The sequence below is a fragment of the Equus przewalskii genome, chromosome 6 (genome assembly GCF_037783145.1).
Source record: "Equus przewalskii isolate Varuska chromosome 6, EquPr2, whole genome shotgun sequence".
Taxonomy (NCBI): Eukaryota; Metazoa; Chordata; class Mammalia; order Perissodactyla; family Equidae; genus Equus; species Equus przewalskii.
Window position 1 is genome coordinate 38,931,260 of NC_091836.1, and position 243,066 is coordinate 39,174,325.

Below are 243,066 nucleotides of genomic sequence, written 5' to 3' on the forward strand. Positions count from 1 at the left end.
CAGCAGAGCAGACCCCTGCCCAGTCTTTCCGCGCCATCCTCTCACTTTCTGCCACTATAAGCAACACGCAGCCGCCACAGTACGACAACCGACAGACAGAGGTGTGGTTCCCTGTCTAGAAGTGAGCCGGGCCGTAATGGTGAGAGCACCGAATTTTAGTCACAGACCGCAGGGTTGGCTCAAGTATAAATAGGAGCCATTTTATACAGGACAGGATGGCAGCATCCCCTTTAGATTTCCTTAGTTTATGAGAACAGTGAATGTCCCTGGTCCTTTTGAAAAGTATGAAAATTCTAAGAGAAACCATCAGAGAACAAGAGCTTTCTCAGCTCTGAAGTGGTAAGTAGGCGGGATTCAAACTCTTGATTAGAAAGGACAGGCCCAGACAGGGGGGCAGGAGGCAAGTAGAAGAACAAAATCCAAAGACTCTCTTAGCCTGTTGCTCAATAGGCCAGGGTTTTCGATGAAGCAGCAATCTGAGTTTAAACCGAGGCTGGCTCCATCGCAGGCCTCCGAGTAAGGCTGGCATATTGGAGGATGCCCAATGGAAGTCTTTGTAGGGTGGTAGAGGGTGGTGGTCGCTAAGAAGTTTTCTGGGCTAGAACTCATTATAGGAAAAGAAGAAACTAGGCCCTGCAAGCTTATCCAGGAACAGAGCCTTCTGAGCACAACAGGAAAAATTTCACTTAAAGTCTATAAAATTCTGGGATATTAGCATCTTCTTGGGAACTCTTCTCTTAAACTGTAACTCCAGGTAGAAGGAGGTTCTCCACAGACCAAAAAAGCATATTGGCAGCAGCACCCAGAGCAATGATGGAGCAACTCTGCAAAACTCATGCTTAATGGGCAGGGATGTGCCCAGTCGAGCAGATGCAGCTGCTGTCCTTTGGGAGCTAATTTGTACACGAGCACATGAAATGCTCCCACATGGACCCAAGATTCTGGTCTCCAATTCCAGTTCTGATTGTGCACCCAACTCTAATGGGAGGTGGGAGGGCTCCCATACCACAAGGCAATTCTTGGACACCAGCCGGGTATCCTACAATTCAGCTCAATTCTAACTCTGTGTACCCAGAGATAGTGTCAGATCTCACAGGTTAAGGGTCCTTCAGGACTGCCCCCCACCACACCTCCACTTCAGATGCCCATCATAAGTGCAGGTAGTCACCTGTGCTTCTGACCAACTGGCTATAAATCAGAGGTTCCCACGAACCCCTACTTGGGTTTGATTAATTTGCTAGAGTGACTTATAGAACTCAGAGAAACATTTTAACCACTAGATTACAGATTTATTATAAAAGGATACGACTCAGGAACAGCCAGATGGAAGAGCTGCAAGGGCAGGGATGTGGGAAGGGATGAGGAGCTTCCATTCTCTCTCAGCACCTCCATGTGTTCACCAACGCAGAAGCTCTCCAAACCCTGTCCTTCGGGGTCTTAATGGAGGCTTCATTGCATAGGCCTGGTTGATTAAATCATTGGCCATTGGGGACTGATCTTAGTCTCCAGCTCCTCTCCCCACCCTAGAGGTGAGGGTGGGAGTGGGGAGAGACTGAAAGTTCCAACCCTCTAATCACATGGTTGGTTCCCCGGGCAACCAGCCCCCATCCAAGAGTTTTGGGAGCTCTGTGCCAGAAATGGGGATGAAGATCACATATATATTTCTTACTGTAAGTCACAGTATCACAGGACCACAGACACTTGGTGCAGATTTTGAAGGGGCTGGAGATCCTGGGAGATCGTGGGGGTGTAAGAATCAGTGGAATTAGAGTTTTTAACTGATTCTATGCTGTTCCTACAGGCCTGTGAAGTCGAGAGAAAATTTTAAATAGAATGGGGAATTTCACCTTTGTCCTCTTAGAACTCATCTCCCCCTTTCCTCCATTGCAACACCTTTGAGATCTATTTTTGCCATTTCCACAGAACTGGAGGCTGTGAAGTTGTCTGACCACCTATTAAGTTGCTAAAGATGGCAGGATGTCATCAGACTCAGCATTAGGCTGCCTGTTAATCATCACGCCCTCTCCTCCCACTTACTTTCCTATCATCCCATAGAAGGTCCCTAACAGCTGTCCCCAAGGTCTCCCAGACTCTAGAAATTACTCTTTAAGCAATATGTCAAAACACCATTAGTGCCTCTCAGCACGTGGCACCACTTCCCCACCCTTCCTCTGTTAACCACTTTTCTCTCCTGCCTCTGTTTCTCCAGCTCCAGTAATCTTCCTTAGCTCCCCTCCAACCTACAGCCAATCCACCCCATCCTCTCTCCTTCCTCTTTCCCAATTCCCCACACCAAGACGGAACACCTGTCAGAAGCCGTGTTCCCTCTGGGCCCCTCACAACCTCTTGCAATCCCCCCACTTCCTATCCACCCCCAGCTCCCTGACGTCCCTGGCCCTCCCGACAGCTGGGCCCTTCCTGGACCCCTCACAGCACCAAGCTAAGCCATTGTTCCAAAATAGTCTTCCGAACAACGATGACAACTGCAGGGTTATTTTGGAAGGTCTGCGTGACCAAGACCCTGAACAATGCAGAAAAGACAATAGAGTGGTGAGCAGTGCGCGGGCGGCCTGGCCAGCTCTGTCTGTGCAGACGAGTTCAAAAGCCTGTACTTCTCCTAAAGGACAACCAGAGAATGGATGAGTATTAAGGATAAAACTGAAACCAGGTCCCTACAACTCCTCATCCCTTAAATACACAGGACTATTAAGACATAGAAACAGCTTCCTTTAGAATCGGCTTTATTATTCTCGTGAGATGACTAAAATCCAGGACCTGGCTTACAATAGGGCAGGGCCTATTCTAACCACCAGAACTCTTCAAACTGCAGTTTCCAAAATGGTCCAGAACGGAGTCCAATTACACATAGCAATGTATTTCCTCTTCATTTTTTGCACGTTTTATACAACATACATACAGAAATCTACCTAGGTCATTAAGTTTACAGCTCAATGAATTTTCACCAAATGAACACACCTGTGAGACCAGCACCCAGATCAAGAAACAGAATATTGAGAAAACCCCAGAAGCCCCCAACCCCGCTTCCAGTCACTAGTGCACCCCCAGCCCGAGGGCAACCACTATCCGAACTCCTGACATTGTAGATTTGTAGACGCAGTTTTTGAACTTTCTGTAGCAAAGTCATAGAGTATGTACACTTTTATGACTGGCTTTTTTCACCCAACATAAGTTTGTGAGATGCGTCCTTCTTGTGTGTAGCTCTACTAATTCGTTCTCACTGTTACACAGTTTTTCACCGAATGAATATACCACAGTTTACTCATCCACTCTACTGTTGGGCATTCGGATAGTTTCCAGTTTGGAGGCATTAGTAATAGAAGTGTTGTGAACATTCTAGAACATGTTTTTTGGCAAAGATATGCTTGTAGCTCTGTTGGGTATAACCTTGGAGTGGGATCACAGTTCTCAGAAATAGATTTCAAAGAAAGAAAACAAATTCAAGTTTAATATAGACTTTATTGTTCAAGAAATGGATTCCGTGACTGTAGCAGACCCAAGCTGGCCATGAGCAGTGGACAGCACGTGCTTGTTAAAGGACTGCTGTAGTACTGGGAGACACACACAGAGCTCGAGGAGACTGTTCAGAGAAGCACCAGATTTATTGAAAATCATGGGAAAGAGCTCTGACAAGAGATCACAGAACCATTCAGACAAATAAGGCTCAGGGGTGGGGCCGATGACTATCTTCAGAGGTCTTTGTAAGATCACACAGTTATTCTCCATTCTTACATGCAGACCTTTGACAGTGAGAGCTGTGGGTTACTGGAAAAGGAAACAAATCGGAGTGGGAGAGGCTACAATTGTGCACGTGGACGCTAAAAAGCCTACTTTGGAAGTTTTTTTATAATCCTGGATGGAGGTAAGGAGGCAGGTGAGAGTCTGTTATCTTAAGGAAAGAAGATTCCATGTCATCGTTCTCTGCCCTGGGCCCTCCTACTGTGCGTGACCGAAATAATTTCATTATTGCTATCAGATCCACTCACTGAGACATGCAAAATCTTCATGAAGAATTTTATTCCCAACTTCGTTCCCATTACATCTTTGAAAGTAAGTTACAGAATTAACCTTCCCATTTTAAAATAGAAAAACAAAGCCCCAAAGAAATCTGCATTTTCTCACTTCACTTTCAGTCAACCATGCTGGAAGTTGCATCCTGACCTGGCCCGGCTCACCTTGCCTCTCCGACAGGCCAGCGTGGCTGAGCTTACAGTGCCATCTAGTGTTCACAGTGAGGCAGCTACATTTTTTATGTCTATTCCAGCAACACGACGTTTTCAGCATTGAGTACTGTGCCTCACTCATTACTTAGGCGCAGGGCGGTCAGAGATGAGTTAGACAGGCTTAGAGTTCATGTTTTAATTGCCATATGGCTTTGGGCAACTTACTTTACTTCACTGTGCATAAACCTGAAATGGAGACGAGAGTAAAAAACTCACACAGTTTCTCAGAGCAGTATATAAGTTAAGCAACACAAGGCGTATAAAATGTTTATCAACCTAGTATTCACTGCACACATGGTAACTACAAAGCACGATCCCTTGAAAAGCTGACATTCTTGTCGGGGAGACAGACATGTAAATGGAACACGTAAAACACACGATAAATAACGAAATAGAAACAGGAAACTTTTCCATGGATATTTCGTCCATGTAGACAAGCATCAAAGCTAATATTGCTCTTACATGCGACCGTTAGGCATTATTCAGTAAAACTTCTTTGATCTTAGACAAAAAATAAGTACATACTAAAATAACAATAAGGGCCCTCCTGAGTGTCCGAAGAACTTTCAGGCACAGGCAGTAAGTAATCCAGCATCATTAAGGTTCCAAGCTATAGTTCTGAAGCCTTAGTTGCTACACAGTAATATATTAATATATCATATACATATTAGCATTTCAGAATTTTGTTTCATCTATAGCAGATATTCTCTAAATTGATTAACCTCAGAGGATTAATGTCAAAGAATATGGTTGACAAGAATAATGGCATTAAAGAAAAATAGCATAGCCTTTGTCTAAGCTCACCCCAGCAAAGACAGTGGGATTCCAGTTTCCTCCCAATCTTGCCTATTGTCAGAATTCCTGGGCGGTTCAAGAGTGATCCCTGCAGCCTCTGACACTACCAGGAATGTTATTTGCAAGCAGCTCCCCTACTCTGGCTAGTTGGTTCTTCCTCTCTTTGCTAAAGCTGCTTTCCTCTCTCTCTTTGGCTCTCTTTTCTGACACTAAGTCTCACCCCTCACCCCCACTTGAGCTCTGCTGTGTCGTGAGGCTGGACCACTACCATTCCCATAGGACTCTTCTTTTCTAGTCACGACTACTGCTTCTGGCCTGAGCTGCAGACCAGCTAAGCCATGACATGAGAGTGGGTGCCTCAGTCAGAGTGGGGCCCGAGGCTGTGGCTCCAGGAGAGGACAGCCAATTTTCTTTCTTTCCTTGCTGCATCCACAAGAGAGAGAGCCTCATGTCAGCTTCTCAAGCCAGAGTGGTAGCCACCAAGAAACTTCCTCTTCTACTCTCTTTTAGGTGCAGCACCCATTAAGGCAAAATTTACAATGTCTTCCATCTAACCAAAAATTACCAGGTGTGCAAAAAAATAAAAACCAGAAAAATACCATCCATAATGAAGAGAAAAAGCAAACATGAAACCAACCCAGAAATGATACAAGTTACAGAATTGGCGGACAAAGACATTAAAACAGTTATTATAACTGTATCCTATATGTTCAAGAAGTTAGAGGAGAGACTGAGCATGTTGGTAGAGATGTAGAAGATATAAAAAATACCCAAATTAAACTTCTGAGACCAAAACCACAACGTCTGAGATGAAAATACACTGGATGAGATTAACAGCAGGTTAGACACTGAGAAAGAAGAGATTTGTGAACTTGAAGACATAGCAATGTAGATCATCCACAGTGAAATACAGAGAGAAAAGATACCAGAAAAAAAATGAAAAGGGCATCAGTGCACTGTGGGATAACCTCAAGCAGTGTAACACATGAAAAGAAAGACACTAAAAAAGCTTCCAGATGTAAAAGGGATCGTCTAAAATTCCAGAGAATCCATCAGAATTTTTAAATAGCTTTACTGTGAAAGAAACTCTTTTGATGCCCAAGACTCTGACAGGTAAAGCTTGTGATGCAGTCTCTCAGGGTATCGCCAATGTGGACAGTCTGCTCTTAAGCTGACACAGCTCTCACCCAGGACTGACCATCACATTCTTCATTTGTTAACACTTTTTAAACACAATAAAAATAATAAAATAATACATGGCCAAGAAGGGTTCATTCCAGGAATGCAAAAGTTGTTCAACAATGGGAATACTATTAACATAAATCATTGCATTTATAAACTAAAGAAGAAAACCCACATGATTTCATGATAAATGCAAAGAAAGTTTTCTCTTAATGTTTAATAGCATTTCTAATAAAAACACTAATTAAAATAGGAATATAAAAGGGCCGGCCTGGTGGCATAGTGGTTAAGTTTGCACACTCCACTTCGGCAGCCCAAGGTTCACAGGTTCAGATTCTGGGCACAGACCTATACATGGCTCATCAAACCACGCTGTGGTAGTGTCCCACAAACAAAATAAAGGAAGATTGGCACAGATGTTAGCTCAGCAAGAATCTTCCTCAAGCAAAAAGAGGAAAATTGGCAAAAGATGTTAGCTGAGGGCCCATCTTCCTCACCACAAAAAAAAAGGGGGGGAATATAAAGAAACTGCTTAAACATGATGAAAACTGTTTACCAAAAACCATCATTAGACTTCTGCTTTCAATCATGATGGAATAACAAAGACTAGATTTACCTTCCCTCCTTAAACAACTAACTGCTGAACAAAATACAGGAAACAGAAGTATTCAGGCATTGCACAAAAGGCAGTGCAGGACAGCCTGCCTGAGAGAGGGAAACAAATGAGGTGAGCCCGGAAAGTGGCCCAGTTCAGTGCCTGGGGACAGTTTCCAGGCAGAACACAGAAAGGGGGGACCAAAACCGCTCGACATACTTGCTGCGTGAAGGAGACAAGGTTTGAGCTCAAGCCGCACAAAGTCATGAAAAATTTGAGAGGCAAAGTATCAGAGAGGGACCAGCAGGAGAGGGCTCCGGTGACCTGCAGGGCCTCAAGCCGGGCTGAGAGCTGCGACGCGCATGAGAGAGGGAACTTCCAAGCCTGGGGAAGGAACACCAGACTGGGAGGCGGGTCAGCCCCAGGAGCTCACGCGGGGCCAGGGCTGTGCCCCCGCCAGCTAGGGTGGAAAGGCTGCCGCGTACCTGGGACGCTGGGCCCAGTTCTCAGAAACATGGCCTCGCTGGGGCCGAATTAGCCCTCAGTGAAGAGCTGTGTTAGACCTGTTGTGTCAAAGTTTAGAAGCAAGCCTCAGAAGACCCAAACCGACTCCAGGTGAACTGCATTGTAAACCAAGCCGATAAAAACCCAAAGGAATTCAAAATATCCAGCAGCCGATAAAGTGAAATGTACAATGTCTGGCAGCCAATCACGCATTCCCAGGTATGCAAATAACCGGGAGCAGTGACCTATAACCAAGAAAAAAATCAATGCATTGATCCCAGAGAATCAATTCCAAAGAGCACAGGAACACCCATTAACTGTGTCTTAGCCAAGATTCCACACTCTTGCCTCATCAAAGCTTTTAGCAGCAGATACTGACTCAAAAACTACAGAATTGTCAGATTTCTTTTCACCAATTTGTAGTGCTAATAAACCAAAAAGTTATTAAGAAGAAAGAAAACAAAAGCCCGACTGACATAGATTATTTCTGCAGAATTCTCTGATCTTCAAAATTTTGAACCTGCTCACTCTTGACTGCTTTCCATTCTTCCTGCATTCAGTTTATTCCTTCCTTCTCTTTGGTACGGATAGTACTGCTTTTATTGTTAATAAAACATTTCAAAAACAAAAATTCAAATTATGTTTGTAAATATCTATGTATATATACACCAATTTATGCATGTCCACTATTGGACGGATGCTTCTGTTTGGTCATTTTTGCTTTAGATCTCTGTAGTCATAGAAAACACTTATAATATGCTGCTATGTGCCATGCCCAGTAAGTGCCATAAATATATATATATTCTCGTGTAAAATACATATATTTTGGTTATCACATCAGCCCTCTGTGGAATCATCAGTTCCATTTTACAGATGAAGAAATTGAGGCATGAGGGGTTCAGAAGCTTGCACTAAGTCACAAAGTTGATAGCTGGCAGATTTCGGTTTGAACTCAGGTAACCTACCACCAGAGCCCATATTTTAGCCTCTGTATACTGCCTCCGGCTGACACAGAGGCTGTAGAATAGATTTTCTATTTAAAAAAATAAAACTGTACGGATGTAACTCATGCAGCTTCCGCCCTACATCCCCCACAGTAACCACTAATCTGAAGATGGAGATAGTTCTCATACATGATTTTTCACCCTCACGTCTCCCCACCTTTGGAGCTCAGATGAAGATGACTGAGTGAATCATATCATCGAGGGGTTTTTTGCTTTTGTTTTGTTTTTTGCTGAGGAAGATTCACTCTGAGCTAACATCTGTTACCAATCTTCCTCTTTTTTCTGAGGAAGATTCATTCTCAGCTAACATCTATTGCCAATCTTCCTTTTTTGTGTGTGAGGAAGATTGGCCATAAGCTAACATCTGTGCCAAACTTTTTCTATTTCATATGTGAGCTGCCACTGCAGCATGGCCACTGACGAGTGATATAGGTCTGCGCCCAAGAACCAAACCTGGGCCGCCAAAGCAGAGTGCACTGAACTTAACCACTAGGCCACAGGGTACCCAGTTTTTAGCATGCAGTCCTCATTGGTCCACACAAGACTACTCTGGTGTTTTTTGTAAATGAATTTATGCATACCTTTCTATTCCCAGTCTCCGTGCCCATTCCCTCATTTCCACATCCTTCACCTCCATAGTTAACCCATCTAATGTGCTTTGTATGTATTTTTGAATTTCCATGTTTATTTGTAAAACCCTTATTGGTGGTGGTGGCAGTATGTGTGTATTTTAAATTTATATAAAGTCATCTTACTATATAGACCTTTTTATTATTATTATTTCTTATTACTTTTACTCAGCACTGTTTCTACCACATATCCATGCTGTGGTGTACTTTCCCCTGTTGTGTTTAGCACCACACAGTACTCTTTCAGCTGCACCTGCCTCCTGGGCTCCTCCTCCCTGCAGACAGAACTGCAATGGCCATTTGTGCACATGTCCCGCCATGAGGCTGTGTGGAATCTCTCTGTAGCATACGAATGCTTAATTTAACCAAATACTTAAAACACACTCTCTAAAGAAAACTGTACCAGTCAACACTCCCCCAGCAATAGAGAAAGTTCCCAATTTTTCCCACATCCCTACATCATTTGGCATTATCCAATTTCTTATTTATTTACTTACTTACTTATTTATTGCTGAGGAATATTCACCCTGAGCTAACATCCACAGCCAATCTCCTTCTTTTCACATATGAGCCGCTGCAACAGCACGGCCACTGACAGATGAGTGGTGTAGGTCCACGCCCGGGAACCAAACCCAGGCCACCAAAGTGGAGCATGCCGACCTTAACTGCTAGGTAACCAGGGCTGGTCCTCCAATTTCTAATTTTTGCAAATCAGATGTCCAGTATTTTCATAGACTGTACATTTTATAGTTGCTAATGAGTTGGAGTATCTCTTTGTATGCTTTTCTTTTGGGTTTCTACATTTGGAAATTTCTATTTATATCATTTTCCCAGTTTTCTGTGGAGTTTCTCCTTGTTGATTCACAAGAGTTACTTGTATATTCTAGCTAATAGCTAGAGACAGTCTCTTGTCAGTTTTAGATATTAAAAATATATTCTCCCAAGTGATGTCAGCATCTTGGCAGAGTGAGCTCTCCTGGTGATCTCTCCCCTCCACGATACAATGAAAAAGACACTCACACTCCAACAGAGGACATCCACGCAACACAAAAGATGTCTGAGAGACCCACGCAGCCACACATTGGAGGGTGGAGAGGCTGGAACCCCCTCGGAGGAGGTGGAACAGGGTAAGAGAAAACTTCACTCCCTCCCCAAAAGACTGTGATCCAGGACTGCACGGCCTCCAAGAGGGAAGGAACGGAGGAGGGTATGCCCGTTTGTAGGAACATCAAAGATCTCCAAGGTCCTTTGCAGCCTAAGGGAAAGCCCCTACCGAGGTGAAAGCTATCTCAGGGGTGACCTCATCAAGCCAACACCCCAGGAGAGCAGATAGCAAGAGCAGAGCGAGTAAGCCCATGAGAGCACAGAGAAGACAGTGCCCCTTCCCCCCCACCCACCCAGCGCCAGCTCCAGCACCTGGGATCCCAGCAGAATGCAGAGGGCTCAGAATACGCAGCTCTTGACCCCACCCACCCAGTGGTGATAGGTGGTAACGGTGATCAGTAATACCAGGATGCAGAAGAACAGAGCCATGTCCTCTAGTAGTATCAAAAATTATACTAAATCTCCAGAACAGAGAGAAAATGACAAGTACCCAGAAATCAGTCCTGAAGACACAGAAATATGTAATCTAAATCACAGAGAATTCAAAATAGCTATCATCAAAAAACGAGTTAAAAGAGAATGTAGAGAAACAATGCAACCAGTTCAGGAGCTATATCACAAAAGAGATTGAAACTATAAAGAAGAACCAATCAGAAATATTGGAGATGAAAGACACAATGGAAAAGAGACAACAAAATATGGATTCCCTGAATGCTCGAGCAGACATCATAGAGGAGTGAATCAGCATAATCAAGGATAGACATATTGAAATGCTCCAGATAGAGGAGGAGAGAGAACTAAGACTAAAAAGAAAAGAAGAAAGTATCCAAGAAATATCCAACTCAATTAGGAAATGCAACATAAGAATTATAGATATTCCACAGGGAGAAGAGAAAGAGAATGGAGCAGAAAGTTTATACTAAGAAATAATAGCAGAGAACTTCCCAAACCTGGGGAAGGAGATGAAAATCCATGTGAAAGAAGCTATCAGATCTCCTAAATATGTCAGCGTAAAAAGACCTACTGCAAGGCAGTTAGTAGTGAAACTGGAAAAAGTGAATGGCAAAGAAAAACACTAAGGGCAGCAAGGCAGAAGAAAATAACCTACAAAGGAACCCTATCAGGCTTTCAGCAGATTTCTCTGCAGAAAACTTACCAGGAGACTAAAACATACTAGGCCAGGAGAGACTGGAATGACATATTCAAATCTTTGAAGGACAAAAATGTTCAGCCAAGAATACTCTATCAAGAGAAAATATCCTTCAGATATGATGAAGAAATAAAAACTTTCCTAGATAAATAAAAGTTAAGGGAGTTCATAGCCACAAGACCGCCCCCCCCCCCCCCCCGCCCCACACACACACACACAAGAAATCCTCAAGATGGCCCTCTTACCTGAAATAAAAAAGAGAGAGAAAGGGGTTACAAAGCACAGAGTTAGGAGATAAAATAGGTAGACAAAGACAGAAAATTGTAGCTATACATCAGAACAGGTTAGCAAATATTCACATATAACATTAAGGATAAAGGGAAGGAAAACACCAAAAACAAAGATAATCTTGTCATTTTGACCACAGACTCCCAACACAAGATGGAGTAAGATGTGACAAAAACAACATAGGAGGGGAAAAGGAAGGAGGCTGAACCAGTTTAGTCTAAAGAAATAAGAGGCCATCAGAAAATGAACTATCTTATCTACAAGATTTTACATACAAACCTCATGGTAACCCCTAAACAAAAAAGCAGAGCAGAGACACAAATAATAAATAAGGAGAAAACAAATAAACACAACATAAAAAGCTACATAACTCAATTGGTAGACCAAAACACACGGGACGAGAAACAAAGGAAATGCAGGAGAACCGGAAAACGAGTGATAAAATGGCAGTCTTAAGTCCTCATATATTGATAATCACCCTAAACATAAATGGATTGAATTCTCCAATAAAAAGACACAGAGTGGTGAGAAGATTAAAGAACAAGATCCAAAAATATGCTGCCTGCAGGAAACACATCTCAGCTCCCATGACAAACACAGGCTCAGAGTGAAGGAATGGAAGACAATACTCCAAGCTAATGGCAAACAAAAGAAAGCAGGTGTCACAATACTTAGACAAAGTAGACTTCAAGATGAGACAGGTAAAGAGAGACAAAGAGGGGCAGTATATAATGATCAAAGGGACAGTCCACCAAGAAGACATAACACTTATAAATATCTATGCACCCGACACAGGAGCACCAAGGTACATAAAGCAACTATTAACAAATCTAAAAGAAGATATTAATAATAACACAATAATAGTAGGGGACCTCAACACTCCACTCACATCAATGGATAGATCATCCAGACAGAAAATCAACAAGGAAACAGTGGAATTATAAATGAAAAGCTATGGGCCAGCCCCATGGCCGAGTGGTTAAGTTCGCACACTCCGCTTCAGCAGCCCAGGGTTTTGCCAGTTTGGATCCTGGGTGCAGACATGGCACCATTAATCAAGCCCTGCTGAGGCGGCATCCCACATGCCACAACTAGAAGGACTCACAACTAAAAATATACAACTATGTACCAGGGGTTTTGGGGAGAAAAAGGAAAAAAACATTTTAAATCTTTAATAAACAAATAAATGAAAAGCTAGACCAGATGAACTTAATGCACATATATAGAACACTCTAGCCAAAAAGAGCAGGATACACATTCTTCTCAAGTGCACACAGAACATTCTCAAGAATAGACCATATGTTGGGAAACAAGGCAAGCCTCAATAAATCTAAGAAGATTGAAATAATAACAAGCATCTTTCCCAATCACAACGCTCTGAAGCTAGAAATTAATTACAAGAAAAAAGCTGAGAAAGGGACAAAGATGTGCAGGCTGTTGAACAGCCAATGGATCACTGAATAAATTAAAGGAGAAGTCAAAAATATCTTGAAAGAAATGAAAATGAAAATATACCACACCAACTCATATGGGATGCAGCAAAAGCCATACTAATAGGAAATTCATCGCAATACAGGCTCACCTTAACAAACAAGAAAAATCCCAAATAAGCAATCTCAAACTACACCTAACTTAATTAGAAAAAGTTGAACAAATAAAGCCCAAAGTCAACAGAAGGAGAGAAATAATAAAAATCAGATCAGAAATAAGTGCAATTGAAACAAAAAAGGCAGTAGAAAGGATCAATGAAACAAAGAGCTGGTTCTTTGAGAAGATAAACAAAATTGACAAACCCGTAGCCAGACTTACAAAGAAAAAAAGAGAGAAAGCTCCGATAAATAAAATTAGAAATGAAAGAGGAGAAATAACAATGAATACCACAGAAATACAAAGGATTATAAGAGAATACTACAAAAAGCTATATGCCAACAAAATGGACAATCAAGAAGAAATGGATAAATTCTTCGACTCTTACAATCTCCCAAAGCTGAATCAAGAAGAAATAGATCATCTGAATAGCCCAATCACAAGTAAAGAGATTGAAACAGTAATCCAAAGCATCCCACAAAATAAAAGCCCAGGACCAGACAGCTTCCCTGGAGAATTCTACCAAACTCTCAGAGAGGATTTAATACATATCCTTCTCAAGCTATTCCAAAAAATTAGGGAAGATGGAACACTTCCTAACACATTCTATGAGGCCAACATCACTCTGATACCGAAGCCTGACAAGGACAACATGAAAAAAGAAAGGTACAGGCCAATATTGCTGATGAACATAGAAGCAAAAATCCTCAACAAAATATTGGCAACCCGAATACAGCAAGACATCAAAAAGATCATACATCATGATCAAGTGGGATTTATATCAGGGACACAGGGATGGTTCAACATCCGCAAAGCAATCAATGTGATACACCACATTAACAAAATGAGGAATAAAAACCACATGATCATCTCAATAGATGCAGAGAAAGCATTTGGCAAGATCCAACAGCCATTTATGATAAAAACTCTTAACACAATGGGGATAGAAGGAAACTACCTCAAGATAATAAAGACCATATATGACAAACCCACAGCCAACATCATACTCAATGGGGAAAAACTGAATGCCATCCCTCTGAGAACAGGAACAAGACAAGGATGCCCACTCTCACCACTCTTACTTAACATAGTACTGGAGGTCTTGACCAGAGCAATTAGGGAAGAGAACGGAATAAAAGGAATCCAAACAGGGAAAGAAAAAGTGAAACTCTTCCTGTTTGCAGACAACATGATCTCACATATAGAAAACCCTAAAGAATCCATCAGAAAACTATTAGAAATAATTAACAACTACCGTAAAGTGCAGGGTACAAAATCAACCTACAAAAATCAGTTGCATTAATATACTTTAATAAAGAACTTACAGAAAGAGAACTCAAGAATACAATTCTATTTACAATCACAACAAAAAGAATAAAATATCAAGGAATAAATTTAACCAAGGAGGTGAAGGACATATACAATGAAAACTATAAGACATTATTGAAAGAAATAGATGATGACATAAAAGAAATGGAAAGAGATTCTATGCACATGCATCAGAAGAATAAACATAGTTAAAATGTCCATACTACCCAAAGCAATCTACAGATTCTACAGACTCGCCATGACATTCTTCATGGAAATAGAACAAAGAATCCTAAAATTCATGTGGGGCAACCAAAGACCCCAAATTGCTAAAGCCATCCTGAGAAAAAAGAACAAAGCTGGAGGCATCACAATCCCTGACTTCAAAATGTACTACGAAGCTATAGTAATCAAAACAGCATGGTAGTGGTACAAAAACTGACACACAGATCAATGGAACAGAACTGAAAGCCCAGAAACAAAACTACACATCTATGGACAGCTAATCTTCAACAAAGGTGCGAAGAACAAACAATGGAGAAAAGACAATCTCTTCAATAAATGATGTTTGGAAATCTGGACAACTTGCAAAAGAATGAAAGTAGACCATTATCTCACGCCATATAGAATAATGAACTCAAAACTGATCAAAGACTTGAAGATACATCCTGAAACTATAAAACTCCTGGAAGATACCATAGATAGTACACTCTTTGACATCAAACTTAGAAGGATCTTTTCAAATACCATGTCTTCTCAGACAAGGGAAACAAAAGAAAAAATAAACAAGTGGGACTTCATCAGACTAAAGAGCTTCTGCAAGGCAAAAGAAACTAGGATCAAAACAAAAAGACAGCCCACCAATTGGGAGAAAATATTTGAAAATCATATATCTGACAAGGGGTTAATCTCCATAATATATAAGGATTCACACAACTGAACAACAAAAAAACCAAACAGCCTGATCAAAAAATGGGCAGAAGATATGAACAGATGTTTTTCCAAAGAAGATATACAGATCGCAAATAAGTACATGAAAAGATGTTCAACATCACTAATAACCAGGGAGATGCAAATCGAAACTACACGAAAATACCACCTTACACCTCTTAAGATGGCTATAATCACTAAGACTAAAAATAACAAGTGTTGGAGAGAGTGTGGAGAAAAGGGAACCCTCTTACACTGTTGGTGGGAATGCAAACTGATGCAGCCACTATGGAAAACAGCATGGAGATTCCTCAAAAAACCAAAAATAGAAATACAATATGACTCAGGCATCTCACTGGGGTATCTACCCAGACAACTTGAAATCAACAATCTAAAGTAACATGTGTACCCCTATGTTCATTACATTAGCGGTATTCACAATAGCCAGGACATGGAAGTAATCTAAGTGCCCATTGACTGATGATTGGATAAAGAAGATGTGGTATATATATACAATGGAATAATACTCAGCCATAAAAAAAGACAAAATCATCCCATTTGCAACAACATGGATGGACCTGGAGGGTATTATGCTACGCGAAATAAGCCAAACTGAGAAAGACAAACACCATATGATTTCACTCATACGTGGAATATAAACAAACACAAGGACAGAGGAAACAGTTCAGTGGTTACCAGGGGAAGAGGGGTAGCGGGTGGGCACCAGGGGTGAAGAGCAACACTTATAGGATGACAGACAAGGAATAATGTACAACTGAAATTTCACAATGATGTAAACTGTTATGAACTCAATAAAATGTATATATATTCTCCCAATCTATCATCGGTGTGTTGACCTTGTCTACAGGATTTTCCATTTAACAGAAATCTATAATTTTGATGCCATGAAATCCACTAAATTTTTTTTTTGCCTTATGCTTGTGCTTTTGTGGTCTTAAGAAGTTACAAAGATATTTTTAGTAAGCTTTTTAAAAAATGTATCTTTAGACTTTTAATCCATCTGAAGCTCACCTCTATAAATAAGGTAAGGATAAGATAGGGATCCTGTTTTATTTTTCTAGTTATGGGCCAATTTTTGCAAGGATTGATTTGTGGCACCGCCTTTATCATGTATCAAGTTTATATAAACAGGTGGGCCTATCTGTCAATTCTCTATTCTGTTCCATTAGGCTATTTGTTACTTTTTTAATTGCCTTTGTCTAAAATCAATTGAGCCTGAGAGTAAGTGTTCATTTATGGAGTCTCAGTTCTGTTCCACTGATCTGTATGCCTATCCTTACACCAGTTCCACACTGTCTTGACTAGTTTATTAAAATTTAAAATCAGTATAAATCCTCCAACTTTATTCATATGTAATAAGGTTAGCCCCAACTTTTTAAGAAGATTTTATTATGCAATTTTTTTAACATACGCAAGAGTAGAAGGACTAGTACAGTGAACTGCATAATCTCATTTCATCTGTACTTCTCCACCCTTTACCAATTGCTGGCTATGATTTTTAATATATTTATTGAGGTATAACTTACTTTCCAAAAAATTCACCCATTGTAAGTGCACAATTCAGTGATGTTTAGTAAATTTACAAAGATGTGCAAACATCACCACAATTCAGTTTTAGAAGACTTGCACTGTCCCAAAATATTCCATCTTGTCAATTCCACTTGTTGTCAAACCCTACGCCCTGCTCCCACTCCAGCCCCAGGCAACCATTCCTCTGCTTTTGTTCTCCTATATATTTGTTTTCTCTGAACATTTCTTATAAATGGAATCATACAGTACGCAGTCCTTTCCATCTGGCTTCTTTCACTTAGCATAATATTTTTTAGAATCGTATGTGTTGAAGCACATATTAGTAGTTAGTTCATTTCTATTGCTGAATACTATTCCATTTTATAGACATACAACACTTTGATTATCCATTCACCAATTGATGGACCTTTGAATTGTTTCCAGTTTTGAATATTATGTATAGTGCTACTATAAACATCTGCATGTAAGACTTTGTGTGACATGTTTTCATTTCTCTTGGATACATACGTCAGAGAGAAATTGCTGGGCCATATGATGAGTTTTTTTAACTTTTTAAGAAAACTGCCAAATTGTAATTGAGTGGCTATACCACTGCACATTTCCATAAACAATATATGAGAGTTCCAGTTTACCCATACCCTCCCAATTCTCATTATTTTCTGTATTTTGTTATAGCCAACCTACTGGTGGTATCTCATTATGGTTTCATTTGCATTTCCTTAACAGTAATTTTGTTAACCATCGTTTCACATGCTTTTTTACATATTCACATATCTTTGTTGGTGAAACGTCTATTCACATATTTTGCCCGTTTTTAACTGTACCTCCTTATTGTTGAGTTTTAAGACTTCTTTGTATATTCTAGATACAAGACCTTTATCAGATGTATAACTTGGAAGTCGTTTCTCCCAGTCTGTGGCTTGAATTTTCATTTTCTCAAGGTGTGTTTTGAGTTTTAATTGTGATGAGGTCAAATGTATCCATTTTTCTTTCATGGATTGTGCTGTTGGTGTGGATAACTCGGGGCCTTTCCGGTCTATCCCGTGCAGAGGTGTGGAAACTGATCCAGCCCCTACAGCTGCCTCATCTGCTAGATCTCCCTGGCACATCTTTGGCCAGTCCTCCACTTCATTGCTTGTCCCAGCCAGGACTGCATCCTCAGCTGGGCTGAGCCTCTGGTTTTACCCGTTTGTTCACCACTGAGATCACAGCTACTACTTACAATGCTGCTGGGCATGGGTTTTCCATGCTCTGTTCAAAAGCAAGTGAGAACCCTCTGGCAGGGAAGCTGGTTTTCACAGCTTGAACAGTCTGGTAGGACCTCCCACAAACTGAGATGGAGGGTGAGAGAAACGGGAGCAGTCCCAGGTAAAATAGCCACAGAACCTACTGTTTTCACTCAAATTTCAGCGTTTCATTAATAACAACCTCTAAGTTAGTAATATGCCTTTGGTCAATTATAATGAAGACTCATTTATCAAGCTTTACTTTTGTGGTTGGTGGTTTTTTATGCCCATTGTAGAAAACATTTTCTTATTTCCCAGGTTATAAAGATATTCTTCTATATTATCTTCTAAAAGATTTATTGTTTTGGGGCTGGCTCCGTGGCGCAGAGGCTCAGTTCACACATTCCACTTCTCGGAGGCCCAGGGTTCACTGGTTCGGATGCCAGGTGCGGACATGGCACCGCTTAGCAAAAGCCATGCTGTAGTAGGCGTCCCACATATAAAGTGGAGGAAGATGGGCATGGATGTTAGCTCAGTGCCAGTCTTCCCCAGCAAAAAAGAGGAGGATTGGCAGTAGTTAGCTCAGGGCTAATCTTCCTCAAAAAAAAAAAAAAAAGATTTATTGTTTTGCCTTTCACAATTAGATCTACAACCCACTATAACTGATTTTGTGTACCAGTGAGAGGGAGAGGTCTATATATAAAAATTTCTATATGGATGTACAATTGACCCAGCTCTGCTTATTAAAAGACTGCAAACTCTTGTATAAATCAAGTGACTATGTATGTGTGGATCAGTTTCTGGACTCTTTTTTCTGCTCTTTTTGTTAATTGGTCTATTCTTGTGTCAATTTCCATACTATCTTGTTTACTGCAACTTCATGATGTCTTGATATTGGGTCATGTAAGCCCTTCAGCTTTGTTCCTCAGATTTGTCCTAGCTATTCTTTTTTTTTTGAGAAAGATTAGCTCTGAGTGAACATCTGCTGCCAATCCTCCTTTTTTTTTTCCCCCCGAGAAAGACTGGCCCTGAACTGACATCCATGCCCATCCTCCTCTACTTTATATGTGGGATGCCTGCCACAGCATGGCTTGCCAAGCAGTGCCATGTCCACACCCGGGATCCAAACCAGCAAACCCCGGGACGCCAAAGAGGAATGTACGGACTTAACCGCTGTGCCGCCGGGCCAGCCCCTGTCTTAGCTATTCTTACCCCTTTTGCATTTCCGTATTTGTTTTAAAATCAGTTTGTTTTTCACATACAAAAGAACTATCTTCCAGTGATTGACTGAGATTGCATTGAATCTATAGATCAATTTGGAGAGGATTAAATCACTACCATACTGAATCTTGCAATATATGAACGTGGTGTATCCCTCCTTTACATAGGTTTTCTTTAAATTCTCTCAATATTGTTTCTTAGGTTTCAGTGTAGACGTCTTGGACATATTTTGTTAGATTTATTTATTAATGATCATTACATGAATCAATTATTTCATTAGAAATTTCCAAATGTGATTTTCTAATTGTATCATTCATTACACATTTATTAGCTAGAATTTTTCTACAAATACTCTTCTTCATTCTCTAAAACTATTTAATTTCTCCGATACATAGTTCATACCAGAAAGGCAAAATAAATGCTTAATTCTTTCCCTTTAGTTACTAATTTTTACACTAATGAGTTGGTGCCCCAGCGACCCCCAGAACTATCTAATTAGTTTTGTTTTTGTTGGGAAAGCCAGCCTCATTTACACAGCCTTTCAACCCTATTTGCTCACATAAGAATGGGCCGTGGGCCTGGAACACTTCCATGCCAAGAGGTTGACAGCACACACAGCTGTGATGGGCTTATAGCCTTGTGTGGGAATATCTTTCCCTGTTTCAGACTCAGTTAGGGTTCATTTGCTCTGCTTAAACATGTGCATCAACGGCCCTCAGGCACATCCCCAGCTTTCAATTTCATACTCCATGGGGAGGTGTCAGGGTCCTTCTGCTCCTGCATGAGCGAGGAGCATGTAGACATTGCCCTGTGGTGCTGCCAGGGGCAGAGGAGGACCTCCCTGTCATGGGGGACCAACGCACACAACTGGAGCTGATCTTGTTCTGTCTCTTCTCTATGTGGGTAAAGCATTGTTCCATCTAGTGTTCTACTGTGCTGTGTTTTCCCTGGTGACTCTGAAACCCAGATGCAGTGGGCAGAGTGTTTGGACTTCTGCTCCTGGAGGCTGGCATTGTGAGCAGCTTTCCTATCCTCCATGGAGATGGAGTCCTCCCCTAGGATTGATAACTGATGTACTGTGTTCTACTCAACAGCTTTACTTATCTTTCTCTTTTGAATATCATTATGAATTAATAGTTTTTTATATATTCAATTTTTTAAATAAATTATTAGCATTCTGTCGGGTTTTCAAATTGTCCCATCTTAAGAGTATTCCATCAGGCCAGCACCTGTGTCCTTTTTTTAAAATTTTTTTTAAAGATTGGCACCTGGGCTAACAACTGTTGCCAATCTTTTTTTTTTTTTCTGCTTTATCTCCCCAAACCCCGCCGTACACAGTTGTATATCTTAGTTGCAGGTCCTTCTAGTTGTGGGATGTGGGACGCCGCCTCAATGTGGCCTGACGAGCGGTGCCATGTCCACGCCCAGGATCTGAACCCTGGGCCGCCGCAGCAGAGTGCACGAACTTAACCACTCGGCCATGGAGCTGGCCCCACCTGTGTCCTTTTGACAAAGCTCCTGCCTTTACCTAGGTTTCCCCAAGTCAGAGCCTGAGAAAAGAGTTCGTGTGCAGGTAGTATATTTGGGAAGGTGATTCCACAGAGCAGGAGTGAAAGACATGGGGAGTGTCACCAGAAAGAAGGGACAAGTTGGCCCACTGAGACTTTTTTTCTGACTATCTGCCCATGGGACAAAAGGATGAAGCATTTATGCATTGGCTACTATGCTGGAATGTGCCTGGTGGGCATTTATTCCCCCAAATTCCCAGTTGCACATGCATGACCACTATGTAGATTCCTGCGAAGGTTCTACACCCTGTGCGCCTCAGAGAAGCTCCAGGGCAGGAAGCAAGAGATCATAGCACAAGAAGACAGGGAAACACTCTCCGACTGCATGTGCACAAAGCCTGTCAAAGCTTGCCTGAACCGTTCACCACAGCCATGACTGAAATAAGAAGCGGGGCTGAGAGGATTTTGAAGCGTCGCACAAGAGGTGTCTAGTGCTGTTCACCTTGAGCCACTCACACCTCTCTTAAATCCAGTCCATCACAGAGCCTCCTTCCATGCAGTGGCCAGTCACAATTTCTGCAAGGACTCCATGTAAAAGGATTAGTGGAATAAACTACAATCCCCACAGCTCAGCTGGCCCTGAGTCTGTGATTGGGATAGTCATCATATATGACCCAATCTAGATTCTCTCACCCTCACCAGCACTTCAGCTTGGAACACACTTCTGAAAAGAAGTTAACAGTCTCTCCCCTGCCTCCCTCCTGTCCAGTGTTATTCTCATGAGGTAACCAAGGTAGCTTTCCATACCTTCCTTTATGCTCATATATGTACCACATACACACCCCACACACACACATACACTTGTGTGTGTGTATGTAGCATGACCCATTATTGTGAAATGAAAGAACAAACAAAAAGTAAAGAAAAAATAAATTAGGTCTAACAGACATACACAGAACACTCCACAAAACAACAACAGAATATACATTCTTCTGAAGGGCACATGGCACATTCTCCAAGATAGACCATATGTTAGTCCACAAATCAAGTCTCAATAGATTTAAAAAGATAGATACCATACAAAGTATCTTCTCTGACCACAACAAGATGAAATCAGAAAGCAATAACAGAAGGAAAACTTGAAAATGCACAAATTTGTAAAAAATTAGGCAACACACTCAAACACTCAATGGGTCACACAAGAGAAATTTAGAAACTCCTTAGAGATGAATGGAAATGAAAACACAACATATTAAAACTTCTGAGTTGTAACGAAGGCAGTACTAAGAGGGAAATTTATGGCTATGAATGCTTAAATTAAAATCAACAGAAACCTGAAATTAACTAACTTTACAATTCAAGGAACTAGAAAAAGAAGAAAAAACTCAATCCAATGGTAGCAGCAGGAAGGAAATAATAAAAATTACAGCAGAGACAAGTAAAATAGAGAATAGGAAAACAACAGAGAAAACCAATAAAACCAAAAGTTGGTTCTTCAAAAAAATTAATAAAATTGACAAATTTTTAGCTAGATTGACTAAGAAAAAAAGAGAAGAGTCAAATTACTAAAATCTGAAATATAAGTGGGGGCATCAATTCTATAGAAATAAAAAGGATTATAAGAGAAGAAGCGTACTATGAATAATTGGATGCCAACAAATCAGATAACCTAGACGAAATGGACAAATTCCTAGAAACACACAACCTACCAAGACTGAATCATTAATAAATAGAAAGTCTGAGCAGAACTTATAACTAGTAAGAAGAATGAATCAGCAGTCAAAAAGTTCCCAACAAAGAAAAGCCATGGACCTAATAGCTTCACTGTTTAATTCTACCAAACATTTAAAGAGCTAACACCAATCCTTCTCAAACTCTTCCAAAAAATTGAAAAGAAAGGAATACTTCCTACCTCATTCTATAAGGCTAGAATTGCCCTGATATCAAAGTCAGATAAAAATACTACAAGAAAAGAAAACTATAGACCAATATCCCTTAAGAACATTGATTCAAAAATCCCTTAACAAAATACTATCAAATAGAATTCAACAGCATACCAAAAGGTATGCACTATGACCAAATGGAATTTATTCCTGGAATGCAAGGATAGTTCAACATATAAAAATCAATCAACGTAATACACCACATTAACAGAACAAAAGAGGGGGAACCCCATATGATCATCTCAATCATAGCAGGAAAAGCATTTAACAAAATTCAACACCCTTTCTGAAAATAATACTCAACAAACTAAGAAAAGGAAGAAAACTACCTCAACAAGGCTATATATGAAAAACCCACAGCTAACATGATACTCAGTAGTGAAAGACTGAAAGCTCTTCCTCTAAGATCAGGAAGAAAATAAGGATGCTCACTTTTTCCACTTCTATTCAACAGAGTATTAAAAATTCTAGCCAGAGCAATTAGGCAACAAAAAGAAATAAAAGGCACCTAAGTTAGAAAGGAAGAAATAAAATGATCTCTGTTCACAGACGACATGATCTTATATGTAGAAAATCCAAACTATTCCACACACAAGAAAACTGTTAGTAGAGGGGAGTGAAAAAGTAAAGCTTTTAGAAAGAGGTCAAGCTAAAGAGTCTATCTACTCAATATAGACTGTTATATGCATAATGTATTAAATAGGATCCTCATGGTAACCACAAATCAAAAACCTATAACAAGCAGGAAAAAAAGTAAGACAAAAGAAATCAAACATATTACTAAACATAGCCATCAAACCACAAGGGAAGAGAGCAAGAGAAAAAGAAAGGAACAGAGAAAAACTACTAAAACACCCAGAAAAAAGAAAAAGTGACAAAATGGCAACAAATACATATTTATCAATAGCTACTTTAAATATCAATGGAGTAATTGCTCCAATCAAATGCCACAGGGTGGCCAATTGGATAAAAAAAAAGATCCATGTATATGCTGCATACAAAAGACACACTTCAGACCTACAGACTCTCACAAACTGAAAGTGAAAGGATGGAAAAAGATATTCCATGCAAATGGCAAAGAAAAGAAAGCAAGGGTAGCAATACTTATATCATACAAAATAGACTAAATCAAAAACTGTAATAAGAGACAAAGATGAGCACTATATAATGATAAATGGAACAATCCAACAAGAAAATCTAATACTTGTAAATATCTATGCACCCAACATAGGAGCACCTAAATATATAAAGCAATTATTAACAGACATAAGAGGAGAAATAGACAGTAACACAATAATAGTAGGGGACATTAACACTCCACTTACACCAATGGATAGATCATCCAAACAGAAGATCAATAAGGAAACACTGGCCTTAAAGGACACATTACACCACATGGACTTAGTAGATATATACAGAACATTCCATCCAAAAACCATAGAACACACATTCTTTTCAAATGCACATGGAACATTCTCCAGGATTGATCACATATTAGGCCACAAAACAAGTCTCAATAAATTTAAGAAGATCAAAATAATACCATGCATCTTTTCTGACCACAAAGGTGTGAAACTGGAAATCAACTACAGAAGAAAACCAGAAAAGCCACAAAAAATGTGGAGATTGAACAAAATGCTACTGAACAATGATTGGGTCAATGAAGAAATCAAAAAATTCCTGGAGACAAGTGAAAATGAAAATACGACATGCCAAAATCTGTGGGATACAGCAAAAGCAGTTCTACGAGGGAAGTTCATAGCAATTCAGGCTTACCTCAACAAAGAAGAAAAATCCCAAAAAGACAATCTAAAAGCGCATGTAAAGTTACTGGAAAAAGAACAACAAACAAAGCCCAGAATCAGCAGAAGGAAGGTAATAATAAAAATCAGAGCAGAAATAAACGAAATAGAGACTAAAAAAAAATAGAAAAAATTAATGAAACCAAGAGCTGGTTCGTCAAAAAGATAAACAAAATAGACAAACCCTTACCTAGACTCACCAAGAAAAAAGAGAGAAGGCTCAAATAAATAAAATCAGAAATGAAAGAGGAGAGATTGCAACGGACACCTCAGAAATACAAAAGATAATAAGAGAATACTACGAAAAGCTATATGTCAACAAATTGGATAATCTAGAAGAAATGGATAAATTCTTAGAAACATACAACCTTCCAAAACTGGACAAAGAGAAGTAGAAAATTTGAATAGACCAATCATCAGTAAGGAGATTGAAACAGCAATCAAAAACCTCCCAGAAAACAAAAGTCCAGGACCAGATGGCTTCCCTGGTGAATTCTACCAAACATTCAAAGAAGACTTAATACCTATCCTTCTCAAACTCTTCCAAAAACTTGAAGAGGAGGGGAGGCTTCCTAACTCCTTCTACGAAGCCAACATTATCCTGATACCAAAACCAGACAAGGACAACATATAAAAAGAAAATTACAGGCCAATATCACTGAGGAACAACGGTGCAAAAATCCTCAACAAAATACTCGCAAATCAAATACAACAATACATTGAAAAGATCATACATCTTGATCAAGTGGGTTTCAATCCAGGGATGCAGGGATGGTTCAACATCTGCAATTCTATCAACGTGATACACCACATTAACAAAATGAAGAATAAAAATCACATGATCATCTCAATAGATTCAGAGAAAGCATTTGACAAGATATAGCATCCATTTATGATAAAAACTCTAAATAAAATGGGTATAGAAGGAAAATACTTCAACATAATAAAGGCCATATATGACAAACCCACAGCAAATATCATTCTCAATGGAGGAAAACTGAAAGCTATCCCTCTAAGAACAGGAACCAGACAAGGATGACCACTGTCACCACTCTTATTTAACATAGTATTGGAAGTCCTCGCCAGAGCAGTCAGGCAAGAAAAAGAAGTAAAAGGGATCCATATTGGAAAAGAAGAAGTGAAACTGTCACTCTTTGCAGACAACAAGATTTTATATAGAGAAAACCCTAAAGAGTCCACTAAAAAACTTTTAGAAATAATAAAGGAATACAGTCAAGTCGCGGGATACAAAATCAATGTACAAAAATTGGTTGCGTTTCTACACACTAACAACGAAGTAGCAGAAAGAGAAATTAAGAATACAATCCCATTACAATCGCAACAAAAAGAATAAAATACCTAGGAATAAACTTAACCGAAGAGGTGAAAGATCTGTACACCGAAAACTATAAAACACTGTTGAAAAAAATTGAAGAAGACACAAAGAAATGGAAAGATATTCCGTGCTTTTGGATTGGAAGAATTAACATCATTAAAATGTCCATACTTCCTAAAGCAATCTATAGATTCAACGCAATCCTGATCAAAGTTCCAACAACATTTTTCACAGAAATAGAACAAAGAATCCTAAAATTTATATGGAACAACAAAAGACCCCGAATAGCCAAAGGATTCCTGAGAAAAAAGAACAAAGCTGGAGGTATCACACTTCCTGATTTCAAATTATACTACAAAGCAATCATAACCAAAACAGCATGGTACTGGCACGAAAACAGACACACAGATCAATGGAACAAAGTTGAGAGCCCAGAAGTAAACCCACAGGTTTATGGACAGCTAATATTCCACAAGGGAGCCAAGAGCATACGATGGAGAATGGAGAGTCTCTTCAATAAATGGTGATGGGAAAATTGGACAGCCACATGCAAAAGAATGAAAGTAGACCGTTCCCTTACACCATGCACAAAAATCAACTCAAAATGAATTAAAGACTTGAATGGAAGACCCGAAACCATGAGACTTCTGGAAGAAAACACAGGCAGTACGTTCTATGACATTGGTCTGAGCAGCATATTTTCAAGTCCCATGTCTGACCAGGCAAGGGAAACAAAAGAAAAAATGAACAAATGGGACTACATCAAACTAAAAAGCTTCTGCACAGCAAAGGAAACCATCAACAAAACAAAAGGACAACCTAACAATTGGGAGAAGATATTTGCAAACCATATATCACATAAGGGGTTAATATCCAAGATATGCAAAGAACTCATACAGCTCAACAACAAAAAAACCAACAATCCAATTAGAAAATGGGCAAAAGATCTGAACAGAGATTTCTCCAAAGAAGATATACAGATGGCCAACAGGCACATGAAAAGATGCTCAACATCATTAGCTATCAGGGAAATGCAAATCAAAACTTCAATGAGGTATCACCTCACTCTCGTCAGAATGGCTATAATTAACAAGATAGGAAACAACAAATGTTGAAGAGGGTGTGGAGAGAAGGGAACACTTGTTCACTACTGTGGGAGTGCAAACTGGTGCAGCCTCTATGGAAAGCAGTATGGAGTATCCTTAGAAAATTAAGAACAGATCTACCATATGATCCAGCTATTCCACTGTTGGGTATTTATCCAAAGAACTTGAAAACGCAAAGGCATAAAGATACATGCAGCCCTATGTTCATTGCAGCATTATACACAATAGCCAAGATATGGAAGCAACCTAGGTGCCCATCAAGGGATGAATGGATAAAGAAGATGTGGTATTTATACACTATGGACTACTACTGAGCCATAAGAAATGATGAAATTCGGCCATTTGTGACAATATGGACGGACCTTGAGGGTGTTATGCTGAGTGAAATAAGTCAGAGGGAGAAAGTCAAATACCATATGATCTCAATCATAAGTAGAAGATAAAAATAACAACAACAAAAAAACACATAGCATTGGACATTGGACTGGTGGTTACCATTAGGGAAGGGGGGAGGGGTGAGGGCAAAAGGGGTGATTAGGGTCACATGTGAGGGGATGCACTATAATTAGTGTTCGGGTGGTGAACACGATGTAATGTACACAGAATTTGAAATGTGATGTACATCTGAAAAAAGTAAAAATAAAATAAAATAATTTAAAAAAAACAGTAGTAATAGATGAATTCAGCAAAGTAACAGAATACAAAATCAATGCTCAAAAATCATTTGCATTTCTATGCACTAACAACAAAAATCTGAAATGGAAATTAAGAAAACAATTCCATTTACAATAGCACCGAAAAGAATAAAATACTTAGGAAGTAACTTAACCAAAGAGGTGATAGACTTGTACACTGAAAACCACAAAACATTGCTGAGAGAAATGAAAGAAAACATAAATGGAAAGACATCTTGTGTTTCTGGATTCGAAGACTTAATTTTAAGATGTTAATGCTACCCAAAGCAATCCACGGAGTCAATGCAATCCCTATCGAAACCCCAAAGACATTTTTTGCAGAAATAGAAAAAAATCCCTCCTAAAATTCATATGGACTCTCAAAGGATCCCAAATAGCCAAAACAATCTTGAAAAATAAAAACAAATTTGGAAGACTCATACTTTCTGATTTCAAAATTTACTACAAAGCTACAATAATCAAAATGGTGTGGTACTGGCATAAAGACAGACATATAGACCAACATAATAGAGGAGAGATTCCAGAAATAAACCCTTGCATGTACAGTCAACTGATTTTTGACAAAGGTGCCAAGACCATTCAATAGAGAAAGGACAGTCTTCTCAACAAATAATGCTGGGAAAACTGGATAGCCACATGCAAAAGAATGAAGTGGATCCTTACCTAATACCACACACAAAAATTAGCTCACAATGGATAAAAGAATCTAAACATAAGAGCTGAAACTATAAAACTCTTAGAAGAAGAAGGGGTAATCTTCATGACATTGCATTTGGCAATGATTTCTTGGATATGACATCAAGAGCACTGGCAACAAAAGCAAAAATAGCAAATTGGACTTTATCAACATTAAAACTTTTTTGCATCAAAGGACACAATTAACAGAGTAAAAAGGCAACTCATAGAATGTGAGAAAATATTTTCAAATCAAATATCTGATAAGACATATACCCAGAATATGTAGAGAACTCCTAAGACTCAACAACAAGAAACCAAATACATAATTCAAAAAATGGGCAAAGCCCTTAATAGACATTTCTCCAGAGAAGATATGTAATTGGCCAATAAGCACTTGCAAAAATGCTCGACAGCACTAATCATTAGGGAGATGAAAATCAAAACCACAGTGAGATACTACACACCCATTAGGATGGCTATTATCAAAAAACTGGAATCCTTGCGCAATGCTGGTGGGAATGCATAATGCTGCAGCTGCTGCGGAAAACAGTATGACAGTTCCTCAAAAGGTTAAACATAGAATTACCTTTTCATGCAGCAATTCCACTTCTGGGTATATACACCAAAGAATTAAAAGCAGGAACCCGAACAGATACTTGTACACCAAGGTTCGTGGCAGCATCGTTCACAATAGCCAAATGTAGAAACAACCCCAATGTCCATCAACAGATGAATAGACAAACAAAATGTAGCATAACCAGACAATGGAATCTTAGCCTTAAAAAGGAAGGAAATTCTGACACATGCTACAACATGGATGAACCTTGAAGACATTATGCCAAATGAAATAAGCCAGACCCAAAAGAACAAATACTGTATGATTGCCCTTAAATGAGATACCTTGAGTAGTCAAATTCATAGAGACAGAATGTAGAACAGTGCTTACCCCTGGTTACCAGGGACGGGGAAGGAATGGGCAGTTACTGCTTACTGGGTACAGAGTTTCAGTACAGGATGACAAAAAAGCTCTGGTGATAAATAGCGGTGATGGTTGCACAACAATATGAATGTGCTTAAAGGCACTGTAGTATACAATTAAAAATGGTTTAGGGGGCTGGCCCTGTTGCTGAGTGGTTAAGTTCGCGCACTCCGCTTCAGGCCTCCCAGGGTTTCGCTAGTTTGGATCCTGGACACGGACATGGCACCGTTCACAAAGCCATGCTGAGGCGGCATCCCACATGCCACAACTAGAAGGACCCACAACTGAAAATATACAACTATATGGGGGGGGGGGCAGAAAAAGCAGGAAAAAAAAAAAGAAGTAGCTTGGCAACAGTTGTTAGCTCAGGTGCCAATCTTTAAAAAACAAAAATGGTTTAAATGGTTATTTTTATGTTATGTATGTTTTACCACACACAAAAAAAAAACAAGAAAAGGAAAAATTCCTCACCACGCCTCAAACTGTTTAACTTTAACAATACATCATGACTATTTTCCTGGTCAATAAATGTAAATCTAATTCATCCTTCTTAATAACTGCACAATAAATCATAGAAAGAGCATGCAAGACTACATTTATCTACTCCTGTATTGACAAACATTTGTTGTCATAATAATGCTGCAGTCAGAATCTTTAAGGTTCTTACGATAGATTAGTTCTGAACAATGGAGTCTCCAAACTGTGATTATTGGGAAAAGTAAATGGTACATTTAGATCTTTCTTGATCCATCTTCAATTTTTGTCTGTTTATGGTGTAAAGCAGGAGGGAAGATGTTCTGCATTAGTTGGGTTATGGATTTGGTTGCACGTGACAAAAACCTCCAATAGCTGTGACTTATACAGGATATAATTTATTTCTCTCTCATAGTCTGAAGATGGGCATTCCAGGACTGGTATGGGGACCACTGTGTGAGATCATCCAAGAATCCAGCCTCCTTTTATGCTCTTGCACCACCGTTCATTTTCCTGATCCAAGATGGCTCACTGCCATGTCCACGTTCCTGTCAGCAGGAGAAGGGCAGGGGAGAAGATGGGCGCATCCTGGTCCTTTCAGGACTCCACCCAGAAGTTGCCTGCACCGCCTCCACTCATAGCCTGTTGTCCTGAACTTAGTCACACGATCCATCCTAGCTAAAAAGGAGGCTAGGAAAAATAGTACTCATTGGGGTGGCCATGTGCCCACTCAGTACCAGGATGGCCAAGGGGAGATTGGATAATAAGCAACTCTGTGATAAGACCTTCCAAAAGAACAGTCAATAATGTCAGCAATATTTATAAAATAAACCATTTCCCATTGAATTAAAATGCCATTCTTGTGTTTATTAAGGCCCACATGTAATTGGATCTGTTTCTAGATGCTAATCTGTTCCACTGTTATATTAAAATAACTTTACAATAATTGTTAGCTATTCTTGTATTAATTTATAGTTCTTGATTTTAGTAGTTTATCTTTTGTTAACTGATTTAAGCTATTTGATTTATACAGAGATCAAGTTAAAGATGGTCAAACATTTTGTAAAAACCAGTTTGTCCCGGCACTTGGATATTATAATTTGAGGCAGAGATCATTTTCTTAGTGCTGATTTTTTTATGTTAAGAAGCGTCTCCGCCCACCAGTAACTACAACTAAGAGGTCACACATTTGTTTCATCATCATAGCCTTAGAGAAAAAGAAAACATCATGACCACAGCAGGGTTCTGGCGACAGGAAACGGCATTTCCCAGGGTATTAGGCATCCGGGACTCGCCTTATCATCCATTTCAAAATAATGGGTGTGAGCCAGCGACAGAATGAGGCCTGGTGGTTACATAAATTCCCAAGTTGATGGGAAATTATTGAAGGGCTCTCCCAGCTCCTGTCTCCCGCGCATCGACCATCTGAAGCGCATGCGCATGGTTCAATTAGCGTCTTAACTGCTAGCCGTGCCTCTCCGCCATTATCTCCTTCCACCGGGCCTCAGTCCCTCTTTTATAGAGGAAAGATGTGCGCAAGTCTATGCCTTATCCTCAAAAGTGCCTTCCTTTGACTTTATAGAAAAGAAAAGCTAATTGATCAAAAGAAGCTGCACTTGGGATTCCATTCCGTTCCACCCTGCTAGTGTATATCCTTGGCCTTTCTTTAAAACCTAAATACAGCCTCTTTTCCACGAAGGCTTGCTTGGTTTCCAGGACCTCCACAGCGGAATAAGCTGGAAGGAAGGATCTTAGAGATCTAGAGGCAGGTTCTCAACCCTCACTTCCTCTGTCCCCTGAGAAGCTTCTAGCAGGTACCTCTGCCAGCACTCCTCCCCCAGATTCTGACCAGGAGGTCCGAGATGGAGCCTCAGCTCTTGATTCTTTTAACTTCCACGGCGATTATGAGCAGCAGAGAGGGTGGGAACTATTCGGCTAGGCCAACCCCTTCACTTACAAAGGAGGGTATTGAAACCACACGACACCTACAAAGATAATCATGTGCTCCTTAGGAGAAGCCAGCTCCTTCAAGGCAGGGATTTTGTCTCCTTCGCAGCTCTATTTCCAGCACCTAGAACTGTGCCTACTTAGCATGTGGTAGATTTGAATGAATGAATGAATGAATGGAATGAATGAGTGAATGAATGAATGAATCCATGAATGCGTGAATCCATGTGATACCAACTTTAAACTAGAAAACTGGATCCTGGTCCAGGATATGACACCTGGGCCTTCCTTTGCTGGAGGCTAATCCATGACTAGTTCTCCGGTGTGTTCACCGTGATTGCTTGGCTTGATAACCAGTGTTCCTTGTGACGGCCTCTGCTCTGAGTCCTCATCCTCGCCGCCTCCCAGGCTCTGTAATTGCTCTGCATCATAGGAGGTCATGATTGGTCGGAGTCCACCTTGGGTGCCCGGAATGGCCCCTGTTGGAGCACACACCTTAAGGAGTGCCCGGGGCCAGGTCAGGGAGGAAAGGTCAGGGGCGTGGAGGGCAGTGCGGGCATTGAGACGGGAGGCCCAGCACTCGGGCAAGGCAGGGGAGGGGCGGTCAGGGGCGGGGAGGGCCGGGCGGGGCGTTCGCACCTGCTGGCGGCGGCGGCACTCGGCGCGCAGGGCGGGCGGCGGACGGCTCGGAGGTGCTCGGCGCAGGCGAGACGTGGGCTGTAAGCAAGACGCTGGGATGCGGAGGGGGCTGGGCCGGGGGGTGGAACTCGGGCGGGGAGGGGGCTCGGCCAGAGAGGGGTGTCAGGCCGCGTGGGAGAGCTCGGGGAGGGGTTGGCGGGGGAGGGCCGGCGGTTGGGAAAGCTGACCCGGGAAACCCCTGCGGGCCAGGGGGCGGGCGCACCTCGCGGCTCCTACCGCGCCTCGCCCCTCCGTCCGACCGCCGGCGGCCCCGGAGTGAATACTGCTGCGTCCGCAGCCAGGCAGGTCGACTGTGTTGCCCGGTGAGAGGAGCTTCGAAGAGTGAAGCCCCTGCCTTCCATTGCGCCCCCAGGATCCCAGGACACCCTGCAGGTGATGGCTCCTTTCTGGCCCAGAGACCCAGAGCTGTTTTCAGTCCGCGCATAGCCGTGGGCACTCACACCCCTGCTGTCTGTCCCGGTTAGCGCCAATCCCCAAATACACGGACCGGATGCTTTCCTTTGGGCAGGAAGCCTGGACTCTAATAATAAGAGGCGATTGATTGATAAAGTCCCCTGAACTATTATTTAGCTTCCGCTAATGGGCTAGTGGGTAGAAATGGATCTCAGGAGCAAAGGGGTAAGATTAGCAGTGGTTGGGGAGGTTTACGTTGGACCTAAAAAACAGTTTTAGGTGACCCCGTCTGGGTCCAGAAGGATGACCTCTGGAGATAGGATCTAGCCCTAGATGTAAAAAAGACTTGCGTTTCAAGAAGGGAAACTGACGGCTTTATGAAATAGATCATTTAAAAATTTTAGCCAGACACTCTTCTAATAGTCACAGAAGTGACCGCTGCCTTCCGTCTCTTCCGCGTTTCCCCTCGGTGTCTGCCATTTTCCACCTCATTGCAGGCCGTTTGCCCCATCGCCCCACCCACCGGGCTATTTGGCTCATAAAGTGGCATAAGAATTTTACTTGTACTTTTACATTCGCTTTAATGGGTAGTATGGCTTATTTTTCATAGGAAACACGTACTGTTTTCAACCACATGTGCAACCTTGATTCACTGTAATCAGGGTTTTGCACCATGTTAGACACGGTAGGGTAGAATCATAATACACTGCGGTATGGGGGCGATGGCTCTTCAGACTTAGTTCTTCATGACAGAGTTCAATGGCTTAATAATGATGTAGTTACCCTCTGTTCTTAGATTTTCTGGAAGAGATATGGAATTGATATGAAGGATGTATTGACTACGATCCTTTAGTTTTACAAGGGGAGGGTGCCTGACATAAGCAGAGACCAAGGCATTATTTCTGGTTGTGTATTATTTGTTCTGGTATTGTGGAGCCAAGCATTCAATTTCCCTTTTTTTTTTTTTTTTTCCTTCGATTTCCTTTTTAAAGCGCCTTGATTTCCCCTCACTTCTTCCATTTGAGGTGGAAGCAGTGAACTACTTCTCTCATATTGCACATTTTTCCGTCTCTTCTATGCATTCCTCCCTTGCCCTTCTGATGGGTGCTGGTTGCAGTGGCCTGGCTGAAGCTATTGAATTTCACATTTGCCACCAGTTATTCTATTTGGGGTCTTCTCCAATATGTCCTTGGTTATGTCTCTTGCCTAATCTTAGCAAATGGCACTTTGAGATGGTCAGGATTTGGCAACGACTGGGGTAGAAAAGGGGTAAAGAGAAAGACTTCTGCTTTCTTGTCTCTCTCCCACCCTCAAGTTCACATCGGCTGTCATGCCTAATTGGTCAAAGTACAGATGTTACCTGCATTGGTTGTAATGAAAAGATTATCTCTTTTCCTCGAATGCATCTGCTTGTTGAAAATGGATAAGGACAGTTTTACTGTATGTGGAGCCACTCCCATAGCCAAAGTGCCTGTTATCGCAAAACGTTTTATAATTGTGGGTAAAAGAATGGAAGTCAGTCTGTGTTTTCAACTAATAGCTGCCTATGTAGACAGATTTCAGATCCATATTTGGTTCTATAGCCAGGTCATAAGATAAAAAACTAGATTACTCACAGTTCTATACAACACTGAATATCAACAATTAGAGGCCAAAGGTAAGGGCATCATCTCTACACTTCATTTGAACTCAGCTTCCCTTTTAACCAGCTGGCTCTCTCCCACAAACCTTTACTGGGGCTACAAATACACAGAGATGATTTGAATTTTAGCTGTTTTTGTTTTTCTTGTTTGTTCTCTTGTGTAAAAATAAAATGGGTCACAAGGTACACTATGGGAGGGAGATGGAAACTCCAAGGATCTAGCAGCCTTATGTGATGAGGAATGAAACAAGATATCAGAGCACACTCCTATATTTCCCTCACCGGATTCAGATATTATAAGCCATTAATCACTATCTTGCTGGTATCAGATCATAATGGGGCTTTACACAGTACAAGGCGATTTCCATGAGCAGCACTGTGAGGTAAGAGTAATAGCCTATTCATAAACTCATAAACAAGGAAGCTGAAACTGAGAGAGGGACTGAGGATCTGGCCTCGGTCACCCAGCTATTTTGTGGCAGGGCCAGGACTCAAAGCAGAACTTCTTCCATAACAGCACAGCTCACTCCACAGGTTGTTTGTTTAATTTTGGGGTGGGGAGTTGTTTGTGACTTGTTTTTCCTGAACATTCATTTAATATATTCTCTGACTTGAACTCTTAGAATCTAAATTTAGAAACATTCCTATTTGGTATATTTCATGCCCATCTGTGTTCAGTGTAATCACAGAAATATTTTAGGGCTGAGGATAGCCTTAAAGATTATTAAGCTCAATCGTCTTGTTTTTTAAAGAAGAAAATGGATTCAGGAAAAATTAAGCAAGTACCCCATGTTGCTTCCCCAAGCCTACTTTGCTGCGGAATTACAGCTAAAACCTAAGTCTCCCAGCGTTCCCACTGTTGCTCTTTCTGGCACGTGGTCCCCTGAGGATTTCCTAGACACATAAATCAAGTGGTTTAGTTTGATTTACTCTCTTGCCTTGGGATCTGTGACAGCAAACCTTAGCCTCCCCGAATCCTGGAGTCAAATACCTGTAGATTCTTCTACTCTGACTGTATCCACATTCCATGAGAGAAAGAGCCTTATTTGGCCCATTGTGTTATTCGTAGCACAGTGCCCGCCTGTAGTAAGCACTCGATAAAGGTGTTCAATATATATCAAATACACATGTGACAAGTACGAGATGTCTTTAGGACTTCCTTCAGCTACAAGTAACAGAAAACCCTACTACAGTGGCTTAATAGTAAGGAATTTTTCTGAGACAACCAGATGTCTGGAGGTGAGAAGTCCAGGGCTGGGGTAGGCTCCATCTGTCTCCTGCTCCTGCACCACCCTCCTCAGTGGACTGCTTTCGTCCTCACTGAAAGCTAGGCACCTCTTCTGTGCTTACTAGAGAGAATGGCCAGGCATGTACCAATGGAGTCTCTCCTTTTTTTTTTTTTTTTTTTAATAATAATTAGATCTTTCCTGAAGGCTCTCCCCAGTAGACTTCTTATATCTCATTCATATAAGAACTATGTCACATAGCTACTCCTAACTGTAAGGGAGCCTGAGAAAATCCAGTGTTTTGGTAGGACATATTGCCAGTACAACAAAATAGGGATTCTGTTAATAAGGAAGAAAGGGAGAATGGATATTGAGTAAGCAACCGGCAGTGTCTGCCATGGTATGTTTTCTGGGTCATTGACTCTTTGTTTCTACAAAAGTTGTTTTTCATTTTATTATTTTTTTGTTCTTTGGGTTACTTTAGCAATAGATAATGCAGTGGGTCTAGGGGAACCTTTTTAAATTGTAGATTCCAAGGCTCACCCCAAGAAATGCTTATTGTTTAGGTCTCAGATGGGTCTGTAAATCTGAATGATAAACCAGCACTCCAGGTAATTTAAATGCAGGTGGTTGCAGGACAACTTGAAAAACACTGAATTTGGGGTAGTTTAGCAGAGGCACCTTCATTTTGTTTCCAGTAGCTTTCTGTCTCGCTCCTATTGAAGCTATTACTTTCTTCTTTAATTTTCTGTTGTGGTCAACAAATAAATGCATAGAAGTCGTAAGTTCTTCAAGGTTTTTACTGAGTCTATACTGAGCGTCCTCCCTTGAGGGAATGACCTTCAGCGCTTTTGACTATGTCTTTCTCATATTCGCCACCATATTCCCAAATAACATGCTAATACTGGCTATTTCTTTTTCTTACTCTAGTTCTAGATAATATCTAGCGACATCCTGCCTTGGAGGATGAGAAGTTAGCTCTCTTCCCCCCATTATTCTATCTCACATTTACTGCCCTTTCTTGCAAAGTCCCAATATAGTTATATCCTAATTTTTTGATATAGTGATGTTTAGTGTTTACATTATTATGACTATGTAAAAAATATTCGCAACTGAGCCACGTGATATACCATGATTTTTACACTTCCTTTCTTGTACAACCTTTTTCTGTCCCCTAGAGTTAGCGTTACGTCTTCTTCAATTGCTTAGTTTTTTGAGTACTCTACCAATTCTTGCTCAAATTTTGACTAGATGGTAAAATTTCTCTCAATAGAGTTAAACATCAAGTAAGTAGAGAGTTTTCTTTTCACTTTTCCTGGGAAACATCTCTGTTCCGCCCTCCATCCTCTGGGAGTGGTTATTCTCTGAGCCCCTTATTAGACTGAGAACTCCCTCGCTACCACCCTTGGAATTGTCCTGGACTCCTGTTTCTTGGATTCGGTGCCTTCTCATTTCTTGGTTTTGCTGGAGCATAGCTTCCTGAGAAAGGGTGTGTGGAAGCATAGGCACATCTATCCCGGAGCTGATGAAGCTCAGGAGGCCCCTGTAAGGGCTGCAAATTGCTGCAAGTGGTTGAGCAGAGAGCGGCCAGGTTGACATCAAGAAGCATTTTGGTAAATTTTCTAAAAAGATTTTAAAAGAAGGAGCCCTGAACCTCCATGGCTCCAGTTTGTTGTGATTTCTTTTCTCACTCTAAATGAACATTCATTTTCACACCCAATTTTATTTGTAATTTCATGACTTTTTCTTAAAGAGTGTTCCCCAAATTATAAAAGATCCAGGTCCCACAGACCTGGTTGCTTTTTGAGACCTTGCACATTTAAGATGTTTTTCTTCATTCATACTTAATTGATGGTTTGACTGGGTATAGGATATTCATTGGAAATAATTTTCTCTCAGAATTTTGAAAGTGTCCCTCCATTTTCTTCTCCCTTCTGATAGTGCTGATGAGAAGTTGATGTCATTCTGATTTCTGATCCCTAGTATTTTGTTTTCGTCCCTGGAGTATTGTAGGGTTTTCTTTATTCCTCATGTTCTGATATTTCATGATATTGTTAGTTGATATTGGGGCTTTTTCAGTCATTCTTCTAGGTATTTTAACGGCCTTTTCAATCTAAAAATCATATTCTTCAGTTCTGGGTGGTTTTATTCTGTTATATAATTTCCTCTGTTTTCTCTGTTCTTTCTGAAACTTACATTGATTACTTAGGTGTGGGATCTCTTGGATCCATCCTCTAATTTGCTTATCTTTTCTCCTATTTTAAAAAATAGCTTGTCTTTTAGTTTTTTCTTTTTAATTTTTTTAATTGCAGTAACATTGGATTATAACATTATATAGCTTCATGATGTACATCGTAATAAATTTCAGATTCTGTGTGGATTACATCATGTTCACCACCCAAAAACTAATTATAGTCCATCACGTCACATGTGAGCCTAATCACCCCTTTTGCCCTCCCCCTCCTCCCTTCCCCTGTGGTAACCACCAATCCAATCTCCATTGCTATGTGTTTGTTTGTCATTGTTTTTATCTTCTACTTATGGTATTTGACTTATTCTACTTATGGTATTCTACATATGGTATTTGACTTTCTCCCTCTGACTAATTTCATTCAGCATAATATCCTCAAGGTCCATCCATGTTGTCACAAATGGCCGGATTTCATCATTTCTTATGGCTCAGTAGTAGTCCATTGTGTATAAATACCACATCTTCTTTATCCAATCATCCCTTGATGGGCACCTAGGTTGCTTCCATGTCTTGGCTATTGTGTATAATGCTGCAATGAACATAGGGCTGCAAGTATCTTTATGCCTTTGCGTTTTCAAGTTCTTTGGATAAATACCCAGCAGTGGAATAGCTGGATCATATGGTAGATCTGTTCTTAGTTTTCTGAGGATACTCCATACTGCTTTCCATAATGGCTGCACCAGTTTGCACTCCCACCAGCAGTGTACAAGCGTTCCCTTCTCTCGACATCCTCTCCAACATTTGTTGTTTCCTGTCTTGTTAACTATAGCCATTCTGACTGGAGTAAGGTGATACCTCTTTGTAGTTTTGATTGGCATTTCCTTGATAGCTAATGATGTTGAGCATCTTCATATGCCTGTTGGCCATCCGTATATCTTCTTTGGAGAAATCTCTGTTCAGATCTTTTGCCCATTTTTTAATTGGGTTGCTGGGTTTTTTTGTTGTTGAGCTGTATGAGTTCTTTGTATATCTTGGATATTAACCCCTTATGTGATATATGGTTTGCAAATATCTTCTCCCAATTGTTAGGCTGTCTTCTCGTTTTGTTGATGATTTCCTTTGCTGTGCAGAAGCTTTTTAGTTTGATGTAGTCCCATTTGTTCATTTTTTCTTTTGTTTCCCTTGCCCAGTCAGACATGGTACTCGAAAATATGCTGCTAAGACTGATGTCAAAGAGCGTACTGCCTATCTTTTCTTCTACAAGTTTCATGGTTTCGGGTCTTCCATTCAAGTCTTTAATCCATTTTGAGTTGATTTGTGTGCATGGTGTAAGGGAATGGTCTACTTTCATTCTTTTGCATGTGGTTGTCCAGTTTTCCCAACACCATTTATTGAAGAGACTCCTTTCTCCATTGTATGCTCCTGGCTCCCTTGTCGAATATTAGCTGTCCATAAATGTGTGGGTTTACTTCTGGGCTCTTGATTCTGTTCCATTGATCTGTGTGTCTATTTTGTGCCGCTACCATGCTGTTTTGGTTATGATGGCTTTGTAGTATATTTTGAAATCAGGAAGTGTGATACCTCCAGCTTTGTTCTTTTTTCTCAGGAATCCTTTGGCTATTTGGGGTCTTTTGTTGTTCCATATAAATTTTAGGATTCTTTGTTCTATTTCTGTGAAAAATGTTGTTGGAACTTTGATTGGGATTGCATTGAATCTATAGATTGCTTTAGGAATTATGGACATTTTAATGATGTTAATTTTTCCAATCCAAAAGCACGGAATATCTTTCCATTTCTTTGTGTTTTCTTTGATTTCTTTCAACAATGTTTTATAGTTTTTGGTGTACAGATCTTCTTTCACCTCTTTGATTAAGTCTATTCCTAGGTATTTTATTCTTTTTTTTGCAATTGTAAATGGGATTGTATTCTTAATTTCTCTTTCTGCTACTTCGTTGTTAGTGTATAGAAATGCAACTGATTTTTGTATGTTGATTTTGTATCCTGCAACTTGACTGTATTCCTTTATGGTTTCTAAAAGTTTTTTAGTGGACTCTTTAGGGTTTTCTATATATAAAATCATGTCGTCTGCAAAGAGTGACAGTTTCACTTCTTCTTTTCCAATATGGATCCCTTTTATTTCTTTTTCTTGCCTGACTGCTCTTGTGAGGACTTTCCAATACTATGTTAAATAAGAGTGGTGACAGTGGTCATCCTTGTCTGGTTCCTGTTCTTAGAGGGATAGCTTTCAGTTTTCCTCCATTGAGAATGACATTTGCTATGGGTTTGTCATATATGGCCTTTATTATGTTGAGATTTCCTTCTATACCCATTTTATTTAGAGTTTTTATCATAAATGGATGCTATATCTTGTCAAATGCTTTCTCTGAATCTATTGAGATGATCATGTGATTTTTATTCTTCATTTTGTTAATGTGGTGTATCACGTTGATAGAATTGCAGATGTTGAACCATCCCTGCATCCCTGGATTGAAACCCACTTGATCAAGATGTATGATCTTTTTAATGTATTGTTGTATTCGATTTGCTAGTATTTTGTTGAGGATTTTTGCACCGATATTCATCAGTGATATTGGCCTATAATTTTCTTTTTATATGTTGTCCTTGTCTGGTTTTGGTATCAGGATAATGTTGGCTTCGTAGAAGGAGTTAGGAAGCCTCTCCTCCTCTTCAAGTTTTTGGAAGAGTTTGAGAAGGATAGGTATTAAGTCTTCTTTGAATGTTTGGTAGAATTCACCACGGAAGCCATCTGGTCCTGGACTTTTACTTTTTGGGAGGTTTTTGATTGCTGTTTCGATCTCCTTACTGGTGATTGGTCTATTCAAATTCTCTTTTCTTTTTGGTCCAGTTTTGGAAGGTTGTATGTTTCTAAGAATTTATCCATTTCTTCTAGATTATCCAATTTGTTAGCATATAGCTTTTCATAGTATTCTCTTATCTTTTGCATTTCTGAGTTGTCCATTGTAATCTCTCCTCTTTCATTTCTGATTTTATTTATTTGAGCCTTGTCTCTTTTTTTCTTGGTGAGTCTAGCTAGGGTTTGTCAATTTTGCTTATCTTTTCAAAGAACCAGCTCTTGGTTTCATTAACTTTTTCTATTGTTTTTTTAGTCTCTATTTTGTTTATTTCTGCTCTGATTTTTATTATTTCCTTCTTTCTGCTGATTCTGGGCTTTGTTTGTTCTTCTTTTTCCACTACCTTTAGATGTGCTTTTTGATTGTTTATTTGGGATTTTGCTTCTTTGTTGAGGCAGGCCTGAATTGCTATAAACTTCCCTCGTAGAACTGCTTTTGCTGTATCCCATGGATTTTGGCATGTCGTATTTTCATTTTCATTTGTCTCCAGGAATTTTTTGATTTCTCCTTTGATTTCTTCAGTGAGCCAATCGTTGTTCAGTAGCATTTTGTTTAATCTCCACATTTTTGTGGCTTTTCTGGTTTTCTTCCTGTAGTTGATTTCTAGTGTCATACCTTTGTGGTCAGAAAAGATGCATGGTATTATTTCGTTCATCTTAAATTTATTGAGACTTGTTTTGTGGCCTAATATGTGACCAATCCTGGAGAATGTTCCATGTGCATTTGAAAAGAATGTGTATTCTGTGGTTTTTGCATGGAATGTTCTATATATATCTACTAAGTCCATCTGGTCTAATGTGTCATTTAAGGCCAGTGTTTCCTTATTGATCTTCTGTTTGGACGATCTATCCATTGGCGTAAGTGGAGGTTAAAGTCTCCTACTATTATTGTGTTACTGTCTATTTCTCCTGTTATGTCTGTCAATAACTGCTTTCTATATTTAGATGCTCCTATGTTGGGTGCATAGATATTTACAACTGTTATATTTTCATGTTGGATTGTTGTCTTTTAATTCTAATAAATCTTCGAACACTTCTATTTAATTTTTACATTTCTACCATCATATTTTTAAGTCCCAAGGGCTTTTAGTGGGGCAAGGGTGGCTTCCAAACATTTTCTTTTAATAGCATCCTGTTCTTATTTCATGGAAGCAGTATCTTCTCATATTTCTCTGAGAATATTAACTCCGCATTTTTTTCTACATTTTAAAAGTTTTCAACTGCCTACAATGTCTGTGTTTATTTTAAAAGTCCCATTTTCTGTTGTTTTTTGGTTCTGTCCTTCATGTTGGAAGCTTTATTCAAATGTCCATGTTTAAGAATGGTGTATTAAAACTCTCTGTGAGGCAGTTTGTAGACTGGTGAGCTTCATTGTAGGGTAATTAGGCAGGGCAGGTTTTTTGCTGGCTTATCATTATGTCTCTAGCAGCTTTCTAGTATAATCGGTTTCTCAACAGAAAGGCTCCATCTTTAGCCATTTACTCCTGTTTGAGAAAAGGCCAATCATAACTTAGATTTATTTCTCATGTAATTTGTTTAATAGTGCAGGTTCTTGTTTTGAGGTGTGTAAGTGGTAGTCTCACATTCAAAACGGAATTTTGTTCTTGATTCTGCCCCACTTTGCAGTCCCGATGCTTCTGTGCACCTCTCTGCTCCTCTGTGCATCTTCTTCCACCAGCAGCATGGAGACAATCTAAAGGCTTCCATGGAGACTGAGTTCTTCTCTAATAAAAAATAAAACGCTCCAAGATCCTAGGGTAATGAAAGTCTTTGAATACATGTACAACTAGTTGTTTTGGGATAACTATTTGCAAAATACTCATTACCCACCTACAATGAAATACTTACTAATCCAGAATAAATTAGGGCCTTTGGAGAAGCTCCATATCATGCCAGTGTTTGTCTTAACAGGTCATTAAGGAGATTTAATTAAGAGGGAAAAGTATAATTAGTCTAGTGTTTTTCTTTAAGACATTTTATTGGGAAAATGTCTTTCTAATATCTCTAGAAAATATCTTGCTTATAAAATTTGGGAGAGAAGTTCTGCCCTTGAAGGTTGCTCTCCAAATCCATACCATGTTTTCCTTTGTGCAGCCTGACAAGTGATAATCAAAACTCAGGGCAGATTCATCACTCTTTTTTTTTGCTGGAAAGTGGTAGATCATGTGAAGGGACCAGATTATATGTGTTACAGAAAAGATCTCTGGTTTATCTTTCAAAGACCTCTTAGAAAGCCTGGGCATTAGGTACTGGATTTTCTACTGTTGGCTTTTCCTTCTTGGGCACCTTTAAAGAATACTGCAAACTCCTTGAAGGCAGGGGCCCAGTCTTCTTATCTCTGTTCCTCCATCATCCAGAACAGTGCCTGATACATGACAGGCACTGGATGAATGTTGCTTGAATTAAATTGACTCCATTATCTACTTTAAATTAGCCTTTCTATTTATCCTCTTGCTGTTTCCTCTGTTTCTGTTGCATCATTTTAAGTCACTTCCTCTTGAATGATACTACCTCATTCTCTTTTCAGAGATTTTTTTTCCCCTTCTCAGTAATTTATTTGAAGTTTTATTTTTTTAAAAAACAGGATTGGCAGAGGTAACATGTTAATAATGTTTCTTCCTTTTTTGAGGTTTGACAAATTATTGGGAAACACTTGATCACAAGTCTGTCTGTTTTCTTCCCAAAACAGGTTAACAGTGAAGCATATTAGAAGAAAAAATTGTTTTTTCAGAGCTACTATTTGTGTCTTTTGACTTTCATTTCACAAAACATTTGTGAATCTGATTATAGTTTGGAACCTGCTGAGTTTAATAGGATCATGCAGATTCCAAACATTACTCAAGGCTTATTTCAATGTTTATAACCATAAACGGTTCACTCATTTAATATTCATAGAATATTAATTGGGTATTACCATATGTCGGGGATCTTGGCAGGTACTGGAGATACACAAGTGTGGATGGCAATCATATCCCCTTTTCCTTGAACAGCTTTAGTCCATACAGAAGTACTCTCAGGTAGTTTGAATAACAGCAATGTACAACTGATATTTACATTGGCATGTTGAAATGGGTTACTGAAATAACAAAACCCAAATGTGTGGCAATGATTGGCTTTGGGACAGGCCACTGGGTAGCAGCTGAAAAGGCAGTAAGTAAACAGTGAGCAAACATTAGAAAAATCCATATGGGGACCTGGAAAAGTGTAGATGTGTGCTGCATAGTCCCACAAGAATGGAAACTGTTGTCTTCAGTTACTGGGAAGACGGAAATGAACCCAGTGAACTTTACGTGGCAAAGGCGAGCTCTGGACAGATGTTAACATTCCAGTTGTGAATGCTACCTCATTCTCACATTTGATGTGTGGAACAACTGTAAGAAAACAGATTTGGGGGGCTTTGGGGAGAAAAAGGAAAAACATAAAATAAAATCTTTTCAAAAAAAGAAAACAGACTTGGAGGATCTCAAACTACCAGGACTCCAGGTAGAATTTCCAGAGGTGAAAACTCCCCATGCCATCTTACCAAAGATGTAATAATTTTGTTACATCTAGGTAGGTTATCACCAAACACCCTACATCTAGTCCCATCTTTAACCACAGTTCTGTTTGGATGCCTCTTTCCTCACGTTCCCCACCTCCCCTGTACTGTCCTTCACTTCCTTACACTCTTTGATCTAGCCCCCACTTTGACCCAAACGTTCTCTTTGTTCTGTTCTAACGTTGTTGCTCTGCCTCCTCTCTGCTGCCTTCATCTACCATCGAGTATATTTTGTGCAAAGCACAGTGATGTACTAATTTCAGAAGACCTCTCCTGCCTATCAGGCAGGACACCTTTAAAAGGCAGAAACTTTTAAAACCTAACCCAGGCCCAGAATAAAACCGCTCTCTCTTCTGGCTGTTCCTCAGATTGTTCCTATGCTTTGGTCTCACTGGGGTGGCTGTTTTTATATGGAAGGCTCTAGAACAAGAACTTCAGTGTAAAACAATGATCTGTACGTTAGTGTTTCTCAAACTCTACCACTCATGATAGAACTTGTTCTCCCAAGGACCTGGAGGCTTGCCTGAGAACAGCCTGGCATAAACTGAAGTCTCTCTTAATGCTAAAAAATGTGTGCCACCCCAAAATACATCTCTATCTGTTTTAATATGAAAATCCTTTTCCCCAAAATCTTTAGGTAAAATTGATACTCCAGGATGATATACCATGTTGGTCCTGTGATTTCAGATATTCCTTTGGGACGAGGGGCTTATCCATATACCAGTCTAAGAGGCCCAGTGAGATGATCTTTTAAAGATTCATCTAGCTCTCAAAATTATATGAAAGAGTAATGGTACAAGCAACTTTACTAATGACTGGATTTAGGAGGCAGTTTCCTGGTGATTCAGGATCAAGGCTAAATTGCATCAGTTCAGTTCAGATCAAGAACTACTGTTATATATCAGGCTTTGTGCTGAGCCATGGGAAGTTTAAGATGAAGCAGATAAGGTCTCTCCTCTTGAGGAGCCTATAATCTGGTAAGACATGTAAATATTTTAATATAACGTCTAAGTGATAAAAATCAAGATATGTATAAGGTACGACGGTAGCACAATGATGTACTAATTGTACTACATGGGGCATGTAGCCAAACCTGGCGGCTCACAGAAGGCTTCCTAGAGGAGATGAGGCCCACCTATTGAAAACAGAGTAAAGCTAAGCCAGCTGAAGAAAAATGCAAAGGACATACTAGGTGAAGGGAATAGCATGAGCAAAGTATACACTACAAGGTTTCTGGTGGGGAGAAATGGGAGATGAGGCTGGAGAGACAAAGACCCAAGTCCTGGATATATGCAATGCAAAGGGGCGTGGACTACATCTGATGGTTAGTCACTGAGATACAGTCACGCATTGCTTAATGATGGGCATATGTCCTGAGAAACGTGTCATTAGGCGATTTCGTCATTGTGTGAACATGATAGAGTGTATGGAAGGAGAACAAATTTGCAACCCCAAAATGTGTCCCTTTAACATGAGGATTGTTTTAGGCTCATTATTTTTAAGAAACAAAAGACTGAGAAAGTTTTTCTTGTTACCTCTCTCTTAATTGTGTAAAAGAATTCAGATTTTAAAAAACCTGTCTCAGGAAGTGAGCTATCACCTTAGCATAACATGAACTAGGTGGTGGACAGCTAGGAATTTAGAAAAGCCTGTTTGTTGGGCTCCCCATTGTGTTCTTCTGTTTCTGTGTGGCCAAACACTTGTTTTCCAAACATTTTCTCCTTTTCACCTACCTGTGAATTGCCTTCGTTCCCTTTGAAGTCCCTGATTTTCCCCACCCCCAACATCTTTTTTTTTTTTGGTACTTTAATTATTTTATTGAGGTCATATTGCTTTATAACAGTGTTGATTTCAGGTGTACATTATTATATTTCAGTTTCTGTATAGACTGCATCATGCTCACCACCAATAGTCTGCTTTTTATCCATCACCATACATATGTACCCCCTTACCCCTTTTGCCCTCCCCTCACCCCTTTCCCCTCTGGTAACCACCAGTCAGTTCTCCTTATCTATGTGTTTATCTTCCACATATGAGTGAAATCATATGGTATTTGGCTTTCTCTGATTTATTTCACTTAGCATAATTCCCTCAAGCTCTATCCATGTTGTCACAAATGGCATGATTTTGTCTTCTTTTATGGCTTAGTATTCCATTGTGTGTGTGCATATATATATATATATATATATATATATATACACCACATCTTCTTTGTCCACTCATCAGTTGATGGGCACTTAGATTCCTTCCATGTCTTGGCTATTGTAAATAATGCTGTGATGAACATAGGGGTGCATATATCTTTTTGAATTATTGATTTCATGTTCTTTGGATAAATACATAATAGTGGAATAGTTGGATCATATGGTATTTCTATTTTTAATTTTTTGAGAAATCTTCATATCAGTTTCCATAGTGGCTGCACCAGTTTGCATTCCCACCAGCAGTGTATGAGGGTTCCCTTTTCTCCACATCCTCTCCAACACTTGTTATTTCTAATAGTGATGTTGAACATCTTTTCATGTGCCTATTGGCCATCTGTATATCTTCTTTGGAATAATGTCTGTCCATATCCTCTGCCCATTTTTTTATCTGGCTGTTCATTTTTTTGTTGGTGAGTTGTATGAGTTCTTTATATATTTTGGAAATTAACCTCTTGTCAGATATATGACTTGCAAATATTTTCTCCCAGTTGGTGGGTTGTCTTTTCGCTTTCCCAACATCTTTTCTGTCTTTAGCTGATGATGGTATTTAAGGTGAGGTCTTCGGCCCTTTTGGTGAGTTACTCGGTTTTCCTGGGTTCCTCTCATATATACATGTTAATAAACTTTTGTTTGATTTTCTCCTAATAATCTTTCTCATGTCAATTTAATTCTTAGACCAGCCAGAAGCGCCTAGAAGGGTAGAGGAAAATTTCTTCCTCCCTTATAGTACTTACACAAACCTAGATGGTATAGCCTACTACACACCTAGGCTATATGGTACTAATCTTACAGAACCAGCATCGTATATGCACTCTGTCATTGAAACTTTATGCAGAGCATGACTGTATTTTAAATTCTATAATGGTGTAACAGATTTACATTATACGTAGATGACTCTGGCTACAGAGTGGAAGGATTTATGGACAGGAGGACTAGAGGCATTGCAGTAGTCCAGGTAAAAGACAATGAGAGCCAAAATGAGATAACTGTTGTAGAAATAGAAAGGAAAGAGAGTACACCAGAAAATATGAGGAAGCAAAATAAGCATAATTTTTGAGTTTCTTGGGGAATTGGGACACTGCAGGGCAGACTGAGGGAAGGAGTCTAGGATGACTCCCAGGATTCTGGCTTTAACAGCGACTGGATGTTAAGCCATTACCTGAGTTTGGGATACGGAAAGGAAGCCAATTTGGTGGGGAAGGAAGTGATGAATTCAGTTTGGGACATGTTGACTTTGAGGTGTCTAAAAAGCATCTATGTGTTGATGTGCATGTCTGTCAGTTAGGTTGTTGGGTATGAATCTGAAACTTAGGAGAGAGGTCAGGGCTAGAGATAAAGTCATGGGAGTCATCAGTGTGCAAGTGGTAATTAAACTATGAGTGTGTATAAGTTCTTGCAAGAAGAAGATACATAAAAGAACAGTGCACCAAAGACTGCTGGTGTTTAAGAGACAGACAAAAGAGGAGGACAAAGGAGAGGAAGATGATTATGGAAGATGAAGAGAGCCAGGAGAGAACAGTATCATGAAAGCCAAAGGGAGTAGATAATTTCAAAGATAAGTTGACTAGTTGACAGTGTCAACTACCGAGTAGCATCAAGAACAGAAGAGAGGTCTATTAAGATAATATCTTCAAGACTTCCCTTGGATGAAAGAGTGTGGAGGGTATTTGCTGACGTGTATGAATACAGTTTCAGTGTGGTGGTGAAGAGGGGGGACTAAATGGAAACAGCAGTTCTCTTTCTAGGCTTTTTCAAGAAACTTGACTGATTGTGACAGTGTTTACATTACACAAAATCACCAAAATTCCTTTCTATCAAAAGGAAACCTCATTTAAGTGGTAATTGAGTTCAATAATTAATGACTTTTCAAATATTTTTAATATTAGAAAGTGTTTTTGTTTTTTTTTAAGATTTTATTTTTCCTTTCTTCTCCCCAAAGCCCCCCAGCACATAGTTGTGTATTTTCAGTTGTGAGTCCTTCTAGTTGTGGCATGTGGGACGCCGCCTCAGCGTGGCCTGATGAGCGGTGCCATGTCCGCACCCAAGATCCAAACTGGCAAAACCTAGGGCCGCCAAGGCAGAGCGTGCGAATTTAACCACTCGGCCATGGGGCTGTCCCCTAGAAAGTGTTTTTAATTATCTATAAGTAAATCTACTATCAAAGGTGTTTACTGGTTATTGACTAGGGGGGAGGGCAAGGAAAAGATCCACATGTTTTGACAACGTACATATAAAGTTTAAAAATTTGCAAGCATGTGTTGTTTGGAGATAAAGTACATAGTATATAGTAAAACAAAAGCCAGTGACTATTCAACACACAATTTAGGATGATAGTTACTTCTCAGGGGGAGGCTGGAGGGAAACTACCAAGGAAGGGTTAACAGGAAGCTCCAAGGATATTAGTAGTGTTCTATTTCTTTTTTAACTCTAACCCAATTTGGGTTCTTAAGAGCTGAGTTGTTTGTTTGGTTTTTTGGTGAGGAAGATTGGCCCTGAGCTACCAAGTATTGCCAAACTTCCTCTTTTTTTTTTTCTCCCCCATGCCCCAGTACATAGTTGTATATCCTAGTTGTAGGTCCTTCTAGTTCTTCTGTGTGGGATGCCTGCCTCAACATGGCCTGATGAGCAGTGTGTAGGTCTGTGCCCAGGATCCGAACCGGTGAACCCCAGGCCACCAAAGCAGAGCACATGAACTTAACCACTCAGCCATGGGGCCAGCCCTGTAATTTTCTATTTCATAAGCTTGGTCATGGGACACGTTAAATTATTCTTTATACCTTTTATACATTAGATATATTATTTCTATGTTTGAAATAGTAAACAGGAAGACAGATACACAATGGATCTTAGGAGATGCAGGGTCAAAGCAGATTTTTTTTTCTTTTTCCTTTTTCTTTTATTTTGTGTGAAAAAGTCTTGGGCCTGGTTATAGTTGAAGGGGAAAAGGTAATAAAAGGTGAGAGAAGTTCCTGATTAATAGAACTCGGGCCCACAGGGCTCAGGTGAGGATGCAATCCAAAGCACAGATGGAGGACTGGCCTTTAAGAGAGATCTGAAGAGAAGAATGGGTGCGATGTAAATGAATTTGTAGGTGAAGAAGAGGCAACTGAGGTGACTGATGCCTTAGTCTGAATGATATTAATGGGACGACAGGGAAGATTTTTCCAGAGTTGAGGGAACTCAGGTTTGAGAGAAGCGACGAGTTTTCAAAAACTATGGGGAATGGGAATAAGAGCCTGAACATGACAAGAAGGACTGTTGAGTGAAGTGGAAGGTCCAGCATCCATCTTGTTCACTGACATGGGTGCTGAACAAGTTCACTGATAGTAGAGAAGGAAAAATACATTAAATTTTTTTCCTTGTTGCTTGAAAAATAAGCCAGCCTTCCAAGTCCACGTCCCTTTCACTCCATGTATGCTGGCGTGGCAACTGGGAACTGCTTTTTTGTTGGTGATGCCCATAACCTTAGTTCCATTCTGCCCTCACCAGGACTGAACTTGCTCTCATTCCTTTTCATCTGTCATTTCATTTTTTTGATGTGTTAATCAAGAACAAAGACAGAAAGGGATTTTAGAAGTAGGTAGGGCTGTGGAGATTACCTCTTCCAAACTACTCTTTTAACAAACAAAGACATTATGATCCTGAGATGTTTGTTACGTGTCTTGCTCAAGGTCACCGATTGAGTTCATAGCAAAACTTGGACTAGAACCCAGCTCTATGACTCAGATGCCAGTGTTCTTTATTAGATCTTGAGAAATAATGGACTTTAGCCCAGATTTGTTCTTCAGTCTTTAATTCAGGATTCCAGTAAGACTGCCTAATTTTCCTAACAGTTTGAAAGAGGCAATCAAGAAAGGCCCAGCTCAAATTCCAGCCCCTCTGCGAAGCCTTCTCAGATTCTCTGGTGAGTTATTCACTCTCTATTCAGTGTCCCCAAGGATTGCTGTCAGTTTATCTCATGACACTCAATCTTTCACAAGTTTATAGCTCCCGCTAGATTATAAACTCCTTGAAGATAGGGATCATTTCTTATTCTTTTTATTATTTCCTTAGCATCCAACATAGGGTCTTGTATTTAATGGGCTCACATGAAAAAAAAAAAGAGAGCAGGCATGAGACCATCTTTTGCTTAGGAACCAAACTGAGCTGGGAGGTAACTGAGCTCTTGTTCATGGTAATTTTGTTTCATAGCATCATGAACTCATGCCAGAACAGGTTCAGGCTCTTATTCTGGTCTTACTCCTTCTGACCATGTTGTTCCAAAGACCCACCTATAGAGAAAATAGCAATGACGGTAGTAGTTGCCAAATTTTGAAGAGGGCGAGGGACTCCAGAGTTCCTTAAGGCCTCTCAGCCTCCTGCAGAGCAGGGGCACACCTTGCCTGAAGCTCAGGACTAAGCCACAGTCACATCAGCCTATGGCAACAGAGGACTTTCAACGCTGCACCTTGTGCTTCTCCTGCATTCTGTTACTAAGCAGCTCACAGAAAAAGGCAAGGCGGGGAGGGGGGCATTTACCTTGTTATTTGCAGAGTAACTGAAAGCTGAGACAGGCAGGGTTGGTTGTTTTTGAAAATAAACTCAGACCAGAAACCAACCATCCAAATGTTTCTGTTAGCAAGGTCAGATTCAGAAAGTATAAAAAGCATGTTCTGCAGTAAAATAACATACTATGTTCTCCCCATAACCTACCTCCCTTCTGACCAAACACACATCCCGTTTCTATTAAAAAGACACGGTCAACCACTGCTCTCTCCAGGATTACGCAAAGGTTCAACAGTGATTCTCCCCGCCCTTTGGGTCAGCCACTAAAAGCAAAGGACAGCCACCTCAGTTCAATAATTATACTTTTCCCAAGAGAGAAGCCCAGGTTTCTCCCCCATTAATTGTGGAAATAGGTATAACAGCACCAGAGAAGAGAGGAAACTAACATTAACTGAACACTGACTCTAGTTAGCTGCTAGACGTTGTCCATTGACCCTCACAAGATCCCTCCGAGGCAGGTGCTCACCCTCCTGTTTTAGAAGGAGGAGTACTGAGCTGCAGAGGGGTCAGGGCACTTGCCCAGGGTCTTACCAGTAGAAGTGGCAAAACCAGGATTGAACTTAGGTCTGACATTCCATAGTTCATGTTCTAATCTGTGACTATATTTCCCCTTAAAGGAAAGTTTAGAAACCCAGTTTCCTTTAGGGAAATCTACAAAATAGAATGCATTCAAACTAATATAAAACCTGACTGACATCTTCTCTAACTCAGCCTTCCTCAGGCCCATTTGTGAGATGGTTTATATTCTTTCCCAGACACTGCTGGGTAGATAGGACCACAGTGTCTGGTTGATTTGACTTTTAAGAGTATTGTTTTGTTCATTACCAATCTAAGACAGTGTCAAGGTTTAATGCATTCCACTCATGAAGAGAATGACATATGGTCTTTCTTGGTAAAGAAGGTGGGAATGGGGGCTGGCCTCATGGCCGAGTAGTTAAGTTCATGCACTCTGCTTCGGCGGCCCAAGGCTTCACCGGTTCAGATCCTGGGTGCAGACATGGTGCTGGCTCATCAGGCCATGCTGAGGCTGCGTCCCACATAGCACTCACAACTAGAATATACAACTATGTACTGGGGGGCTTTGGGGAGAAGAAAATAAATAAATAAATAAATGGAAGACTGGCAACAGTTGTTAGCTCAAGGTGCCAATCTTTAAAAAAAACAAAAACAAAAACCAAGGTGGGATTGGCAGGGAAAGGAGAGTAAGAAACATTCTGTAGCTCAGCTCCAACCATGTGGATGATTGGCTGCAACTGCCTCTTAGACTTTGCATTTGCTAATTGCTCTGCCTCGAACTCCACCCACCTCACCTAGGTTTACTTGTTTTTCAAGGATGCTTTAGTGACACTTCCCTCTATAATCTTTCTCCTATCTCCACCAGGCTGAATCAGAGTCTTCCCTTGTCATAACACTGTACACTCTATTAAAATATTTAATACATATGTCATAATAGTTGAATTACTCCTCCTTCACCACAGTTTGACCTTATTATAGGCAAGGCCCTTCTTTGGGGATTGATGAAATCCATTTTCAAGAGTTGAAGGGCACCAAGACAATTCAATGGGGGAAGGAAGAATCTTTTCAACAAATGGCTGGGACAACTTGATATGCAAAAGAATGAAGTTGGATCCCTACCTTACACCATATATAAAAGTTAATCAAAATGGATTATAGACATAAATATAAGAGTTAAAAGTGTAAAAATCTTAGAAGAAGACATAGGAGTGAATCTTCATGACCTTGAGTTAAGCAGTGGTTTCTTAGATATGACACTGAAAGCACAAACAACAGAAGAAAAAATAGATAAACTGGACTTCATCAAAATGTAAAGCTTCTGTGCTTCAAAGGCCACAATCAAGAAAGTAAAAAGCAACCCACAGAAAAGGAGAAAATATTTGCAAATCATATATCTAATACAGGACTTGTACCTATGATATCTAAAGAATTCTTACAACTCAACAATAAAAAGACAAATACCTAATTTAAAATGAGCAATGGATCTGAACAGGGATTTCTCCAAGGAAGATAAACAAATGCCCAATAAGCACGTGAAAATATGCTCCACATCACTAATCACTAGGAAAGCAAAAGGAAACAAAACAATGAGATACAGTTCACACCCACTAGGATGGCTAAAATAAAAAAGATGGACATGAGTGTTGGCAAGGATGTGGAGAAATTGGAACCCTCATACATTGCTGGTGAGATTGTAAAATGGTTCAAGCACTTTGGAAAACAGTCTGGTGTTTCCTCAAATGTTAAACATAGAGTTACATATGACCAATCAATTCCACTACTAAGTATATGCCCAAGAGAAATGAAAACATAGATACATACAAAAATATGTACACAAATGTTCGTAGCATCACTATTTGTAACCACTCAAATATTTGTCCATGAACAAATAAACAAAACATAATGGCTGCACAACTATGAATATACCAGAAACCAAAGAAAAGTAAACTTTAAAGGAGTAAATGTTATGGTATGTGAATTATATGTCAATAAGACTCTTATTAAAAGAAGACATGAAAGAGAAATAGCAAGAAAGCACTGAAAGTCTAGAGCCATCTGAGGGTGGCTTTCAGATTCATTAGGGAGAACTGTCCCAGGAATAAAAAGTAGGAATACTTAGTGAAGTTGTTGAAACCTTCCAAGTATCTTTTTTGATACTCTTGACGGTTGTCTTCTGTAGTGATTTAGTAATTAACTCTATAAAAGTATATGGAAATGTCAATTAATTGATGAATGGATAAATAAAATGTGGTGTTATGGGTGGAATTATGCCCCCCTCCCCGAAATTCCTATGTTGAAGTCCTAACCTCCAATACCTCAGAATATGACTGTATTTGAAGATATGGCCTTTAAAGAGGTAATTAAATTAGGTTATTAGGGAAGGTTCTAATCTAATCTGATGGTGTCCTTATAAGAGGAGGACACACACACACAGAGGGAAGACGATGTGAAGACACAGGGAGAAGACAGCCATCTTCAAGCCAAGGAGTGAGGCCTCAGGAGAAACTAATCCTGCTAACACCAGATCTCAGACTTCTAGCTTCCAGAACTGTGAGAAAAATAAACGTCTGTTGTTTAGGCCTCCTAGAATGGGGTGCTTTGTTACAGCAGCCCTGGCAAGCCAATAAATGTATGTCCACACAACGAAATATTCAGCCATAAAAAGGAGTAAGTAGTGATACATGCTACATGGATGAACCTTGAAAACATTATGCCAGAATAAAGAAGCCAGTCACAAAAGACCATAGATCATATGATTCAATTATGTGAAATGCCCAGAATAGACAAATCTATCGAGATATGAAGTAGATTAGTGGTTGCCTATAGCTGTGGGGGGCAGGGTGGGAGAAGATTAGGGGACATGGAGAGTGTTTAATGGGTAAGGGGATTTCTTTTGTGGGTGATGAAAATGTTCTAAAATTGACCATGGTGACAGTCGCACAACTCAGTGCATACACAGGCTTTTATTGTGCTTCGCTTTATTGCACTTCTCAGATATTGTATTTTTTACACATTGAAGGTTTGTGGCAACCCGGCATCGAGCAAGTCTGTTGGTACCATTTTTCCAACAGCATTAGCTCACTTTGTTTCTCTGTGTCACATTTTGGTAATTTTTGTAGTATTTCAAAATTTTTCATTATTATATATTTGTTACGGTGATCTGTGATCAGTGATCTTTGATGTTCTATTGTAATTGTTTGGTGAGGTGCCACAGTGAGGCCCATACAAGATGGAGAACTTAATCAATAAATGTTGTGTGCGTTCTGACTGCTTCACTGACGGGCTGTTCTCTCGTCTCTCTCCCTCTGCTTGGGCTTTCCTATCCCTGAGACGCAACAATATTGAAATTAGGCCAATTAATAGCCCTACAGTGGCCTCTAAGTGTTCAAGTGAAAGGAAGAGTCACATGCCTCACTTTGTCAAAAGCTAGAAATGAGTAAACTTAGTGAGGAAAGCATGTCAAAAGCTGAGATGGACTGTAAGCTAGGCCTCTTATGCCAACCAGTTAGCCAAGCTGTGAATGCAAAGGAAAAGTTCTTGAAGGAAATTAAAAGTGCTACTCCAGTGAACACCTGAATGACAAGAAAGTGAAACAGCCTTATTGCTGATGTGGAGCAAATTTTAGTGGTCTGGATGGAAGATCAAACCAGCCAAAGCCTAATCCAGAGCAAGGCCCTAACTGTCTTCAGTTCTGCGAAGGCTGAGGGAGGTGAGGAAGCTGCAGAAGAAAAGTCTGAAGCCAGCAGAGGTTGGTTCACGACGTTTAAGGAAAGAGGCCGTCTCCCTAACGTAGAAATGCAAGGGGAAGCAGCAAGTGCAGATGTGGAAGCTGCAGCAAGTTATCCAGAAGATCTAGCTAAGATAATCGATGAAGGTGGCTCCACTAAACAACAGATTCTCAGTGTAGATGGAACAGCCTTATTTTGGAAGAAGATGCCATCTAGGACTTTCATGGCTAGAGAGGAGAATCAGTGCCTGGCTTCAAAGCTTCAAAGGACAGGCTGACTCTTGTTAGGAGCTAATGCTGTGACTTTAAGTTGAAGCCAGTGCTCATTTACCATTCAAAAAATCCTAGGGCCCTTAAGAATTATGCTCACAGCCAGCCCCATGGCCTAGTGGTCAGGTTCACGCTCTCCGCTTCAGCAGCCCAGGGCTTTGCCAGTTCAGATCCTGGGCACAGACCTAGCACCGCTCATCAAGCCATGCTGAGGTGGTGTCCCACCTGGCAGAACTAGAACAACCTACAACTAGAATATACAACTATGTACTGGGGGGCTTTGGGGAGAAGGAGGAAAAAATAAGATTGGCAACAGATGTTAGCTCAGGGCCAATCTAAAAACAAACAAACAAGAATTATGCTAAATGTACTCTGCCTGTGCTCTATAAATGGAACAATAAAGTGTGGATTGCATGTGTTTACAATATGGTTTACTAAATATTTTAAGCCTACTGTTGAGACCTACTGCTCACTGACAATGCGCCCAAGAGCTCTGATAGAGATGTGCAACAAGACTAATGTTGTTTTCAGGCCTGCTAACACATCATCCATTCTGCAGCCCAAGGATCAAGTAGTAATTTTGACTTTCAAGTCTTATTATTTAAGAAATACATTTTGTAAGGCTATACCTGCCGTAGATTGTGATTCCTCTGATGGATCTTGGCAAAGTAAATTGAAAAGGTTATGGAAAGTATTCACCATTCTAGATGCCATTAAGAACATTCATGATTCATGGGAAGAGGTCAAATATCAACATTAACAGGAATTTGGAAGAACTGGATTCCAACCCTCATGGATGACTTTGAGGGGTTCAAAACTTCAGTGGAAGAAGTTACTGCAGATGTGGTGAAAACAGCAAGAGAACTAGAATTAGAAGGAGAGCCTGAAGATGTGACCCAATTGTTGTAATCTCATGATAAAACTAACAAATGAGGAGTTGCTTCTTATGGAAGTGCAAAGAAAGTGCTTTCTTGAGATGGCATCTACTCCTGGTGAAGATGCTGTGAACATTGTTGAAATGAGACCAAAGGATTTAGAATTTACATAAACTCAGTTGATAAAGCAGCAGCAGAGTTTGAGACTGTTGACTCCAATTTTGAAGTAAGTTCTACTGTGGATAAAATCCTAACAAAGAGCATCACATGCTACAGAGAAATTTTCATGAAAGGAAGAGTCAATTGATGTGGCAAACTTCATTCTTGTCTTATTTTAAGAAGTTGCCACAGCCACGCCAGCCTTCAGCAACCACCACCCTGATCAGTCAGCAGCCATCAACATGGAGGCAAGACCCTTCGCCAGCAAAAATATTAGTCTCACTGAAGGCTCAGATGATGGTTAGCATTTTTTAGCAATAAAGCATTTTTTAATTAAGGTATGTACATTGTTTGTTTAGACATAATGTTATTTCACACTTAACAGACACAGTATAGTGTACACATAACTTTTATGTGCATTGGGGAACCCAAAAATTCATGTGACTCGCTCTAAATTTTTATTGTTCTATTTGAAGTTATTGCCTTGTTCCTCCTTCTTAAAACTGACCCATCCTATATAACATGTTCTATAACATAACTAAGCTAATTAACTAATCTATTAATTTGTTAATGGAAGAAATCTACCTGCCCTGCTCCTCTGCTCTATGAAATAAAGGTAATTAGTCCTCCAAGTAGCACAAATAAATTTCAGGTAGCTTCTACAGACACGATGCTACAAGCCCTACTATCTCCTGGTGTGGATTTTAAACCAGGTAAAAGGAGAGGGTGGGGCTTGACAAATTGGTATGGACGACAGGCAGACAAGGACTCTGCCTTTATTTAGGGTGCTGCTTCTCAGAAAAATGAGGAAGGGCAGGAAGGATTTGCAAAGCTGGTTTTCCTGGACTTCTGGCTAGGAAAACAGAGGAGTATGGCAAGCTTGATCTTGAAAGGGACCTGTGTTCAACAGTAAAGGAAAATGGAGATTTTTTTTTTATGTTGATCAATAGAGGGTTAGAAAAGAATGAGAAGAGTGCCTTCCAGTTATGGCAACATGAAGAGATAAGCAGTTCCCTCCTGCAAAAACCAAAATGAAAAACAAAAACAAAGTAAGTAGTGCAAAATTAGAAATTTTAAAATTAGAAAAAACTGTCAAAACCAACCATTTCAGAGAACTGGAGATTGACCAAAGTCAGGTGACAAATGGAGAAGCTGCTGTGACTTTGTTAAATTCAGGTTTGTGGAGCAGAGTCTGGGGTGCTTGGTGGAGAGTCTCGGTTCAACAGCAGACTACTAGGGAATTGAAGCAGAGAATCTCATCACTCCCAGGTCCTGGAGGGGGGCACGGCACACCTCCGGGGCCACGTGGGGAAGCCAGGGCAGGGTGCGGGCAGGGTGTGGAGGACCTGGGCCACACACCGTTATTCCAGTCTGCAGGTGGAGTGCTTTAGAGTTCCCAGGCTAAGGCTGGATTGGTCAATTCAAACTAAAAAGAACAGGATTTTGGTAAGCCTCTCGGGGCTCTTATCCAAGGGGTGCGCAAGAAGGCTCTGGGAGGTGGGGATCTGTTTATCTCAAGGGCATTTGGGGAGTCAGGAACTTCCATCTACTTGTGACTCTGCAGCCGTTCCCTAGGGCATGCTCCCAGGCTGCTTGGCCACACAAAATGGATGTGGAGGGAGCAAGACTGTGGTAGCTCAGCTAGACTCGCAACAGAAGCTTTTATTCTTCAAAAACTACTAGATCTTCAGGTAAGAATAGTGGGAGATGGTGGCTTTTTGCCTGGGGTTGTTCTCATTTTCCCCCTCACTCAGTCAATGACTGTTAAGTGGTGTTGGCCATGAAAACAAGCAGCTTTGCTACAAAGGGAAACAGACTCAACTCAGGGTGGTGACTAGGGATGGAAAATCCTGGGCTCTGTGGAGAATGGGTCAGGCCCCGTGTAAGCACGGGGCTAACTGCAGTGAAACAGACCAAATCCCCACTTCCGCAGAGTTTACATTCTACTGGATGGACACAGATGCTGAAAAAAAGAATCAGTACGTAATATCAGATCGTTATTTTAGCTTTGAAGAAAATTTAGAAGTATACGTGGCTTGGAAAGTGGGACATGCCTGTTATTTTACGTAAAGTAGGGAATAAAGTCACATTTGAACAGAGACTTGAATAAAGTGAAGCAGAGAACTCCTGGCTCTCTGTGGGAAAACTTCTAAAAAGAACAGACAGGAAGGCTCCGAGGCAGGGGTGGGTTGCACTTGTTTCAAGCAAGAGAAGGGACCCTGTGTTGCAGGGGTGGAGGGGAGGAGAGATCCAAGAGCCCGGGATCAGGGAGGGCTTGTGAGCCCTGGGGAGGACTTTGGATCTACAGAGCTGTAATAGTGAAAGGAATGATTTAAACAAATGCGATTAAGGTAACTACTGTGAAAATGCAGGGGTGAAGAGGAGGGAGAGGGCGTACGAGTGCTCCAGGAAGCTGGTAGGTAACGCCTAACAACGATAAATTAACGAATGGCAGCACGCACAAATCAACTACAAGTATGGAGGGAAACGCCAGAAGAAACAGTGGGAAGAGTCTGAGGTGGGCTCACCAGCAGGGAGGAGAGGGACGGGCATGGGGCCGCTGCTTTTCATTCTAAGCCTTTTAAATGCTATTTGACTTTTTTAAACTATAAACTTCTTTGAAAAGCTTGTGGAAGTTCTTAATGAAGGATGGAAACCCCCAGTAAAGGCGTCAGATGTGAAAGAGCCCCGACAGCGTAGCCAGTCACGGGGGGACAGGACTCCCTGGTGACCAGGGCTGGAATAGGCTGTGCAGATCCCCGGCACTTCATGTTCCTAGGTGGGATTTTCTAGATCGCCGTCAGCTATTTTTCTCCTGCCCGTTCTTCTACGGTCTTTTTCTTATTAATCTGTAAAGGCTCTCAAATGGAATAGCCATCCATCACAGCTGCTACAAACATTCCAGATTTGTTGTTGGCCTTCTGATGTTGATATATAAAATGCTGACATAGGTGACTATTTTTCTTTCCTAGTTCCCTTGTTTATGATTATGTTTAGGAAGGCTTTTCTACCCTGAGATCAGTAAATATTTACCTATCCTCCCTTCTTCCCCCCTTTTATTTTAACCGTGTTTTTAAAGCCTCAGGGCCAGTGGTATTCTCTTGGCATGTAACTCACTCAGCTGACAAGACTTCAGTGATGTAACATAAAGGGTTACAAGTGGATCCTTCTTAATATGGCTTACGATTTGGAATCCTCAGTCACATATTGTTTCTTGTCAAAATACCCATTTATGTTTTCTTCATTCAGCCACCTCACAGCTGTCCCCTAATTTTTCAGGTGTCCCAGAACCCTGATGGCAAACTTCAAGGGCCACGCTCTCCCAGGGAGTTTCTTCTTAATAGTGGGGCTATGGTGGTCAGTGAAGTACCCACTGAAGTACTTTCACCAAAAGGGGAAAAGCAGCCAACTGATTCGTCATTATCAGCGTCTCGAAATCACTGAAGCTGCGATCAGAACTTTGTTTTCAGTCATCGGTAAGAATGTGGGTGTCATCAGGTCCAGAGGATCTCCCCATCACACCCAGAACTTTTAGCCCATTTGCTGGACCCTGTGAAATGGATGTTTCCATTGGCAGAGATAACAGAAGAGGGTTTCCAGTTGGTCACTAGATATTTTATCGTAATATCTATTGTGTACCAAGCTTTCTAACATTAACAGTTAACAGCACCATAGTTGTTACACCACAGAACGCTATGAAAACTACCAAATAAACTATATTCTTTGCCCTAAAAGGACACAGGTCTAAGTTGTAGGAAGAGAAGACATACTTTACGAGAAACATAAAATAGGAAGGAAAAAAAAAGAACAAATTAAGAGAGTAAAATAAGCTCATGTACATGAGTTATGAGAAAGTACTAAATGGTTCAACTTTAGAAAAGTCATCTTTTTTCCTCCAATTGTCTCTCCATTAGAATCTCAAGAGTTAGTTAACACCCAACTCTTTGGTATAACCTCCATCCCCAAATCTCAAGCAAATACAGAGAGGGGGAGTTCATGCTAGAAGGCCAATAAGATAGGCAGTAGAAGAGATTGAAAAAAGCCAACAGAGGGCTACTTGAAGGGATTTTCCTTTACTGTGTCCCCTTCCAGTAAAGTCCACCAACTTCCACTGTTACCTGCCATCCATTCCACCACTGGTGGCCCTCAAGGAATGAGCAAGGCCAATAATAGAAAGTATTCATCCTCAGGATCAGTCCATCACATGAGTAATGAGGGATCTTACTCTGCAATTGCATTCTGCCACTTGTCACATCTTAGGCCTCCGGTTTCTCAACAATTGGGAGGAACTGAATAACACTGGCTTCTCTTGGAGTACGCCAAGGTACATAGCTTTGTTTTTCCAGTCCAGCTGAATTTTCCCATTCACCAGTCATTCAGGCTTCCCAAAGGCTTTCTCATCTTTCTGAAGCTGAGAAGTGATGGGGCATATGGCTTAAATGGTAAGGACAACCTCAACTTTGCCTAAATAAAGCTAGAAAAATTATATTTGGCCTCTTTGCTGGGTGAAAATAATAACTCGTTCAACAATTATCTCTTGAGCTCCTACACGTGCTGGGAACTCACGTCCTTGGTTTTGTGGATAAAAAAGGGGAACCAAACAGTCTCTGCTCTCACAGGGCTTCCATTCTAGTGTCACTGGGACTTCTTCCTGAGTTGTTTTCACCAACTCCTTGGTCCTTTACACATAAATTCTGAAAGGGGCCAGTGTGAGAAAAAAATGTTTGAGGAACAGGGTCCAGAATGTTGTCACGGAGGGCTAATTCTAGGCCCCAAGAACATTTCAGGTACCAGGCAAAAGGCACATCTTTTGCCTTCCAAAATGGATAAAAGAAGAGGGGATAAGAACTGAAAGCTGCACTGTGGCACAGCTTCAGTCTTCTGGCCCCAATCTCTAAAGCTTCCCTCTCCTGAGATACAGGAGGGCCAGAAACACCAAGGTGATGGGGCCTTACCATGCTCCCCAGTGTTGAGAACAGAGACCTGAAGCTATGACAAGGCCCCACAGCTACTTAGCTCGCTCATGCCTAGGAAAAGCACTCACTTGAAGTCCGCCCGGACAGAAACACACCTGGGCTGCTTAGGCATGCACAAGTGTCTTCCCCACCAGCGTATCTCTGCTTGGATTCTATTATTTTCAACCTAATTGTTTCTTTCCGGGATTTCTTTCACTGCTCACTTGCCAGAGCGAGCGCAGAGATTCACGTATCAGCCACCCTCACTTAATGCTTTCATCTCAGCTACTGGACAGATTTCCTGGGGACCTGTGTGACGGCATTGGTATTGTTTCTCCTCCCCCACAAAAGACCAACAAAGGCAAGATGTCTACACAGGTTCCTCAGCAAATAGCTTATTTTATACTGACATAGCTGCATCTGAGGCAGCAAAGTAGGTCCACTGAACCGGAGACCACCTTCACCCACATCTCCACTCACTTATGACTTGGGGTTTTTTTTTTTACTGTCTCCTGTTTGTCTTGGAGCTGCTCGTCCCTCCTCAATTTCCACTCTCATTTCCCTGCAGGGATCCTGGCAGAGCAGTTTGTTCCGGATGGGCCCCACCTCCACCTGTACAATGAAAACCACTGGGTCAAGCTAATGAACTGGCAGCACTGTACCATGTATCTGTTCTTCGCAGTCTCAGGAATCACCGATATACTCACCTGTCTCATCGCCCACATTCCCCTGGGGGTGGACAGACTGGTTCTGGCTGTGGCAGCATTCACTGAAGGTAACTGAGTGGTAAGGATAGAGAAGAGGATGCAGAGACTGACAAGTTGTGTTTATGAGGGACGAGAACCACTGCAAAGATAATAACCTTACCCAGAAAATCCAAATCCCTGAACTTCAAAACCTAAATAGGACTTGGTCCTATGCTCTGGATGGTACAGATGACATATTCCATAAGGCAGCACATGGAGCTTGAGGCTTTTAGCCAAAGCCTCAGGCTAGTAGCGCACACACTCCCCCTGCCCTCCTACTACCACCCCAGCCCCCTCCACACTTGTACTTTTCCATGAGGCTGTGCACGTGGAAACATACAAGAACTGTCTGAAGACTGGCTGAATGCCATCATGCGGGAGGGTAACTCCCTTTGGTCAGCTAAGAGAAACTCTGCACTCCACTCCCCACCCCGGAGCGTTGTTGTCTGGACTCCACAAATCTCAGAAGATCCACCCTGCAGCTAGGACAGATCTCCCAATAAAATTCACATTAACTGGGGTAATGAAAAAGCATTTTGTAATCCAACAACCTCACTTACTTCTGTACCTCAGGAAGAGCTGAAAAAAGGTTGAAGGCAAAACTGAATTTCAAGTATACACACACACAATGTGTCACAAATCAGCTACGTTTCACCTACCCATCCTGCACTGAACCCACCATGAGTTCGGTAAAGATTTAGGAAGATGCATCCTTTAATGTTTATACCCACAGCACACATGAAGTAAACTTAATCTGCATCTGTTTGTTGCCCTGTAATGTTACATAAACTGACTTCCTAAGTGCTGAAGAATCTAGCTTTGAGACAGGTGCAGAAGGAAATTCCAATAAAGGAAAAGGTCCAGAATTAATCCTCTGAAGTAGAAACAAGCAAATCTCTGATGGCTGTAATTCGCTTTGGAGCAGGTTTTCTCTTCTACTACCACGTTCATAACCGGCCACCACTGGACCAGCACATCCACTCACTCCTGCTGTGCGCTGTGTTTGGAGGGGCTCTCAGCATCTTCTTAGAGGTGATCCTTCGGGACAATATTGTGCTGGAACTTTTCCGAACCAGCCTTGTTCTTCTTCAGGGCACCTGGTTCTGGCAGGTAATTATCCAAAACAATGCTCCTCACGTTGAATGGATTCAGGAGCCCCCAAGAGTGTCAAGAGAAGTCTTGAAGATACAGCACTAACGTACCGCGTGAATGCGTTAGATGCCCACCCCCGACCTGTGTAATTTTATCCACTAATCTCCTGCTGCTGCATTAACGAGCATTATCTATGGAGCACACAGCAAGCAGATTAAATGTTTCCCTATCTGCCCTCCCCAGTGGAGGTACTGATACCATTTACAGGTTCCTCTTGCTCAACTGTTCACTTCAAGTGTGGTCCCTGAAATTTTGTTTTAAATAAGGCTACCCTAAAACCAGAATTAACTTAGAACAACTTTTCTGTCATCAAGGCCTTTCTGTGCTAATGGAGGTGTGGGAAATGTGAGGTGGGGGGACTGTATGTATAGGAAGCAGGCTAGATGGCTACTCAGGACCAACTAATGACAAGGCCAACTTCTCTCTATAATCCACCAGATTGGGTTTGTACTGTTTCCACCTTTTGGAACACCCGAATGGGACCAGAACGATCATTCAAACATCATGTTCATCACCATGTGCTTCTGCTGGCATTACTTGGTTGCCCTCTGCATCGTGGCCATCAGCTACTGTCTTGTTTCCTGGTATGTCCAAGAGAAGAGACTTTTATCAAGGTTTTCCTCCTAACCAACCCCTGCTCCCGAAATTATACTGCACCATTTTTATTTACAGTGACCCACTCTTCATAACTAGTGCTAACTTCCACCACTTAAAGAGTGCCAACTATATGCTAAGTTCTGTGCAAGGTACTCTACACCTGCAAATGGTGATGAGTTTTTGAGAAGTTCAAGGACTTCTCTGGTCACAGTAACCTGATAGACCCGGGTTTCAAATGCAGTTCTGACAGATTTTAAGCCTGTGGTACGTTAGGAAAAACTCTGAATCAGGCATCGATGCTGGATTACAAAACCTACCTGTCCCTGGTTCGTTCTCAGCTCATCAACTAATGCCTGGATTTGCCCTTACTGCTTCCTGGAGAGCTCTGACAATCAGATTCAGATACCATAGCTGCCAGTGTTCTCTAAAGTGCTCCTCAGAGGTTACTGTGACAGCTATGCACTTACTATCACGTGACAGTACTTCCTGTGCACTTACTGTGGTAAGCACTTAAAGTGTGCTACCCCATTTAATCGTCATCACTTTATGAAGTACATAATCTAACATGTTACAGATGGGGAAACCAAGGCTTCAAAAGACTGAGGGACTTGATCAAGGTCACCCAGCCCAGTCTTGAACCACAGCGCGAGAGTGACTTTGAGCATGTGGTATTGCTAGTTCTGTTGTTGCTGTAGCTCCCTTTTTTTTCCTAGTTCCTGATTTCCCTATCCAAGGCAGATCTAATTCCCCCAGGGAGAGTTCCACACAGACCAAACACAAGGGAACTCAAGGTCATAGTTTCTTTTAGTTCTGCTGCCTGGTCAGTGAAACAGTAAGGGAGGCATGAGACCTAAGTTTAATCTCAGTTATGACATTAACTATTAAATATTATTAGTCATGAGTCCATTTACCTACCAATGAATACTGTCCAAGAAGGCAGAAATGTAGACAAGTAATCACAGTATTTGATAGAGATGTTTAAAAAATGCTTTAAGAAACAGTAGCTGCCTTAACATCCTTGGGTGAGGGAATAAGGGAATTGTAGGGGGAGGGGGAGCTAATTTGTCTTACTGTTTCTCTATTACAGCTATTTGACTCGGTTAAAGAGGCACGGAGAAGGAGAAATCATTGGGATTCAGAAGCTGAAGTCAGATCACAGCTACCAGAAGGCCCTCTTGAGTGGCTCAGATGAGGAATGAGAGGAGGTCCTCAGTCATCGATGAGGAGTGGACACGTCCCTTTGAGCATGAGCAGCCAGCGTGCTGAAAGGTGTGGCTCAGCTCCCCCATGTCAGTGCTTGCTTCCACCTGCTCTCAAGCTTCCACCTCTCATCTAACTGACTCATCGTGTCAGTGTGGTGCCCTTCATAAAGAAAAATGAAACAAGCCTTCACCTGTGTCTCAGTGTGAAGACAACTCAGAGACTCTGAAGCTTCAGAACAGGAAGTGGCTCATGGATAAATCTAGGATATGAATCCAGCTGAACCTTCTGCTTTTGATAACGTATTTCTTTTTCTCTCAAGAAAGCAGCTACTTTGTTATCAGAAAGTAAGCAAATGACAGTGCCTTTATTTTCGAGATACAACTCTAACGTGTTTGAGTAAAATAATTCACAAGCTTTGGTTATTTTAAATATTACTTGTTGAACATCTCCTAACTAATCCTAATGTTCCAGGGTTATTGAACTAATGTACTAATCAACAGTATCACTGGTGATAAGTGACAAAATTGGGTCAAAGGTGACTTTTTTTTTTTTAATCAGGAAGCTAGTTAGTGGCCCCGCTGAGAGCTGGAACTCAGATGTTCTGACTTCTCAAAAGTACCCTAGTAAGAGGACGCTGACAGGAAATCTTCATAATGAGGTAGAAAGATGTCAGGTTACAGAAGGCCTCGAATTTAAATATAGCTGAGAGCAAATGATAAGAATCCTGCAAAAGATCTGAATCCTGAACTAGGAATATAAAGTCTCGATACTCTAGTCTTGGTTCTGAATCTGTTTTTTTCTCTTTAAACTTCTTTCAACAAATATTTATTAAACACCTACTTTACAATAGCACTGAAATGGTTGCAAAGATTAACAAAACGTGTGTCCTGCAAGGACTTCACAGTCTAATGGGAGAGATATGCAAGCAGATGCACACAGGATGACTGGTGCCACCAAGGGGAAGTGCCACAACCAGGAGAGACCAAGGCGGCAGGAAAAAGGAGGGGTCTGCGCCACAGAAAAAGCACATTCCAGGCACAGAGGAGAGGAGGCACAAAGGCAATGAAAGATCAAATAACAGAGTTAACTCAGTTCTATAAACTGATAAAAGCCGGTTAGGACAAATTTGAAAGGCCTTATCAACCGAACAGTATCATCCATTTGTATAGCATTTTCCAGACTCTCAAATGCATTGTATCTCACCTGATTCTCACAACCACCTCTAACGTAAGTACGTTAGGTTCTTCAGAGAAGTCGATGAGCCTAAGGTCACACACCTACTAAGTCGTAAAACCCGTCTTGAGCAGGACTCAAAAGTGAGCTTGTTTCCAATTCTTCCCCTCTGCTCCTTCACACAAACACAGGAAAGAGCATTTCTGTGAAGCACTGTGTGCTCTGTGAAAGAAACACTGTCCTGAAGTGAAAGGTAGCCTCGCATGGTTGGCCAGCATTTCAGAGTTGAAGTGACATCTTAGGGATTAAGAATGAGCTACCTGAAAACACTGACTTAATTATAAGAGAACCTGTGGGTCCCCTTTCATGATCCACTCTGGTTTGCCTGCCGAGTAGGAACCCAAACGTTCATTCATCAAGTACTGGATGACTTATTATTGGCAATTAATGTAAAACATGCTCTTTCCTTAGGGACCGGAGGTGGGAAGAAGGAACCTATTTCCAACTGTACTTTCACGGTAAAGTCAGACTTAAAAGAGGGCAAAATACTTTTAAGGAAATGTGGTATTTTCTCCTGAGTGGGGGGTTGAGGTATGCAGATCAGATATCAAATGTTAAAATTCATTTTGATGCCCCTTTCACAGCATGGTTTGGGATACCTTCATGGAAGTGACCGACCTTGGCATGAACATTCTTAGATATGGTATTAAAGTACAAACCCATCACAACGCTATTCACCAAATCCAGTCTTGGACATGTGGTCTGAATAATTTTACCAACCTCTGAACCAGAGGTTCAGAGGCTCAATGGCTGCCACAAGTTCTTCTGGAATTGTTCCCCCCAAAACACCCACCATAGCTACCACATCTCTACAAGACCCCTGAGGTCTGCGTTTGTGGAACATTTGGTGCAAATGCTGGCGATGTCATTTGAACAACTCCAATAGGGGGCTGCCTTTCTACACGACTGCACTGACAGGCCAGGAAGTACCAAACTACACCTACCAGGGAGTCAACAGACACTGGTATCCCAAAACAGACCTGTTCTCCTCGGACATAAATGTCTGCAGGAACTAAGGAGGTAGGCGGAGTCAGGTGACTTCAGTAAATCAAAGTGCAGTGCAGAGTTGGGGCTGTCTGCCAGAGCTACTCTTATGAAATCATTTGTTAAGTAAATTCAGAAGGGGTTTGTTTTAACCAGCAGTAAATACCTGAGACAGGATCCCTCAAATTTCTCCCCTTCTCTCATTTAGAAACTGTCACATGGACTGTCCATGTGAAATGTGACTCTAGGAAGTAATGACAGGCAAATATCAAAGTCTCAGGAAACACAGATGCACTCTCCTTTACTCAGGTAAAGACCAACTTTTCCCTTCACTGCAGTCCCCACCTGTCACCACCACCAGTCCTACTTCTGTGCCAACCTCTACTACCCACCAAGAGCTCAGGCTTACCTCAGCCAGTCCACCTCTGCTCTTTGTAACCCAGGCTTACCACTCCTAACTCAATCATCCCCAAGTCTCACCATGACACATCACAGCCATCCCCACCCTGAGCAAGGCAGCAGAAAGGGCGCCTAACTCAGAATCAGAAGACTGGATTTACATCCTGGTTTTCTCAACTTCAACTCAGACTGACATTTTCTCACAGTTAAAACAAGGACGATAATGTCTACTTTACAGAACTGCTTTCAGAATCAAATGTGATGTCCATAAAATGACTACGTAACCAAGAAGCCACTCTAACCTTCTCTGCTCCTCTGGAACTTGCCTACTCAACTTTCCACCCAGCAACACCCTCTGAACTAGGCCATTCCAATTCTTTACCCTCCAACTCCACTTCCTCACCTAGACCCCATAAAAGATCACCACTAAATTTCCACGGATTAAAGATACATTTTTAATAATCTGGACACTTTCAAGAGAGATAAGGAAGCCCTGTCACTGTAGAAAAGCTCCATCACCCAACCCCTGCTCAATACAAAAGAGGCATATATCGTTAACACCCAGCGCTTTAATGACTTATTACATTTTAAAATATTGTTCTGAGCTCCACCTGCAGCTTGTTGGAGGCTGAGATGTGTGAAATTACCAAGATTAAATGACCCGACAGGCAGGCTGCCCTCTGCTATGGTTGGTGCTGCCTAGGAGGCACACCTACTCGCTTCTTGCCATCTTTGCTCCAGAGCAGAAATCAGCAAGTTTTACTTAAAGGGCCACATAAGAAATATTTTAGGCATGAGGGCCATATGGTCTCTAGGGCAACTACTCAGTTCTGCCTTCTAATTGAAAGCAGCCACAGATAATACATAAACAAATGGGTGTGGGTTGTGTTCCAATAAAACTTTATTTACAAAAACGAGTAGGCAGCCCAAGGGCCGTGGTTTGCTGACTCTTGCCCTAGAGCAAAGGAGGACCTATAATCTCTGAACTGCAATAAAGCTTATGCTGCAAAAGCAGCATCTCTGCTGACATTCACCTACTCTGTCCTCTGACTCTGGAACTGCGTGTGAACAGGCCTGATAAGGAGGACAAAGTCAGCAGCTGAAGATATGGACCACAATCATGATCCTGATACCCCATCTTTAAGAGGGAGTACCAAACTACTCCCATTGCAGGGAGCCCACCCATCTCACTTCCCATGCTTCTTTCCCATCTTACAGCCTCTCCATTACCATGGAGTTATCAAGTCAGCCACCAGCTTACTAAAAATCTTGCTATTCTCTCATTCTGCTCAAAAGAATAAGTACTCAGTTTAGCGGGTGAAAGCCCAGGTTTCTATTTGATAAAGATGTACAAGAGGTACTTTAAAAAAATAACTTAAAAAAACTCCTATCCAGACCACTAGTCATGGAGACGACCAGAAGCTAAAAAATACAATCCATATACAGAACGAGGCTTATTCACTGTCTGCACACTCTGCGACTGTAAAGGCTTACAACAGCTGCCCCTCAACTCTGAGGCTTCCCTCGGTGTCTTGCTCTCAGGAGAGAACTTTGGCTTGTGTGACACAACTATGACCTCACACGATTCTAAGAGAAGCTTCGCCCGGATCGGTATAGACCAGACCTTGGAACTATGGAGTGAACCTTTCTCAGTGTGCTCCACTGTGGAGTGTGGCAGCAGAATCCAAGCCACTGTTGCCATCATCCCACTACTGGCCTTCCTTACACGGACAAGCTCAGAGAAATGATGCAACCTCTCTGCTCCCTTCCCTTCAGCCAGAAGGGCAGAGCAGGTCTGGGCTTTTGTGGAAGCCATCTTTCTCCCTCTGAATCACTGTTGTTCCGGTGCCTGTTTAGGAGATGGAGCTGTGGTCACGACAACAGTAGACACTGCTTTGGAGGAACCAGAAGCTGTTCCCTGTTGAAGATGGGATGCAGGCACAGTCTGGATGCGCACCTGTTACAAAGAGAGTATCTGGTCAGCAGATTGCCAGTGGGCTCATCAGCTGAGAGCCAACAGCAAAGGAAAGAGAGACTAGACTGGTATGGCCAACAGCTTGCCTTGGACCTTACCTGTGTGGCCTGTCCTTGTTGCTGAAGATGCTGCAACTGCTGGGCAGTGAGGAAACTAACAGGCTTATTGCCAGCAATGAGTTTAGTACCTGCAGGCATGGTGGTAAGGATGATGTTGCGGCCCAGCCCACTGAGGCTGTGGAGGGAAAGCAGGAGTGAGGTATAACGATAGGACAGAGTATTATCTCCAGCCCAGAATTAGGCTTCATGTTGAAGGAAAACAGGGAGGTCTGGTGTCTAGTGAAAATTCCCGCATTCTGGACTGAAATGGAAGCCAGCTGGTGAGATCACCTTTCTTCCAGCTTCGATGCTTCCCATGACTAGAGAAAAGAGCAAGCCTGAAGGCTCCTGGTGCTCTGGATAAAATGGCCCTGACATCCATACCTTGATCAGAGGAGTAACGAAAGGGCCCCAGGGAGGTGTGTGCTCCCAGTAAGAAACTTACACAAAATAGCTGCCTTGAGAGCATCAGACTGATTTCATCATGCCCTTTATCCCTAAGTCAGGGCCACAGGAAGCCCAGGCTCCCAAGGAAGCCCTCAGCTCTGAACTATCACACCTAGGGCTCTCTGTTGAAGTGATGAGGCCTGCCCTAACACCCACACTGGAAACTGTCATCTGAGCCATGTCACCACCACACCCCATCCCAGCACTTCCTGCCTCCCTTCCTTGCTTTTTCTCCATGGTATGTGTCACCACCCCATATAGTATCTTCCTTTATTATCTCACTCCTCACTCTACAATGTAAGCTTGAAGACAGCATGGAATTTTGTCTATTTTAAACACTGCTGTATCCGCAGCACCTGAACAACACTAGGTGCTCACTAAATACTGTGGATGAGCATAACAAGAGAGACATCAAAGGAGAGCCCCAGAGAAACCAGCTGCCTTCCCATTCTGCGACAAAGAACCATCCAGAAGCCATGCTCACCCCTCAGTACAGCACTTACTTGGCTCCAAGGTTGCCTTTGATGATGGGGGCTGTGACCACACTCTTGCCCTTCATAGGCTGGCTGATCACAGAAAGCGGAACGGTGATCCGTGTAGGCAGCTTCCCCTAAAGAGAAAAAGCAATCGGGTTTACGGGATGGAAGGAGATAAGGAGACATCAAGCATCCCCTACAGGGCTATAAGAGCTGAGACCAGCACCTGGATGCTCTCACTCCCTGTGCCCTGCAGCGTCCCTACACTCCTGAGGTGTGGGCCCAGGGAGCCCTCATAAAACTGCTCATACACTGTAGTTAACTGCTCATATACTATATTTAGACGTCATCTGATCTGTTACTAATCTCTTTCGTGGTATCTAAATTAGCAGCAACCATATATAACTGCTCTCATCAGGATAAAATGTGTACCTAAATCAGAAAGGAAAGTGCGTGTTCACTTAAGCACAGTAAGAGTCAGAGCTCCTTAGAGGGTGAGCTCTTACTCATCTGTGTGTCCCGTGATACTGTGAAGAAGGACAGAGGCACTCAAGAGTTAAGACAGCAAGTGCATAACTACTGCTCCACGGGAGCACAGGCTCTCTGGTGGGAGCATACAGCAAGCACTTTAGGTTAGGGACAGGTCACATTCTCCAGGTGCTTTCCGTTTTTGCCAGAGATAAGAGAGGTTAGTTAGGGGACATTAATAATAAACTCAACCAAGTGAAAAGTCCACCCCCAAAGCTAACAAGGCCTCAGAGGAACAAAAAGGAAGTTAAAAAGGCCTGGAGTCTTTGAGATTTCAGGATGGTTAAGATTAGGTCATTGCGTCACCTGTTTTTAGGCTGCCTAGTTTTTAACCCTTGGGTGGTAACAGAATTTATATACAGTAAAATCTTTTATAAACCTGATGTTAAAAGATGATTGAAGAGCCAGCCCTGATGGCCTAGCAGTTAAAGTCTGACACGCTCCACTTTGGTGGCCTGAGTTTGGTTCCCGGCTGCAGAACCACAACACTCCTGTCAGCAGCCATGCTGTGGCAGCGGCTCACATGGAAGAACCAGAAGGACTTACAACTAGGATATACAACTAAGTACTGGGGCTTTGGAGAGGAAAAAAAGAGCAGAAGATTGGCAACAGATGTTAGCTCAGGGCGAATCCTTCCCAGCTAAAAAGAAAGCATTTAAAAAAAAGATGATTCAAGAGGGGTGGTTGACAGGATGCTGAAAACAAGCATCGACACTGCCTGCAAGCAAGCTAGTTCCAAATCAGCCAGGCAGCCTGGTGCAAAACTGCTTCGCAGGTCCCCAGAGTTTACTTACAATTTGTAGCCCATTAGAAAGCACTTAAATATATCAACAATTTAATACTTTGAGATGGTGCCTCCAGGTAGACTTATGGTTTTACTTTCTCCTTAAGAATGCCTTAGTTGCTTAAAACATTTCAGACCACCAGTACACCAAGTAGAACTGTCCCTTCACAAACCAGCCTAACTCGCTGACCAGACAGGGAAAAAGCACCTCTCAGCACATCCTGCCCCACCAAATGCTCTCCAGCTGCATGTACCTAGAGTGACTGTAACAGGGAGATGCCACTGGGTGCTATCTTCCTGTGTCAGAGGATGCAAGAGAAACAAAAAGGGATCAAGTAAGCGCTATTTCCTTGCTTCCTTATTTTGACTTCTGTGACAGGAGAACCTATATAAATAAGTCCTTTTAAGTCACACTTTGTTTTGGGGTTTGTCGGTTCCTTGGTTTTACTAATATGTGTGTCCTCCTTCCTTTATCACTCTGGCTTTTATTGAGATTATTGAGGTTTTACCATACAGCTTGCTTAGAAAAGTAAAACTTTTCTACTGTCCATATGCACCCCATTATACAGAACTATGCTCCTTATCTAGAGGCTAAAGAATAAACACACACACACCCAGAAACACATTTATCTTGATATTGGAATTTGGTTTATGATAAATGTCATATTTTGCAGTTAATGGGTAAGGAATAAACTAGTCAATGATATTGGAATAATCTGAAAAATATAAAATGAGATCTTGACATGTCATTTACAAAAACATATTTCAAATGGATTATGAATTATACTTTTTTTAAAACTCTGAAAATATTTTACGAAAATAAAAGCTAATATCTTTATAACCCTAGGTTAGAAAGGGACAGACACAAAACCTAGGAACCATAAGAGAAAATGATGATAGATCTAATCAGATAAAATACCTATAGAGCAAAAGGTTCCACGTGCAAGGTTAAAAATGACAGACTGGAACAAAATGTTTCTACACATACAGAGAATTCAACATCCAGAAGATAGAAAGGGCCACCTCTAACAGTATGAAAAAGCCAAATACCCCAAGAACACCAGCAAAGATTTATTCAGGACTGGAGAGCACATGCCAACATCCACATGAACAGATGCTCAACCTCACTGAAGACCAGGGAAAAGAAACAGAAAAAGACTGTCTTTCTACCAGTAAGATAGGTATACAAAGCTAAAAAGATGTGCTATCCAGCACTGGTTGGAGTGTGGGGGAAACAGGAGTCTTGCTGATGGGAATGTAAGCTGGGTATGGCCCTTATGGTAGCACAACTGGAGTACTAGAAGTTTCAACACGTATACCTCTGGGCCCCATCCCGGGAACATCTGCTCCAGAGATACACGTGTTCGTGTATACATCCACAAACATTCACTGTAGCACAGGGTTGAACAGTGAAAAGGCATCCTTTAACAGAAGACTGGGTAAGGCACACCCTTCTATGAACTGCCACGGTAGCATTAAAAACGCAGTCAATTCCTCTGTAGGATCTAGAACAATCCCCAAGACATATTTTTTTTTTTTAAGATTTTTTATCTTTTTCCTTTTTCTCCCCAAAGCCCCCCGGTACATGGTTGTATATTCTTCGTTGTGGTATGTGGGACGCTGCCTCAGCGTGGTGTGATGAGCAGTGCCATGTCCGCGCCCAGGATTCGAACCAACGAAACACTGGACCGCCTGCAGCGGAGCGCGCGAACTTAACCACTCGGCCACGGGGCCAGCCCCACCAAAACATATTTTTAAATAAATAAAGCAAATCACAGAACAATATATAGAATAAGGTTTCTCATATGGATTTTTAAAAACTGTGTATATGTATGAAAATGCTCAGGAAAAGGACTAGAAGAATAAATACCAAAATACCAACAGTAATTAGCCCTCACAAAGGGAGAATTACAGGGTGGTGAAAGAAATTTTATATTCTACTCTATAAATTTCTGTACTATTTTACTATTTTATAAGAATGTACGCATGTACTACACTTTGATAAATTTGTTTCAAAATTTAAAGTCTGTTAGTAAATAAGCCTGTTTGGGTCAAATGAGGTGATATCGACAGGGATTCTAATTTCTACTTCTAAAAAGGGAAGTTTCCTAGGTCTTAGGGAGCCTTACAAAGTTTCCTAAACAGAAGGGTTATTCTTCACCACTAAGGTTACTCACAGCCTGAGATGTGGAAACAACTGCAGTGCTGACAGGGACCTGCCGCACAGTGGGGGCTCCTGTCCCGATGCTGATGGGGGTGCTTGCAGCCCCAGAAGCCACGGCCACAGTCTTGGACACGGCAGCATTCATACTGGGCAAGGACACCGCTGAAGTATGGACAGTTCCAGACCCACTGGCCACTGAGGACCCTTGCTTGGCGTGGGTTGCAACTGTGATGGTCTGGCCTGCCTTGGGAGGCATCACTCCCAAGCCCTGCACGATGCGGATTGTGGCAGCTGGTTTCGCTTCTGAAGAGGCCACTGTGTTCTTCCCCTTCTGGTCTGCCACACTCACACCAAGTGCTGGCATCAAGCGAAAAGCTGAACTTGAGGCTTCTGTTGGCTTGAGGTCAGGAGTCACTTTGACCACGGTGGTACCTGTTGGAGTGGATGAAGGGGCACTGGCTGAACTGGCCTTGGCAGGGCTGTCAGCTGCATGGACTGGATTGGAGGTGACGTGTAAGGTGGCCGAGATGCCTTTGCCTGCAGTGCCGCTTCCTGTCCCGAAGAGGTCCTGGGTCAATTTGACTGTAGTAACCTGGGACTTGGCCAACGTGGCCATCATGTCCGGAGTGATTCGCAGAACCGTCTGGCCTTTGGCATCTGTGGTGATGGAAGAGGGCGGCAGACGCAATACATCCTTACCCTGGATACGGAAGTTAGTGGCTGTCAGTGGAATGCTGTTGCCTGTCTGGGGCTTCACACCAAGCTGCCCAGTGATTGCCACCTGGATGGGGAAGAAACAGCACTGACAAAGGGATTCACAATGCTAAACTGGTTATATGGTATAATTAGGCAAACCTCCACTTTATGAGTGTTTCACATATTTTCCTAACTCTTTATTTTGAAAAAGGGTAAACATTCACAAAAGAAAAGAATAGCATAACAAACCCATGTTCCCATCACCCAGCTTCAAAAGCTATCACTTTGCCAATCTTATTTTATCTATCTCACCCCACTTTCTTGGGGCGGGGTGGAGGGGGTTGGAATATTTTAAAGTAAACTAATACACAGCATTTTGCTGGTCAATACTTCTGTACACATCTCTAATCTAGAAAGGACTTTTTAAATTGAAAAAGTAATCGCCTATTAAAACCTAATAATCGCCTATAAATATTATCTAATACATATTCACACCTCCCAGTCTGAAAATTGTCTATTGATGGTTGTGCCAACAATCTTCATTCTGAGAGCGGTAGCATTACATGGTGGCTAAGAGCTTGGGCGTGGGGGCCAGACTTCCTGAGTTCATATAGCAACCCCTATGTAAGGCCAATCTCCCATGTGTAATAGAGGCAACCCTCCAGCCTCAGGCACTTTCTCTCTCTCTCAATTTTCCCCTCTCTACTGGACCACTGCCATCAGAATGCAAACTTGCTGTGACATTTCCCACCCTAAAAACAATAAATCCTTGCTCTACCCCACATCTCCCTCCCCCTCTCCACTCCACCCCACATCTCCACTCCAGTCCCAGGTCTCTGCTCTCTTCAAAAGCAAAAGTGCTCTAAAAATTACCTTAACCACTGTCTCCACTTTCTCCCCTTACATTCTCTTTTGAACTCATTCCCAAAAAGCCAGCAATCCACTGGACCCAGTCAAGTGCCCTCATTGTCTGCATCCAATGAGTGGTCAAGTCTTAGGCCTCACATCACTCACACTTTCATGCACCTGATGCAGGTGCTAACTCTGAGCATACTTTCCTCTCTTGGCCTGTCTTACAGTCGCCACACCTCAGTGTTTCTACCTCAGTAAATGATTTCACTGTCTATCCAGTCACTCAAGCCAAAAGCCATGGGGTCATTTTCAACTCCCTCCTCTCAGAGCCCATAATCAAACCACTGGCCCTACCTTCGACCCTATATCCAGAATCCCCGCACCTCTCCCCACCTCGATGGCTGCCTGCCACACGAAGCCGCACTGCCTCTCACCCGCCCTGCTGCACCTGCTCCAGCCCCTCCCTGCTTCCACTCTTCTCCCCAGAGTCTATTCAAGGCAGCAGCCAGGGGTTTCCTTATTGTGAACTACATCAAGTCATTCTGGCCCACAATCTTTCCACAGTTCCCTGTGTCACACTTAAAATCAGAGTTGACACAATTTAACCGCTGGCGACCCCTGAAGCCAAGTGCCTTCCACGCTCTCACACTTGCCCATTAAGCATCAGCCCCGTGGCCCCCCTGCTACGCCTCAAACACTCCTGCCTCCAGGCACTTCCGCCTGCTATTCCCATGCTGGGCGCTTTCCCTGCAGACAATCGCACAGGGTGCACTCTCACTCACTCACACCTCCCTCAAACGTCGCCTCAGGCAGGCCTTCTCTGACCACCCTAGCTAAACAGCACGCTACCACTCTCCCCCTTCCGCTGCAGGATCCTCACAGCCCTTCCCGCCCCGACCCTGCAGTACTTGTTTGTCCCCAGCTCTAGGAGAATCTGAGCTCAAGGGCAGCGACTTCGTCTGTGTAATACACCACCAAACCCCCAATGCTCTGGACAGTGCCTGGCCCACAAAAGGTAATCAGAAAATATCCGCTTCATGAAAAAAATAACATTCCTTTACCATTACTTGGTTCCATTTCTTCGTCTGTAAGCAGAGGTAACAAAAGTGACTACCCCCTGATGTTATGAGAATTATTTAATATCTATAAAATGTTGAGCAGTAGAGTACAGGCACATATTAAGCACTCCTATCAGAATTAGTTGCTATTTTGCCTAACAATTCTTTGAAGTTCAATGGTTATCCTTCCATATTTACAACCAAGAAAGTACAAATATATACTACATTTACTAGTGGTAAACTCGGATCTTAACTAAATTCATAGAGTCTACTCCAAATCCAGAAACTCAGCTACTACATGCTGAACTATGTGGAAAGAAACCAAAGAAAACTTCGGCATCTATAAAGCGTGCACTGCCCTTGGTGGGAACTCACACTTGAAATACCTATGAACTAAGATCCAGATCACAAGATCACAAATCACCAAGATCGCGAACCGTCCTCTGCTGTAGGACAAAGGAGTGAGATCCACCGAGAGATGTCCACCTACCTGCTTGATGATGTTCTGTCCCGTGACATTCTGAATGACAGCAGCCGGGGAAGCACTCGGGGCAGAGCTGCCAGGAGAACTCGTGGCCGGCTTGTTTGCAGGGCTGGCTGTGGCAGGAAGACTCGCCACCGTGAGCCCTGTCGGCCCGGATCCAGGCCGCTGCACACTGGCCGCTGTGGTCTGAGCTTTGACTGGAACGGTGGCCATTACTGTCTAGTTCAGAGCGTGAGGCCAAGAGCTTAATTAGACACTAAGAGGCAGACCAGCACGCCACGCAGTCTCCAGCATGTCACCACCCAGGAAGGGTTCCTCTAAAAGGACTTCTAATCTAACAGTGCCCAAGGCTCACTATGCTCTAAGATGGACACGGTGAAGTTCTTATATTTGTGTAGAACATCTTAATTTTCAGGATGCTTTCACATTTCACATCTCATTTTGTTCCTACACACTGAGGACAAATACTATACCGCTTTTACAGTAAAGGAAACTGAGGCACAAGATAAGACTCTTCTCTAAAATTACACAACCGATTAGTGCGTAACTAAGACTACAGGCACAACGGAAGGAGCCAGAGATTTGGAATCTCAGGTCTGGATTTACATCCCGCCTCTACCAGGGCCCTGAGGTTACAATCCTGGGGAAATCAGTAAACTTCTCAGAAGTTCTGATTCCCAACATGTAAAATACAACTTATAAAAATGCTTACCCAGCTTTGAACATTAAATGTGTTGTTGTGATAAATATCATCAGCAGTAGCAATAATCTAAGGCTCCTTGGTCCTTACCCAACTCCCTGTTGGACTCACCAGACCACCTCTGGGTCCACTGTCCCTGTTTACCTGGGGCACAACTTTGGTCTGTGCAACAGTGGCTGGAACGCGAATCTGTGGTCCTGCCGGCATCTGTGGCAGCGTCTGTGTCGGCCCTGCTGACTGCTGAGTAACAGTAGGAAGGCTAGGCTGGGCCACTACCCGCACTTGGGGCAGTCCAGCCGAGCCAGAGTGGCTCACGACACGGGCAGCCTGAGAATTTGGTGGAGTCTGGCTGGAAGCAGGGGAAAGCATTGTTCCTAGCTGTGGCATGGTTGGTGAAGATACCAGAAGAACACTGAGGAAAATCAAGGGGAAACAAAAAGCAAACGACTGAAGACATGCATACAAAAGGAATGTAGAGGGAGACAGCTGGAGAAGAAACGGAAGAGCTTACCCTGAGCTGGACTTAGCTGGTTCTGAGATAGCAGTAGAGCCACTTTTGTTCACGGATGACACAGGTGGAGGGGAGATGGGAGTGGTGGGCAAAGCTGGCGTGGTGGGGGTCACCGGGGTCACTGGGGTGGGGGGCATGCTGGAGTCACTGAGACTCATCTGGCTCTGCTCAGAAGGGCCGCCACTGAGGATCTTCAGTGAATTCTCCTTGCTACTGGACTTCTATGAGAAGAGAGAGGGAAATTCAGGGGTGGATTTCACACAGGTCACCAGAGGCAGGCGTGACCCCTGCAGCTCCTGATGCTCTGAGGTAAGGGAAAGCCTAGTTGCCGCATTCCCAAAACCACGAAGGCAGGGGTTTCCAGAAGCTCACTTACCACCTTGGATGGGGGCTTGGGTTTTTGCTGAAGGGCTTTTCTGGCTTTAGCTGCAGCTGCTTGTGCTTGGTGAATCCGCTCTGCAAAAAAGAGTTGTAACCTCAGCACAGTAAGGATGGTGGTTTCACTAAGAGTCAAGGCCTCACCAGTGGGCTAAGTCCTGCTTCTACAATCCTGTCCTGCTTGAATGCCAATGAAAAGAACAGTGGAATTGGGGCTGAAAGTGGGAAGCATTCCTAGCCTAGCTGGGCACACGGCCCGGAAGCCTCACACACCAAACTCTTCCTCGCTCCGGTCACGATGCAGGTAGATCCACAGCTTTCGTCCAATGTCGTATTTCACACACGGGTCTTTTTCATAATGTAGCCGATCCAGTGCACCACTCACTACTGTATTCACCTGAGGACCAGAACAAAGTGGATAAGGGGCAGGTCAGACTTGGACAGCAGAGAAACATCACCGGGTGTTCACAGTTAATAAACAGATCACATCTCAGCCAGGTGGCGGCACTCCCAATAATTCAATCTATTCTCACTTGGCCAAATGAGAAACCTGTAAGATTCCTGAGCGACTGAGTCGTTGTCACCTGAAGGAGATGGTGAACTAAGAATGTCTAGTAGAAGCTGAAGGAAAACTCAGAGCCAAATCTGTGCTTCACTGACAGTAAGGGTCTTAGGTCATCACTGTTTGCATTTCTCAAGATATCCTTCTTTTCTTCATTCCATTTTTTAAAAATTTATGTTATTAAATTTTATGTTTCCTTGTAAGTTTTCTTAAATCCATTCTGGAACAAAACAAAAATAATCTCTTCTGCATCCTACCTGAGTGCTGGTGACATCTGGTGCAAGAAACTGGGAGTCCTTGAGCAATTCACAGATCTCTGCTCGAGTGCCTTCTCCGTTAGGCAGCCGGGCCGCGGCATCTCGGACTGAGGACATCAGAAAATGGAAAGTGTGAGTGTCAAGCAGGGCCTCAGCTGAGGAACACTGCCCTGTACCTGCCCTGGTGGGTGAAGGCTTCCCTACCTTACCCAGACCCAGACTCAGCATGAGGTGGACCCTGCCCTCTGGCGGCTTCTCTACCTTACCCAGACTCAGCATCAAGTGGACACTGCCCTCTGGCGGCAGTTTCCTATACACTCAACACTTAGCGAAGACTCAAAGTCCATGACACCTTAGAATTCAGTGGGTCCAGGAACTCGGGTAGAAAAAATATTACATCTTTAACTGAAATTTAAGCAATTTCCTTCAATTATGAACAAAGGTAACAAACCATACACTGGTAGTGCTGTGATGTTGCACTAGAAATCAGAAATTCTCATATCACATTACAGCTGCTGCAAACAACTCAAAAGATCATTTCCACTCATCACCATTTGGAAATTACAGGAGTTATAAGACCCACTGCTAAATCTCATCACTTAACATCATCATAAAAACATATATTTTGGGCCCGCCCCCTGTGGCAAAGTCATTAAGTTCCACATGCCCCACTTCAGAAGCCCCGGTTCGTGGGTTCAAATCTGGGGTGCAGACCTACTCCACTCACCAGCCATGCTGTGGTGGTGTCCCCCATACAAAAAAAGAGAGGAGGATTGGCAGATATTAGCTCAGGGCTAATCTTTCTCAAGCCAAAAAAAGAGGACTGGCAATGGATGCTAGCTCAGGGTGAATCTTCCTCAGCAAAAAAACAAAAAAAACCCCACGTATTTCTATAGCATAAATTTGTTTTAATATTTTGATAACTTTCAATATGATTATTTTCTTTTGCAATTCTTTGCATTTTATTCTGTGCATTTAAAGACATAATTTTGATAAGGGGTTCAGAAGTTTCACTAGACTGCCAAAGAGATTCATGGATCCCTGACAGATAAACGGCACCTACCGAGCGACAGGATGGTGACATAGGCAGGCCGGTCAGAGCGCAGCAAGGAGTGCTCCCGAGCCTTGTTGAGTGAGGTCTCCTTGTCAAACACGCCCTTCACAGGCCCCACTACAGACTCAAAGCCATGCATGCGAAAGGTGAATGCCTTATGGGGTTGGCTATATCTGTACCGCTCCTACCAAGAGAAAAAGGACATGGCTCATAAATCAGAATTAGTGGGGTTCTCTCTAGAGCTCCCATACAATAAGGGATTGACCTGGAGAGATTAAAACAAGAAGGAACCAGCTATTCCACTAGGAATACTGAGCCAACCACAGTGGGAAAAAGATGGCCCCCGAAGCCTTAGTCACTAGCAAAGGGACAAAGAGGTAAACATAAATGTATTCTGCTGTCAGAAGAAAAGGTCATCAAAACATTTCCCATTCCCTTTCCTCACACCATTTCCACTCCCAACAAACAATGCCAACTAACAGACTATCTGTGGTGAAGGGCATGAGTTTCCTGCAAGAATCTGGATGCAAGGAGTCTTCGGCCTCACAGGTGCAGAGATTTACACTGGGTTCGAGCTATTTCTCACCTGCTCCTGGAAAACTCGTTTCTCCTCCCCTGTGCTGGGCCGCACCACGTAGTCAGTTCTTCTGGAACATAAAGAATTTTGTATTCATCCCCCCTTCTCCAGCACCCAGAACCACTCCCTTTGCAAGATGAAAAAATGGCCCTTCATTAGCACTCTATCCTTGCAAAGATCAACAGTCCACTTTCCAGGTCCTACCAAGTAACTCCTGTTGGTATTTCCAAAATTAACCGATTCTTAGAAATCCAGAAAGGTATTAGGTACGTGGGAAAGAGACTGACATTTTTACCGACTGTTTTCAGTACTGCTGCTAAGTAAGCCCAATCTAATGGCAACAAAAAATTCAGCCTTAAGAGGAAAAAAGGACTTCAAATTTGTAAGATGACAAGGCTAGTCTTTCTGTTTCCCAAGCAAAGTACCAAAACATTGAGTTCTACCCCCTATTACATAAAGCAATAGTTCACCACATTCAGGTTGGCCCCTTTGTGCTGGTGTTCAGGAATCTAAAGAACCACAGTGGGGCCACCCTGGTGGCGTGGTGGTCAAGTCTGCGCACTCAGCTTTGGCAGCCCAGGGTTTGCAGGTTTGGATCCCGGGTGCAAACCTATACACTGCTTGTTACACGCAAGCCGTGGTGGTGTCCCACATACAAAACAGAGGAAGATGGGCACAGACGTTAGCTCAGGGCAAATCTTCCTCATTCTCCCCGCCCCCTCCAAAAACTCTGAAGATACAAATAAATGGAAAGATATTCTATATTCGTGGATTGGAAAAATATTGTTAAAATGTCCATGATTACACAAAGTCACCTAGAGATTCATGGTATTCTCTATCAAAAACCCAATGGCATTTGTCAGAGAAATAGAAAAAAAAAATCCTAAAATTTGTACGAACCATGAAAGACCCCAAATACCCAAAACAATCTTGAGAAAGAAGAACAAAGCTGCAAGTATCACAATGGCTGATTTCAAACTTTATTACAAAGTTACAGCAATCAAAATAGTATGGTACTGGCGTAAAAACAGACACATAAACCAACAGAACAGAACTGAAAGCCCAGAAACAAACCACCTCATTATGGTCAACAAATATTTTGAAACTGGAGCCAAGAACACCCAATAGGGAAAGGACAGTCTCTTCAATAAACGGTTTTGGGAAAAGTGGACATCCACTTACAAAAGAATGAAATTGGACTCCTCCCCACAATCTTACACCACTCACAAAAATGAACTTCAAATGGATTAAAGACTTAAAGGTATGACCCAAAACTATTAACCTCCTAGAAGAAAACATAGCGAAAAAGTTCTTCGACGTTGGTTTTGGCAATGATTTACTGGCTATGACACCACAGAACAAGCAACAAAAGCAAATATAAACAAGTGAGACAACATCAAACAAAAGCTTCCACACAGCAAAGGAAATCATCAACAAAACGAAAAGGCAACCTACCAAACAGGTGGAGATACTGGCAAATCATAAACTGATAAGGGGTTAATATCTGAAATATTTAAGGAACTCATACAACTCAACAGCAAAAAAAATCCGATTTAAAAATGGGCAAAAGGACCTGAATAAACATTTTTCTAAAGAAGACATTCAAATAGCCAAAATATAAATGAAAAGGTGCTCAACATCACTAATCATCAAGGAAATGCAAATCAAAGCCACAATGAAATACCACCTCACACCTGTTAGAATAGCTATTACCAAAAAGACAAGAAGTGCTAGCAAGTATGTAGAGAAAAGGGAACCCTTGGCCACTGTTGGTGAGAATGTAAATTGGTGCGGCCAGAATGGAAAGCATATGGGGATTCCTCAAAAAATTAAAAATAGAACTACCACACGATCCAGCAATCCTACTTCTGAGTATATTGCCAAAGCAAATGAAATCACTATCTCCAGGAGATATCTGCACTGCTTGTTCATCACAGCAATATTCACAATAGCTAAGACATGGAAACAACGGAAGTGTCCATCAATGGATGAATGGATAAAGAAAACGTGGTGTACATATATACATACAACAGAATATCACTCAGCCATAAAAAAGAAGGAAATCCTACCATTTGCAAGAACATGTATGGACCTTAAGGGCATTATGCTAAGTTAAATAAGTCAGACAAAGAATGACAAATATTATATGGTCTCACTTATATATGCAATCTAAAAAAAGCCAAACGCATAGAAACAAAGAGTAGAATGGTAGTTGCCAGGGGCTGGCGGATGGTGGAAATGGGGAGATGTTGGTCATAGGATACAAACTTCCAATTATAAGATGACTAAGTTCTGGAGATCTAATGTACAGCCTAATGACTACAGTTACCAATACTGTTTTATGACCTTGAAAGTTGCTAAGAAATCTTAAATGTTCTCATCATAAACAAAAAAGTCAGTAATTATGTGAGATGATGGATGTGTTAACTAACCTCACTGTGGTAATCATTTCACAATATATATGTGTATCAAAACAACATACTGTACACCTTAAACTTCTACAATCTATCAATTATATCGCAACAAAGCTGAGGGGAAAAAGGGTTTTTCCCCCAAACTGGAAACCGTGACATGAGATGATGTGATAGAAACAGCTCAGGACTAGAGATCAGAGACCTACAATCTAGCCTGGGTCCTGTCACTAACTTTCAGCAAGTCACCTAACTTCATACCTCAATTTCTTTACAGGTAAAATGAGGAAGACAGATTAAATGAATCCTTCTGAAACGGAAGCCGAAGGCAGGAAATTCAGGGAATAAAGCACATCCACCTCCAAGGCAGAGCACACCCCTCCCCAGTTCAGACTCCTGTCCTCAGGGGGCCACTCGCTGATGGGCGGGTGCGGCCCTCCTCAGGTGTGTGGGGGCGGGTAAGACTCAGAGGACCCCTAGGGTCTCGGAAGTCCATTCCAGTGCTAACGCACTTACATAAGCAACGCCAGCAAAACCACAGCAATACCTTCAACTACGGGTTCATGGACACCACCCACCGTTAGAGGGTCATACTCACACCCGAGGAACAGGTGTTGTGGCATCTGAGCTGTCTTCATTTTCTTGCTGGAGAAAAGGAAAACATTAACAAGTAAATGGACTAAAGAATTCTGACTAACCTAAAGGCTCTGGAAACCCAATAGGAAAGATCTGTATTTCTTAAAAACCATACCTTACAGAAGGCCTGGTCTTTGGTTTCTAGCCACAGCTGAAAGAGTGCAGCTAATTCCTTTTCATTATCTTGGGATTGGCCTATTAGAAGAACAAAAAGGCAAAAAATAATAAAACGATCTAAAGTGTTACTCAGAATCCCACTTTCTCCTTACTTGCTCTTTCCATGGCAGAGAAAGAAGCTATCAGGACCTGGAGCAATGGTCCTTTGCAGATACGGTCCCCTCAGCCTGTCCTACCCATCCATTCACTGTCTGCCTGGACCGCCACTCCTGGATGTCCCCTAATGACATCACTCATTCAACAGGGAGCTGCCGAGGAGCCGCCACGTGCAGGCACAGCAGGCTAGGCTAGGGTTACTCAGCGAATCCAGCTCTGCCCTGGTAGAGCCACGGCCAAGCAAGGAAAGAGCACATCCCAGATAAAATCTAAACATAGTAGGTGTCACAAAGGATGTTATAAAAGTTCACCCTAGGAAAGTTAGCCTAGCCTTGGGAGGTCCGAAAAGGCTGCTTCTGGCTGGTGGGGGCACAAAGGCCTTCTACACACTGGCACAGCAATAAGAAGGCCCCAAAACAGGAGACAAGCTGACTCCTCTGAACTCGCCTAGAAAGAGATGAGCACTTTTCCTCTGTGCCCTCCTCTCCAGCACCTTGCTCAGACTCCCAGCGCAGCACTTGTCACAAGATGTGACAAGTGCTATGTCTCCTGCCCAGACCAGAAGCCACAGGGACCATCACCCAGGCCTGCTTGTGTGAAGAACGCAGCCCTCCAGGGCCTACCCTGCTCAAAGGTTGCTGAGATGACACTTACGAGGACTCGTACCTGCTTTCACTAGTCAGTGCACAACACAACCATCCTCAGAAAGCTCTCAACTTTCTTGTCCTTAGACGACTCCTCTTACTTCCACTCTGCCTTCTAGAAACACTTCTTGATAATCGGTAAATTCTCCTACAGCCTAATCCTCTTTTACAACACCATGTCCACGCCTTGTTTGGTTTGAAATCTGGTCCTCCACGATCCTCTCCCTTGTGGTATGTTGGCTATTTAGTCTCTCATGACCATGTCCTTCAGAGTTGAGTTCCTCCTTCTCCCCTATAACTGATGCCAGACTCTCTCTCCCCAGCTCCTCCGAAAAATCAAAATAAAATGAAAGCCTGATCCCTTTGGCTCCTACTATGCACCTGCACCCACCTTGCTCCCCGCTCCTTGCAGCTACTTAACTCATCCCTCCTCACGGAGTGCTGGCCACCTTGCTCCTCACCAGCACTCTTTCTGCCATCATGCTGGGTTAACTGCCACATCCATATGGATGGTCCACCCAACATCCACCCTCAGTTCTGTGACCTCATTGACCTCCTCCCTCCACTCTACCCCAGCCACTCACTCCCACAATCACAACTGGGTTCTGTCATTACCTAAAACTGCTCCATCTTCAAAATGCCTAATCCAACGTTTCTCAGCCCTGGCTACACATAAGCATCACCTGGGAACTTTCAAAAATACCTGGGCTCAGGCCCCATCCAAACAACTAACCAGAACCTCTGTAGGTAAGGCCTAGGTATCAGTATGTTTTTAAAGTTCCCCAGCTGACTGCAGTACACAGCCAAGTTTGAGAACCTTTATACTAATCCACACATTCTGCTCCATGACCACAATGACCGAGATTCTTCCCTGCCTGTTTAACTATGCCCACCAAAACGTTACTTTGACTCAGCAGGACTGCTAGTCCACTGACATCTCTGCTTCTCCAGCCCCAATGGCCCCCTTCCTTCATGCTTCTCTCCCTATTCAGTTCAGAGTCTACGTCCATCGTTTCAACAACACTCTGACCGATAGAGGAATACCTAATAGCTCTGCTCTTCTATCTTTGCATCATTCCAATCTAGCAGAACTCAACTTCTAAACTATCCATGTTCTCAATGCTTCAATTCAGACAGCTGAGGGCTGCCAGAGAGAAAACTCACAAAAAGGCAAAGCATACCACTATAAATGAAAGACAAGCGCCTCCGCTGACCCTCAACACTGCCCGGCAACCTAACATCGTCTCTGGTCAAACTGGTTTCCCACACTCCATAATAACTATTTCCCACACTTCTCAACCTCCCTCCTCACTCACAACAGACACCTCACCTCTCTCACCTCCTATTTGACACAGAAAAGCCATCCAACTAAACTCCTTCAAATGTCCCACAATAAAATCTACAAGCCTGCTGCCGTGTATCCATTATTTCCTCCTACAAGAAAGGTGCTGCTCCTGCGATCCAAGGCCAATCCCTTCCCCTCTTCTTGGGAATGTACATGGTGAATTCTTCCTTCTTTCCTATATTTTCAAGCTCCTTCTCTCCATTGTACCCTTTCCAACAACACAAACTCAAAGTCGCTCTCATTTAAAAAAATTCCTCTCTTGGCCACAAGTCCCCCATACCATCCTTCCCTCCCCTGCTAAATCTCTAGGAAGGGTTGTATAGATCCACTGTCTCTTCAACCAGTGGTGTACAGGCAAATGTTTAACTGGCTTTAATGGGGCCCTGATTGGCAGCATTTGCAGATTTCCATGGTGTATATTAAGGGTCAGCAAATTGGCCACTTGTTTTGTAAACAAAGTTTCATTGGGAACACAGCCATGCCGATTAGTTTACATACTGTCTATCGCTGTTTTGCACCACAACGGCAGAGCTGAGTAGTTACAACAGAAATCACCTGGCCCACAAGCTTAGAATATTTGTTCTCTGGTTCTGTAAGTTTTGCCTAAGTATCCCACCATGGCTGATTTCAAGCCACCAGCCTGACAGTCGAAAGAGCTAGACAGTCAGCTATGAGTTGCCTTCAGCTCACCACTGTCCTTAACTCCAATAAGGAATCACTCTTACAAGAAACTCATTTCTTCCACATCCACAAACCCAGAGTCATTTTATCTTACCGAACCTTTTAGTATCAATCAAGGCTAATGACCACTCCCCACTTCTTGACTCTCTCATTCCTTGGCTTCCAAGATTCAACCCACTCATGGTTCCTCCTAACCCTGTAGCCCTGTCCTCTCCAGGTTCCTCTGCCACTCTGCCTCCTCAACCTTGGAGTTTCTCAAGGCCTAGTCCTAGACCCTCTTTTGTCCTCAATTAATACTTTCTCCCCACGCCTTTGGCTTCCATTCTTTCTGCCCAGGTCCAGATTATCATCATCTCTGTGATCTTTTCAAATTCTATCTTCCTTGACACCACTGACCCAAACAGCTTTATCCATCTAGAACGCTCTTCCTTTCCATCTGCCTCACTCCTTCCTAGTCATCATTAATATCTCTGCTCAAACGTTCCTTCCTCAGGAAGGCCTTCCTTGACTCTGCAGACTACACCAATGCCTCATTAGAAACTTCCATCCTTCCTGGTACTTTTCCCTTCCAGAATGTATAAGTTTGTCATTTCATTTGAATGAATATTTGTTCCCCAAACAAACCTTACACCCCACGAGGGGAGCTAAGTTGCAAACCATTATATCCCCCAGCACCTAACATAGTGCCTGACACCTAGAAGCTGAATAAATGTTAGAAGGAACGAATGACTCTGCTGCTTTCACAACCTTCCCTCCATATATCTCTTCACAGACCACTTGAGAGAGTCAAGAGACAGGTTTGTAAATTTCAAAAGGAAATCAACACTGAATTTTCCTCTTATCACCATCACCAAGTAATGGTAACCAAGTTACTTCGGGTGCATGTTACTACAACTTACACAGTAAGTAGGAATTTACAAATTTAAAACAAAAATAAGGATCCTGTTCCTTAGAAAGAGCTTATTTGGGGCTATCCAACATCTGGTTCACATCACCCTCAACAGCAAAGCCCATTTTTAGGAAAGAAAAATAATTATATTATCACAAGCTAATCTAAAAGCATAAGTATGGTTAATACAAATGCTGATGGTACTGTAAAAGACCCCTGCAGATTTAAAGCTGGCCAGCCCAAGAGCGCATCATAACAGAAGGGGCAAAATCCAATGAGGGCATTAAACTCAGACCTTGAAAGTACCAAAGGGGTCTTGAAGGCTTCTTTTACTGAGCAAAGTAAGGTTTAAGACTGCCTTTTTCAACATTCTACTGGAATGTACTGAATGGAAGGCAAAAGCAACTTAGGGGAGGAAACAAGAGAATGAAAACCTACAGTCAGGGTAGGTAATATGAATTACTTACCAAGCAATTTCCACTGCTGGGTCTTCTCTTTGAATTCAACAAATGGAGAGAAACTAGAGGGTACAGCTGCAAGAAAGAGATCACATAAACCAGCCACGCAGGGGGAGAGCGCTAACCTCAGAGTAACTGGCACCCCTGAGCGCTGAGATGACTTGAACGTTTCACAGCGATGCAGTCACTATGAATCAGGACAGAAGAGACCTCCAAGGCACGGCATGATGCAAACCCAGAAGGAATTTAACCAGTAAAGCTACAGTTTACTAAGAGAATGAATTTTACAAAGGGGTAAATAAATACTGATTCTACAGAAAAAAAGTACCTTACCACGGCTTTCTCCAGCAAGATACTGCAGGGCTGGTAACACCAACTCTGCCCAGTTGGGGGCCACAGAGAACCAGCTATTGAGGGAGCTGGCGGGAGACGACTGCCAATCCAAAACTCGCTCCTCCAGCTGAGGGAAAGTAAAGGCAGAACCCAGTCAGATTTCCCTTCTACACCAGCAATTCCATGGCTGTGCCAGAGCAAGCTGGGTATATCTGTCCAGTTCACCCAAGTCACAGAACAAGTTAGCTACAGAGCTGCGAAAGGAACCCAGAGTTCTGCTTCTCAAGACACTAAAGGTTTCTACAACTTGAAATATTTGATGGCCATCTGACTTTTCCAAAACTCTTACCATAGGAAGGCTAGCCTGCCCCTCCAGCAATAAGATTTCTAACAGAAGCGAGAAGAAGCTGGAAGATATTTCATTGATTCCAAGGCAAGGCTTGAGATCTTCCAGAGGCCTAATGAGGGAAGAAAAATATAAGAACCACCAAAACTGCCAAGAACATATCCCTATATTGGTTGAGGCCCTCCGACTCTCCCAGCAGTCATAAAAAGTTCAATAAAGGACCGCTGCACACTTCCCCGGGCAGGACCCCTGGGACCCCTTGAGACGTAGTCTGTGGCTCACTCACTCCTCCTTAATGGCAGGTGCTGCCAGTGGAGACGGAGCCCGGGAGAGAGGCGGGGCCCCCTCAGTGCTGCTCAAGGGCTCAGCCAAATCCTCCTCTGACTTGATCATTTTTATTTTCTTCTTCTTCTTTTCCTCTTTTTCCTTAACCTTTTTTTTAAGGACAGCCAAGTCATATAGAGCTGGGAAGGAAAAGCAAGACAAGTCATAGAAATGCATTTTCTCCACCAGGAAGTGAGGGGTCTTATCTGCATATTATTTTCCCAAGGCCCACCAGTAAAAGAAAGATCTCAGTAATCGGACATTTTGTTTGGTTGTTTTTTTACCAAACCCAATGAGTGATTTACAGGTTAATTTTAACTTATTAAAGAGCCAATGATCTGTTGTACTGATTTTATGCTCATTTCCACCTATAAATCCATAAGACACAACAAAACAAATGTTTTCAGCAAGAACAAAGCTGTGGTTTCGTTTATTTTTGCAACATGTAGACTGGCTCATGTAATTTAACACCATGGTCAAACAATGGCTACCTAAAAAGGATGGCATTTACCTGCTAGAGAGCCCTTCCTGCCAGCATTTACTCGAGTCATGATGTCATTGAGAGTCAGGTCCCCTGTCAAAAGGTCCGGGTGATCCTAAGTGTGATATTCAGAGATCTGTTATGGAGGCCCCAAAAAAGGAGCCAAAACTCCTCCTGATTTTGCCAACTAACCTAACAGACACAACTAGATGTTAGGTGCATTTGCGGAAATCATGGTGAATTAAACATATACAGAGATAAAAACTACTGCTCTTCTAAAAAACTAATGTCTCTTTCGGGACACAGGAGAACTCAGTTCCCACCTTTCTACTGTATGGCATTTAAAGTTTATAAAGCTCTTGCATTCCTTATCTCATGTGCTCTTCAAACAGTCTTGTTAAATATCATGCTATTTTACAGTGTGAAAATGGGGTTCACAGATGTTAAGGGATTTGCCCAAAACCATGGTAAAGTGGAAAAGACAGAGCTGGACCCCAGTTCTGACTTCCAGTGTGGGACTCTTCTCATCTCACTACTGTGCCTTAGATGGACTGCCTTTTCTTCCCCCACTGTGCTCTCTGGCTTGGCTGCACCAGCATTACCTTGCTTCAGTGGAGTGGTGTAACAGAAACAGTAAAAAGTGGGACGAGCACAGGATCTGACTCTTGGTCCTGCCACTTACTAGCTGTAGGGCCGAAGACAAGCTCCTTAACCTCTGTGAACAGTGGTAAGTGGATATAATGAATCATATACCAGCCTTGTTGTAAAGATTAATCAGACACTATGTTAAGCACGCCTTACAAAGTCAAAGCATTTGTCTTCTTCCCAGATCTTTGATGTTAACTAGCCTCTTTGGTCACTCCTGCCCCCAAAAAATGATGGGAAAAGCAGCATAAATAAGGTAGTCATTATCTGCATCCTCCTTACAGTAGCCAATCCAGAGACGATAGACTGAAAACTGCTAATGATCACACACCACCCGCCAATCTTACTGGTTGATGTTTCCGCTTCTCATGGTGCTTCTTTAACATAATCTTCAGGTCACTTTCCCCCAGTTCTATTTTATCTGAGAGAAAATGAACCAAACCACATGGACTAGGTCATTCACTAACATGATGCTCAAATTTAAAATCTTTCTGATCACTTGCGATATTTGAAAGTAAGATATTTCTCTGAGTTTCCCTTCTGACTCCTGTATACTACAAGCACCAACAATCTTGAAAGAGTCACAGTATCAACTTTCAGCTTTTCTATACATTGGTCAATAGCAATGACCTCAGTTACTCAGCTGCTCCTGAAACACACTAAAGGATCTTAACATACTTCCTTGACTCCTGTTTCAATTAAAACTCTTTCTCTAATTTCATGGACATCCTAAGAAATTGCTATGGCTCTGGTTACCTCTTTTGTTCTATTACTGAACTGTCCCTTAGTACTGCTATTTTGTTTTAAGATTCTACTTTCTTTAGCGCAAAATATCAGCTGATCAGTTCCTAAGGAAAGTTTTCAAAACAAAGGAACGAAGGAAGGCCTACCTACTTGTAAATAAGTGGAATCGTACAAAAACTTCTCCAAATCTCCTAATTCTCAGGAACACTGCCTTGTTTTCCTGGCAGGTAGGAATCTAGTACCCACCTCCCTCTAAGGAGGTCTCAGGCCTACACCCTGATTTCCCAGAACGTCGACAGCATCAGCTCAGCCCTCACCTGCGGTTTTCATATCCGTGGTTGAAAGTGTGGGCACCACCCTCAGGGGCACCGCAGGGCTAGGAGAACGCGCTGGAGAGCTCGGAAGCCATGAGTTGAGATCTTCAAAAGAAAATTTTTCTTGTAAATCCAACGTGGCTGTGGACTCCAATAGGGGAGATTGGGTAAGTGGCCATTTGGGTTCAACAAGGCTAAGCCAACAACATGGAGGCCAGGGTTCCACCATTCCTTTCTGACCCTTCCCCAGACGAACTGGAGCACACTTAGGTCATTTAAACAGCTCTTCCAGGAAGAGAGACTTCAACAGAGTGATGGGGTCACACTGCAGCAGGCCAATAGTCACTACTACTCTCCTGTAGGGGGAAAAGCAGTTCTCTCAAGTGGCACAATAGGACCAGACAGGCCTACTATGGAGAGCCCTGTCGCACAGGGAATCGTCTCCCCTAAACTCAAATGCCGCTTAAACCCAGGGTAACCTAACAGGAATATCTCAGTGCCCGAGGACCAAGGGGTTCTGAGTCCCACCATCCACCCCCCAACAGACAACTGGGATGGCTTCTTTGCTGTGAGATAAATGGCTACCACTGGCTCCAAATGAACAACAAGCCGCTGGTGTAAACACCGCAGCCACCCAAGTGCCCAAAGACACTCACCCTCTTCATCAGATGACAGGGCTGTGTCACCACACTCCTCCTTCACCTCCCTCAAGACTTTCAAGTAGCGCTGCTGCGTCCGCCACTCCCGCTCCTCAGGGGTGCGGGACGGGGAAGGGCGCTTCTGCCGGAAGGGAAGGGCCGGGCCACTGCGGCGGGCCATCTCCAGCAGGTCCTGGGAAGGGATCAGATGGGCGTACACATCACCATCCAAAGCGGCTTCTAGTACATTCTCCAAGTCTATGTTTTCTTCTCTTCATTGTTTAAAAAGCTCGATTCCCTCCCTCCAGATCACAGAGAAAGACGCACATATGTCCACATAAAAAGGGGCACTACTGATTGCTACCTGGTGAAAAATCCTGAATCTGAGTGTTGAACCACTCCACTGAGAGTGAATAGTTACTATACTTGACACCCAAATTTTTCCACACCAAAGCTTAAAGGATCCCTTAGAGCCAGAACAACTTTGCCTCAAAGAGCTACCAGGCTAGTCCAGGCCCAGGAGCCATGAAGTCTGGTGCGCTACAGATCCATCAGGAGGCCTTGTGCGCTCTCACACATCAACTCCAGAGGAACCCAGTTCTCCTTAAGAACTCAGGATGGATCTGAAAGCTCTTTATCTATTTGAGTAAATGCTGAGTAAATGCTGAAGCTAAATCAATTTTAAAGAGGTTATCTTTTTTTTATGTTTTAACATCTCTGAAATCAGAGAATATCTTAAAATGGATCATAAGAAAGGATGATATAGCTCAATCTTGTCATGGTTTAATTGGTAGCATTTTTTCCTTAGTGGTATCTTTTCTATTTTGTACCTGAACCACTTCCTGAAGTCAGGAAATCTGTGAGTTCATGTTTCACATCCAGTTCCCAGCATTACTTACACTCCGGGAAGCCAGAATCTGCTTCAGCAGCCGATGGAAATATTGCTGCTGAGAGCTGAGGTATCGCTTGTACTGGGACTTGAAGCAGAGCTGCCGATACTTGACCACCTCAGGGTTAAAGTGTCCGTCTTAAAAGAACAGAGGTACAACCAAGTGTACATCAGTCAACAAAGATTTCATGCATGCTTCAAACATGGTGAACTCTGTACTAACCTGGAATACAGGGGCGAGGGATAACCTATGTCTATGTGGAGCCCACAGTCCAGTGGGAAAGACAGAAAATGAACAGGTAAACAAACAATACTCAACTCTCCAAAGTACTATAAGGAAATTAACTCGAAACAACTGTAAAGACTAAGGAGAGTTAAATCAGGAAACAGATCTCTAAAGCATGATACGTGAAATGAGGCAACTGCCGCAGTTGTTCTATAGGTGATAAACAGAGGGGAAAGTTATACGGATGGTCATTGTATTATTTTTCAACTTTTCTGTATGTTTTTAAATTTTAAAAATGAAAAACTGGGAGGAAAATAAAGTAAATGGGAATTTAGAAAATAAGAAGTAAAAATACAGAAAAGGAAGAAGGAACAACATGTACCAAGATAATCCCTGAGCAAGAAAGAACTTGGCATGTTCCAAAACTTGAAGAAACATTCGTATGACTAAAGCGCAGTGCGGTGTAGCTGATGAGTGGCATGACACGACCTGGGAAGGCAGGCGGAGATCAAACCGTGCAGAAACGTGTATGTCATGGCACAGAGTTTGGATTTTCTCCTAAGTGCAACGGAAATAATTCGAAGGGTTTAAAGCAGGAGAGCGACATGGCTAGGAGCAAGAGAGAAAGAAGGAAAACTCCTACAGTGGCCCAGTCCGCAGGAGAGTGACATGGCTAGGAACAAGAGAGAAACAAGGAAAACTCCTACAGTGGCCCCATCCAACGGCTTCCTCCACACTCAGAAAAAAAGCTGAGGCCCTAAAGACAGCCTGCAAGGCCCCACATGATCTGTCCCATGCTACCTCTGGCCTCATCTTCTGCCAGTCTCCCTTCTGCTCACTCTACTCCAGCCCCACTGGCCTCCATGCTGTTTCCTAAGCAGGGCTCGCACCCTCCTTTCTCGAGGCCTTTGTACTTAAAGTTCCCTCTGCCTGCAACGCTTGCTTGCTAGGACCCAGTATTTCATGGCTTGCTCTTCCTACTTCATTTAGTGTCTGTTCAACGGCCCCTCATCAGAGAAGCCTTGCCCAACTACCACATCTAAGAGACTCTCTAGTCCCATTACCCTTCCTTGTTTTTTGTAACACTTAATACCAACAAATACCTGGTTGTTTATCATCTGTTTTTCCCTATGAGAATGTAAGATCATACATGGCCCTTATTATATTGAGGTATAGTCCCTCCATACCCACTTTATTGAGGGTTTTTATCACACACCCACAGCTAACACCACACTCAATGGTGAAACGCTGAAAGCTTTTCCTCTAAGATCAGGATGCCCACTCCCACTCTAGCCACTCTTATTCAATGGGTGTTGGAAGTTCTAGCTACAGCAATCAGAAAACAAAAAGAAATAAAAGGCATCCAGTTGGAAAGGAAGGAGTAAAACTGTCACAATTTGCAGATGACATGATGCTATATACAGAAAACCCTAAAATCTCCACCAAAAAACTATCAGAATAAATGAATTCAGTGAAGTTGCAGGATACAAAATAAATATACAGAAATCACTTGTGTTTCTATACACTAAAACCAACTATCAGAAAAAGAAATTAAGAAAACAATCCCTTTCACAATTACAGCAAAAAGAATAAAAGACCTGGGAATAAATTTAACCAAGGAGGTGAAAGATCTGTACTGACACCTGCATGACACTGACGAGAGAAACTGAAGACGACACAAATAAACGAAAAGATACACTGTGCTCACGGACTGCGAGAATTAATACTGTTAAAATGTCCATACTAACCAAAGCAACCTACAGATTCAATGCAATCCCTATTATAATATTAATGGCATTTTTCACAGAAAACAAATAATCCTAAAATTTGCGTGGAACCACAAAAGACCCTGAATAGCCCAAAGGAATCTTGAGACAGAAGAATAAAGTTGGAAGTGTGACACTCCCTGATTTCAAACTGGACTACAAAACTAAGTAATCAAAACAGCACGTTGCTGGCACAGAAACAGACACGTGAGTCAATGGGATAGAACAGAGAGCCCAGAAATAAACTCACACGTACGTGGTGAATTAATCTACAACAAAGGAGGCAAGAATACACAACGGGGAAAAGATGGTCTCGTCTATAAATCGTGTTGGGAAAACTGGACAGATACATGCAAAAGAATGAAACTGGACCACTGTCTTACACCATATACAAAAATAAACTCAAAATGGATTAAACACTTAAATGTAAGACCTGAAATTATAAACTCCTAGAAGAAAAGATAGGCAGTAAACTCTCTGACATCAGTTTTAGCATTATTTTTTTGGATACGTCTCCTTAGGCAAAGGGAACAAAAGCAAAAATAAACAAATGGAACTATATAAAACTAAAAAGCTTTTGCACAGTGAAGGAAACCATCAACAAAAAGACAATCTAACAGAATGGCAAAATATATTTGCAAACAATATCTCCAATAAAGGGTTAATATCCAAAATATATAAAAAACTCATGCATCAAAAAAACAAATAATCTGATTTAAAAATGGGCAGAGGCTCTAAACACACATTTTTCCAAAGAAGACATACAGATAGCCAACAGGTATATGAAAAGATTCTCAACATCACTACCCATCAGGGAAATGCAAAACCCAAATGAGATTTCACTTCACAACTGTCAGAATGCCTATTATCAAAAAGACAAGAAATCACAAGTATTGGCAAGAATGTGGAGAAAAGGGAACTCTCGTGCACAGTTGGTAGGAGTATAAATTGGCACAACCACTGTGGAAAACACTATGGAAGTTCCTCAAAAAATTAAAAATAGAACTATCACATGATCCAGTAATTTCACTTCTGGGTATTTACCCAAAAAAAATGAAAACACTAATTCAAAAAGATATATGCACCCCCATTTTCAGCAGCCAAGATATGGAATATTACTCAGCCATAAAAAAGAATGAAGTACTCCCATTTGTGACAACATGAATGGATATAGAGAGTATTATGCTAAGTGAAGTAAGTCAGACAGAGAAAGACAAATGCTGTAAGACTGCACTTATACGTAGAATCTAAAAAACAAAACAAATAAAACAAAACAGAAATGGACTCATAGATACAAAGAACAAATGAATGGTTCCCAGAGGGAAGGGGAGTGGGGGTGGAAGGGCAAAACAAGTGAAGGGGATTAAGAGGTACAAACTTCCAGTCAAAAAATAAGTCACGGGGATGTAATGCACAGCACAGGCAACACAGTCCACAGTATTATAACAACTTTGCGTGATGACAGACAGTTACAGGTCTTATCAGGATGATCATCTTGGAATGTAAATAAACGTCAAATCACTATATTGTACACCTGAAACTAATACAATATTATATGTCAACTATACTTCAATTAAAAAAAAAAAGGAACAGGATCATGCTATTAAAAAAAAAAACGAGAGAGAGGGGCCGGCCCCGTGGCCGAATGGTTAAGTTCGGGCGCTCCACTCCGGCAGCCCTCGGAGTTTCACTGGTTTGGATCCTGGGCATGGACGTGGCACCGTTCATCAGGCCACATTGAGGTGGCATCCCACATGCCACAACTAGAAGGACCTACAACTAGAATATACAACTATGTACAGGGGGGATTCGGGGAGAAAAAGCAGAAAAAAAAAAAAAGATTGGCAACAGTTGTTAGCTCAGGTGCCAATCTTTAAAAAAAAAATGAGCAAGAAAGAGAGACTGTAAGACCACCACCACATCTCCAGAACCTCGACGAACGTCTGGCACATATTAGCTGATTAGTAAATAGAGGTTAAATGAATGGAAGTAGAGAGACCCGAGACATATTTTGGGTGAGAAAGATGAGACCTGCTGACAATCCAGCTACTGGGGCAAGAAGAGGAACAACGGAGAGCTCAACTGAGCATGGTCCCTAGGTCACCAGACAGGAGCAACTGGTATCACTGCCTGAGAGCAGCAGTCTAGGAGAGGTCTGTTTCTCCATATTAGATCTGAGCAGGCAGGCTATGATGAGAACCGAGAGGGGAAGAGCAAGAAGCTAACCTCAGAAAGCTGAAATAAGGGTCCAAGTACAAGGGGTATCTCTTTTTTTCCCAACCACCCTAATAACAGCAAACACTTAAAACAGTACCTGACATGTAACTGCCACTATCCTTGCATATATTAACTCATTTAATCTTCACAACAACCCCATAAAGAAGGTACTACTAAATCCTCTCTGTTCAGATGAAGACACTGAGGCACAGAGAAGTTAACTAACTTGCCCAAGGTCACATAGCTAATAAAAGAGGAAATCAGGTCTGGAGTCCAGCTCCAGAGTCCAAGCTTTTAACCATGATGTTACACCACCTATTGTAGGAAAAGAGGAAATTTGACCTTCAAGAAATGAGCCAAGAGTTTAACGCCACTGATGTTGTTTGATACACAGAAACCGGACTAACAGTCGGCTTCTCTGCCTCTGTACTCCTTTGAGGTTATGTTCCTTCTGTCTTTAGTTTCCCCACTTTTTAACAGCCATTACTGTTACTACACCTCTGTCAAAATAATATTTTGGGTATACCGAATTAAAGAAAATATTAAAGTTATTAATTATTAATAAATTAAAATATATTATTAAAAGTAATTTAACTGCTTTTACTATTCTTAATACGGCTACTGCAAAATTTAAAATTGAACGTGTGGTTCATGTACTCTTTCTGTTGGCCAGCACTGGGCTCGACAGCAATGAAACAGGAGAGAACGGTACTAGGAGAAGGTGGTAAGTGGGCACGGGCCAGGTCACAGAGAGCCTTGTAGGCAATGAATTTTATTCCAAGTGAAGGCAACTGGTAAACATTCTGAAAAGTGAAGTTTTAAGACGCTCATTCCAGTAGCATGTGGAGGCTGCCGCTGCAGCAGCCCAGGCAACAGTCATCAGCAAAGAGACGGTGAGGGAAAGCAGATAAGTGCAGAGGGAAGAGTGGAACCTACAGGACAGGCACGGGACGGGAGCAATGAGTGCAAGAGGGGTTACAAAGGAAATGGGGCGGGGGGGGCGGGTGTCAGGGACAGGAGGACAGCCAGGACAGGGAAGAGGCCCTGAGGCAAGGGGGAAACGCTCCCGGAAGAGGAGGTGGTCACGGCATGACACGCTGCAGACGGGTCAAGAAGAGAACTAAAAAGCACCTGCTGGTTTGGACATTACATGCTCAGTGAAGAGACATGAAGCAGGAAAAGACTGGTGAGATAGAATATCGACTTTAAATTAGACAGCACTGTGTCAATGTTACATTTTATATTTAAATACAGAAAACTTCTGTTTTTCTATATTTCTGTATTTGATCATTTGTAGTTACGTAAGAGAATGTTCTTGTTGTTCAGAGATTAACGCTGAAAAATTTGCTCTGCCTGCAATAACCTCAAATGGTTCATCAAAAAGAAGGATAATAATAGTAATAATAAATACAGTAGTGATGAGAGAGCAAATGTGGCAAAATGTTAATAGCTGGTGACCCTGGTGAAGAGTATATGGGCATCCATGACAAATTCTAGTAACTTTTCTGTAGGTTTGAAATTTAAAATAAAATTGAAGGGGAAAAAAAAGTCACTAGTGGCATTAGCGAGAGCAGTCTCGTGAGGTAATAAGGGAATAGCCCCAGTGAACAGGGTGGAATGACTGAAAGAGACAGCCATGGACACCTTTCAAGAAGTCTGGAGATACAGGAAAATGACAGAGGACAGTAAAGGGGGCAGATGGTTCAAGCCTTTTCTTAGTATGAGATCCCTGAACACATCCACAGACTGACAAAGAGTCAAGTGGAGTGCATACACAGGACAGAGAGGACGGTCAACTGAGAAACAAGGTCCCAGCGGAGGTGAAGGATGAAAAGGATCGAGACCAGAGGCTAATCTTAAACAGGAGGGAAAAAACCCTTCTTCCCCTGAGACAAGTAAAGTAGGTCAGAAGGTAAATGAATCCAGTAAGCTGGGGTGAAGGCCAGAAGTGGGAAGTTGGCAGTTTATGATGGATGACCCTTTCCTTTATGAAATAGGAGGCAAGGGAGTTTGATAAGCATTCGAAACTTAAGGAAAAGGTGACTATTTCAAACAGAACCAGGAAAGATAACCAAAGGGAAAAGAATACGGAAACGCAATTTTAGCTGAGTCAAGACTGATGACAACAGTCATGGTAATGCAATGACTTCAGCACCTAGAACTGAAATATGACACTGGTCGGAGTGAAAAATGCAGAAATTCCTGCCTTGACAGTCTTTGTATTCTTACCAGACTATCACATTGCTTTGGGGGGAAACACAGCACAGCAGACAGTGCTAACATTATATAAGATCCCTGACACAACCCCTCTAAAACCAACCATACTCTACCAGTTTACTCCATCTGAGGTCCCCAGCTTCAGTGACATAAACCTTTGCCAACCACAAAGGGGAATTTCTCTTTAAACTAATAATCCACCAAAGGAGAGAATGCTAATTTTAAATCCTTAAGACAATGTTTGAAATTATAAGCCTGTTCTCTCCAGTTTTCTGCAGCTGTCAAGCTGTCCAGTTTAACAAAACTGAAGGAGATGCGCTGTCCTTTCAGGGCCTCCCGCCAAAGCAAAGTCACCTCAGAAGGCGAGGGGAAGAGGCTTCCTCTGCTCCTCTCATAGGACAGAGAGGGAGCTGTGACTTACGAGTGGCCCCAAACCATTTTACAATCCCAAATGTAATGACAGGTTCAGGCAAGGATCATCAATGGATGCTAAAACCACTGAGTAAAACAAAGGCTTTTGGGAAATAAGATAATCAACGGTTCCCAAGTATGATTCCACAGATTGCTTCTTCATTATGAAGGAAGAAAGGTACCCTTGCAATCAAGAGGCCTGGCAGACACCACTCAACCATGTGATCAAACACGGCATTACCACGCGCCTCCTGAGGTGACGGTGGTAAAGAAAGAACATTTTGGGGCTGGCCTGGTGGCGCAGCGGTTAAGTTTGCACGTTCCACTTTGGCAGCCTGGGATTCGCCGGTTCGGATCCCAGGTGCGGACATGGCACTTGCCTGGCAAGCCATGCTGTGGCAGGCGTCCCACATATAAAGTAGAGGAAGATGGGCACAGATGTTAGCTCAGGGCCAGTCTTCCTCAGCAAAAAGAGGAGGACTGGCAGCAAATGTTAGCTCAGGGCTAATCTTCCTCAAAAAAAAAACAAGAAAGAAAGAGAGAACATTTCCCAGATAGTATTCTTGGTAAAAATGTTTAACCCAAATCTAACCATGAGGAAACAAGAGAATTCCCCAGAAAGCAGGACATTTTACAATTCAAGTGTCCTGGGCTGTTCAAAAATGTCAGTGTTTTGAAAGACAAAGTGGAAAAAAATGGCAGAGAGCCAGGGCCAGCCCCATGGCCAGGCGGTTAAGTTAGCGCGCTCCGCTTCAGCGGCCCGAGGTTTCACTGGTTTGGATCCTGGGCGCGGACATGACACCACTCATCAGGCCATGCTGAGACAGCGTCCCAGACAGCACAATCAGAAGGACCAACAACTAGAATATACAACTACATACTGGGGGGCTTTGGGGAGGAGAATAAGAAGAAGAAAAAAAAGAAGACTGGCAACAGATGTTAGCTCAGGTACCAATCTTTAAAAAAAATAACCAAAAGGCAGAGAGGCCTAGATTCAAGGAGCTAAGAAACATGAGATCCAAACACAATGCGTGAACCTTGAAGGATCCTGGATTTCAAAGATAACTACAAAGGACATTTTGGGAACAATTGAGAAAATCTGAATATGGGATATTTTATATTATTTGCTCAATGTAAAATTTCTTGGATGTGATTATGTGGGAGAAAATTTTTATTAAGAGATACATACATGGTGAAATGCTTGGCAGTGAAGTGTCATGTTTTCTGAGAAAAGAGTCTGTGTGTATTTTTTGTGTATATTTTTCTGTGTATGTATGTATATGACACACATATACATACACACATACATACATGTGATAAAGCAAATGGCAAGCTGTTCTAAAATTTTTAAAGATTACTCATAAAGGATGCTAGTAACATTTTATTTCTTGATCTAGATGGCAGTTACACGGTTAAGTTCACATTATAATAAATTACTGAGCAATACACTTATGATTTATATATTTTCTATGTAAGTCAAAAAATTTAAAGGGCCAGCTCTGTGGGTAAAGTTCCACACACTCTGCTTGAGCAGCCTGGGTTCACAGGTTCATATCTCAGGTGCAGACCTACACCACTCATCAGCCATGCTGTGGCAGAGACCCACACGCAAAGTAGAGGAAGACTGGCACATATGTTAGCTTAGGGCAAATTTTCCTCAGCAAAAAAAAAATTATTAAAAAAAAGAATGGTCTAGGCAGCAAAATGTTGCATAAAACCACTCTCTGCTGAGTCAGTATCTGTACATGAAAATAAGTAGAATAAAACAAAGAAAGTATTCACATAAATGTGTTGCCACCCTTCAGTGCTCTCAGAAAGAGAACGCTGAGCCACGCACCTCGGAAAAGCTTCTGGGCGATGTGAAGAGGGTTCCCGAAGCGGAAGTTCTCCCCACTGAACAGCGCCAGGATGAGCTGACTTTGCTGCTCAATACTGTCTTCAGGAAAGTGAGGCAGAAACCGCTGGAGGTGTTCACGCTGAGAGTCACTCAATACTTCCCGCCATGTGGAGAGGCTGACTACATCAAAGAATATCTCGGGCTAGGAGAATTAGGAAAAGCAGGAGAAGAGCAAACAAGAGAAAATAAGTTTTTAAGTTTTTTGTGTGTGAGTGGTAAAATATCCATAACATAAAATTTACCACTTTACCCATTTTTAAGTGTACAGTTCAGTGGCATTAAGTACATTCACATTGTTGTGCAACCACCACTATCATCCAATTCTAAGTTTTTTAAACAAACCTAAAATTTCACTGATCTTTACTCAATTTTCAAGACGAGTGAAGACTATATACAAACCACTATCTTACACCCGACAGTAAATAACCGTCTAGAGGAAAACGATCTCAGGAGAGAGGATCGCATTTGGAAACTGTTTCTGCCCACAAAGGACATTATGGTGGACATCTGAATTCAGCTTAAAATAAGTGGCAGAAGAAAGTTAACACGAGAGGAGAGAAGCTGTGAGAGTGAGAAGCAGCAGGACAGAGCTCATTTCAACTCAACAACTGCAAACTGGACAGCTTCTCTACGCTAGGTACTAAGCTAGACTGGTATAGAAATTATCCAGAGGGGGACAATGAAACAAGCAACTGAAGAAGTTTACGTATAAGCACAAAGGAGAAGCCCACATCCCAGACGTAAGGTTTCAGAGAATGCCTATCAGAGAAAGGGACATTTAAGACATAAGGGGATAAGGAAAGCAAAAAAGATGTTGAGGTAGGAGGGTTAAAAATCCACAGAGCAAAATCATAAAAACAAAAGAAAAATTAAAAAAAGAAAAGGACAGCAGTTACCTGTGGGGGGAATGGAGAGGGATGAGATGGGGAGGGGTACATGGCGGGGAGGGGAGTGAGTGGTATTCGTAGCAATCCATTTCTTAACCTAAGTGGTGGCCACATGGGTGTTTTATTACTGCTTAAATTGCATATATATGCATTTTATATACTGTTCTTATATGTGATACATTTCACTTTTTTTAATTAAAAAAAATGTGCAGGCAATGTTTGGCTAGCACAAGGACAGGGAAGGAGAGAGGAAGCAGTAGACAGTAGAGAGAGGAGCAAGAAACCTAAACATGTTAAGAACTTGTGACTTTATCCTAAGGACAATGGAGAGCCAACTAAAGGGTTTACGCAGGAGACAACCCAGAAATCCAACCACCTATTAAGCATCTCTGCATGCATGTACCAAAGCACCTCAGGCTCACCGTCCAAGATTTTCCCCTGCAAAACCTGTTCTTGCACACCACTTTATTCCTAACATCTCAGTGTCTGGCATAAAGTAGCTACTCAATAAACAAGCGTCTGCTGACATACAGAGATTTACTTGAAAGGGTATGCAAAGAAAACATGGATAGGAAGGCTATAAAGTCATGCGTCACTTAACAACAGGAATACATCCTGAGAAATGTGTCGTCAGGCAATTTCATTGTTTCGTGAACATCGCAGAGGGCACTTACACAAACCTAGATGGTATAGCCTACTACACACCTAGGCTGTACTGTATACCTTATTGCTCTTAGGCTGCAAACCCGTACAGCATGTACTGTACTGAATGCTTTAGGCTGACTGTAACACAACGGTATTTGTGTATCTAAACGTATCTAAACAGAGATACAGAAAAAATACAGCATAAAAGATAAAAAATGGTACACTTGTACATGGAACTCACCGTGAATGGAACTCGCAGGAGTGAAAGCGGCTCTGGGTGAGTCAGCGAGTGAGTGGTGAGAGAATGTGAAGGCCTAGGACATTACACTACTGTAGACTTTATAAACACCGTGTATTTAGGCGACAATAAATTTGTAAAAAATATTTTTCTTTCTTTAATAATAAGTAAACCGTACCTTACCGTAATTTTTTTACTTTATAAACTTTTTAATTTTTCAGCTTTTTGACTTTTGTAATAACACTTAGCTTAAAACATAAACACACCGCACGGCTGTACGAAAATATCTTCTTTCTTTATATCCTTACTGTATAAGCTTTTTTCTATTTTTAAAAGTTTGGGGTTTTTTGACTTCTTAAACTTTTTTGTTAAAAACTAAGACACACACACCCTAGCCTGGGCCTACACAGCATCAGGATCATCAGTATCTCTGTCTTCCCCTCCACAGCCTGTCCCACTGGAAGGTGTGCAGGGGCAATCACACACTGGAGCCGGCCTCACCTATGACTGGCAGCACAGTAGGTGTGTTTACACCAGCATCACCACAAACACGGGAATGCACTGCGTTATGTGGTCATGACGTCACTAGGCAATAGGAATTTTCCAGCTCCATTATAATCTTACGGGACCACCATCGTCTATGCAGCCCATAGCTGAGCGACATGTTGTCACGTAGCACCTGACTGTAAACCAACTTCAGTATTGTTACTTCAGGTGGGAGAGGGAATAAGATAAGGGCAAACTGGTGCCTTTACCTACAACGCGTGGCATAATATGAAAGAAAAATGTAAACCAAATATAACTAACTGAGATTACCTCCTAAAAGCAGATCATACACAGATGTTTGCTATATGATATTCTACACCTGTCTAGATGTTTGAAATATGACAAAACAAACATGATAAATACATGTCTAAGGATACCTGTGCCTTGCACATAATAAGCACTTAATAAATGGTGGCCACCTTAATGATGATGCTGATTACCCCGCCTGCCTGTGAAAGTGGTCGTAAGCACATTGATATCTTATCCCAGAGCCTGTCCTATTAATAGACTAGAGGGTTACCTCATGGACAGACAATGCATTTGGGTTTTGCTTCATGATTCACAAGAGAGGTAACTATTTTAACATAAACACATACATAATTCTGCTCTTAAAATATAAAACTTGTTAATTGTTTAAACTTGTTCAAAACAGGGTTTCTATCATATTATCAAGTTATTTTGACATGTTATTAAACATGCAGAATGTCACTTATAATTTCTTCCTTAATCAGAACATTAAACAGACTTCACAGTTATAAAAAAAAAAAAAGACAGCGATCACTCTGGCTGCAATGTAGAAAATGAAACAGAAGGGAACACAAAAGACTGAAAACTTGCACACTGTGCAAAAGGTTTAGAATAGTGGCTATGGGGAACCTGAGAGAAAGGAAACGATGGTGATGAGATTACTACTTACATCCTCCAGAAGGTCCTCGGGCAGACTAACCCTGGTGCCCCCCAGGAGGCAGTCCTCCATAATACGTGTGCCATGGCCATCTCCACATGGACCCAGTTCCAGGGGATCCGTCAGCATATGGTCCAAGGAATCCATTGCTTATATTCCACAGGTAATCTAGACAAATATATGCAGTCATACCTCAAGAAGGCAGAAATCGCAGGGATCTGATTGACACTAATACTCCTTCACAAAATATTCTGGCCCAGAAAATATTGTCTCAAATCCATTTTTCTACCTTATCCTTACATCCTTACTACAGCTAAACAGCTCTTCTCCTTCCCTTCCAACCACTGCATCCCATTTGAATTTTCAAATCTTATCTAGTAGATTTCTTATTACTCAGAATGCTTCTACAGTAACTCTCAAATTTATAGAATTTCTTATACCTTCATTATACACAAGCGAAATGAGACCCAGATTAAATGACAAACAGATCAGAGTCCATAATTTAGACTTCTCAGGCCAATAATCTCTCCAACATAATTTCTTTAACAATTGACTTTTTTTTTTCTTTAGCAATTCTTTGTTGTTCTTTCACACAGACAAAAAAAAATTCAGTGAAAATCCACACAGGCCAGTAAAGCTCAGAGAGTAACAATAAGTTATTTAATGGGGGCCTATCAAGTGCCAGGCCTTTCATATACCTCATTTAACTCTTATAACTGTGCAAGATGGGGTTATTATATCTATTCTACAGATATTAAAACGGAGGATCAAAGTAGATGAGCAACTTGCCCAACCCCAGAGGGAGGACTGAAACTCAGGTCTGCCCATTGCAAGCTCATATTCTCAACACTATACACACAATACCTCCTATATAAACTCTCAACTCAAATTATGGAAAGGGAGCATCTTAATACGACTTTATTAGTCCACACAAACTCCAGAGGCTCCAAGCACCTGACCACGACAGCCAGTAAAGTCAGCAGCCAATCTGCCTTTTGCTGGTCCATCTGACATTAATAAATATGGAAATGTAATGCTATTTTTCTCCTTCCTGTAATAACTGAACACTGCTGGCCACCTTTAGAGAAGTACATACTAGAACATTTTCAGAGAGCATCTCACAAGGCTGACGGCTGGAATGAGGTGTAACGGTAAGGCCACAGGAGTGAACAAAGCTAACAGGACCACACGGAGACTGAACTCAACTCACTCTACAAACATCTGCTAAGTCCATTCTCTCTCTCCTATTCCTACCAAATGGGCTAACAGTCCAAACATCAACCTTCTAGCCTAACCTTAGCAACCTCAGGTAAATCTTACCTCACCAGGTATCAATTTCCTTATCTATAAAATGAAGGGTAGTTGGACCAGGTCCTCTCTACTGTTATTCCCAATCCTGGAATCCTGCAATGAATAATTTCCAGATGAATGACAGTTCACACGACTTAACATAGTCATATAATGTAGTAATAAACAACTTATTCCAAAACTCTCACATGATAAAGAGCAGACCTATAATACTACTACTAAAATAAGTACCTTCCCACAAATTATTTCAAGTTATCTTGAAGAGATTTCAGATCTATGTAAAGATACTACAGAAAGATTAGTGTCAGACAAAGCAGCTGCGACGTCCCCAAGCAACTGTGCCCCAACACCTTTCAGCATACGGTGAATTACAACATCCTGAACATTCTTGGCACCTAAATAACTGAAGCGGGTGAGAAAGCACAGGGCATATGCGTTCAACAAAACTTTAAAATAGGAAAAGAAGATATGTTGAAGCAACCCGAAGCTTAGAATAAAGTCCTCTTAACAGGATTGACATAGAACAGGTTAACAGCTGCAGAGCCAGTGTTCTACCTGACTCTTAGGAGGATCACCTCTATGTCACAACTCGCTCACAAGTTTCTTCAATTACGGTGGATGTGTAGCTAAATTTAATCTATTCGAGTGGCAACCTTTGCCCTGCTACTATTCTGAATAAGGATCTCAAAATACAAAAAGCAAGCAGCTGCCAGAGGCTTGCAACCCCGGAAGCCAAGGATTTCTAAGTCTGTGGCGTCCTGGACGTCTTTCCTAGACAAGTAAGACCTCTCCCGAAGGCCTTTCTTCTGCACCTGGGCTAACGCTCCCTCCTGGACCCTTCCCAATGCAGAAGCTAAACCCTTGGCTCCTTCCGGAGCAACCGCTGGCTCCAAATCCGTCACCTCGGCTGCAAACCCCTCCCCAGTCAACCTCGCCCAAGCCCACGGCCCAGCTCCCGCCCCTCTAAACTGCACCGGGGCGCCACGCCCCGCCCCCACATCTTGCCTAACCCTAACCCCCACCCACCAGGGCTGCCCGGCTCCGAAGACACCCGCTCCCCTGCCCCATGCGCAGAGAAGCAACGACCCTCGGAGACCCAGCCGCTCCCTCCCTCCACTCTGTGGCAACACTTTAACCCTTTCGCCGCCCCAACCTGAGCCACTGGCCCGAGTCTCCCAACCAGCTGCTATCCTCGGCCCGCCGGCTCCGGCACGCGCTCGCTCCCGCAAGGCGTCTCGGTGCGTGCACGCTCCAGCCTAAGGGCGGCGGAAGAGGCGGGGCTGCGCGGGGCGGAGCCTGGAGCGTGCCGGGGGCGGGGCTGCGCAGGACAGGGCCCCGAGCGTGCCGGGGGCGGAGCTGCGCGGGGTGGGGGGGGGGGGGCGGGGAGGGGGGGCTGGGGGGGGGGGCGGGGAGGGGGGCTGCGCGGGGCGGGGCTGCGCGGGGCGGGGCTGCGCGGGGCGGGGCTGCGCGGGGCGGGGCTGCGCGGGGCGGGGCTGCGCGGGGGGGGCTGCGCGGGGCGGGGCTTCGGGGCGGGGCTGCGCGGGGCGGGGCTGCGCGGGGCGTGCTGGGGGCGGGCTTCGGGGCGGGGCTTCGGGGCGGGGCTTCGGGGGCGGGGCCTGGGGCGGCGGGAACCTGCACTGCTGGATCTTGGGACGCCGTGTTCACTTGGCTTGTTGGTCTCACCTGGTTTAGGAACTTCCGCAAGGCGGAGACGGTGTCAGTAGTCTTTGCCTGGCCAAGAATTGAGGCTCCAGAGCCCAGGAGTAAGTGAATGCAGTTTATTAGCTAGTCTGCAGAGAGCATACCCTGTGCTAAGCACTTTGTATCCACTGTCTTTGTACTACAGCTGTATGCGCCATGCACTGTTAGCTCCCATTCTACAGTTTGGGAAACCGCGGTTTTTCAAGTTTCAGTGAGGAGAACGCGGGCCCGAGCCTCTGCGCCCGGCGTGTCCCCATTTCTCCCTCCCGTCCCCGGGCCCTCGACGTCCGGGAAGTACACACATAGAAGCAATACATTTTAAATGAAACTCGTTAACGTTCCTCTTGTTAAGAATCTAGGTCCCTTTCTCCTTTCCGGGTTTTATTTAGAACGGCTTCAGACTACCTGTTTCACCGCTACTCCCACAGGTCGGGCAGAGAGCATCCTCATTCTCTCAACTGGACGGAAATAAGTCAGAGAAGCTGGCGGGCCAAACTAAAGTTCCTCCCTTGTTGAAAAATGGTGGTTCCAAATAAGGCCCAATCTCCGCTCCCCCGCTCGGTGCACGCCTGCCCTCAGCTCCTGTTAGCAGGTTGGGACATCCTTGAATTAGAAACCACCAAGGAAAAGGGCAGGGGACCTTACGTTGGGTTTCTGACCAGACCAGAGTGAACCAAAGAGTCAAAGCGCTGTTGTAATATTAAAAAAAAAAAAAAAAAAAAAATTAACGATCTCAGTACTCTTGCAGCTTCACACACACTAACAAGGAAGATGTTTATTAAAAAAAATATTTATTAATTTTTACACCTGCTGAGTAGCACAACACTATTAACACTATAACTCACTGAATGTACAATAAATGTTCACATTTAAATAACAGGATAGGGTAACATTTTCAACCTGTGGGTCATCTTTAGCATCTCATGAAGTGCTTTTTAGCCCTAGACATCTTCAGAGTTTTTTGAAAGGATAATTCCAAATCAGAAAATAATTCAAGATCAAAACAATAGGTTTTTCCAGAATAACAGGAATCTTACATGATGAAACATCTATTTATGTGGGCACAAATTAAACAATAAAAATGTAAAATCTATATGTAACCTACTCCAGAATTTTCAAATGCACTGATCGAAGTCTACAGTGCCAATGTGTCTTAAGAGAGACCACAATATAAACATTAGCTACACACATTTTTTCCGAATTGGGTCTTCAGATGGCTTATAATCTGACATCTTTTTGAATCCAAGGCCTTTTGAAAATCTATTACCTTGGAATGAATGTGCAGGATACCTGATCTTAACACAGTGTTGTTTGGCTTGACCGCCACCTGCATCTCTGGTGAATAATAGACAAATTAGTTTTACTTATTCCACATAAGGACAAATAAAAAAAAACTTAGATGGGAAAAAGACAAAGAGGTCCTTCCACAATATTTTGTTCTGTGTATTTTAAAACTTGAAATAACTGGCATAAAATGAACATTCCACTCAGTGATAATAAGTTATTCCTGAGGGGAGGGGGAGTACCTTGTTGGTTCAAATTAAAAAGGACAAAATAGGGCCAAATTTAAGGTATAAAAATTAAACTGGACCTTTAGGAAAGTCTAATATTCTTCACCTAGCAAGTCTTTGTAGACTGGACACTAGGATATTTACAGTCATTACATTATGGGACTTTAGGACCCAGAGTCTCTATTTTGTGACTAAGGGTCAAGGTTTTCTATTAAAAATATTGACGTTACCTCTTCGTTACCAAAGACAGAGTCCATTTTCAGTTTCTACACATTTACCAAGTAACTTTCTCAAGTTCTTTTAGTGTCCAAATTTTCAAGGATAACTAAATGAATGAGGTCTCAAAAATAAAGTGCAAAATCTACATATTAGTAAAGTTATTTCAACAGAATTGTTTACTTTTCAGAAAGATATCTTTACCATAGAGAAGCAACTATACTTCTTAATTTATAGAACCAGTTTTTACCCAGAAATGTAAATAAAATAAATTAGTTAACTTCATTTGAAACTGAAGTTAGGTCTTTCTGTTCTGGAGTGATAAATTCTACCATGCAATAATTACTCTAAAAATGTGTTAGCACGTCACAAAAAGTTGTTAAAATACATACTGATTTTTGTAATGTTTTATGTGTACAACTGGAATGCACAGTAAAAAGAAAGGAAATATTTTTCCCCATTGAATTCATAAGCTAACAAGACTCTAAACAGGAACACACACTTCAGGAAAACTATCATTGAGGCAGATGTTTTCTCCTCTCTCAACTAACAGTGTAATATTCTTAAATATGGATTTCTTCCAGACTCCTTGTAATTACCTTAACATATTATAAATGGTCCCCACATTTTTATTTTTCCCCTAAGTGTAAAGTTGGTCATCTTACCAAAAGGTCCAGATGAGTTGCATTATGTTTAAGTTAAAAATATTAAGAAATAAAGAAGGCCACCTTTTCATCCAACCTTAAAGAATGTTCATTTTAGGATAGTATTAGAAGTACTAAAATACACTGAATGCTGTGAGCAAGAGTTGAATGTACACCTGGTAAGAGCAAGGAATTCATCCTTTACCAATGAATGATAAATGGCTCCTGCAAGGCAAGACAAGGTTTCAGTGCTTTTAACTTTACATATATATATATATATATATATATACATATATATATATATAAAATTGCTTTAGTGATTTTTATTGGTACCAATATCTCCAATATCTCCTTAATATAACCCCAACCAGAGAAGAGGAGGCAATGCTTTAATGTAGGAGTTTAAATTCTGCTGACATCAAGCAACCTTTTCTCTTACTGAGGAGTCCAGCGTTGTGGAGTAGTAAAGTCAGATCTGTCAGAACATGAGGTTCTAGCCTAATCCGCTGATGGCTAGCATCTATGGAAAGCACTACCAATAGCCCAACAACAGATTTCCAAAAAAGGTGATTTTTTTTTTTAAATCAGCAATAAGAAAAATTTAGATGACAGCTGTTCTTTCAGAACATCACTGTCAAAGCTTTGTTTCATCATTGTTATTTTCATATTCAATAGGCTCCCTTTGTTAAATTACTGAAAACACAAACTCACAAGATGAAGCAGTTCTGACCTAAACATGCCCATAAAATGCCTCGTCTCCTTTGGTGCCATGGCTTGGAATTAAGAAGTCTAGTGGCCGTGGACTTGGCACATCCTTTCTCCACCTTTGGTACAAACACAAAACACCACATAATATTTCCACAAAGGAAAAGTAAGGCTTAACAATGTGTTAAAAAACCAACTCAAGAGCAAGGCAAATTTTCTCCATCTTGAAATCTACTTTCCCCTGAAAGACCTCCACTCTGTGGCAGAAACTCCTAAGGTTTGAAGAGTCAGTTTGGTAAATATGACCTTGATAAAATAAGTCCCAGTGTATGTATGAGTGTCAAAACTGTGGTTTCCAAACTCTTGATGAAGGATATATCTTAAAAAGAGTTCTAATTGTCAGAAGCTTTTGGACGTATGAATGAGAAAACACATGATGTGACTGCTCCATTCTAGCTCAAGGACAGAAGTTAAGGTTTAGTGATATGCACTTCACTGCTTCCGTTCCCGTTGGTGGTGGTTGTAATGATGTACTGTGTGGGCTGCTGTTGGCTGGTGGTCTGGGGGTCCAAGTCACTGTGTGCAGTTGTCTGAACCTGGACTCCCCCGGAGAGAGCAGAAGCTTGCTTTTCCTCCAATTCTGGTTGACTTTCTGATAACACAAAATGACCCTAGAGCAGAAAAAGGATCTTTAGAAGTCTGAGGTGGGGGTTCTTGGGGTGAGGGGGAAGGAATATGCAAAGAAATGTTACCAGGGGACACCAAAAAAGGCACCTATGGGAGATGCTTTACCTATGTCCTTCAGAGAGGATGGATCAATCACAATAATAAGACTACAGAGGTAATTTAAGGGAGCACCTTAGTTCTACCAAATGATAAGAGTAAAGAACTTTAGGTATAGAAATTTGCGTCATGATGGTAATTTACGTAGGAAAGGAAACATGTACTATTGCACTGCTCTTAAGAATTTAGAAATTCATAAAATAACATTGCTATCTGTCAATTAATGTTTAAGATTAATATAAAATGGATCAAAGAAGAGATCTTTGAAGTCTCCTTAAGGAAGCAGAATGGCCCCCAAGAAAGGCAGGCAAAATCAGTGGTTCCCAGACTTCAGAATTTCAAAGACCAGCAAAATTAAAAGTAATAATAAATGTTCCCAAATTTTATTTTGTCAAGTAAAGTCATTTTTAAAATGCTACTGTCAAATGAGAGACTTTTTTTTTTTTATTAATGTTATGATAGATTACAACCTTGTGAGATTTCAGTTGTACATTATTGTTAGTCATGTTGTGGGTACACCACTTCCCCCTTTGTGCCCTCCCCCCACCCCCCCTTTTCCCTGGTAACCATCGATCTGATCTCCTTATCAATATACTAACTTCCACCTATGAGTGGAGTCATATAGAGTTCGTCTTTCTCAAATGAGAGACATTTTAACACTCAAAAGCCTAGGAAGAGCACAACCTTAGAATAAATCCCTTACACAGAATAAATTTAGCTTTATGAAAACATACATTGTCCTATTTTTCCTCATTTTTCCTCTGATTGTGAAAACTATTTCCTTATGTTAACATTTTTAAAGAAAGAATGTGTCAGAAGAAGGATTGGTCAGCTACATAGGCTGAGAAAAAGAGAAGCCACAGAGGAAAACTCAGACAGTAGCCTTTCCAAGCACTGTCCAGAAAGAAGCCATAGCTAAATACCCACGGGATCTATCCAGGGCCACATGTTCTGAGTCCACACTCATCAGGCAACTTTCTGATTATGATGTGGTTTCTCATATGGGTCTTTCTCTAACAGGAGGGGCTGGTTCTCTACCTAGGGTCCATGGACCCCTGGGCAGTCCATAGATAGGTTTCAGAGCATGTACAAACCCCTGAAAATGTACATTAAATTTGTGCGTATATATATTGTGGCAGGGGGACGGGAACCATCATTGGCTATAAGCAGATTCCCAAATGAGTTCCTGGCCAAAAAATAGGGAGAGTTAATGGGTCCAACAGGGAGCAAAAATTCCACTGATCATGCCAAGACTATTCCATTTTACATTAGTTATTATTTTCATTGACAAAGTGTTACTCTGGATTTATACATCTCTCCTAAGTCTAGTTAATGTGAGTTTGTGTGCTAAGAAACGAGTGAGCTTTTAGTATGCTTTGAAAAATAAAAAATCAAGTTTTTGAGGCCACTAGACTATCCTGCTCCTCTTTGAAGCCTCTTGGGAAACAAGTGATCTTCCCCTGGGAACATCCCACTATCCCTCGCCACTTAAGAGTATTTTTCTTAATTTAAACGTACCCACTTCTAACAACTTAGAGGCAGGCCAGAACAAACCAGTGACGATAAACACAGAGGGGGCAGATGCAATCTACATTGACCTGCCTGACCTAAATATAACAAGATAATTTATGGCAAGGGTTTTCACCCTGGGGTGGGTGAATTGTTTAAAATAGTTTAAAAGAGCTCCATAATAGATTCATTATATTATTCTCTCCCAAACCAGTTAAGGACCAATAGTCATGAAGATTCATATACTTTCCAAGAAGCATATAAAAAGGTGATCAATTACAAATCTATATGTATATGGATCTAGGAGGTTCATTCAGTTATTAATTAAATAGATATTTATTGATCATTTGCTATAGCCCAGCCACCTGTGCAAGGCACTGAGGATAAAGAGACCCAGGAGTTCACTGTCTACTGGGAAAAGATAGACAGTAAACCAATAATTAAGATAAACTGTAATAAGGGTTATAATCTAGCACCACAAAGTGTTTTGGGAATACAGAGAAGGTACTTCCAACTCAGATTTGGAGAGTTGAGGAGTAGAAGATAGGGGCAGGGAGGGTGGGGCAGTATGGTGAACAGGAAAACGCTCCTGAGCAGCACAGCTTACCGGAGTAACGGCCTTCACTTGACCAGTGGTGACAGGAGTTGCCACACCACTATCTGTAATCACAAACTGACCTGGGGGAAGTGTCATCATTTGAATCTCGGATGCTGAAAAACAGGAAATATTCATAGTCCAGTGGTCTCAGACTTTCATACAAGTTGTAGAAACAAATACCTAACCAGTGACCACATTCCCCACTCAGACATTTTCCATGGATTTGCTTGCTGTGAGAATCTTACGATGATATGACTTTTTGATGCAGTGAAAGCATCTCTGATAAGAATTAATTATATGAGGTTAGTAGAGAGTTACCAAATACTGGAAACAACACATCTCCCTCAAATGTGGCTTCTGAATATTAAAGACAAATATGCAACAATTTTTTAAAACCTTAAGATAAACTACAAAGATTTACGTGTTAGCTCAGTATTTTTATCTTTTATATTCAGATGTGAATTAGTAGCACAATGTGTCCACTCCTGCCTAGCAATCACAACTTAAATTTTATTTCACCATCAGTATTATTAAAGCAAATTAAAAACAAAGTTCTCTCTAGCACCCAGTTGATAGTCTCTAAATAATATTTTCTACTAAAAGGGACCAGAGCTTTTTGGGAAAATGGCTGATTCCAGACCTGAGGCAGAAAATATATAAGATGAGCCCAGAACATAGTGTCATACCAGCATGCGAGATGCTATAAAAGATGACAGGGACGTGTGGAAAAGATACAGGCGCCAATTTGAAGACGCTCCCATTAGCCAAAGACAGTATAATCTGAGCCTCAAAGAGAATTATAACTGCAATGGTTTGAAACTCGCCAAATGTGTTGAAATTCCTGAGTATATAATGACACTAGGACACACACACCTCTCATGGATCACCTTGAATAATACCAGGAAACAAGTCATTGTTTTGACAAGTGGTAAATAAAGGGGATGAACCAGATATTTAAAGCATTTATCCTGCCATTCCTGCACAAACTGTGCCTCAGAGCAACCTGGTAGTTAAAGTCTTCTAGCTAATTAGTGAATAAAGACTGATAGAGTCAGAATATGACAACTATGCAATCTGTAATGAAAGAGTGGAGCAAAGGAAAAAGAGACACAAGCAAACATTATGTCCCTCCTGATGGGAGTACACACCACAGCTGTGAGTGTCTGGGGGCCGGGGGGGGGGGGGGGAGGGGGGGGCGACGGTGAGAACCTGAATCTGATCAAGCCTGTAGATCTAATTGCCAGTCTACAGGAAATAAAAGGGACAGGAAAAAGCATCTTAAATGATAATATAGCGATGCCAACAGCAAAATCAAGACTGTGGGAAATTCTACAGCACAAATGACCCAGTTTCTTCAATACATAAATTGCAACTGAAAAGAGAGAGAGAGAACACATATATTAAAAGAAACTCATGGGCCAGCCCTGGTTGCCTAGTGGTTAAGTTCAGCATGCTCCACTTTGGCAGCCCAGGTTCTGTTCCCAGGCGCAGACCTACACCACTTGTCTGTCAGTGGCCATGCTGTGGTGGCTGCTCATATATAAAAAGAGGAAGATTGGCAGTAGATGTTAGCTCAGGGCAAATCTTCCTCAGGAAAAAAAAAAAAAAAAGAGGGGTCGGCCTGGTGGCATAGCAGTTAAGTTTGCGCACTCCGCTTCAGCAGCCCGGGGTTTTCCAGTTCAGATCCTGGGCACAGACTTACACACCACCTATCAAGCCATGCTGTGGCAGGTGTCCCACAGATAAAATAGAGGAACATGGGCACAAATGTTAGCTCAGGGCCAATCTCCCTCAGCAAAAAGAGGAGGATTGGTGGAGGATGTTAGCTCAGGGCTAATCTTCATTAAAAAATTTTAAATTTAAATTTAAAAAAAAAGAAACTCAAAAAACATAATCAGTTGCAATGTATGGCCTTTATTTGGAACCCAATTTGAACAAACCCATTAAACATTTAGGAGACAATCTCGGAAATATGAACACTGACTGGATATTTGATAGTATTAAAGAATTACTGTCATTTACTTTTTAGGTGTGATAATGGTACTGGAGTTCTGTTTTTAAAAAAATATTCCTTTGGTTTTAGAGATATAAAATATTTACGGATGAAATGCTATGGATTGTTATACAGTTGGAAGGCTGGGAGAGAATGACAGTAGGGTACAGACTAGACGAGACTGGCCTTGAGTCGAAGCTGTTGAAGCTAATAATGGGTATGGGGGTGTTCATTATACCATTCTATTTTTGTACATTTTAAATTTTTTCCCTAATAAAAAATTTCCATTCTAGAATCTTTCCTCACATTAGAATGCTAGCTCATACTATTATTACCATGGTTATCTGCATCATTCCACATTTCTCTCACAGAATTAAACTTAGTATAAACATCAGTCTATTTACAGGATTCTACTGGTATTTACCATGAGCAGGAAGGAGCCTTTCCCTGACCGGAAACTAGATTCAGCCTCCCCAGGACCACCAATATTTAAGAGAACAGATTGTAAAAATAACTAAATGGTAGAGTTTGAGCCTGATTCCATACCAAATCTACATATATAGCCAAAGATCAATCACAACAGAGACGGACTCAAAAAAAGAAATTAAGGGGCTGTCCCCATGGCACAGTGATTAAGTTCGCATGTTCCACTTCGGCGCCCAGGGTTTGCCGGTTCGGATTGCGGATGTGGACGGAAGCACTGCTTGTCAAGCCATGCTGTGGCAGGCATCCCACATAAAATAGAAGAAGACGGGCATGGATGTTAGCTCAGGGCCAGTCTTCCTCAGCAAAAAGAGGAGGATTGGTGGCAGACGTTAGCTCAGGGCTAATCTTCCTCAAAAAAATAAAATAAAATTTGGGGCCAGCCCCATGGCCGAGTGGTTAAGTTCGTGTGTTCTGCTTCGGCGGCCCAGGGTTTCGCTGGTTCGAATCCTGGGCACAGACATGGCACCACTCATCAGGCCATGCTGAGGTGGCATCCCATATGCCACAACTAGAAGGATCCACAACTAAAAATACACACCTATGTACTCAGGGGCTTTGGGAGAAAAAGGAAAAACAACATCTTTAAAAATAAAAAAATAAATAAATAAAATAAAGAAATTAATAGTAAGAGAAAGATCAACGCTGGCCTTCCTAACTTCTCGGTCCCTATTCCTCCTAGTTCCTACTATTAGGTCTAACTGTTACCTCTATTCCTATTTCTTCCACCTCTTCAGTCATAAAAGTCTCACACTTTCCAGCTCATACTCAAGGCCGTTGTCCCCACCAAGACTGTTAGCTTTCCTGACCTTCGGCAGCCAGCCTCTTACTGCTTCTGTAGCACTATCTCAGGGTTTTGAAAACAACTACTCATCTCTCTCTCTCTACTGGATAATGTCTTTGAGCCAAAGACTATCTTATTAGGAGAGGCAGCCTACTGGGTTGGTTCAGAGTGTACTCTCTGGAGCCATCCTGCCTGGGTTCCAATCCTCCATTTACTCGCTCTGTTCCTGAGACAAGTTACTCTATGTCTAAATTGCCTTATCTGTAAAAAGCAAATAACAATTGTGCTTATCTCATGCGGTGTTGTGAGTACTGAAGGTGATATATATGTGGTTTAGAATCATTACTGGCACACAGTAAGAGCTTAACGAAAGTTGGCTAACATTATTATTGTGTGGTATTACTGATATGAATGTCAATATTAATCTTTTGTATACCTAGGGTCTAGCACAGTGATTGATATGTGGGAATTCAATAAATATTGGTAGAAGAGGTGAATTATTACCATCAACATATCTTACGTCCATCTATTCTACTATTTAAACCACCTGCTTACACTTCCTCCAGCGATATTCCTAATGTCTCTGAAACGGGTGGCTCTGTAAGATGAACACACTGCCTTGAATTTTGTCATGAAACTCTTTCAATACATGTACTACAGAGTGTACAAAATGGCCAGTGATAATTTAGTCCAGAAAATCTATTATAAAGCTGATGAAATTATGACCCATGGCTGCAGATTCCCCACCCATGACCTGTAACATTATCCCCATTTCTTACTTACAATAGCCGCGGAAGGAATTCCAAGCATTGGGTAGGTATGTGTGTTGTACAGAGGAGCTCTGCGGCTGCTGCTGGAGGGTCTGACCTTGTGCAGAAGACCCACCTGGTATGTGGGAGGGGCTGAGCCCCTGCTGCGACTGCTGGGAAGAGGGGCTCAGAGGCTGCACGGCAACCAAGAGAAAGCGAAAAAAAGAAGAGGAAATTACAAATTTCCGACATAATTAAAGGCTCACAAATAACTGAAGAAAACAAATCAGGCTAATATGAATTATGATACTCACAGTATTGTTGCTAAAATAATATTGTAAACAAGAATAGAATTAATAAGAAGCAATCAAAACAATTAAGCCCTAATTAGTTTTCAAAGGATTATCTACAAGAGTATCCAAAAACTTAATTTCAATAAGCTTGTTTGAAAGATAAATGAATGAAAGTATAATTGCCTACATTATAAAAGGTTAAAAGAATTGAGAAGCTAAATAACGTGCCTATGTCACAAAGCTAATCTGTAACACAAACTGAAGCGGGAACCAGCAGTGATGGCTTCGCTTGAGGTGCACTGGATAACCCCAGCCGCTGGGCGGAGAAAACCCAGGTGAATGCGCAGACAGCCCGCACACAACTCATTCCCATCTCTGGATAAAGCCCAAGCTGCAGAGTGCCACCCAAATGCTCCACACTCCACTCCAAACTACCTTCCCAACTTTTTCCCAAATATCACTTCCTGTTCCTAACCTAATAGTTTTCCATACACATACCATAATTTCCCATCTCTGTGTCTTTACTCACAAGGAGAGCATATTCAGATCATAACGCCTTCCCCAACTACCCTCTCAAAATCATATCCCTCCTTCAAGACCTAATTCAAACACCAATTCCACAAAAACATCCTTGTTTCCCTGCTAACCATAACCCTTCCCTCTTCTGAATGCCTGTACCTTATCTATATACCCACACACCGTCAGACTCCTGCAGGCGTCTTGGTCAGCCCTTCTCTAGCTGTGCCCCTACTCATATGAGGCAAATGGATGTGCCCACCTGGAATGTGCGTCCCCTTCTAGGCCACACTCTGGGGACCACAGCCCTCCCATTCCCTATGGAAATGGCCCTGTACCCTTTCCTGGGTCGGTCCTCTTGCAGGGGTCCTGTCTTCTACAGATGGGCTCCTCTAAAGGGATTTGGGCACCTGGGACTAAGGGGGTGGCTAAGGGATCACCATTCACAGGAGTGTGGATGAAGCTGAGACATGCGAGTCAGGGTGTCCATGTGGATACACACAAGGCCCCGCAGGGTGCAGGATAGAGCCTAGGGGAGAAGATAGGGGAAGCAGTCTTGAGGAAGCCTGTCCCTGTGCCTCCACATTCTGAGAAAGAACTCTGAGGAGTCCTTCCTGGCCCTCCAGCCTCAGGTTCCTTTGACAAACTTAAAAGTGTGATGCTGGGCTGGCCCGGTGGTGTAGTGGTTAAGTTCGGCGTGCTCCACTTCAGCAGCCCGGGTTCGCGGGTTCAGATCTTGGGTGTAGACCTACACCACTCATTAAAGCATGCTGTGGCAGCATCCCACATGCAAAAAAATAGAGGAAGATGGGCACAGGTGTTAGCTCAGGGCCAATCTTCCTCACCGCCCCCCAAAAAAATAGGGCCGGCTCAGTGGCACAGCGGTTAAGTTTGTGCACTTCGGCGGCCTAGGGTTCACCAGTTCAGATCCCAGGTGCAGAGCTATGCACCGCTTGTCAAGCCATGCTATGGCAGGTGTCCCACATATAAAGTAGAGGAAGATGGACACAGATGTTAGCTCAGAGCCATCTTCCTCAGCAAAAAGAGGAGGATTGGCAGGGGATGTTAGCTCAGGGTTAATCTTCCAAAAACAAAAAAATTGTGATGCTAGTGGGGGTGGGAAACTTGGGCCCCCTCATGGATAAAAACTGCCTGTCTTGGTCTGGGAGAAGTAATGAGAAACCTCACAGCCATGGCAGATGGCAGGCAGCAGAGCCTCTCACCCCAAACCCCACCAAAAACCTCCAATAAACAGGAAGGTAGAGAAAGTGCATGTTTACCCTATGGATTTCTACAGCAATTGGAAGGGCTCAGAGACAGCCAAGGAGGGAGAAATCCTTTCTCTCGGCTTCTTCTCGCCCCACTCTGGTGGCTGTCAGTGCTATCCATGGTGTTTGGCAAAAAATGCAATTAATTTTGAATTGGCACTATCCATATTCTTTAGTATCAATTGCTACTTTACATATATCTTTCAATTTTGTCATTACAAAAGTATGTGCCAAGTAGGAAGATAAAACATTTTATTCAACAGTTTGTTAGCTCGATTAGAAACTTTCAACTACTCAGACTTATGGCATGCAGACCTTGATTTGTACGCTTGTCCTGGAACCTCTGAATATCAGAGGTGGGCCTACATGCATCTTTCATGGTAGAGATGCCTTCACTTCATATCCTATTTACTTGTACACGTGTCACCTCCCTACTACACTCCAAGCTCCTTGAAGGCAAGACCTAGAAAAGTTTCACGCGAAGGGTAAAACTTTAATAGTTTTTTTGAATGGATATAGCTATGCTATCTCAATAATAGACTCGATCATACAAACACAGTAGTACTCCACAAAGTCACTGTTCTAAAATTATAGAACCAGGGGCCAGCCCCGTGGCCGAGTGGTTAAGTTCATGCGCTCTGCTTTGGTAGCCCAGGGTTTTGCCGGCTCGAATCCTGGGCACAGACATGGCACCGCTCGTCAAGCCATGCTGAAGCGGCATCCCATATGCCACAACTAGAAGGACCCACAACTAAAAATACCTATGTACCGGGAGGCTTTGGGAGAAAAAGGAAAAATAAAATCTTAAAAAAAATAAAATAAAATAAAATTATAGAAACAAGTTAGTAATTGCATACTATCACACAGCCATTTAGAATAGGAAGCAAAGGCCAGCGTTGTCTCTAGGAATCATCTCACAGGGCTCCATTTAGACAGAGAAGCTAATCCCTTGATGTAAGTATGTCCATAACACAAATATAACAATTGGAGGGGAAGGTAAGACTCTGTAATTAAGGCCCAAAAATAACAGTATAATTTCAATAGTCAAGGAGACTAGGTCTGAAGACAATGTCTCTTCACTCTTATTAATCTCCGGGCTCCCTGAGACCATAGTAACCTCTGTGAATAGTGAATGGTGACGTGTACCTGGGATGACGATGGCGCTGAGGCCGTGGGCTCAGTGACCTGGATGTGCTGCACCTGGATGGCATGCTGGGTGTAGGTCTGAGGATCGTGGAGCTGGCCAACATCCACAGTGGACTGCTGAGACTGGTGAGGGGAAGTGGCCTGAGGGATAAGAAAACCAAATGCATACTGACTGAGGTTATGAGAAATATTTCCAGAGAAAAAGTTCAGCCAAAACAATATTCTAACAGAAATATAACAATAGATGAAACTTCAGATCCAATGCTTCACCCCCCAGAGAGCCCATACCTAAGCCAAACTAGCACAAATTAGAGAAAAAGGTAGTTTTAAAAATTATGCTGATAGGGAAATGCAAATCAAAATCGCAATGAGATATCACCCCACACCTGTTAGGATGGCTTTTATCAAAAAGACAATAGATAAAAAATGTTGATGAGGATGTGGAGGAAAGGGAACCCTTATACACTCTTGGTAGGAATGTAAATTGGTACAGCCATACGGAAAACAGTATGGCGGTTCCTCAAAAAATTAAAAATTAAACTACCATATGATCCAGCAATCCCACTCCTGGGTGTATTTCCAAAGGAATTGAAATCAGTATCTCGAACAGCTATCTGCACCTCCATGTTCACGGCAGCAGTATTCACAATAGCCAAGATATGGAAACCTAAGTGCCCATCAATGGACGAATGGATAGAGAATATGTGGCATATACACAATGGAATATTATTCAGCCATTAAATTCTTTGTTGTTTTGTTGGTGGTGTTGTTGACATATTAGTTTCAGGTGTATAACCTAATAATTCAACATTTGTATACATTGCAAAATGATCACCACAGTAAGTCTAATTAACATCCATCACCATACATAGTTACAAATTTTTTTCTTGTGATGAGGACTTTTAAAGATCCTGAGAGACAAAAATCTTAATTGTTCTTAACACAAAAAAAGAAATGATAAATATGTGACATGATAAAGGTGTTAGCTAACCCTACAGTAATATAAATGTATCAAACCAACACATTTGTACATCTTAAACCTACATAATGTTATATGGCAATTATATCTCAATAAAAAAATTACGTGATCACTGCCCAATGTCATTAGATATTAATAATAATAATAACCACTAACTAAACATTTAGGAACGTTCCAGGCAAAAGAAGAAAAATTATCCTTCTAAACATGAGTCACTAATGCTATTAAATTCTGGAAGAGAAGGAAATAGAGGGAATATAGCTCCTGGTGACACGCTGAAGGAGAAGCTCTCAGGGATCAGAACTCTTCATCCCTTAAAATTCAGTGAAATTTAATGACATAACCGTTATCAATTAAAAGAGATCAAAGAAGAGAATTTGCTTTTAGCTTGTCACTATTAACCCACTAGAACAGTGATTCCTAAGCTTTTATGTATCACAGACATCTTTGAAAATATGGCTCAAGTACAGACCCTTTTACCAGAAGGATGTACGTATACATCACATTTTACAGGGAACTTCAGGGATTCATAGGTTCTTCCAAAGCCTAAAATTAAGAACCTTCCCATAGGAAAACCAAAATAAAGAGTCAATAACAGTGGCAACTTCCAACTTCCTGCTTTCGTATTAGTTTTAAATTTTCAGAGACCAAATTATTTCAGAACAACAAGTTTGTTCACTTGTGCCTTGAGTACACTTCCTCAGCATAATTAAATGAAACAATAGTTCTGGGAGGAGTCATTCTTTTAGCTCCCTAATCAGTAGGAATGAGCTACTAATCACCTGGTAGAAGGAAGATAGTCATACCTCTATACTAATAAGGTACTGACTGATACTCAGAGATCGAATCAAAATTATTCCCTACAACCTCCCACGGACAGAAGTCATTGGACGCCCAGGTAGGGACTTATCAAACTGGCTCCTCACCAAGTAGTCAACCTGGGTGCTCAAGGAGAAGGATTCAGAAGAGGCTGGAGGAAGCTCACGCTAACAGTGTCCTGCAATAGCAGAGGAGCACAGTATACGCTGGAGCCTAAAATCCCTTGACTACTACCGACAGAAATCGCTTACACTGCTAAATCCAGACCCTTGACAGCCTGGGGGTGGGGGGAAGTTTGACGAATGCCTTAGACTCAGAACTTACATGCAGGAGCACATTATATAGGGTCCAGCTCCAGCACTGAGCACTGGGTGCTCTGATGGCCCCAGCTGCCATACTGGCCAGTGGCAATACAGCATTCAGGAAGGTCAAGAGAAACAAACGCAATACGGTACCGGAGCCACCTGCACCACTTGCAGCTGTATATGCTGAGGCTGCTGAAGACCAGATGTGGACTGCGACACAGGGATATACTGAATTCTCTGGTAGTCCCCTTGTGGCGTTCGGTAATCTGTTGTCAAGGTCTGGGACAGTTCTGTCATGGCTTGGGTTAGTAGGTCTGTTGTCTAGAAAAATCACAAAAAACACATTAGTTGGTACCACTACTGCCTGCAGCTATTTCAGTGCTCTTAAATCCTACAAAAATTTAGTTTATCTCACTGGTGGATCATGGAACTACAAATTAGATAGAAAAAATCCAAAGTTGAGAAGATGTTAGAAGATTACCTATATCTCCATCGATATCTGTCTGTCTGTGTCAGGCACAGTGGAGTTACCCTAGAGGTTCTGACGATCTCATAGCGAATGAGCAGCACCGAAAATTTCTTGCTACCCTTTTACAGAGAGCTTTGGAAAACACTGACTAGGAGACCCAATCAGAAGCATAATGCCTTGTATAGAAAACTGAAGGATAATGGGCTACATTCACCGCCAACAAAATGACAAGACAGACGTGGCGTTGACACTGAAGGCTCCTGAAGGAGATGAGATGCTCTTACCAGTCTCACACTTACCACCACGGTCTCTCCAGTAGCACTATCTGTAGTTAAAACAGCTGGCGTAGCACTGATCACCGCTGTTGTCAGTGGTGTATGCAGGGTGTTAGGGAGCTGGGCATACTCTGGATGCTTCTTTCGAATGTGTTGTACCATCTTGGTCTGAAAAATTATGGCAAAACCAGGAATAATTACTAGAATTAGTTATTTTCAATCTTTCTCAAATGTAAAAACCCTCTCTTTTATGTTATGCCTTAAAGAAAAAAATCAGAGCTACACTGACTCTGTGCCCACCCTTCCTAAAGCAGCACGATGCTATAAAAAGGAAAAAAGAAGAGGCTGAAAAGAATGTAAAGACTTATGTGAGCCCACGCCATCAGGCAAGTTCAGAACACCTCCCAGCATCCCCTAACCCACCACACCTGCAGCAAGCAATCACAGGGACCTCCCTACAACAAGACCCCTTCTCAAGAACCATCGTTGCACTTCCTGTAGTACTTCCGTACGCCTGCGCTCATAGACTGTGAGCACAGAATATTCAGACGTGAGACCCTCAGCAGGCCAAGGAAACAGGAAACCAGTGGAGTGCTCAGGCTATCAGATGGCGCTAATTCTGGGGAAAGTCACTCTATTCTCCTCCCATTCTGTCTGTGCTTCCGGTCCCTGTTCTCAGGAAACAGCTCCTTAGCCACCTGCACTAGGAACACACCTCCACTAGTCCCCCATCAATTCAGAAGAAGCCATCAGAGCGTCTGGATGAGACGCCATCTTCTCTTACGAGGTTCCTGAAATGGCGGTCCTGAGTGAGATTAGCTCAGAAGCCTTTCCCATACCTTGCTGCTGTACTGTTTGGAGCAGTGAGGGCAGCAGACGGGAGGGGTAGCTATGGTGCCCGTGAGCTGGGTGTGGGTGCTCAGCATGGGGTCTGGCTCTCCGGGGCCGGCAGGACGAAGTTTCCGAATGCTTGGTGGGAGCTCAGCCCCCGGATGGTTCTTCAGAATATGAGCTTTCCGCTTGCTGGCACTTTTATAAACCTGCAAATTCAAACGCTTTGCCATGAAAGGAGTACACAGTTCCACTTTCTTACTTAAAGCAAACTATCAACAATTTCATTACAAGAAAATGAGAAAAAGTATTCATGTAGGCAAAAATAAAATATATTAACAGATATATTGAAGAATAAGGATATAACATAAATTAGAATAAAATAATAATATAATATACATACGCTAGGCATCTTCCTTGAATTTATATATCTAACATAGTAATCGTAAAAATACCCTTTACCCTACAGTTTAAACGGTGGATATACAGTCATAGAAAGAGAACTGTTTCCAAGGTCAGTTCACCCTTTAGTCTATCTGTGAAAGCTCTCATGACATATGTCGTTGACTACTAGATGCCAAAGAGTCTTCCAAAATGGCAAATCTAATAGCAACTAGTGCCTGTAGTGGTGAATCTATGCTTAAAAAATATTTCTTACTTTTAAGCTGACACAGCTACATTGTAAAAGGAAACAATATTACAGTGAAACAATAAATGTGTATTTCCTTTCCGTCTTTTTTCTAACTGCCCCAAAATAAAGAATGGAATAGTACAAATAGAGTACTCCACCACAAAACTTTTTCACATCCTCCTCAACCTTCTAGAAACCCAAAATCTACCAAATATTTTACAAGTAGGATGATAAACACTCTCATTTCAGAGCTTAGGAATTTAAAATGAATTCATATACTAAGCTCTTGGTAACAGCCTCTTCTTTTGTAACAAAAATCACAGAGAGAAGGAACAACAAGAAAAACAAAGCCAGCTAATTCTTAAGAAAAAAATTTTGGCTTAAAATGAGGCTGCACTTCTAGCGCTTTCTTGTCTGAATGGAAAACTACTGAGAGACAAGGAGCCATCTGTTAAGAGGAACTGCAGGGTCCTAATATATATTTATCCACGCAGACAAACTGGCTCCGAGCTGGGCTCCCACGGAGCGCGCAGAGCGAGGAGCCTCCCTTACCTTATCGCAGTACTGACAGAAGTAATCGCGGTTGGGCTTGATGATGGGCAGAGTCAGCTCCGGCACCTCCTCTATCTTCATGTCTGGGTGCCTCTTTGATAAGTGATTTACCTAAAGGGAAAAAATAAAATGAGGACGAGACCCCCATCACCAACAAATGCCTCTAATATTGACTGTGAGAAGCGGAACTTCTCTGAAGCAATGCCCCAAACAATAAGGCATCTGGCCAGAACCAGCGTCGCCAGACCCAGCTGAACTGAAGCATTAACAGTCACTGTCAATGGGAGTTAACAGTAATTCAGCCAACTGCTGAAGGTGAATCGGGTCACCGTGGATCCCATTCACAGTCTTCCGCTGAAAGAAGTGCTGCTGGGAAGAGGAAAATTACACTAGCGTGACTTTCTTTGGTGAATCCTCCTGATGTAAACCTGCCTTTCGTCATTTAGTGCCCTGGCCTCACAGAGGACAGTGAATGAGATACAAACTAAGATTCTGAATTTTAAATAATTCTCTATGACTTTAGCTCCTGGCAGAAATACATTCTGCAAAAACTGTAACAAGGTCAAAACGAATTGAGAGCAGTGAACTGGCCATCCGGTGTTGCAGCTCACCGGGGTTCACGCGACCCGCCCTCGTGGAAAGTTCCCCTCCACTGCCACTTCATGTATGAAAAAGGGAGGCATTCAAGAGAACAATGAGGAGAAGGCAAAAGACCCCACCAGAAAGTACTGCGTTCCTGAATAAGAACACAAATGAGAAGAGGGAAATAAAACATGATAAGAGCGGACGTTGAGAAGGGTAAAGCAAAACAAAAGCAGTAGTGAAAGTGACAGAGAAAGACCTCTTCCAAGAGGTCACCAGAGAAGGAGGGCAAAGGGAACCTGGAAAGGAGAGAATCCCAAATTGGGAATTGTTTGCCTCCGTTTTATCCCCTAGCCATTGACAAAACCTATTGACCAGTTTAGTACAGAAAACAGCACAAAGCGGTGGCCATGAAGAGAGACAGGTGGGTCTGGAAGAAGGCAGAAGCGGAGCCGCTCGCACTGACCAGCATGCCTCGCCTGCGGAAGCCCATCATGCACAGGCGGCACTTGAAGGTGAAGCTGTCGTAGTCCGTGGACGTGATGCGAGGCTTGAACGTCTTGGAGCGGCTGATGCGGTCAGCTTTCTTGGCCTCCCTCTCAGGATTATGCATCCTTTGCATATGTTCCCGGAGTTTGTCTTTTCGCTATTTAGAGAGAATTTTCGAAAAGGGAGGGGGGTGAGGAGTAGGGGTAGAAAAATTTTAATTGAAGGGATAAAAAAGAAATCAATACAAGTTGGCAGTAACACACCTGCCACGACACATCCGGTTGCTAGAGTGCTGGGACACACAAAGGCACGGCAGAAGTCAGGGGATCACTCTGTCCACTAGCACAAAGGGCCTCCCGGCGAGCCCTGCTTTAGAGCGGCCATTCAATTTGCAAGTTACAGACTGAATTTTGAGAAGAAAAAGTTTACTTTTATGTAGAGGAGATCAAAGGTACATGGAATAGTTTGGTATTAATACAAGACAAATCAATAATGAATGATAGGTAATACTGGCTTCACAAAGCCATGTGTAATACTCAATTCCCACACATTTTCACAAACATAATGATCTTCCTCTAAATCCCAAATGAATTTAAGTACCTCTCATCTGATGGACTTAGAAGTTCACGTAAACAATTACACTGTCCACTGGATGGAGCGTATGGTCTAGGCCACAGCTCTTAGTTTGATGATCAAAACTAGTGATACATGTTGCCGTGAATCCATAGAGAGAAAATGAGGCGGAGCCCATCCTGAATAAAACCAAACGCAGAAACTCCCAGCTCCCTTATCCAGGGAGGCTCTGCTCTTGGACATAGGATTAAACTGTTTCTGGTCTTATAAAGACTTTGAACCTTTCTACCAGACCAGTCCTTCCCATCTTTTCATACAGGGACTTTTTTTTAACCCCTTAATTTTTCAGCACACTTATTTAAGACTATTTCTTGAGTGCCTACCTAGTATCAGAACCATCCTAAGTTTAGAGTTCCAATGCCAGGCCCCCCCACCCAACTCCCTCTTCTGCGAAGTGGTTATGACCCAACTGTTTTTCCTTCCTACCCCCACCCACCCTCATTCCTGGAAAGCCCAGGAGAGAATTTCATAAGTTCCTACTCTGCAGTAAAATTTGGACTACAAACACTGCCCTATGTGGCATAGTGGTTGAGTGTGTGGCTCCGCTAGGGCAGCTCAGGGTTCACAGGTTCACATCCCGGGCACAGACCTAGCACTGCCCATCAAGCCATGCTGTGGCAGCCTCCCACATAAAATAGAGGAAGATTGGCACAGATGTTAGCTTAGGACCAATCTTCCTCAAAAAAAAAAAACCTGCCCAAAATGACAGTATTTGTCTTTAGTCCAGATACAGTGATAAAGTTCTCCACCTCAGACCTCTGTTGCATTTGTACTTTTTTCTAAGCATCAGTATTCCTAATTTCCTCCCACCTATTCCCTTTAAACAGACCAATTTATTTAACTGAATCGTTACATAAATCCCAAAGTCTCATACTGACACTGCAGCATGCAGTGCACGCAGTGACAGACTCGTCTATTGAATGCCAAACCTCCACAAGGCCTCTCCATCCTAACATCTCCAAACCAAATTCCTTATCCCCCCGCTCTCTCTTCTCTTGCCTAAGTCTTGCTCCAGTATCAGTAGTGTTCCCAAATATCTAGCCTGTGAGCCGCAAACCTCAGGTCCTCACGCCCACCCCTCACCCTTTCATCCACACTCAAGGTCCTATCGGCTCTCCCTCGGACGCTTGCCTTGCACACGTGCCCTCTTCTCCACGCCCACTGCCTGTGCCTCCGTTTCAGCCCAGCTCTAAACACCCAGGAGTCACTTCACCAGAAGTCTAATTACTGAGCCTAACAAGCTGGCTGAACCTACTTCTCTGGCTTCACCTCACCACTGGCCTCTCACCGTGCCCTCCATCCTCCCCTCTCACCATCTCCTAAATATGGAATCACCTTAGTCTCTGCCACTCCCTCTGCTTGGGACATCTTTAGCCCTCCCTCATTCCTCATCCTCTCCCTTTCTCTAGCAGCTCTCTCTTCCCCACCCCTTAGTGAATTCACAAGTGTCACTTCATCTGTGAAGTCTCCACAAACCCTTAATCGGAGGTAATTCTTCTCATGGCATTTTACTCTTTTCTCTACAGTGGTAGCAATAATACTCACTTACTGCACATGTCTGATTTTCCCATTAAATTGTGAGCTCCTTAAAGTCAGAAGGCCCCACCTTGTCTTTACATATGCTGCCCTCAGTTAGCAGGACACTTACAATTGAGTATAATAAGCACTATGACAGGGTCACAGGTGAAAGGTCCTATGGGAACACATAGGAGAAGCACGTAACCCAGTGTGGGGGATCAAGAAATGCCCCCAAACGAAATGACATGAGCCAGGTGGAATGATGAGAGAGTCTGAAAGTCTATTTCAGGAGGGGGGTGGGAAGGAGAGCCAGTGCGAAGGCCCAGGACAGACCATACACACACTTAAGTAAACCCAAGCCATTCAGTACAGCCAGAGCACAAGGCGGAAGCAGGACTGGGGAGGTCGCTGGGGGCCAGGTCCTGTAGTGTCTTTTAAGTGATAAGCACTTTGGGATCTGTCTATGTGAAGAGCCATTGAAGGGTTTTTCAGAAGGGACACCACATCAGATTTGTCCTCTAGACATTATTCTTCTGGTTATAATCTGAAAAATGGATTCAGAGTGTGTGGTGGTTTTGTCCTGTGTCAGCTCAGCTAAGGAGAACCACATTTACACAGACGCCCTGCCCAGTGTGGTTCCAAGTCAGTCGCCGACAGAGAGATTCGCACAGATTGGAAGGGAGAAACGAGGCAGCAGCCGCGACGCTCTGCGGGTCGGATGCAGGGGCCAGTGCACCCCTGCTTATCCTATCCTCATGGTCTTCCTGACTGCCAGCCTGCTGGCCGACTCCGCGTGCACCACACATGCAGCCACACAGTCTCCCATAGAAAGCGCCAGTTCTCCCTCAGCAGCCCACCCTGCAGCGGGAGGGGCCTGGGCTCCCAGACTTCCGGGTAAGTTCTCATTCGGCCATCCCAGCCAGGGCTTCAGAGGGTGCAGTAGTGACCTTTCTCTGATCCTCCCACTTCTCCTTTCAGAACTTACTTTTCCATCTCCTCCTGTAACTAAGTTCTTACTCCTATAAGAAAATCCCGTAACGCTCATAGTGGGTATGCTTCCCTGATTGAACCCTGTCTAAAATACTGGGTGAAAGTAAAGGAGAAAATGGAAGCAGAAAGGTGTTTTTTATATGCCTAGGTGCTAAAATGATATCTGGCACAAAACAGGCAATCAAAATGCTGAATAGGTAGGGTAGATGGCCAACCAGTTAACATCGCAAGAGATCTTTTTACACATATTGGGGTTTTTTTAAATTAAGAAACAGAAAAACACCTAGACCCATTTATACTTTCCACATCAGAGTTCTCTACAGAGTTCTCGATCACGCTCTTATATATAGAAAGCCATCAAGAGTCTATTCCATAAGAGACACACCACAAAACTTAAGCTTGGAAAACTACTTTCTATTTCTCTTTAATGCCTCCATATTCTATATAAATACAACCTTTTACAATTAGTTTCCCCCCAAATCCATTTCTGACTCTTTTCCAGTTTCTAGGACAGAATGACCTAAAATCATACTCAGCAGAGTATCTCTCCGTGACATCTTCGCAGAACCATTTGACTTCCCAACAAAACACATTTTATTGTTTTCACATTTATTTGTTTGAGTCTTATCTCTGAGTCTCTCATGGGTTTTTCTTTTGCTTCTTCTAAATTCCAGGCAGATTACTAATACTCATTATTTTTTATTTTAATCCTCGAAGTCATTAACATTCCCCAAAGTAGTCCAAGCCCTCCTAACATTCTGCAGATTTCCCACCTCGATTAGATGGCAGTCCTGCTGCCCTCGGGGCTTATGCTTAGTAAGTGCTCAATAAAAATCTCTTGATTTGAGGGGGCCAGCCCAGTGGTGTAGTGGTTAAGATCGCACATTCTGCTTTGGCGGCCCAGGGTTCACAGGTTCAGATCCCAGGCACAGACCTATACCACTTGTCAGCCATGCTGTGGTGGTGACCCACATACAAAATAGAGGAAGACTGGCACAGACGTTAGCTCAGGGACAGTCTTTCTCAAGCAAAAAAAAAAAGAGGAAGGTTGGCAACAGATGTTAGCTCAGGGTGAATCTTCCTCAGCAAAAAAAAACATAAAAAACTCTTGACTTGATAAGTAAATGTATTGTTCTCTTAGGAATTCCTCAATAGCAATTTACTTCTACTCATTTTACATTTGGGTTCCTTTAGAAGATGCATTATTACTCTGTTTGGGGATCTGAATTAATTATTTTGGGAAATTAAGGTGAGTTTTTTCCTTAACTTTATTGTAATTACTAAATCAAACCTGAGGCACAAAACGCATCTCAAGTCCAGTTCTTCGTAGGCAGGTGATAAACGGATGGAACAAACAGGCACTTGTCCTTAGCCTGACATCATTTCAGCGGCCACGAGGACAACCGTGGGCTGCTCCCTGGTTACATACCTTAAACTGCTTCCCACACGTGGAACACAGGAAGTCTTTGCGGTCTGAGTGTCGGAGCATGTGGAGTCGCAGCTTGTCAGGACGACAGAAGGCCTTGTCGCACTCTGTGCACTGGTAGATCTTCTCCGAGTGGAAGCTTCGCACGTGTTTTTTCACCTGGCAGGGAAGACAGGAAAAGTCAGGGGACTCAGGCCGCAAAGGAAATGACAAGAGGCAGTTCGTCACCACCAGAGGGAGCCAAATGCATTCCCACAGCTTTTCTTCCACCTGGTGGTGCAATCAACCAGATGTGACTGAAACTTGGCCTCACTGACAATGCTACCCCAGTCACAAAGGAACAGAACAAGCAGCCAGAGGCCTCACAGGTCTCAGCCGCCCCTAGGACCTGAACGGGAGAAAGACCAGGGCTAGCTCCCTCAAAGCCCTGATCACATGGAACCCATTTTTCTTTAAGATTAAAAGCAGAGTCCCTTTGGATTTAAATGAATCTTGCTAAAAGTTATCTATAGGAAGACAAAAAATAATTCTTTCTCACTTTTTCCTGCTCCCAACATATATAGAAGCAATTTAGCCCCTTTTAGTAATTAGTCCTTTTATATCTGAAGAATTAAAGACATGAATTAGATGATATAAAACCCATTACCCACTTATGAGAACACCACCAGTGTCATTTCCCCTTAATTGGGACCTTTTCCCTGTACTTTTAAATAACTTAAATAAAGGAACACGGCCTCTGAACTCTCCCAGCCATAAACATCCAATGAAGAAGAGCTACGGATGGGAGCTGAGGAGTGAGTCACATCAAACTAGTCCTATAGGACATTTTGCTGCATTATTTTTGGAGTCTCTTTTGCCACTAGAATCTGCCTTAAAGCAACTTTTCTAATTATTTGTGTGAAGTGAGAAAATTACCAACACTCCCAACACTAGCAGAACTATGATTAAACCCTAGTCTCCTTTTGCTTTGGCAATTTAAAAAAAAGAGAGGATATTTTGACTAGATATTTAGATTTAATTATTCATCGACTAGCATATAATAATATCATCACTTGAAGTCCACATGAAATCATGAATATTCTGGAATTTATCCTCACCCATTTTGCTCCAGAATATAGTACAGGAGAGGAGGTCAGTGCTTGATATAAAAGTATATTACATGCCAACTTTCTCTTTGTTTTCTTCCAAAATGTATAACCTTAGTAAAGCAAGTCAGGTAACCGTAGTGAGAGGAAATGTTTCCAGGCCAGCAAATGGGAACACATCTTCTACAGGCTCTATATATTTTATGAGTAGTGGGTTTTGGCAAGGACTAAGAAAGACTTTTTTAAAATTATAACCAGATCTAGGTGTTTACTACTTGTAATAGAATTTAAATGTTTAAATGCCGATGTCTGATTTGGACAATTAAGGGTCATAATAACCTTTTGTTTATCAAAAGTAGTTTGACTAAAAAAATATCATTCTCAACTGTAAAGTTGTTTCAAAGAAGGGATGAAAATGCAGGTGATAGGCAGTCTTGATTTTCAAAAAGTTGAAATTTCTTTTACCAAAAGGAGAGATACGAGAATCTCAGTGGTAGACACTTACCTGGATAAAATCTGGGAACCGTTTCTTACAAGTTGGGCAGGTGAAGTAGCCATCATTGATATGAATGGCCACATGATCTTTCAACAAATCAAGGCGGTCAAAGGATTCTGGGCAAAAAATGCAAGAGTAAGTCTTCTGGTCCGAATGGAGCTTCATGTGGCTCTCTAAGGACGCACTGCTGATGAAGCCCTTGTTACAGAGGTCACAGGTCAACGGGCAGTTCCCCTCCCGCCCGTGGAAGCGCACATGTTGGTCCAGCTTGTCCTTTTCACGGAAGGCCTTCCCACACTGCAAACATTTAAAAGGCCGGAAGGACTTCCGAATAAACAGATGCTGAAGAGCTGCATTCTGAAAGACACACACAAATACGATAGTTTAGTTAGGAAATTAAACGTGCAAGCGCTCACAAATTAGAGAAAGAGGATGACCTCTGCAATCACAGACTTTCCAAAGAAATTAAACTCTAGGACACAGCTGAAGGGAGGTTTCTCTGGTGAACATATTAAAAATAAGCCATCCCAAAGAAAGTCATGTTGAAAAGACAAACTTTTTCATGTTTCGTTTTATGTCTATGTATGTACGTTTTCTTTCGAAAGGATTCAAGTCACATTCAAAAAGTATTCCCAGTAGAGGATTTGCAGAATAAAACAAAGACCAGAGTGGAGTAACATCAAAACTGAAGGTCTGGAAGGAATGACTTGGGATGAGTCACACATGCATGAAGGAGGTTGGAGCAAGTCAGCAGACGTTATTTCTTGAAGTCCTTGAGAAAAAGAACTAAGCTTGATTAAACTGTTTAGCCAAAAAAAAGGTAATAAAAAGAAGTGAAGGGTAGTACTTCTCAGGGGCTGGGGCAATGGATATGTGGTTTCTTTGAGGGTGATGAAAGTGTTCTGAAATTAGATAGTGGTGATGGTTGCAGAACTTTGAGAATATTCTAAAACCACTATAAAATGGTGAATTTTATGGTATGTGAATTATATCTCAATTTAATAAAAATAACTGCAAACGAAGGACATGAATTTATGTGAATGCGTTTGTTCATGAGACAAGACGTATGAGCACACATCATACACGGAACGTGCGTTTAATCACGTCCTACTTAGGGAATGCAGACAACAAGGTCTCAGTGCAACTAGTTAGTTCCATTGGTTAGAATGCCATGCTAACAAGGTTAAGTTTATTGCTCTGTTCCCTGTCTAGACCAGTCAATTATGCTCTTTTTTATTTTCAGTCACAGACTGCACTTCTATTGCTGATTAACCGTCTTGTAAATTCATGCAATTGTTACAGGGAATTCAAGTGAGAGAATATCGATACTCAGTGCAAACTCATCACGACTACTGGAAACACAACTCATGCTCTACAGAGAGCAGACCGATACAACCATCTTTCAGGCAGAGAATACCAGAATCAATATTTTAGTTATGCTGTAATGAAGACTCATTCATAAGTTCCTCAAAACACCAGGGGGAAAGCTCTAGATAGCTATTAGGGGAGGAAATCCCTCAAAAAAATATATCTGTGAATGGGTACGTTTATGTAACTATAAGAGAAAAGGAACTGAAGGATTAATGGACATCTTAAGGCATTATTTGTGCAATGAAAAAAGTACAGTGAATAATGCTTAAACTCAATTTCAAATTACTTACAAGCAGCAACTTCTAAACTAAATTTAATGTGAAATAATCATCTGGGGGAAGCAAAATAGTTATTTTTGATTTAGTGAAAATTCTGAACATAGTTACTATGCGACAGGACACTTCCTTCTCAGGCTTCTCTCACAGGGCTGGAAGAGAGATTTCACCTGCTCAGTTATCGTGAGTAGGTATGTAGCAATTGTGTTGTTTTCCTAAGGTGACTGGGCTGCTTCAGGCTTGCATCATATTTTATTCTCCTTTGTATGTAGATTCCTTAAAAAACTGCTTAGCTCATAGGAAGTGTTCGATGAAAGTTTGAGAATTAATGAAATACATTACATATAAAAATCAAAAAGAATTCTTTCAAGATCTTCTCTATGGCCTCTGCAGAGATCTTTAAGAACAGAGACCTTCTTCAAATCAGCCACAGAGCTTAGCAGTTACCTAATCCTTCTACTCTATCTGGACAGATACTTATCTTACATAAAAGCTCTCACTATTTTGGCTACTTTCAATACTTGATGGAAATATTGCAGATAAACAAATGCTATCCTGAGGCTCAGAGGTTCAACAGTGAGAGTGCTTTTGGCATGTAAGAGTCATTTCCCTCGCCCAAGCACAGAAGTTTCCACGGGCAGACACGATGTACAACAATTGCTCGTGGTCCCGCTGGGGATTCCATTTCTCCTCGGGCGCCACATCTAGAACTCAGTTTTGTTTTGGTCCATTATGCTAATAAGCCTTCTGTCATTTCTGATTAGTATGAGTGTCCTCAGACTCTTGATTTAAACCGAGCAGCCACCTGGCTCCACTTTCTTAGTTCTATCAACAAACCTTGTTCTTATCATCTTTTTAATTTCCATGGAGCCCTGAATATCGTCTAAGTACTCAAGAACGAGATTGCGTTTCTCTGATCTAATGATCCTAATGCCATCCTCATGTTACAAGGCAGTGAAAGTGCTGCAACTGTTCCCACCCACTGACCCACTTACAGGATTTCTACTGCTAAGGTATCTTCTGCAGTTCAGAGCTACAACTGGTACACATTTCTGGAAGAAATCATGAAAAATGGTGGATACAACAAAGATGGATCCATTTTGGATCTTCTGATCCCTGAGGTGCAGCCAGCAACCACACCATACTGCACGGAACCTAAGCTACTCTGCAGTGCCAAAATGGCATTGTTGCTAAAATCTGTGATGAGGGATTCAACTCACATTGAAATGAATTCTGAAACAAAAGATTCTTTGCAGACAAAGACCATAAAAAGTTTCTAAAGTTTGATATTAATAGGTAAAAGAACCTAAATTATTGATCAATTTTCATATTATTTTGATCCTGACCCTAAAAGGAAATCAACCATGTTCAGTTTTGGCTTTTTTTGTTTTTTGTAAACAACTTTTCTCTGGCCTGTTTTCTGCCCAGCTTTCAAAGCCTTTGGTGGGCTAATCCTGCCCAGTGTATCTCACTCTGCACTGTCCTTCAGCTGGCAGCCTATGCTGGGGTCAAGCCAGTACAAACTCTGTCCCAAGACCACGCCAAGCACGTTCCTGTGTCTCACCCTTTGATTTTCTAGCTGCCTTCCTCTGAAACGGTCTACCTTTCTCCTGTCTCTCTTTCAAGAATCAGTTCAAGTCTCACCTCCTCTATGAATTATTCCCTGACTCCATCTTTTTTTCGCCTTTTGCTCTTCCCAGGTCCTATAGCAATTATAGGCTATACTTTTAAATTTAGCACTTAACGATAAGCCAGCTTACATCAGCAGTGCCTCCCTAGTTACACTGTAAGCTCCCATTAGACACAACTCAAGTGAAAATTCTACTGTGTACATAGCACGGTGCTGAAGGTATAGTTGGAACTCAGTGCTATTCCATAAGTCACTCAAACTGTTCTAGAGCTGGAAGGGACCTTGGAGAGCACTTAGTCCTGCCCTTCATTTTGTGTATGAGCAATCTGCAGCCCACAGTTTACTCACTGATCTATTGGAAAATAAATTACCATTATTCATTAACTAATTTGCATTTACAGTGGCAACCAAATTGTAGTGTCCACCAGGATTTAGTAAGTACAGGTTGCAAAGAACAGCAGGTCAGGCAAACACTGAAATAACATTCTGTTATGTGAAACACAGGAAACAAACCTACCTGCAGCTCCAGCTGAGCAGGCAGCGTTAGAGGAGAGAAAAATAGTTACATTACCAATTGGATTGGAAGACTTGCCTTCAGTTGGTCATTACCAATCTGGATAGAAAAAGATGAAAAAATACATAGCCCTACTTTTTAGAATGTGTGAGAGGAAAAAAGAAAAACAGCTCAACTAAGACTGACCTCCAAAAGCCACACGCACATGGCTTTTGCTTTGACACCTGGAACTCTGTACCAAAACCAGTAACTGAACTCACTCGAGAATACAAGTACAATTACAGCGAGATGATGCTCGTGCATCCACAACTTCACGACACATGTGGGCTCTAGTTTTTCCCTTCAAAAAAATTAAATCTAAGCCTCTCCCTGGACTTAGTGAAAAATCAGAATGGCCAACGCAGAAGAGACAGTAACTGGGCAAGAAAGTGAAATGCAGACTGGGAAATAATGTAGAATGATGGATGGAAAGGTATTAATTTATAGCTTTTTGCCTTTCTGGTCTATATCTACGTATGTTTACATATCCTTTTGAAATAATATACATGGAGCCAAAAGTTTTATATGTTTCCATAAAGGACCCTCCTAAAGGCTATTTAGCCCCGAGTACTTAGAGCCCTTCAGTGCTATCATACAGCTAGGAATGTTTACATGTATTTTTACATGAAGGCATGGACTAAACTATTTTTCAAGGTCCCTTCTAGCCTATAAGCATATAAGACTTAGACCAAAAGAAACATAAGCTAAAATGGTCATCCACCTAGAAATTGTAAAGCCTGGGAAGTTATATGAAAAACGTCTTTCATCTACACATAAAGTACTAATAAAAGTCTTGATATGCCCTGCTGCCACAAACATGGGTTTAAGTAATTATTTTCTAGACGGAAATTGTCAGCACAGGCACTTAGCCCATACAACCATATTGTTCTCCACATGCATGTCCCGCAGCTCTGAACTCAGACTCAAAGGCTCTCTGTAAAATAAGCGAAAACCACATCTGACCTGGGAGCCATGGAGGTCAGGCAGCCAGGTGGCCGACAGACAAGACGCAGGCCATGCAGGGAGCCACTGGCCTACTCCTGAATCTAGAGCTTAACTTCCAGCTGTCCCCAGATGGGTGGGTTGTACCTGCCACCTCAACTTGGACACAGGTCCCTTTGCGTTGATAAGTAATGACGTTTGCCAGTCTCCCCTTGGAAATTGTAGATAACCAATTCAGTTACCCAAAATTAACCTGAGAACTACGATTAGGCACAGATTAGCCTGCCTTAAATGTAAATAATTATTATAATTAAATGTACTTATTTCTTCATTTCCAATCTGTGAGTTTAGGGATCCAGAGAGCTATACTATTTTATTTCATTTCATTTTATTTTATTTTTGCTGAGGAAGATTAGCCCTGAGCTAACATCTGTGCCAATCTTCCTCCACTTTATATGTGGATCACCACCATAGCATGGCTGACGAGTGCTGTAGGTCCACACCCAGGATCTGAAACCACAAACCCAGGCCACCAAAGCAGAGCACTCCAAACTTAACCACTATGCCACAGGGCCGGCCCCTATCCTATTTTGAATATACTAGTCCAGGAGCTGCCACAAGCCAGCCTTCTGTGTCATTACTAACTTGATCGAATCTAGGACCAGCCATTCCAGCCTGCCATAGGACACAAAAACACTGAGAAATAGTTAATACTCTCTTCCGCATTAAAGGGACTGAGTATGTGATAAGCTAGATGCAGGATTTCAAAGTGGGTGGTGAGTAGGTTGGAAACATAGCACCTAAAAAGCTGGCTGACTAGAGAAGGGTCAGCACCTATGAGGGAGGAGCTCTGCGTCCCACTTACTCGGATGCGTTTGGCTCTGCGCATGTCATCGGCCGTCAGAGTGCTCTGGGTGGGCAGCACACTCTCCTCGTGCTGCGGCTGCAGATGGAGGCTGTGAGTTTCTGGCTCGTGCTCCAGAGAAGACTGGGTTTCCTGTGGCAGCTGTGGGATTGGGAGAGTGGTCTGCTCTGGCTGATCCAGCCCATTCAGAGCAGCTGGTTCAGCCTCGTCAAACTGCTCCTTGGTGGAAAAATGGAGCAACTCCTGAAATTGCAACAATCAGGCATTATTTCCTCACCTACTAGAGAGAGACGAGTGCTAGAAAGTCTGCCAGCTAAGGTTTAGAATTGCTGCTTATTTTTTAAATGACTAGAGTCAAGCTCAGAAAAACTATTCTCCTTCTTGGAAGGTTAATTAGGTGACGATGCACAGAATGTAAAAACAAGAGATATTCCAGATCACTTCATAAGGAAAAGACGGTGACAGGACTCTCCTGGACTACTGTAATCATTTTAATTATTTTAACTAATTAAACAGAGTCCCCAGTAATATCTCTGGACAATTTCAAACCATTAGGGCAGCAAAGTTGGGTTTTTGTTCTAAGTAACATTTGAAAACACATTCTTTTTGCCTTTCTCTAGTCATAGTTTAATTAACAGACAGCAAGGCACAGACATGACAGGACTGTCCACCTCTGAAAGGTCCTCGTATTTACATCCAGTAACGGTTCTGTTAAGCCGTCTAAGCGAGCGTCACAGAAGTCCCTGTTCCCCGTCCTCCCAGTACCTGTGTCCCGTCATCACACTTCTCCCCGTTTTCGCTGGTTATTTCCAAGCGGATAAATTTTGGAGGACGCCCTGGCCGTCGACCTGGGCCAAATCGCCTCTTGCCTCGTCCCCTTCCTCTGCCTCTTGTTCTGGGGACAAGAGATTGGATTATAAATAGTCATGGTTACATAATACTCCTTAACAAGTATTTCCCAAAACAATCCCGACTAACCCCAGGTCTTGATTTCCTCTCACTTTATTACTTTTCCCTGATTCTTTCCTCTAGTGGAAACTATTGTTTCGCTAATACACACTTCCTAAATTTCTCATCTTTGCCCTGTACATAGCTCAAAGAGATGTCTTAAATTATTCAGAAAAAAAGGAGCTATAAATATGCCAAACACTAACACCATTTTGCTACTGAAAATTCTGAAAGCATGAACACATCTTGGAAATGACGTGAGAAATGCAGACAGGACAGAACGCACTAAGCCTCGGAGTGTGTTTCTGGAGACCAGATTCCATTCTTCCCCTTTTTTCCCCTTGCCTCACCACTTACTCCTTCTAAGAACTCTGGCTGGATTTAAAAGAACTTTCTTGTTCTCCTATAAGCTTCTGGAAGGTCAGATCAAATTTCTAATTCAACTGTTCTATAACATGCCTGGTAAACACCAAATAAATTATCCCCTTTAATAGATTTTAACATACAAAAATTCCTTAATAAAAGGGATTCAGAAAGTATGTCATGAAAACCTCTTTTAGAAGATGTGTGTGGGAATGTGTATAAAATTAATCTTCCACTCATCTATTTAACACTTTAACAAAAATTATATATTTTTTCCAGAAACTTTCAAAAGATTCTTTATTATAGAAAATTCTGAACTTAGGCAAATGCAGAGAATAACATAATGAGCCTAATGTACTCATTACCCAACTTCAACATTTGTCAACTCATGGCCAATTTTATTCCATCTCTATCCCCACTACTTCACCCACACACAGACCCATTAGATTATTTTGAAGCAAATCCCAGATATCATTTCATCTGTAAATACTTCAGTATGAATCTCTAAAACATAAGGACTCACGTACGTGTATTTATATATACATCCTTCAACCTCCCTGGCATCTCCACCCCAATCCTTCCGTCACCTCTTTGCAGTCCGACATCCTCTTGATGTTTTCTCTCCCTTCTTCCACACATAAACTCCAAACTGATTCGTTGTACTCACTCCCTTGTGTATGCTCGTTTCCCATCCCCACTGCTGTTTCATCAATCTTGCTATGTTGTACGCTCTCAGCAAAACCCCGACCCTGTACACCAGTTCCCTGCCTGCTCTGTACTGGCGCTCTTGCAGAGAACTCTTGCAGTGTTCTCCTGCTGGAGACAACACACAGCCATGGCAGTGGTCTCACTTAAATTTCACAACCACAAACCTCAAGTGAGCTCTTCACGTTGCAGGCAATTATACTGGACTTCCCCTAGAACTTTTACTTTCCCACTTTCCTAAATGCCATTTCACACCATCTCCTCTCTCTTCAAACCCCATAAAAGTTGGCAACCCTGCATCTGTCGCATTGATACCACCCTATTCCAAACCACTCTCTTTCTTCACCTGAACTATTGAAATAGCTTCTAACTGACTCCCCGTCTTCACTCTCGATCAAATATAAGCTAAAGTGCTATTTTTCATTTTTATCCAGAGTGCCATTTAAAAATATAATTGACATCACAATACTCCCTGATCAGAACCCTCTACAGACTTCTTATCACACTTAAATAAAATCCAAATCTCTTACCATTACCCATAAAAGGCCCTACTGATCTGCCCCTGCCTAGAACTCTGTACAATTCCTATATGATTGTCCCTCATCTATCTTTTTTATATAATGGAATTAAACATGATTTAGTTTGATAAAGGAATCCTACTACTGAAAAATGTTTGAAAATCAGAGAGGCAGATTATTTCAAAGATGTATGTATCTCAAGAATTCCTATTTCAGAATCTCTAGTTAAGAGAGATTTAACTAAGGTGCTATGTTGGAAAAGGTGTAAATAGTAAATGAGGACCCAGGAGAAGACAGGAAATGACAGATTAGAGATTTCCCTCAGCAGCCTACCTGGTTACCTACCTGTCTACACACACACACAGACATGCATACACACAGAAACACTCATTAGTTTATAGACAATACAGAAATGATTCTGAACCTTTAAAAACTAAGTTTGTGAAAACGTCGCCCTCATTATACCTGCTAAACACATCCAGTTTCTCATCGTGGGAATTGAGATGCTGTTGCAACTGCTCTGAGCTTATAAATCGGCGGTTACATTCATAGCAGGGCCAATTCTTCTCTTGCTCTCGAAGAACTGCAGTCACAGGAGAGAAATCATAAAGGCTGATGATCAACAGACACCAACAAAACTCAAATGTCCAGCATCCCCACCATTCTCATCACCCAGTAGCCCAGAGTTCATAAACATGCAGTGCCTCCAATTTGCATTACTGTTTTGCTATAAAATCAAAGGCTGAAGTTTGACAGAGAGGTGCTTTTTAGCATCTTATTTTCAGTTATATTCATATAAGACATCAAGGGGAAAAACACCCTCATACCACCCTTCCCCACCCCCAATCCACACAGACACACACAGCCTCACCACACTGGAAAGACAGTGCTACGATGGAAATCTGTGTTCAGATAACCTAGTGATTCAGATCCAAGTTTCATAATCTGAGAATATATTTCATCACAAATAACTTTAAAATCACTGCCCAATATAATCACTTTAGCAAAATGTTCAGAAGTATCTACTAAAGCTGATTATATGCACACCCTATTACCCGGCAATTCCACTCCTACATGTGCATCCAACAGAAATACACACGTTTGCTAAAAGACATGTCTAAGAATGTTCACAGGGGCACTCTTCCTAACTGCCCAAAACTGCAAACCCTGCTGTATAACAAAGAACCTGGTTGGCTTTTGTCCCTGGTTCCTGGGAAATAACCTCTAAATCTTTGGAATGTCCCAAGTAATAGGAGTGTCTTTGTTATTCAGGGCGGTCTCTGATCATACCTAAGCTTATGCTAATGAGATGACTCAGGAGGAGGGCAGCCTGAGTCAGAAAGCCCAACCATCTGCTTACAGGACTGGGGCTTTGAGCCAGGTGATATGAGTCAGGGAGGGGAGCGGGAGCTGGAGAGTACGTTCAATCATGTGGCCAATGATTCAATCAATCGTGCCTATGTAATGATGCCTCAATAAAAATGCTAGACACTGAAGCTCAGCTGAGCTTCTTTGCTTGGTAATCATACTTCAGTGTGCCAGGGAGGTGACTAAGGACACGTGAGACCCTCCTAAACCTTGCCCTAAGTGTCTCTTCATTTGGCTGGTCCTGATGTGTGTCCTTTATAATAAAACTGTAATCATAAGCACTTTTCTGAGTTCTGTGAGTCATTCTAGTGAATGATCAAACCTAAGTGGGTAGTGGGAACTCCCTAAATTGTAGCTAGTTGGTCAGAAGTGCAGGTGGCACGGGAATCCACGAGCTTGTGACTGGTGAGAAGAGTCTTGTGGAAGAGTCTGCTCTTAACCTGTGAAATGTGACCTAACTCCAGGCAGTTTAGTGTCAGAATTGCATTGTACAACCCAAATTTCCATCCACAGTAAAATAGATAAATTAACTGTGGCACATTCATACAGTAGAATACCAAATAGCAATGAGAATGAACAAATTGCAATTACACACAACAATATGGATGAATCTCACAAACGAAATGTTGAGCAAGAGATGCCCAGACACCAAAAGTATACATATCATATAATTCTATTTATATAAAGTTCAGTAACAAGCATATTGTATCTGTCATATTGGATGTCAAGAGATTAGTTACACTTGGGAGTGAGGAGGAGATGGAAGAAGCCACAAGGGGACATCTGGGGCACTGGTCATGTTCTGTTCCTTGATCTGGGTGCAGGTTACACAGGTATGTTCACTTTGTGAAAATTCATTGAGCTATATAAACTTATAATTTGTGCATTTTTCTGTATGTAGATTATACTTCAGGAACATTTACATTAAAAACAAAGTCAGTACCTGCCTTGCAATGTCCTCAAAGGTGATTAAAACTAGATAGGGATCATCCTCTGATCTAGGTTCTAATTTAGGATTTGGAGGTTTTCATTATATTAAATACTATTTTCCAGCACCCATGAAAGACATGTAAATATGTCATCGTCATTTGATCCTAGAATTAGAGATGTAGCTCTAAAAGAACCTACTGGAATATGTTCTTAAATATATTGAGATGAAAAAGTTAGAGGTTGCATAAAGATGTTCTATATACAATGTAGAATTCATATAGAAAATATTAAAAAGTCCAACCACCTTTCCTCTCTTCCTCAGAAATGTCGTGAATTTTCTGGTTCACAAACTCAGCATAGGACGCAGCATACCACACCTACAAGAAGCAGGCACATCGTCAAGAACCAAGGGACGCCACCAGGTGTCCTTTCCATGCTTAAATTCTTTCTCCTGCTTACGTAAAGCAATTCAGGCTTTGCCATGACCCACACCCACAAAAAACAGACAACAAAAAAATCCCACTGTGAGCCAACGGACCCTTTCACACCAGTCTGCAGGTGGTCAGTCAGGAAGTCCACTTGCCAAGACACACTGCGTGTTTTCTTTTTCCTTGTTAAAAAATTGTTTTCGTTATTAGAACAACTTCACAAGAGATAATATCAATAGTCTCTTATCTAAATAAAACATATCCCCTTTTGATTCTTTATCTGTATTTAAACACAGGTTTTTACACAGCTGTAACCATAGTGGCTTCCACCCCAAGATGACACCACACAGCTCTTACTAGGGTCATCAGTGACTGTTTCAAATGCTCCCACGCCCTCCTGAGTCTCCTCCTCCCCCCCACCCCACAGGCTGCTCAGTCTCCCTGTCTGGCTCTTCTTTCTCTCCTCAACTTCTCAATATTAGTGTTTCTCAAAGCTTAGTACAAGTTCGGGGCCTTCTTATTTTTTCCTAAGGTGATCATATCCATTTCCAGCTAACTCTGTGCTAATGACTCCCAAATTAATATCTCCATCCCAGACTTTCCCTCTCTCCTCCCGCTATGCACATCCTACTGCCTACCTGACATTTTTGGATCAGCTCAAACTTAGCATGTCCAGAACTGAATTCTAGATACTTCCCTACTCACACTCCCACCACTGCCTATTTCCCCATCGCCATAAATACCCTACATTCCAGCCAACTGCTCAGACCTGACACCTAAAAGGTGTCTTTGATTTCGCAGTTTTCTTCTGTAATCCTTTAGCAAGAACTATTGATTGCCCAGATGTTCTCCACCTCCCCTCCTCCCACCTACTTGCACGCCCAGATGAGCTCTTGTCTGGGCTTCAACCTGGCCTTCTAATGAGTCTCCTCTTTTCTATCTTGCTCTCTCCAATCCATTCTCCACACGGGAGCCACAGTGGTCTTCTTAAAACACAATCAGATTTCATCATTCCCATGCTTAAAAGCCAGTACAACTTCTTGTTTCAAAATAAACCTGAAATGCTCAATGCTCCAAAGGGATCCAGGGTCTAGTCCCAGCTCCTACCACTCTGCCTTACCTGCCCTTCTGCAAGAGGGCCTGCTTTTAGTTCCTCAAACATACCCAGAGTTCTTTCCCGCCCTGACCTCTGCTCTGGCTGTTTCACCACCAGGACTGTTGAGCTCTTCCCCTTCCCCTTCCCAACCCTTCTACACTGCAGGCCCCTCTCATTCACAGTTAGCCTAAATATCGTCTCTTCAGCAAGCCTTCCCTATGTATCATAGCTACACTGGTCCCTTTCCTGCTTTTTGCTCTTTTGCATCCTGTTTCCTTCACGGCCCTTACCACTACTTGGTATTATTTGCTTATTTACATCTTCCTGCCCACCTCCCCTCTAGAATACAAGTTCCCTGAACACAGGGCACCAGTCTGTCTCTATTCTAGTGTCTGAAACATAGTAGGAGTTCAAAATATTAGTCACTAAATGAATCAATCATGTATAATTCTTATGGAATGTTATTTTAATTCTGGAAATATTATATTGAGAGACTTCATTTTTAACTGTGGAATAATATGCCACAGAGCCTGTATTCTATAATTTACTTAACCATGACTCTATGGTTGGATTTTTAGGTGGTTTATCATTTTGCTGTTATAAATTCTACCCTATTCTATCAATTCCAAGATGTATATTTTTCATATTTTAACATGCAGAAATCAGAATGTGTCTCAGAATCCAGGGCATCCTACGATGGCTGCCGTGATGTCGCTGTCACTGCCTGCTCATTACTCCTGCACAAGCCTGGCCAAGCTCCTTGTACTGTTCTCATCTCATTCAGTTACATGCCCCACTGGAACTCCAAGAGTTATTAACACTTGCCAAGCAATGCAAATGAAGGCAAAAAAAACTGTCATCTCCCTCAGAATAAATAAAAGAAATTTCAAAGCAATGCAAGGTTGGCATGATCATCCTGCTGGGCCTCTCATTAAGGTATCAGACAGCAAATTGTCAGAGACTCCTAATGACCTGATCAAAAACCACTTCACTTCCAAGGACATGTGTTTCAGTTGAAGAAAAAGACACACATGGGTTCAATCAATGGGAAAGCATAACATCAAAACGTGCAGAAAGGCTATCACTGGCTCAGAAAAATATCCCAGAGGTCATAGTGGAGCACTTATATTAAAAATCCTGTATCATCATCAGCACCTTGATGGCACAGAAGATGACAGATATAGAAAAGCACAAACATTCATGATGAAGTTAAACAGTGATTCAGTTTTACTGAAACAAAGTCAGACTGCACACAAAGCAGTTTATACCTTACCCAATTTATTTTGCCTACATGTGCCTTTTTAAACATGCGTAAGCGTGATGGGTTTTCAAAATTACGTCTAAATAAGTGTCAAATAGCTCCTGCAATAAATGTAAAATAACTATTTGTTAATAAAAATAAGCACTGTAATAAACCTTGACTGGCAGCATACTTTTTCTTAATGGTGTGTAAAACAGTAATGGTGCATCTCAGAGTCAATGGTGTCTGAGAGTCAGTAAAACCCTGCATTACAAAATTCTAATGTATCCAGCTCTATCTTTGTTTATAATTATTTTCTCAGACTAATTTTCAAAGTTTAGCTTTACTCGGCCAAGAACATTTTTGCCATCTACTGCCAGAAATATTCTAGAAAATATTGTAATTCTGTAACAAATGTCCCTACTTTTTAAACCCTCACATTCATTGTACTATACACATACTTTTTGCTAATTTAAATTGACAAAAATAGCAACTCATAGTTGTCTTGGGTTTTTAAATTATCAACATGAAAAAAATTTTTAACGTTTCTTTACTATTTGATTCGTCCTCTAAATAAGGTCTATTCCCAGTATTTGTTCATTTGTCCATCTGGATGTAGTGAGGTAAGAAGTGCACGACTTTCTCTCAGCGTTTATACTTAAACCTCGAACGTGTATTACAAATATTCCCCTGATTCTGTTGCTTCTTCTTTATCTACTGTTTTGGTTGTTCATTATATTGAACTATTGTATTCTTATTTAATTTTTTCTGTCTGTCTTTATCTCCACAGTTCTATCTACTGCTTATTTAAAAGAGAAAATCATCTCTTCTCCACAGTTAAGAAATATTCACTTCAGTTTTTTCTTATCAAGAATTAATTGGGATAGATGGTGTGAAATATGAATCTCCTTTTACGTATTTTCTTCAGGGTTCGTGGACTGTCTAATTGATGGTTTCAAAGACACAGGTTTAGTACAGCTTTTGAACCAAGTCCAGGTCTTTGTTCTCCCCTGAGAGAGGAATCTATTTCTCACTTTTACCACACTGAGGCACTCTGCAATTCAGCGCTCATGTACTGATACAATCATTTCTCACCTATTTTTCATTTATATCAGGAAGCCATAGAGTATTTTGATCCCCTCTTTTGGCCATGTTCCTAACATAGCTTTAAAAGAAAAAAAGGAATTTTCCCTGAGGATCACAGCAGAATTTTCATTATGTCATCAAGAGTTATTATTAGTTACATAATAATATTATATTACCTATTAACATAATATTAAATATTATCTATTAATATTTAGACAAATTCCTACAGAGAGTTATCCCAGAAAAATACATTCTGACATCAGAAGTCACTGCCTAGAATTCTTTGGGAAAAATGAAGTATTCAGATAAAGAATTCTGAACTCCATTTTACAAGATCTCCTGTTTCCCAACTAATTCTTCTTTGGAGTGTGTGAATGATGTTATGTGACCCCATCTTTAATCACTCCATCACAAATATCAGTCTATCACCCAAAACAACTACTTCCTTACCCCTGAGCCTAATGCCTTCGTGCAGCTGTTTGATAGACTCCAAAGTCATACACTTTTCATTCCGTTTTATTTATGGGATTACTATAGGTGTACAGCACATAGCTCACTAAGTAAGTGAATTACAAGGAAAGGACCATTTTTGTAAGAATCTTACTTCAGGAAAAAAAAAAGTAGGAAAAGCATTAAATGATTGCTAATCCCAGCGAAGGCACCACTGACCCAGCACTGTACCTTGAGCTCCTGCTTGGGTTCCACGTTCTTTATGGTTGTGTAATACACATGGTGGCCGTATTGGTAAGCCACCAGGTTCTGCTCCAGGTGATTCTGGGCCGGACGCACAAACATCATCCAGTTACAAAGGGTCTCATCAGACAACTCAAACCAGAGGTCTTCATGCAGATCCCTGTCCTTCCTGTCCCCTTTATCAAGAGAAACCTGCAACCAAAGAGAAAGTAAAAAGCCACATCAAAAACAAACAAAACCTTCAACATAACATGAATTAATTTCATAATATACAAAATACCACTCCTTAAATTAACCATATACGTATCCTGGTTCTTCTCTTTGTATCTAGAAAGACATTGGAATTGTGTCTTGCCAAATGTAAATGGGAAAGGATACTTTCTGAAGACTCACTTGTCAGAGAATTACCTGGAAAACCTAAAATAAGCAACCTAACTGCATAGCTTCAGTTGATGTTTCACCATTAACTAATACATCAAAAAATGCTAGAAATAAGCCAGAAAAAGGCAAGCAAAATACGCTCTAGTTCATTACAACTTGTTTCCGTTTGGGAGTCAACTGCATTCATTTATAATGTGTAGCCTGGCGATAGGTATTTCTCTTTACAAAGTAATATTCTTTCTTAGAGATCTTGAGCATTCACCGAACAAAACTTCCCCATGACAGCAGCTGAGTTCTCAAAAAACACGTTCCAAACCCATCCCTTCCCAACGCCCTTTCCTGGTCCTCCAGAGCGGCTCTCCAAGGAGCAGACAGCAGAGCAGGTGGAGAGAGGCAAAGTGTCAAATGTAGGGGTAGAGATCAGCAGAGAGATGCTTTAACACACAGTGAGCGCTTTAACCAAAGATTTGATGGGACAGACCTATTTCAAAAATTGAAAAGTGTTTTCCTGAAAATATTATTGGCTCCTAGCAGATTACATGAGTCTACATAATTCTCTTTGTATTCCAGTGAAAATTAGTTACCAAAAAATAAAGCATCAAATCCCCTATTGTGAGCTGAATGGTGTCCCCTCCAGATTCATACGCTGAAGCCCAAGCCCCCAGCGGCTCTGAATGTGACTATATGTCTGTTGCTTAAGCCCCTGGACTGCAGCAGTTGTTAGGGCAGCCCCAGCAACTACTGCAGCCCCTAAGACGGGTTCCGCTCAGAATTACTCATATAATTACTCAATTACTCACAGAAACCACAACCTCCGCTTTACTGGTGAAAGAGAGAAAGTTTCCATTTAAAACAATTTCAGCACAGAAAGACAAATACAGGGGCCAGCCCCGTGGCCCAGTGGTTAAGTTCGCACGCTCCACTTCAGCTGCCCAGGGTTTCACCGGTTCGGATCCTGGGCACCAACATGGCACCGGTCATCAAGCCACACTGAGGCAGCGTCCCACATGCCACAACTAGAAGGAGACACAACTAAAAATATACAACTATGTACTGGGGGGCTTTGGGGAGAAAAAGGAAAAATAAAATCTTTAAAAAAAAAAAGACAAATACCAGCAAACAACTGCTCTGAAACTGAATTAGGACTCAGTAAGAAAATGTGCGCCCCTTTAAAAATTATTAAGAACAAGAGTGAATCAGGAGAAAGCGTAAATTACCTTTAAGTGAATATAGCAGTCTTTCAGCTCGGACTCCCTGACGAGGGGGCCCTCCACAGGGCCAAACTGGGTGCGCTTGGGGATGCGCCTTTTGGAGAACACCCCGCCAAGGAACCTGTCGATGTACAGGACCAGCGGGAGGCTGGCCCTCGCCCTCGTGAGCACCGGCCGGTTGGGGATCGGATGCAGGGGGCCATGCTTCGGGCACACCGAAGAATGTGCATTATTACACTCCTCACACCCTGCAAAAGAAAGGAAACCTTGAAGTCAAATTCCTCAACATAACTTGATCTCAGGTAAAAAGGTCTAACCAGAGAGAATCCCCAATCTAAGTTTTCAAGTCAAAATTCAATGCACTCCTACAATTACACTACCTGTTCAATTGTAATATACTAGCTTTCATAGACCAAAAAAATCCTGTACTTTCCCTCTAAAATCAAGCAGAATTAGTTTATGCCTACCAAAAATAATATACAGGCTGTGACTTATTTCTCTATTGATATTAATTTGAAAAGTGGCCACTAAATTTACAAATCAATTATAACATGTCTGAAAAGAAAAAAGAAGAGCTTATCAGGCTAAATGTTGCAAAATCTGATGAGACAAAATAGATTAATTTTATAGTATGTAAATCATATCTCAATAAAGCTATTTAAAAAAGGCTGACAGCACTATTTAATCAGTTTCCTCAAAGGGAGTTACATAAGCCTCATTATTGTCTGGGTATATGTAATTCAAACAGAAAAAGTGCTGTACTGGTTGAGATTTCAATGCACATTGTGTGAAGATAATACTAAAATGAATGAATTTAGCATCCCACCCTTCATTTACTTGGATGACACAATTAGCCTAGCCCTGACAGGACATATATTTTCAGTTGATCATGAGGAGTGACCAGTTTGCAGTAACCATCCAATTCATCCCTCTTTCCCAGCAGGACTCATCTGTAGGCTACCTGACAGAATTAGATGCATATAGCCACAGAACAGAGAAAGCGACTGGACCACACAGAGATCATACTCACGATCCTTGACAAATTTAATTAACCAGTCATATTTTACCCAACTCTGGCTGTGTGACGACCTGGCTTAGGAAATAGGTATTTTCAATGTCTACAATTCTCCAATAATGGGGCACTACTTTGTAATCATATTTATAAGATAAAGTGATTTCATGTGTATCTGACTAAGGAGTTGCCTTGAAAACTTATGAATTCAAGGAAAAACAAGATGAGGAAGTTCTCTGTTGAATACAGAGCTAAACACTGGCCCCATGCAAATAGGCTTTACCACCACCACCCAGAAGGTCCCAGGAGAAACATGGTGAGACCACAAAGCTCTGAATAGCCTCGGCATCTCAGATAAATGAGCTAAGAACTTTGCTATAGAAACATGAAAATCGATGGAAAGATGCAATGATTTGGTGGGTGGAAGCAGGACCCCACCCCCACCCCCAAGCAGGCAGTACAGAGAGGCAGTCAGCGCTGTGGTTAACCATGGACACCCTGGAGCCAGACCCTGAGTCTGAATCCTGACTCTTGCAACAACTAAGCGTGACCTTGGGAAAGCTACCTACCTCATGAGACTGTGGAGAGCGCTAAACACATTAGAAAACGTAACGCACTAGTGCCAGGAATATAGTAGGCATGTTTGAAAGGGTGTTAGGAAGAAAGGTAAAGCAGCAGAGCAAAACCGCTAAAGCTGACATGGCTGACCACTCTAGGACTGGGCAAACCTACCACGGTGGTTTGGCAGCTCGAGCTCTGGTATCAGAGAAACTCGGCCTCGACGGCTGATCCACCACTCACCCCTAGAGACACCGAGCAGGCTGCCTAGCGAAATTCTTCTGAGCTTCAGTTCTTTCATCAGTAAAATCAGTACTAACGGCAGCGGCAGCGCCTCCCTGACAGGCTGCTGCGAGGACGGAGTGAGACGATGCGTGCGGAGCAGGGAGCATAGTGTCTGCACGCAGGAAGCCCTCAGTAAACGTTACCTACATTCCCACACTCACACACTTACACACTCACAAGAAACAGCTCCAACTTACACAAGTCGTGCGGGTCAAAAGGCCGGGGTGGATCTGGTTCCCAATCATCCAGGTCCGTGTCTTCACCATCTTCTTCCTCATCTTCCTCAGTATCCTCATCCTCATCCTCATCCTCTTCCTCTTTGGCCTCCAGTCTGCCCATAGGGTTCTGCAGAGTTGCCAAAGGGTCTGACCCATCCACACTCTCGATTGAAGGTAACCCCTGGTTATGCACCGGTAACGAGGCCTGGACAAAGTTTAACCAGAAAGTCGGCACACACACCCCTTTAGTTAGCTGGCACATGTGCACGCACACAAAAGGCAAGGTTTGGATGGCATTCTTCACACTAGCTCCTTTCAGGGCCCTGGAGAAATGATTTCCTCTATGAGCTGTAATGAGGAGTCTGTCTTCACTTTTGCTCTTTCTGCCCCTTTCTTACCTAGGTGAGCAGACAAGAAAGGCTGGGTGCTCCCTCCTTAGCGCCGGCAAGAGTTCAAAGCGCACAAGCCCCTGACCGTGTGCTCAGGAACCCTCACGGACCCCATCCCTTAACCTCCATGAAACCCCGACAGTCTCCATTCCTTGCTCTCTCCAACCACTTCAAACCTGCGTCAGAGGCCTGCCCTGTCTCCCCAGAGGCTTCAAACAGGCGAGTAATAAGCCTCTTCACACCCTCCTGGTGCATGTGTGGCATCATCAGTCTCAATGTCTGAACTCAGCCTTGGGCGGGGGTCCCTCCTGCCCTTCCAGGGTGGCCACAACATAGGGTCGGTAACAATCCGACCTACCTTCAACCACCACACTTTTAAACTAAACACGCTGCGGTGCAACACGCAGTTGGTAAAATTCCACGATCAACAGCTCTCTTTTTACATGCTTCAGAGAGGCTGAGATTTTTAAGGAAGAATGAAAGAGATGCCTATTTGTTTCATTATGCTGAAGTTAGTGTCTTGCAAGTAAGACAAAGCTTGGGTCACATATTGGGTTAATGCTACCTTACCAAATATGGTGGCAGAAAATAAATAGTACCTTAAAAAGTTCTCTCATCTCCTAAATCAGTGTCATGGGGTTACATGATACTCCAGACTCCTTTTACCCAATCTTACTTCTCCTGCCCAGTTTAGCACCATAAGACACACTCAAGCCACATTCCCTTCCTCCCCTTCCTGTTCAATACATAAAGCAAGGTTTTTTAAAGGCCTACTCCTTTTCTTTGTCTTCACCTATGTTGTTATCCTCACCCAGAAAGCTGTTCCCTCGCCAATCTCCCAAACCGTATCATGTTCCCGTCTCTCCATGCTCCATCTCTGACTGCTCGAGCCTCCCTGACTCTCCCCTGCTCCGATCTCCTCCAGCAATGGAAACAGAGAATCAGTCTACAACATCATTCAGCCTCTGCACCAACATTTCATCACCACACAGGACAGCTGGAGTCAGTTCCCAACAGCTCGGTGGTGGTTTTCTGTGAAGTAAAGATCTCCCCATACGTAATTCCATGCATTGGTCAGGACCTACGAGCTTCCTCTCCAGTGACATGAAATAAGTCTAACCCTCCCACCACATGAAGACAGTGCTTCAAATATTTCAAACCAAGCACCCCTAATTCGTTCCATCATCTTCCACATGGCCAACCTTCCAGACCCCTCAAGCATCCTGTTGTCTTCATTTATTCCTCAGTGGATCCCACATTTTTTATGAATCTAGCTTCAGATTGCACTAGCATTTACAACAACCGCTGTTCTACTGCTGACCCACTTTGAATTTGCAAATAACTAAAATCTCTGGTTCTTTCTCCCCTCATAGAGCACTATCAAACCATTTTTCCCCTCTTCAGGACTTAAATAGCTGATTTTACTTAAATGGGAGATTTTGCATTTATCTCCAGTAACTATCATTTTATTACTTTCTTTGTTCTTCCAGTCTGCCAAGATCTTCTAGAATCTTGATTCTGACATCTCACCCATTGCTGTCCCTCACAGCTCTGTCCGCTGACAAACACTATCCACTTTTCAGTGAGTACGCATTTTCACGTGAGTCCATCTTGCCTCTCCAACTGCATCTCAGGGAAACAGAGCACGGGCTTTGGAGTCAGACAGATTTAGAGTAAAATCCTGGCCCGACAACTTAGCAAGTTAATAAACTCCTCGGAACCTCAGTTTCCTTATCTGTAAAATGGGCATAGGAACACGTACCTCATAGGTTGTTGTCAGGATTAAATGAAATGATGTTTATGAGGCCAGTAATAGAGTGTCTGGCTCTTAGTAAGTGCTTAGTACTAATAATAATAGATTCCTATTATCACAAGTCCTTTAAGGACTGACATGACATCACATACTTCCTCTACAACGTTAAGAGACTGCTGAGCATGTGGTAGGTATTCAGTGAGGATTAGTCTGTGAAAATATTTGGCCCTTTGGGAAATGACATCAATCTCTTTAGGCATCTAAAGGAACTCTGCTGCTATTCACAGAAACATCCTTTTTCAGTTGAGCATCTAAGTCTAAGAATTTCTTAAACTCTCCAAAGAAACAGTATTGTGCGTGTTCACAGAGCCTGACTGCAACGGCAGTGTGAGATCACTGCCCAGCATTTGAAACACTCAGGCTCCAGAAGATCAAATCAGTTACCTCAAATAGCATATGCATGTTTTAACATGCATTCATTTAACCCGGGAGCCCAGACTTTTATGTGACATTCCATCTCTGTAGCTCAGGGCCTTGTAGAAGCTTTATTTGGGAGGACAAAATTCTGGGAGGTGCTCCTGCTTCAGCTTCAACAACAACAGAATAAAACGCCCACTGAGGTGAGGACTCAGCAAGGAGAAGAGCAGGGGGCTCCTGGGAACGAAACCACATTCGCCACCTGCCCTCTGCATCCTCCCCCATCCTGCAATGAAGCTACTTTGTTCCCACTTGCTCTCAGAGCGCAGTTTCGATAGCAGCCTTTACTCTAAGCTACTTAAATTTCATGCCCGCATTAGTAGGGATGTTATCACACAGTGAACAAACAAAAGCAAATATCCACCTCTACTCCTCATAAATTCTTTATCTCTTGGCAGAGCCAACCTAAAAGAATGAATTTGGCAATTAAGAGTTATTTCAGCGAACCTGCGATGTATGTTTTCCCAACAGATGCTGCTAGAAAGCCTGTGGTTAGGCAAGGTTACTGCTGGCTTCTCGCCACCGCTGAGGAACCTGACATTAAAATAGTACCCACAAGCTTCTCCTCCCTTGTGCTGACACTCTCCTAGAAGAATGCGGCAAAGACAAGACTTGAACACTTCAGCATTATCTTGAAGGGCTGATGCTAAAGCAGAGGCTGAACGTATTCCAGAATCAGGCAGATACTGTCGAAAAGGGATGAAAAGAAACTGTGATAATCGTTTCTAGGTAAGAACTGTATATTTCTGGATAGCAGAGACCTCAACACACAGTAGGCATGCATTACAAATTTGTTTAATTAACAATTCAAATTGAACTGACATTTACAGAGAGCTAGGCATATATTTAAATTCCTTTGAGGCCAGGTAATGTTACTATACAACTCCTACGGGGCCAGTGACGAAATTTGAAATTTGGATTCTGACACTGCCCAGCTTTGTCCACTATGTCACAATGGCCCCCGTGGAGTTAAGTCTATTCAAGGAGAGCAGAAGAGGAGCTAAACACCACACACTTCGAATGCCAGAGCAACAAGGCAACCACACCTGCTCCCGAGGCGAGGGCCAGGCAGCAAGGTGGAGAGCAATGCGTGCCAATTTTACTTAAAGGAAAAGAATAAGAAATGAAAATATTTTAATCCTGTGTACTTTGTCATACACAACAAGACACAGTAAGAGGAAAAAGAATTTGTTAAACCTACGGTACCCTTTCTCCTTCCCACTTAATATCACTCTCTAATTATTTCTGAAACTACGTAATGCATTTCAGGATACGATTTATCTGAGAAGTAAAATATGAAACTACATTGGACAGCAGCAAACACAACAGAATGCTCCAGGGTTCCTGCTGAGACCAATTACCAGTGCAGCACATTCCCTTCTCAGTGTGTGGGGAGCCACACATGCTCATCTTCAGAAACGAGGAGGAGACTGAGCTTCCAGGTCTGGAGAGCATCGGTGCCTTTCTTAAAGAGGAGGGAATAATATATGAAAAAAGCTTCAAATGGATTTTGCCATCACTGAAAACAATTGAAAATAGGAATCTTTTTGCTAAGAAAAAAACAATGCATCTATCATCTGTGTTAAATCCTCACTCCAATTTTCTTTCCAGAATTTATCCAGGTCACAGAGTAAACTGACAGTCACTGAGGTGTTACAGCCAGAAATAAAAATCGTGCTGGTTGAAAGGAAACTGCAATCAAGAAAGATGCTAGAAGCCAATAGTTATAATAATTGCCTTGTAATGCCAGGGTTCATAGAGCTATCTGAGAACAACTTTCCTTTTGTACAAAACATGAAACAAGCAGATTCTTTCTGGAGGCTGGAGAAGATGAAGGGCCATTCTGGGTGCAAATGGCAACAAAACTTCTAATTAAAGCTATGCCTTAATATTAAAACAATAAAATACCATTTTGCCTGTCAGATTGGCAAAATTTTAAAAGAATGCAAATACCCAACGTGGCAAGGGTGTGTGGAAATGGGCATTTTCATATATTATTGGTGGGAATGTAAATTTTTTCAGCAGCTGAAAAGCAATTGAAAAAGTCCTATCAAAATAACTTTCCATTTATAATGAGAAATTTCAAACATGTATCAAATAGAGAGAAGAATATAATAAACCTCACGTACCCATCACACAGGTTCAACAATTTATCGACTCATGGCTAACTGTATTTCAAGTCTTCTCCCACCCACTCTCCCCCTCACCAGATTATTTTGAAGCAAACCTCAGACACTATACATTTTCATCTGTAAATATTTCAGTAGATATCTCTAAAAGAAAAGGACTTTTGTATTTTATATGTTATCATGCCTAAAAAATTACTCATTCCTTAACATCATCAAATATCCAGTTAGTGTTAGGATTTCCCCAACTGTCACATAATTTTTTTTACGATTGGTTTGTTTAGATCAGGACCCAACAAGGTCCGCATACTGCATCTGACATGCGTGTCTGAAGTCTCCTTTAATCTGCAAACCCCCATTCCTCTTCTTTTTCTTTGCATTTATTTGTGAAGGAAGCTAGGCCATATGTCCTACAGAGTTTCCCAAAGTCTGGATTTTGCTGATTGCATCCTGTGTGTCTTTTAACTTGTTCCATTTTGTCCAGCATGCTTCCCATAAGTTGGCAGTGGAATCTAGAGACTCAATCAGGTTCAGGTTCAATTTGGGGGGGAGAAATACTTCATTACGTGATAAAATGCAATGGGAGGTACACAATACCGGGAGGCCTATAATGAATGGTTCTCTCTTTTTAGTGATATTAACAGCGTTCAGAGGGTTAAGTTGATCCATCCATTAGAAAGTGCCTCATCAGCTTTTTCCTGATGGTTTCAGACTACTGTTGATAATCATTGCCTAGATCCATATTTCATTAGTAGATGAAAAATGGTGATATTCTAAGCCAATCACCCGCTCTTTATTTATTAGTTGGAATGCTTCCATAAAGAAATTTCCCTCATCAAGTAATTGTTTACCTGCGTACATTCAAGGAGAAAGGCTGGACTCTTTCCCATCATTTGCCAGTTTTTTTAAAAATGTGGTGGTCCCCTAGCATCCTCAAATAGTGACCAATGAGTTATTTCTTTTAATATCAGTATCGACTTGTGGATTTTAAATATATTTAATGTATTTGAATCTATTAATGGCATTTTCCTTTTTTTATGGGTCAAATTGTCCTATTTTGGCCCCTTCAATTTAGATTATGAGTTCTCTCCCCAGGACCCCAGAAGTTTTAGTAGCTTCTTTGCATTCTGATAAGACACGACGTTTCAGGCACATCTTATACATTTCCTGCCCCAGAGCTAGAATCTGAGCTAGAATCTATTTCTCTAAGTAGCCCTGATTCCTTTTACTGGAAAATTCTATTTAGAGACCACATTGGCTCATTGCTACTGGATTGATTACTGTATCTAAACCTTTTCGGTGGCCACAACTAGAAAACATATTTTTTAAGAGAAAATATATTATGAGTTCATACTGATGTTCTAATTCAAAATTAGGGTTCTGAGTTTTTATTTAATTTATTTAGTTTTTATATGTGTATCTTTTTCCACTTCACAAAAAATCTTAGTTCTTAAATAACTTTAAATGTGAATATCTTTAGTCTCTATCATTTCTCTTTGGGGAATTTATTCTAAGGAAAGAATCTGATATGACATCTATGACAGTGTTCTTTATAGTAGCAACAACAACAAAAAAAGCAAATAATTTCCATATAAAATAACAATGGAGAATATAAATAATAGCACATCCCTATAATACAATACTATACAGTCAATAAAAATGATGATGTAGCTTTTCAGGATACTATGAAAAGAAACAAATATATATCATCAAGATGAAAGATGAAAGCTACTTTTTTTTCTGTTCTTTTTGACTGAGATATAATTGAAATATAACACCATATTAGTTTTAGGTGTACAGAATAATGATTCAATATTTGTAGAAAGTTACTTTAAAAGAAAAAAGAAATCAAATACTTTGGCTGAATATACAATGGACTATTGAATAAATACGCAAAACTCCAAACAAAATATTTATAAACCAAATCCAAATCCAGACATATATGAAAAGGATCAAGTAGAGTTTATTCCAGAATTCAAGCCTGGCTTAATTTTTAAATATCAATTAATATAATTCACCATATTAACAGAAAAAAGGAGAAAAATCTCAACAGATTCAGAAAAAGCATTTGATAAAAATCAAGATCCATGAATAATAATCAACATCAATTAATAATAAACACTCACTAAAGACTAGAAATAAAGAGAACTTTCTTAATCTGATAAAGGGTGTTCTTTTTATAAAAATTCTGCACTAAACATCATTCTTAATAGTGAAAGTTTTTGCTCTGAGAGCAGGAAGGAAAAAAGGAAACCTACTAGCACCCATTCTATTGGAAAATGTATTAGAGATCCCAGCCAGCAGACAAGGGGGAACAAAAGAAGAATTAAAAATAAAAGATAGAAGGATTGTGATGAAAGAAAACTGTCAGTATTCACAGACAACATGACTATCAAGAAAATAAAAAATAAGAGTTAGAAAATAAAAATTTTAAACATCAGACCATTTATAATACCATCAAAACACACCAAATATCCAGGAGGAAATCTACTGAGAGATGTGTGAGACCTCTACCCAGAGGACAACCTTCAACTTTGATTTTAAATCAGGAATACGTCATGTTCACAGACTGGAAGACTGGAGATTATAAAGATGTCAGCTCTTCACAGACTGATCCGGAGATGCAATGAAAATCCGGCAGGACTTTGGTGGAAACTTCCAGGTTGATCCTAAAACATACATGGAAAAGCAAAGGGCCCAGAAACTCTTGCAGACTAACCAAGTGGCAGAAGGATCACGCTCCTGGATATATTTGGTATATTCATAAAACTGAATACTACCTAGCAAGCAAAATAGAAGGAAAAAAACCCAAAGCTACACGTAACAACATGAAGAAATCTCCCAAGCAGAACATTGAACAAAAGACACTAGACAAAAAGGAAACCCTACTAAGTAACTCCATTTACATAAAGTTCAAAACCAGGGAAAACTAATCTATGGTGTTAGCAGGCAGGAGAGTAGTTATCTTTGAGGAAAAGGGAAGGAGAAGTGATTAAGAGGGAGCATGAGGATGGTTTTTAGGATCTGGCAATGTTCTGTTGTTTAATCTGAGTATTGGTTATAGGGTATGTTCACTTCATGATATATCATTGCACTATAAGCTTACAAATCGCTTTTCTATATGTATGTAATAATATAATTAAAAAGTAAAAAAAAAAAACCCACGCAGTAAGGAAATATGGTGGACATAAAGGAAATTACTCAAATAACTTGGAAAAGAACAGATATAAAAATGATTATAGAGAACATGTTAGATATGGAATGCAAAGAAGAGTCAATATAGTCAGACGAATGTTTCTGAAAAGTGAACAGATCAAATGAAACTGAAAACGTTTTCAAAGGCCTAACAGATGAAAATGTTCCCGAAATAAAGTCTTAACCTATACATCAAAAAGACACACCCAATGGGGCCAGCCAAGTGGCGCATTGGTTAAGTTTGCACTTCTGCTTCCGTGGCCCAGGGTTCGCCAGCTTGGATCCCAGGTGCAGACCTACACACCACTTATCAAGCCGTGCTGTGGCAGCCATCTCATACATAAAATAGAGGAAGATGGGCATGGATGCTAGCTCAGGGCCAATCTTCCTCAGCAAAAAGAGGAGGGTTGGCGGCAGATGTTAGCTCAGGGCTAATCTTTAAAAAAAAATAGACAAGGAATGAGAAAAATAATCAAAATAGACTCAAGATTTCTACAAATTTAAACGCCAGTAAACAATGAAGCAAAATTCTCCATAAGTGTGGTTACTAACAGAACATAAATCTATTAGTTACAATAATAATGCAACTAACACGAACAGTGGAGAGAAGGTGGGAGGAAGTGTCAGTGTGCTGACGTCCGTGTCACCACGGCTGGAGCCAAAGACAGACGGACTGAAGCTCGAGTACAGTTTAGGAAAACCTGATGGCACCAACCTCTTTCAGTTTCACCTGTTTCTTTTTCATCTGCTAAACTCAAGTAAATTTAAGTTTAAAGTATTTAGATTAATAACAGCATTTAGGGCACAATGCCATTTTCCCCTGTTTGTTTATCTTTGTCTGTATGTGTGGAAGAAGTCTGGAATAACAGTTACCAACTGTTAAATTAATGAGGATGTTTCTGGGCAGAATTGCTTGCTTGGGTTTTTTTAATGTACTTCCTTTTTCTATTGCTTCAACTTTTTATGAAAAAAAATATTACTCCAAAAATGAGTGAATGAATTAATCATCTATGAAAGACAGCCAAAGGCATTTCATTTCATTTTTCCTACCAACTTGTAAAGACTAATTAAATCTATCCGTTGCTTCCTTGATGGAATCAATAAATATCCACAGAAATGGACACGGTTCATTTTGTCAAGAATATACCTAATTATTACAGAATTATTAAAATAAAATAACTGCTACAGACTGAATGTTTGCATCTGCCCAAAATATATGTTGAAACATAATCCCCAATGTCATGATACTAGGAGGTGGGGCCTCTGAGCGGTGATTAGATCATGCGGGTGGGCCCTCATGAGTAGGATTAGTGCCCTCATAAAAGTGACCGACCCCAGAGAGCTCCCTTGCCCCTCCCACCGTATGAGGACACAGGGAGAAGGTGGCCCTCCATGAACCAGGAAGGGGGCCCTCACCAGACATGGAATCTGCCAGCACCTTGATCTTAGACTTCCCAGCCTCCAGAACCGTGAGAAATTTCTGTTGTTTATAAGCCACTCAGTCTATAGTATTCTGTTAAAGCAGCCTGAGTGGATTAAGACAAATTCTCATTCAAGTTCACAGACCCCACAAAATTGTAGATCACTACCAATCAGGAATAAATCCAACCATAACTGATATGACAAAGACTCCTAAGAATTCTCTAGATTCCATAAGTAATATTAATACAGCTACTGTTTATTTTTCAAATTTAAAATGGAAGTAATCCAAATCATCTACCAAAAAATTTAAAAAGCAGAAAAGAGCTTACTAATGAGAATTTACTTGATAATGACTCATGACACTCAGTGGCTCAGCTAAATAAGAGTCATACTAGCCAACGTGAAAATAAAAGTATTTGGATTCATATTCCCTTGAAAGTAAGACTGACAATATCTCGCTTTCGCACCTTATCACTTTTACAACCCAGAATAAAATAAGAAAGAAGTCCCTCAAAGTCAAATAGGATACGTTAGAAATATGGATAAAAGGAAAGAAATGTTTTAAAAGAAAACCAAAAAGAATCTCAATATTTCAGAAACTAGAATGAGGAAAGTTGCCACCAAATTTATATGTAATTTAAGCAGGAATTTTTCCCAATATTTCAAAATAGAACAAGTACTAAAATGTTTCCAAATTTCCAAAAAGAGACACTTTTAAAACTCAGGATTATTCTTTGGAACTTGAACCAATATCCAGACGATATGCGTATTTTTTTAAACTTCCCTGACAAATCACCTTTTATGACCAGGCTATTCCAATATATACTGACTGGAGAGTGTTATGTTATGTTCTGCTTTGTTTTTATTAAAGGAAGTGGAGAGCATTCTTAACATATAAGAAGCAGACATCCGGAGAATGCACAGTGCAGAGGGTGAGGGGGCAGCCAGGGAACAGCAGCATTCATCATATCACCCCAAACGACAAAAAGGCAACTTATTACCTGCTGAGCTGCAGCATCCTGCTGGACATAAGCTACCTGGCCTGGGTCTGTAAACAGAGTCTAGACCAAAAAAAAAACAAAAAACACCAACTTATCAATAGATCTTTAGATGGCTCGCCTACACTGGAAAAATTATCCTACTGCTAAACACGAATTCTTGTGAGAGTTAACTCCCAGATAGCTAGTAATAATCCTTCACTAATAAAGAAGATAGAGACAGGAATCTTACATTTAGCTAAAGCCTTTCATTCAGATGGCTCCAAAGAGACTGTATAAGCTAACCATCTAGATTGGCTAACAAGTTCACAACTTTACTCTTAAGCAAAGGCTCTCTTGAGGTCAAATGTCACAGCTACTTAAAAGGCATGTCATGAAGAGGTAAAAGACAGCCCATGAACGAGAGCCTACACTGCGTGCATTATCACAGCAGCAGACTTGCAATTAACCGAAAATGGATGGATACACAGACATGCACGAGAATATCATATTACAACTCTTTCAAATACAAACGCACACTCATTATCAGAAGAGAAGCAGAAGGAAAAGAAATCGAACTTAATGTTCCATAGGTTCCTTTTTGGATAAAGCCAGTAAAATCACAATTTTTAAAAAGCTCTGATTGTAAACACACAATAATTTGGGTCATGATGCAGCAAAGCTAACCAGAGAAGGAAAACCTTCAAAATTATTTTAGCCAGGGCACCACAGAAAATCTCCCATCCAGAAAAATCTTCTTTCCTCTAAAGCTTTTAAAAGACTAATTTGTCCAACTATAGTTAAGTTTTTATTCCAGAGGTGTCAGATTCCAGCCAGTGTCGGATTGCTTAGATTTGACATTAGAAAAATATAAGCCAGACATTTAGTAACATGGTAATAAACTAAAAGTTGGGCACAGGACAGTCTTAACATAAACGATGTGACCTTATTTTAATATAGTTTGGACACTAAAACCAAGCAGAGGCATTCCAAAAGTACCATCTGACTATTTGGCAACTTCACCTTTATACAGATTTGAAAGGGATTAATTAAGTGGGCCCTATTTTCTTCTTGGAAGTGATTTGAGCCTCTTGATTAAATACTGCATGAGGGCAATTTTTTTTTATGTTTTTATTTTATTTATTTATTATTTATTTATTTATTTTTGAGGAAGATTAGCCCTGATCTAACATCTGCTGCCAATCCTCCTCTTTTTGCTGAGGAAGATTGGCCATGAGCTAACATCTGTGCCCATCTTCCTCTCTTATATGTGGGACGCCTATCACAGCATGGCTTGATTAGTGGTGTGTAGGTCCCTGCCTGGGATCCAAACCAGTGAACCCAAGGCTAACAAAGCAGAACGTGTAAACTTAACCTCTGCACCACCAGGCTGGCCCAAGTGCAAATTTTTATTACCAGGATCCTACTATAAAAGTATGGAACTTTTTTTTTAATGTATTTAAAAGTGCTTTGTAGGGGCTAGTCTGGTGGCCTGGTGGTTGGGTTTGCGCACTCCACTTCAGTGGCCCGGAGTTTGCAGGTTCAGATCCCAGGCACAGACTTAGCACCACTCATCAAGCCGCACTGTGATGGCATCCCACAGAAAACAGAGGAATATTGGTACAGATGTTAGCTCAGCAACAACCTTCCTCAAGCAAAATGAGGAAGACTGGCAACAGATGTTAGCTCAGGGCCAATCTTCCTCACAAAAAAATATAACAATAATAAAAAAAAATTTTTTTTAAGTGCTTTGTACATTGTAAAGCACTAACAATCGAAACAAACATTTATATATTGGGGAATGTGCACGTCAAGCATTTGGAAATTAATACTCCAATTCACTGGCAAAAGAATACAAGTGGCTCTAGCTGTACAGCTTTCACCCTCGCCTCTATTACAGTCCTACATATCAGTCAGTTATTAACAAATAGAGTTAATAAGCTAGTAGGACCCTTTGCTTACACGTATAACTGAAATAATCTGTATTTTTTTATTGAGTTTATGATAGTTTACAATCTTGTGAAATTTCAGTTGTACATTATTGTTTGTCAGTCATGTTGTAGGTGCACCCTTTCACCCTTTGTGCCCACCCCCCACCCCCCTTTCCCCTAGTAACCACTAATCTGTTCTCTTTGTCCACATGTTTAAATTCCTCATATTGGGGCTGGCCCAGTGGCGCAGTGGTTAAGTGCGCCTGTTCCACTTCTCAGCAGCCCGGGGTTCGCCGGTTCGGATCCCAGGTGCGGACATGGCACCATTTGGCAAGCCATGCTATGGTAGGCGTCCCACATATAAAATAGAGGAAGATGGGCACGGATGTTAGCTCAGGGCCAGTCTTCCTCAGCAAAAAGAAGAGGATTGCCAGTAGTTAGCTCAGGGCTAACCTTCCTCAAAATAAATAAACAAATAAATTCCTCATATGAGTGGAGTCATACAGAGATTGTCCTTCTCTATCTGGCTTATAATCTGTATTTTTTTGATGAGTCATCTTTGATTAAGCTATACAAAACCAAATGCCATTTTTGGCCTGGTTCTTGATACTTCGGGAAAGTCGCAAGTTGATAATCTCATCAATGGTCAGTCAAGAGAAGAACTGCTCTAACTCCTTCTTATGTTTAATTTAAATAAATAAACCATATTTTCCTCCGCCAAGTTGGTTATAAGCCCCTGGAGAGCACAAATCTTATCTGAATATTTCCTACGTCACCAGCCCCTCACACAGTGACTGGCAGAGAGTAAACATACTTAATTGGTGAATTCACTGGTTAATAAACGAGTTATACACAATAATCCTTCACATGCCTGCGCGGCCTCCACAGGATGGATGTACACCAGTGTATGCTCCGGACCGTCCACTGAAGTGTAGGAGGCACCATCTGCCGTGTACACCACCTGCTGGGGCGGGCGAACCTGGTCATCAGTGTAGACGATCTGAGCCACAGTACCAGCGTCTGGAACAAAGTGTACCTGGGGCAAAAAGCAGCAAGTATGTAGCAACTGTCCACATAGAACAAAGCAAATCTCACGCAGACAGGTGGCCGACTGAGCACAGCACACATTTGCAGTTCTAAAGTACCCCAGAGAAAGGAGAACGGGGACTGACACACCCCATCTTCACTGAGATGGCGACTCGGAGACAGGATCCAAGGACCACGTCACTGAGTCACTGCTTAATATTAGGCAACTGATTAAATTCCCCTCTGCCTCAGATGTCCAATGCAGATAGCCCTTTGGGGAGTAATGAGGGAGTGGTTAACTGGTCCTGGGAGTGTGACTGAAGATTTCTGGTTGAAATATCACTAGGTTACAAAATACAAATTATTCTGCAATGTGAAAAAATATGTCAAGACTCAAAAGCCAATTGCTCTTGACATATCATAAAAATTCTACTTTATAACTAATAGTGCCTTTCAGCAAACACACTAAAATAGGATCACTTCCTTTCCTACAAGTTCTTTCGTACTCCAAAGCCACACGGGAGGCTTTTCAGTTAATCTTTGCTGAAACCAGTAAAGGTAACAGAATTCCTCACCAGCTAGGGAAAGATACAGAAAATTCGAATAAAGTACTTTTCAGGGGTTTTGGACAACTATTTCAGTTGTCACCAGGGTGAGTCATTTTCTATGCCCCAAGAACTAAAGCGGAAACTGAATTCTGTAAAACGCTTTCTGAGCAGCCAGCTCATGGTTTCCATGAGACCAAACAGCATTCTTGATGGTTCTGCCGGGAGCATCTCTGGAACTTTTTTTCTTTAAGTATTCAGGCTCAGACTTTTAAATTATACCAGATGATCAACTTTATTTATTGTAATACTTCTTATATTGCTTAAATTAAATAAAATGTGTATTTATTTAAATGTTTAAATGTTAACTTCCTGGTTTGGATAATAATACCGTGGTTATGTAATTTAATGAAAAATTACATTTAAATTACATATTTATTACAATGCTTAAAAATTAAGTTTTATACTTTGGTCACATATGAAAACGTGGCCCCATGTTACTGCTGACTCTTCTCAAAATTCAAATCCATACCAAAAATGCAGAAATTTGCTTTTGCTAAGAACAGTCAAAAGAATGTGTAGCTGGTATGACAGCAATTTGGAAGGCAGAGGTCATGGATTAGAGCAGCATCTGAATAAGCGACTGACCTCCAGAGCTGCTGACCATCCGTGGGACAACTTTCAATTAGAGGGTTTCCTTCTGAAGTTGAAAAGAAAAGAAAAAGCCACTCACTTTATAAACATATCTTATACTTTGTTTCACACGAAGAATCAAAACCCTATACTGGATAATATAAAAGAAACACAGCACAATTTGAGGCTTTCAGCACCAAAGACGTAAAACGAACCAGGGTAGTGAAACATTCCCACGGTAAGTTGGGGGAAGGCAGAAAAGCCTGCGAGTGGTTCTGAATCCCACTAACGCAGACTGAGGGAGCATGCGCAGTGTTGAAACACCGCCTATGCCCCACGGACCAGGTCTGCGCGTCAGCTGCCTCCCAGCTCCTCACCACTGTGCGGAAGCTGCTATCTCTGCAGCTGTCCGCAAACTGTGCCCAGCTAGAACACCACTGCCGACACAAGCTGGAAAGCCCTCTTCACCTGCGCAGCATTCTCTTCGTGTTCCGCAGACGGAGGCCACACGTGTGAGCTTTCATCTTTGGAATCCATCTTTTCCCTACTGGGCAGCTCCACGTCCAGGGCACCTAGGGCAGGAGAGGGTGGAGCACAGTCATCTGTCTACCACGTGAGTGTTCATGAAGGACAGAAGACCTCTCTGCAATGTGCCTGAAAAAGAGAGCAAGGGAACCCAGACTTTAGACAGGTGGATACATTTTAACAGATTACAGTTTCAACCACAGAGAAAAAACAGTCTTTGTAAAAGATAATACACCTGGCAAAAAGGTAAAAATGGAGAAGCTATTTGTGGTAATACAATGTATTGCAGGCTCGCTATGTTCTAGACACACAGTAGGTAGGTGAACGCTCATCAGAAATCCTGAAGGCAGTTTTCTCAGCCCTCCTGCTGAGAATGAGGTCCCCAGATGATCAGTGCAGGCCAGTGATGGTTCACAAGGCAGTGCGATGGCTGCACAGCCCCAGCTCATCTTTCTCTGCACAAAGGCTTAGACACTGACTTTCTGTACCCCCTACTTGAAACGAACAGCAAAATAATCAAAGACACAAAACCAAGAAAAAATGGCAGCGGGGGGCTGAATTTTCTGGGCCACAATTTGGTGAATAAAAATATAACCTTTGTTTCCCCTTGGCCAGTACAGCAGTGATTCGGGAACAAAGCAAAAGCCTAGGTAAGCATCCACGTGCACGAAATCTACATCCTGAAACCTTATTCTTTTCCAAAATAGTGTTTTTAAGGTAATCAATGTTCCCTTTTGATAATGATAACATGTTGACATCTTTAAAGTCACATGAGACGTGCCCTTTAATAGGACAGCAGGGCAGCCTGCGTGAAAGACTACCTCCTGCCACCCCATCAAAGGGGCACACAGAGACAGGAAAGGTACAACGGCTCAGAACCCCACTACCCTAAAGCTAAGAAAGACCACTGGCCAAGATCCAGCCAGAATGTTCTCCATTATTAATGGAAATAAGCTGAGAAGCACATTCTTAGACTACACATGCTCCAACCTCCGAACCAGAATAAAACCCAAAGAAGAAAGAAAGAAAAGACAGTGGAAGACCCAACGTCTGGGCCTTACTCTGGAACACAGGAACTGGCACGTCCACACTGTGCGGGAGCTTCTCCCGAGCGGCTAAGGAGCCTGCTCCTGCCTCACCTCCACACTACCGTCCCCACCCCGCCAGAAACCGCCCCCACCACCCACACTCACCCTGCAGACACCCTACCCTTCTTCCCTCCATCAGACGGCACTGGAAACAATGCCCATGCCCACCAATAGGGGACTACAAACAAAGGGGCATGGTGGAACTTTCTGGAGAAGTGGAAATGTTCTATTTATATCTTGTACGTGGACTGGGGTGGTGGTTAGACAGGGAAAACATATGCCAAAAGTCATCCACCTATTCAATTAAAATACGTGAATTTTATCACGTGTGAACTATAATAAAGTTCATTTTTTTTTAAAAGTACATCTTCCTTGTGTAACAGTACTATTTACGCAAAAACAAAAAAATATTCAGGGTGAGTTACACAGTATGTGAATTATAACTCAACAAAGCCTTTATAGTTTTTAAAAAGAAACAAAAATATTAAGAAACCTAGGAAAAGGGGCTGGCCCAGTGGAGTAATGGTTAAATTCACACACTCCACTTCGGCGGCCCGGGGTTTGCTGGTTCAGATCCTGGGCGCAGACCTACACACCACTCATCAAGCTATGCTGTGGCAGCATCCTACATACAAAATAGAGGAAGATTAGCACAGATGTTAGCTCAGGGACAATCTTCCTCAAGCAAAAAAGAGGAAGATTGGCAACAGATGTTAGCTCAGGCGCAATCTTCTTCACCAAAAAAAAAAAGAAACCTAAGAATAAATGTCACTAAGAATATAAAGATCTATATGAAGAAAACCACAAAATTGTACAAAAGGACATAGATGGCTCCGTATTACAAAATCATAAAATGTCTCACACAAGAAGCATTTTTTAAAATTTTTTATTTTGAAATAATTTTTATAGAAAAGCAGGAAAAATAGTACAAAGAATTCCTGTATTTTTTCACTCAAATTCCTCCAAAGTTAACATTTCACCATGTTTACTTTATTATTCTTTCTCTCTTTTTATCTGAATCATTGAAGAGCAAGCTGCAGACACAATGCCCCTTTACTCTAAATTCTTAAGTGCCTATTCCTAAAAACAAGACATTTTCTCATAACATAACCACAGTACTGCTATCAAAATTAGGAAGTTAACATTGAAACAATACTATTAGCTAATTTACAGACCTCATTCCAATTTTGCTGATTGTCTAATTAATGTCCTTTATAGAAAAAGAAACAACTTTTTTTCTGGCCCAGGATCCAATCTGGCATCGCACACCGTGCATTAGCTTCCTGTCCCTTCACTTCCCTTGGACTGGAACAGTCCCCAGTCTTTCATAGTCCTCCCTGACCTTGACATTTTTGAAATGCATAGGCCATTTATTTTTCAGAATGTCCCTCAGTTTGAGTTTGTCTGACGTTTCTTCATGGTTAGATTCAGGATATGTATTTTTACCAGGAATACCACAAAAGAGATGTTGTGTCCTTCCTATACAGGAATTTGATATATTTTTTTTTCACCTTGGTTCATCGGTTGCACAAACACTCAAGTACATACTATGCTAGGCACTGGGATGCAGCCAGGATCAAGCCAGGCTCATCTTATGTACTCAGGAAACATACACAGCCCAGAAGGCCTTTCTGCATTTGTTTTCATTTCTAGAAAGGTGCTTATTATTTCTTTTAATTTTATTTATATCTTTTGTAATAGGTAGTAAATTCAGTTGGCTCAAAATTCAAAAGGCACAAAAAAGGTACACAGTGGACAATCACCCTACCTGGAGTCCCGTAGCCACTCTTCAGAAGCAACCTGAATTATCAACTTCTTGTCTACTCTTCCAAAGATACTTTATGCACATACAAACAAAAACATACTCTCTGCCTCTCCAACCACAAATAGCAACATACTACTGATTCTATACAAAATAGCATCTTTTCTAAATCTTGTTTATTCCACATAACACTACACCTTTTACATTGTTCCCTATCCATATATCATCTCCTCATTCTTTATTACAGCTGCATCATTTCATTGTATGAATATATCAGAATTTACCTAATCAATCTTTTGTTGATAAACATTTGGTTATTTCTAATCTTCTGTTATAATAAGAAACACTGTGATGAATAACTTTGGATATACATTGTTTTACACGTGTTAGTATAATGAATACTTATGAAGTCTCTGAGGGAAGATCCTGATCAGTTAAAGTGACTGTCCAACTGTAAAGGCATTATTAGTTTCTGAATCCCAACACTGGCATTCATCTCCCTGTGCCTTGTGTATGAGGGCACCAGGGAGAGACAGGCAAAAGCGCCTCTGACCTGTGAAGAGGCAGCAGTTAGTACAAAAGGCGTAGTGATTAAGAGGTTTGAGCTAGACCTGGATTTGGGTAGCAATTCTGAGAGACTTAACAGACCTTGGGCAAAGCACAGAAGTTCTCTAACTTCCTCTTCCTTCTCTGTAAAATGGGGATGATAAGGTTATTGAGAGAATGACATGAAATAATGCATGTAAAGTGCTTAGCACAATGCCTGCTACATAATAAACACTCACATGTGAGCTTTAAAAAAAGGTATTCAATCAGATTGCACCTGTCTGTCTAATTGTCTGCCTCCCCATCTCCACTCTAAGTTCCTTCAGGTCAAGGAATGCATTTGTTCACGAGAGTAACTAGATCTGGCATGTGGCAGGTAATCCATAATTTGTATGGAAAGGTTTAAAAATATCACAGTGTGCAGTGAGAAAAAAAGAGGACACCTATCCCAAGTGGGTTATTCAGAGATGACTTCTGGGAGAAGACGAAGCTTAAGGATGCATAGGAACAAGTAAGGAGAAACGGGAAGGCACAGGACATTTACTCCCAACTGAAATATTGTTCTTCTAATCTTACCAAAATAAGGAAGTAGAAATTACATGACATAAAACACCAGTAAACGGCAAAAGGCAAGGATAAGGAGTGTTGGGGGAGGAAATAACTATTTAGCAGATGTGGAGCAAAATAACAAAACAGTTAATCTGCACAGAGGAAAGTTTGATAGTAAAATTTAGCAATTAGGATGTGAAATACTGCCCAAAATGGCAGTTCCAAAATAATTTCAGAATACAGCTAGCAAATAAAGAAGCCCAAGGTGGCGAAAACTCTTTAATTCAAAAAGTGTCTGGAATCCAAAACAGTGACACAGAATACCCAGTTAGTAGTTCTTATTCTTTAAGATATGGTTCTAAGACCTATTGAGCTTCTGTAATTACTAGGCTATTTAAAACACCAGTGTAACATTCTGCAATTATTTATTCTTTAAAAAATTGTTCAAGAAAATTGAATTCTAAGCATAACTCCACCACTAAGTCAGTCACTTTAAATCCTCTAGCACAGTGTTCTCATCTGTAAAATGAGAGTATAAAATGGTTTCTAAAGTCTATTCTAGCCTTAAACTTAGATGAGAAGCAGCAAAGTAAAACAGAAAATCCATAGACTCTGAACTGAACATCCTGGTTTTGATACTGGCTCACCTGCTCGCTAGTTGGACCATTTTGGCCAAGTCACTGAAATTCCCTGGGCCTCAATATGTATGTATGTAAACTAAGATAGTAATTACCTCCTAGCGTTATTGTGAGGGTTACATGATATATGTACAAATTCTAGGCACAAGATCTAGCACACGTAGCACTCAGATAGATCACCTTTCACATTTTACAGATGAGCTAGAAGAGCTTCAGAATTTTTCAAAACATTTCATATTTCTTTCATACCTAGCAATTTATCAAACAGCAAATGCCCTGTATGTGAACTTCCTTGATAGTAAGGCTTGTCACATTTGTTTTCCTGTTTTTATTTATTTTTTTTTAACTGTACAATTTATAGAGCCCAGTCAATCTTGATCTATAAGCGATGGGAAAGAAGAATTCCAGTAGCTACTTTGGCGCTGTCCAACAGGTAGGTGCTGACAGGCTCTCTAGCTAGGGACGCACTTCCTTCACGCCTCACCCTTTGCCTCTTCTACAGACCTGAAAGAATAGGAGCAACACAAACTAACCATGTCTAGAAAATGGTCACCCATCTTCCCTCCTTTTACCCATTGTCCAAAATGTTACACACTTCATTTCCAGGAAGAGAAGGACACACTTGCGTTTCTATCCTCTCTAATGACTTTATCCAACAAATATTTACTAAGTACTTAGTACATGCCAGGTACCATTCTAGGTCCTTAAGAAACATCAGTGTATATGAAAAAAAAAAAAACAGGGACAGGCCAGTGGTGTAGTGGTTAAGTTTGTGTACTCCGCTTTGGTGGCCCAGGGTTCACAGGTTTGGATCCCAGGCGCAGACCTAGCACCACTCCTCAAGCCATGCTGTGGCAGCGTCCCACATAAAATAGAGGAAGACTGGCATAGATGTTAGCTCAGAAACAATCTTCCTCAAGCAAAAAGGGGAAGATTGGCAACAGAGGTTAGCTCAGAGCCAATCTTCCTCACCAAACAAAAACAAAATGCCTTTTTGAAGCTTCCAGTCTAGCTATTTCTTCTTGAATAGTGTTGTTTAGTTGAAAGTATCAGTTTTAGAATCAGACAAAGCTGAGTTCTATGCTCCCAAATCTAGCATGTGCTTAGTAGGTGTGATGATATTAGTAAGCCACTTATGGTCCTCAGTCTCCTCATTTGAAAATCCAAATTATCTGCCCAACATGGTTGTTGTCAGAATTAACGATCTGTATTTCATCAAGTCTATAATGCACTTTTTTTCACATTTTAACATTTCTGAACTAGGGATCTAGTTTTACAACAGTGGTGTCCTGCAGTTGCTATCATCCAGGTGGCAGTCAGGATGTGGATGCCACTGCTGTTGTGTGTGACCTTGCTCTGTCTTCACTTCACTGAGTCACGTGTATTGTCAGCAGTAGACACCCCAAGTCTAACTGCCATTTTAAATGTCTTCAAAAAGATTACACTATAGGGGCTGGCCCCGTGGCCGAGTGGTTGACGTTCGCGCGCTCCGCTGCAGGCGGCCCAGTGTTTCGTCGGTTCGAATCCTGGGCGCGGACATGGCACTGCTCGTCAGACCACGCTGAGGCAGCGTCCCACATGCCACAACTAGAGGAACCCACAACGAAGAATACACAACTATGTACCAGGAGGCTTTGGGGAGAAAAAGGAAAAAAATAAAATCTTTAAAAAAGAAAAAAAGATTACACTATAATTGGCATTAAAACTGAAAGGCATGGGAACAGCAGCTGGGCATAAATTTGCTTAGGGAAGCAAATATCCAACACTGGAAAAATGACCTTAACAACCAAACCTCCGGGCCCTGGGTCTAAAAGACAGTGATGTGGATGAAGCTGCATTATGCAGTGTTATTACTGAGATATGTGGAAAGACTGGCCTGCCACAGGCTGAGTAAGAAAACGGCAGGAGCAAAACTCCCAGAATGGGTACTAGCAAGCGCTTGGAGGAGATTCTTGGTGACAGTACTGTGCCCTCTTTTAGGAAACACTGCATCATTTGAGCCCACGCAGGGATGCCAAAAAAAACAAAGAAAGAAAGAAATGCTGCACCACCAACACTCTTGTGGCACAGAGACACATCAATGACTCTGAGTCAAAAGTGATTCTAAAGAGTCAGATTCTGAAAGTGGCGAAATTTTAGGAATATCTTCATTTATTTCACTTATATTTTCCTTTGATGAATGCACAAGAGTGGTGTGATAAAAATCTATGTCTAAATAAATCTAAAAGCTCTTTCAGTAAGTATATAATAAAAATTCTAAGTGGCCAAAAGCATTTGTCTCAAGTATAATTGGCAAGGCTTTTTTCTTCTGTAATGATACATAAAATAATTGTGTATCTTACCATCAACATCTAGGATTCAATAAAACACGGTTACATTTGGGATCACATAGCATAATGATGAACAGTCAAGAAATGGTAGCAGTTTTTTTCTTGCTTTGTGAACATCAAGCATAGAAAGGTGGGCAAACCTCCTGCCCCCGTGGACTCACACCCAGTGGGAGAGATGGACAGCCCACCTGCCAGCTCACTCCACAGAGACACCTGCATGGTAAGACAGACAGCAATGAAGGCGCAGGGGAAGGAAGAAGGAAAGATAACTCCTACTTTTTCAGCCAGTTCACTAATCAGGCTGGATGAACCAGACAACGGAGAATCCTAGTGCCCTCAGCCTGCCCTCCTCACAAGTCCAACAGCTCCCGTCCTGCCACTCACCCCAGAGCCATAGCCCTTCACCCACCAGCCTGGCCCCTACCATTGCTGAGTCTTGTCTGCTGAATGAAGCCACTACTTCAGAACCACTCAGGACTTACAACTGAGAAGCTCCTGTTTCATCACCAGCATGTAGAGGTGAAAGAAGAAGCCCAGAACCACCTTCAAAAGGTAGATGTGTACCTGGGATAACAAGTTAGACTATAAATAGAATTTTACTTTTTTTTGGAGGAAGATTAGCCCTGAGCTCTCTGCTGTCAAGCCTCCTCTTTTTGCTGAGGAAGACTGGCCCTGAGCTAACATCGGTGCCCATCTTCCTCTATTTTATATGTGGGACGCCCACCACAGCATGGCTTTTGCCAAGCGGTGCCATGTCTGCACCCGGGATCCAAACCGGCGAACCCCAGGCCACTGAAGTGGAACGTGCAAACTTAGCCACTGCGCCACCGGGCCGGCCCCAATTTTATTTTAAAATGTTGTTATACATAGTGATTAAGTTCCACAGGATTATTGGTATATTATTAAAACAGAGGTTTCTGTACTGGTCTGGCCCCCTCCCTATATGCCAGATACATCATCATTTATATGGAAAGAAGTGTACCACATTCCAAACAGTGTACGTACAAATAAACTTTTCTAGCTCATTACAGACTGACTAACTAGCCTAAACTGCTGGCTCCCTGCCTGAAATCCAACACTAGATATGCTACAGAAAGAAGTTAGGGCCCGGCCGGGTGGCGCAGCAGTTAAGTTCGCATGTTCCGCTTCTCAGCGGCCTGGGGTTCACCGGTTTGGATCCCGGGTGCAGACATAGCACTGCTTGGCACACCATGCTGTGGTAGGTGTCCCACATATAAAGTAGAGGAAGGTGGGCACGGATGTTAGCTCAGGGCCAGGCTTCCTCAGCAAAAAAGAGGAGGACTGGCAGTAGTTAGCTCAGGGCTAATCTTCCTCAAAAAAAAAGAAAGAAGTTAGAGGAAGACTAATGGACCCGCGAAATGAACATAAAAACCATGGGAAAGAACATGGAGGTTGAATTCCAATCTACAGAGGGAGCTGTGGATAGGCTCAGGATGTGAGACAGAAGGGAGCCAGGCACCACAGTGGGGAGGAGGGGGCAGAATTCTTCTGCTGGTCTTTCCCTGATATTTCCCTGAGCTCCCACTGCCCAGGCTTGCACCATCATCACTGCAATGAGGAAGCCAGCAGCCAGCCTAGTGCTGCTGGCAGTGAGGAAACCTCAAGGCAGCCCACAGAGGCTGGGCGGGGAGCAGATGCCAAGGCGAGGAGACTAGCTAGCTGCCTCCCCCAGAGCCAGGGCAGAAGTGTGCAGTACAGGAAGTTTCCTCTGGGGCAAACAGGTGTGGCTGGGCCCAGAGGCCCTCTGGCCTGGTGTACAAGCAATTGCGTATTTTTCATTTGTTTGTTTAATCTTCCGTCTTTCTTTGAATGAACATGTACAGCTACATGGTGACTTTGGCTGACCCAAGTATACGAAGAGCATCGTCAGGAACACTTACAGAAAAATTAGTCTCCATTTAAAGGAGGACTGCTTGAGTTTGCTTTAAACTAGTTACCAGAAACACTGCAGCCACTGCAACAGGACTTGGTTTGCCATCCTCATGTTAGAGCAGGCTTTGGGCTCAGACAGCCTGGCTTAAAATCTTGGATCTGCCACTCACAGCTCTTGACAATTTGTTACTCTCTCTGAGTTTCAGTTTCTTCATCCATAAGGCTAAAGAACCAAAGCATATCAGGTATTTAACAACACATAAGAATTGTAACTAATGCACCTAATACAAAAACACCTTCATGTTGAGAAACAGAAAGGTAACTCTTCTGAAGTCATATTTGAGATTAACTCCAGGGGCTGGCCCGGGGGCCGAGTGGTTAAGTTCACGCGCTCCACTGCAGGCGGCCAGGTGTTTCGTCGGTTGGAAGCCTGGGCGTGGACATGGCACTACTCATCAAGCCATGCTGAGGTAGCGTCCCACACACTACAACTAGAAGGACCCACAACTAAGAATATACAACCATGTACCGGGGGGCTTTGGGGAGAAAAAGGAAAAAAATTTTTTAAAAAAAAAATCTTAAAAAAAAAAAAGATTAACTCCACTTGGTAAATGAAATAAGTGATTTCACTCTTTGTAGAGAGAAACAACATGTTCATTAAGGCACTGAGTCATAAAAAGGGAGAAGAAAGACTACGGGGAATCTAATTCTATGACACAATAATAGAATTTCAGAACTAGAAGAGAAATTCCAGGCCCATGGTCTCAAACATGCTCAGAAGACAGGACCTCTGAAGTCACAGTGTTCTTTGCTGAGCACCATAAAATATTAATATATTTCTTTACATCACAAAATAATAATAACTAACATTTGTACGGCACTTACTATGTGCCAGTCATGTTCTAAGTACTTTACGTGTATTGATTTATTTAATCCTCACAATAACTGATAAAGCAGGTAGATTATCACCTCCCTCTACAGGTGAGGGACTGAAAGAGAGAGGTTAACCGACCTGCCCAGGGTAACAGAGCAAGCAATGGCAGAACTGCACTGGGAGCTCAGGCAGTCAGGCCGTGAAGCCTGGTGTTTAGCCACTCTCCTACACTGCCTCTACTCCCACAAATGAAGAACATTGACCTGTGTCATCACTCCAGCACAAATAATTCCATTATATGAACTATAAAAAATCACATCCAACCTCACCTTATAATTTTTTTTTTCCTGAGGAAGACTGGCCCTGAGCTAACATCGGTGCCCATCTTCCTCTGCTTTATATGTGGGACGCCTACCACGGCATGGCTTGATGAGTGGTGCCATGTCCATACCTGGGATCTGAACCAGCGAACCCTGGGCCACTGAGAGGCGGAAGATGCGAACTTCACCGCTGTGCCATGGAGCTGGCCCCACCTTATAATTTTTTTAAGCTATAAATTAAGCAAGACAAGGTGCTCCCAAGTTTTCCACTAACTTTTTTTGCTACTTGTTCATTTGTCACCTCCTAGTGCTGGCTAAGATGACTGACAGATTAATGAAATTTAGTGGGATTAAAATCTCAAAATTAAGAAAATTCTATCCTTTACTTTTCTTTAAATGGAAGAATACCTTGGTCCAGCTCTAGAACACTAGTGTGTGGGGGAAGACAATCTGAGAACCACTCATCTAGAGCAGCTTCTGTTTTATAGATGACAAACCTCAAGAACCAGAGAGATTAAATGAATCACTTCAAGTCACACAGCAAATGAGACACAGTACAAAAATCAGAGCCTGAGACTTCAGCACCCTCACCCCTACACCACACTGCCACCACCGACTGACTGTGGAAAGGACTGAGATGAGTCTTAACCAGAGATTCCTTGCATTGCCTAAAGCTGTTTATCTTAGCTTTGTCTTATTTCTTTAAGCTTATTGTCCTTGACTCCCCGGTTAGAGAAACAGTCTTGCACTTTGTAGCCCAAATCAAGGAAAACAGCATCACCAGCCATCACAATAGCGCAGCAAAGTAAAGGAGCTGTCTGTCACTCAGCCTTAGGAAGGAAGGAAACTCTGATAACTGCTCCAACGGGGATGAACCTTGAAGACATTATGCTCAGTGAAATAAGCCCGTCACAAAAGGACAAATATTGTATGACATCACTTATACAAGGTCCCTAGAGAAGTCAAATTCATAGAGACAGGAAGTAGACCAGAAGTTACCAGGGGCTGGGGAGTTACTGTTTAATGGTATAGACTACCTGGGGTGTTAAAGAGCTCTGAAAATGAACAGAGGTGACGGCTGTACAATATTGCGAATATGCTTAATACCACTTAACAATAGTCAAATGGCAAATTTTATTTATTTATTTTTTTTTTTAAGATTTTTTATTTTTTCCTTTTTCTCCCCAAAGCCCCCCGGTACATAGTTGTGCATTCCTCGTTGTGGGTTCCTCTAGTTGTGGCATGTGGGACGCTGCCTCAGCGTGGTCTGACGAGCAGTGCCATGTCCGCGCCCAGGATTCGAACCGACGAAACACTGGGCCGCCTGCAGCGGAGCGCGCGAACTCAACCACTCGGCCACGGGGCCAGCCCCATGGCAAATTTTATTTTACACATACTTTACCACAATAAAAAAAATTAAAATAAAAACATGCTATAGACGACCTCAGTAGTAATCGCCAACCTACTCGGCCACAGTGGGAAGGGGACTTCACTGGTCCCTTTCCGACCGCAATCATGAATAGACGCCAGGGCCACTCAGGGCCCCTCCTCCTCACATGCAGGATGCACCCTGACCTCCACTAGTCCTTCCTCTGCTCAGCCAAATGGAAACTGCGCTCCCCCTGTCATCACTGCAGTCGCCCCCAGCTCAGGCCAAAGGAGCTGGTCTCCAGCATACGCCCTCCTGGAGGCCTGGGCGCCGACCAGCTGTTCTTTTCCCGCAGCAGGGCAGCCACCACGAAAAGCACCTGCCGAGGCGCCGGCACACGGTAGGGGAACAGCAAACACGGGGATTGCTATCACTGCCAGCGTCCTGTCAAACCTCAGTCTCATTCTTCCTACTTCTGAGGTACGGATACCTCACTACGCAGGATCCCTCTAAGATGTTTCTAGGGGGTGAGAAGAGAGGAGATGGAAGGGGACAAAGAAGGCCCTTGGCCAGTGCACTTTCCTGTTAAAGGCCCAGTCACACACGCTGCCCTATGGACCTATTTCGGTTTTTTTCTTCCTCTCTGCTTTTTCTCCCAAAATCCCCCCAGTACATAGTTGTATATATTTTTAGTTGTGGGTCATTGGACCTATTTCAACCGCTCCTTTTGCCCGACCTCCAGTTTCCTAACTCACAAATTCTCCAGCTCTGGCTCCGGATTTATTTCTTGGATCTCTGACTCCCGACTTGATCCGTCTCGGGTTTCACGCCACACTTTCTAATGCAAGGTAGGAAACTGCCTACCCCGTTGGCCACCGGAGAACCAAGCATCACGTGCAGTCCTCCAGTTGCGGCACTGAGCCACTGGGCACACGAGGGAAGACGGTGCGCACACCGCCAGTCACGGGGGCAGGACACGCTAACAGTATGGGATGCCCACCATGTGCCAGACACCAGTCTAAGCAATTAACACGCACCAATTCGTTCAATTAATTTAATGTCCACAACAACCCAACAAAGTTGTTTAAAACTCATATCCTCACAATTTAGGAAACTTAGCACAGAATCATAAACGAGTGCTCTGCTCTGAACAGCTGATAACCACCGCATGACTGAGGGGTTACAGTAAATGTGAGGGCTGAAAATTAGACCAAGGAGAATGAAAAAAAGAGTTCCTGTTACGTACACTCATTTGGAATGGCAAGCAGAATTTCATATTTAACTGATTTCCGGAACAAATAGTTTTAGAACTCAAGAGAAGAGAAAAAATACTGCACTTAGTTCTAAATAGTGAACAGGAACAGGCAGTGGAAGCAGCAATAGAGAATAACAAAACTACACAAATTTCAGCACAAATTTCCCATTCTTGCTGAAAGGGGAAGCCCAAATAATCTAACACATAAGTTTCACAATTTTAAAAATCCACAACAAATTATTAACATTGACAAACAACGGAAATGCGTTGTTAAACACAACCACCATACTCTAACCCAGCCCAGCGAGGTTTTCCAAGGGCCTCAGACACTGTGACTCACGCCTGCCCTCACCCCTGTGAGAGGGTGACACGCTGCGGTGCTCTCCAGCGCTCACAGAGGCAGTGCCCGCAGGGAGCGGGGATGCACCCTTCCCGCAGCCAGAGGTCTGGCCAGCGGAGTTCCCTCCGTTTGTCAGAGCTCGGTCCCATCTGATTGCACCCTCCAACCCCAGCTAAGGAGCTACTGGAAACCCACAAGTTCGGGCAGAGTAACAGGACTACAATATTTTTTAATTCCACTAGGAACTAAAATAAACACAATTTTAGTATAAGTAATATGCCTAAGGAACAACAAGTTTCTGGGAAAGTAAATAAGCAGGGAAACCAGGCTGTCATAAAGGCTTTCAACAAATTAAAAACATAGTAACAGTGGCTGGCCTTGTGGCCTAGTGGTTAAGGTTGGCATGCTCCACTTCGGAAGCCCAGGTTCAGTACCCAGGCACAGACCCACACCACTCGTCTGCGGCCATGCTGTGGCGGTGACCCACACACAAAATAGAGGAAGACTGGCACAGACGTTAGCTCAGGGTCAATCCTCCTGAACAGAAAATAAAATAAAATTATAACAATAAGCCTTTGACTAGGTTCCAAATGAAAAGTGTTATTAATTAAGCTGCTATGGATTTGGGATATTTCCATATAAACAGAGAAGTCTAAGGGTAAAGATAAAGAATGAGAAAGTAATAATAATGGGGTCCTCTAGGTGTTTCTACTGACACCATTCCCATGTAACACTTATTATAAATGTTAAGAATGAAGCAAGCAATGAAATGACCAAGACTGCAGAAAAATTCCTCCAGATAAAACTTAATGCCATGGGAAGGGGCCAGCCCCGAGGCCGAGTGGTTAAGTTCACGTGCTCCACTTTCACGGTCCGGGATTTTGCTGCTTTGGATCCTGGGCACAGACTTGGCATTACTAATCAAGCCACGCTGGGGCAGCATCCCACACAGCAGAACCAGAAGGAACCACAACTAGGGTATACAACCATGTCCTGGGGAGCTTTGGGGAGGAGAAGAAGAAAAAAAAATAAGATTGGCAACAGATCTCAGCTCAGGACCAATCTTTAGGGGGAAAAGGTTTTATGCCATTGGAAAAGAAACTCCAGAAAAACTTTCAGAAACTGGATAAGTGAGCAGACAAGAGCAGATAAATTTCAGAATAAGCAGTACTTTTAATATTATGAGACTGAGCTATCTGTTAAATCTAAAAACTATTGCAGACTACATCCTAAAGAAATTTTCATTAACCTGTTTCTGACTATCATCAAGGACAATACTTTGTAACCAGAAGAGAATTGAACTCAGGTTCTTAAAAAAAATGGTTAAAAAGCATAAGATGACAAAAATGAAGAGTATGGAGCAGGTCTGAAACAATGGCCTTGGCCTTCTTTTCCCCTCCATGTATGTGTCCCTTTGCCCTTCCACTTCCCGTGCAGAAATAGGCAATGACTCCCCCCATGATTCTAGTGCACAAAAAGGGCTTTGGAGACTGTCAACTAAGGGTTTTCTTCTTTGAAAGTTTCTTTCTTCCAGTCAGGGTTGTAGCGCTCCTTTCTTCATGCCTCAAAAGAGGCATGCAAGCAAATCTCTCTTCATGTCAACCCAAGAAATGTGGGCTTTTTCTCCCTAGTTCAGATAAGAACTTTTCATGTACCAAAAAACAAAGACAGATCCTCCCATCCCATCTGACAGTTTGTTAGCAATGCATTAGAACCCCATCAAGTCATTCAAAAGAACTCACACCATTCACACAAAGAAAAGAAAAACCTAGGCCGGGAGACTTGGCTGGGGGTCTTAGCCTGACGGTCCTACATTAGAATCTGAGAGTTCAAAAGGAACCAGCACGCAGTACGAGTTCTAAAGAATGACAAACCTTGATGTTTGCCTTTTCCTTTTTACGAAGAACAGCTGGTTGGCTGGTAAAATGTGAAGGCAATTTCAAAGAGAAATCTACCAGGAGTCCTCTATTCCACTCTCACGAGGTTTCAGGTGGAAACCTCAAAGCAGCAGAGTGTACCACAGGCCTCCAGAAAACCGCACAAACCGTTAGTGTCTGACTCAAAGGATGTTCACAAAGTAAATGCGTGTGGATCAAGGAACAGAATACCACCAGCGCCGCAAAGCCTCATGGCGCCCTCTGCCCAAGGTAACAGCCGGCCTGCCCAGCGCTCCAACCACCCTCGGGCAGGCACCTCGAGGCCAACGAGCTGACTCCAGGCTGGTCTGCAGTTGCTGTAAGACTCTAAGACTGGGTCTTCCCCTAGGGTGCCCTCCACAGGTTGCAACGGAGATTTTGAGGTGTTTCCTAGGGAGTCTCTTCTTGGCTGGGCCCTGAATTCCAGTTTTGGTCTTCCCAGCAACGTGGGATTCCCAAAACCCCTACTCTGGCTGAGCTACGTTTTGCTTGATTTGTTGGCCTCTTGACCAGCACATTTAGTCAGCGAGTACATCGAGGGGAAAACAGTGCCCGACTTCAGGCTCGCTTCTCTGTATCTCCCTTGCGTCTGGGATGGTGGCCCTGCACTCTGCCTGCCTTTGCAGCCCTTCAACTCTAACTTTTTATCTCCCCAGGGTTCTCTGCCTCTCAGCAGCCCGCTTCTGACAAGCTTCCCAGCCTCCTGATCCACCACAAGAATCAGAAAATGCTCCCATAGGAAAAGCAGGTGCAGAAAGCTGGTCTCATTTCAAAAAGCATCCCCTCCCTCCAGGATCAGACCCCTCGAGACCTGGCCTCCTTGGTGGGAAACCGAGGGCAATCCCAAAGGTGCAAGACTGTGGAAAATGTTTCCCCTTTTACCTTATGGCTGTGTTTCTCAAACATTTAAGAACTTGTGGACACCAGTAATTGGTAGACCCTGGTAAGAAAAGCAGTGTCATATGGCATATCTGATATGACAAAGTGTAATCAAGACCCAACCAGAATATGTTAGTTCTTTATCAAGGAGCACGAAAGCAATGTGAAAGCTTTAAATAGAAGCAGTATCTAAAAATATTGCATTGTTATTAAAATGTAATTCTCCAAACTTAGAAATTAAATGTATTCAATTAAATATTCCTTCTACACACATTACAGTGGAGGAAATGCCCCCCAGTCCTACCAAGGACCAGCCTCTCCACTTCACTGCTCTGGTCCTTCCTGGACCCTCCAGGGCTTCAGCCTTGAGTCCTCGCAGCATCACTTCCTCCCTGCCTCCTGGATCAGTCACATCAGCAACTATGCATAGCACTTCTCATGGTTTTGGGTTTTTTTTAAGATTTTTTTTCCTTTTTCTCCCCAAAGACCCCTAGTATATGGTTGTATATTTTTAGTTGTGGGTCCTTCCAGTTATGGCATGTGGGACGCCGCCTCAGCATGGCTTGAAGTGTGGTGCCATGTCCTCGCCCAGGATCTGAACCGGCGAAACCCTGGGCCCCAAAGTGGAGTGCGCAAAGTTAACCACTCGGCCACGGGGCCGGCCCCAGCACCTCTCATCTTTATGACAATAAAAACAGGAGATTTATTTATAGTAGTATTTATTTATTAAAATTTAAAAGTATGCGGGGCTGGCCCCGTGTCCAAGTGGTTAAGTTCGCGCGCTCTGCTGCAGGTGGCCCAGTGTTTCATTGGTTCAAATCCCGGGCACGGACATGGCACTGCTCATCCAACCATGCTGAGGCAGCGTCCCACATGCCACAACTAGAAGGACCCACAACAAAGAATATACAACTACGTACCTGGGGGCTTTGGGGAGAAAAAGGAAAAAAACAAAATCTTAAAAAAAAAAATTTAAAAGTATGCACTTTCCTGAACATGTTATATTTCACTAAAATGTTTACATTAAACGAAACTCTCCCACTTTCCTGCTCCCCTCCCACACTGTCTGCTCATTGTCACACACAGTACAAACTCTGAAGAGCTGTCTGTCTACAGTTTGCCCCCACGTCCTCACCTCACATCCCCTGGCCCACCCTAACAGGGCGTTGATCCCCACCACTTCCCACTCTTCTTCTCTTGGTCTTCTGATGCTGGAAACTTCCCTGGTTTCCCCCATCTCTCTGACGGCTCCTTCACAACCGCATTCGGTGGCCTGACCTCTGAGGGCGGCGATGCCAGGCTCCCTCCCAGCTCTCCTTCTTCCTAGCTGCATCCTCTCCTGAGGCTCCTTCCGGCCTTTAGGGCTTTTCCAGTAGCTCTGCCTGGAAGCTTGTCACCAGCCTCTCTGAATGCCCACCTCCTCTGTACTCAGACTCTCGGGGGCAGCGCTGCCACCTCGGTAGGCTCTCCTGTTCACCCTCCCTCACATTACTCTCCTTTAATGCTCTGCAAAGCATGTGTCATCAATTAAGTGACATATATACTTGTGCATGTCTGTCCCTCACCCCGGGATGTGGCTGCGTGAGCGCACCCTCCCCTCAGCACCTAGACCGGGCCTGACGCCACCGCCTCACCAGTGGCTGCTTGAATGAGTGTGTGGCACCGTCTTCTCTGCCTTAGGAGGGAATGCGCTACTTAACAAAAATCCTCAGAGGATGAATTCTAATAAAAATGTACTACTATTAAGAATGATGGTGCACGACTGCTTCCACAGCTAAGAAACTAGGTATACATACGATACCAATGTTTATAAGGGAAATTTAGTGAGCTGGGAAGAACAAAACACGAAGAGGGAGACAAGGAAATTAGACACGACATGATCTAGTAAATTAGCTAATTCGAATATTCTAAGGGAACTTGAACTCACGCCAACTATACAGCTGCAAAGGTACCTGGAACTCAGCTGCCCCCGAGTTACACAAAATCAAAATCAAAATCGGTCGCTATAAATGCAAAGAACACACTGTCAGCCAAATATGGTGTTAAAAGAAATTCTCTGAGAAGTCCAATTATTATGACCCAATGTGTAAATCTTGATGTGTGACTATAATTTCTGAAGTTTTCATTTCACGACCTTGTGCCATGCCGAGGACAACACCGTAAGATTGGTTCAGATACTGCTCCCAATTATACACAGAGGAGTGGCGCTCACAGTGATTAAAAGCCTCCTCAAGCTGGCACAGCCAAGTCAGTGGCAAGGCAGTTCTCCGACTGGAACCAACGTCTTCTCACTCCTTCCCCAGGGCCACCAACCTGCCTTAGCTAACAGGCTGGGCAGGGGTTCCGGGCTGACAATGAGATCTGTCAGAAGTCACACATCAACAGTATCCCCTCGTGTCACGCGCCCGTGGTAAATCCTTCTGTACCAACCTGGTTCTTGGCATGGCCTCTCGCAGCCTACTACTGAGCAGCTTCCTGCTCTCTCACATCCAGGCTGCTGCAGGAATCTGGACGAGAGGCAACAAAGCTCCAGAATCAGACGGCCTGGATTCAGACTCCAGCCACTGTCCACTCGCTACACGACCGGGGGCAGGTTACTTTACTTCTCAGGCCTTAATTCCCTCATCCATAAAATGGGCACAGCAATAATAATCTACTCCCTAAGGTAGAACTAGGAAATAATAGGGTGAAACTGTGAACTAAGACACCATACCTGGCGCATAGTGGTTACTAATGTAATTGTTACTACACCCTAACTTCGTGTTCATTCCCAGGGTCAAAAGGAGCGAGCCCCTCAGGTTCTCTGCCTGCTACTGTGTCAGCAGGACAGACCTGAAATCAATCAGATGGTCAACTCCACTAACCGCAAAGCTCGTCCAGCTAAGAAAATGTGCGGTATAGCGTGGCTTCACAATAATAGTTGAACAAAGCTTTTGTAGCCTCGATTTCAGCAAAATATTAGTCTGTATCTTTTACTGTTCAGAGAGCACCAAACACAACACGAGGCAACATCTTTCATGACATGTCAACAATCTATCCAAAACTGCCTTTGTCAAGGATATTCTAGTTTCTGTTACGCTCACTTTTGTAGTATATTTTAATCTTCTCAATCTCTTTCAAAATTCTAATATAGCAACAGATAATAGCAAGCGTTGGTGAGGACGTAGAAAAACTGGAGCCCTCCATACACGCTGGTGAGAATGCAAACAGTGCTGACGCAGTGGAGTACGGTCTGGCATTTCCTCCAAGGCTAAATGCACAGTTCCCAGACAACCCTGTGATTGCTCACCGGGGATAATAAACCCGAGGGAACAAAAACATATGCCCATAAAACACGTACACGACTGTTCGTGGCAGTACTGCTCAAACGGCTATAGAGTGGAATCAAGCCAAACGTCCATCAACTGATGAACGGACACACAAAATGTGGTCTGTCCACAGAACGGAACGTTATTCGACAAGAAAAAAGGAGATGAAATTCCGATACATGCTACAAGAACAAACCTTGAAAATTTAGCTCTAAGTGAAAGATGCAAGTCACCACATGTTAAATGAATCCATTTACATGAAATATGCAGAAGAGGCAAATCAATAGAGATAGAAAGTAGATAAGTGGTTGCCTAGGGATTGGGATGAATTAAGAGTGACGTTTAAGAAGTGTGGAGTTTCTTTTGGGGTTATGAAAATATTCTAAAATTGTGACAGTTGCTGTGAATATACTAAAGCCACTGAATTGTACATTTTAAATAAGTGAATTGTATGCTATGTGAATTATATCTCAATAAAGCTGTTTTTAAAAAAGAAAAAATGGGCATTTAAATTGATGCAAATCTTCTAGGAAGCAATTTGGCAATAAACATCAAGAAACTTCATATTGATACCGACCCTGGTATCAGTTTCCCCACATTAAACCCAGCATATATGGGGTTAAAACTAAAACACTCATTCCCTGCTTACTCTCTGGCTTCCTGGCTCCAGAATCCACTATCCTCCATGGAGACAGACACCGTCAAGGACAAGCACCTGGACCATCTCCTCCCCACAAAGAGATGCGAGCTGGTGGGAAAGCTGCTGACCAGCAAGGTCATGAGCTCCCTCCTCTCTGCAAGTGTCTCAAGGCCAAAGACAGGCTGGTGGGAAAGCTCCGACCAGCAAGGCCATATGCTCCCCCTCCCCTACCTAAAGCCCCAAATAAAAACCCTTCCTTTTAGCTTTTCGGGAAGTTTGGGATTTGAGCGTTAGCTGCCCTCTCTCCTTGCTCAGCGCTGTGCAAAAATAAAGTTCCTACTTTCTTCCACCACATCCGGTGTCAGAGATTGGCTTGCTGCGCAACGGGTGAGCGAACTCACTTCAGGTTCGGTAACAATATAGAGAGCCAGACAGACAGAGAAAAAGACAGAGAGACAATAATATTTGCTACTAGAGTAAATACAAGGGCATTTCTTTTTTTCTTTTTTCTTTTTTTTGGGGGGGGGGGTGAGGAAGATTGGCCCTGAGCTAACATCTATGCCAATCTTCCTCTATTTTGTACGTGGGACACTTCTGCAGCTTGATGAGTGGTGTAGGTCCTCATCCGAGATCCAAACCCATGAACCCTGGTCCACCAAAGTAGAGTGTGCAAACTTAACCCCTACGCCACTGGGCTGGTCCCTATAACAGCATTTCTGATGTAAACAGCTTGAGAAAGTTCCAGAACCAAGAGAAATTGAAGACGTGCTCAGAGACTATAACTATGAGAGAGAAAGCCTCAGACAGTAGCTAGGACAGGCCTAGAAAGACTTCAAGTTGAAGAATTACAATTCCCAAAGTTCATGAACTGGTTTTATCAGAATCACCTAGGGACCCAGATGAAAAGACAAATTTCAGAGTCTCACCCCTGAAAATTTTGATGCAATCAATTGCAGAGGTGGAGGGGAAGAGCAGGCATATTAATTTATAAACCTCCCCAGGTGATTCTGATGGCAGGCAGACCTGGCTAACTCTTACAAAAGGAAAGAAAAATCTTTTATCATGGTATTAACACTTTTGGAAAATCGTTCTAGAAGTAATAGGAGGGACTGATTATAATTAGGCCAAGAACTGCCTTTAGTGCGGACTGGGCAAAGATTAGAATTTCTACTCCAACGTAACGATATTAATAGACATTCATACACAAACTTCCAGTCCTCAAAGGCATCACCTTAATAAAAAAGACTTTTTTATTACTAAACAAAAACTTAGAAGATCCTTACACCTTTCTTCAAAATATGCAACTTACCAGCTTCCCTAATATGTCTGTGGTATTTGTATCTCAGGATTCTGAAAAGGCTGAGTGGTTGTTAATTTAGGTGGTCTTCCCTGCCAACCAGATTACTCTCATGGTAATCGATTTTCCAGCTTTCCTTCGCCACACAATAACAAGCAAATCTGTTCCACACACTTAGGAATATTTGAAATAAGCTCTGTATGTAAACATGGGTTCATGAGAAACATTCAAGCTGAAAGACTGATACAAATGACTCATCAAATAATACCGTGCATCCAAGTCTTCTGACTCTGGATAATGGATTTACACGGCTCCAAGCACAATCCCTCCAGCTTCCTTTTTGAACAGCAGCATTCATTTGCAAGGCCACTGGCAGGGGTACAAATCCAATCTGCAGCCCTGGCACACCTGCACACAGGAGGCTCTGTGGCCCACACATCTCATGCTCCTTCGCTGCATTAGCAATTGCAGTAACTAAATAGGAGACTTGCAGGTGGGTCTTCTGGGGCCCTGAAAGCCTGTTTCACAGATGGTTCTGGGTGGTAACTATGACTTGACAATCACAAATCCAAATTGTTAGGATAAAATACTGGATAAGGTAAAGAGGCATAAACTTAAGTACTAAACTGTTTCCTCAATAACTTCAAGCACTTTAAAATGTTTTAACTGGAAAAAAAAAGAATAAAGAAATTGCTTAGAAGAAATTATTCTAGAGCACAATTTTCATAACTTAACACTGTATATAATACAAGAGAAAACAGTGTAACTATCTCTTCGGTCTATCTCAACTCCTGAAACATACACAACCTTTTGTTGATAGACTGAACCAGGCACTGACCCAGGACTAAGAAGTAAATTGATACTGGTCTGAAGTAAGTCCCTTTACATCCAATTCACGTGCCCTGTGAACAGGTGAATGTGGGCTTCACCTTCTGTTCATTTTCAAATTCTCATTCCTCAACCTCAGTCCTTTGTTTGCAAAGTTAAATATGAAACACAGAATGGTCAAAAATAAGCATTTGATTATCAAGATGGTAAGCCCAGACAGATGACATAGCGAGCGAGGCAGTTACGGCCTTCATAAAAACTCTATCTTACTGGCATATAATTAAAACTTGTAATCTAAATTCAACCTCCTCCAAATTTCAACCTCTTCCATCTTAATAAAACTACAGTAGAAGACTAGCATCTACTGTTTAGTATTCAGAGGTGTCTTTTACAAGCCTGGACATTTCTTAAAGTGTTTTCTCAGTCCTGCAGGGGAGGAAGAATATTCCTTCTGGCTGGTCTACAAATTAAATTGACATGAGACAGAATAACAGGAGAAAATCAAACAAATCTTTATAACATGTATACATGGAGAAACCCAGGAAAACTGAGCAACTCAGCAGAATGGCCAAAGCTGCCACCTTAAATACCATCTTCAGCTAAAGACAAAGGACGGTATTGGGAGTAGAGGTTTGGAACTTCAAAGGGGCGGAAGGCAATTCACATGGAGATGGAAAAGCAACTGTTTGGTAGACAGAACTTTGATAAGAATGGGCTTAGCAAGGACCCCCACAGTCTATCGACACCCAGAGTTATCTATGGCCTGTCCTGGGATGGGCCTTCTATCTTAAATTCTTTAAGGCAGCTAGGAGGAAGGTCCAAGTTTCTTTCAGAGTCTTTTGTTCTTAAAAATAATCAAGCCAGAGAGACACACTTGGGGTGGCCAATTCCGACTGCACACAGTACACACTGTGGGAAAACACTGGATGTGAAGGCAAGCAACCCTTCTTTCCCTTGACAACAGGAGTAATACCACCTACCTCACCTAACTCCCAGGCTCACTAAGACAGAGCAAGATGTGTGTTACAGTATAGCACAGTGGTATGGAGCATGCTACAAATGTTAACAACTATGCAAATTATGATTACCACAGCCTAAGTGATAGATCAGGAAGGTATCTTATCCAGAAAAGTCTTATTTCCAATTAACAGATATTTTAATACATTTTCATTATTAAACAATTGATTTGGGAATACATATCTCAACCGTAGGCAAGGGTTCTCCCAACTAATGTATTTCACTAGAAAATATGTATATGTCAAATTAAAATTGATAGAATTTTAAAACTGGTTAGCATTTTGTTCTATAAGGAGAGACAAAATAGTGGCATCGCGTTCCTGTTTAGAAATCTCAGCCTTATCTACTTCTTGCAAACACTTAGCTGGACCATTTCGTTCAGATGTAACCTGTAACAAGGTGGATTCATTTGCAAATCCAGTGGAGTTAAATGAGACCACAAAATTAGAATCCCCTAACGAATGTAGCTCTTTATTTTAAAAATCTGCATAATCACAGTTCATCTGGTTGAAAATGCATACTGGGAATTCAATGTTACTTAAGTAAGTAGGGAAATGTAATAATTACAGCTATTACCATTTACTGAGCTCCTGTCACATGGCAGGCACTGTCCGAGGTCACAGTGCTGATAAGAGGCCTTTGAAACCAGATCCCTCTTCCCACAGTGCTTAGACATCTTCCCCCTTCTCTGCTGCACAGCTTTCCTCCTGGGCAAAGCTGCCAGAGCCCAGGCGCGGCTTGGACCTGCTGCTCGCTCCTTGGTCTCCCACCAGACGATGCAGTCAGTAGGCTAGGCTTGATCCCAAAGGAATCGAGGGAGGTTACAATTTACCAAACCCACAAACAGAATTAATTGAGCAAATGAGTCAATAGCCAGACAGTTGAGGTAGCTACAAAGCTTTAGTGAAGGATACCCATTATAAAAACTCAAATAATTTTTTTTTTTTAAAGATTTTATTTTTTTCCTTTTTCTCCCCAAAGCCCCCCGGTACATAGTTGTATATTCTTCGCTGTGGGTCCTTCTAGTTGTGGCATGTGGGACGCTGCCTCAGTGTGGTTTGATGAGCAGTGCCATGTCCGCGCCCAGGATTTGAACCAACGAAACACTGGGCCGCCTGCAGCGGAGCGCGCGAACTTAACCACTCGGCCACGGGGCCAGCCCCAAAAACTCAAATAATTTTTAAAAACAACAATATTTATTAAACACCTTTCTGTGCCCAGCATTGATTTAGGAAACAAAAAATAGATTGGATGGAATATTTTATTAAAATATTCAGCAGAGAAGGAAAATATACATAGCATTTATTCACAGTTGTGCCAAAAAAAAGCTACCCATGTCTACAGAAAAGAACAGAGTAGCCCTCAAATATTAACTGAATCAATTCATATCAGGAAAATTACTCCAAACTTTCCTTTTCTTTTTGGTTCTCTCATGTATGCATTTCTCTAACTGTGGAATTGCTGGGCTTGAGAGTCTGCATATCTTTGACTTCCTAGGTAATGCCAAACTGTTTTCCAAAGAAGTCAAACCAACCTCTATTCCTACCAGCCAGGTAGGAACGTTCCTATCGCTCAACAGCTCCAGGCTTCGGTGCTGCCAATTTACCCTAGGCGCACAGTAACATGGCACTGTGGTTGCAGTAATTTATATTTCCTTGGTTATCAACAAGGTTGAACACGTTTTCACATGTTTATTAGACATGTGGATTTCTCCTTTTCTGCAGTGCCTGTGCAAGACTTTTGCCCATTATTCTATTAGTGCAGGTAACATCTTATTTAAGAAACCCTTCTCTATACTGAGGTCATGGATATACTCTCCTATATGCATTTCTAAAAGCTTTATTGCTTTGCCTTTCACCTACCCCGCTACCTGGGTCATAAGTCAAGTGTTGGAATCTGTGTGGGACTGTTTCTGTATGGTGTTCTATTGATCTATTAGTCTATCCTGCTGCCAATATCACATGGTCTAATTATTACAGCTCTTCTTCATCTTTAGTAGAGAAGTCTCTCCAACTTCTTTTTCAAGAGTTTCTTGCCTTTGCTTGAGCCTTGGCAAAAGTTTTAGTATCAGCTTGTCTAGCTTTTTCAAATTTGCCGGGATTACATGAAATCTATAAGTCAGTTTCAAAAGAATTGATACCTAACAATATTGAATCTTCCAATCCTTGGACCAGTGTGTCTCTCCATTTATTTAGGTTTTATTTAAAGTCATCCAATAAAGTCTTAGAAGTTTTTCTGTAAAGGTCTTACACATATTTGTTAGACTTAAAATATATCTCCTATAGTTTATAACAGTTGAAAAATCAGGAATCTGAAAAAAAGATTTTTTTTTTAAGATTTTATTTTTTTCCTTTTTCTCCCCAAAGCCCCCGGTACATAGCTGTATCTTCCTAGCTGTGGGTCCTTCCAGTTATGGCATGTGGGATGCCACCTCAGCATGGCCTGACTAGCGGTGCCATGTCCACGCCCAGGATCCAAACCGGCAAAACCCTGGGCTGCCACAGCAGAGTGAGCAAATCTAACCACTCAGCCACAGGGCCGGCCCCAAGATATGATTTTTTAAATGATGTATAAAAAGATATAATTTTTTGATGTGACATCTAGAGTTTGGGATAAGTACATATAAATATGAATAACATCTTTCTCAAAATTTTTTAATGGAGCAAAGTTCATTAAAGCACAATTATGCTATACAATTTAGTTTTAATTCCAGAATTATTGTTTTGTAGCTATATCTCACCTCAAAAGGTTTAACATACTTGAGAAAACTTGCATGTCACACAAATAAGTGTGCTAAACATCTATTGGTTGTAGGTCCTTATATTTATCAAATTATGAAGTACTTAAAATCCAGAATAATTTTAATTCACTAACCTAAAAAGAAAAAAAATAAAATAGAAGATGAATAAACGATGGGTAAGAGACCGAAATCTCATTAATATACACGTCATGTGCTGGGACTGAGAATCCAGACACCTGCTCCTAGCCTCAGCTCCCACTCCTCTTATATAATTCACTGAACTTCTGTCTCTCTTTTCTCTCATTTTTAAAGTAGTTACAACACTGTTCTGTCAGTGTCACATATCAAGGATTAAATATAAACAGTGCCTTAGAAAGGACACAAAAAGTTAGTCAAACACAAAGCATTACTGGGTCAAAGGAGTTACAGCTACTCTTCTATCAGAAGGGCATTATAAAACAGTTGCCTGTAATCACGGTTTGTGGCAAGACTGAAAATAATCCCCAATAGATTGGCCTCAAAATCTTTTTTTCTTAATGTTTTAAAGATTTTTATTTTTCCTTTTTCTCCCCAAAGCCCCCCAGTACATAGTTGTATATTTTAGTTGTAGGTCCTTCCAGTTGTGGCATGTGGGATGCTGCTTCAGCATGGCCTGATGAGCAATGCCATGTCTGCGCCCAGGATTCGAACTGGCGAAACCCTGGGCCAAGGAAGCAGAGTGCGCAAACTTAACCACTGGGTCACGGGGCCAGCCCCTGGTCTCAAAATCTTAAAGCAATGCTAAGAAAATGGTAGGATTTGCATACAAAACTAAGAATTTTGAAGAAAAGGGAGGAAAACTTCAGAAATCATTTTGAACACCTTAAGTTAATTGTTTTCACTCCTTTAAAAGGCATTCTTGTACTGCATTCTATATTAGGGGCTGAAAAAGATCCACAGCTTCTAGAAATTTACAATATGTTTAGGAAGCAAGAAATAAGCACAAATGATTGCTACACAATACAACGTAGCACTCAATAAATGTTACTATTATTACAAAGCAGCATAAAAATCCCGTAGGACAGGGGCGGTCCTTATCCGCAGTTTCACTTTCTGGAGGTTTCCTTACTCATGGTTAACAGCAGACCAAAATATTAAATGGAAAATTCCAGAAATGAACAATTCATGTTTTAAATTGCCCGCCATACTGAGCAGCTCTGTGATGAAATCTTGCACTGTCCTGCTCTGTCCGCCCAGGACGTGAATCATCCCTTTGTCCCCCGAATCCACTTTGTATATTTACCTGCTAGGTATCACAGTGCTAGTGTTCAAGTAACCCCTATTTCACTTAATAACGTCCCCAAAGCACAAGAGTAGTGATGCTGGCAATTCAGATGTGCCAAAGAAAAGCCATAAAGTGCTTCCTTTAAGTGAAAAGGTGAAAGTTCTTGACTTAATAAGGAAGGGAAAAAAATCATATGCTGAGGCGGCTAAGATCTAAGGTCACTTTTATTACAGTATATTGTTGTAATCGTTCTATTTTATTATTAGTTATCGTTAATCTCTTACTGTGCCTAATTTATAAATTAAACTTTATCATAGGTATGTGTGTATAGGAAAAATCATGGTTTATATAGGGTTCAGTACGATCTCAGTTGCAGGCATCCACTGTGGGTCTTGGAACGTACACCCCACGGATAAGGGGGTGCCATTCTATTTCAAATTTCAGGGTCCATAAATAAAGTCTCACTGGAACAGAACCGTGCTTTCACACTCCAGGGGTAAGAGAAGAGCAGTTGCAACAGGGACCGTGTGACCCACAAAGCCGCAAATATTTACTATCTGGTTCTTTACAAAGAAAGTTTATCGACCACTGCTCTAGGAGGATGGATGAGATTTTGGTGGGCAGAACTAGAGGAAGAGGGAGGGGTGGGCAGAGAGAGACAAACATTCCATCTGAGAAATGAAGGAGTGAAAACATGAAGGAAAACCCCAGAATATTACAGGGACAATGGGAAGACCAATGTGGCTGAAGCAGAAGGTCTAAAATCGGTAAACAGATACTGAGCCACTGATTACTATGTGCTTTGTTACTGGGTCATTTATACTATTGGAGAGAGTAATTACAAGCATTCTCATACCAAGTCTGTGAAATCGGTACTGTTATTATCCCCATTAATAATTAAGAAAATAGTTAAATGATTTGATAACGAAACTAAGGCTTATGGAAGTTAACTAACCGCCAAGATCACAGCCAGTCAATTGAGCTGACCCGTGAATCAAGGTCCCTTTGCCCGTAGAGCCCATGCTGTTAACCGCTACACCATATCGAACCTCCATACCAGGTAGTAAAAAGAGCACATCTAGGGGCTGGCCTGGTGGCGCACTGGTTAAGTGTACACGTTCCACTTCTCGGCGGTCCAGGGTTCGCGGGTTTGGATCCCAGGTGCAGACATGGTACCCTTTGGAAAGCCATGCTGTGGCAGGTGTCCCACATATAAAGTAGAGGAAGATGGGCACGGATGTTAAGTTAGCTCAGGGCCAGTCTTCCTCAGCAAAAAGAGGAGGATTTGTGGCAGATGTTAGCTCAGGGCTAATCTTCCTCAAAAAAGTAAAAAAGTAAATCTAAAAAAAAGAGAGAGAAATACATCTACAAAGGTCATTTAGGGCAAAACTGTCAAGGTTTCCAAATATAGGTGTAAAAAGAATATGATTTTATGTGTAGGCTTTGATTCCTTAACAGCTTTTAAAAGGAGAGCTGTCCCATGAGCTGGTCCAAAGTGTTCCACACTTAGAATCAGACTATTGTGGCCTTTCGTTAAATCACAGGAGAAAAAATTGTGAGCTTGATTTTCTCAATTTCGAGTTTCTCCCAAAAATATTTCTTAAATCTTTGAAAAATGGCACATTATAAAAATCAATGAGTAAGTAGCAGACCAAGTTTGGGAAAATTCAGCTGATTATGCTTAGTTCAATTTTTTTTAATGGATTATGTACTCAACAGATGTCATTTTACTATTTTAAGTTCAAATGATTAATTGAATATATTAATTCAATAACAGTTAACTCAATTATCTGAAAGTGGTTTTAAAAGTAAGATATTCTTCCAAAGAATGATGTTTCTGTGAGAACTATCATAAGCACTAAGAAAAATCAGACATATCTACATAGTAGCAATATCTATTAGCTGAAACTGTAGAAACAAAAAGATAATACATTGTCGATGACTTCCTGCTATTTGCAAACACCCCACCCCACGACTAAGTCTAAAGCTGCACTGGTCAATAGAAATATCCTGCAAGCCACACATGTAAGCCACATATGTAATTTTAAATCTTCTAGTTGCCACATTTTTTAAAAGTAGAAACAGGTGAAATTAATTGTAACAATATATTTTATTTAACCTAGTATATGCAACATATTATCATTTCAACATGTAATCAATATTTCAGAAATTGAAGTATTTTATTTCTTCATACTAAATCTCAAATTTGGCACATATTTTACCCTTACAGCACTAGCCATATTTCAAGTGCTCCACAGCCGCATGTGGCCACTGGCTCTCACACTAGACAGCAGAGATGTGAGGGACTGCTCTTCCAAAGATTACGGCAGGAAAGAGGCTACGGATTGCAACCGAAGAGTCACACCGACAAAGTGAAAGACATGGGTAAAGAAAGAGAGCGTTTAGCTCCAATATTCTAACATTGAAATAAATGAGAGTGCGACCAAGAAATGAATAACAAACAATAATAGACTATTTTAGCAGACAGTAATCTTTCAGCAAGCTACACACTTGAGGTTCTTAAAGCACTGACAGTACTGATTTTATAATGATTGTTTTCACCACATTTTAACTAGTCTTGCTATAATTGTGACTTGGGATTATCCGTAAGCTCTCTCCTTATCCCTGAAATCTCTAAACTATTTCAAAGTTTTCCAAAAAGAGCCTGTTTCCAGGTGCTTTCCACAACTAGAACAAATTTAAAGTCTACAGATTTATGGGCAATGGGAAGCCACTGAATGATTTTGGAAAGGGAATGGAAATAATGTTTCAGTACTAATAGTGAAGTATCAGTGTTACAGAAGGAGCTGTAAGAAATAAACTGGAAAGGCACCAGTTCAGAATGTTCCATGTAAGTCTTGAACTAGGGTTACAACACTGAGAATAAAAAAGGGACAGAGGCCAGATACCCTTTAGCAGTGATTGAACTAAATCATGTAAACAGTGTAATGCCAGAAGAGGGAGAGGAAGGTTTCAACAGAGAATGACCAAAATAATAAAGTCAGAAAAAGCTCCGCCTTCACCTTCCTGCCCCTACCCCATACCCCAGGAGAATTTGAGTGGGACCATTCTGCAAACTTGGTAGCAAACATTTCCTATTTCTTAACTACTGGCTCCTTCTAGACTCCAGACCAAATTCTCATTTGCTAATACTAAAGTATCTGTGATAAATTTAAACAGTAATCAATAAATTCCACTTGTGAAAAAGATACAAATTGCTGGACAAGGTGTGTCTATTACACTCTTCGGGATGGAGGTTGGGTGGGGGAAGCCTGTGTATTTTAGTGGCAATAGGTCAAAGTCCATCAACATTCCACTTTAAAACAAACTCTGACTAAACAATTCAAATATTGCAATGACAGGATGTTTAATAGTTTATCATTTTTACCAAATGAAAGTATGCAGTTACCATGTGTTTACCAGTGCATAAAATGTAAAATTAAGGAAACCAAAATTATGGCTCAATACTTCTCAACACTGATCAATTCTGCTTGTTACTCAGAAATATTCCATTAGGTTATGCCTTTTAAAAGTGAAATAAATAAAATATAATTCTTTTACTTCAGAGGATTTCATGATGCCTCCTTCTAGTAATGGGGAAAACTACTAAAAGTGGCAAATTTTCAGCGAAGTCATTAGGTACCTATCTACATTTAAAAAAGAAAAAAACTAGATGTGAAAACCACGTATCAGGATGCCAAGTCTGTAAAAATGTTTTATACACACACAAAGATTTGAAGCACACCAAAACATCAGCAGGTATGGTCTCTGGTAATTGTTCTTGGGTAACTTTTACCTTTTATACTGTTCCCATATTTTCTATGTTTCTACAATGATCATTTATTATAGTTAAAACTAGAAGAAAAAATAAATTTAGACAAGTGGAAATCAAGGCGGTGCCAATCGATTTAGGATCATATTGGATTAAAATGCTACCCTTTGTACCACCGGAACCTCTAAGTAAGCAGCAGCCAGGTGAAGACCGGACTCCACCTTATCGATCACACGCGCCCAGTGAATGACATTGACATGTGCAATATTCGACGCGCACATTAATACGTGGTGGGCACACTACAAAACGCTAAAAACTAAAAAATGGCTTTTTTAGAAAAACAGAGCAGTTTAGTACCCTTGCAAAACAAATAACAGAGCAGAGACAAGAATGGGTCTCAAGGAATAAATGAATAAAGAGAAGTCACAAGTGGGAAAAATGTCTTGGTCCAAAATGTTAAAACGTAAATCTACTACTAAATTGTTCACTTTCAAGTGGTTCATTTTGTCGATTTCACCTCAATTAATTCAAAAAGTAAACCTAGAAGTTACTTTCTAAATATACCAGATTGAATGAACACTGCCTTAAACACGGCTTTGCCCCAATCCTTTTTTTTTCCCCCCTCTAATTTTGTTTTCTCAATTCTAGAGCAACCGGCAAGTACGGTTCATCACCGGAGAAGCCCCCGCGGTGCTGGGGTGCAGCGCGCAAGAGAGCCCCAAAGCAGCCGGCGCACCTTCCTGCCTTCACAGAGCTTACAGCCAAAGGTGGAGGGGTAACAAAAGAGCGGCTCAAAAAAGAGGCCACAAACAGTCACGTGTGATTTTGCTGTTTTTTAATGAAAGTTAAGTAACTGCTGAGTCTAAAGAACTTTTGAGGGTGATGAGCCTGGCAAGATTTGAACAGGTGAAAGCGCAGAATTAAGCCCAGGGCTGAGCTGGGTGGGACTCATCACACATTTAATCCTCGTTGACAGCCCCAAAACCAGCCCACCTGGGGCTTAGGCGTGCACAAACATTGACTGAAAATTGACTGAAATCCGACAAATCCGCCAAGCAAGGCTAAACACGCACGCACACAAAATTCAACAGCGCTGCGCTCATTTTCCTTAATCGAGCACCGAAGACTTGGCTACCGACTGAAAAATGCTTCATGAAAGCTGATGATCGGCTGGAAACCATACACCATCAAGCGGCTCCCAAAGGCCTCTGGCTCCCGCCTGTGCACTCGGCCCGGCCTCCCCGACTGTTTACCGAGCCCGACACAACGTGCCCTGCCCACGCCCCTGCGAGCGGGGCCTCCCGGGTCCCGGCGACGCCACCTTGTAAATAAGGGACGGGGCGGGGGGACCAGCAGTCAATGGCACGGGGTGGCGCGGCCTCCCACGACAAAGCAGGGCGCCCCATCCGACCGAGCCCCCGCCGCGCGGGCCGGGCCGCGCCGCCACCCCCGCGCCGCCCCGCGCGCCCGGCCGACGGAGACGGCCCGCAGCGCCGCGAGCGCCGGCCCAACCGCCGCAGCAGGGACGCGCAAGGCGCCCAACCGCCGTCCCGGCCCAACCAACGCGGGCAGGGGAGGCGAGGAGCGCGCGGCCGGCGGAGCGTGCGGGCCGCTCGGGGGGCGCAGGGGCAGGCCGCGCGTGGGGAAGGCAGGGGCGAAGAGGCTCCGCGGCCGGCGCTGAACGCAGCGCCAGAAGGGGCTCCATTAGGGGGTTTTGCCCCTTTCCCCTTGGAAGGTGCAGATGGTTTGACCCCCCACCCCGAGTGAGGTGCCTTGTCCCAGCCCCGGCTGGACTGTACCATCGGGCGGTGCCGCCGGGATTTCTCCCCCCCACCACCACCATCAATTCCCCCCCCACCCGGGTCCGCGGTCGGTTGGCCCCGGCCGGGCTCTGAGACGCGGAAAGAGCTTGGCGCCATTTTGGGTGGGACTAAGCAAAGACGAAACACCCTCCCAGTCGATGGGGTACTCTGGACGCTGACTTATCCGGTTCCCTTAATCCTTTAGGTACTTACACGACGTTGGGTGAGGGGAGCTGGAAGATCAGCGGGTCCCCGGTCCTCTCTCCCTAGGGGTGATGGAAATCAAACCCCCCCCGCCACCTCCAGGTGGTTCTTCCCGCCGCAGAGTGGGAGCAGCATAAAAGGCGGGGTCTCGTTAGCATAATCTGCCTGGCAACCTGATCTCGGCGTTATATGATTGGTTGAACTCTGTAAACCCCATGCCCTGCTTAGAGACGAGTAAGGCTGGGGCAAACTGACAGGCCCAGATTTAAGAGTCATGACGAAGATCCTGAGACGCTTATTCAGGCGGCAGAGAAGCCAAAAGGAGATTCATACAATGGCCCAATGACTGAAGGCCTCTTTATTTCGTGCTCTGCAGTTCATGTAAAACCCAATCAAAGAGCGGGTCTCAGGCGGCGCTCGGCTGCGTTTGTATTCTAAGCCAATCAGAAAAGCCGACTCTTCGGATTCAGGGTCTAGCCCGCTCCGAGGACCCGCTGCCGCCAAGGTGGGGAAACGTGTGGCCCAGGCGCGCCAGGTGGACTGCCGGCCGGGGTTCCGAGCCAGCCCCGCGCACAGCCGAGAGGCCCCGAGCCTTGAGAAGCTGCGCCCCGCTCTGTCTGCACCTGGAGCGGCCTGCTTGCCTGCGGAGCGCTCAACCGACCGATGCTACCACGGAACCCCAACGCCCCGCAGGCCCCCGGGGTCACCAGGTCTCCCCGGGCCTCAGGTTCAAGCCTCGCCATGCACCGTAGCCCGAGCGCTCCTCCTGGGGCTGACGGCGCTTCCCCCCACCTCTGATCCGGCGGACTTTGTCTTTGCTCAGTCCTTGCCAAACCCGGGTGTGCCTTACTCCAAGGAAGATGCTTTCCCTTTTACCATTCTGAAAAAAAAAAAAATGATTTTCCAAAAAAAAAAATGGTTTTCAGGAACGTGAAGAAGTATTATTAAACACTGGTTAACCAAATGACTTAACTTGCTTATTTCTTAACTCACTCAGGCTTCCACATCTACCGTCCCTTAAAATTGCCGTCTCAAAGGGCAGCCAAGTGCTCGTAGAAATGAGCTCAAGCTTTGGGGCAGACGCCCAGCTCCAGTTAGCCGCCCTAATACGAACGGCAACTAGATCTCGAGCAGGATGTCCCAGCTGAGGTCTGCTGACAACAAATGATACCAAGGAACCCCCAAAAGGAGAACTTGACATGAGGACTAGGGCCATCTGGACTGGAGAGCCCACGTTACCCTCCTGGACTTAGAGAAATGATCTAAAACTTTCCAGTGCACAAATATTGCAGGTGGACACCACCCCAGAGATTTTTCTCATTCAGAAGGCTGGAGTGAACCTCAGGAATCTGCATTTTATATGTAATTTTAAATTAATTCTTAAATTCACACAGTAAAATTCACTCCATTCAGTATACAAGTATTTTTTGAATATGTGCTGTGTACCAATCACTGTTCTGAACAATGAGGATAGAATGGGAACCAAAAACAAAGTCTCTGCTATCTTGGAGCTTACATTCTAGTGAAGGCAACAGAAGAAAATTAATAAAATAATTCCAGGTGATAATAAGTGCTATGAAGAAAATAAAGCAGGAAAATGCAAAAGAGAGGAAAATTCTGGCAATTTAAATAGGGGACCAAAGAAGTTCTTTCTAAGATACTAACATTTGAGCTGAGTGATGAAAAAGAAAGCCAGCCGTGCTAAGATTTGGAGAACATTGTAGTCTGAGAGAATGGCAAATGAAAAGGCATGAGGGGGAAAAAGAAGCATGGCATACAAATATTCATCTCTTCTTCCATTGAAAAAGTACTCACTGAATGCTTGTGATATTCCAGGCACTGTCCCAGGTGCTTCGGGATTTGTCAATTAACCCTGTAGACAAAAGGAAAAACACAACACATAAAAATTCCTGCCTTCATGGAGCTTTCACTCTAACACGCTGAAAAACAGTAAGAAGCCCAGAGTTGCTGGAACACAGGACAAGGAGTATAGTGATCCAAGAAAACTTGGGGGAGTAGGCAAGGGCCAGATCACCTAAAGCTTTGAGGGCTATGGTATGGGAGTGGTTATTGTATTTTAAGTGCAGTTTAAAGTAGTTGGACTTTTGTTTGTTTGTTCGAGGAAGATTAGCCCTGAGCTAACATCTGCCGCCAATCCTCCTCTTTTTGCTGAGGAAGACTGGCCCAGAGCTAACATCGTGCCCATCTTCCTCTACTTTATATGTGGGACGCCTGCCACAGCATGGCTTGACAAGCGGTGCCATGTCTGCACCCAGAATCTGAACCGGCGAACCCTGGACCACTTAAGCGGAACATGGGAACTTAGCCACTGCGCGACCGTGCTGACCCCTAGTTGGAATTTTTAAGCAGAGGTATGATATAACTTTTTTTTTTTTTTAAGATTGGCACCTGTGTTAACATCTGTTGCCAATCTTTTTGTTTGTTTGTTTGTTTTGTTTTTCTTTTTTCTTCTTCTCCCCAAAGCCCCCCAGGACATAGTTATATATTCTAGTTGTAGGTCCTTCTATTTCTGCTATGTGGGATGCCACCTCAGCACGACCCGACAAGCGGTGCCAGGTCTGCACCCCAGATCTGGACCGGCGACACCCAGCGCTGAAGCAAGGTGCACGAACTTAACCAACTCAGCCATGGGGCCCGCCTCACAACTTTTTTTTTTTTTTAAAGATAACTCTGGCTGCTGTAGGAAGCTTATTCTGTTGGGAGAGGGGACAAGAAACGAGAGACAAGGAGGATAGTTAGGGGTCTCTTGTAGTATGCTCTAATCACAAAATGAGAGTGATCTTGACTAAACTAGTAGTGTAATTGGAGAGAAGTATATGGACACCAGCTATGTGTTGGAGATAAAGCCACAGAACTTGCAAATGGAGAAGATAATGGGACAGAGTAGGGGTTTCTAGTGATGACAAGAGAATGATCAAGAGTGTCTTATGAAGTTGAGACTTGAGTGACGTAAATGTTGCTGCCTTAACTGAGATTGGGAAGACTGGGAAAGAAAGGGTTAGAAAATTGAGAGTTCTATTGTAGTCATGTTAAGTTTCTAATATCTCTTAGAAATCCAATTGGACCTACTGTATCAGCAGTTGGAATTCAAAGAGAGATCAGGGCTACAATACAATTTTAGGATTCATCAGACTATAAATTGTATTTAAATACATAGGATTACATGAATTCTAATGAGATAAGGCCTTCTAATGAGGATTAGATGATGGAGAGAGTGTATATGGAGAAGACAAGAAGGTCCGGGACTGAGCTCTTGAGAGCTGCTGAATTTGGAGGTGAGAGATAGCAGGGAAGCCAACAAAAGAGACTGTGAAGGCCAGTGAAACAGGAGGAGCACAGACGAGGGTGGCTCTGAGAATCCAAAGGAAGAAAGGGTTTCAAAAGGATGCAGCAGCTACTGTTGCTGGGAGGTAAAGATAAAGACAGATAACCTGTGGGTCTGGGAAGATGGAGGTGGAAGGAGCTGGTAACTTGTCAATGGCAGCTTCAGGGGAACGTTAGGAAACTTATTAAGAGTTGCCTGAAAAAAGAATGGGAGGCAAAGAGTGACATCTGTTGCCAATAGTATAGCAGATAAGATAGGCCAATAAAAACTGAAATATTGTATACGCTATTTGTAAGAGACTTTTTCTTTAGTGCATCACAGAGCAGGCAGCAGAGAGAAGAAGCTACAAAAGTTAAAAACAAAGTAAAAAGGGAAAGCTCATAATTACAGAGGAAAGCAATCTAATAAAAGAAAAAGGAATTCTAGAAAAAGAAAATACATAATTTGGCAGCAACTATAACAGTTATATAATTTTTTCAAGCAAGAATTACCAATGGATGCTAAAACTAATGGATGAGAATGTGATGGTTTGATATCAACATGGTCTTGAAATATCTCTACAAAATATACTTATTAATTACAAAGGAAAAATATAATAACTTTACATAGAGAAATTTGGCAGATGCCATCATAGCGATCAAAGTTACCGTGCTTAGGAATAGGACAGTAGATACTACGTGCCTCTGCATATGATACACGGAAAAGGACACAACTTCATCTCTGCAATATGGCTGCCAAAAATGAACAACCTGGATCTAATTATAAGGAAACAAGAGGCAAACCCAAATTGGGGAACATTCTACGAAATAACGGGCCTGTAATCACCTTAAAAATATTGTCATGGGGGCCGGCCCAGTGGCACAGCGGTTAAGTTCCCACATTCTGTTTTGGCTGCCCAGGGTTCACCGGTTCGGATCCCAGGTGTGGACATGGCACCGCTTGGCAAGCCATGCTGTAGTAGGCGTCCCCCATATAAAGTAGAGGAAGATGGACACAGATGTTAGCTCAGGGCCAGTCTTCCTCAGCAAAAAGAGGAGGATCGGCAGCAGATGTTAGCTCAGGGCTGATCTTCCTCAAAAAAAAAAAAGAAATATTGTCATGAAAAACAAAGAAAGCCTGAGAAACTGTTGCAGACTAAAGGAGACTAAAAAAACATGACAACTAAGTGCAATATATGCTCTGAATTGCATCCTGGAACAGGAAAAAACATTTTTACATATATCAAGGACATTAGTGGGACAGTTGGTCACGTTGGAATAAAATCTGTAGATTAGGTAATAATATTATATAAATGTTAATTTCCTGATTTTGATGATTGTACTGTGGATTTATAAAGGTATATCCTTGCTTTTAGGAAATATACACAGAGTAAAGGAGAAATGTATCTGCAACTTATTCTCACACAGTACAGAAAAAGAAAAAATATGTATACATATGATTAAAATGTTAACATATGCGGAAACTGCATAGCAGGTGTATGAGAATTCTTGTTATATTTTTGCAACTTTTCTGCAAATTTAAAATAATAAAACAAGATAATAGTCAAAAAAACAAACAGGCCAGTCATTTGGCTCCAGGTCTGCCCTGTGACGAAAGGGGGTGACCCATATAGGAACTGGGTGGGCTGCAGAGACACAGTCAAGGAGTTGGTGACCAGGCCAGGGTTGTTCAGAGCTTCACGCTTAGGTAGGGTGGTTGAGGAAGAAGCCTAACGGGGTCCAAGTGCGGGTAACTATGAGTGTAACTGGCTGTGTGAGTTTGTACTGGGTTGAATAGTATCCTCCAAAGTTTATATCTGGGACCTGTGACTCTGACCTTATTTGGAAATAGGATCTTTGAAGATATAATTAGCTCAGATGAGGTCAAACTGAATAGGTTGAGCCCAGCCCGATGACTTGTGTTCTTAAAAGAAGAGAAAACAAAGACTCAGATACACAAGGGGAGGACATATGAAGGCAGAGGCAGAAATGGAGTATGATGCATCTACAAGCCAAGGAAAACCAAAGATTGCCAGCAACCACCAAAAGCTTGAAGAGGAGAAGGATGGTTGCCTAGAGCCTTCAGCCGGAGCATGCCCTGCCAGCACCTTCATTTCGGACACCTGGCCTTCAGAACTGAGAGAGAGTCAATTTCTATTGTTTTAAGCTCCCTAGTTTATGGTGCTTTGTTATGACAGCCATAGGAAACTAAGACAACATCATAAAGCGGGTGAGACTCTATGCAGATGAAATCCTAGGGGGGTGGGCAGGGTATCTGAATGTGAATGGCTGGGATTATGAGCATTTATGAGATAGCAACAGTTTGGGGGGCATTTAAACAATAATTTTTTTTAAGATTGGCACTTGAGCTAACAACTGTTGCCAATCTTTTTTCTTCTTCTTCTTCTTTCTTCTCTTCTTCTCTCCAAATCCCCCCAGTACGTGGTTGTATACACTACATGCAAGTCCTTCTGGTTCTGCTATGTGGGATGCCGCCTCAGCCTGGCTTGATAAGCGATACCATGTCCGTGCCCAGGATCCGAACGGAGGAAACCCTGGGCTACCAAAGTGGAGCATGCAAACTCAACCACTCGGCCACAGGGCCGGCACCAGTTTGGCTTTTTTTTAAAGATTTGAAAGGAAAAGCCTAAGGAATTGAGCAGGTAATTATTTTAAAATGTGATTTTTATATAAAATCAGACACACTTATTGTGGAGTGGAAAATAAAATCAGCTTTTAAAAAAAAAATGTAGATAAGATGACTGCAGAAGAACTTGCTGTTATGGTGTATCTGCTTTTGATTGTGTCCCAGACTCCTAGAAATCTTGAGTCACAAAACTGGATATCATCTTCAGTTCAAACACTTAGAGTAACGGATGTTGGAGAAAGGACCGTAGAGGAGGTGATGTGCAGGAGAAGCCTGGACAGTTAATAAGCAGAGGGAAAAGCAGCATGAAGATTGAATTAAGTTACATCTTTCTCCATGAAATACAGTCAAGGAAAAAGACAGGATGTGTGTGAAATGGAAAAGTACTTTCCACCAAACGTTGTTACTTCAAGAAAACACCTTTATGAATGTGACTTAGTTTGAAAGATTTGGACCCTATTTTAGATTTCAGTATGAGGGAAGCTGTGGAGGCAAGAATTATCATGAATGTAATGAGTATGCTATGGTTCATCCTATTTGTAGTAATCTCATTTAAGGGTAATTGTCGTGAGAAAAGTCTTCTCAGAAATATAATGTCAACAGATACCCGAGAATTAATATGAAAGAGGAACTATAGCATGTAAGGAATGTTGGAAAGCCTCCAGCCAAATCAGATCTCCTTAAGCATAAAAAAGGTCATACTGGAGAAAAAGTCATGCAGATAATAAATGTGGAAAACCTTTAGCCTGACACAATGCCTAAGAGATCACGAGAAAACCCGTCATGGAGAGTGTGCATTCATGCATGTGCTGCTGTAGTCAAGTGTTTTTTTTTTCAAGTGTTCTCTTGACTCTTCCCTCGCCCTACGTTTAAGAAGCCATATAGGAAGAAAACTGTGTAACAGTGGAAAAGCCTTCAGCTGTAACAGAAAAAACTTATTCTCGTTGTTCTAGGGAGAAACCTTATGAATGTGGGAAAGCTTCTATTCAAATATCAAGACTGGTAGACACCAAAGAAGACATGCTGAAGAGAAACCGTTCATGCGGAAGGAAAGTGAGAAAGCCTTCAGGAGCAAATCAAATCTCACAGAGCATGAGGAAATTCATACTGGAAAGAAACCCCTGAATGTAATCAGTGTGTAAGTGTCTTCAGCTAGAACCTCCTTAAAGATCAAAACATTCATCCTGGAAAGAAACTCTATAAATGCAAAGAACGTGGACAATCTTCAGCTTAAAGGACAACCTTATTATTCATCAAATAATCCATACAAGAGAGAAATCTTGTGAATGTCGTAGGTGTGAGAAAGCTTTTATTCAGAAATCAAGCCTCGTTAGACACTAAAGAAGTCATCCTGGAGATAAACCCTATGCCTGTAAGGAAGGTGGGAAAGCATTCAGTGGCAAATGAAAATTCCCGTTTGAGAGATGCCCTATAAATACAGTCATGCGTGGCTTAATGACAGGAACGTGTTCTGAGAAATGCATCTTTAGGCGATTTCATCATGTGTGAGCATCATACGGTGCACTTACACACACCTAGCTGGTGTAGCCTACTACACACCTAGGCTGTATGGTACTAATCTCACGGGACCACTGTTATATATGTGGTCTGTTGACCTAAATGTTGTTATGCAGCGCATGACTGTACAATGAATGTGCAAAAATCTTCAGGCAGAAACTATACTTCATTAAATATTATAACCTTCAGACAGGAGAGACACCCTATATATGTACTAAGGGTGGAAAAACCTTCTCTCAAATTACGCTGCTTATTGTACATGTAAGAACCTCTACAGGTAACATGAACGTAAAATGTATGGAAAGCCTGCTCTCGGTTTCAAACAATGCTCCGGAGTACTATGCAGCAATAAAAAGAAATGACCTATTAGCACGTGCAACAATGTAAATTAGTATCAGAATAGTTATGCTGAGTAAAATAAGCCAGACCAAAAAAAGGTATATACTTCATGATTCCATTTATATAAAATTCTAGAAAATGCCAACTAATCTGTAGAGGTAGGAAGCAGATCAGTGATAGTGTGGGGCGGGGGAAGGGGAAGGGATTACAAAGGTTCAAAAGGAAATTTCTGAAGATGATGACTATGTTCCTTTTCTTGATTGTGGTGATGGAGTTATGGATGTGTACATATTTTGAATCTTGTTAAGCTGCCCACCTTAAACATGTGCAGTTTAATGTGTGTCAGTTATAGCTCAATAAAGCTGCTAAGATTGTTTTTGGAACTTCTAACCATTATAAGTCAAGAAAATTTTTTAACTGGTTAAGAATTTGAAAAGGAGAATTTAATCTCTATTTATTTATAATGTGGTTAGGATTTACCAAAGTCTCAAAGGATTTTTATTTTATTTTATTTGTTTATTTTAAGGTTTTATTTTTCCTTTTTCTCCCCAAAGCCCCCTGGTACAAAGTTGTGTATTTTTAGTTGTGGGTCCTTCCAGTTATGACATATGGGATGCTGCTTCAGCATGGCCTGATGAGTGGTGCCCTGTCCTCGCCCAGGATCCAAACCGGCAAAACCCTGGGCCACCGAAGTGGAGCATGCAAACTTGACCACTCAGCCATGGGGCTAGCCCCTCAAAGGTTTTTTAGGTAAACATAATATAAACAAAAATACTGAAAGACTTAAATAGAACAATAAAACAATAAAAATCTCCTAAAACAATCTGGGATACTATATATACCGTCTCTTCTAGGGACACTGGTGACCTTCTCCACCAAGACTTGAAAAACCAAGAAGCTGTAATGGAGAAAAAGCTAGGGGCTAGCCCAGTGGCGTAGTGGTTAAGTTTGCATGCTTCATTTCAGTGTCCTGGAGGTCACAGGTTCAGATCTTGGACACAGACCTACACACCACTCATCGAGCCAGACTGTGGAGGCATCTCACATACAAAACAGAGGAAGATTGGCACAGATGTTAGCTCAGGGCTGATCTTCCTCACCAAAAAAAAGAAGAAAAACTATAATGGAGACAATAGACATGTTTTAATTACATGTAAATAAAAACCTTGGCTATATATACTATAAACAAAGCCAATAAACAACACATCAGAATTTTTGCTATACAAAGAGCAATTACGGAGTAATTTCTTAGAAATTTATAAGAAGCAAACAACCCAAAGGTAAAACAGACAAAGGGTATTAAGAAAACTTCAGGGAGAGGTAGCCCTGATGGCCTATAGGTTAAAGGTCAGCCTGCTCCACTTTGGTGGCCCAGGGTCAGTTCCCAGTCATGGAACCACACCACTCGTCTGTCAGTAGCCATGCTGTGGCGGTGGCTCACATAGAAGAACTAGAAGGACTTATAACTAGGATATACAACTATGCACTGGGGCTTTGGAGAGAAAAAAAGAAGAGAGAGGAAGATTGGCAACAGATGTTAGCTCAGAGTGAATCTTTCCCAGCCAAAAGAAAAGAAAACTTCAGGGAAGGGCAAATCCAAATGCCCAAAACCATATTACAAGATACACAAACGTTAAGCATCAGGGAAATGGAAATTAAAATAATTATTAGATATTACTTTATATTCATCAGAAAAAAATTTAAAAGAACAGTAGCACCTACTGTTAGAGCACTTTCTTATGATGTTAGTGGCTTTATGAATCATTCCAGTCTTTTTGGAAAGCAAGGTAGTAACATCCATTAAAATTAAATATGTATATAAGTAGATACATATTATAGGTAATACCTGTATAATTGTTTAATTCAGCAGTCCCCATTCTGAGATTCTTTCCAGAAGAAAGAAAAGCACCAATATAAGGTGTTTAATGTAGTATTTTTCATAAAGTCATAAAACTGGAAGCAATCAAAACATAATGGTACATCTACACATAGAACAGTATGAAGCAATTAAAGAGAATGAACGATAAATTTATCAGTGGGCTTGGAGGGATTTCCAAGAAATATTGTTGAATTAAAAAGCCAACATGAAGAAATTGTGTTGTGCCAGGAATCAACTAGAGAAACAGAACCAGTGGGAACATCTCTTAAGGGATTTATGGCAGGAATTGGCTTACAGGATTGTGGGGGCCGCTAAGCAAGTCCACAGGGCAGGCTGTCGGAAGGGCAGGCTGGAACTCTCTGGAACAGGGGGAAGCTTCAGTCTCGGAGAATTTCTTCTTTTTCCTGGAAGTCCCAGTTCTGCTCTTAAGGTCTTTCAACTGATTGGATGAGGCCCACCCAGATCATCTAGGATATTCCTTAAAGTCACTGATTATGGCTTTTTTTGTTTTTTTTTAAGGATTGGCACCTGCGCTAACAACTCTTGCCAATCTTTTTTTTTTTTTTTACTGCTTTATCTCCCCAAACCCCCCCCACCCCCCACCCCCCCCCCCCCACACACACACAGTTGTATATCTTAGTTGCAGGTCCTTCTAGTTGTAGGATGTGAGATGCCGCCTCAACGTGGCCTGACGAGCGGTGCCATGTCCGTGCCCAGGATCCGAACCCTGGGCCGCCGCAGCAGAGCACGCGAACTTAACCACTCAGCCACGGAGCCGGCCCCTGATTATGGCTTTTAATAACATCTATAAAATACCTTCTTAGCAACGCCTAGATTAGTGTTGATGGAGTAACCAAGTTGACACATATAACTGACCATCACATGTGTAATATTTCATTTTGAAAAATATATAATGAGAAAACCCTAGTATATTTATGTTTGTACTTTATATGTATATGAAAATATCTGTACATTTGTGAATATATGCTTAACACATACGTGTTGTGCATATGGTTGAGCAAGGAGAAAAACTATTTAATAGTTATCTCGGTATGTGGGTTAGGGTGAGGCAGGTGAAGGGCAGGAGAAGAGGAGGAGAGTGCCAAGCAAAAAAAGAAAAAAAAGGGGCTGGCCCGGTGGCCGAGTGGTTAAGTTCGCGTGCTCCGCTGCAGGTGGCCCGGTGTTTCGTTGGTTCGAATCCTGGGCGCGGACATGGCACTGCTCATCAGACCACGCTGAGGCAGCGTCCCACATGCCACAACTAGAAGGATCCACAACGAAGAATATACAACTATGTACTGGGGGGCTTTGGGGAGAAAAAGGAAAAAATAAAATCTTTAAAAAAAAAAAAGAAAAGACTGCAATATAAAAAAATCATAAAATCCAGGATATATCATATCATCATATTTATAGATTTATATAAAATAATCTATGTGCATATATATGAAGACATTTAAAAACTAAAATACATAAATATTTAGCAAGTATTCAATAGATAAAAGAGTGCTCATTGCTTGTTAATTTTCTAATATATCATAATCAAGGAGAAGTGGAATTGTTCTTCTTAAATATCTCTTTTAAAACATGAACAGGGGCCAGCCCAGTGGCACAGCGGTTAAGTGTGCACGTTCTGCTTCGGTGCTCTGGGGTTCACTGGTTCAGATCCTGGGTGCGGACCTATGCACTGCTGGTCAAGCCATGCTGTGGTAGGCACCCCACATATAATGTAGAGGAAGATGGGCATGGATGTTGGCTCAGGGCCAGTCTTCCTCAGCAAAAAGAGGAGGATTGGCAGCAGATGTTAGCTCAGAGCTAATCTTCCTCAAAAAATAAAATAAAATAAAAGGAAATCTCTTAGTGATAATAAAAATATTACATGCATTTTAAAAAAAAAACACGAACACTATCTGTATTAATTTCCTAGGAACAAATTACCATAAACTGAATGGCTTAAAACGATAGACAACTATTCTTTTACAGTTCTGGAGGCTAGAAGTCCAAAACCAAGGTATTGGCAAGGTCATGCTCCCTCTGAAGGCTCTGGGGTGAATCCTTCCTTGCCTCTTCCAGCTTCTGGTGGTGGCTGGCAATCCTTGGCATTCCTGGGCTTGTTATTACTCCAGTTTCTGCCTCCATCTTGACATGGCTGTCTTCCTTCTGTGTGCATGTGTGTGTCCCCAAGTCTCCCTCTCCTTTTAAGGACAACAATCATTGGCTTTAGGACCCACTCTAATCCCGTGTGACCTCACCTTAACTTGATTACGTCTGCAAAGACCTTATGCCCAAGTAACATCACATCCACAAGTTCCAAAGGTTAGGACTTTAACGTATCTTTTTGGGGAACATAATTCAACCCACTACGGTATCCAACTTGTAATAATCAACTGAAGCATTTCTATTAAAAGGAGATAACGATGTCACGTTTATTGCAATTATTTAACACTGCTCTGGAAGTTCAAACCAAGGAAATAAAATATAAAACAAAAATAAAAGATAATTTTTGGAAAGGAGAAAACAAAGTTAGTGTTATCTGCAGAAATCCAAAGGAGATGTGTTATAATTGAGCCTAGAAGAGTTTGAAATGACGACTAGACATGAAATAATTAAATACGAACTAACAGTTTTCCTAAATAGTAACGATAATCATAGGAAATACCACAGAAAAATACATAGATATGGAGAGGCTATTATGTACTTAGCTTTGTCTTTCAAGAAATGAGATGTGTGCCATGACTCAATTATTCAAAAGGATTTTCTGGAGTCCCAGGCGTCCAGGCTTCTGCTCCAGGCACACTTGACCTGCTTTACCACGTTGCCTGTGGTCTGCTCTCTTGCCAAGGTGACTATTGATCCTCTCTGAACCCCCGCTCTGACAGCAGGGAACACAACTGGGCAATCTAGGATTCCTTTTTTTCTGATCACACCGCTTGGTTCCAAAGTGGTTTGTAGATGGTGGCCCCTGTCTGCTGTCTCCTGTGGGTAAACTCCTGGAGTAGCTGGGTGGCTGGTTGTTATTAGAGAAGGTGACTTTCCAGGCAGAGGCCGAGGGCTCTGTTCAGTGTAGACTGTTTGGCCAAAACTGTGGCCTTTTGCCAACTTTTTCCTCCTGTGTTTGATTTGGCTTCACCTCTAGCTGAGCAGTGATGCGGAAAATGACAGAAGGACATAGTGGATAGAAGATAAAGATAGCTGCAGATTTTAAGCCAGTGGTAGGAAAAGTAGCATTATGGAGTAAAATGGAAAAAACAAAACTTTAGTGGAGTACACTAAGGAGATGTAAATGACCAGTTTTCAAAAAGATAGCTGCCAGAAAACATTAAAATACTTTCTAAGAATTTTTACCAATGAAACCTTCAGAGTACCTTTTTTGGTTTACCTTACACTTAATTTTAAAAATCAATGCAGGGCAATTTCCACTTTGCCTTAAACCCCCCTTTCTGTATGGTGCCTACAGCCTGCTGAGTCTTTCACACGCGTGGCCCGTGTGATCTAAGTGAGACTGCAAATCTATGGGCTGACCAGACAGTAAACTGGGGTCAGTCTTATTCTGATGGGAGAAAGGAAATGGGAGATTTTTTTTAGAAAACAAAACCCTAAGCCAAATATAGCAAAGATTAAGACCCACAGAAACATTGCACTGAATATTTATGAGTAATCCATGAACAATCCTCAGAAGTAGATATTGCTGATGCAAATCAGATGAAAAAAATTTGGATGGATTTTCTAGCACACGTGGCAATAAAGAAGAGTAAAACACTGTGATGTTGTTAACAAGGCCATGGATGCATGATTTCAAAGATGGAGAGGACACTAAGTGCCATCAGTTAGAGAAACAATCTTCTGTTAGTGAGGACTACATTTCTCTGATTATTAAAAGTAGGAGAGAGTAAGAAATGAGGGGAAAACCACGTTGTACTTTGTCGACTTCCATGGTGCTTCGTGTTTGGATTTTTAACTGCCTGAGCTTTTTGCTCTTTCTCAGGAAACATTAACGAGAGACAAGTCCTGCATAGATTTCAATTTACGTAAGACCTTTTCTCCTCCTTAACAGTGTTTTTTATTTACTCTACTCCTGTGGTCCTGGAATGTAAATGTGCTCTTAACTTCTCTTCCTTATCGTATTAAAATAACAGAGAGCTTGAGAATTAAGCAGGATTCTTTCCCCCCCCCCCCCCGAAAGGATTCTTTTCAAATTCCAGCAAGGCATCACATTTCTTTTCATTTTAGTCAAGACAAAATCAAAATTAAGTTTAAATTTTGTTATTTCATCTCCAGGAAGAAACATTAATCACTAATACCTACAAATGCCGCCATTGCTGGTGACAAGATTTCTGGAAAAAAAAGGCTTTTTAGTTTTGTTTATTTCTTCACACAAAAGTTACATCCACACCAAACATCTCAACTATTCAGGTTGTATTCATGCCCTAGTTGTTCAGTCCATTAATATGTGAATTGTTGAAAAGTCTTCTTCCAGGTTAGAGAAGAAAAGTAAGACCTGGCTTTTAACCTTGAGACTGTGACACCTTCTACAACTTTTATGCAAAGTACTGTGTTCAGATTCACTTGTGTGTTTCATTCGAGGGCAGATTCAATAGTTTCCAGCATGTTCCAAGGAGTCCAACATCACTTTGTAGGGGTAGAAAATTTTTTCCTCTACCCTTCTAGGTTGCTTGGCTGGTCTGATAGTCAAATTGACTTAAGACAAATTAACAGGAGAAAAACAAATTTAATTTTGTGTGTGTGGGAGCCCCAAAGATATGAGACTCAAGGGCAAGTTGGGCGGTTGAGGCTTATATGCCACCCTGAGGTAAGGATCGGGATGGGGCCTGGGCTTCAGAGGGGAGGAGGACGATTCACACACAGTAAGAAGAGCAGATGTCTGGTAACTGGATGCTTGCCCTGCCGCACAGGCAGGTCTCTCAGATGAAAAGCTATCCCTGGTAATAGCCTTCTTTCTGGGCCAGGCTCCCTATCTAAACTTTGTTCAGGTAGTTAAGGGAGAGGTGAAATTTTCCTTGCGTCTGCTGGGTCTTGATTGCCTTCAGCCTAAAATGACCCATATGCCAAAGGGGCACATTTTGGGGTCGTGTATTCTGCTCCCCCTCACCACAAAGACTAGGAATCATTGCCTTATAATAATTACTGAAAACCAAGGGACTTTTATGTTGAATTCCATAGACTTTCTTAATTGGCTACATCGGTGCTTCTCAAATTTTAATTCGCATTGGAATGAAGTAGGGATCCTATTTAAAATGCAGGTTATGATTCAGAAGTTCTGGAGTGGGGTTCTACATTTCCACAAATTCCAAGGGGACATTTGGTTCATGGACCACAGTCTGAGTAATAGCAAAAAATATGACGCACCTAAAGAGGGCCCTATGTAGAGTTCAGAAAATTTCACCCATTAAGAAGATTCTAATACTGTGTTTGTCAATATACCCTCATGTCCAACAAAGACAGGAGAGTAAACACTTACCAACATTGACTTTTGCCATATTTGGAATAAAGGGTGCATTCATGTGGTGAAAAGTTATACCATTCCCCAGTACTGAGAGGTCTGAAGCTGATTTTTGCAGATGTCATACATCATGAAAACTCTCTGACTGAATTCTCTATTTTTGTGTTTCTTCCACCCCCCTACCCGACCCCGAGACCATAGAATTGGTTCCATAGAAAGAGTTTAATAAGATGCTGTCTGTTCTTCAAGTGCAGACATAGATATAAATTGAAGATGCTCCTGGCCACTAAAAAGAAGAAAATTATCATCATTTCACTATCTTCAAGACTGTGAAATATTGCCCTCGCTTTTTCATCCCCAGGCATACAAAGCCTTGTTATAAACAGGTTAAGAAATAGGCAAACAATACATTTTATTATTCCAATAGGGACAGGATCATCTCTTTCTTATACATTCACCTTGTTTTTCTTCTCATCTGCTTATTATGACTGATTTACCCAAGATTATCAATGCCTATCTGGGAGTTTTGCCAACATCTGAAACTTAACACAGAAAGTTAAACTTTGTTATTATTAATATGTGATTTGGATTAAGGCTGCCCCAGCTAGAGAAGCCCAAGGTGACCTGGCCTACATGCCAAACTATAGGACCCAGTGGACTTTTTTTATGGTATGAATTAGGACTGCCCCAGGGAGAGAAGTCCAGGGCATCCTCACCTGCATGCTGATCTATATGGCCAGATTCGTATCTAAAGTTATATGACCGCACAATAACCAGACCCCATCTGCACTGAAATCATTTAATGACTTTTTACATCATCTTTTCTTTTTTCCAGTAAAAATAAGTCACATACCCATGCCTTATAAAATTAGCCCTAACCCTCAACTCAGGGCAGCAGGAGCTCTGACTGCCCATGGGTCCTGTCCCCATGCGGCAGCAGCAGGAGCTCTGACCGCCCGTGGGTCCTGTCCCCACGCACCAGCTCTGCCTGCCCATGGGCCCTGTCCCCATGCCAGCGGGGGCAGCAGAAGCGGCGGCAGCAGAAGCTCTGACTGCCCATGGGTCCTGTCCCTATGCTATTCCACACTATTCTCTAAATAAAAGAGCACTACTGCCAGATCTTGAGAGTCTAAGAAATCTTTCTTTCGACTCCTCGGCTCACCAATCCCGCATCAATATGTATCTTCCACGACCCAAACAACCTTGTGATCAAAACCTTAAGACTGGGGCGGCCCCGTGGCCAAGTGGTTAAGTTCACACACTCCGCTTCGGTGGCCCAGGGTTTGACTGGTTCAGATCCTGGCCATGGACATGGGACCACTCATCAGGCCATGCTGAGGCGAAGTCCCACATGCCACAACCAGCAGGACCTACAACTAGAATATACAACTATGTATGGAGGCGGGGCGGTGCTTTGGGGAGAAGAAGAAAAAAAAAGGAAGATTGGCAACAGGTGTTAGCTCAGGACCAATCTTTAAGAAAAAAATTATTTTTAAATAATAAAGTTATCCAGGATTTAAAGGGGAAAGAAAATAAAGAACTACATCAGTTTTCTTCCCTCCAACCCTAACCAGAAACTGCAGCCTCTTCTCTGAGATCTGAGGGGCAAAGACAGCAGCAAAGAGAAGAGCAGCTAGCAAAGAAGGGGAAGAGAGCATAAGTGTGTTCTCATGTTGTTTATACCCCTTCTTAAGTGGAGAGTAGGGCCAGAGCCATTTTTTTAAATTGAGTTCATAATAGTTTGCAACATTGGTGAAATTCAATTGTACATTATTGCTTGTCCATCACCATATAAGTGGGGCCAGAGCCATTTTTAAAACAGTGCCATGTAGTGTAAACAGTTAAGAACATGGGCTCTGCTCTCAGACCTCCTTCTGCTGTTTCTTAGCTTCTTATGCCTTATGTCCCTCATCCATAAAATGAGGATAATGTTGTGGGTTGTCTACCAAAATGTCCATTCCTCCTTTTATTAACAAAATTTTATTTGGTGATCTCATAGTCTCCCTTGAAACTAAAGGTGACCATGAGACATGGTTCTGACTTCCATCCTGCTGGAGGTCCTCGAGAAGAGATAGCCATTGGCCTCTTTCTGGCAGGCAGGTGCAGTGTCTGAAGTATCAGTGATATTATGGCCATGAAAATGAAAGACACATGCTAAGAACAGTGAAGAATAGATGAGAAGGAGGCTGGATTCCTTTTTTTTTTTTAATTGAGGTCATAGTAGTTTATAACATTGTGAAATTTCAGTTGTACATTATTATTTGTCAGTCACCGTATATACGTGCCCTTTTACCCCTTATGTCCACCCTCCAACCCCTTCCCCTCTGGTAACCGCTGATCTGTTCTCTTTGTCCATGTGTTTGTTTATTTTCCACGTATGAGTGAAATCATGCGGTATTTGTCTTTCTCTGTCTGAGCCTGGATTCTTAGTGACCTCATTTAGTCACACATAAAACTGGACTGGGCTCCTTATTGAATGGAAGAAGAAAGAAAAGAAACCTGACTTCTTCAAATTCTTATAATAGGGTTTTCTACTACATATAATGCAATTCTAGCTGATACACTATTTCACAGTTATTGAGAGTATTATTAAGTGTAATAATGAGTGTAATTATTAAGCGTGATAATTAAGTGTAGTAATGTTAGCACAGAGTCTAACACTAGTCAGCATGCAATAAATGTTAGTAGTTGTTATTGTGAATATCATCATTATTGTTATTCTCCATGGCTCCTTCATTCTTCCCCATCTGAAGCACAAGCTTTTGTATTCTACTCTATTTCCACATCTGTCTGTCAAATCAAGGCACTCATTACGTTACATCTGGATTATATCAACCCACCAACTGTTTTAGCTGTACCTTGAAAGATGAATTGTTTTAGGTAGTTAAAGAGATGGGACAAGGGTCTTATTGGTGAGGGAGAAAATGGTGTCCACCCGGGTGCAGAGCTAGAAAGCAGAGCCTAGCAGAAACTCCAAGCTTTTCTGGAGGGTTAGTGGGACATAAGGTAGAAAGATAGGTTGGAGCCGGCTTGTCAAGGGTTTTCTTTGACTGCCAAAGGAGCAGGCCAAGGAATTTGGGGTCTATTTTCCTGTGGAAATTTGAGGGCACTGTTTTTGTTTTGACAACAGGAACTAATACAATTAAAGAAGTCAGAATACTCGATTCTTTTGCTTACTTGGCTGGAATTTAGTTAGCTCAAATATAGCATGAGGAGGTTAAAGCAGACGCTCTCGAAGACCCGTGACCATTTTAAAATCCTAAGGTTCATTGGAAATAATGAAAATATTCTAAAGTCTAAGCTGAGGTTAAGAGCCTCAATTTCAGTATTAACCACGACTTATTCTTCCATTCATTTATTCTTTCTTTCAACAAAGTTAATTTACATTGTACACTTGGCACATGAGGAAACTTACTGGTACCTCAAGTCTCACTGGAAGCCAGCCTCAATTATGCATAGCCATCAGAATAATCTCCTCAGAAACTTCAGGAGTCTGTGGCAGCAACCCTTGGTCCACCCAGCTTTCACATCCCTTTGTCGACTAACTTGGGTACCTGTCAACCTCAGCCCTCCCCAGTCGGCTTTCTCCATCCTTCTACCTCTCACACGTGATGCTAGATTCCAGGCTAAGCAGAACCTTAACTTACAAATCAAACGCGATGTAACAGTGCCAATGGTTTAATGCCTAATAAGTGGACTCTGCTTGTTTTTACATATAGGTTTATTACTTTTCAGTTATAGTACAATGTCAATCATAGAAGAAAATAGACAAAGTATTTTAAACGAATAAGGTAGTAATACCACCACCATTCGAAGGGAAAGGTGTTAACTTTTTGGAATACTCCTTTGTCAGTTTTTTTGGAGGCTTTTGCATAGCTGCAATCATTTTCAATATGTAATTTGTTTGACCTAATGTTATAGCACAAATATTTTCCATGTTATTGTATTGGCTTTATATGCAACTTTTTGATAGTAACACAATATTTTAAATTTATCCTGAAATTTTTAAGACAAAAAGATATAAGAAATAGTAAAATGAAAATCCATGTATCTTCACAGATAGAGCTTAAGAACTAAACTATTGCCAAGGCAATTGATACCTTTTGTGTAATTGTCCTCACTAGCAGCTTCCTGTCTCTCAGTCCATGCATTTCTCTATTCTTTTACCACACACATATGTATCCCTAAGTAATAGGTAGTACGATTTGCACGTCTCCAACTTTACATTATCAGCATCATACACTATATATTCTGTAACTTGCTTATTTTCTTCTCAATATTGTGTTTATGGGAGTCATCCATGTCAATTCATATTTGCCTTATATTTCATCAAATAAATATACAATAATTTCTCTTGCTTTTTCCTACTGTTAAATATTTGGTGGCTTGCAACCACAGATAATGTTTTGACAGATACCTTTCTGTATATCGTATTTATTTCTTTCCTCATGTAGGATTATTCCCTTAGTATAGATCCCAAAAGTAAAATTACGGAAAAGCATGAGCATTTTTAAGATCCTTGACACATATCGCCAAATAGCTTTCCAAAAAGGTTGTCCCAATTTTGTATTGCCACAGGAAATATATTAGTTCCTTGTTTTATCACAAATTCACCAGCCATGGATGATATTACTAATTTTTTCTTTAACTTTGGCTAGTTTGGTCAACAAAATGTGGCATCTTGATTTCTGGTGAAGTTGAAATTGAGTAACTCTTCCACATATATTAATCATGTTACCTCTTTTATAATGTATCTTTAATGACTTTTGCCCATCAACACTGTTGGAGACAGTGTTTTATCTCATCTTACTAGCTTTTTATATAACAATATATTAATTTGTTGTCAAATTTTGCTGCAAATTTTTCTAGTTTTTTTGTACATGGTTTAGTTTTTAAATAATGCCTATATGTATATAATTTTAAAAAATTGATCATTAATTCTATTATAAGTCAACTTGCTTATGTGGGTGGTCATACACAGAATAGGACATTTAGGTGGTAAAATCATTAATATATCATTAAATGTTGACTCCCATGTAGTTTGTAAAGTGTGAGCAATCTTCAATATCCTATAGAGAACTTTCATTTACGTTTTCTTTCTCTTATTTATTTTTATGAAAATAATTAGCAGTTCAACTTTAAATGACCATTAAAGCCTCTCAAATTACATTTCACTAAACTGTCTAATGTTAGGAAAATTAGCATTCTGCTATTTCTTTTTTTTTTTTAAAGAATTTTTTTTTTCTTTTTCTCCCAAAGCCCACCAGTACATAGTTGTGTATTTTTAGCTGTGGGTCCTTCTAGTTGTGGCATGTGGGATGCCGCCTCAGCGTGGCCTGATGAGATGTGCCATGTCTACTCCCAGGATTCGAACTAGCGAAACACTGGGCCACCGAAGCAGAGTGCGAGAACTTAACCACTCGGCCACGGACTGGCCCTCTTACTATTTCTTTATGAGTTTCTTCTACTTTGAGGGGAGGACACTTCTGCAATTTTAAAATAAAGATTTGACCTTTAAAAAACTTAAGGCATTGATCAAATCAGTTGTTCCACTAGGAGGAGAAGAAAAAATAGAGCGCCATTTATTTACCATTCTTATACCTCATCTGTTATGAAGAACGTCATAGGAAATAGTAGAAGTCTCCTTTGAAGCCTTAGAGAATTAACATAGCTCTTAACAGGTCAAAACAACTATCAATCTACCAAGAAGTATTTATTGAACACTACTTTATGTTCCAGTCTGCTACAGGTGCTAGAAATATAAGGAGGATGAATGTGGTCCTTTTACATAGAGCAGAGATGGAAAGAGAATAATGAGAAATCAAGCTGCATGTTGCTAAGTCAGGTTACAAATGGTCTCTTATAACCTGCTAAAGAATACGGACTATCCACAGCAATTGACAGCTTTCAAGTATTTTTTTCTTTTCTTTTGGCCATACCACAAATCCATGGGCATCTTCAAATGCACAGAAATGTATGGCACAACCTTTGCCATATTTGTGACACCATGAATCTAATTAAATAACAAAATGTCATCATTTCTCGTTGAATAAAAAAATGTGTTTTAGAAACATAATTCAGGCGACTGTGTGGAAAATGGACTGCACAGAGGAGACATGAGAGGAGGGTGACCATTGGGAGATTGATTGCAATAGTCCAGGTGACATATGATGAAGGTCTGATGTTATAGGACATCATGTTAAGCACTGCAGGGGACACCAAGCTGAATAAGACGTGGCCCCTGCCGTGAAGGATGAATGAAAGAAAATGCCAAACTCCATGCTTGTTTACCCCAACGTAATGCCCCTGGCGAAAGTGATGTAGAAAGATAGGAATAAGAGAAGTTAGACTTTTATTAAAATCCTGCTGAAGGTAAAGATTAGAGAAAGCAATAATTCTTGCTTGATGGTTTCAATTTGACTATGCTGTCTCCCATGTCTTTGTGTAATCAACTTATACACCCTGCTGTTTGTGTTTTGATCAATCCCACAAAGCAAGGCAACGAGAACAATGCAGTCAGCAGTTGCCTGGACCTGTTAGCGGATATGATTTCAGTAACTAACTACTTGCTGACTCAGAGACAAGAGGAAAGCAGAAATCTCTCCCTGCTCTGTGGCCAGCCAAGCAATTACGAGACTGTCAAAGTCCACCGTGATGGGGACCTCTTTCTATTGCCCAGCTTGCTCATTTGCTGTGTCATCCATTAAGCAGGAGTGAAGCTTCATCCTAAAGTTAAAGAAACAAGTGAGTCATGTAAATCACTTCCGGGGCTGGGTATCCAGGACCAGGTGGCAAAAAGACCAGACCTCCTTCTCTAGCCCAGGGCTCCATTACTCACCTGCTCTCTTGTGTGGCTCCACAGAGTGAGCCAAAAGCAGATCCGCTGAAGCACTCCCCCTTCTCTGCCAGGGAAAACAACCCCCAGCACAGAGCCTAGTCCCACAGTAGAAAAACGATGGCATTTGGAGTCAGATACGGTTACGTACTGACTTTGGCAAGGCTGTGCGACCTCCTAAAGTCAGTTAACCTCTTTCGGCCTCAGGTTTCCCACCTATAACATAGTGGTTATGATATGACCACACATATCGATGCAAAATAATGTATGTACAACACCTGGCGCTCTCACGATCTGCGGGGAGGAATGTAAAGTGGCGCTGCCTCTTTGCAAAACAGCTCAACTTTCTTAAAAAGTTAAATGTAAATTTACCCTACAACTCAGCAGTTCTACTCCTAGGCATCTACCCAAGAGAAATGAAAACATGTCCCCACAAAGACTTCTGTGTGAATGTTCATAGCAGCATTATTCATGCTAAGTGAAAGAAGCCAGACAAAAAAAGATCACGTATTATGTAAGTCCATTCACACGAGGAAAGGCAAGGCCAGAAAAGACACAGCCGTGGGGACTTAGAGGGTTAGAGCTGCCTGGGGCTGGGGGCAGGGAGGGAGAGCGGGGTGGGGGGGGGGGGGGGGGGGGGGGCGGGTCTTTCCCAGGTGCTGGAAATGCTCTAAAATTGGATTGTGGGGATGGATGAATGACTCTGTAAATTCACTAAAGTTATTGAATAAACACATTTTAAGTGGTGGAATTTTATGGTATATAAATTATACGTCAATAAACCTGCTTCAAAAAACCCGTCAGGCATGTAGTAGATACTCAGCGCTGTAACGAATCACTAACGTTTACCAAGCATTTCCTGGTAACCTACTTGAAACACATTACATGCTTAGCTCAGTTTAACTCCTATTTAGGCTCATTTAACCCTTATAAGGCACATGTCTGAGTTTCACAAACTTTGGCCTTTCAAATATAACTTTCACTATTTTTTCTGTATCCATTTAACCATCTGTTACAATTATCAACTGAATATTTTTCTTTAAGCAAAATTACTTTAAAAAAACATGTTTTTACTTAAAAGTAAAACATTATATCACTATGGTCAATGGAAAACCAGTATCATTTGTCAAATAAAATATACTTTAAAAATAAACACAAGGAAATCCAACTGATTTTAGTTTGCAGGCAGAAGTTGTTGTCTAAAGAAAGCATGCTCTCTCTACTTGAAAAGGAGACTGAATTGTTAGAGAGGTGACTTAGACATGCCAGCACCAAGGGAGAATGTCCTGTGAGCAGAACTGGCGCCTGGGATCCTAGGCTGAGAACAAAGAAGGGTTTTTTTCCCCCGGCATCTATACAGAGTTGAAAACAACTGAGGCTGGATAACTTCTTAGGGCTTCTCAGGGGGCAGAGGCACTCCTGTCCTTTATCACTATGCCCCTGTAAGTGCATCAAAGCAGATACCCGGGGAGAGAGGGGGGAGAGGGGCTGGGGACTCCCCAGGCCTGGTCAGATGTGAGGTGTGTGACTCAGCTGATGAGGAGTGCTACCTCCCCCCAGGCAGTGGGGGGCCTAAGAGAATTACCCACCGAGAGCAGGGCACAGTAAGAAGGAGATGGCATCTCCCCACCTCCCTGGAGGTTGGAATCAGTCTCCCTGCCTGGAGCTGCTACCCAACATGTGTAGAGACAGAGACCTCGCAGGAGCCTGGGTGTGCCCCTGGCAGTTTGGATGAGGACGTGACCCTAGTCTCGATCCCTGGGAATGGATGCTGAGGGACAGTTGAAGCAGTCAGGCCAGAGTGACCCTCCGATGTAAGGGAACTACGCAGGGCCCACCGCAGGACTCCCCTCACACTAATGAGAGAATCAAAACTCGGATGCCCAGAACAAGGGGCATCAGTGATCAATCAGTTTTTAGCCAGAGCGGAAATGCAGCCAAGAGAGAGCTGGACATCATTTAAGGAGGAGACATTTCTCCCCTCTCCCTTCTTTCCCAAAATAATGAGAAAAAGAGATTCAAGTGAGCATCGCGGAAGGGAAAAATAAAACATTCATGTTTGTACTCCACTTGACTCAGACTGTTCCATAAACTGGATAAAAATTAAAACAACTTAAAAAGATCTCACCTTCACACTCTGCCATTCAACTAATATCTACACTGTAAGGTCTACAATTATCTTTGGCATCTGCTGCAGTTTGGGAAACACCATGCTGGGAGCTGAAGGGCTGCCTTCAGCCACGGCCTCCAACCCTGGGGCTGTCAACCGGGCACCGAACCCCGGTGGAATGACCTCAAGGCTGCTTCCCTCCATCTTCATAAACCTCGGCCTGTCTTTTCCACGCTACACACATTCACAGCAAAATTTAGAAACGCTGCATACCTGACCCAAATGACCATTTTTCTCTCCTTTTCTCCCTTCTTTCTGTTTTTCTCACTTGCCCTATTTTTTTTTCCCCCTTATTGATTCTCTGCTCTTGCTTTTTCTTGATCAGTAAGGGAGGATTCTGCCCAGCATTCTGCACTCTCTGCTGGGCTAAATGAGAATCCAGGGCTCAAGCATCCCAAGGCACAAGGGAGGCAAAAACTCCTGCCTGCAGCAGCCAAGGTCTGAATTCAGGTTCTGCCTCTTGTTAGCTATCGAGCCTTAAGCAAATTCCTGAACTTCTTGAGTTATGTTTCTTTATCTGTTAAATGGGATTGATAATAATATCCACTTCCCAGGTTGTTGTGAAGCTCAACATGGTAACTTGAAAATACATGCCATACAATTCTGCAAAAAACGTTACTTTTTATTACCTTGGTGGTGGTTTTTAAAGGAGCACCTTTTAAAAAATAATTTGTTTAATCAAGTTATGTTTGTATGTTTCAATGTCTCTTAGAAACATAAAATTGAATGAAAAGAGTAATTTATAGAAACATATACATTGTAATTCATTATGAATTTTATTTTTCTAGCTTTATTGAGATATAGTTGACATACATCACTGTGTAAATTTAAGGTATACGATGTGATGATTTGATACCCTTACATATTGTGAAATGATGACTACAGTTGGGTTACTTACCATGCCTATCACCTCATAATTACCATTTCTTTCTTGTGGTGAGAAAATTTAAGATCACTTTCTTAGCAACTTTTTTATTTTTTTGAGGAAGATTAGCCCTGAGCTAACTGCTGCCATTCCTCCTCTTTTTGCTGAGGAAGACTGGCCCTGAGCTAACATCTGTGCCCATCTTCCTCTACTTTATATGTGGGATGCCTACCACAGCATGGCTTGCCAAGTGGTGCCATGTCCGCACCTGGGATCCGAACCGGCGAACCCCAGGCCGCCGAAGCAGAACATGCGCACTTAAGCACTGCGCCACCGGGCCGGCCCCAAAAGCACATCATTCATCTCTAGGTGGGCTTGAACCACCAATCTTTCGATTAACAGCCAAACGCGCTAACCAATTGCGCCACAGAGACACCAGAGGTTGCTTTTTGCAACTTCAAATTATATAATCAATTATATAATACAGTATTGTTAACTATAGTCACCATGTTGTACATTAGATACCCAGAACTTATTCATCTTATAAGTGGAAGTTTGTACCCTTTGACCAACATCCCATTTCCCCACCCCAAGTCCCTGGAAACCACCACTCTACTCTCTGTTTCTATAAGTTCAGATTTTTAGATTCTATGTGTAAGTGAGATCATACAGTGTTTGCCTTTCTTTGTCTAACTTATTTCATTTAACATAATGCCCTCAAGGTCTATCCACGTTATCACAAAAGGCAGGATTTGCTTCTTTTTAATGTCTGAATAATATTTCATTGTATATGTATCCTACTTTTTTTTGATCCGTTCATCCATGGATGGACACGTAAGTTGTTTCCATGTCTTGGCTATTGTGAATAATGCTGCAATTAATGTGGAGGTGCAGATGTCTCTCTGAGATAGTGATTTCATTTTCTTTGGATATATACCCAGAAATGGAATTACTGGATCATATGGCGTCTCTATTTTTGGTTTTTTGAGGGACCTCCATATGCTTTCCATAGTGGCTGTGCACTTTACATTCCCACCAACAGTGCACAAGGGTTCCCTTTGCTCCACATCCTCTCCAACACTTATCTCTTGTCTTTTTGATAACAGCCATTGCAACAGGTGTGAAGCAATATCTCCTTGTGGTTTTGATTCGCATTTCCCTGTTGATTAGTGGTGCTGAGCATCTTTTCATGTACCTGTTGCCCATTTGTATGTCTTTTTGGGAAAATATTGTGAATTTTAAAATACACAAAACAGTGCTATGTGTTATTCATGAATATATACATTTATAGGAAGAGCACAGCCATGCACCACATAATGATGTTTCAGTCAAGGATGGACCACATATACGACAGTGGTCTCGTAAGATTAGCACCATATAGCCTAGGTGTGTAGTAGGCTACTATCTAAATTTGTGTAAGTGCACTCTATGATGTTCACATAATGATGAAATCACCTAACAACGCGTTTCTGAGAATGTGTCCCTGTCATTAAATGACACCTGTCTGTACTTCAAATGTGTGAGAAAACACATTAAACTCATGCTAATAGTTGCTCCTGGGGAGAAAGGGGCAGAGGGACTGCGGAAGGGTACACAGGGGCTTCAGCTGTAGCTCTGGTGTTCTATTCCTTCCAAAAAAGAAATATTCAAAGCAAATATAACAAATTACGAACAATTGTTCAATCTGGGTGGCAGGCACATGAATGTTTATTATAATTATTCTCTATGCTTTTTTCTTTTTTTTTCGGTGAGGAAGTTTGGCCCAGAGTTAGCATCCATTGCGAATCTTCCTCTTTTTGCTTGAGAAAGATTGTCTCTGAGCTAACATCTGTGCCAGTCTTCTTCTATTTCATGTGTGGGACGCTGCTACAGCACAGCTTGATGAGCAGTGTGTAGGTCTGCACCTGGGATCCAAACCCTTAAACCCTGGGTCACTGAAGTGGAGAGTGGGAACTTAACCACTACACCACTGGGCTGGCCCCTGTACATTTCTCTTTTGAAAAACAAAAATCCTTAAAAAATGTTTCTGTTCAATGCTGAAAATCTGTAGAAAACAGAAAAGAAAAAAGGCAGTAACCACAACAAAAACCTAACCAAAATAATCACTATCAACCTTTATTGGTATCTGTGCCTCCCATCTTTTTTATTCATTTATACAGTTAAACACAACTGAGTTACTTTATTTCGTGATACCTAAGTCGCCTGCTGGCAGCTGGATTGGGTCGCCTTTGGCCTATGTGTCAAACGGCTGGTTTTATATGAATAAAACCACTCCCACCACCCTTTTATTATTGAAACTCTGGTTTATAAAACTTCTCTTCGAAGACAAAAGATCTGTTGTGTAGACTGTAAATATTTAATTTAATCCACATCCACTTAGGCCTGCCTGGTGTTTGTTTTTCATTTATATTTCACCATGTTACATAATGCCAAATTCGTCTGCCGATTCAGTTAAAAAAAAAAAGGCAAAGTAGGTTGTTGGTGTTGTATAGATACCAAATGTTTAGGCAATCAACGAATTTTTCTTTTTTATCTACTTGGTTTAGAATCGCACATGTGCTCTCCTTCTATGTCAATGGTAGATAAGGGTACTTTTTCCCTTTCCACCCTTTCCCTTTTCAGCTATCTACTTTTTTTAGTTTGGGTTCAAACTCAGGAGTTGGTTAAGGTTAAGGCTTCAATACTCAACCAGTCAAGAAATTTGGATTTGGCCTCTAACATCTGAAAAAGCCTCCTGAAAGTTTAAAACTGCGCTGTCCAATATAGCAGCCACTGGCCACACGTGGCTCTTCAAGGTTAGATTTATTAAAATTAAACAAAATTCAGTTCCTCAGTCACACTAGGCACATTTCCAAGTTCTCAGTAGTCACAGGTGGCTGGTGACTCCTGCGTTGGACAGCGCAGACACGGAACACGTCCATATCTCAGAAAGCTTGCTGGATCGTGCTGGTCTGGAATCACTGGGCAGCAGCTGTGGTCATTTCCTGCACTTTCCAAATTTCCCACTTTCATCTTCCTAGCTTTGAAAAACTTCTGCAGATGCAACTCCTAATGAGGAAACAGTGGGTGATAGATGAATGAGGAAGACAAAACTACCCGGCGAGAGGCCTCTTCCCCTCCCCTAGAGACTGCCACTCTGTCCTGGCCCACGCCTTCGAGCTGCTGGAAGATTTTCAGATGAAGATCTTACCAAGAGACAGAAGAGGATCCACCCATCTAAGGCTCCTTGTTACGTTTATTTGTGAAAGAGAGTTTGAGGATTTGAGGCAAATGTAATAGGTAATCCAGTTTCATCCTCAGGCAAACTTCTAGTCACTGCATCTACCTATTTCCTTCTTGGAAATCAGACTAATGGTCAACTAATAGATGCAGAGTAGGGAGAGCAGGAAATTGGCCAATTCAGTGGCTCCACAAGGTCAATAAGCAGTCAGTAGCTCATAATGACTCTTCTTTTTGTAGAGGACATGCTCTACTGGCAGGGCAACAAGATAAGCTCGCACCTGCTACTCTTTGAAGCAAGGAAAAATCATTAGCAAGTGAAATTTCTGGTGCATACGTCTTCCCAAAACTCACGAGAAGATTTTTCTTAACAATTCTCTCCACTCTTTCCGTCATCTCACATAGTGCACCATTGTTTAATTTTTCATTGGATTTAATCTCCCTCTGTATTTTTGCATTTGGCTTTTACAGAAGTGTGCTCTCTGGCAATTCTAGAATGACTCAATATACCATTTAAACTTTAAATCACCACATTTTATTAAAATCCCTATAAAGTATTTATTATTTTAATTAACAGAAGTATGTCATTTGCAATAATTACCTTGGGACATGAGCATAAAGTTAAAAACACTCAGAAAGTTTTGTAAAACTATAAAAGCTTTCAGCTGATGACAAATGTGCACTTCAGGCATTATGCCATTTTAAATAATTTTAAAGCAGTTTTCACAAACTCTTATGGAGAGGCCAGCTGAAGAAAGATAAACGTTGGTCCAAACTCCAAAGGAAGCCAAAGGAGGGGCTTCCCCAGGATTGGAGCGGGGAGGAAGTTATGTAAACAAGGGTCTTCCAGGATGAGGTCTCTGTTGGCTCCAGGTCCTCTTCTCTAAACAGACTTTGGGGCCCGTCAGAGGAGGTGCCCTGCTGGATATCAAGGTGCTGCAGCGCTGCAGAGGGAGAGAGGCCGTCACTAGGGTACCAAATCTCAAACCACTTAGGTCTCTAATAGACGTGGTCAACACTTAAAATTCTCCTTAGAAGCAAGCAGGCAGCTTGTTTCAGAGCCTCCGAGACAGGTTCGATCTCCTTCCTTCAGAGTTTCTGAGGCAAAAGAAATACATCTGATGAGTTTTCATTTAATGTTGTAAATCTTTCCCTGAATAGTAGGCAAATATTAGCCCTGTGTGTCGTCACCATTAACTTCTCTTCAACTCACTGGAGGCTGATCGTCGCTGCCAGCTCCTCACCTTTGCCTCTTTGCAGTAACAGTGATGAGCTTGGAGAGAGGATCTGAGAAACCTCCTTGGTTTCAATCAGCCACACAGAGTTACTAGTTACAGATAATCTCAGTCCTTGTTGATGGGAACGTGCAGACCACCTGTGTTAAGTACAGCCACATGCTTACAAAAAAGCATGTCCCTAGGCTCCACCTGAGACCCAACGACTCAGAATCTTTGGAGAGGGGTGCCAGAAATCTGCATTCCTACTCACTTTCTTCCATGATTCTCACATTATAATTTAAGACTGAGTGGATGGAAGATGAAAAGGTTTTCTATGCCTTTTACTATGAAGAAACAAGATGAGTCAGAAATTCAGCTAAATCTCTGAACCAGAACAAGGAAAAATTAATAATTGAGAAATTACTCTGGGCAAAAAGCAGAAGTAGAAGAATTTTAAAGCTATGAGTACTTCTAAGGAGTCCAATGACTTGGAATCCCTTAGTGATCATATGTCCCTCATTTTTTAAGCTAGTTCCGGTTTCAAGTATCCTGTCCTATTGCATGAGACCATCAGCAAGTGTTCATCTTCTCTTTATTTCCATTTCTCATTTGTGAAATGAGAAATAGAAATTTTTGTCCTACATACCACATAATGTTTTTGTAAAGATGGATCAAATGAGATAATATACGTGAAAGCAGTTTACAAACTATAAAGTGCTTTACAAACATTATTAGGTCCAGGGAATAGTGAATTGTATTCTTCTCTCATTGACTAATTCTTTGTCATTTTGGAAAAATCAGTTACTAATTCAATCTTATCTTCTGTGAATTAGGGCTATGTCTTTGAATCATGAGTGAACTCTATTATGGCACAATCAATTCATTCATTGTTTGTCTTTGCAATTGAGTTAACATTTGGTAATTCACAGCAATTATGGAGATAGCTAAGAAGTGTTGCTTAGGGCTCTTCACAAATGTAGACACAATTTAAATTCTCATCCTTCTCTCCATCCTTCATATCGTTTCTTTTCTTTTTTGCTGTTGGTTTAAAAGTATCTATTTAGTTTTTTACTAAGTAATACATTTGCAAAAATCAAAAAGTATAAAAAGCTATAATATAAAGAGTCCCTTTAGCCCTCCATCTCCCAACCAATTCCCACCTACCCTTTGCCAGCAGTCAACGTCCCTGAGTTCTTGTGCATACTTCCAGAGATTATTTTTATGCATACACGAGCAGATATAAATATATACTTTTATATCTGTATATAAATGTTATATTACATAATATTTAGTATACATAGTATATTTTCTATGCTTTTCTATTTTTATCGTTTTACTCCTCCTTTTACTTTGTAACGTGATGGCAGCATACTCCAGACACGGCTCTGTATTTGCTGCTTCACTTAACAATATATCCTGGAGATCTTTGGCTAACACAATATAAGCGTTTCCTCAATCATTTTTACAGCTACAGTAAATTCTTTTGTATGGCTGTGCTATGATTCATCTAACGAATCTCCTACTGATAAAATTTTAGGTGGTTTCCAATTTTTTGTCATTATAAAGAATGCTACAATGAATAAACTTGAACATTCATTATTTTCCATTTGTGTGAGTATATCTGGAAGATAAATTCCATATGGCTTATTTTCTAATGTTTTGGTTGATTTTTTGGGACTACTCCCAAATTGTGCACATCTTTCTGCAATTAGGGAAACTGAAATTGTGCACAATACTCTAAGAATAATCTTCCCAGTGCCGAAGATAGCAGGATTGCCCTTCTCTCTTTTGTTCTTGCAAATCAGACCTGCCAGAATTGTAAACCAGTTGTTAAAAATGGCCTAACAACGTTCCAAAAAAGAAAGACTATTAAAAGCAATGACCTAGCCTTACTGAAGAAATTAAATATCTAAGCACCATGATTTCCAGTTATTTTACTGCTATTTATTTTTACACATTTTTCCCTCTTTAACCCTTGTTCTTTGTTTTGTTTTCTGTCTTAATGGAAGGGTTTGATTAAGGTCAAGGCTGCCCAACACACGACAATAAAAGCAATTAAGAAGAGGGAGAAGGGAAAATACTATTTTAACTGTCAAGTATGTGTGGTGGCTAAATGTTCTGATTTAAAATATTTCATCTCACTGTCTGATCATGTCTCAATCTCGGTTTTAGAAAATATAATCAGCATGCAAATATAGAATATCTTAGGCCCAGTAATTCAGTAGCTATCACCTGTCAATGTTTAAGGTGTCAGCAATTGCTTGAGAATTTCAGTTTTCCTTTTTATGTATTTATTTGTTTGTTTGTTTGTTTGTTTGTTTATTTAGAGGACGATTAGCCCTGAGCTAACATCTGCTGCCAATCCTCCTCTTTTTGCTGAGGAAGACTGGTCCTGAGCTAACACCCGTGCCCATCTTCCTCTACTTTATATGTGGGACGCCTACCACAGCATGGCTTGTCAAGCAATGTCACGTCTATCCCTGTGATCTGAACTGTCAAAGCTGGGGCCACCGAAGTGGAACGTCTGAACTTAACTGCTACACCACCAGGCCAGCCCCCTCAGTTTCCTTAATGTTAATTAATGCTCCACGATTCAAAGTGACTCAGTGGCAGAAAGAGCTACTAACTCTAAGGAGGTTTTGAGGTATTTGTTAAGCATATACAAGCTAAACAGCACTACATTCATTTTCGATAAGAAGTGGAACTTTAAGGGAAAGCCACAATCCCCAAAGTTCACTTTAACTAATTGTCTCACCATGATTTTTCTGTCTTACCTGCCCCTTTCTTTGCTTTCCTCACTCCCCAATTTTTTTTTTCTTGCTGAGGAAGATTAGCCCTGAGCTAACATCTGTGCCAATCTTCCTCCACTTTATAGATGGGTCACTGTCACAGCATGGCTGACAAGTGGTGTAGGTCCATGCCTGGGATCCAAACCCACAAACCCGGGCCACTGAAGTAGAGCACACTGAACTTAACCAATATGCCATGGGGCCAGCCCCACTCCCAAATCTTCCTTTGCCAGAATTTCTCAAGCAGGGGTAAAATGACTTAAAAAAAATAAGTCCTTGGGGCCAGTCCCATGGCCTAGTGGTTAAGTTCAGTGTGCTCCACTTCTGTGGCCCAGGTTCAGTTCCCAGGCATAGACCTACACCACTCGTCAGAGGCTATGTTGTGGCGGCAACCCACATTCAAAATAGGGGAAGACTGGCACAGATATTAGCCCAGGGTGATTTTTCCTCAAGCAAAAAGAGGAAGATTGGTAACAGATGTTAGCTCAGGATGAATCTTCCCCAGCACAAAAAAAAAAAAAAAAAAAAAGTCCTTGCATTTCCTCAAGGGAATGGCTAAAAATGGAGGTAACAGTTTGAGGAACTAAGAGGTCATGGATAACATGTAAAGTAGATGGATAGTTGAGAGCTGACTTGGTTTGGTTTTCATCAGACACCTCTGAACTCAGAATAAGAATTGACTTACAGCTAGCAATAGAAAACAATAGAATTTAGGAATGAACCTTCAAAAAATTTTTATAAAGAACTAAGCAAATGGCATGATGAAGAATTAGATAGAAAGCCATTCTTTACCTATTTTTGAAAGCGAGAATCTTTAAACCAATCTGCACCCTTGGTCACTGTAAATTCAGCCTCACAGATCCTGAAAGCTTCAAGCTTAATCTCTATAGGGCAGCAGCCAAGAGCAAAAGATTAAAAACAACCACTACAAGAATAACTTCTCTTGCAAGGATGGGTTATTGCCCCATACATCAGTCTTTATGACTTGAAACTGTTACAATCTTTTTATTTGGTGATGTCAACTTGATTTTGTGATATTCAAGTATCATTTATCCTCACCAAATATGTCAGTTGATACATTTGCCTTATGCGTAGTTTATCTTTACTGTTCTCTGCGCAGTTCAGTGTAAATGATTTCTATCAGATCTGAAAGGTTGCATACGTAGTCAAATCTCAAAGATTCAAGTAACAGTTATACATTTTTCAAATTACTTGTATCAAATATTCAATTCTGTCTGCCTCTCACAGTTTCTTATTTTATGTTATTTTTATTTTTTCATGGGTCCTTCTTTTAATGGCAATCTCTTACTCTTCAGTTTCACCCCTAGATACTTTTTAGCATACATCTCAAAGGAAAAAATATATATTTTTCTCACATAACCATAATGCCATTGTCATGTCTAACAAATTTAACAAAATGTCTCAAAATGAATTTTCGTTTCATAATATTGTATCATGGCTATGTAATTTAGTGTGTGAATACCAGCAAAGTACAGATGGTACCATCCTGGTTTTCTGAAAAGAGCTGGAGCAAATCTGGTCATTCCGACACTAGCAACATCTGATGGCATGATGGCGGGGTTAGTCATCACGTGGTGATTAGTGCCCTGTCTGGTCTGCAACCAATCCCCAAAAGGAGCGAGATCTGGTTTACAACAGCACATTTGGAAACAACTCAAGTCTTCAGCACTTTCATCAAGTACAATGTAACGAGGGGTTTAAAAGCTGATTTAGAATATGTTTCTGGACTGCTGGATGCAGAACCCTTTTTATCTCAAAATTGTACAGACATCATCAAAAGTCTCAGTAGGGCAGGCATCCGGGAGCTGCTTTGAATGCTGCTGACTGTGCTTTTAAGGAGGTGTGCCAGAAAATGTGATCAGAACAACTTCTCATAAGGAGTCAGCAGAGACAGTGCCACATTAAGTTGCCTTCAGAATTTGGGTACCAGGTCACCTTTTGAGAGCAAAGCTACTGAGCGTTAGCATAAACTTATTTCGGGTAGCCATCTGCAGAAGAAATAGTGTTGTGGGTGAAAATATTGGAAACACTCGTTTCCAACAAATGGACAGTAAAATATTTAGTGGTGTTTAAGCAGTATGTGTCAAGTCTAGTACTTAAGAGAGACAGTTCTGGAAAGAGGCAGCCTGGGTTCAAATCCTGTTGTTTCCACCTATTTTCTAGGTAACCTGGAACAAATTATGTAGTCTCTCTGAGCCTCAGAGAGTTGTGACTATTAAATTAAAAATTAAATGAAATAATTTTCAGTTTTTCATATCCCTCGATATTGGAAATGATGTTCCCAAAATAGCTAGTATGAGTGTTCTGGTCTCCTGAAATCTGGAACCCATTGACAACGGATGTACGATCTTTTCATTCTACATGGCAATCTCTTCTGAGTTTGGTTACCTTAGGATGGTACTTCGTGTGTTCTGATAAGATCAAATTTCTGATCTGCAAAGTCAAGAACTACCATGTTAGTTCTTTATAAAAATGTTTTGAAGGTTTATTCCTGAGTTCTGCTGTTTTCTATCACTCAGCTATAAGTCGATTCTAATTTGAGTTCAGAGGTGTCTGATGAAAAACAAACCAAGTCAGCTCTCAGCCATCCATCTCCTTTACACATTATCCATGACCTCTTAGTTCCTCAAACCGCCAACAGTGATGTTCCTAAAATGCAAATCTGACCAACATTAAGTGGTTCCCCATAGCAGTCAAGATAGTGCTCAAAAACTGAGCACCTTTATTTCTCATGCTCCCTCTTTTCTCTGTTGTTTCCACGTGGTGTCACACTGCTTCATGCTTCCCTGTCCATACCCAGCCCAATGCCTGGACTTGGCTGACACCTGCTAGCCACAGGCACCTTCTTTGTCTAAGTTACCGCTAGCTTTTCAAACTCAGTTAAAGCATCTTTTCCTCTGGTAAGTTTTCCTTGTTATCATAACACTTTTTTTTTTTTTTTTTTAAGGAAGATTAGCCTTGAGCTAACATCTGCTGCCAGTCCTCCTCTTTTTGCTGAGGAAGACTGGCCCTGAGCTAACATCTGTGCCCATCTTCCTCCACTTTATATGTGGGATGCCTACCACAGCATGGCTTGACAAGCGGTCCCATGTCCACACTTGGGATTTGAACCAGCAAACCCTGCGCCGTTGAAGTGCAATGTTCGAACTTAACCACTGCACCACCAGGCCAGCCCCCATAACACTTTTTTAACATTGAACAAAGAGCCTTTATTAAGGAAATTGAGAACAAGAAGCATATCTTTTTTCACCTTATATCCCAAGTAAAGTACATGGCACACTGTAGGTGCTAAATGAATATCTGTTGAATGAATTATTATGTGACTTTCATATTGATGTCTCATCAGCAAATGTTAGGTTGTATTAATAAAATACACACTGTTTTGAAAAAGGCCATTATCCCACATAGCATGTGAAACATTGTGCTCAGTTTTGGAGTCCACATTTTTAGAGGCTGATTGTTAAATTGGAATGTATACAGAGGTATGAAGATGGTAAGAAGGTCTGAAAACACTATCACAAGTAAAATGGTTATAGAATGAGTCTGTTTACATTTAATAAAGGACTGAGAAGAGAAGGCAGAACGGCATATGACAGCCATCTTTAAATATGGGATGAAGATAAGCTCAGTAAAAAGACAAAATTTCTAACCTCAGAGCTACGAGTTTCTCCATTCTTCCATCATGGATGTTGCAGAACGGACTTCTACACAGGGTATAAAGATGATCTGAATATCTTCAAACTCTTTGATTTGGGGCTTCTCAAGCTGTGTAATTTCACATCAGTTTTTCTGAAAAGTAAGTACCAGGTAGAAATCACCAAAAATAAGAACTTATAGTGCAAGTAGTTCCTAGCACTGAGGTTTTTATCATCATTTTATATTTTCTGCACTAAAGGCAGAAGAAATCATTCAAAGTAGCACCCAATAAGAGTACTAAAAAATGTGGTATCATTATGGGCCACTGAGAAAATAGCCATAGCCAGGCAGAACAGATCAAGGAATGGAATGGCGTCGTTCAAATGAAGACTCAGGGATAACAACAAGCGAAGGAAGGTAAACAAGCTGGGCCACAGGGAACAACAGCTCCTCCAAAAGTGATGTGCAGCCAGAAGCAGCTTTTCTGCAGAGCTGTTGAAGATTAAGCTTCAGGGCCGCTCGCTGCTCCAGTCTCCTCCAAGGCCCTGGCAGGGACCCTAATAATCTTGCGTGTTCATCATTAGGAGGGTACCCAAGATTGTTTAAGTGTTAGGTGTTACAAAACTTGTTTGCTTCAAGCCTGTAAACCAGTTTACCAGCAAAACAAAACTTAGCATAGATGTAGTGTGTTTAAAGTTGTTTTTCAAGCATTGTATTTCAGACACGCTTACATACCAAGATTGCAATCAGTTAAATCAATATTATCTTTGAAAACAAAAGATATTTACACGTATGCTCTAGGGCCAAATTCTTTCTCATGTCTAGACCCTGCTCTGGCAATATCGAATTTGGAGGCTCTGTATTAAGTACTTGATATTTTTGTCTATTTGACTTGTTTGAAAGTCAGATGTTAATTACTTCGTTATGTTCTACAGGTGTAAATCATGTAAAGTTAAACTTGTTCTGCTTCGAGCAGGGCGTTCCTCTGAGAAGTGGTTCCACCTGTTCACCATCAGCGGCAGAGGGAACAGGGAAGCCTTCTAGGCAGGAGGGAAGTACGGGACAGAAATATGGGAAAAATAGGTAACTGTCTAACTCCTCGTGTCACATTTTTATAGCGTGGCTTCTCTATTTATTACTAGAAGTGTGATTTTACAGAATATTACAAAGTTACATTAAAATGCAAGCAAAGAGAATGGCCAGCCACTGATACATTTTTCCATGCATCCACCGAGGGATTTATTAGACTATTATTTTCCAATAGCTGGTGGGGAGTCTGTTAGCATGATGTAAGCAGAAGATGTTAAGTCTCTGAGTTACACAAACAAGATTCAATTTCCTTGCCTGTTAGTTACTGGCTTCAGGCTGGGGGCAAGTTATTTAACCTCTCTGAGCCTGTTTTCTCATCTGTAAAATGAAGATAATACTCATCTTACAAATCTCAATGGTCTCTCTTGCATTTTCCATTTCTTCCCTTCCCCCCAGTGCCTTCTTATCCACGACAAACAGCAACGACAATGACAACAAAACTCTCCACCCATACCCGACAAGACTACTCTATTAGTTCACTCTTAACAAGACACGTCTTGGAAGAGACGACAGTACTTGTGAGCTCTTCCCAACGAGCCACGTAAACCTTTACTTCCCGCAAGTAGATTTTATCTTTACAAAGAAACGACTAACGATCAAGTTCAACGGTCTCGAAGTTCAATGTTCCTTTCTTACTCCTCATCCTACTTGGCCTTTTCTAGCTTTTAACTCTATGCTGTGATGATAAACATTGGTTATACAGAAAAATAATGTAGCCTTCTAGGTTTCTTTCTATGTCTCTTGTTGCTGTCCCCACTGGCTATCTCATGGATTTAACTAGTAGCTTTTGGGTAGGTAATTCCCCAAATTCTAATTCTAATGCCAACCTCTCTCTGAGCTTTTCCCCAAGTAACCAGTCTGCATCTCGTGTTGGAGATTTTGCTGACATTTCATCATCTGCACTCTCCTCCCATCCCTATAATCTTCTTATTCTTCTCTCTTTCTGCCAATGGCATTGTCATCACCATATTCTCCACTATGTTTGGCACGATGTTTGAACACCCGAGGTTCTTTTAATTCCTCCTCCCCTTCTCCTCCACTGATGCCTGGGGCTAGTGGCTTTCCTTTTGCACCTGTTTCCTTTCTAGTCCCACTGCATCTCTCTTAGTTCTGTCCATATGACTTTTCCCCCAGTATCACAAGAGGTTTCTAGTTCGCCTCCTTGCCTCTAGCCTCTGGTTCATCCCTCATATGGCTGTCACACTCAATTTGTCTAAAAGCCAACTCCAATGACATCTCTGTCCAAAGAGTTCTATGGCTCCTCAGTATCCTTTAGGTAAACCCACCAATCATCCTGCTTTTGCTATTTTTTACAAACCCTCTGCTGCAGTTAAGTGAAATACTCACATACTCTCGTACGTGTCATGTTTTTCCAGTGCCTTTGCTCACATTGTTCCTTCCGTGCTTCTTGTCCTCTCCTGACACCGTATATGCACATGCGGTGTATGTTCCCAGGAAACCTCAGATATAATCTCCTCTATGATCCTTGCCGCAGTCCCCAGTCAGGTGTACCTAACTTCCTGCTTTGTTTTACTTCTAAAATATGTAGGCAGTTCTTCTCTTAGGCCATTTATGACTTTCCACCCAGTACTTTATTTAGGCATGCACAAGTCTTATCCTCTCTGCCGGATTGTAAAGCTCATGTAGTTACATGTTCATTCAGCAAGTATTTTTTGAATGCCTGTTGAGTAGAACCACTATGCCAGATTGTAGGTACAGAAATGAATGAAAAATAAGCAAAACGTGGTTCCTCCCCTCAAGGGACTCAGGGTATAATTAAGGAGACAGTAAAGAAAATAAGTAATTAATATTCGGTTTACAAATAGTGTAGGGTATAATTAAGGAGACAGTAAAGAAAATAAGTAATTAATATTTGGTTTACAAATAGTGTGTCAGAGGTGCGTACAGAATGTTTTTGGGGACAGAAAGGAGGTACAGCAACTCAGCCTTGGAGAAGAAGGAAGAGCAGAAAAATTCTGTGAGCACGTGATACTTGAACCAAGCCTTACGCACTAAGTCAGTCCTGGACGGGGTGGTAGGTTGGGGGCAGGGGAGGGATGCATTCTGGGAACGGCACAGTTATAGGCCAGGACCGAGGTGTATAACCGATTCATGTTTATTTCCCATACGGTAATGTTCCAACACCTGTCTTAGACCAGGACCGTTCCATTGTGAAGTGTTCCCCGTTCTGATTTGTAACGGGGAAAACAAAGGCAATGTAGTGAGTTGTATCCAACTTTTACATTTTAAAATTATGATCATTCTTACTTCTTTTGTTGTTAAATGTTCTTTCTTTAATGAAACGGTGGTGATAATACACAGCTGTGTCTGAATTTAATGTTTTATTTGGAAAACCAAAACACTGGTCATTTTATTTTTTATTTTTTTTAGGAAGATTAGCCCTGAGCTAACTGCTGCCAATTCTCCTCTTTTTGCTGAGGAAGACTGGCCCCGAGCTAACATCCATGCCCATCTTCCTCTACTTTACATGTGGGACGCCTACCACAGCATGGCTTTTTGCCAAGTGGTGCCACGTCCGCACCAGGGATCCAAACCGGTGAACCCTGGGCTGTGACCCCTGGGCTGCCGAGAAGCGGAACATGTGCACTTAACCACTGCTCCAGCGGACCAGCCCCTCAGGTGCCACTCTTTAAAAAAAAGAAAAAGTATTAGTGCATTAGAATTCCCTGCAGAGCTTTTTTTTTTTTGAGGAAGATTGGACCTGAGCTAACATCCACCAACAATCCTCCTCCTTTTGCTGAGGAAGACTGGCCCTGGGCTAACACCTGTGCCCATCTTCCTCTACTTTACATGTGGGATGCCTGCCACAGCATGGCTTGATAAGCTGTGCCTGGGATCCGAACTGGCAAACCCCCAGGCTGCTGAAGTAGAACACACGAATTTAAGTGCTACAACACCTGGCTAGCCCCCCTTCAGAGCTTTAAAAAAGTATAGTAAACTGACTCTTTATGACACCTTAGCCTTAGTAATTCAGAATTTCTGAGGTAGGAGCTCAGGAATTTGCCTTCTAATAAAACTTCTTAGTTGATTCAGAAAAGCGTCATGATTTGGGTGCAACTACTCTAGCCGGTTGACCTCACCTGAATTAGGGTTGAATAAATAGGCCAAATGAATGAGTGAGTGCTGCTCATATAGGTATACATTTAGGGACATAAACTGTACATTTTTTCCTAACACTGAAATGTACACATCTTAAGAGTGTACTGATAGAAGAAGATAACTCTTTTATGAGAAAGTCTGATTCTTTTTCTTCTTTTTTTTAATGTAAGGTATTTTATTTGATCTTGTTCTTTCTTTCTTCCTTCTTTTGTTCCTTCGTTCCTTCCTTTCTTCCTTTGTTCCTTCCTTTCTTCCTTCCTTTCTTTCTTTCCCTTTCTCTCTCTCTCTCCCTCCCTCCATCCCTCCCTCTTTCTTTTCCTTCTTTCCTTCTTTCCTTCTTTCCTTCTTTCTTTCTTGCTGAGGAAGATTTGCCCTGAGCTAACATCTGTGCCAATCTTCCTCCACTTTACATATGGGTCACTGTCACAGCATGGCTGACGAGTGGTGTAGGGATCCAAATCTGTGAACCTGGGCCGCTGAAGTGGAGCACACTGAACTTAACCGCTATGACATGGGGCTGACCCCTGAAAGTCTGATTCTTAAGAAGATAGAAAAAACAGGTTATTTTAGGGCCTTTTACTTTTGTGTACAAAGGGTAATAACATGGAAACAGTATTCTTGCAAAGACTTGGCCACTGATGTGAACTTATTTAGGATAAAAAAGTATTGTCTGAGAATTGCAGACTAGGTATGCTCTTGTCTGTGTCATTTAATAAAAAGAGGGTAACATTTTAAAGTCAAGAACATTGATGAATGGTGCAATAAACTCTTGTTAATAATCCATCAGTGACCCAAAAATGCAAATAAACTTCCTTCAAGACCTAACTAATTTTAGAGTGAAACCCCCTAAATCATTTTTTTACATTTCCTAGTTCCATCCCACAATACTAAAGCTCAGTCTTGAATACACAGTCTCCAAGGCATGAATATCGACGTCACGGTTCTAAACTCAGGTAATTTCACTCGCTTTCCTCTCCCCATTTAGATTCACGGCAATTTAGAGATCCCACAGTTCAAGTTTCTGACGCTGTGTTACAGGACTCACCTAAGGCTCGGCACCAGCGCTGGGACTAACCCGTCGGGGACACTGTTTCCATACATACTTTCATAGGAACTTGCACTTGGTAACATGGTGCTTTACCCTCATTTCACCCTTTATGGTTAAGTCCTTTCATGTTTTTCACTATTGTACATTCATTTTTCATTGAATCACACAAATTGGTGAGTTGAGACACGGTGTGTTTTTTTTTCAGGGAAAGATTCACCCTGAGCTAACATCTGTTGCCAGTCTTCCTCTTTTTTTTTTCTCCCCAAAGCCCCAATGCATAGTTATATATCATAGTTATAAGTCCTTCTAGTTCTTCTATGTGAGCCACTGCCACAGCATGGCAACTGACAGATGGGTGGTGTGGTTCCACAACCAGAGTGAACCTGGCTGGCTGAAGGGCTGAGAGTGCCGAACTTTAACTACTAGGCCCTCAGGGCTGGCTGGAGACGAGTTTTTAGTATTCACACTTGACAGAAAAGGAAAGAGAGTCCAAACGATGAAGAGAATGCCCATAGTCAGGTGGCATGCTAGTCGGCTCGGCTGCCAGGACGACTGACCACAGACTTGGGGGCTTAAACAACACGAGTTTATTTCTCACAGTTCTGGAGCCTGGGGAGTCCAAGATCCTGGCACTAGATTTGGTTCCCCGATGAGGGCCCTCTTCCCCACCTCCTTCTCACTGTGTCCTCACCTGGGGGTGACAGGAGAGGAGGTAAGCTCTGTGGTCTCTTCTCAAAGGACACTAATCCCGTCCTGAGGGCCCCACCCTCATGACCTCATCAAATCCTAATTACCTCCCAAAGGCCCCACGTCCAAGTACTATCACAGTGGGGATTAGGGCTTCAACATGTGTGAGCTTTCGGGAGGACACAATTCAGTCCATGGCGACAGTTCTCGAACTAACTGGTTTCACTGACACTGCACAAACACGCGTCGAGGTCTCCACTGAGAGAGGCCCTGCAGTATGACATGCTGCACACTGTCTTGTCGGTGGCATCAGAGAGGTCTACACAGAATCAGGGGCCAAGTGCTACAATGGGAAACGGAGTCTGGGGATCAGAAGCCGATGATGCTATGTCCAAGTGAGCAGAGACGGCACGACAATGTCTCAACAGGTGGCAAGCGGGGAGCGGGCACTGCAGGCCGAGGGAGGGCTCTGGAGTGGAAAGGTGCGGGCTGTTTTTGGGGAATGGGGCAGAGCCTGCCAAACCACCCGGAACTGGGCACGTCACCCAGTAAGGCTGGAAGTCCAGCGTTCTGCTCATCGCTCCACTGTTCAGCCTGCGGACACTCGTCCCTTCCTTCTTACTGTCTGTTTCCTGGGGTAGAGACCCTGTTTTCTATTTATTTGGCTGAACCTAGAGGGAATAGCAAGGACTCTGCGGAGGGTGGTCTACAAATCACAAGGCCGTTGAAAGGAAACAAAGCCGGCGCGGCCCGGCCGTGGCAGCTGGCGACGGGGCCGCAGCGGGTCTTCCCAGTCGGAGTGGAATGCAGCGGAGCGAGAAGGCGGGGAGAACCGGTGTTTTGCTAGCGCGCTTACTGCATCAGAAAGAAAAACGATCGTTTCCTAACACACACGAGCGAGGGGAGCCGGGCTCTAAGGTCAGCGCGGCCCTTGCACCACGGGTCTCCAGCGCTGGCAGCGATCCCGGCTCGAGCGCCGCCGGGGAGGAAGGGCGAAGAGGAGGCCTGGGAACCGAGGTCGCAGCGCGGGGCGGCGCCGGGAAGGGGTGCGCCCGCGCGGAGTGGGGAGCGGGCTGCGGCCCCCCGCCCGCCCTCGC

General features: G+C 41.9%; 3 protein-coding genes, 4 long non-coding RNA genes and 1 other non-coding gene across 23 annotated transcripts; 2 read left to right on the top strand and 6 right to left on the bottom strand.

The window, feature by feature from the left end:
- Positions 1-4,018: 4,018 nt before the first annotated feature.
- Positions 4,019-7,275, bottom strand: LOC139083891 (uncharacterized). Its single transcript, XR_011540963.1, has 2 exons — positions 7,033-7,275; positions 4,019-4,427 (listed from the first exon to the last, which is right to left on the bottom strand). It is a non-coding gene; the product is annotated as an uncharacterized lncRNA (long non-coding RNA).
- A 22,939-nt stretch (positions 7,276-30,214) lies between these two features.
- On the bottom strand, positions 30,215-32,671 carry LOC139083890 (uncharacterized). The gene is made up of 3 exons (XR_011540962.1): positions 32,423-32,671; positions 32,022-32,262; positions 30,215-30,384 (listed from the first exon to the last, which is right to left on the bottom strand). It is a non-coding gene; the product is annotated as an uncharacterized lncRNA (long non-coding RNA).
- On the top strand, positions 32,398-66,067 carry TMEM45B (transmembrane protein 45B). Of its 6 annotated transcripts, none has more exons than XM_070623437.1 (7): positions 32,398-32,502; positions 32,672-32,854; positions 59,920-60,116; positions 62,164-62,370; positions 63,267-63,451; positions 63,932-64,077; positions 65,178-66,067. In XM_070623437.1, exons 3-7 carry the CDS (start codon positions 59,936-59,938, stop codon positions 65,287-65,289), a joined length of 831 nt encoding a protein of 276 aa, XP_070479538.1. In that variant the 5' UTR covers positions 32,398-32,502; positions 32,672-32,854; positions 59,920-59,935; the 3' UTR covers positions 65,290-66,067. The 6 variants fall into 6 exon arrangements, with proteins under 6 accessions (XP_070479538.1, XP_070479537.1, XP_070479539.1 ...); XM_070623438.1 differs by having other exon boundaries at positions 32,440-32,502; positions 32,760-32,854; XM_070623440.1 differs by lacking the exon at positions 32,672-32,854 and adding an exon at positions 50,382-50,452 and having other exon boundaries at positions 32,453-32,502.
- Positions 66,068-68,340: 2,273 nt separating this feature from the next.
- Positions 68,341-108,109, bottom strand: NFRKB (nuclear factor related to kappaB binding protein). 10 transcript variants are annotated; one of them, XM_008518696.2, is made up of 27 exons: positions 107,977-108,109; positions 106,836-106,919; positions 105,528-105,683; positions 102,236-102,437; positions 93,572-93,699; positions 92,691-92,865; positions 92,038-92,175; positions 91,324-91,397; positions 90,362-90,446; positions 89,813-89,990; positions 89,530-89,638; positions 89,181-89,307; positions 88,857-88,922; positions 84,673-84,752; positions 84,520-84,566; positions 81,520-81,580; positions 80,943-81,117; positions 79,880-79,986; positions 79,334-79,457; positions 79,059-79,138; positions 78,683-78,903; positions 78,316-78,583; positions 77,478-77,690; positions 74,395-75,162; positions 70,933-71,039; positions 69,983-70,118; positions 68,341-69,866 (listed from the first exon to the last, which is right to left on the bottom strand). In XM_008518696.2, the coding sequence occupies exons 3-27, from the start codon at positions 105,660-105,662 to the stop codon at positions 69,741-69,743; spliced, it is 3,930 nt and encodes a 1,309-aa protein (XP_008516918.1). In that variant the 5' UTR covers positions 105,663-105,683; positions 106,836-106,919; positions 107,977-108,109; the 3' UTR covers positions 68,341-69,740. The 10 variants fall into 10 exon arrangements, with proteins under 10 accessions (XP_008516918.1, XP_070479536.1, XP_008516921.1 ...); XM_070623435.1 differs by having other exon boundaries at positions 81,520-81,577; positions 92,038-92,139; positions 107,977-108,090; XM_008518699.2 differs by having other exon boundaries at positions 92,038-92,139; positions 107,977-108,090.
- A 3,159-nt stretch (positions 108,110-111,268) lies between these two features.
- PRDM10 (PR/SET domain 10) lies at positions 111,269-200,441 on the bottom strand. 2 transcript variants are annotated; one of them, XM_070623441.1, is made up of 22 exons: positions 200,118-200,441; positions 167,421-167,524; positions 165,620-165,784; positions 162,842-162,901; positions 152,458-152,683; positions 150,412-150,653; positions 148,802-149,005; positions 144,575-144,647; positions 142,438-142,555; positions 140,204-140,333; positions 139,439-139,681; positions 133,812-134,159; positions 132,225-132,380; positions 127,632-127,811; positions 126,584-126,694; positions 125,409-125,609; positions 124,594-124,737; positions 123,976-124,146; positions 121,723-121,863; positions 118,534-118,693; positions 114,500-114,603; positions 111,269-112,271 (listed from the first exon to the last, which is right to left on the bottom strand). In XM_070623441.1, exons 2-22 carry the CDS (start codon positions 167,487-167,489, stop codon positions 112,071-112,073), a joined length of 3,447 nt encoding a protein of 1,148 aa, XP_070479542.1. In that variant the 5' UTR covers positions 167,490-167,524; positions 200,118-200,441; the 3' UTR covers positions 111,269-112,070. The 2 variants fall into 2 exon arrangements, with proteins under 2 accessions (XP_070479542.1, XP_008516923.1); XM_008518701.2 differs by having other exon boundaries at positions 167,421-167,606; positions 200,118-200,396.
- Positions 200,442-205,393: 4,952 nt separating this feature from the next.
- LOC139083892 (uncharacterized) lies at positions 205,394-208,326 on the top strand. The gene is made up of 3 exons (XR_011540964.1): positions 205,394-205,662; positions 205,872-206,095; positions 207,033-208,326. It is a non-coding gene; the product is annotated as an uncharacterized lncRNA (long non-coding RNA).
- A 17,177-nt stretch (positions 208,327-225,503) lies between these two features.
- TRNAN-GUU (transfer RNA asparagine (anticodon GUU)) lies at positions 225,504-225,577 on the bottom strand. Its single transcript has one exon. It is a non-coding gene; the product is annotated as a tRNA-Asn (tRNA).
- Positions 225,578-228,877: 3,300 nt separating this feature from the next.
- Positions 228,878-238,625, bottom strand: LOC139084294 (uncharacterized). The gene is made up of 3 exons (XR_011541670.1): positions 238,462-238,625; positions 236,040-236,178; positions 228,878-229,306 (listed from the first exon to the last, which is right to left on the bottom strand). It is a non-coding gene; the product is annotated as an uncharacterized lncRNA (long non-coding RNA).
- Between the last annotated feature and the right edge of the window lie 4,441 nt (positions 238,626-243,066).

Excerpts from the sequence above, each read along its gene's own strand:
- TMEM45B (XM_070623437.1), top strand. The coding sequence starts at position 59,936 with ATGGCAAACTTCAAGGGCCACGCTCTCCCAGGGAGTTTCTTCTTAATA. Across the intron at positions 60,117-62,163 it reads AACTTTGTTTTCAGTCATCG|GGATCCTGGCAGAGCAGTTT; the intron begins GTAAGAATGTGG and ends ATTTCCCTGCAG. Across the intron at positions 63,452-63,931 it reads AGGGCACCTGGTTCTGGCAG|ATTGGGTTTGTACTGTTTCC; the intron begins GTAATTATCCAA and ends ATAATCCACCAG.
- NFRKB (XM_008518696.2), bottom strand. The coding sequence starts at position 105,662 with ATGGATTCCTTGGACCATATGCTGACGGATCCCCTGGAACTGGGTCCA. Across the intron at positions 93,700-102,235 it reads CGCCCAGAAGCTTTTCCGAG|ACGGACACTTTAACCCTGAG; the intron begins GTGCGTGGCTCA and ends TGTTCTTTTAAG. Across the intron at positions 79,458-79,879 it reads CAGATGTCACCAGCACTCAG|GTGAATACAGTAGTGAGTGG; the intron begins GTAGGATGCAGA and ends TCTGGTCCTCAG.
- PRDM10 (XM_070623441.1), bottom strand. The coding sequence starts at position 167,489 with ATGGATTCCAAAGATGAAAGCTCACACGTGTGGCCTCCGTCTGCGGAA. Across the intron at positions 152,684-162,841 it reads AGGATGCTGCAGCTCAGCAG|GCCTCGTTACCGGTGCATAA; the intron begins GTAATAAGTTGC and ends AACTTTGTCCAG. Across the intron at positions 125,610-126,583 it reads TCTGTCAGTACTGCGATAAG|GTTTATAAAAGTGCCAGCAA; the intron begins GTAAGGGAGGCT and ends TTGAATTTGCAG.